This window comes from Anomaloglossus baeobatrachus, chromosome 4, assembly GCF_048569485.1.
Source record: "Anomaloglossus baeobatrachus isolate aAnoBae1 chromosome 4, aAnoBae1.hap1, whole genome shotgun sequence".
Classification (NCBI taxonomy): domain Eukaryota; kingdom Metazoa; phylum Chordata; class Amphibia; order Anura; family Aromobatidae; genus Anomaloglossus; species Anomaloglossus baeobatrachus.
Window position 1 is genome coordinate 294,981,846 of NC_134356.1, and position 288,358 is coordinate 295,270,203.

General features: G+C 47.0%; 3 protein-coding genes across 7 annotated transcripts in view; 1 reads left to right on the forward strand and 2 right to left on the reverse strand.

The window, feature by feature from the left end:
- The window catches only part of OSBPL8 (oxysterol binding protein like 8), a 351,787-nt gene extending 341,586 nt beyond the window's left edge, over positions 1-10,201 (reverse strand). For 2 of the 3 annotated variants that reach the window (XM_075344912.1, XM_075344911.1), the window contains exon 1: positions 10,086-10,201. The gene's annotated coding sequence lies outside the window, so the exon portion shown is untranslated. The remainder of the gene's footprint in view (positions 1-10,085) is intronic. The other variant, XM_075344913.1, reaches the window with a different exon arrangement.
- A 56,528-nt stretch (positions 10,202-66,729) lies between these two features.
- Positions 66,730-209,573, forward strand: ZDHHC17 (zDHHC palmitoyltransferase 17). Its single transcript, XM_075344918.1, has 17 exons — positions 66,730-66,835; positions 88,871-88,977; positions 90,384-90,506; positions 98,462-98,539; positions 124,818-124,962; positions 128,259-128,323; positions 138,646-138,808; positions 139,858-139,983; positions 166,136-166,278; positions 170,327-170,427; positions 173,443-173,567; positions 177,243-177,305; positions 177,514-177,607; positions 177,779-177,862; positions 197,866-198,023; positions 201,908-202,002; positions 203,643-209,573. The coding sequence occupies exons 1-17, from the start codon at positions 66,773-66,775 to the stop codon at positions 203,779-203,781; spliced, it is 1,872 nt and encodes a 623-aa protein (XP_075201033.1). The 5' UTR covers positions 66,730-66,772; the 3' UTR covers positions 203,782-209,573.
- Positions 209,574-228,241: 18,668 nt separating this feature from the next.
- On the reverse strand, positions 228,242-279,759 carry CSRP2 (cysteine and glycine rich protein 2). 3 transcript variants are annotated; one of them, XM_075344919.1, is made up of 8 exons: positions 279,665-279,759; positions 266,763-266,825; positions 263,007-263,135; positions 239,735-239,853; positions 236,093-236,261; positions 232,025-232,154; positions 230,132-230,225; positions 228,242-228,603 (listed from the first exon to the last, which is right to left on the reverse strand). In XM_075344919.1, exons 3-8 carry the CDS (start codon positions 263,066-263,068, stop codon positions 228,527-228,529), a joined length of 651 nt encoding a protein of 216 aa, XP_075201034.1. In that variant the 5' UTR covers positions 263,069-263,135; positions 266,763-266,825; positions 279,665-279,759; the 3' UTR covers positions 228,242-228,526. The 3 variants fall into 3 exon arrangements, with proteins under 3 accessions (XP_075201034.1, XP_075201035.1, XP_075201036.1); XM_075344920.1 differs by lacking the exon at positions 263,007-263,135 and having other exon boundaries at positions 279,665-279,758; XM_075344921.1 differs by lacking the exons at positions 263,007-263,135; positions 266,763-266,825; positions 279,665-279,759 and adding an exon at positions 262,849-262,943.
- Positions 279,760-288,358: the final 8,599 nt, after the last annotated feature.

A 288,358-nucleotide genomic window follows, 5' to 3' on the forward strand; every position in this document is an offset into this window, starting at 1 on the left:
CTCTCCTTTGGGAATGCTTTCCCATTCTCTCATCTACTACAGTATAGGTAACTGATTTCAGGCTCTGTCCACTTGAAAGGATATGTTGTATAAGACACGTAGGGGAAAAACACTGACAAGACTGAGCAATGTGCAAGCATCTGTACAGCCGACACCACCATGCATGGAACATGAGCTAATGGATGGAAGAACCCCGGGGAGGAGGCATCCCGAGTGTAAACATAGGAGCTGCTCATCTCACAGCTGCAACTCAGGTTTCCATCGCTCACACCAAGCACTGAAGACTTTCTTTGCCTAGCTCAAGTCTGGTTATTTATAGGAGCTGGGACACCGGTACACAAAAATAGGTTCAAGCGCTAGTGCATTATGAAAAACTGGGAATCATGAACCCGACTTTTGGGAGCAATCTGCACGATAGCTACATACATGGAATATTGTCCAGCATACAGTGGACTACCTTCATATCACACATTATTCCTTCCTGGTATTTTGGGGAGTTTTTACCTCAGTATCTGTACGGCCACGTGCACACATTGTGTATTTGGGGAGTTTCTTTACCTCAGTATTCGTAAGGCCACGTGCACACGCTGTGTATTTGGTCAGTATTTTACCTCAGTATTTGTAAAACCACGTGCACACGCTGAGTGAGGATTTAGTCACTTTTTACCTCAGTATTCGTAATGAAACGTGCACACGTTGTGTATTTGGTGAGTTTTTTATCACAGTATTTGTAGCCAAAACCAGGAGTGGAACATTCAGAGGAAAAATATAAATAGAAATACAGGCACCACTTCTGTATTCACTACCACTCGTGGTTTTTGCTACAAATACTGAGGTTAGGCTATGTGCGCACTTTGCAGTTCAATTCTACAGTGAAAAAGTCACTGCGTGTGCGTCTCAGAACGCAGCTGAAAAAGCTTCGTTCTGAGACGCATTCGGCAGAACGCAAAGTGCGGACATTACTGGTGAGAATTCATGCGTTCTGGATGCTTTCTCTGCCATAGACAGAGTGGGAAAAGCATCCAGAACGCACGTTTTTCACAGTACGCACCCACTTGGCTCTGCAGCATCCCCATAGACTTGCAGCAGAGCCGAGTGGGACCGCACTGTCCATGTCATGGCTGGCTGCGGGACAGTGCCGCGCTATCAGAATGAACTTCACCCGACTTCATTGTGATCCCGCGGCTCTGTGTGCGCACCGCGGCTTGATTTGCGGTCACACGTGAAGGACTCACCTGTGATCGCAAATCCCCTGAGTGACTGCAGTGATCCGCACGATCAGCTGTGCTTTCACTCAGGTTACCCGCGGTCACAGCTGCAGTCCTCCACGTGAGAGCGGTGGTCGCGAGTAATCTCAGTGACAGCACAGCTGATCGCGTGACTCACTTCACTTGCTGCATGGAGCTCAGAGGAACAGCGGTGTTCTAGTGCCGCTCCTGTCAGCTTCTGATGTAGCAGAGCTGGAAGCGTCGGGGGACCTTGCATGCATTACGTCGGACATGGAGGTGTTTTTGGGGGATTAATAAAGTGGTGAAAGAGGGTGTTTTTTTGTCTTTCATTCCAAATAAAGAATTTTTTGGACGTGTGTGTTTATTTACTTTAACTTACAGGTTCATCATGGAAGGTATCTCGGGGAGACGCCTGCCATGATTAACCTAGGACTTAGTGGCTTCTGCCATTAACTCCTTATTACCCCGTTTGCCACCGCACCAGGGCAAGTCGGGATAAGCCGGTAAAGTCCCGGGACTTTCGCATCTAATGGATGCGGGCATTCCGGGTGGCTGCTGGCTGATATTGTTAGGCTGGGGAGCTCCCCATAACGTGGAGCTCCCCATGAAAATACCCCTGAAAATACCAGCCTCCAGCTGTATGGCTTTACCCTGGCTGGTATCCAAATGGGGGGGAACCGCACGTCGTTTTTTTTCCATTTATTTTTTTGGTTTTTTACTGCTCGATATAGACACGCCCACTGGCGGATGCGATTGGTTGTTGTGAGACAGCTGTCACTCAGCGTGAGAGCGTGTCTGACTGCAACCAATCATAGGCGCCGGTGGGCAGGGAAAGCAGGGAATACGTGATGGATTAATGAGTGGCCGGCTTTTTCAAAAGAGAAGAAGTCGCCACAGTATGAACGCCGAGCAGCGCCGCGCCGGTGATCGGTGAGTATGAGTGGGGGGTGGGAGGGAGAGACTGACATGGACATAGAGAGAGACCGACCGACAGAGAGAGAGAGAGAGAGACCGAAAGACCTGCCTTTGTTATGTTAAAAAAAACGTGGATTGCAATAATAATGCAATGCAAGCGCACGGCTTCACATTTTGGCAGCGATTTGCTACAACTCATTGATTTCAATGGGTGTAGAACGCAGCCAAAAAGGCAAAAACAATTTACATGCTGCTTCTTTGAACGCATGGTTTTTGCAACAAAATATGCAAATTAAACGCTGCGTTTGGAAACGCAAAGTGCGGACAAGTAATCCACATTTTCCATAGACTTTGCTGGAAAATCAAAACGCATGCATTTTGGCATGAAAAAGGTGCTTCTCAAAACGGACCTAAAAAGCAGCTGAAACGCAGGTGGAAACGGAAAGTGCGCACATAGCCTAAAAGCTGTCCAAATACTCAGTGTGCACATGGCCTAACACGATATGCAATTTTATATGGCAATATACCGTACTTTTTTTTTTCTTTCTCAAATAGATACATATAAGTGCAGGACTGAGATAGGTTTCCACCTTAGAGGATAGGATCCCACAATGAGAATTTGGTGTGGAGTATGTGGACCATTTTAAAGCAGTGTCTTAAAGTTCCAGCAAAATTAATGGGATTTATAGAAATTTCATGCATACTGTTCGTTTGTTTGGGGTTTTTTTTATCACAATGTAGACTGACCTGCAGTGTTTTGTTTGGGTTTTTTTTTAACATCCACAAAATGTCAATATCACTTCTGGTAATTATTCATTTTATTTATGGATTTTCCCATAGACAACTGAGATGGGAAAAATCCATAGGCAAAAAAAGAGCGTGTGCATTTTTAGTGCTTCTTCACAACGAGACCAAACTAAAAACGTATGTAATCTGCATGAGTATCGATAAAGTTTTATCAAAGGAAAGTGACAGGAAGATTCCAAAACAAAGCAGTTATCTCTCAAACAAGACATACCAAAGACTGAAGATGAAAACAAATGATGGTAAAAATGGACACACGGACCATACACTGATGACACACTGATGGTAAAACACAGACCGTACACTGATGACACACTGATGGTAAAACACGGACCATTCACTGATGACACACTGATGGTAAAACACAGACCGTACACTGATGGTAAAACACGGACCGTACACTGATGGTAAAACACGGACCGTACACTGATGACACACTGATGGTAAAACACGGACCGTACACTGATGACACACTGATGGCAAAACACGGAACGTACACTGATGACAAAACACGGACCGTACACTGATGACACACTGATGGTAAAACACGGACCGTACACTGATGACACACTGATGGTAAAATACGGACCGTACACTGATGGTAAAACACGGACCGTACACTGATGACACACTGATGGTAAAACATGGACACACTGACCATACACGGATGATACACTAAAGGCAAAAACGGACACATGGACTGTACACTGATAACACACTGATGGTAAAACATGGACACACAGACTATACACTGATGACATACTGATGGTAAAAAAGGAAACACACGAACCGTACACTGATGGTAAAAAAGGAAACACACGGACCGTACACTGATGGTAAAAAAGGAAACACACGGACCGTACACTGATGACACACTGATGGTAAAACACGGACCGTTCACTGATGGTAAAACACGGACCGTACACTGATGGTAAAACACGGACCGTACACTGATGGTAAAACACGGACCGTACACTGATGACACACTGATGGTAAAACACGGACCGTACACTGATGACACACTGATGGCAAAACACGGAACGTACACTGATGACACACTGATGGTAAAATACGGACCGTACACTGATGGTAAAACACGGACCGTACACTGATGACACACTGATGGTAAAACATGGACACACTGACCATACACGGATGATACACTAAAGGCAAAAACGGACACATGGACTGTACACTGATAACACACTGATGGTAAAACATGGACACACAGACTATACACTGATGACATACTGATGGTAAAAAAGGAAACACACGAACCGGACACTGATGGTAACAAAGGAAACACACGGACCGTACACTGATGACACTCTGATGGTAAAACACGAACTGTACACTGATAAGGTAAGGTTGGGGCCACACGGGGGACTAATGCGATCCTCGCAAGACACTCGGTTCACGCTGGCAGCACAGCGGGAGCTGAGTGTCATGCAATTGTCACTGTGACTGAGGTCCGATCAGACCATAGCTACGGTGGATGGGCCGGCGCTGAGGAGGGGATGGAGGGATTTTTCTCTCTCCCCCCTCCATAGCCGGCTATTGCCATTCTCGCCTTGCACTCGCAGTACACCGGTGTACTGCGAGTGCAGTGCGATTTTTCTCTCGCCCTATAGACTTGAATGGGTGCGAGAGAAACAAGGATCGCATTGCACCCGCAGCATGCTGCGACTGTTTACTCGGTCCGATTAGGGCTGAGAAAATAATCGCTCATGGGTGCTGGGACATAGACTAATATTGGTCCGAGTGGAATGCGATGTTTTATCTCATTGCGCTCGCTCCGATTTTCATGCCACGTGTCTTAAACTTAGGCCTAAAACATGGACACATGGACCATACACGCATGACACACTGATGGTAAAAACTGACACATGGACCATAGAAGGATGACGTAAAAACGGACACACAGACTGAACACTGATTACTCTGGCACAATTTTTTTCTTGTACGTGTTTAAGCACAGACATGTGAATGAGGCCTAAAGTGCTGAGGAATATATTGTCTTTAGTTAAGAAAAATATGTCGCTGTCCAGTTGTGCACGTGAGGAATATATTAGCACAAACAAGAATAATAAATACTAGAAATAAATGCAGTCTGCTTTACTTTACGACTGCCCATCTCACTGGCTGGAAAGGTAACTATTACTACAAAGGTAAATTAAGACCAGAAGGATTTCTGAAAAGTAACTGCTTTCTGCAATGCCAAGCATGAGTGATATGGGGCCTTTTTGGCACCAGAAACTCATAAGTAGCTGTAATATATTAACACACGTCACTAGATTATAATGATCATATATAAGTATAGTCAGAAGTATAACTGCAGTAGGGAAACTGGTTACTACCTATTTATTTTTTTAAAATAATTCTACATAAAGAAAACTACATTTTCAATAGTGCAGAAAACCCATTTCATCGCAACTTTCTGGAGACACAGCTTAGCTGCATGATGGTTTGTTAATGATCGTCTGAAAATCCACAGCAAAAAAACACTTCAAATGCTCTTCATATGCACTTTGTATCGATTTCAAAGGGAAATTCACATTGCTGTTTTTTTCTGACAAGAGTTTGAAACCCTCGCCTTGGAAGAAAAAAATAAAAAAAAAACGTCATGTCACCGGCACAATTTTCTTATAAAATCCACACTGCACTTGACAACTAAGGCTGGAGTCACACTAGCGTATGACAAATCGGTCCCATTCTCCTCCCGAAAAGCTGGACAAGCGGTATCCGTGTGCCAGCCGAGTGGGTGATTTTTCTTTTCAGCTGTCATCTGGGTGCTGTCCGTATGCAATCTGTTTTTTTCTCCACAACCTTTATTCATTTATAGTCATTTACAAGACCATTTACAGTGTTCTGTGCTACATGATAGAAATGTATCCATAAAAAAGGACATCACTAAGATGGTCATTGTGCTATACATGTGGTGTCCATTTTCTTCTTGCACCCTTTGACTTGTATTGGCGAGTCTCACACAATTTCGGCATCCACTCGCAGCATGCTGCAACTTTTTTTTTCATCTAGAATCTGGATGAGAAAAAAAACTCACCGCCTGCTTCAACACATTGAATAACATTGGTCAGAGTGCAATGCGAAATTTTCTCACGTTGCACTCATCCGATTCATATGCTCGTGTGAGTGTATCCTAAGTCAAAAGGCTGCAAAAGTTTAGGGGTGTACAATGCTGAGGGGATGCCTGTGGTGGCATTTGGGGATCTATAATGCTGGGAGATGCTTGTGGCGGGATAAGGCTGCTTTCACACTACGTCTTTTTAACATGCGTCCTGAACGTTTTTTTAACGCAGAAACGGATCCAGTGCAAATGCGTTTTAATTTCAATGCATTTGCAATGGACTCGCGTTAACATGCATTCACCTGCGTTTGCGTGCGTTATAGTGAGGATCCAGCGACTTGCAGTTTTTTAACATCTTTCAAAAACGCTACTTGTAGCGTTTTTGAGCTGCGTCCAACTTCTGCAAATTGCTGGATCCTGACTAAACAGCACGCAAACGCATGTGAACGCTGGCATGCTGATAGGCAGGATCCTGCTTGCTCTACTGAGCATGCCCAGAAACCAGCCTCCGTGATCAGTCTCTCTCTCTCCTACCTCTCTGTCTCTCCCCCTCCCTCTCCCCCACCTGAGAGCTGCGGACACTCGTAACCAAGGTAAATATCGTGTAACCACTTATCTTAGTTACCCGATGTTTACGTTAGTAACGTGTGCAGGGAGCCCGGCTCCTAGCAGCTGCAGACGCTTGTAACCAAAGTAAATATCGGGTATCCAAGCAAGTATGCCCGATGTTTACCTTGGTTACGAGCCTCGCAGCTGTCAGATGCCGGCTTCCAGTCTGGCACGTTTAGTTCCCCTGACTCCCGATCACATGACTCCAATGCCCGCCCCTAAACATCCAGTGACAGGATCCTGCAAAATAAGACATGCGTTTGCATGCATTTTTTGCTGTAAAAGCAGGATCCGCTTTTGCAGCAAAAAAACGTTCAGGACGCATGTTAAAAAGACGTAGTGTGAAAGCAGCCTAAGGGATGCGTACAATTCTTGGGGGGAGGCAGTGGTAGGATTTACACCCCAGGAACAGCGCCCTAAGCCCTACTACCCAGGGACAGCTCTCGTATAGCCCTACTACCCAGGGACAGCTCTCGTATAGCCCTACTACCCATCTACAGCTGTCCTATAGCCCTCCTACCCATCTACAGCTGTCCTACAGCCCTACTACCCATCCACAGCTGTCCTATAGCCCTACTACCCATCTACAGCTGTCCTATAGGGCTACTACCCAGGGACAGCTCTTGTACAGCCCTAATAGCGCTACTATCCAGGGACAGCTCTCATACAGCCCTTCTGCCCAGGGACAGCTCTCGTACAGCCCTTCTGCCCAGGGACAGCTCTCGTACAGCCCTTCTGCCCAGGGACAGCTCTCGTACAGCCCTTCTGCCCAGGGACAGCTCTCGTACAGCCCTTCTGCCCAGGGACAGCTCTCGTACAGCCCTTCTGCCCAGGGACAGCTCTCGTACAGCCCTTCTGCCCAGGGACAGCTCTCGTACAGCCCTTCTGCCCAGGGACAGCTCTCGTACAGCCCTTCTGCCCAGGGACAGCTCTCGTACAGCCCTTCTGCCCAGGGACAGCTCTCGTACAGCCCTTCTGCCCAGGGACAGCTCTCGTACAGCCCTTCTGCCCAGGGACAGCTCTCGTACAGCCCTTCTGCCCAGGGACAGCTCTCGTACAGCCCTTCTGCCCAGGGACAGCTCTCGTACAGCCCTTCTGCCCAGGGACAGCTCTCGTACAGCCCTTCTGCCCAGGGACAGCTCTCGTACAGCCCTTCTGCCCAGGGACAGCTCTCGTACAGCCCTTCTACCCAGGGACAGCTCTCGTACAACCCTTCTACCCAGGGACAGCTCTCGTACAACCCTTCTACCCAGGGACAGCTCTCGTACAGCCCTTCTACCCAGGGACAGCTCTCGTACAACCCTTCTACCCAGGGACAGCTCTCGTACAACCCTTCTTCCCAGGGACAGCTCTTGTATAGCCCCTGGCCAGTTTATGCATTGCAGTCATGCTCATACTGTGTTGCATGGAGAGCTGCATGAGGCCTTATAGTTACAAGTGGCCTTTTGAAGGCAACCATAGTACTGATGTAGCCCTTGGTGAAAATGAGTTTGACACCCCTGCTATAGAGCTTGAAAGCTCTGCTCTGAGCCTGGCTGTATATCTGCATCAACCAGTTTCAATTCCACATGCTCCTTCGATACTACAGAGGCTGATTTATTAGGATGAGTGAATCGATTTGCACAAAAAAAAAAATAAAAAAAAATTAGTGTTTGAGTTCAGAGCTTGGGTGCTTTATATGCTAACCACTTGAGTGAGCATCGATGTGCTCGGGTACACTAGGCCCAGTGTAAGCCGCTTGCAGTTTCTGAATGGCTTGCACTGGGGGTAAAATCAGCGTCATCGGATGTAGTGTGTACAAAAAAAATATATGGAAAAAGCCTGTCCACCCTCCCCTGGAAGTGATTTGTTTATGGCTGGCCGTATGTGGGTGGAGACCCAAACTGCTTAGTCAGTGACTTCCATTTGGGGTCGAGTTCGGGTACAGAATTGAACCGGGTCCGGCTGAACCCACACTTCCATCTTCCGGTCATCTCTGATCATCAAGGGACAGTTTTCCTGCAGAGCTCGTGCTTTAGTAGCAGTGATGCCAAAATCTATTCATACATTTACACAATAACACATCCAATCAATACTGCAAGATTATTCTACTAATTCTGCCCCAGTATTCCAGGGATCACAAAACAAGATGGAAAGGACACCTTGCCATAAAACATATCAGCTGTGCAGAAAATAACAGGATACTACATCCTCTATTACTGCGTTCCGATAGGGTGGTACTCTGCGTTATAAGAAGTCCAGATGAAAAAGCTGCAGTTCTACCGCACTATAGTATAGCACTATAGCTCCAGCTCTAATATTGCTATGTAACTTGCCATTCTTTCACCTGAGACAAGTAATGCTGCTTCCACACTGCACCTGTGCCTGCTCAAGAGGTATGCCCATTACAGTGGGCACAGTCAGGAGTGATGCAGAGGCAATTGTCTGCCATTGGGACCCATTGAAAAGCATCACATACAGCATGGTGTCATTTCTATGCATGGGCCCGTTGTATAGTAAAGTAGTAAAGTGCAGTCTGCTGTGCTCCACTGTACAGTGAAACAGACGGTATGCAGTTACATATGGGCCAGGAGGCCTAAAGAACACACGACGTCCTTCCATCTGGCAAGTGGTCACCTATGGTGATGTTACAGTATACTTAGGGAGAGCTACTAACCTATACATTAGGCTCAGAGGCAGTGTGCACCTAGTCTCAGCCCGTGTGTGAGCTATAATAACAGAATCCCAAAAGCCAGGTCCGTGCTGTGTGCAGCAAGAGGAACGCACTGATGGAGAACATCTGAGGAAGGGTCCGGAAGATGCTGGAATGTAAGACGCTACGACAACTAACCCTAGAAATAAATGTACACCAATAAAAGTGGTCATACATGAGATGTACTAAAAATATATATATATATATATATATATATATATATATACACACACACATAGATATGTGTCGTACACATGATGTCCACTCCATAGAGCAGGCGCCGGGTCTGTACATTACATGGGACACCCCTTACAGGTCAGTTTCCATTAGACTTTATACACAGGCCCCTCCATATTAGTGTGCAGTGTCCGTCTGGCCTCCTGCACTCTCTCCATAGGGAAATGCCATGCTTTTGTTGCTATTTTGGGAATACCCATTGCAGGTAATAGCCTATGGTGGTAATAATAATACTAATACATCATCTCATACTAGCAATAAGTCACCCTATAATAGTAATAATAGAAATAAGTCATCCCATAATAGTAATGGCATCCCATATTCCCTGCACGTGGGGCCACACAGAAGGACGTGCAGGGTGACACTGCATGGCATGGAGAGGTAGCTGGCTGATAGCATATACATATATACACACAGTCACCTCCAGCATGCTCTCAGGAGCTGCCATTCTCAGCCTCTGCCTGCCAGGATGTCCCTCTCTGTGGCAGCCATCCGCACACTGCTGCGCTCTTACCCTGCCGCCCGGAGAGCAGATGTCCGTCCTTCCTCCGGCCACAGGCGGCGCCGCAGCACACAGGGCACTAGCCGCTTCCAGCCCCTGTACAGGCGGCACTCCACTCTGCAGCGCGATGTGATAGTGTCATCACTGACACGCCCACTGCATCCACTTGCTGCCACCTAGCGATCAAACGCGTTACCTACGCATTGTGATGAGCCGCCATATTGTGGATGGCAAGCTTGGCAAATGCAGTAATATTGGAGCGCCACAGCAGGCAGCCCTCCACATGTCGATACGAGGATTACATATATAAAATGTAATAGGTATAAGACCTAAACCAGAAAACCAGGCACATGAATGTAATTACTTTTTATACTTGCTGTGTGTCACAGGTGCCTCTATAACTGTAAGTCACAAATGCCTCATGACTGTAGGCTGTGTGTGGATATTTGGTGCACAAATTCTCTGCACCTCAAACTGCATCTTCTGTCAGAAAATGCGCCTAAAAAAGGGTGCGTTTTTTGCCTTGAGGTTTTCTTAATGAAATCAATGGGTGGAAGGGCTGAAAAACGCACCAATATTTGATATGCTGCAGTTTTCTTCCTGCACCAAAAAAAGCAACATGCATACAGCGTAAGGGAAAAACTGTACAGTGGAACCTTGGTTTAGGAGAACAATCTGTTCTGGGAGTGTGCTTGTAAACCAAGTTACTCGTTCAGCAAAGCAAGATTTCCCATACGAACTAATGCAAGCTCAGACAATTCGTTCCACAACTTGTTCAATGTCCCATCCTGGTCCCCTATTATGCCATTCCACACACGCACAAACACACGCACACACATATTATACTCACCTTACCTTCCGTTCCATCGCAGGACTCCCAGTTCTTGTAGTTCGCCGCTACAGGATGTATATCGGGTAACCATCGAGACCGATGCGGGAGCTTCCGCTGCCAGAGCGCTGACGTCAAAGGCAGGAGGGCTTGCCTCTGATTGATCAGCGCGCTGCCTTTGAGAAGCGTCTGACAGCTCCTCCATCGTCGCGATAGTTACCCGATACACATCCTGTACCGGCGAACTACAAGTACCGGGAGACCGGCGATGGAACGGAAGGTAAGATGAGCATAATATGTGTGTGTGCGTGTGTGTTTGTGTGTGTGCGTGTTTGTGCGGACTGCAGGAGCAGGTCAGAGCGCGGTGAAAGTACGGAACCAGAAGTATGTGTATTTGCTCGTACAGCGAAGCATTGCTCATAAGCGGAGTTACAAATTTACAACAAGTTTTGCTCGTATAGCGAAATACTCGCACACCAAGTTACTCGTAAACCGAGGTTCCACTGTATTTGTTGCCCATAGCACCCACTCACCCAATTCAGCTTAATTTCTGAAACTTTTCTGATAAAAATGAGAGCTGTGCTCATTCAGTCACTACAGGTTTCGAGGACAATTTGGATAAATCTGCTCCCCCTTTGTGTTTGCTAGAGATACCAGTCAGACTCAGACATGGCAATGTGAACAGCTCCATATAATATATACTGAGAACATGTTATTTCTGTGAAAAGCACAGATAGCACACGAGCCTGTAAGCATACGTCAGTGAAAAACACAAACCTTTTTCACTGACATGTTGAAGGTGCGTATAGCCCTCCATTTGCTGTGATTTTGTCATAGGTCTGTTACTACGCCTAGATCAGGAACTTTATACTCACCTGTCCCCGACGCTGCTGTCCCTGGTGCTGCTGACTGCAGCGCTGCTACTTCCAGGTCTGCGGTGCAGTGAATATTCATGAACATAATTAGCTGGCCTGGAAGCAAGTGACAGTAGAACCAAAGACAGCAGCACTGGAGACAGGTGAATATACAATATCATTTTATTTCACAGATACATGTTTTCTCCGGTACGTGTCACACGAATCACACCACTGTTTGGTCTATGTAACATCAGTTCTGCAGGAGAAAAGCGGATTTGTCTCCGTGCGGAACACACGGATACAAAGCCACACAGACACACGGTCAGTGAGAAATTACTGATGTGTGTGCAGATCCATTGATTTTAATAGGTCTGCGTATGTCCGTGATTCTAGTACGTATAAAAACGACGACATACATACCCGGCATAGCTTTAGGCTTCAGCTCCACTTGCGTATGGCATCCGATGCGATACACTAATGACCCTCGGCTCAGGCGCGAGCCTGATCAGAGTGTCATCTACTGTGCTCTGATCGTTCAATCGGATCCCAGCTGCAGAGAAGAGGGAGATAGTGATCTCTCCATCTCCTCCATTGTTAACCTGTGTGTATATCGCCCTGCACTCAGATGACATCAGTACACATACACCTATAGAAGTGTAATGGTGTGTGTGAGCTGACACTCGCTGCTAAACGCAGCATGCTGATATGGCATCAGAAAAGAGAGGTAGATGCACACTGCCCCATAGTTCTATACTGGAGCAAGAGCAATCCGATGTTTTATTGGATTGCCATTATACAGTGTAAAAATAAATAAATAATTTTAAAAATGACGTAGCGCTCCACAGTATTTTTGATTCTTAGCGCAGATAAAGCGGACGGCTACGGGCTGCCACCCCCATCTGCCTGGATTTACTTTGGCTGGCAATCAAAATACTTGAAGCCCATTTATTTTCTTTTTACATATTTATAAAAAATAATAAAAAAAAAAAATGTGTGAGCTCCCACCCTGGAAATGGTGCAGTGTTTCTTGGAAAGGGGAAAGAAAGGTATACCAAAACGGGATCACCACAACAATATATAAAGAATAAATATTTTATTGATTCACGCAGAAACAAGAAACCACATATCTCCGCACTTGGAGTGTGGGCACACAATAACAAAATTTAAAAACACTTAAAAAAGCCAAAGGCATGGACACCATACACGCCAGGAAAAGTGACATATGAAAAATACAATGTCAATACAACAAAGGTACTCTATAGGATATTGCACAAAGCCCGGTCCCAGAATCGGTCTGTATATAATGGTAATGAGACGGAGACTGTATGGTATAATATACAGAATAAATAGGATGCGAAGTTGGAAATCGCTGTACAGATACAGACAGATATGTCAACACCTAAATGTAAGTAATTACATGTGTTGCAATAAGTTACCCCTATATGCAGTGACCACGGAGGTCAAGGAGTCGTATAGTGGAGACCTAGTGGTACACCATGTGCATTAACAGGCAATTTTATAGCTGATCAGGAAAAAGGCAGCACACTGCAGGTACGTATAGAGGTTAGACTAAATCTGCAACATATTTGATATAATACAAGTGCATAATAAGTGGAATGCGAAGTTGGAAAATCGCTGTACAGATACAGACAGATATGTCAACACCTGAATATAAGTAATTACACGTGTTGCAGTAAGTTACCCCTATATGCAGTGACCACTGGGGTCAATGAGTCGTATAGTGGAGACCCAGTGGTACACCATGTGCATTAACAGGCAAATTTATAGCTGATCAAGGCAGCACACTGCAGGTATGTATAGAGGTTAGACTAAATCTGCAAAATGTTTGGTATAATACAAGTGCATCAACAGCAGGCACCACATACAGTCAGTATCTCCAGTATATAGAGATATACACCATACCTATTACCCCTATGATAAACCTATTAGTGCAGCATGTACAATATAGACCAGTATATAGTAGTGTACGCAAAGTACTGCAGATATATATAAAGGTTTAGAAAGACCTGCGCAATATATGTTGCAAGTATATCAATAAAGGGCAACACAATGGGTATCAATATAAGACCAATGAGTGTAAAGAAAATATACCTCATGCAGCCAATACCCCCAGCAAATAAGAAATATGAACCGTGCCTGTAAGGATAGGGCCAAAAAGTACAAGGAGGCCAAGGCAGGGATATACAGATTTAGGCTAGAGATAGTGCAAGAGCGGGACCGTACTTACTACCCCAAAATATAATGGCAGCCATGTAGGAGGAGTAGATAAAGAGAGTACCAACTAAATTCCTGGCGTGGAACCCCACGCGTATCGCCACGTGTACAGTGGCTTCCTCAGGGGAAAGAAAGGCAAAAAAAATGTGTGAGCTCCCGCCGTATTTTGATCGCCAGTCAGGTAAAGCCAGGCAGCTGGAGATTGGGATTCTCAGCGTAGTAAGGCCCAAGCGTTCTGGGCCCCTCACACTAAAAGCCGCAGCCTGCAGCCACCCCTGGAAATGGCGCAGTGTTTCTTAGCGCCATTTACAGGCGCTTTTACCCGGCTTGTCCAGCGGCCCTGATGGCGGTGGCACACAGGGTAATAAAGAGGTTAATGCCAGCTTTGTATTCTCAGCTGGCACTAAGCCCAAAATTCATGGTGTCACACCAAATTAAACATGGTCACCATAAATTTCTTTTCTAGTAAACAGTAAAAAAAAACAACACATAGAATTTTTTTTTATTAGAAATAAAACAAAACAAACATTTAGAGACTCTATCTTTATTATAAAAAAAATCCTTAGTTCGACATAGTCCACAGGTAGAGCAATGTCAGCTCTGCTTCATCACTGTATAGACAAGTGTCTCTACAGAGCAAGAAGCAGAGGGAGCAATGTCAGCTCTGCTTGATCACTCTGTACAGACAAGTGTCTCTATAGAGTGAGAAGCAGGGAGAGCATTGTCAGCTCTGCTTGACCACTCTGTACAGACAAGTGTCTCTACAGAGCGAGAAGCAGGTAGAGCAATGTCAGATCTGCTTCATCAATCTGTACAGACAAGTGTCTCTACAGAGCGAGAAGTAGAGAGAGCAATGTCAGCTTTGCTATATCACTCTGTACAGACAAGTGTCTTTACAGAGCAAGAAGCAGAGAGAGCAGTGTCAGCTCTGCTTCATCACTCTATAAAGACAAGTGTCTCTACAGAGCGAGAAGCAGGGAGACCATTGTCAGCTCTGCTTTATCGCTCTGTAAAGACAAGCAACTTTACAGAGAGAGAAGCAGGCTAAGACTGAGGGTATAATTCCCCTTGTGTACGACTCGTGGGAGTCTCGGATTGAATTACCCTGCACGGCTTGACACTTTCCTGACAGGAGCGCCTCACCTGCATAGAAATACATGCAGCCGACCTGCTCCTGTTGGGAGAGTGTGCGCCATGCTGGGTAATGCGATTCGTGACTCACACAGTGACAAAGTTCAATCGAGTCCATGAGCCATGGACTCGGGTGAACCCTGACGTCTCCGCGAACACGGACGAAAACAGCCGAAGACTGCCGAGTGACGAGCAGTGCAATGAATACCCCCGGAAGTTAACAGAACCTTCCTTGCCGTCATAGCCATGTGACCAGTCTGTAAACCAATGTCAGTACAACATTCGCACCAGACTGGTCACATGGCTATGACGTCATGGAAGGTCCTTTAATCAGTGGTGGTTACCCGGGGGTACAGCAATGATCGGACGCGGAAGCAGAATCGGCCGGGAGACAAAGTCTGCAGGACGCATTGCGGGACCTGCAAGTATAATCATAATGTTTTTTAATAATGTGCTTTTTTTACAGCCCCTGGACCGATCTGGACCTGAACTGTAACACGAGCTTCCCAGGAAAGCTCATGTTCTGGATCGTGTGCACGAATACTATGTGTTCTTTATGGAACCTGAACTTTACAGTTCGGGTTCGCCCATCACTATGAGAGACACCAGACCCAACAATGCAGACGAGCTGAAGGCTGCTATCAAAGCAACCTGGGCTTTCATAACACCTCAGCAGTGCCACAGGCTGATCACCTCCATGCCACACGGCATTGATGCAGTAATTCATGCAAATGAGCCCGACCAAGTATTGAAGCATTTACTGTACAGACTTTTCAGTAGGCCAACATTTCTGAGTTAAAAATCATTTTTTCAGCTGGTCTTATATAATATTCTAATTTTCTGAGATAATGACTTTTGGGTTTTCATTGGCTGTAAGCCATAATCATCAACATTAACAGAAATAAACACTTGAAATAGATCACTCTGTGTGTAATGACTGTACATTATATAATATGTGTTTCTCTTTTTATATTGAATTACTGAAATAAATTAGCTTTTTGATGATATTCTAATTTATTGAGATGCACTTGTAGCTATGTAGGGAGGCCTGAGCTCAATCCATCTGAAGCAAAAATGACAATTTGTCTAGAAAAATCTTAAAAGGAGGAGCTTGGTCATGCAGCCATACCTGCAAAATGGCTTTAATACCGGCTGCCGCTACAAAATGCAGGATGTTCTTTTTAGTTACAGATACATAGAAACATTAGTATATTTAATGTCTAAACTGACAATAAAGAATACGGACCATCTCGCCAGTACAGATAATGCGGCTCTATTTGCAGTCTGCATAGATTTACATTTTTGAGAGGGTAATGCTGGGAACACTTGGAAATATTTATTCCTGCTCCGAGAGATTTCAGCTCATTAATCCTCTCACCTAAAGAGTTTCTCAATGCAGTAATGCTATGCTGCTAACAGATAATATTCTTTGGGGAGCTCCGTGTTTAATTGCTTCAAAGGCGTAATTCGGTTATTAGTTATATTGGTAAGCCCATGTACTGCAGAATTGGAAATCTAGAGGCTTAGGGTATTATCAAGTCCTTACAATTTTACCTGAATGGTTAGGAACTCCCTTTTATTCCCCACATAGAACACAATATCCTCAAAAGTAAAATATATTAGAGCAGTAATAATGTCCCATAATTGACCCATATAATAATTATGCCCCCCAATTGTCACCATAAAGCAATAGTCTATGTTCCTCATTCTAGTCCCCATATAGTAATTATGTCACCCATCCTGGCCCCTTTATGTAATAATATCTCCAATCCTGTAATCATTTCCTCCATTCTGGCTCCTTCTTGTAATAATATCAACTATTCTGAGCCCCTTCTGATAATAATGTCTCCTATCCTGAGCTCCTTCCTGCTGTAATGCCCCTGACCCCTTTATGTATTAATATACCCCATCCTTGTTCCCATATGTCATCCATCCTGGTTCCCGTATAATTAATCCCTCACTTTGGTCCCCATATAATCCCCCATCCTGGTCCCCATAAAATCCTCTATCCTGGTCCTCATATAATCTCTCAACCTGGTCCCTATATAACCTCCCATCTTGGTCCAAATACATAATCCACCCTGGTCCACATATAATTCCCCATCCTGGTATTTATATAATCCCCCAGCCTGGTCCCCATATGTCTCTTATCCTGGCCCTCATATGTCCCCCATCCTTGTCCCCATATAATCCCCCATTTTGGTATACATATACTTCCCCATCTTGGTCACTATATCTCATCCATCCTGGTCCCCATATAATCCACCATCTTGGTCCCCATACTGTATATCATCCATCCTGGTCCCCGTATAATCCCCCATATTGGTCTCATATGTCATCCATCCAGGTCCCCATATAAACAAAATTCTGAAGTGGTCCAGCAACACCCTCTTTTTGCTTCATTGGTGGCATAGAAAGGCTGTCACATGCCAGTGATGTCATACACTGGCGATGTGTGTGCTGATGTCAGATGCCGGCCTCTGAAGGGGCAGCAACTGATGCTGGTAACGTGCGCAATGACATCAGCTGCTAGCCTCCGATAAGGCGGCAGCTATTATAACTGTTGCAGTGCAGGAAGGGTTACCTGCACTGCAATATATTTCATGTGAATGTGTGTCTGAGGAAGTACATTCAGTTGAAACCAGCTGGCCCCCAGAATCGAGCTAGGGCGATGCTTCTTGCAATTTTAACAATCAGTTACCCTTAACCAGGGAGGACCGGCTGTATCCCAGCACTGATTTGTGGTAATGACTTATATTCAATGTTGGGTCCTTTCTATTACATCTTTAACCCATTTAGATGGCTGGAATAATGATAATTATAATAATTGTATTCATTTATATAGCGCTATTAATTCCACAGCGCTTTACATACATTGGCAACACTGTCCCCATTGGGGCTCACAATCTAGAGTCCCTATCTGTATGTCTTTGGAGTGTGGGAGGAAACCGGAGTACCCAGAGGAAACCCACGCAAACACGTGGAGAACATACAAACTCCTTGCAGATGGTGTCCTTGGTGGGATTTGAACCCAGGACCACAGCGCTGCAAGGCTGCAGTGCTAACCACTGAGCCACCGTGCCGCCCATACTGGAATACAGTAACATGCCCTTCAATTTTCTCCAGGAAAACAAAATCCAACATCTTATTTAAAGACCCATGAAAGGGATCATAATTGACCAAGATCCGTCATGGATCCAATAAAGCTGGAAAGTATGATTCATATAATCCCCCATCTTGGTCCCCATATGTCATGAGTAAATCTTACACACTGAAAGTGAAAGAGGGCCTGTCACCATTTCAAATGTGGACAGTGTTTGCTCTTACTTTATTCTTGCTGGTCCCCTGAGTATTGATTTTTATTATTATTTTTGTTGTTTGGTTTTTTTTTTAAATCCACCATACAGTTTCAGAGATATTGGGTCTTTTTATTCAGTGCTAATTTTTATGGTCTTTATTACTAAGGCGTAGAGATGAGTTCGAGGTTCACCAATTTCATGTTCGAGTAATTTTGGGGGGTGTTCGAGTCGTTCGACAAACTCGAACGATTTGGTAAAAGTTCGGTAGTTCGAGTTACGTTCGAGAACCGTTCGATCAACAAAAAGCGTAGCTAGTTACTAGCTGGCTTCTCATTGTAATAGTGTGAGTCACTGTGAATCATGTGCTGACACTTAGTGGCATACTAAAAGTGTCTGGGATACTAACTTAGTGATCCTCTGGTGCCAAGCAAGGTACACCACCTCTGCATTCTACACACCTGCCCATTTTTGCTATGCAATTTTTATAGCAAATAGTGCTGACACTTAGTGGCATACTAAAAGTGTCTGGGATACTAACTTAGTGTTCCTCTGGTGCCACGCAAGGTACACCACCTCTGCATTCTACACACCTGCCCATTTTTGCTACGCAATATTAATAGCAAACAGTGTTGACACTTAGTGGCATACTAAAAGTGTCTGGGATACTAACTTAGTGTTCCTCTGGTACCAAGCAAGGTATACCACCTCTGCATTCTACACACCTGCCAATTTTTGCTACGCAATTTTTATTGCAAACAGTGCTGACACTTAGTGGCATACTAAAAGTGTCTGGGATACTAACTTAGTGTTCCTCTGGTGCCAAGCAAGGTACACCACCACTGCACTCTACACACCTGCCCATTTTTGCTACGCAATTTTAATAGCAAACAGTGCTGCCAGTTTTAGAGCCATAGTTGCATTGTCAGGGATAGTCAGTGTTGGTTCTTCAGCTGTCAATAAAGCTAGACCACCTCTGCATTGTACACCACCTCTCCATTTTTGCTACGACATTTTAAGTGTCCAATCTGGTCACAAACAAAATGAGTGGCTGGTGGAAAGGGGAACAGGCGTGTTGGAAAGGGAAAAAACGTTTGTGTCCGTGGGGGAGGTGGTAAAGCTACAGTAACATCTGCTGAAGAAAGGCCATCTTCAAGGAAAAGTAAGATGTCTACTACTTTCCGTGGACAATCTGATGTGCTCCCTTTTTTACGGAACCGAACTACTGTAACAAAGGTAGATGATGCACAAAAAAAGAACATGCTTGAATGGATCTCAAGTGCTCCAACAAGTGGCCTCTCCTCCACCTCAACTTCAAGATCCAAAAAACAACAGTCCTCTGAGTTGTCACCCCAATCGCACTTGCTTTCTCCCAGCTCTCAAGTCTCCACCCGCCCTACAGAGTATGTTGTAACAAAGATGGGTGAGTCTGCAGAGCTCTTCAGTCACACTATAGCCTGGGAATCAGAGGTCTGCTCCCAAGCTACAGTGAGTACAGACCAGGAAATGGTCTGCAGTGATGCCCAGAAGCTTTGTGAGTCTGATTCAGGCCCTGATGACCAAGTTTCTGAGCATAATGTAGACCCTCATTCACAAACTGTAACACCTCTTGGTGGAGACAATGATGAACATACTGATGACGATGAGACTCAGATACCTGATTGGAATGACAACTTAACTATTTAGTCAGGGCAGGAAGAGGTTAGGTCTGAGGGCGAGGGGAGTGCAAACACAACGGTTGATGATGAAGTTCTAGATCCCACTTACTCTCAACCCACAGTCAGGCACTCAAGGAGGTCAGCAGAGGCGGTGGAGGAGGATGAGACTGATGACGAGGTTAGATTGCGCCTTCCTGGACAAAGACGGAGTACTGGAAGCATGTCAACAACTGCATCCTCAGCCACAACTCTGCCTCTGAGCACAAGTCTGGGTGGTTCGGCAGGTCACATGGCCTCTAATAGTTGCATTCCCTGGTCCTTTTTTGACATCGCTGACAAAGATCACCCAACTCATGTGATCTGTAGGCTTTGTCGCCAATCTGTAAGTAGAGGCCAAAAACTCACTAGTTTGACTACTTCGTCCATGAACCGTCACATGAATAACAAGCATAAGTCCCAGTGGAAAGCTCAGTGTGCTACAATGCGGCCTAGCGGAGCGGGCCAACCACCGTCTGCCCCTTCAACTGCATCCACGCGCTCTTCATCCTCTATGACTGTGGGGACAGCTGTCACACATGTTTTTCTATGCAGACCTTCCACCTCTTTAACTGCAACAGGCAGTTTGCTTAGCAGGTCATCAATTGTTTTGGGAGGGGAAACAGGTGCTATTGTAGAGCTCTCTCTGACATCGAGAGCACCAACTTTGGATGAAGGCAATATCATGTCTCCGCCTGCACTTTCATCACAGACCAGCAGTTTTCCAAGGACACCCTACTCTACACCGTCTCCGCACAGCAGCCAGATCTCGGTCCCACAGATGTGGACAATTAAAAGGCCATTTCCTCTGAGCCATGACAAAGCTAAGAGGTTGACTTTCACCCTCTACAAGCTGTTGGCTACAGAAATGCTGCCTTTCCGCCTGGTGGACACAGAGGATTTTCGAGACCTTATTTCCATCGCAGTGCCCCAGTACCAGATGCCCAGTCGCCACTACTTCTCCAAGAAAGGTGTGCCTGCGCTACACCAGCATGTCGCACACAACATCACGGCTTCCTTGAGAAACTCTGTGTGTGACAGGGTGCATTTCACCACCGATACTTGGACCAGTAAGCATGGACAGGGGCATTACATGTCACTGACTGGGCATTGGGTAAGTATGGTGCGAGATGGAGATGGGTCTGCTGTACAAGTCTTGCCGTCCCCACGACTTGTGCGTCAATCCTCAGTATGTCGAAGTTCCTCCACTGCTTCTGCCTCCTCAACCTCGTCTGGGTCCTCCACCTCTGCCCCAAGCCTGCCTGGTCAGGCCACCCATGGTTTAACTGTGCACAAGGAATCTCGCACACCTCCTTACTATGCTGGCAGCAGAGCTCAACGGCATCAGGCAGTCTTTACGTTGAAATGTCTGGAAAATAAGAGTCACACAGCTGAGGAGTTGTGGTCAGCTCTGGAGACCGAGTTTAGTAAATGGTTGTCTCCAATGAACCTGCAGCCAGGGAAGGCCGTGTGCGACAATGCTGCAAATCTGGGTGCGGCCCTTCGCTGGGGCAAGGTAACACACGTGCCTTGTATGACTCATGTGTTGAACCTTGTTGTCCAGCAATTTTTAACCCACTATCCCGGCCTAGATGGGCTTCTGCACAGGGCACGGTCACTCTCTGCTCACTTCCGGTATTCAACCGGCGCAGCTGACCGACTTGCATCGCTCCGGAAGTCTTTCGGCCTGCCGGTTCATTGCCTGAAATGCGATGTGCCGACATGCTGGAATTCGACTCTCCACATGTTGCAGCGACTGTGGCAGCACGGCCGAGCCCTGGTGCAATACGTTATGACGTATAGCCTGGGCCAATGAAATGCAGAGGTGGGGCACATCACGCTGCTGGAGTGGTCTCAGATCAAGGACCTATGCACCCTTCTGCACAGTTTCGACATGGCGACGAATATGTTTAGTGCTGACAATGCCATTATCAGCATGACAATTCATTTACATGCTGGAGCACACTCTAAACACTATTTGGAGTCAGGGGGTGGGACAAGAGGAAGGGGAAGAAGTACAGGAGGATTCATATGCGGAAGGGCTACCAAGATCTGCAAGGTCCAGACGTACTGCATCACCAAGGCGGCAGGCATGGGACGGTGGGGGAGAGGGATTAACAAGGGCGCATGGTAGCAGCCAAACTGTTGAGGAAGGTGCAGGAGCCCAGGAAGAATATGGAGGACGAACTGGTGATGGGCATGGAAGACTCAGCAGATGAGGGAGACCTTGGTCAAATTTCGGTTGTTCGAGGTTTGGGGGGAGATGTCAGAGGAAGGAAGCACGGTTATCACCTCGCCGCCACAAACACAGCAAGGAAATGGTCCGCAGGAATGCGCAAGACACATGAGCGCCTTCTTGCTGCACTACCTACAATATGACCCTCGGATTGTCCGAATTAGCAGTAATGATGACTACTGGGTTGCTACACTCTTAGATCCCCAGTACAAGTCCAAATTTGGCGAAATAATTCCAGTCATAGAAAGGGACGCACGTATGCAGGAGTATCAGCAAAAGCTGTTACGCAATCTTAGCTCGGCTTTTCCACCAAACACTAGTGGTGCACACAGTGAATCTCCCAGTTGTAACTTGCCAAACATTGGACTATCTCGTCATCATCAGTCAAACCGTACCAGCAACACCGTATGTGGTGGTAACAGCAATTTTATGGAATCGTTTCATAATTTTTTTAGACCATCCTTTGCAAGGCCACAAGAAACAAGAAGTCTGACACATAGTCAACGGCTGGAGAGGATGATACAGAGTATCTCCAAATGAACATCGATGCCATGACTGTGCAACTGGAGCCTTGCTCATTTTGGGCTTCCAATCTTGAAAAATGGCCTGAGCTCGCCACTTACGCCTTGGAGATCTTGTCGTGTCCCGCAGCCAGCGTTGTCTCTGAACTGCTGGGTGTGTGCTCACAGATAAGTGCACGCGTCTGTCCAGTGACAATGTGGACAGACTGACGTTCATCAAGATGAACAAGTCATGGATCTGCAAGGACGTTTCTACCCCTGTGCCATCCTGGGAGAGTAAAGGCTGCCGTATTTTTGAATGTGCTTGATGCAAATCAACACATCCAGTTTGCAACTGGGGCACAAGTGATGCCACTGAAATGGTGTGTGTAGCCCAATTTTTGGAAAAAAAGGGAGACTCTGCTTGGAGTCCCCTTGCTGTGTTTTTAAAAATGATCCAAGATGAACAAGTCATGGTTCAGCAAGAACTTTGCTACCCTGGTGTCATCCTGGGGAGAGTAAAGGCTGGCGTATTTTTGAATGTGCTTGATGCAAATCAACACATCCAGTTTGTAACTGGGGCACAAGTGATGCCACTGAAGGGGTGGGTGTGTGTGTGGCCCAATTTTTGGAAAAAAGGGAGACTCTGCTTGGAGTCCACTTGCTGTGTTTTACATGATTTTAGAAGGGCATGACATGCCTATATCTGTATATCTGTGTCTCCGCCTCTTTTTACTCATCCAGCTCTTTTGTTTTCGCATGAGTATATGTCCTGGTCACTTTCCCATGTGTTTGTGGTGTCTTGGGAGTTGTTTGTCACCTTTTGGACACTTTTGAAGGTGTGTTCTATGTGTTTTTATGTGTTTGTGTTTGCCTACCATTGTTTTTAATGGGGTTCGAGTGGTTCATCGAACGGAGCCTCCGTTCGACGAACCGAACCGAACTCGAACGCTAGGGGGATGGCTTATCTCTACTAAGGAGACATGGCTCACAGGATTTAGGCTTCTCTACATTATCACCCTGTGATCTATGCCTCCTTAGTGAAGACTATTAAAAGTTGTACTAAATAAAAAGGCCCAGATCTCTGCAACCATATGGCAGATTAAAAAAAAAAAACAACAAAAATTGCATATTCAGGGGAGCAACAGAAAATAAAATAAAAGCCAGAGCGGGACACTTTATACCTGGTGAAAGGTCCTCTTTAAAGATTGTCTCATGAAGTGATTAAAAATACTACATTCTCCATGCATCAGCCACCGCAGCTCCAAGTATTTGGCAACTGATAGGTCTATCTTAAAGTACAGATCTGCAATCTGAGCACCCGCAACTGGTGGAAGTCATATCTAAAGAACTCGTTAGGCTGGGTTCACACATAGCGACAACGACGTCGCTGTTACGTCACCATTTTCTGTGACGTAACAGCGACCTTGTAGGTCGCTGTTATGATCGCTGCTTAGCTGTCAAACACAGCGACGCTGCAGCGATCATAACGTCGCTACATGTGCAGAGAGCAGGGAGCCGCGCACACTGCTTAGTGCTGGCTCCCTGCTCTCCTAGCTACAGTACACATCGGGTTAATTACCCAATGTGTACTGCAGCTACATGTGCAGAGAGCATGGAGCCGCACACACTGCTTAGCGCTGGCTCCCTGCTCTCCTAGCTACAGTACACATGGGGTTAATTACCCGATGTGTACTGCAGCTACATGTGCAGAGAGCAGGGAGCCGGCACTGGCAGCGTGAGAGCGGCGGAGGCTGGTAACGAAGGTAAATATCGGGTAACCACCTTGGTTACCCGATGTTTACCCTGGTTACAGCTTACCGCAGCTGCCAGATGCCGGCTCCTGCTCCCTGCTCGCTTCATTTTGTCGCTCTCTCGCTGTCACACACAGTGATCTGTGCGTCACAGTGGGAGAGTAACAATAAAAAAACGAACCAGGCCTGTGTGTAACGAGCAGCGATCTCACAGCAGGGGCCAGATCGCTGCTCAGTGTCGCACACAGCGAGATCGCTAATGAGGTCACTGCTGCGTCACAAAAACCGTGACTCAGCAGCAATCTCAGCAGCGATCTCGCTGTGTGTGAAGCACCCTTTAGTGCTGTATTTTGTCCATGGATAAACAGTTGTGCTTTAAAGGGGTTATCCGGCTTATTTTACGTTATTGCACTATTGGGCTACATTGGGGCAGGTAAGTAGATAGTGAATACCTACCTGCCCTGCTGTCAGCCCCTCTCCCCGACTCAGGGCGGTCATTTGACCACTCCTGCCGTGATTTTGCTGCTTCCTGTGATGATACTGTACGTCAACAGGGGCAGGACCTTGTTGACGGGTATCACAGCCAACGTCATGTTGCCGCCCTGCAGCTGACCAGGTACAGTGCGATGAACCCCATGCCCCTTTCATCCTTCCCCGCCCCCTCCGCACATTCCATACTCTCCCCCGCTCCCTGTTCACTGCTATCTGTGCCATGTATGTGCCCGGGTCCTGGACAAACAGGGTTGCCCTCTCGGTCTAGGACACCATCAGCGCTATTTGCCACAGCTCATTATGATGTATGGGGCCCGGGTAACTGTGTCCCCCCTTCACCTAGCTGTAAGCAGGCTGCACTCATCACAGCATGGAGGAGAAGATAAAGCATGGGTGAGAGAGGGAGGGGAGAGAACAGAGTGCAGGGGATGAAAGAGTGCACGGGTGAGAGACAGAGCGGGGGGCGGCAGAGAAGAGAGTGTACGGGTGAAAGACAGACCGGGGGGAAGGGGGTGGCAAGAACAGAGTGCAGGGGAAGAAAGAGTGCACGGGAGAGAGACAGAGCGGGGGACAGAGAAGAGAGTGCAAGGGAGAGAACAGAGTGTATAGGTGAAAAACACAGTGGGGGAAAGAGAAGAGAGTGCAGGGAGAGAGAAGACAGTGCACGGGTGAGAGGCAAAGTGGGGGGAGGTTGACGGCAGAAAAGAGAGTGTACGGGGAGAGAAGACAGTACATGGGTGAGAGACAGAGTGGAAGGGGGGAATCGACAGAGAAGAGAGTGCAGGGGGAGAGAAGTGCACAGGTGAGAGACATAAGGGGGATTTTATATATATATATATATATATATATATATATATATATATATTATATAACTCTAGGTGTGTGTGGATGTCTGTGGGAGTATTTGAGTATGTGTGTATATAGCCTATACACACACATTGGGGGCTATATATACTCTTCATTACATAGTATTCATTTATCTATCAGGTGCTGGGGCAGAATACTGACAGGGAATGAGTGTGCTGAGGGGGGCGGGTCTGGACAGTAAGGATGGGCAGTGCCAGCTCTGACTGTGAGGTGTGGCACAGGAAGAGATCATGTATGGTTGAGCTGAATGTAAACAAAGTTTCTACAGAGAATAAAGGGATAAATCAAGAGGAACAAAAGTTATGAAAAAAAAAAATAATGTAGGGGTGTTTTATATAACAATACAGCAGAGATTAGCTTAACATTTTTTTTGGAGTTTATGTCGGAAAACTCCTTTAATTTTACACATTCTATCGCCCTACAGCTATGAAACACTGACAAGATAGACCCCATGACTAATTACTTTGAGGGAGGGATTATGTTACAAGCAGGGGTATAACTACCGTGGTTGCAGGGGTCGCCATTGCGACCGGTCCCGGCAGATTAGGGGCCCGCGGCCGCCCAGCAGATCAGCAGCCAGCTGCTTTCAGTGAGAGAGGAGTTGCACTGATCTGTTGCAGACCACGTGGCTGCTATATGACCCGGTGCCACCCCTGCTGCTGACAATGGGACCCCCCGAATTGGAATTGTTTTGTAAACAGGAATGGTCAAATATACCTTCATCCAAGATCCAGGAACTCATTAAAAGCTACAGAAAGCGACTAGAGGCTGTTATTTTTGCAAAAGGAGGATCTACAAAATATTAATGTCACTTTTATGTTGAGATACCCATACTTTTGCACCGGTCAAATTTTGTTTAAATGCGGATTGCACATTTTCTGTTAGTACAATAAACCTCATTTCAATCCAGAAATATTACTCAGTCAATCAGTTATTAGTTATATGAAACTGAAATAGCTTTTGCAAAAAAACAAATTGTTATAAAGAAAAAAGGTTAACATTAATAGGGGTGCCCAAACTTTTTCATATGACTGTATATGGAAGGCTATGTGGGGGCCATTATAGTATTTGGAGAACTAGATAAAAGGAGGGACAAAGATACAAGCAGGGGATGGAAACGTTTTGTGCTGAGGGAAAAAGGCTCTCTTCCTCAGCACCCAGCTTTCCCATGCTCTGCTATACATCTTCTCTCAGTACACAGCTTTCCCCTGCTCTGATATGGGAAAGCTGGGTGCTGAGAGAAAGATTTATAGCAGAGCATGGGGAAGCTGGGTGCTGAGGACAAGATGGATATCAGAACATAGGAAAGCTGGGTGCTGATAGAGGTATTTCAGATCATGGGAAACCTGGTTGCTGAGGGTAAGAGCCAAGTGTCAGCATCATTATCTCGTAGCCCGAGTATCAGTGTCATTATCCCATACCCCAAGTGTCGGTGTACATGGAGAGGATAGGGGGGAGGGACCCAGGTCTGAACTTTGCACTGGGGCCCATCAAATTCTAGTTACACCACTGGTTAGAAGTCTCTGAAAGTGCTTAACTTCTTTAAATAAGCAAATTAAGATGGTTGACCAGTCGTATAATATCTTTAGAGAAGGTCATCAATATCAGATCGGTAGCTGTGTTAGCTGACTGAATGGAGCTGATGTTCACGTCTCATTCACACATCAGTATTTTTGCTCAGTATTTCAACAGTATTTGTATGCCAAAGACAGGAGTGTCTGCAAAGCACAGAACAGGTGTTAATCTTTCAATTAGAGATTTTCTCTGTAAGTTCCACTCCTAGTTTTCTAAACACTCATGCAAAATGCTGACCAAATACTGATGTGTGAACAAGGCCTTAAAGTGCACCAATCACCAAGATTTTTGTATATAACCTAAAACCAGTGCTATACAGGCACTATCAGGCTGATTCTATACATACCTTTAGTTGTCAGCTAGGATGTATAGGTTTTCAAACACAAGAAAATAAACTTTATAAAATGAGCAGCTTTTTGAATGGCAGCAGCTGCCAATCAGCAGAAAGCTGGGATGGGTGTTGTGAATACATTTGAACTAGATTCCAGTTTGGGGCTCCCTCTTGTGGTCAGTGCTGGTAGTGCAGTTGACTTGCTGAATGGTAAACAGACAGCTGAGGAGGATTGGCAATCAGGCTATTTGGATTGGGCCTACATAACTGAGTAGTTTCATCCTGTTCCTTGCTAGTGCTCAATGTATCTCCTGTGTGCTAAGGACATTCTGAAACCAGCCCTTTTTTCTGTGTCTATCAGAACTCCTCTCAGATAAGTTGGTCTTTGTACCTCTGCTTATGTGTTGTGAATACATTTTCCAGTTTGGTGCTCCCTCTTGAGGACAGTGCTGGCGGTGCAGTTGATTTGTGGAATGAGAGCCACACACCTGTGGAGGACTGGCAATCAGGTTTCTCAGATTGGGCTATATAGCTGAGTAGTTTTTTCCTGTTACTTGCCAGTGCCCATTGGATATCCTGTGTGTTAAGGACATTCTGAAACCAGCCCTGCTCTCTACCAGAACTCCTCTCAGATAAGTTGGTCTTGTACCTCTGCTTATTGTTCCACTTGTTGTTATTTTTTCTGCTTTGATACTAATACTTGATTCCTATTTTGTCTGTGTGGAGTTCCTGATGGAATTGGATCATTCCCTGCTGGGAGTGTCTGTATATTTAGCTCTATGATTCTGCAATGAATTGTGTTTTGTCATGCTTGGTATTAATTCAGTCCCTCATCTATATTAGTGTTTTTGGATCCCAGTAACATCAGAGTGCTGATATAGTGGGGGAGAGGCCATTTGGTCTCAGGGTTTTACCATATCAGTCGTGCTGGTATTTATTAGAGGTTTTTACAGCTGCAGACAGTACTCCTTCCTATCCTTTCCTATAAAGATAGTTTGGGCCTCACCTTTGCTGAACCTGTTTTTCTAGCTTTGTATTGTGTTTTCCTATATCACCGTAGTCTTTACATGTGGGGGGCTATCTATATCTTTGGGGATTGCTCCAAGGCAGATTAGCTTTTCTTATATTTCTCTATGTAAGAATATTTAGTTCTCCGGCTGTGTCGAGACGACTAGGTCATCGTAGTCTCGTCCTACGGCTACTTCTAGTTGTGTGTCAGGATTAGGTCTGCAGTCCATTAAGGTTCAGCCACTCTGGTTACATTTGGGTTTACACATTTTTGATCCTCCTCAGTCCATGAATCGTAACACTTATGGTTTTCACTTTCTTGTTATTTTGCCTGCGTGGAGTTCTTGATGGAGTTGGATTATTCCCAGCTGGGAGTATCTGTGTACCTTGCTCCATATCAGGCGTGCTGGTATTTACTAAGGTTTTCACGGCTGCAGTTAGTGCTCTTTCCTATCCTTTCCTATGCAGATAGTTTGGGCCTCATCTTTTCTGAATCTATTCTCTAGCTACGTTTTGTGTTTTCCTATATCACCGTAGTCTTTACATGTGGGGGGCTATCTACATCTTTGGGGACTGTTCTGCGGCAGTATAGCTTTTCTAATATTTCTCTCTGTAAAAATATTTAGTTCTCCGGCTGTGTCGAGACGACCAGGTCATCGTAGGCACGCCGCTCGGCTTCTTCTAGTTGTGTGTCAGTATTAGGTCTGCAGTCTGTTAAGGTTCCAGCCACTGTGGTTATTTTTTGTGTTTCCGAGTTTTTGTCCTTTTTCTGATCCTTCTCGATCACTGAATCATAACAGATGGGTTTTGATAGTGATTCCTGCCCCCCTGCCTGTCTGTCCTCCCCATCTATGCTAATTCTATTATAGAATTGTTTTACTAAGTGGCAAGAAGAACCTGTGCTCATGTCATACCCATGTGACATGGCCTCAGCCAACAGAAAAATGCTGTTGCTCCTTGATATCAGCTATGTTGGCTGAGGCACCACCCCTTTTGGTCACATGAGTATGACATCAGCACAGGTCCTTCTAGCCGCTTAGTAAAACAATTCTATAACAGAATTAGCAAAATTACAGATAGGGGGAGGATGGACAGGAAGGGGGATGAGAATCACTATCAAATCCCACCCCAGCTTTTAGCTGATAAGCAGCTGCTGCCATTCAAAAATCTGCTCATTTTACAAACTTTACTTGCTTGTGTTTCAAAATCTATACATCCGAGCTAACAACTAAAGGTATGTATAGAATCAGCCTGATAGTTCCAATATAGGTTATATAGGAAAATCGTGGTGATCAGTGCACTTTAAAGGTAGGTTTACATGACAGTATAAAAAAATCGGTCCGATTTTAATCCAGAAAAATGATACAACTTTTTTCTCACTTTTTATTTGTGTGCAGTCAGTGTGCAATCCATTTGGGTTTTCTTTTTACAGAAGCAGTTATTAACAATTTCTAGGACCATTTACAGTTTCCTATGTTGCACAATTGCAATGTATCTGAAAAATCAGATGCTATATGGTGAGATCCGATTTTTTTCTTACACCCATAGACTTGAATGGGTGAGTCTCATCTGATTTCTGGTGGAAAATCGTACATGCTGCTATTTCTTGTTTTCTTTTTACACACAGATTCGGTCAGCGAAAAAAAATTGGTCATGTGCACTGCCTCGCTGAATAACATTTGTCCTGTACAGTCCTTTTTTTTTTTCACGGATAGCACTCGGACTGAAAATACAGCCCTCTGCATGAGAACTTAAATAGATCATCAATATAAGACCAGAGAACTCTTGGACATGCGAATTAACAGATAATTAATGTAATCATGTGCATAAATAATTTTAAAACAGATTTAGATACTCAGTTTAATTATTATTTCTTATGCCTTAAAGCTAGTTTCACACTTGCGTTGGACGGGATCCATAGCATTGCGTTGTGTGACGCATGTAACGGATGCGTTGCATATAGTGGCACAACGGATGCTACGGATCGTACAAAATAACGCAATCCGTTATAGGTTTTTTTCCTTGACTTTACACATCTGAGCATGTGCAGTTGTGTAAAGACGGATGCGTTAACGGAATCCGTCAAATGACGCATTCTAACGGAATCCGCCACCATAGGCGTCCATTATAAAAACAACGGACGCCAAACGGATTCCTGCAGGTTGCGTTTTTTGACACTCCGTCAAGCGCAGAAAAACGCTACATGCAGCGTTCCATCCGCCCGACACAGCGTCAAAATAATGACGCTGCGTCGTCCAGCGGATGCAACGCAGACACTTGCGTTACAGTGCGTCATCCATACAAGTCTATGGAGAATAGCGCAGTGCGTTAACGGACTGCGCTATTCTCCATAGTGACGGAATGCGCTGAAAGCAAGTGTGAAACTAGCCTTACTTATATAGCACCATCATATTCTGAAGCACATTACAGACATTATCATCACTGTCCTCAGAGAGGCTCACAATCTAAATTCTCCTAGTATGTCTTTGTAGTGGGGGGACGAAACCAGAGAAACATACACTGGGAGAACATACAAACTCTTTGCATATATTGTTCTTGGTGGGATTTGACCCATGGACCTCAATGCTGCAAAGCAACAGTGCTGACCACTGAGCCACCATACTGACCACAGTTTCGAACATTGTACAAGTCTCCAGCCTGAAAATCACTTGACAAAAAGCAGATTTAATTTTTGTATTGCAAACTCTACAGATGAATTGTAGTTCTCTATTTCTCTTCCCCAGTCCTTTATATGAGTAGGTGTTGATGAAGATTGATGACAGTTAAGGCCGCTTTACACGCTGCGATATCATGACCAATATTGCTAGTGTGCGTACCCGCCCCCATCGATTGTGCGACATGGGCAAATCGCTGCCTGTGGCGCACAACATCGCGCGGACCCGTCACACTACCTACCTGCCTAGCGACGTCGCTGTGACCGGGGAACCGCCTCCTTTCTAAGGGGTCGGTTCGTTCAGCGTCACAGCGACGTCACAGCAGCGTCACTGAACCGCCGCCCAATAGAAGCGGAGGGGCAGAAATGAGCGGGACGTAACATCCCGCCCATCTCCTTCCTTCCTTTTTGCGTGCGGACGCAGGTAAGGTGAAGTTCCTCGTTCCTGCGGTGTCACACACAGCGATGTGTGCTGTCGCAGCAACGAGGAACTACATCGCTAGCTGCAGCAGCAGCGATAATCGAGAATAGAGGGGCATGTCACCGATGAGCGATTTTGAACATTTTTGCGACGATTAAAAATCTCTCGTAGGTGTCACACGCAACGACATCGCTAAAGCAGCTGGAAGTGCGTCACAAATTCCGTGACCCCAACGAGATCGCTTGAGCGATGTTGCAGCATGTAAAGCGGCCTTTACATATGGTATAGAGCGGTTGGTGCTATGTCCCTTTTTGGACTAAAGATCTTTTACAAACACAGCGAGGAATGAATGCCCGGTTAAGTACGTCATACTATGCCAATTGTATTTTGCATGTGTGCCACCTTAGTTGTAAACATGCACAACCTGGTTTCTCTGCCCCCTTGCATGCTGAACCCATAGCAACACCCTCGCCGCACGAGGATTAGATGGACTGTGTTTTTTCTAATTTTCCCAACCATACTACTATGCTACAAAAGGCTGTCTCTTCTAGCTGGTCCAGTCAAAAATATGCTTCCCAAAATAAAATATTAGGCTATGTGCGCACTTTGCGTCGAGGTAGTTGCAGTTCTAAATGCATCCTCTGGCAGAAATGGTTTTTGCCAAAGTTGGTTTTGACCACAAAAACGCGATAAATACGCTTGCGTTTTTACCGTGTTTTAGCGCGATTTACATGCTTTTTCATTGCTTAAAGTCAGATGCGTTTTCAATACAAAGACACTACTAAATAAAGTTCAACCATTCAAACACTATGAAAAAAACGGGAAAAAATGATAATAAATATATTGATTAAAATCATACACAAAATAAATATTTTTAATAAATATATAACTATTTTTTAATATATATGCATAAAATAACATTAAATTATGGTATTTCATTAATTTAATTGTCGGACTCTGTGTGTGTAAAGGGACATATTATTCCAATATTAAAAAAGTCAAAAACGCATGCGTTTATTTTGTCCAAAAAGCATGTTTTCTGCAGCTAAAAAGCATGTAAAACGCTGGAATTTTGATTGTGTGTGCGTTTTAACATTAACCATTGCCTCCAATGATAGCAAAAAGCGGCCAAAATGGCAAAAACAATTGTCATGCTGCTTCTTTAAACGCTGAGTTTTTGCCCAAAAATATGCATATTAAATGCAGCGTTTTGAACTGCAAAGTGCGGACAAGAAATCCACATTTTCCATAGGCATTGCTGTAAAATCAAAACGCATGCCTTTTTGCATTAAAATTGTCTCTCCAGTAAAGGAGACAAACTCTAGCACAGCGCCACCTATTGGAAGTAGCGATCCTAAAAGTCACAAGTGGATTTTCAACAATCCTTTGCAATATGACTCAGGATATATAAGCCAGATCAGAATCCCAATTTGCAGACACGGTGTTTCGGGGTGCTTGCCCCTCGTCAGTGCAAAGTATGGGGGTGTCTGATCTGGCTCATGAGAAAGCTATGTGGGGACCACGGGGGAACACTATTCTCCTTAAGGAGACTTTGCAAGCCAGTCTGGCTGCCAGGTAAGGGGACTTATAGCTGCAATGCCCCTCTGGGAAATATTCAAATTGTCTCTCCAGTAAAGGAGACAAACTCTAGCACAGCGCCACCTATTGGAAGTAGCGATCCTAAAAGTCACAAGTGGATTTTCAACAATCCTTTGCAATATGACTCAGGATATATAAGCCAGATCAGAATCCCAATTTGCAGACACGGTGTTTCGGGGTGCTTGCCCCTCGTCAGTGCAAAGTATGGGGGTGTCTGATCTGGCTCATGAGAAAGCTATGTGGGGACCACGGGGGAACACTATTCTCCTTAAGGAGACTTTGCAAGCCAGTCTGGCTGCCAGGTAAGGGGACTTATAGCTGCAATGCCCCTCTGGGAAATATTCAAATTGTCTCTCCAGTAAAGGAGACAAACTCTAGCACAGCGCCACCTATTGGAAGTAGCGATCCTAAAAGTCACAAGTGGATTTTCAACAATCCTTTGCAATATGACTCAGGATATATAAGCCAGATCAGAATCCCAATTTGCAGACACGGTGTTTCGGGGTGCTTGCCCCTCGTCAGTGCAAAGTATGGGGGTGTCTGATCTGGCTCATGAGAAAGCTATGTGGGGACCACGGGGGAACACTATTCTCCTTAAGGAGACTTTGCAAGCCAGTCTGGCTGCCAGGTAAGGGGACTTATAGCTGCAATGCCCCTCTGGGAAATATTCAAATTGTCTCTCCAGTAAAGGAGACAAACTCTAGCACAGCGCCACCTATTGGAAGTAGCGATCCTAAAAGTCACAAGTGGATTTTCAACAATCCTTTGCAATATGACTCAGGATATATAAGCCAGATCAGAATCCCAATTTGCAGACACGGTGTTTCGGGGTGCTTGCCCCTCGTTTTTGCATTAAAACACTGCAGTTCAAAACGCTGCGGAAACGCAGGTAAAAACGCAAAGTGCGCACATAGCCTTAGCAGGAAAAATAAAAAAAACAATCATAAGGCCTGGTTCACACAGTGCAGCTTTCGGTGCTTTTTTTGCAAATGTGTTTCTAGTCATAGCAGATATGACATTTCAATTCAGTTTTAGATGAAAAAAACGAAAGTGAGAAAGAAATGAATACGCCTAAAACAACTACTATAGCAGGGGTCTCAAACACGCGGCCCGCGGGCCGCATGCGGCCCCTCAGGGTAGTTTGTGCGGCCCCCAGGCCCGTGCCCCTGTTCCCTATCGCGGCAGGTGCAGGGGCTGCAGACACTGCCTGCGCTTTATGTCAGATGAATGTGTTGCTGGGGCTGCGCTCTCGGGCCGGCAATACAATCATCTCACATAAATCACTGACAGTGACACTGCAGCTGCCGCGATAGTGACCAGGGGCACGGGCCTGGAGGCCGCACGAAGCAGAGATGAGGCAGCGGAGGAGGCGCGGGACAGGTGAGAAGAATGGTGTGTGTGTGTGTGTGTGTGTGTGTGTGTGTTGGACGTTAACCCCTTAGCGACCTATGACGTACTGGGTACGTTACGGCTCTCTGGTACTAAGGACCCATGACATACCCAGTACGTCATGGTGAAATCGCGGCCCCGGTTTCTGCGATGGCTGCAAATACCTTAGATTCGGGGAGGAGGGGACCTCAGGAGGGGTGGTGTCTCCTCCCCGGACCTACGGAGGCTGTGATTGGCTGAGCGGCGTTCGTCAGCCAATCACAGCAACTAATGTTTCAGCCATTGAAAATCGCTGAAACATTGAATCCAGCCAAGATCAGTGCAGCTGTAGCCCTGATCATTGGCTGGAGCTGAGTGACCTGTGTTTCACCCGCCCCCAGCTCTGATTGGAGAGACCGGCCTTGTGACCGATCTCCAATCACTGTGGATCTGGGGCCGGAGACCGCCCCCTCAGCTTCACTCCGACATGTGTGGAAGGTGAGGGGAGCTGCTGACCCATACAGGATGGGGACAAAGTGCGCACATTACTATGAGATGGGGATAAGGCTTTGGACATTACTATAGGATTGGGACATTACAAGGATGGCCACAATACTATTGGATGGGGACATTATTACTATAGTATGGGGACATTAGGATAGGGACTAGGATGGGCACATTACTATAGGATAGGGACTAGGATGGGCACATTACTAAAGGATAGGGACTAGGATGGGCACATTACTATAGGATAGGGACTAGGATGGGCACATTACTATAGGATAGGGACTAGGATGGGCACATGACTATAGGATGGGGACAAGGCTGGGGACATTACTATAGGATGGGAACAAGGTGGGCACAGTACTATAGGATGGGGACATTTATACAGGATGGGGACAAGGTGGGCACATTACTGTAGGATAGGGACATTACTACAAGGGGACAAGGATGGGCACATTACTATAGAATAGGGATAATGCTGGGGACATTACTATAGGGTAGGGACAAGGTTGGCACATTACTAAAGGAAGGGCACATTACTATAGAATGGGGACAGTACTATAGGATGGGGACATTGCTACAAGGGGACAAGGATGGGGAACATTACTATAAGATGGGGGACATTACTATAGGATGGGGACAAGGATGAACACATTACTATAGGAGGGGGACAAGGATGAACACATTACTATAGGATGGGGACAAGGATGAACACATTACTATAGGATGGGGACAAGGATGAACACATTACTATAGGATGGGGACAAGGATGAACACATTACTATAGGATAGGGACTAGGATGGGCACATTACTATAGGATACGGACTAGGATGGGCACATGACTATAGGATGAGGACAAGGCTGGGGACATTACTATAGGATGGGGACAAGGTGGGCACAGTACTATAGGATGGGGACATTACTACAGGATGGGGACAAGGTGGGCACATTACTGTAGGATAGGGACATTACTACAAGGGGACTAGGATGGGCACATTACTATAGAATAGGGATAATGCTGGGGACATTACTATAGGGTGGGGACAAGGTTGGCACATTACTAAAGGATGGGCACATTACTATAGAATGGGGACAGTACTATAGGATGGGGACATTGCTACAAGGGGACAAGGATGGGGAACATTACTATAAGATGGGGGACATTACTATAGGATGGGGACAAGGATGAACACATTACTATAGGATGGGGACAAAGATGAACACATTACTATAGGATGGGGGCAAGGATGAACACATTACTATAACATGGGGACAAGGATGAACACATTACTATAGGATGGGGACAAGGATGGGGAACATTACTTTAGGATGGGTACAAGGATGAGCACATTACTGTGGGATGGTGACTAGGATGGGGCACATAACTACAAGGGGACAAGGATGAGCACATTACTGTGGGATGGGGCACAATACTACAAGGGGACAAGGATGGGCACGTTACAACAATATGGGGAACATTACTAAAAAATGTTGGTCAAAATTTCTATATAGTGCTAATTGTAAGACTATTAGTTACAAGAAAGGGATAAAATGTAAAAAAAAAAAAAGTTTATATTTAAACAAAGAATGTGCACGTTTGCTATAATGAACAAGTGAACATGTTGAAAATCAGAGATCCCAAGGTGTGTAAAAAAAATAAATAAAATATACATACAGTTAGGTCCACAAATATTTGGACAGTGACACAATTTTCGCGAGTTGCGCTCTGCATGCCGCCACATTGGATTTGAAATGAAACCTCTACAACAGAATTCAAGTGCAGATTGTAAAGTTTAATTTGAAGGTTTGAACAAAAATATCTGATAGAAATTGTAGGAATTGTACACATTTCTTTACAAACACTCCACATTTTAGGAGTTCAAAAGTAATTGGACAAATAAACCAAACCCAAACAAAATATTTGTATTTTCAATATTTTGTTGTGAATCCTTTGGAGGCAATCACTGCCTTAAGTCTGGAACCCATGGACATCACCAAACGCTGGGTTGCCTCCTTCTTAATGCTTTGCCAGGCCTTTACAGCCGCAGCCTTCAGGTCTTGCTTGTTTGTGGGTCTTTCTGTCTTAAGTCTGGATTTGAGCAAGTGCAATGCATGCTCAATTGGGTTAAGATCTGGTGATTGACTTGGCCATTGCAGAATGTTCCACTTTTTTGCACTCATGAACTCCTGGGTAGCTTTGGCTGTATGCTTGGGGTCATTGTCCATCTGTACTATGAAGCGCCGTCCGATCAACTTTGCGGCATTTGGCTGAATCTGGACTGAAAGTATATCCCGGTACACTTCAGAATTCATCCGGCTACTCTTGTCTGCTGTTATGTCATCAATAAACACAAGTGACCCAGTGCCATTGAAAGCCATGCATGCCCATGCCATCATGTTGCCTCCACCATGTTTTACAGAGGATGTGGTGTGCCTTGGATCATGTGCCGTTCCCTTTCTTCTCCAAACTTTTTTCTTTTCATCATTCTGGTACAGGTTGATCTTTGTCTCATCTGTCCATAGAATACTTTTCCAGAACTGAGCTGGCTTCATGAGGTGTTTTTCAGCAAATTTAACTCTGGCCTGTCTATTTTTGGAATTGATGAATGGTTTGCATCTAGATGTGAACCCTTTGTATTTACTTTCATGGAGTCTTCTCTTTACTGTTGACTTAGAGACAGATACACCTACTTCACTGAGAGTGTTCTGGACTTCAGTTGATGTTGTGAACGGGTTCTTCTTCACCAAAGAAAGTATGCGGCGATCATCCACCACTGTTGTCATCCGTGGACGCCCAGGCCTTTTTGAGTTCCCAAGCTCACCAGTCAATTCCTTTTTTCTCAGAATGTACCCGACTGTTGATTTGGCTACTCCAAGCATGTCTGCTATCTCTCTGATGGATTTTTTCTTTTTTTTCAGCCTCAGGATGTTCTGCTTCACCTCAATTGAGAGTTTCTTAGACCGCATGTTGTCTGGTCACAGCAACAGCTTCCAAATGCAAAACCACACACCTGTAATCAACCCCAGACCTTTTAACTACTTCATTGATTACAGGTTAACGAGGGAGACGCCTTCAGAGTTAATTGCAGCCCTTAGAGTCCCTTGTCCAATTACTTTTGGTCCCTTTAAAAAGAGGAGGCTATGCATTACAGAGCTATGATTCCTAAACCCTTTCTCCGATTTGGATGTGAAAACTCTCATATTGCAGCTGGGAGTCTGCACTTTCAGCCCACATTATATATATAATTGTATTTCTGAACATGTTTTTGTAAACAGCTAAAATAACAAAACTTGTGTCACTATCCAAATATTTCTGGACCTAACTGTATATATATATAAATATATATATATATATATATATATATATATATATATATATATATATATATATATATTATATATGGTACCAATAAAAATGTCACTTTGTCCTGCAAAGAATGCGGCCCCCCAAATTATTTTTTTTCCTCTGTGCGGCCCATACACCCAGGAGTTTGAGACCCCTGTACTATAGGATGGAAATCAAATAAAAGAAAAACAGTACAAATGTGCCCTCTAGTGCTAAATATGTACATTACCTAAATTAAGGTTCCAGTAAATGAAAAATAAGTACTCAAGAACGACGTTGTTCAGGCCAGTCATGACAAGGGAGTGTGTTGGAGTCAGAGGTGACTTATTCAGTAAGAGGTTGTATACTATTTTTACATTGATGGCCTATCCTTAGAATAGGTCATTAATGTCTGATCAGTTGGGGTCGGACATTCAGCACCCCCACCAATCAGCTGTTCTCGGTGCCAGCAGCGGCAGCAGAGAGACGTAAATGCTCAGTTCCAGAGCTGCCCCGTCAACTGATAGGGTACTGCACATCCACCTTCCATCCAAATCAACAGGAGGCGGATTTGCAGTACCTGGCCGCTATCAGAAGACGGAGCAGCTCCAGAACTGAACATTTTTGGCTGCCTGCTGCCGCCGCCGGCACCAAGAATAGTTGATCGGCAAGGCACTGGGTGACGGACCCAGCCGCTCAGGCAATAATGACCTATCCTAAGGATAGGCCATCAATGTAAAAGTAGTGGCTAACGTATTTAATGATTCAGGCACGTCTTACGCCACAAATCTATGTATGTTTGTCTATTGCTGTTAGCTGTGCAGTCAATTTTTTTTCTGATTGTTATTTTCCAAATGCCTTTACTTTTTATATTGTTTGCTTGTTTTTGTAGGACATGAAATTTTTAATGGCATAATTTTAACTTCTATACTGTAATTTGTTAAAGGGGATGGAAAAAAAACAGCAGTTCCATCATTGCTTTTTTTAATTCAATTTTTATTGTGTTCATCATTTAGTAGAAATAACATGATTCATTAACCCCATAAAGATTAGCCATTTTTCATTTTTGCTCTTTTGTTTTTCCTCCCCTTTTTCCAAAACCCATAATCTGAGCAATACCCTTGTGATCTTAGTATTAACTAAATGGTTTGTTCCTCTCATTAAAACTTAATAGTTATCCATTGGTGAGGGATCCGACCACTTGGGCACCCACCAGTCCTGAGATCCTTGAAATGCCTTGGCTGAATGTTATGTGCTATCACTGCTCCAACCACTGCTGTATTCTGGCTGGGCATTTTAGAGCCTTGTGCTTGGGATTGGTGGGCTTTGGAGCAGTCAGACCCACACAAATGTTTGGATGATACTTTTTAATATAGGTTTCCATTTGGTATATCTTTAGTATGCTACATGTATACTATATTGGAACATACCCTAAATGTAAGAAGTAACATTTAAACAGGCAGATTCTTAATTTACTACAGAAATGTCACTAAAAATGTTAAATAAGATTAATAATGGTTGAAGTGGATTGTTGAGATGTACAGTATGTTGCTGCATCTATGCAAATATTCCTATTTTATGGGCTTATCACAATGGTGAAGAGCTTTCATTTGTATTAGTCAATATTGTCACCTATCAGTCTGTAAGCCCTGCTTGGAAAATTGCAGAAACTATGAAAATGAAACATACCCTGTGTATAACTGCACCAGCATTGAGGATGAGATTTTGTGAAATTTCACCTGCACGCTGTGGAGAAAATCTGGAACTAAAATTGAGTGGTACTGCGGATTTGAAATGCTAATCTATGCTGTAGAAAATCTGCAGCGGAAGTGTCCTCAGTGTGCATACTCCACCCCACTCTGATGTTTGGCAGGTTACATACTTAGGCTGGTTTCAGATGTCCGTGACATCCGTTTTTAACACGGATGCCACACGTATCCATGTTATTATTTGCTGTTACTCACACGTCCGTGTTTTCACATGGACCGTGTGACCTCTCATGACCCCACACGCACACACGCAGACATGTCCGTTTTTTCTCCGGCAGCACGGGTGTCATACAGATCGCACACTAATGTGATCCATGTCACATCAGTGTGACACGTACCGGAGAAAACACGGGTCTTTTTAATAAAAAGATTTTCTATATTTGCCTCTCTCCAGCGGTGTTGTCTCCAGCTCTGCTGCCTCCCGCTCCTGACCCCCACTCATTATACACACTGAATATTCAGTGCCCTGTGGAGCTGGAAGCAGGAGCACCACTGGGGACTTCAGTGCCAGGACCGCATCGCTGGGTGAGTATACAGCAGAGTGTGTGTGTGTGCGTGTTCAGTGTATACATGCATGTGCGCTATGTGTGTATGTGATCGGTGTAGCCATAAATGTATATGTACTCAGTGTACACGTGTGTGTGTAGTGAGAACCTGGAAGCCGGAACATCGCGGGGAAAGCATCGGGGACTCATGACAGTTCCTAATGAACTCTGATGAACCCGTGAAGCTGTAGCGCGGGTGTCGCGGGGATCATCGGGATGTCATCAGTGTTCATTGGGAACTCCAATGACCTCCTGGATGTCACTGTGCTTGCAGAATACTCCTCTGTCCCCGCGGTGCTGTCTTCGGCGATGCTATACCCAACGCTGTCCCCGCGCTGCTTCTGCTTCCAGGTCCTGAGTGCGGTGAATAATCGATGAATATAATGAGCAGGGGTCAGGAGCGGGAGGCAGCAAAGCCGAAGACAGCAGGTAAATATGGAAAAATCTTTTTATTTCACAGACCCGTGTTTTTTCCGGTACCTGTCACACGTATGCAAACACAGACGTCACATGTGACACACGTATGATCATAACCATGCTGGTGACTGGTACCTGATTAAACATGGACGTCTGAAACCGGCCTTAGGGTTCATTCAGACGTCGGTGCCAATCGGTCCGAGCACGGACCACTAAAGCACAGACTGGCCGCAGCTCTGCCAACCTGAATGTGTCAGCCTTTACATATTTCTGTTCAGGTTGGGAGACTGACAGCCAGTCCATGCATTGCGGTCTGAACACGAGCCACAAAGCATATGTGACGCCCTGGCCTATCAGGTCGTCACAAGGGTGCCGTACAATCTGCCCTTCTGCATGATACCCGCTCCTCCTTGGTTACGGGTCCTGTCACTTTGTTGTTGCTACCAACAGGTGTACACAAATCCTGAGGAACACTCTGCCCCACACCCACCAAACACCCATTGGGCAGCCTGAGGGGAATAGGGCCACCCAGATGGGGGACTGGTAGAAGGAGGGCAGAAGTTTCAGTGCAGTTGAAGAGAAGTTGAAGTTCAGCAGTGACAGTGAGAGGTCACGCTGTGAAGCTGGGCTCCTGTACCCGTCCCAGGTGCCAGACGTTGGCCTGGCCAGAAGGAGCTGAAACCCCGATCGTAGGGGGTAGTGACAGGGAGCACGGTGCCGCTACAGAGAGCGGGCAGGGACCAGGGCACACGGACCATAGGCTGGGAAGTAGCTTCACGCAGCCCAGTAATTCCCCCGACGGGAACAGAATCTTCAGGAACCGTTCCCCACCTGCTCCGGAATCGGGGTACTAGCGCAACGAGGGGGATAGGACTTCCCACAACCGTCCAGAAAATCCCAAGCGTGAACCCTGAGAACAAGCTCACCCTGCTAGCCACGCAGGTGAGCGGGACCCGAAACGCTTCAAGTGTAAGGGATCCACACGTAGGACACACAGTGCCAAGGGACAAGGCTTCAGGTCAACCGGCAACACCAAAAGGGTACGGACCCAGCGTGCTCGCCCAAGGACTACAGAGTGCTGAAGAGTTTGGTTTACCTGTTGTCAGCGTCAGTAACTTTGGACTGTGTGAGTACACGTTATCCCCCTTGCACCCGATGGGCTCCCCACACCATCCATCACCGGACCCCGGGACACCACTCCCCTGCCCACAGAGGGGTTAACAACTTAAGCTGCCATACACCAGTGTCCCCGGGCTTCCCAAATCGGCAGCGATAGTCCCTCACGTTACCACACACCGTGGGTGGCGCTACGAACCTTACCCCAAAACCACAAACTATCCCTTTTATTTCCAAGGGTGCCGCTCGACGCCACCTCAGATCCGGAGACCCCTCGAGCCACTGCGGATCTGGGTTTGAGCAGCCCGTCGGCTGTCGCAAGGGCGGCACACATAGTCTAGCCGCCAGTCTCCCGACCTATGCATCACAGCCTAATTTGTCTCATGAGGCTGTGGTGCTCAAGTCAGGAAAGCCTAAGCCAATATGTGCATTGCGTACTTGAGCCGATTGAGAAAAAAAAAATACAAATGACTATCGTGTTTGAGAGATGGAAAAATACAAAGGGAAGCGGCATATGTACAACCACAATGCATGATTCAGTGTGCCCCAAAAGAGCTAATCTTTCCCTTTTGATACAAATTGTCGGACTACTGGACAAAACATTCAGAAAACAATGCCTCTTTTATCTTTCAAATATATTTATTGAATTGTATGTTGTAACAATAAAAAAGCATATTGATTGGATATATTATACTTTATTTTTTTAACAGATCATATATTAATGAACATCAGTTATTCTTGGTGCCTGTGGCGGCAGCAGGCAGCCAGAAATGCTCAGTTCCAGAGCTGATCTGTCTTCTGATAGCGGCCTAATACTACAAATCCACCTCCTGTTGATTTGAGTGGGAGGCCGATGTGCAGTACCCTATCAGTATACAGGGCAGCTCTTGCACTAAGCATTTCCTGCTTGTCTGCTGCCGCTGCTGGTCCCGTAAGCAACTGATTGATGGGGGTATCCTAAGGCGGGCTTTGCACGCTGCGACATCGGTAACAATGTGTTACCGATGCTGCAGCGATAGTCCCGCCCCCGTCGCACGTGCAATATCTAGTGAAAGCTGCCGTAGCGATTATTATCGCTACTGCAGTTTCACACGCACATACCTGCCGTGCGACGTCCCTCTGGCCGGCGACCCGCCTCCTTCCTAAGGGGGCGGGTCGTGTGGCGTCACAGCGACGTCACACGGCAGGCGGCCAATTGAAGTGGAGGGGCGGAGATGAGCAGGATGTAAACATCCCGCCCACCTCCGTCCTTCTCATTGCAGCCGGCGGCAGGTAAGGTGAAGTTCCTCGCTCCTGCGGCTTTACACACAGCGATGTGTGCTGCCGCAGGAGCGAGGAACAACATCGCACCTGTCACTGCACCGGCATTATGGAAATGTCGGATGCTGCAGCGATGATACGATAACGACGCTTTTGCGCTCGTTCATCGTATCAAAAAGGATTTGCACGTTGCGATATCGACTGCGACGCCGGATGTGCGTCACTTTCGATTTGACCCCATCGACATCGCACGTGCAATGTCGCAATGTGCAAAGCCGCCCTAAGGATAGGCCATCAATGTAAAAGTAGTGGATAAGGATAAATTACTTTGAATTATCCAGTCAAACTGGGCATGTTGACAATTGCTGTCAAAATGGAGAGCAGGTGGGGGAGAGTAGAGAGGGCTTGTGTAAGGGTATGTTACAACGATCAGTGTTACGTTTTTAACGATGCCCATTTTCGCTGTGTCAAAAACGCAGCATTTTACAATACATGCAAAGTAGATAGGACTAATTGTAATCTAATGTCCACTGTGCTTCTTTTTTAAGTTGTGTAAACTGACCTACGGTGCGTGTTTCAAATCCGCAGCATGTCAATTTCACTTGCGGGTATGCTGAGTCTTCTGTGCGGATTTCCCCCATAGACTTGCAATAGATGTGGAAATTTCATAGGTAAAAAATTCACGTGAGTTGTTGGTGCGTTTACATGGTGGAAATGCATAAAAAAAGTAATGTGTGCCCAATGATGTCAATAGCAGGAAGTTTCAAATTCAAAACACCTTTATTTAAAGCATGCCACACCACACCAGAGACAAAACATGCAACATCAAAAACATAATAAAAGTGCATAAAAAACACACACAAAAATGCAATTTAAAAAAACGCAAGTAAACTAGGGTGCGAAGATGGTGCAGAAATTCTGTAGCATCAATAACTCAACAGATGTAGAATGTGGGAACGTTAGCAGGATGTCATTAGTTAATATACAAAGGTTATGTGGAAAAATCTACCTAAATCCTCTGAATATTTGAACAAGCCCGATTATGCCTCTTTTAATACATCACTATATCCTGCTGTCCTTAGAAGCCACTGATTGACATTGCATGCTCTTATTGTCACGATGATCGGGGAGATCAGGGGACCGGGGCTCCTAGACTGGCACTCAGACTACGCGGACCTTAGCTATCCCTTATCTTAGAGTTACCTCTGAAAGTGAGGATGTCTGAGCCACCTTCATGACCCTGTTCCTGACCAGCCCTGATCTTATACCCCCCCCCCTTTCCCCAGGACAGGGCTGCGACAGGAGTGTGATAAAACCAGCGGAGATAGGCAAACAGGGGAACCAAAACTCTATCTCACAGCAAGCTCACACAAAAGGTATAAGACATTAAGAAGCAAGAAGGAAAATAAAAGTAGGATAAAACAACGGAGGGAAAAGACAAGAGAATTCCACAAAAACTCTAAGCACCAAGCAGAATAATTACCAGCAGGACTGGGACACAACAGCAGATAAACCAACACAGCAAAAACTATAGCCGGTGTAGGAAGACAGATTTCACCATCTTAAAAACGCAGGGAGTAAATATGATCCCAGGTGTAACCAGCAGGCTAGCAGAGGTTAACTCTTGCTAGCCTGATCATTAACCCCTCATAGTGTTAATCTCTCCTGGCTGCTACTGGAAGTCGGGGGAGATCGGCGCATATCTCAGCTAATTTCTACAGCTGACATGCGTGCCGTCCGTGCCTTTTAACCCCTTAACACTAGAAGTCCCAGAGAAGGGTCGAATGACCTGAAGGATTTTAGCTAACATCGTTTGTTGAGGTGGATCAACACAATTGCCCCTGCAGATTCCTCAGGCAATGGCCACATTTATAAATGAAAGGATGCTAATTGGAGCCATCAGAGTTGTCAGTTTGGACCAAGGGTCATTTGAACCTCTTTCGGGACTTCAAGGGGAAGCTCGAAATTTCTGGGACTTCTAGTGTTAAATGGCGCTGTTAATAGGTGACAGCACCGTTATAATAGCGATTGTGCTATAACTTTACTCACAAGGCCTCCAGCGGAAGGCACATGACATGATGACGTGGATCTGGTGGTTGTCATGGTAGCACAGGATCATGTGATGACTCCTGTGCTCACATGACTAAGGTCCTGTAAATAAACAGCTGACTGAGTACTGACTGTTACAACAGATGAACATTTCTCCCAGTCTGAGCGGTGCTACTCTGATCGGTAGAAATGAATGAGCGATCAGACAGCTGATCGATATAGCCCCCTAGGGGGACTAGTAAAATAATTTTAAAAAGTTTAAAAAAAGTTTTGAAAAAAAAAATAAAAAAAAAAACAAAGAAAACCTAAAAGTTCAAATGATCCCCCATTCGCCCCATTGAAAATTAAAGGGTCAAAAAAATAAAAAATATAACACATTTGGTATCGCTGCGTTCAGAAACGCCCAATCTATCAAAATCTAAAATCAATTAATCTGATCGGTAAACAGTGTAGCGTCAAATAAATTCTAAACGCCAAAATTACGATTTTTGGTTGCCACAAATTTTGCGCAAAATGCAATAACAGGCGATCAAAACATAGCATCTACGCAAAAATGGTACGGTTAAAAAAAGTCAGCTCGAGATGCATAAAATAAGCCATCACTGAGCCATAGATCCCTAAAAATGAGAACATTACGGGTTGCGGAAAATGGCGCAAAAAGTACGCCACTTTTTTCAGACAAATGTCTGATTTTTTTTAACCCCCTTAGATAAAAGTAAGCCTATACATGTTTGGTGTCTACGAACTCGTACGAACCTGAGGCATCGCAACAACACATTAGGTTTTACCATATAGTGAACAATGTGAATAAAATACCGGTATCTCAAAAACAATAGTGAAATTGCACTTTTTTTGCAATTTTTCCGCATTTGGATTTTTTATACCGTTTTCCAGTACACTATATGGTAAAACTGGTTTCATTTAAAAGTACAGCTTGTTCCACAAAAAACGAGGCCTTACATGACCATATTGACTGAAAAATTAAAAAATTACGTCTCTCGGAAGAAGAATGGCGAAAAATAAAAATGGAAAGGGCAAAATTTTCCGGTCGTGAAGGGTTATTATTGAGCACACAGCTGGTCGTTGCCGGAGCCTACCTGTGTAATTTAGAAACACCAGAGAAACCATAGTGTGAAAAGTCAGAATCCGTAGTGTGAACAGCGTCTGATATTGTCATGACACACGGCATGTTTTGAGCAAAACTCTGTGTGACACTTATTTAGGCCTCCGACACACTCACGTGAAAATTACGCACATGCTGCGAGACACGTATTTACCCTGCGTGTTGCGTGTAGGTAAGTACGTGTCTCTGGTACGTGCGGGCCACATGTGTTCTCCGTGTGCTATCCGCGATAACACACGGAGAACCGGTAATTTACATACTCACGTGGTCCTTCCTGCTTCCGTGGTGCTGATCTTCGGCTCCAGCCCTGCAGTCATCCCGCTGCTGCTGGCCGCAGTGAAGTGAATATTAAATGAGTACAATGAGCGGCGGTCGGCAGCAAGTGACAGCAGCGGCAGAGACAGGAGAAGGTAACGATTTTTTTTTTACTCTGACATATGTGTTTTCTCCGGCGCGTGTCAGACGGGACCGCATCCACACTACATCCGTGTGGTACGGGTGTGGGCCGTGTGACACCCGTGCTGCCGGAGCAACACGGACATGGCAGCGTTTTTAACACACGGAGACACGTAAGTACGGAACGGACACACGTTCCGTTCCAAAATACTTACGTGTCTCCTAACCATAGGGACTACCTAGGTCCCTGTGTGCATGTCTCTCCGGTCCGTGTAAAAAATGGCACACACGGACCGGCGGCACGTGAGTGTGTTGGAGGCCTTAGTCTGTAATCTACAAGTACACCCAGATGCTTCTCTACAAGTGAGTTGGCTAGATTTCTCCCCTTAAAACATATGTTGTCAGCACATTTTTAGTCCCCGGGAGCATAACTTTACATTTATCCATATTGAAGCTCATCTGTTAAGTGGATGCCCAAACACTCAGTTTGTCCAAGTCAGCTTGTAACTTATGAACATCTTCCGTGGACTGCACTGTACTACATAGCTTAGTGACATCTGCAAAAATAGAAAAAACACTATTAATCTCTACATCATTAATATGTAAATTGAATAATAGCGAACCCAGCACTGATCCTTGGGGTGCACCTCTTATAACGGGAGACCATTCAGAATAGCAATCATTCATCACAACTCTCTCCAATTTTTAAATAAGGGGAAAAAAAAACTATCAATCACCTGGAACGGTCAGGGTGGCGATGAACTAGTCTTGTCCCTCTCTATGGCCCCCGACCAGCTCGTTGTTTTTTTCTGAGGCTGCAATTCATGCTGCCTGTGTTTTAAGCCGCATGAAACAAATGACAGGGTCCCTTTAACCTTTTTTTTTTTTAACTGTTTAACTGTTTTACTGTACATGTATGTGATATTCCACCTTTTAATGGAATATCACATACATGTACAGTATGTGTTTGCGCTGTGATCACGCTTAGGAGCTGAGCTCTCTTCACTATATTAAATTGCTGCATCTGTCTTTAACATTTCTGGCTGAAGATCAATCTCTGACAACTGCATGTAAATGGACCGCTGTGCGCACTTACATCAGCACCCTGAAGAATCAACAACAAGTGAGACACAATTGTGAAGATGAACGAAATTTATTGCTTATTTTAAACGGTTTTAAAAAATAAAAAACTGAAAATTGGGGCGTGCAATATTATTCGTCCCCTTTAAGTTAATACTTTGTAGCGCCACCTTTTGCTGCGATTACAGCTGAAAGTCGCTTGGGGTATGTCTCTATCAGTTTTGCACATCGAGAGACTGAAATTCTTGCCCAATTTTCCCTTGCAAATAGTTCGAGCTGAGTGAGGTTGGATGGAGAGCGTTTGTAAACAGCAGTTTTCAGCTCTTTCCACAGATTGGATTGAGGTCTGGACTGTGACTTGGCCATTCTAACACCTGGATACGTTTATTTGTGAACCATTCCATTGTAGAATTTGCTTTATGTTTGGGATCATTGTCTTGTTGAAAGACAAATCTCCACCCCAGTCTCAGGTCTTTTGCAGACTCCAACAGGTTTTCTTCAAGAATGGTCCTGTATGTGGCTCCATCCATCTTCCCATCAATTTTAACCATCTGCCCTGACCCTGCTGAAGATAAGCAATCCCAAACTATGATGCTGCCACCACCATGGTTGACAGTGGGGATGGTGTGTTCAGAGTGATGAGCTGTGCTGCTTTTACACCAAACATATCGTTTGGCATTGTGCCTAAATAGTTCGATTTTGGTTTAATCTGAACAGAGCACCTTCTTCCACATGTTTGATGTCTCCCAGGTGGCTTGTGGCAAACTTTAAACGGCTCTTTTTATGGATATCTTTGAGAAATGGCTATCTTCTTGCCACTCTTCCATAAAGGCCAGATTTGTGCAGTGTATGACTGATTGTTGTCCTATGGACAGACTCTCCCACCTCAGCTGTAGATCTCTGAAGTTCATCCAAAGTGATCATGTGCCTCTTGGCTGCATCTCTGATCAGTCTTCTTGTTTGAGATGAAAGTTTGGATGGACGGCGGGGCTTGGTAGATTTGCAGTGGTATGATACTCCTTCCATTTCAATATGATCGCTTGCACAGTGCTCCTTGGAAATCTTTTTGTAACCAAATCCGGCTTTAAACTTCTCCACAACATTATCACGGACCTAATTTACAAAGAGAACAAGGAGTAATTTGCGCATAAACAATTAGCTTTTATTAATGAAATTTCTTTAAAAAGACAAAATATGTGATATGTGACAGTGAACAAACAAACAAAAACAATTAAGACTGAATGACATATGGTTAGTAATAAATATATGGTAATTTATACAGAAATATCACAGATTTAGAAATCTCCTGAACATTACATAATTCAGAGACCACTGATGAAGCAGGAACAGCAAAATGCGCATAGGGGATAGGACTGAATGATTATCTGACAATTATCCTACACCATGGGTAACCGCTGAGATAATACCTTGTTTTTTTATTATAGTGGGCAGTCTGGGTCTATTATGGCTATACCATTGTGAACTGTTGCTATCCTGCCTCTTATCTGCACTTTCTCTGATGCACTTTATTTGCCAAATTGCTGCTATTTGCATTACTTGCACAGGAAGGACCTTAAACAGCAGAGGGCTAGTGCAATAACTATGTGTCACTCATAGATAAAAGTGCTGTCTGTATACAACAAATGCCTCATGGTTTTACTGGGCATATTTAGTTGCTGCTATCTATGCTTATGATATATACCGTATAAGGTCACATGTCTTTGAAATCTAATATATAAAGCTGAATGTGTGTATGTGTGTGTATGTATGTATGTGTGTATGTCCGGGATTGGCATCTGCACCATCGCAGCTACAGCCACAAAATTTTGCACACTCACACTTCTGGACCCCGAGAGCGTCATAGGCTAAGTTTTGAGGGGAAATTTTAACCTCTAATATATAAAGCTGAATGTGTGTGTGTGTGTGTGTGTGTGTGTGTGTGTGTGTGTGTGTGTGTGTGTGTCCCCGGGATTGGCATCTGCACCGTCGCAGCTACAGCCACAAAATTTTGTACACTCACACTTCTGGACCCCGAGAGCATCATAGTAGTAAAATACTAATCCAAATATAGATAAGGTACAAAATCAGCATATAAAATACACCTTTATTCCTAAACTTGTAGGAGCAACAGTGTTTACTCCAGAACACACAAGTCAGGTACTGAAAGCCATCACTACTAAAGGTGAATAACACCCTGGTCACGTAGGTTAACCCAATAAGGCACGCGCCCAGAGGGGTCACGTATAGTGATGGCCACTAGAATAACAAACACATGAAAAAAACTAAACAAACATAAAGGAAATTGATGTTGCTATAGGCAAAGGACAGTGGTCCAATTGACAGAAAAAACACAACATACAAAATAATACCTAAAAAAACAAACAAGGTGCAATGCACTCCATTGACTGACAATGGTCAGTCATACAGATACATGAAATGCAATAAATTTTTAGGCATTTAAAAAAGGAATGGTCTCACCCAATCCCTTTTGATGGAGGGACACGCAGTCTCTTGGTCCTGAGTAGTGGATACGTCCGCCATATACTGGCCCTACCACCTACCAGATATAAAATAACAAAAGACTGCTGCCCCAGACTTCCGTCCTGACAAGGACGGACCACAACTAGGTCTCAGACTGGACCCCTATGCTGACCCTGATGACATCCCGGCGTCCCGACGCGTTTCGTCACTAAGACTCCTCAGGGGACATGATAGTCGTCAGTCAGGTCTTTGCTGCCAGCCCTCACCAAACCATAGTGTCAAAGGTTATGTTTTGAGGGGAAATTTTAACCCTGCACTTTACAGTTATTCGCCAAAAAACCTGCCTCCATTAAAGCGAATGGAGCTGGGTGCGGTGACTCCACTGGACGCGGGAGCAAGCCAGACGACCTGCAGGGAAGGAAGGCGCCGGCACTTACCGGCTCCTGAAGATCACAGGTCCGGAGCGGAGAGGATCGCGAGCCGCGTCTGATCCTCTGGCGGCTGCTCGGAGTTCCTGGGGCCTGGTCGGAAGTCTCGCGGCGGTTGCGGGCGGCACTTCGGGAGACCTCGCAGGGACCAACGGAGAGATCAGGCGGTGAGTGTGAGTTCCCCAGACGCCCATCCCCACACCCGCCCCACGGTCCCTTGACGAGCCCCGAGGCCGGTCTACTGCACCTCGCAGGCCCGGGCACAGGTATCCGCCGCCTCGGTGTCCCCCTCCATGGCCGGCTGTCACGCGTGGATCTGAGGCCTGACACGCTGCTGGGCACTCGTCCGCAGGGAGAGCAGGGACTAGTGCTGGGAGTGAGACGCCGAGTGAAGACCGTGCTGAGTGCGGGACACCGGGCAGAATTGCCCCGCACCGGAATTAAGCCTGGTGGAGGGTGAAGATAGGGGAACGGACCCTGTTTAAGGGGACCCCTTTTCAAATACACAAAGGGACATTAAGAGCCATAGGGGGTTGCTCTGTACCCCCCCCCACACTGCAGGGTGCTCTGTTGACTCGGGTCTGGGCCGCCATTGCGTGGCAGGCTGACTGGCGGCAAGAAAAATTTCTTAAGTTTCAGCTCCATACACCATCACGGGCACCGAGGCTACAGGAGAGGCCTTTTGGTGGAGAGGATATAGAGAGAGGTCACACAGTCGTACCTCCAACATAAGGACATTCTCTTCTCGCCTCCTTACCCCTCTCTGAAGGAGTATAATGTTCTAAAATCTGTGCTATTTGGAGGGAGCGGAGTGGCCTAACCCCTACTAATCATTCTCTCAAGCATAACACCACTTATGTCTGACTTTAACATGGTCAAAATCGGCAACGCACGAGCCAGTTCACTGCCCAGACCAGTTAAATCTACTACCCAGGCTGATGTCGATAAGTTTCTCAAAAAACACTTCCATACAGCTGACGCTAAAACAGGTAGCCCCCAAAGCATGTCTACTAACGACGTACAAGACATAGATGATGATGAAAGTGACACTGAAGGTGCTGATAATAGCAAGAGTCTCCCCATCTCAAGATCTTTTATGAAACGGATCCTTAAAAATGCGCTGGAACCGGTGGCAAGGGAGCTATCAGATATCAAACAAGAAATCGGCCAAATTGGACACAGAGTGGAATCCCTGGAAGCGGCCCGAGCCACAATAACCTCCACTTCCAACACTGTCATCTCCTGTCTTCGCCAACAGGAGGACAACATCAATCAAATTCATGCCATTCTGGAAGATCATGAAAACAGAGAAAGGCGAAACAATCTCAGATTAAAGGGACTTCCAGAATCGGTAGCAAATGAAGCTTTGATCCCGACCCTACAGGGCATCTTCTCTGACCTGATGGACTCTGACCCTGCTCCAACATTGGAACTGATAAGAGCTCATAGATCTTTGAGACCACGACCTAAACAAGGGGAACCACCAAGGGATGTTATATGTCGCTTCCTGGATTACCGAATTAAAGAACTTATTCTTAAAAAAGCCAGAGAAGCGGAGTCTATAAGTCATGAAGGCTCTAAAATTCTGATTTTTCAGGACCTTGCTTCCACCACCCTGACCAAAAGAAGATTGCTACAACCCTTCACAACAGTGTTACGCCAACGCCAGTTTCCGTACCGCTGGTTATTCCCATTTGGCATCGCTATATCTGCTAATGGAAAACACTACCAAGCCAAAACTTCTGCGGAGATAAGACGGATCTGTGAAGATTTGGGGATCACATTGGAGAAATACCCGGAGCTGGAAATTCATCGTTCGGCGTCTGCATTACAAATGCTTCCAGATCCGGCACCATGGCATAGCCTCACCCCAAAGACCCATAGATCCAGGCGCAAAGCGGCGAAGAAACTCCAGATGAACTCTGAAGGCGAGCCCCCCTGAAGGGGTCTTTGATTGGGCCTATTGAAGTATATAACTGTTTATGCTAGCTTAAAACACGAAGTTATTACAGGGGTTTTGCACTTTTTGCTCCCTCTTGATGCACACTCTTTTCTGTTTGAATTTCACATAGTTGAATATGTTGATACTAATACCCTGCTCTCTTTTGAACCTCTCTCTACTCCCTAGTCTCTCTATCTTTTCTACTCTCCCACTGGTCTTAGGTCTGGTCCATTCATCCCGATGGAAAAAGAACAGAATGTCCTCCCGTTTGTATCATCATGGCATCACATCATAAGGTATTTACGGCAATAAGCCTTAATGCACATGGATTAAATTCCCCCGTACAAAGGTCACAGACTTTACATAGCCTAAAAAAGAGGCACGCAGACATGATATTCTTCCAAGAAACGCATTTCCGTGAAGGCAAAATCCCAAGCTTTAACAAAGCACACTACAACACTTGGTTCCACGCCCCCTCCCCACGCAGGGGGATCTAGGGGGGTTTCCATAGCCCTCGCTAAAGATATACCCTTCCTAGCTCAAGATGTCGCTACTGACCCAGAGGGCCGATTTATTTTTGTCAAGGGTGTGTTGGCCGGCTCTATGGTAACCCTAGGGAATGTGTATGCCCCAAATGTCAAACAGATTCGATGGTTGATGTCCACGCTCAAAAAATTCCGCATTTTTTCAGAAGGTACTCCAATACTGTGCGGTGACTTTAATGTGGCTATGGAGCCCAAGCTAGATTCCACTGCAAAAAAAAGTCACCTCTCTTTAAGGGACCTATCTCGGATTAAATGCTCTCTTCATTCCCTCTCTTTGATAGATATCTGGCGCTATCAACACCCCACAACCAAAGACTTCACATTCTTCTCTAATCCTCATAAATCATACCACAGACTAGACTACATTTTTCTACCTAGGCATTTACTACCCAATTGTCAATGACTCAGAGATCCAATCAACACCCTACTCTGACCATGCTTATGTTTCAGTTAGTTTCTCACTCCTGAGGCCGTACTGGCTACATCGTACGTGGAGATTGAATGAATCAATTCTCTCCTCGGAAGAAAATAAGAAACGCATATCTGACTGTCTCCGTAATTATTTTGCAGAGAACAAGACACCAGATATTGCGGCCCCAATGTTGTGGGAAGCGCATAAGTCGGTCATTAGGGGAGAACTGATTTCCATCTCCTCACATCTCAACAAGCAGAGGAAATTGTTCTTGCAGACTCTGTATGCTCAGATTGCCACGTTGGAGGCTCAGCATAAGAAGTCCCTTTCCCAACAGAAATTAGAACAATTGACTGCGAAGCGTGTGGAACTCAGGGATATACTTAATAAGCAATCGGCTAAGTTTTATCTCAGTTGGAGGAATCGTATGTTCCTCCATGGGGATAAAGCTTCTAAGCTTATGATGTCCATGATAAAAAAAAGACAGGCTCGTACGTTCATACATGCAATTAAAACATCACAGGGTCACTGTACGCAAGACTATTCTCAAATCTCGAATGAATTCCTTCGTTTTTACAAAAATTTATATCAAATTCGACCAGAAGAGTCGGCATCGGAGAGAGACAAGAGGAAATGTGGTATACAAAACTACTTAACTAAATTAAATCTCCCGAAACTCTCTAAAACACAGCAGGCGTCCTTAAAAAACCGTTCTCCCGAGCTGAGGTTCAGTCCATCCTGTCCAGGAGCCCCGTGGGGAAGGCTCCAGGTCCAGATGGCCTCCCCATTATATATTATAAGAAATTCTTTGATATTTTGGGGGATCATCTCTTAGCTTCATGCAACGCTCTTCTACATGGCGACCCTATACCCAAGCAAGCACTAGAGGCACATATATCATTAATACACAAAGATGGGAAAGATCCAGAGTGTTGTGGAAACTATAGGCCCATCTCACTCTTGAATGTGGACCTAAAGATATATGCTAGTTTAATTGCCAATCGAGTGGCAGATATCCTCCCGGATCTCATCTCCCCAGAACAATCAGGTTTTGTCAGAGGTAGAGAGGGGAAGGATAACGCACTAAGAGTAATAAACCTAATGCAATACGCCAGGGCCAGGACTCATAGGCTGCCTCTAGTGCTGCTGGGAACGGACGCCGAGAAGGCGTTTGACAGGGTGGACTGGACCTTCTTGCAGGAGACGCTGGAGGCCTTCCACTTTCCCCCAGATACCATACGCGCAATCCTACAGATGTACACATCCCCCACGGCCAGGATTAAAATAAATACCCTCACCGACCCTTTTGACATTAAAAATGGCACAAGGCAGGGTTGCCCCTTATCCCCCCTACTCTTTGTCTTGGCCATGGAGCCATTGCTAACCTCCATTCAACAGGACCGGGACATTGAGGGGTTTAATCTACAGGGAGTTCACCACAAGTCCGCCGCCTTTGCCGATGACTTGTTGGTGGTAATGTCCAGGCCGGAGAGGGGTTTCCCTGCCTTTATGAAATTATTAGAGGAATATGGCCGATAGTCTAACTTCAAAATTAACCTATCCAAATCAGAAGCATTAAGCATTAATATCGCCAGTAAAGTTACTAAATCTCTCCAAAACACGTTCCCTTTTCGGTGGCCAAATAGTCATATAACATACTTAGGCATTAAGTTAGGGAAAACCTTCAAGTCCCTATTTGATCTCAACTACAAGCCCCTTCTTCCTAAACTTACCACACAAATAGCCTCGTGGAAGGCTCCCTTCCTTTCGTGGATGGGTCGGAAAAATTTAATTAAAAGCATTATACTTCCAAAGTTTATTTACCTTTTTCAAATGCTACCTATACCAATTCCCGCAGCTTTTCTCTCTCAGTGTAACTCTTTAATTTCCAACTACGTCTGGAACAAACATAAACCGAGAATCAACTTTCAAACATTGAACCTCCCAAGGGACAGGGGGGGCATGGGATTACCCAATATATCGTTATACTACCAAGCCGCCGTCCTGTCTAGAACGGTAGACTGGATCAGACACCCACCGACTAAATTGTGGATATCCATAGAAGAATACCTAGCCCCCACTCCTCTACGAGCTATGCTACTTTCCCCTGCTAACCAGAGGGATAAAAGATCCGTCACAAATGAGCTTACGAGAACTCTTTTGCACAAATGGAAGGAAAACAGAGAGATACTGGCCCCGCCTCTCTCCCCTTTAACCCAAGTTTCTGACATATTAGATGCTGATGTAAACCAAGCCGCGTCCACGAAATCCACATTTCTGACCAATGTGAATGTTCCGTTAGCTGATCTCTTGGTGGACGGCTCTTTGATTTCTGAACAGGAGATGGGTATGAACCCAGGCCTTTCTAAGCTCACATTTCTTCATCATACCAAGTTAAAACATGTGATTCATCCATTACTACCTCACACTCATCTCGACAGACCTTTAACTACATTTGAATCTTTTTGCATGCAAACCCGGACTCCCAGGAGAATTCTTTCTAACTTGTACCAGACCCTGCTTACAAAAAATCTGGTGGTAAAGAGAGCATATATACTAAGATGGGAAAGGGACCTGAGTACTATATTTACCGATTTACAAACGAGCCAAATTTACAATGCCTCACATGGCCCGTCGTGTTGTGTGAGAGTTCAAGAGAACTCATTTAAAGTGATTGCGAGATGGTACATTGTCCCCACCTCGTCTAGTGCATGGAGCTCTTCCAACTCAGATCAATGCTGGCGATGCGAGAGGGACAAGGGAACATATTTACATGTTTGGTGGTCTTGTCCGATTGTCCAGACCTTCTGGTGGATGGCTTCACAGTTAATATTTGACCTCACAGGCAAACAGGGGGTTCTGGAACCTGGACAAATGCTTCTGAACTTCCCAATGTGGCCTAAAGACAAAGCTACTTCAAAACTGGCGTCATTTGTAGGCTCAGCTTGTAAACTTCTCATAGCCCAATTGTGGCGCACAACGAAAATTCCCACTCTCACACAGCTTTTGCTGAAGATCGATCAATTATATCACGTTGAAGAACTCTCAGCCCTTTCGCGTCAAAATATGCTCTCTTTCCTTCAGGTCTGGAAGGCTTGGCAGGCCTATAAGTCTAAACCGCAATTTTCAATAGTGACTTCGCAGACGGTAGCATAGGGGATTGTAAGTCACCCATCCCCTCACCAATGAGATGAATGACAGCTGTCTAAACATCCTTACCACGAATTGAATGGATCTAAGACCAAAATCTTCTCCTTTCTTCTCTCCTTTCTATCTCTTTCCCCTTTCCTTTCGTCTCTTGAACCCTCTAACTCTAATCCTGTAACTGAATTTCATGCGACAAAAACTCGCTCTCCTAGATTCTGGCTCCCCCCCTACCTCTAGTTTCTACCTCTAGTTTCTACCTCTAGTTTCTATGATACTTGTTGTTAAAAACTGTTGCATATTAATACAGAAACCAGAATACTAAGTTAATTAGGGCTTTCCCAATACCAGATGGTTAAGTTTATTATTTGGAAGGCTCAGACAACACATACGTAATCTGAGTTATAGAGTTAAAATGGGAAGCGTCTGATGCAAATATGATTGTATTAGTCAAGTCTGTGATTTCTGATGTTTGTGTATTTTTTATTTTGTTTCAATAAACAAAACATTAAAACAAACAAAGCGAATGGAGCTGGGAGCCACAGTGCAGCCAGAACTTCAGAAGAATGCGCAGCCACTCCCTTATATGGAATGTTGGCGTGTCACAATGCAGCCAGGGAAAGAGACAGACACAGACAGGGAAACAGGCAGACACAGACAGAGTAAGAAACAGACATAGACAGGGTAAGAGACAGACACAAAGAGACAGACACAGACAAAGAGACAGACTGACAGGGAAAGAGACAGAGACAGACACAGGGAAACAGACAGACAGGGAAAGAAAGGGAAAGAGACAGAGATAGATAGACAGGGAAAGAGATAGATAGACAGACAGGGAAAGAGATTGAGACAGACGAAGAAAGAGACAGAGACAGACAGGGAAAGAGAAAGACAGACAAAGAGAGAGAGAGAGACAGAGAGATATATACAGAGGGGTAGAGAGACGGAGAATGGGAAAGAAACAGATAGAATGAAGGTGCTGCAGCACAGCTGGAAGCAACGCTGGACCATCCTGGATTACGCCGGACATGGAGGGCTTTTTCGGGCTTATAAAATTGGTGAACAAGGCAATTTGTTAGTGTTTTTTTTCTAATAAAGGATTTTTTCTGGTGTGTGTTTATTTACTGTAATTTACAGATTACTCATGGAAGGTATCTCGGGGAGACGCCTGACATGATTAATCTAGGACTTATTGGCAGCTATGGGCTGCCAAAAACTCCTTATTACCCCGATTTGCCAACACACCAGGGCAAATCGGAAAGAGCCGGGTACAGTCCCAGAACTGTCGCATATAATGTATGCGGCAATTCTGGGCGGCTGCTGACTGATATTGTTAGGCTGGGGGGCTCCCCATAACATGGGGCTCCCCATCCTGAGAATACCAGCCTTCAGCCATATGGCTTTATCTGGCTGGTATTAAAATTGGGGGGGACCGCACGCCGTTTTTTTTAATTAATTTATTTATTTTACTACACAGTTATGACACGCCCACCGGCTGCTGTGATTGGGTGCAGTGAGACAGCTATCACTCAGCATGGGGGGTGTGTGTCTGACTGCAACCAATCACAGGCGTCTGTGGGTGGGAAAAGCAGGGAATTCGAGATTGATTAATGAGCGGCTGGCATATTCAAAGTAATTGTTGCCGCGTATTCTCTGCACAGCTGTTCCTCGCCGCGCTGGTGATCGGGGAGCGGTATGAGCCGGGGGAAGAAAAAAAAACGAGCGCCAATGTAAGTATGACTGAGAACAGCAGAAAAAAAGGTAAGTATACTGAATTTAATTTAAAAAAATAAATAAATAAGATCGCTAGTGTAAAAACGCACACGCACGAAACGTGCTGAACACGGACATACTCCGTGTGCGGTCCGTGCAGGCACGGACCCATAGACTTTAGCAGGTCCGTGCCTGCAGGCTGCCGGCCAAAAACGGACATGTCGTCCGTGCAGAAAAGCGCACACGTACTTATCACATGGACACACGTTCCGTGTGATTTTACGTGTGTGTGCCATCTAGCATTGAATAACATGGGTCTCCGTGTGTACGTGTCTCCGGTACGTGCAAATACGTACCGCACATGTACAAATTAAACGGATGTGTTGCGGGTCTAAGACTGTAGTCACATTAGCATATGGCATCCGATGCGAGAGCAATGCATGCGATATGCTAAGGACCCCCAGCTCAGGCTCTGCTGCGAGCGTGAGCCAAGTGTAATGCAACTGTGATCCGATCTTGCGATCGGGTCACAGCTGCAAAGGAGAGAAAGGGGTTAATCCCCCCCATCTCCTCCATTGTCAACTCGTGCGTACATCGATCTGTACTTAGATAACATTTGAGTGCAGTCGAATATTTCTCTCGCACCCATTCACTTGAATAGGTGCGAGTGACACGGCTTTTGCAGACAATCGCTGCATGCTGCGATTTTTTCCTCAGTTTGATTACGGCTGAGGAAAAACACGCAGATCTGAGCTACAACATTGTCTAACATGGAGCTGAGTGCGAGTCATACGCAGGTGTGCCTCTGGCCTAAGGCCGGCGTCACACAGGATGATATATCGTGCGATCGTATGAGCGATCGCATCCGCCCCCATCGTTTGTGCGTCCCGGGCAATTTGTTGCCCGTGGCGCACAAAGTCGTTTACCCTGGTCACATGTACTTACCTCCCGCACAAACTCGCTGTGGGCGGCGAATATCCCCTTTCTGAAGGGGGAGGGACGTTCGGCATCACAGCGGCCGCAAAATAGAAGCGGAGGGGCGGAGATGAGCGGGACGTAACATCCCGCCCACCTCCTTCCTTCTGCATTGCCGGCGGGACGCAGGTTAGCTGTGTTCGTTGTTCCCGGAGTGTCACACGGAGCGATGTGTGCTGCCTCGGGAACGACGAACAAACGGCACACAGAAGGAGGAACGACTTTATGAAAATGAACGACGTGTCAACGAGCAACGATAAGGTATTTTTGCTCATTCACAGTCGTTTGTAGCTGTCACATGCTACGATATCTCTAATGATGCCGGATGTGCGTTACGGAATCCGTGACCCCGACGACATATCGCCCGATATATAGTAGCGTGTGATGCCGGCCTAAGACTACATTCCCATGATGAGCTTTTGGAGAGTTTTTGATGTTGCAGAATTACTCACCTATTATAACTTGCGTTTTCTTACATGAGTTTTTGTGTTCGGTTTTTACATACATTTTATCATATTTTTGACGCTGCGGTTTTTGTCTCTTCTTGGTAGGTCATGTTTTAAATAAAGCTGCTTTGCTTTTGATACTTCCTAGCATATGGCTGATAAAACTTTATTGATACAGCTATGTGCATGTTTTGTATCTTTTGATTTTGCACATCGAAGGCAATTTAATAGGGAAAATCTGCACAAAAAACTCAGTTATAGAGAAAATCAGCACAGAAAACTCAGCGTGCCCACAAGAAAAATTGACATGTTGAAGATTTGAAACACATACTGCAGGTCACTTAATGCGGAATAAAAAAAGAAGCACAGAGGGCAGGAGATTCCTATAAATCCCATCCACTTTGCTGTAACTGTAAGGCTGCTTTCACACATCCGGTTTTTGCTGAGCGGCACAAAAAAAAAAAAAACTTTGCAGGAAAAATGGAACTGTTTTTTTTTGCGTTTTTTCCCTGCATAGAATTGCATTAGCGCCGTATTGTGCCGCATGGCCTTGCGTTGCGTCCGTTTTTTGCCGGATGCGGCATATTTAGCCCATGCGGCGGCCGGATGGAACGTTGCCTGGCATGTTTTTTTGTGCGGCGAAAAAAACGCATGGCGCCGGATCCGGCGCGATTTACAATACAAGCCTATGGACGCCGGACGCGGCGTCCTGCGGCAAAAAACCACATCCGGCTGAGATGCTCAGTCTCAAGCCGCATCCGTCAATAAACGGACGGGCCGCATGGAAAAACTTATGCAACAGATCCGCTTTGTTCACCGCATCCGTTGCATAGGTTTTTGAGCCGGATTGTGGCGCTCTGCAAAAAACGGATGTGTGAAAGCAGCCTAAGATGTGTTTTTGATGCAGCAAAAATACACAGAGGCTACAACTCACCAAAAACCAATTGTGGAACTTAACCATAGGGTCTGTGTATGTGCACACAGCGTTTGCACTCAATAAAACGTTAAAAATAATAAACATCTGCATTGCAATGTCAAAACAACTCCCAGTGCATACGTTCAGTCTTCTAAAACTTCTTTTAACCACTTCTAAACACGCATGACGTTTTCCAGAAGCGTCATCTGCTTCAAAAGCTATGAGGATCTGCCTTCATCCATAAGATACAGTGTGCACATAGGCTAAGGATATGTGCACATGTCTGCGTTCTATTCCGCAGCGTTTAAGTCACTGCATGTGCGTTTCAAAATGCAGCCGAAAAGCTGCGTTTTGAAAGCATTGTGCATGCGGAATTCATGCGTTCTGGATGCTTGCTCTGCCATAGACAGAGTGGGGAAAGTATCCGGAACGCACAAAAGAAGTGACATGTTGCTTTTTAGAACCTAGCGTTTTGGCAACATATTATAGCATGCAAATCGCTGCGTTATAAAACACAACGTGCGCATGGATTATGCACAATCTTCACAGATTGTGCTGTGGACGCAGGATGTATGCTTTTACGCTGCGGTGCAGAACGCAGCGTAAAAGTATGAAAAAAGCACACGTGTGCACACAGCCTTACTGTTGCCCATATGGGTATATGGACATGACATTCTCTACTGTAGAAATATGCAAACTAGATACGTCTTTCAGGAGGAAAATGCTTCAGGGCTCACCAGCGTATGTTGTCTAGAAGCATAATTTTTGGCATCTTTTGGTCGTTCTTTAAAACATCTTTGCCTTTTGTTTCCAACGTGTATTAAACTAGTAAGTGGCTTCTAAGCAGAAGCTACCTGAAGAATGGTTGGGATCATATCTTTTAACCGCTTCAGATCTTTGAAAACCGTAAGTGGTTAAAAAAGCTCCAAAGATAACATTTCCACAGCAAGTCGTTTTTACATTGCTGTCCATATATTCAGAATCTTCAGAGTTTATTTAGCACGTTTTCATATGGGTTATGGAACATACTTGCCTGAAACGGACATTGATAGAGTCAAAGTTATGTTGTCAGAATTCTGGTGTAAATTGCTTTAAAAAGTTGCTACATTTTTGAAGTTGAGCAAAAAATGTTGAGACTTTTGGAGCTTTCACGTTTTTAACCATCTCCGCTAAAGTGGGCAGGATGGGGGCATGATGCCACAGCACATCTAATTCAAAATGAGCTGCTGCATTCCCTACATCAGAAATCTTACTCCTGTAATAGACTGGAGTAAGATTTCTGGAGTGATGCACGGAGGCACGTCAGGCTCTCCAGATTCATGAAGAGGTGTGCACCTCTTCATGAATCGTGAGCATCTGACGCCACCACATCTACTCATCAAGACCACAAGAAAATCGCTGATCTTGATGAATAGAGCCATTGTGTGCACATACATTACAAATACCAGCATTGTTATGGGGACTGATGATGAAACTGTTATGTGGCAATTGTGGTCATGACTCTAATACTAGCATTATTAGGAAGGTGCAGTGGGCTAACACTGCCAAGACCCTGTGCGGACACTGCGTTTTTAACAACGGTTTTTTTTGCGTTTTTGCTGCAGAAATGTTTGCAGAAAACGGTTGTAACCTTTCTGCAGACATTCCCCAGCAAAACCTATGAAAAAAAAAAAATAAATACCTGTGCGCACACTGCGTTTTTTTCTCAAGCACATTCTTTCTGCAGAATTTCTTGAGAAAAATAATGAGCATGTCACTTCTTTTCTGCAGGTACCTGCGTTTTTTACCATAGATAATAGAAAAAAACCACAGGGACCAACCCGCGGAAAAAAACACATCAAAAACGCATCAAAACGGCACAAAAATGCGTTAAAAACGCATGCGGTTTTCGGTGCGTTATTGGTGCGTTTTTGACCGCAAGTGCGCTAATCTTTCGGACTCAAGAAATTTCTTGAGAAAAATCCTTTCTTTAGTGCGCACAAGCTGTTTATTCTGTCATTTGTGGATACAAGTTATATAGGGTCATTACATTACTGTCACTATTTTAGTGTACTGTGCTCAGTACTCTTATTTAGGTACTGTAGTCAGAACTACTATCAGGCCACTTTGGTCACTACTGTATTGGCAGCACTGTTATCAGTTTTGTTATTGGGGTACTGTAATAACTCTTACAGAGCCACTGTGATCAGTACTATAGTGGCAGCACTGTGGGTATTACTGTTATGAGGGAACTGTGATCGGTAATATAGTAACAGAACTGTGTTACTACTCTTATGAGGGTCCTGTGATCAGTACTGTGGTTACTACTGTTAGGCTGCTTTCACATTTCGTTTTTACCTACGCTCAGTGGTCCCGCTGGAGCTTACGTCCGAACACCCACGCAGAACAGGTTTGGACATATATGCCGACAGGGCCATTGACTAGAACGTTAATGCTGCTACGTCTGGGTGTCCGCCTGCAGAAAGCATATATGCCCGAAAATGGTGCAGGACAGAGCACACGCTGACTCAGTCTGCTCCATTATAGTCAATGGCCCTGTCTGTGCATGCGTCCAAAACCCATTTTGCAGGGGTGTTCGGACAGAAGCACCAATGAGACCACTGAACGTAGGTAAAAACGAATGTGAAGGGCCCCTTAGGGTACGCTCACACAAGCGTATGACTCACATGAGTGCAATGTGAGAAAATCGCAGCATAATGCAGTTGTCTGCGAGTCTCGGATCACTTGCATCCATCCAAGTAACACTTCAGACTGCACTAGGATGTGATCTGAGTGTAGTGCGAAATACGCAGAGGCTGACAATGGAGGAGATGGAGAGAGTAATCCACAGCTGTGATCTGATTGCAAGATATCACATCCAATGCCATACGCTACTGTAACTCCAGTCTTACGGGGGTACTGCAGTAAGCCTCAGGTGCTCCTGGGGTCTGCCCCTGCACAGCATGGTGAGGTGGTCCTGGTGACAGCCCATCTAGCAGGCTGAGGGGCTCCTGGTGACAGCACCTGCCCAGCAGGGTGGGGGGCTCCTGGTGACAGCCCCTGCCCCAGCAGGCTAAGGGGCTCCTGGTGACAGCCCCAGCAGGCTGGGGGGCTCCTGGTGACAGCCCCAGCAGGCTGGGGGGCTCCTGGGGTCAGCTCCTGCCCCAGCAGGCTGGGGGGCTCCTGGTGACAGCCCATGCCCCAGCAGGCTGGGGGGCTCCTGGGGTCAGCTCCTGCCCCAGCAGGCTGGGGGGCTCCTGGTGACAGCCCATGCCCCAGCAGGCTGGGGGGCTCCTGGGGTCAGCTCCTGCCCCAGCAGGCTGGGGGGCTCCTGGTGACAGCCCCAGCAGGCTGGGGGGCTCCTGGTGACAGCCCCAGCAGGCTGGGGGGCTCCTGGTGACAGCCCGTGCCCCAGCAGGCTGGGGGGCTCCTGGTGACAGCCCGTGCCCCAGCAGGCTGGGGGGCTCCTGGTGACAGCCCCAGCAGGCTGGGGAGCTCCTGGTGACAGCCCCAGCAGGCTGGGGGGCTCCTGGGGTCAGCTCCTGCCCCAGCAGGCTGGGGGGGCTCCTGGTGACAGCCCCAGCAGGCTGAGGGGCTCCTGGTGACAGCCCATGCCCCAGCAGGCTGGGGGGCTCCTGGGGTCAGCTCCTGCCCCAGCAGGCTGGGTGGCTCCTGATGACAGCCCCAGCAGGCTGGGGAGCTCCTGGTGACAGCCCCTGCCCCAGCAGGCAGGGGAGCTAGCTCCTGGTGACAGCCGCAGCAGGCTGGGGGGCTCCTGGGGTCAGCTCCTGCCCCAGCAGGCTGGGGGGCTTCTGGTGACAGCCCCTGCCCCAGCAGGCTGGGGGGCTCCTGGTGACAGCCCCAGCAGGCTGGGGGGCGCCTGGGGTCAGCTCCTGCCCCAGCAGGCTGGGGGGCTCCTGGAGACAGCCCCAGCAGGCTGGGGGGCTCCTGGTGACAGCCCCAGCAGGCTGGGGGGCTCCTGGTGACAGCCCGTGCCCCAGCAGGCTGGGGGGCTCCTGGTGACAGCCCGTGCCCCAGCAGGCTGGGGGGCTCCTGGTGACAGCCCGTGCCCCAGCAGGCTGGGGGGCTCCTGGTGACAGCCCGTGCCCCAGCAGGCTGGGGGGCTCCTGGTGACAGCCCGTGCCCCAGCAGGCTGGGGGGCTCCTGGTGACAGCCCCAGCAGGCTGGGGAGCTCCTGGTGACAGCCCCAGCAGGCTGGGGGGCTCCTGGGGTCAGCTCCTGCCCCAGCAGGCTGGGGGGGCTCCTGGTGACAGCCCCAGCAGGCTGAGGGGCTCCTGGTGACAGCCCATGCCCCAGCAGGCTGGGGGGCTCCTGGGGTCAGCTCCTGCCCCAGCAGGCTGGGTGGCTCCTGATGACAGCCCCAGCAGGCTGGGGAGCTCCTGGTGACAGCCCCTGCCCCAGCAGGCTGGGGAGCTAGCTCCTGGTGACAGCCGCAGCAGGCTGGGGGGCTCCTGGGGTCAGCTCCTGCCCCAGCAGGCTGGGGGGCTCCTGGTGACAGCCCATGCCCCAGCAGGCTGGGGGACTCCTGGTGACAGCCCATGCCCCAGCAGGCTGGGGGACTCCTGGTGACAGCCCATGCCCCAGCAGGCTGGGGGACTCCTGGTGACAGCCCATGCCCCAGCAGGCTGGGGGACTCCTGGTGACAGCCCATGCCCCAGCAGGCTGGGGGACTCCTGGTGACAGCCCATGCCCCAGCAGGCTGGGGGACTCCTGGTGACAGCCCATGCCCCAGCAGGCTGGGGGGCTCCTGGTGACAGCCCCTGCCCCAGCAGGCTGGGGGGCTCCTGGTGACAGCCCCTGACCCAGCAGGCTGAGGGCTCCTGGTGACAGCCCCTGCCCCAGCAGACTGGGGGGCTCCTGGTGACAGCCCATGCCCCAGCAGGCTGAGGGCTCCTGGTGACAGCCCCTGCCCCAGCAGACTGGGGGGCTCCTGGTGACAGCCCCTGCCCCAGCAGGCTGGGGGGCTCCTGGTGACAGCCCCTGCCCCAGCAGGCTGGGGGGCTCCTGGTGACAGCCCCTGCCCCAGCAGGCTGGGGGGCTCCTGGTGACAGCCCCTGCCCCAGCAGGCTGGGGGGCTCCTGGTGACAGCCCCCTGTACAGGAGGGTGAGGGGCCCTTGGTGACTGCCTTTCTGCTCGGCAGCAGTGCATGTGGTGCTGAACTCCGTCCTGTGTAGTGTCAGGACAACAGCCTCCCCCTCCCCGGCTGCTCATTACCCAGCATGCAGCGGGGGATTTAACACCAAGATGGCTGACACTATGGAGGAATATGAGAAAGACGCTGGCTGCGTCCCGATCCTGCACCCAGAGGTGAGTGCGTCCTGTGCCTGCGGTGCGGGTGGCCGGCGCCGGGGGTACTGGGCGAGCAGGGCGGGGTGTGGGCTGTGGCAGAGGGGCACAGACCGGGGAGGTGTGCCCTCTGTACCGGGGATGCTCAGGGAGGTGCAGGGAGAAGATCGCGGCCTGTGCTCGTTAGGACCCGGTGACAAGCTGTCCTCGGCTGTGCTGACCGCTGGCCGGCGGTGTGATGCCTGTACCCGGCCTGGCAGCGGCTGATTGTACCCGGAGTAGAGGCCCCGCTCCGCCTGGCACTATACCGCACAGGAGCAGCTTGTGGCGGCATGTCCTGCGGGGTGATACCGGCCCTTCCTAACTGTCCCCTCCGACCGACTAGGGAGCCATGGCTAAATACCCAGCTCAGCCAATCAGAGGCCAGCTCTCATCAGTCACATGGAAAATGAAAGCTGCGATCTGATTGGTGCCTAGGGCTGCCACACAAGTATGGCCCAGACTGGCCCTGTGGGACCCCAGCGGCTCACTATTTGGAACGGCTGTGCCAATAATGGGGGCCAAGTTGGGTTCATGGATCGTGAACTGCACCTGTGAGCGGGATTCATTTTCAAAGGGGTTGTCCAATACTTTCAGCCAGAAGTAATAACTGATGGGGGTGGTGGGTGTCAGCCCCTCACCCAGCTCATGCTGATGGAGTATGAATAGCACAGTAGTGGACCACCCCTCTAATATCCAGATGGTACTGCTCTTCAGCGCCTTATCTGGCTGCCTTTGTCAGTGCTCTCCTGCTGGGGTCTGCATGTTGGCCGGATTTGGTCACCTCATTGGTACACTGCTGTGTGCCCATTGAGGAAGGCGGTGGGCATAGTACCATACAATGCGGATGTGAGCCTATAGTGGACTGAGGAGGTCAGTAATCACCAGGTGTGCGCTGTGCCAGTACTGAGAAGATGTGTAACCACCGCTAGGTGTGGGAAACCTCATTACGTCCGTCAGGAGGTGCCTTGTACAGTGTATTACACCATGATGTTTACTGGTTAAGGCCCTGTGCGCACGCTGCGGTTTTTACCGCGGTTTTGCATGAATTGCTGCAGAAAATGTTCATTATCTTGCTGCAGTCCTTCCCCAGCAAAACCTATGCTACCTTTTTTTTCACCAACAGGTTTTGCTGCGGAATTTTTGCTGCGGAAAATGTGCATGTCACTTTTTTTCCGCAGGTACCTGCGGTATTTTACCCCATTGACTGTAATGTAATCATGAAATACCGCAGGTAGCAAATTATGTGCGTTATTCCCACGATATTTCACATTTTTCGGGACATAGTGATCATCACTACCCTGCGTTTTGCAAGGAAGTGATGTCACTAGGAGAGGAAGAGGAAATTGAGCAGAGAGTAAACACATATCATATCATATCACACACACACACATCAGAAATGTACGTTTGGAGGGCTGGTATTTGGCCAGATACTGCTCCCCATATAAAGTCTATGGGGACTAGAATCGGGCGCAAAGGGGTAGGAGCAAGCACTTCATACTTACCGATCACCGGGCGGCTGTCACACTGCGCCGCAGTGGCTCTTTCATCTTCCAGAGCCAGCCGCTCATTAGGCTCATAACATATTCACGCCTTCCCTGCTCATCGGTGGCTGTGATTGGTTGCAGGCAGACATGCCCCCACGCTGAGTTACAGCTGTCTCACTGCAACCAATCAGTCACCGGTGGGCGGGTCTTTATCGTGCAGTAAAATAAATAAGTAATTTTTAAAAGACGGCGTGCGGTCCCCCCAATTTTGATACCAGCCAAGATAAAGCCACACAGCTGAAGGCTGGTATTCTCAGGTATTCCCAGCAGCCGCCCAGAACTGCCGCATCCATTAGATGCCACAGTCCCAGGACTCTACCCTGCTCATCTCGATTGCCGTGATGTGGTGGCAATCGGGATAATAAGGAGTTAATGGCAGCCCATAGCTGCCACTAAGTCCAAGATTAGTATTGGCAGCGTCTAGAAACGCCATGACTAATCTGTCAGTGACAGTAAATAAACACGCACACCGAAAAATCCTTTATTTGAAATAAAACACAAAAAATCCCGCTCTTTCACCACTTTATTAAAATCCCCAAATACCCCTCCAGGTCCGGCTTAATCCACACGAGGTCCCATGACGCTTGAATACTGATCTAGCAGCGTCTGAGAGCTAGTACTCAATGCAGCCTCATTCTGTGAACTAGGCTGCAGGGGTAACCCCAGGTCATTTCTCACGGTCGGAGATGTCATCACATTACTGCTCACGAGAACTTCAGGGCCTCAAAAGCGGTAAGGGTATGTGCGCAAGTCTGCGTTCTATTCTGCAGCGTTTAAGTCACTGCATGTGCGTTTCAAAACGCAGCCGAAAAGCTGCGTTTTGAAAGCATTGTGCATGCAGAATTCATGCGTTCTGGATGCTTGCTCTGCCATGGACAGAGGGGGGAAAGCATCTGGAACGCACAAAAGAAGTGACATGTTGCTTTTTAGAACGCAGCGCTTTGGTTAAATATTTCAGCAGCCGAAACCCTGCATTCTAAAACGCAATGTGCACATGGAATTTGCACAATCTTAATAGATTGTGCTGGGGACGCAAAGGCATGCTTTTACGCTGCGGTGCAAAACGCAACGTAAAAGCATGCAACACGCAGACGTGCACACATAGCCTAATAGAGTGATGTCACCGACCGGCAGTGACCCTGCGAGAGCTCAGATACAAGGTCCTGCAGGGTCACTGCTGTATGAGAAATACTGTTGGTGGGCAAACGCATACATCAGAAATAAAAGCTGTAATATCTATTTATCTAAAGTGCCTTGTGAAAGTATTCAACCCCCTTGAATTGTTCAACTTTTTCCCACATTTCAGGCTTCAAACATAAAGATAAAAAATTAAAATTTTATAGTGAAGAATCAACAAGTGGGACACAATTGTGACGTTGAAAGAAATTTATTGCTTATTTTAAACTTTTTTTAAAAATAAATAACTGAAAATTGGGGCGTGCAATATTATTCAGCCCCTTTAAGTTAATACTTTGTAGCCACCTTTTGCTGCGATTACAGCTGCAAGTTGCTTGGGGTATGTCTCTATCAGTTTTGCACATCGAGAGACTGAAATTCTTGTCCGTTCTTCCTTTGCAAATAGCTGGAGCTGAGTGAGCTTGGATGGAGAGCGTTTGTGAACAGCAGTTTTCAGCTCTTTCCACAGATTCTCCATTGGATTCAGGTCTGGACTTTGACTTGGCCATTCTAACACCTGGATACTTTTATTTGTGAACCATTCCAATGTAGATTTTGCTTAATGTTTGTGATCATTGTCTTGTTGGAAGACAAATCTCCATCCCAGTCTCAGGTCTTTTCCAGACTCCAACAGGTTTTCTTCAAGAATGGTCCTGTATTTGGCTCCATCCATCTTCCCATCAATTTTAACCATCTTCCCTGTCCCTGCTAAAGCAAAGCAGACTCAAACCATGATGCTGCCACCACCATGTTTGACAGTGGGGATGGTGTGTTCAGGGTGATGAGCTGTGTTGCTTTTACGCCAAACATATCGTTTGGCATTGTGCCCAAAAAGTTAGATTTTGGTTTCATCTGACCAGAGCACCTTCTTCCACATGTTTGGTGTGTCTCCCAGGTGGCTTGTGGCAAACCTTAAACAACACTTTTTATGGATATCTTTGAGAAATGGCTTTCTTCTTGCCACTCTTCCATAAAGGCCAGATTTGTCCAGTGTACGACTGATTGTTGTCCTATGGACAGACTCTCCCACCTCAGTTATAGATCTCTGAAGTTCATGCAGAGTGATCATGGGCCTCTTGGCTGCATCTCTGATCAGTCTTCTCGAAATTTTTGAGGGACGGCCGGGTCTTGGTAGATTTGCAGTGTTATGATACTCCTTCCATTTCAATATGATCGCTTGCACAGTGCTTCTTGGGATGTTTAAAGTTGTGGAAATCTTTTTGTAACAAAATCTGGCTTTAAACTTCTCCACAATAGTATCACGGACCTGCCTGTTGTGTTCCTTGGTCTTCATGATGCTCTCTGTGCTTTAACCCCTTCACGACCATGGACGGATATATCCGTCATGGAACGTGTCCCGTTAATCCCCGCCCCCTACCGCGGGCAGGCGGCGGTCGGCACACATATCAGCTGTTTTCAACAGCTGACATGTGTGCCTGCATGTTGCGAGTGGAATCGCTTCCACTCGCAACATTTAACCCCTTAAATCTCGCTGCCAAAGTCTGGCAGCAAGATCTATATGCGCGCGGCCATGGTTTTTACTTACCGCCGCCCCCACCGGAAGTCACGTGCGTGATCACGTGACTTTCGGTGGTTGCCATCGTAGCACAGGGTCATGTGATGACGCCTGCAGCTATGAAGTTTCATTTTCGTTTTCCCTCGGCCGCGAGCAGAGAGAAACAGAAAGTGACTGAATCTGCTGTTTACAGCTGTATAGCTGTGATTAGCAGATAGATAAGAGCGATCGGATTACTGATCGCTATAGCCCCCTAGGGGGACTAGTAAAATAAAAAAAAAAAGTTTTAAAAAATAAAAAAAACAACAAAAAACCTAAAAGTTCAAATCACCCCCTTTTCCCACCATTGAAAATTAAAGGGTTCAGAAATGTCCAATCTATCAAAATATAAAATCAATTAATCTGATTGGTAAACGGCGTAGCGGCAAAAAAATTCCCAACGCCAAAATTACGTTTTTTGGTCGCCGCAAGTTTTACGCAAAATGCAATTACAGGCGATCAATACGTAGCATCTACGCAAAAATGGTACCATACGACACCTCGAGACGCAAAAAATAAGCCGTCACTGAGCCATAGATCCCAAAAAATGAGAACGCTACATGTTTCGGAAAATGGCGCAAAACGTGCGCCACTTTTATTGGACAAGCTTGTGATTTTTTTTAACCCCTTAGATACAAGTAAACCTATACATGTTTGGTGTCTACAAACTCGCACCGACACATCAGTTTTACCATATAGTGAACACCGTGAATAAAACATCCCAAAAACTATTGTGCCATCACACTTTTTTTGCAGTTTTTCCACACTTGGAATTTTTTTGCTGTTTTCCAGTACACCATATGGTAAAACTTATGGTTTCATTTAAAAGTGCAACTTGTCCCGCAAAAAACAAGCCCTCATATGGGAAGATTGACGGAAAAATAAAAAAGTTACAGCTCTCGAAAGAAGGGGAGCAAAAAACAAAAACGCAAAAACGGAAAGTGCCCCGGGACTGAAGGGGTTAAACAGAACACTGAAACTATTACAGAGCAGGTGCATTTATACAGAGACTTGATTACAGTACACACAGGTGGATTACCGTATTTTTCGCTTTCTAAGACGCACTTTTGTTCCCCCAAATGTATACACTGCAGAGTCCGCTCTGGAGCGCTGCTGGGGGCAGGTGAACGCTGCGGGCGTTATATAATGTATATATAAGGCGTTGTATAATATGAACAGCCGCTGTCCATCACCGTGGTGCTGAAACCGCACCGCAGTGACGGGCTGGGGGAGCGGTGCATATTATATGAGCCTGCGTCCCACTGTGATGGCACATGCCCCCCCTCGGTTAGCTATGGCCCCCATGCTGCTGCTCATCCTAAAATAAAAAAGCTTACTTACCTCCAGCGTTTCTCCCCGGTGTCCCTGATTCCACTGTGATCAGACAGGCACGCAGAGATGAGATCAGTCTGCTGTGCCGATCACATGATCGGCACCAGGAAGTGGAGGAACAGAAGCACGGAGGGAGACAGGAGGGAGATCAGCGCTGGAGGAGGTAAGGAAAGAGTGTTTTATTTTATTTTACTATGGGCAGCAGCATGGGGGCGATATCTAACAGGGGAACGTATGCAATCCATAGGGGGCCATAGGCAGCACAGGGCAACATATGCAATCCATAGGGGGCCATGGGCAGCACGGGAATGTGTGCAATCCATAGGCAGCACGGGAATGTGTGCAATCCATAGGGGGCCATAGGCAGCACGGGAGTGTGTACAATCCATAGGGGGCCATAGGCAGCACGGGAATGTGTGCAATCCATAGGGGGCCATAGGCAGCACGGGAACGTGTGCAATCCATAGGGGGCCATAGGCAGCACGGGAATGTGTGCAATCCATAGGGGGCCATAGGCAGCACAGGGGAACGTGTGCAATCCATAGGGGGCCACAGGCAGCACAGGGGAACGTGTGCAATCCATAGGGGGCCACAGGCAGCACGGGAACGTGTGCAATCCATAGGGGGCCACAGGCAGCACAGGGGAACGTGTGCAATCCATAGGGGGCCACAGGCAGCACAGGGGAACGTGTGCAATCCATAGGGGGCCATAGGCAGCACAGGGGAACGTGTGCAATCCATAGGGGGCCACAGGCAGCACAGGGGGAACGTATGCAATCCATAGGGGGCCATAGGCAGCACAGGGAACGTGTGCAATCCATAGGGGGCCACAGGCAGCACAGGGGGAACGTATGCAATCCATAGGGGGCCATAGGCAGCACAGGGAACGTGTGCAATCCATAGGGGGCCATAGGCAGCACAGGGGAACGTGTGCAATCCATAGGCAGCACAGGGAACGTGTGCAATCCATAGGGGGCCATAGGCAGCACAGGAGAACGTGTGCCAATATAAGGGGACCATATCCAGATTAAGGGGGCTAATTTTAGGATGGGGGGCTATGAGGCACATATACCCTATATGATTTGTTAGACGGACACTGGCATTATAAGATGGACCCCATTTAACATAAAAAAAAATTCTCTTTTCCTTCACCAAATTTGGGGGTGCGTCTTATAATCAGGTGCGTGTTATAAAGCGAAAAATACGGTATATTTATCATCATCACTCATTTAGGACAACATTGGATCATTCAGAGATCCTCAATGAATATTGGAGTGAGTTTGCTGCACTGAAAGTAAAGGGGATGAATAATATTGCACACCCCCATTTTCAGTGTATTCTTTTTTTGCAAAAGTTTAAAATAAGCAATACATTTTGTTGAACTTCACAATTGTGTCCCACTTGTTGTTGATTCTTCACCATAACATTAAAATTTTTATCTTTATGTTTGAAGCCTGAAATGGGGGAGAAGGTTGAAAAATTCAAGGGGGCTGAATACTTTCTCAAGGCTATCTATCTATCTAGAAGGAAATGACAACACATATATATTTATTTTTGTTTTTTTCAACATGCTTTATTACATTGAAGGTATAAAAACACAGGTACCAACCTGTGGAAAAACCGCAGTAAAATCACATGCGGTTTTCGGGTGCAGTTTGCTGCGGTTTTTTTTGCCGTAGGTGTGGTAATCTTTCAGAGGGTGTGGAATTTGCTTAAGATAATTCCATTTTCTAGTGCGCACAGGGCCTAAGGCCTTCTTCACATGTCTATGTCTCCAGTATGTGTGGTGTCTGTCTACACATGTACTGGAGACACATTCACAAGCATTCGCCTTAATATCAATGGTGATTGTCACACCTCCCTGTCTGTATGATCCACGAGGAGACATATTAACTCTTAATCGCCAGCTCGGACACATGGACTCATACAAGTCAATGGGTCCGTGATAAACACATGCAGCACACGATTACATCCATGCTCTGTGGGAGTTTAATATGGCAAAGTACAGGAGAAGCTTTGTAATTTGAGTTATCCTTTAACCATACCAGAAAAACACTAATGACACGCACACCCACGCACGCACACACACACGGACAAAACGTATTACGCAACATGTGCGTCTTTTAAATGGACGTGTGGATAAGGCCAAAACTGCAGTCATATTGTTGGGTGTATGACTTAGTAGCTTAAAGGGATGACCTTGACATAATTAAATTCTTAACGGTTGTGTAAATGCTAAAAAAGACTACTCACCAACCACTTCCCCTGCCACTCCATCCCACCACTCCAGTGGTCCAGCTATTCTTTCTCTTGTCCGGCAGTGGTTTCAGGCATTGAATGAATAGCAGAGAGCATTCACTACCATGTGGCTCCATTGAAAGTACCACTGAGGATAAAAGGGGGCACAGGACCCTCGTTCTTGTGATCGTTGGTGCTCCCACTTATCAGACATCCCATATCCACCTTTTAAAGCCCCCAACAGACAGATATTCAAGTCCCCCTTGAAACAAGACAAGTACCAATTTCAAAAAGACTGTGCTGTTGGCCTTGTTAGGTACAGACTTCCATCGTATTGCATGGCAATGTGACGCTGCTACGGCTCTGATCACACCACCTGTCATCCTAAAATGCATGTCCTGTGTGTTCACTTAAGATGTACTTTGCCATCTTCTGTGATAAGTTATTTATAAAGCATTATTGGCTTTATCAATGACTTTCCAGGATGCCGTGACACTGCATGGTATAACAGCCAGGAAGGATAGTGATCTCATAATATCCTTTAAAGGGAATCTGTCACCCTTTTGCATTGTTTTTTAGTTACTGATGTGGGCATACAGGTGGCATAAGGCCTAAGACACACTGCATGAAAATCAGACCGAGTGGAATGCGATAAAACATCGCATTCCACCCGGACCAATATTAACCTATGTCCCAGCACCCATGAGCGATTATTTATTTTCTCGGCCCCAATCGGACCGAGAAAACAATCGCAGCATGCTGCGACTGTAATGTGAGACTCTTTCTCTTGCACCCATTTAAAGGGAACCAATCATCAGGATTTTCGTGTATAAGCTGCAGCCAGTGCAGTACTGGCACTATCATGCACAGTGTGTACATACCATTAGTGGGCAGCTCGGGTGTTTAGTCAGTGAAATACAACTTTATAAAGTTTGAAATTTCGTGCACTTTTTGATTGACGTGTGCACCTCTGCAGATAATGTCCGGGCGGGTTATGCAGGAGTTCCCCGCCCCCCCACCAGCCTGTTCCTCCCTCTCTCCGGGCTGGTTATGCACGTGTTCCCCGCCCCCCCGCGCCGCCTGTTCCTCCCTCCCTCCCTCCCTCCCTCTGGCTGTATGTAAATATCTAATCTTCAGAAACATGGCGCCGGAGTGGGCCTCTGCGCACAGCGCTTATCTCCGGCGCCATGTTTCTGAAGCCCCCGCATTACACAACTTGGTGTCTGAGAGGGCGGCGCCACAGCGATGTCACACCGGCTGGTGTGTTGGCCCGGTGTCCTGGGGCGGCACGATACAGGAGCAGCAGGTAATCGCGTCCTCCGATCAGCTGTTCTGCAGTCCTGTTGTGATCGCGCTCGCTCCTGTGGTCACAACGGGATCTGAAGGAGCGAGGGCGCATGCGCCGCCCTCTAACACCAAGCTGTCTGATGCGGGCTTCAGAAACATGGCGCCGGAGATAAGCGCTATGCGCAGAGGCCCACTCCGGCGCCATGTTTCTGAAGATTAGATATTTACATACAGCCAGAGGGAGGGAGGGAGGAACAGGCGGCGCGGGGGGGCGGGGAACACGTGCATAACCCGCCCGGACATCAGGAGAGAGGGAGGAACAGGCTGGTGGGGGGGCGGGGAACTCCTGCATAACCCGCCCGGACATTAACAGAGAGGTGCACACGTCAATCAAAAAGTGCACGAAATTTCAAACTTTATAAAGATGAATTTCACTGCCTAAACACCCGAGCTGCACCCCAATGGTATGTACACACTGTGCATGATAGTGCCAGTACTGCACTGGCTGCAGCTTATACACGAAAATCCTGATGATTGGTTCCCTTTAAGTCTATGGGGCGAGAGAAAGATGTACCGCGAGTGCAGTGCAAGAGTGGCAATAGCCGGCTGTGGAGGAGAGAGGTAGATAAATCCCTCCCTCTCCTCCTCCGTGCCGGCCCGCCCCTTTGCAGTGCTTGCCCGCCCCTCCTCAGTGCCGGCCCGTCCCCCGCAGCTGTGGTCTGATCGCATGATCGGACCTCAGTCGCAGGGACACTCGCATGACACTTGGCTCCCGCTGTGCTGCCAGCGTGAGCAGAGTGTCATGTGAGGATTGCAGTAGTCCCCCGTGTGGCCCCGGCCATAGGGAGATAAATCCCTCCCTCCCCTCTGCAGCGCCTGCCCACCCCTCCACAGCGCCAGCCCTCCTCTCATCCGTGCTGGCCCGTCCCCCGCAGCTGTGGTCTGATCGCAAGATCGGACCTCAGTCGCAGGGACACTCGGCTCCTGCTGTGCTGCCAGCGTGAACAGAGTGTCATGCGAGTATTGACGTAGTCCCCTGTGTGGCCCCGGCCTAAAGGTGAAAATAGCCAGACCTGTATGCCTTTTGGATAATGGTCCGTTTTGGAAAAATCCACTTTTTTTTTTCTTCTATCTTCCATGCTTTGGGGCGTGTGCTGCCTGGAAGATAAGCCTGCCTCCAGTCTTCATTACCTCTAATTTGTCCTCCTCCTTCTTTTTAGTGCCTGTGATGTCAGGAGTGAGGGCAGAAATCCCGCTCCTGTGTATTGTCTGTTGTCTCTCCCCTGCACTGTGTAGCAGTGACTCCCCGACTCCTGCACACATCAAAACTCAAGCCTGTGCCCACGGAAGGGCGAAACAATACAGGGTAGAGACGGCATGCAGAATACACAGGTAAGGGATATCTGGCTGCGCTACTGACATAACAGATGCATATTTGAGAAGAGGAGGAGAAATTGAGGATAATGAAGACTGGAGGCAGGCTTATTTTGCTGGCAGTAGCCCGGAAGATAGAAGAAAAAAAAAATTGGATTTTTCCTAAACTGCCCATCATCCAGAAGGCATACATGTATGGCTAATTTCACCTTTATGCTACCTGTATGCCCATATTAATAACTAAAAAGCCACAATAGCCCAAAGTAACGAAGAAAAAACGCTGGCATCATCAAAGCACTCCATATCACAGAAAACAAATCGTAACAAAAATAGAGGATGTGGTGCAACACAAAGAAAAAAAGTCATATGACATTCATGAACAAGTGTAGAAAATCAGATTGCACTCACCATCCGTAAGACACATCTTTCTTCAGATGCTCCAGGCAGGACTGCATGGCAAGCACGCAGGGCACACAAACAGCCCCTGTCAGTGCGCCCTGCCCCTAGCCATGCAGTCCTGCCTGGAGCATCTGAAGAAAGATGAGAGTGCAATCTGATTTTCTCCATTTTTTTTTTTCTTCAGAAAACTACAGTAGGGTGACAGATTCCCTTTAGGCTGCTTTCACACATCCGGCTTGAGCTCTGTGGCTCAATCCGGCTGTGCAAGCTATGCAACGGATGCGGTGAACACACCGCATCCTTTGCATAAGTTTTTCCCTTGCGGCCAGTCCGGTTTTTGCCGCTTGCGGCATGCTACTGAGCATGCACGGTGGCAAAAACCGCATGCGGCGGCCGGATGCGGTTATTGCCGCATCCGGCCGCCATAGGCATGCATTGAAAAATGTGCCGCATTGGCCGAATGCTGCGCAATGCGTTTTTTTTTGCCACACGAAAAAACGTGCCAGGCAACGTTCCATCCGGCCGCCGCATCGGCTAAATCTGCCGCATGCGGCAAAAACCAGATGGAACGCAAGGCCTTGCGGCACAATGCGGCACTAATTAAAGTCTATGCAGAAAAAACGCAACCGGCAGCAAAAAAAACCGGTTGCGATTTTCCTGCAAAGTGCCGGATTGTGCCGCGTTGCAGAAACCGGAGGTGTGAAAGCAGCCTTAGTTTTCAGAAATCCTTTTTTTCCTTCATATGCTTGCTGAGTTTAAAAAAATATCCAACTCGTCTTTACTGATCCTCCACTGCTTCAGCAATGACTTTCTGCCACTGCCTCGGTGTTTTGAGTGACATTGTGACCACTGCAGCTAGTCACTAGGTTCAGATGTGATTCCTTGCTAGTAAGCACAAGCTTGCTGAGCTCCTTGATTGACTGCAGTGGTCGCAAGCATGGTGGTTTCGATGTCATCATGACTATAGCCTATCAATAAAGACCTGGAGGCCATGAAATCATCGCTGGAGCGGTGATGGCTGACAAGTGCTCAGGGGGCTATTTTTCACTTTTTCACCTTGACAAGCCTGTGCACTAAAGTTATTTCAGGAAACCCTATATATATAAAATCTCTATCAGGAGCAAAGTTTGGGCATATAAAATCTCTGTAGTAGGCACGTCCTATACCCACCTAGTAGTAGACTTACAATGGGGTCTGTCCTATTAAGGCCCTGTGCGCACTGGTAAATGACTTTTTCTTAAGAAAAATCCGCACCCTCTGGCAGAATACCGCACCCGAGTTTTTGCCGCAGTTTGCTGCGTTTTTTCCGTGGGTTGATCCTTGCAGTTTTTTACCATTATCTATGCCAAAAAAGTGACATGCTACTTTTTTGCTGCAGAAATTCTGCAGCAAAAACCTGTAGGTAAAAAAAATGCACACAGTGCGCACAGCATTTTGTTTTTCTCATAGGTTTTGCTGGGGAAGGACTATAGGAAGGTTATGAACTTTTCTGCAGCAAAAACCGCCGCAAAAAACGCAGTGTGCGCACAGGGCCTAAAATAGCTCTCCATACAGTCAAAGGTTGGAAGGGTGCACAAAAGAAAAAAGCAATGGAGGCAATCCAGACAGCCTCTACTGCATCTGTATTTCACCAGTACATTGTAAAACGTGTATGGGAAAAGGATTGGCTTTTCTTATTTTTAATGTAAAAAAAAGTCATCCAGATATCTAAAAAAAGACATTGAGATTATAATAATAAATTGCAAATGGATGCGCAGAACACTATAATATGGATGAAAACTCCTCAATATTTATTCCAGATGAAATACAGAAGGAAAATAGCGGTAGAATGGGCTAAAGGGGCCTTTCCACCGGGCGGTGATCGCCCACGCTCCGTGCCCAGTGTTAATGTGTCCAGTGAGGGAATGATAATTGCTCCCTCTTTCATCTAATCTTATATGCTGACATCCAGCCATCATTTGTCATTAGCACATCCCCTGGTGCCTACAGGCATCTGCCAGTCACTGGAAATGGAAACTATATGGGGGAGGGAGTAATGATGGCACAAATGATCATTCATACTGAAATGCAGGTAAGCCAGTGGGAGTAGACGTGTGATATTCAGCATTGAAGAACAGTGCAGTGCTGGTGATTAAGCAAGCCTAGATTCTGCCCGTTGCTGAAGCGCTGCGCACTGTCTCCGTGGATGTGTGCATTGCAATACAATGTAGATTTAGTTCTGTATAAATTACTGGACGTGATCTCCCCCTTATGCGGCTAAATGACTGCTGATCTACTAGATGTAATCTGATCGCCAATTAATAACCCGTTCAGTCCAGCCCACCACAGTCCACATGCACAGAACGTCTAACTAGTGTGAATACTATAGTTCTGTGCTCATAGACAGCGCATGTCCTGTTTACAGTGAACGATTTTTCTTGTCCGCCAGGTGATTGCCAGTCATTTCCCAATTATTGGCCCATCTAAGGCCCTGTGCGCACGCTGCGTTTTTTGTCACGGTTTTGCTGCATGAATTGATTGTTCATAACCTTTCTGCAGTCATTCCCCAGCAAAACCTATGGTAAAAAAAAAAAATGGTGTGCGCACACTACGTTTTTTTTTCCCCTACAGGTTTTGCTGCAGAATTTCTGCAGCAAAAAGAATGAGCATGTCACTTCTTTTCTGCAGGTACCTGCGGTTTTTGCTATAGATAATGGTAAAAAAAAGCGGCAAAATTGTGGGTGCGGTTTTACCGCGTTTATACCGCGTTTTTTGCTGTATTCTGCCAGAGGGTGCTTAAGAAAAGTCAATTTTCTAGTGCGCACATAGCCTAAAAGTAACATATCATTGGCAGTATTGGGGAAACCCCTCCACTTAGCAGAGTGAGTGGGCTCTAAATTTTCTCTCTCCCAAGTAGGGTCCTATTCTTCCAATCACCAGAATAAAGGCAACCTAATTTAGTTACAAAGAGATGTAATGAAGGTCCATAAGAGAAAAGCTAATAATTCTCATCAATAGTTAGAGGGCTTTGTTGCTTCTGTATGATGGAAACATGAACAGCACGTGGACTCTTAAATAAACACAACTGTAATGGCGTATTGAAGCCTATTAATGATACTAATAATTTTTTTTTTTTTTTGCAGAAATGTTTTTTTAACATTTTTCTATATTGAGCCATGGAAGATTTAATGAGGTGCAAGTGCAGCAGTGGCTAGATGTTGCACTTGGTCTTCTATTGAGGGGCAAATGTTCTGCCTCAATCTATGACAAGTTGCTGCTTTTTAAGGGACCTTGCCTCCGCTGTCCAATATCTCACATCGGCTCTCATTGCCGAGGGCTGGGCAGTGCACAGAAACTTTCAAATTAGGTCATTGAGCTGGAAAAATATATCTTTGTACCGTGTTAGCCAGTAGGTAGAAAAAAATGTGTAAAAGAACTGAGAGTCCTCAGTGGTTGATACCTTTTAATGGCTAAGGCCTAAGCCACACGGCATGAAAATCGGAGCGAGTGGAATGCAATGTTTTATCGCATTCCACTCGGACCAATATTAGCCTGTGTCCCAGCTTCCATGAATGATTATTTTCTCAGCCCTAATGAGACCGAGAAAACAATCGCAGCATGCTGCAACTGTAATGCTAGTCTTGTTTCTCTTGCACCCATTCAAGTCTATGGGGCGAGAGAAGAATCGCACTGCACTCGCAGTACAGCGGTGTACCGTGAGTGCAGGGCGAGAATGGCAATAGCCGGCAACAGAGGAGAGAAGGAAATAAATCCCTCCCTCCCCTCCTCAGTGCCGGCCCGCCCCCCGCAGCTGAGGTTCGATCACATGATTGGACCTCAGTCGCAGTGACACTTGCATGACACTCTGTTCCTGCTGTGCTGCCAGCGTGAGCCGAGTGTCATGCAAGGATCACATTAAATCCCTGTGTGGCCCCAGCCTAACTGAAAAGGTGGTAATAGCAAACTTTCCAGACTACTCAGGTCTCTTCATCAGGCATGGTATAACACAAAATCTGAAGAGTTACATATTTATACACAACAGGATATAGAATAAATCAGTAAATAAGACAAGTTAGCAGAACTATCAGTAAGGGAAGGGGACAAACAGTTGTGGCAGTAAATATTTCAGCAGATAGATAAGGAGTGTGAAAGTTTTATTGTCCTCTGATTGAGGCCCCCAGATGGTCTGAGTGGCACATTTCTTAAGTGATGTACGAAGACCTAAATCCATGTGACACATTCATTCCTGCTCTGAATGTGTCAAAGGTCGTCATAAGTTTGTATTCCCAGACTCTCCTGTCAGTCTGGGATTTGAAGTATGTAGAGCAGACGGGACAAAAGCTCAGAACGAGGATGAATTCTCATCGCCATACAATTAGAGAAAAAAGGATAGATCTATGGTACCTGTGACCAAACATTTTTGTAACCCAGACCACAGCATTATGGACATGAAATTGCTGATATTGAAAGGAAACTTCAAATCCCAGAGAGACACAAGAGTCTGGAAATACAAACTTATGACGACCTTTGACACATTCAGAGCAGGAATGAATGTGTCACATGGATTTACAGTATGTCTTCTTACATCAAGAAATGTGCTCCTCAGACCATATGGGGGCATCACAACTCTGGACCAGACCTCAGAGGACAATAAAACTTTCACACTCCTTATCTATGAACTACTCCAATATTTACTGCCACAACTGTTTGTCCCCTTTCCATACTGATAGTTCTGCTTCACATAATTTGTCTTATTTACTGCACTATTCTATGTCCTGTTGTGTATAAATATGTGACTCTTCAGATTTTGTGTTATACTGAGCCTGATGAAGAGACCTGAGTAGTCTCAAAAGCTTGCTATTATTACCATCTTTTCAATTAGCCATTAAAAGGGATCAACCACTGAGGACTCTCAGTAATTAAGCTGAGAATCAATGTGCACATGCATCACCCCCTGCAATGACTATGCAAAATTTTGGCCACAGAAGGCTGATCACTGAAAATATAGTGACCTATCAATCATAGACCACAGGCAGGTGGCGGTACAGATCATATAATGATAGGCAGAAGCCAGCACTGATCAGTAGTGAGGAGCGATCACTACCATGCTCGGGTGCTCTGTACTGAAAAATCTGAAAAACTGAAAATTTTGCAGTGGTCTCTTAATTTTTGCCAGAGCTGTATGTGGCAGCTGCCTGATTAATCTTTATTTCCTCACTGATTTTTACCCTGTAGATCATAATCAGTTAGTCTGTGTATTTGTAAAGGATATACTGTGCACTTCCTGTTGGGCTCGGCTTAAAGAGGTTGGCGACTACTAGACCAATTCTTCGTAACTGCTAAATTACCTACCGACACCATTCCATTAATGTCAGCCATTTTTTCAGAGTGGAGACCACTTTGACAGAATACTGAAAGACTGTAATGCTCGCTGCTGGAGATGGTAAAGGGGTGAGCAGGAGTAGACCCAATGGACCACAGGGGGACCCTTTCCTTACCCTTTTAGTGGGAGAGACTTGACTACGTGCCCACTGCGAGGCAGACGGCAGGTACCACTCCTAGGGCAGTGACCAGGACTGTGGCAGCTGACCCCCCAGGGCAAGGATAGATGCAAACAAGTAGAGTCTAGAGTAGACAGGTACCAACAGGAGGGCTGACGCAGGTAGCACGACCAGGGTGGACAGGCACAGTCACTACTATAGACAGGAACCACCGGGATGGCTGAGGCTGATATCATGGCCAGGACGGACAGGTACATGGTACCAGCAGGAATGTACACTGGCTAGGGAAGGAACAGTGGACAAGGGGGACCTGGGGCGCGCACAGGCCCTGGGAGGAGAAAGCAGGGAATACCCACGTGGAAGCCAGGTGGCATGATGTGGGCCGGCCGCCGCGGTGAGATGGCATCCCTGCAGGAAGGATAGCGAGCAGTGCAGGGACACTGGCGCTACAAAGGACAGAATAGAGAAAGCTGTGGCACTGAGTGGCTGCAGGAGACAGGGGTCACTGACATAATTTCACAACAGTATAATAAATAAGGGATTTACATATCAGTAAATACCGCTGCATGAACCGGTCACCTATGGAACAAAGAATATGCAATAGCTTGTTACATTAGTAAGGTGAAGAGAGAGGCCAGTCTGAGATAATGTGTTTTTTTTTTAGGGTACCATTGAAACTTTTGTAGATCCTGCGACTTAACCAGATTATATGGGGTAGTGCATGCCAGAAAACTGGTGCAGCACAAGAGAGGTCCTAGAGACAGGAGCCGGGAGGCTTTGATTATACAGGATGTTAGTCGTAGGTCATTAGCAAAATGGAGAGGGCAGGTAGGGTGGTAGATAGAGATGTAGGGCGATGCAGAACAGTGGAGAGTTTGGTATATATGAGTGATAATTTTTTTCTATTGGGTTCTGTAGTGGATGGGTAACCAGTGCAATGACTGGCACAAGGTGGAAACATCAGTGCAGCGGCTTTACAGAAATATGATCTTGGCTGCTAATTTCATGATAGATTGGAGAGGGGGGACTTTAGTAAGAGATTGACAGATTAGTAGAGAGTTGCAGTAGTTCATGCGAGAATGAATCAGAGAAACGGTAAGGCTATGTGCACACGCTGCAGATGTAGTGCAGAAAATTCTTGCATCATTTCTGCACCTGTGGCAGAAAAATGCACTAAAATTTACCTGCGATTTTTGCGAATGCGTTTTTTTTGCATGCAACAAGGAAAAAAGACTGTCAATAAAGCTAGGTTAATAAAAACAGAAAAAAAAGCTTTCATGATGTTATTTTCTGATTCAATCGTTCTGTTTAATTTTCTATTGTTTTCCTCCTGATGACATCACATCCTGTTCTAGCCATGCGTTTTTTGTGTTCAAAACGCTGCAAAACTGCACAAAAAACTCACTATGTGAACACACCTGCGGATTTGCAGCTTTTCTACATCACAACATTGAAGTCAATTGGTAAAGGCACGCTGCAAATCTGGAACAATAATTGAGATACTGCAGATTTTTTTCTGCATCAAAATCTGCAAGGAAAAAGCGTTGGCGCAGCACTTCAGAAATCTCATAGACCTTGCTGGCTTCGGGAGAGGCATGCAGATTGTGAAAAAAACCACAGCGTGTGCACAAGGCCTAAACGTTTTTGCATTCAAGTAAGGAAAGGTTGATTTCTATAGATTTTTTTTTAGGTGAAGGTGTCATGAGCAAGAGAGTGATCGGATGTAGGGAGTGAAGGGAAACCCTGAGTGAACTATAACCCCAAGACAGTGGGCATTCTTGGGAGTTATGCGAGAACCACACACAGAGATGGCAATTTCAGATTTAGGTAACGTCTAAGGAGGTTGGCCACCTAAAATCAGTCATTTTGGCAAAGTCTCTAGAAGTAAAGCCTCGGTTGCACCTGTACATAGTTTCCAATGCAAGAGCATCGGAAGTGATATGCTAATGACCCTCTGCTGCGAGCGTGAGCCAAGGGTCATGTGACTATGGTGCGATCTTGCGATCGTATCATAGCTGCGGAGAAGAGGGAGGGAGCACTTTATCCCCATCTCCTCCGCGGCCTGTCTCTGCGTACATTGCACTCCGGTCGGATGACGTGAGTGCAGTGCGAAGTTTCATACGCACCCATAGACTTGTATGGGGTTGTGTGAGCTGAGACTCGCTGCCAAATGCAGCATGCTGCGATTCATTGCTCAGGCCAATATGGTATGAGAAATCAATCGCAGATGGACACTGCCCCATAGTTTTGCACTGGTGCGAGTGCAATATGATGTTTTATCGGATTGCACTCGTCCGTGCAAACCGCAAGTGGAACCGAGGCCTAATACTGCAAATGTATCTACATAACCTAAAGTGGTATTCTGCTTTTCTAGCTAATATAAAGTGAAACCACCCCCGTTAAAAGGACCACATCTGGGCCTGCATAATGAATAGCATGGCCCCATAATACTGTTCTTAATGAGGAAAAAATGAATTGATTGTTGTTGATATTCATCAAATGTAACTGACCCACTTCGTAGGAATATCTGAGGTTAATACGGTTATTCGTAAGCTTAGTAAGTGCTTTATGTTTTTCATTCCCCATTTAATCAGATCCTGTGTGCCAACCTTTCATCTGTTTCTCTGGTTCATAAACTACAATTTAACTCTATAGTTGCATCAGTTGAAAAAGACATTTGGTCCATCAAGTTGACTCTTTCTTAAATAAATGTCTAACACTAAGGTAACAAGTTGTATGTTCACTGTACCACCCAGCTTCTAATATACAATATGTGTTGTGTTGTGAAAATCAGGCATGGGCAGAACACTTCATTTTGACTTTATTACAAATTTGGGACCTCATGTATACTCTATGGCCCATGAATACAGGCATTTTTGGGGTTATATATGACTCAGACCACTTCTTCACTCCCTTTATCCGATTACTTGCCTGCTCATGTCACCTGCACCTCAAGACTTCTCTACAATTTGACCTTTCCTTACTTTGCCGCCACCATGTTCCAGTCTTTGCACTGGTTACCCATCTGCTACAGATTCTAATGTAAACTTATCCTCTATAATCTGAAACTCCCATCTCCAGGAACTCTCTTGTGCTGCTCCAGTTTTCTCCAGTGCACTACCCCAGGCAATCCGGTTAATTCCCAATATCCAAAAAGTTTTGTGACTTTTCAAAAAACGTGATCCCAAAATTCTGATAAAATATCTTTTGATAAATCGGGGCCAGTGGGTTACATATTTTGAGAGCAGATATGGAATGGCATTAATGGCTTTCAACATGTAGAACATTGGTATTGGAAATATTTAACTTTATCATAGAAAGGAGTTTCCTCTTCTGCATACCACAGCCTAACTGTAATCTCCGATACTGGACTTTGACTTGTGTAAAGAGGATGTGTCATATATGTTTATTTCATAAAATTAAACCATGTAGAAAGGATATAATGGGTTTTGTTGTTTTAATGCACATTTCTTTTAAGTTTGTGTTTTCTAAACCTTTACAGCAGAAACATTCTAATTAAAGGGAAGCTGTCGCCAGGTTTATGGCTCGTAACCTGAGGGCAGCAGAAAATGGGGACAGAGATCCTGATTACAGCTGAGTCATTTCCTCCTTGTTGTAGTTTTATCTGCTGCGGCTCTGTTAAGGTGATGTCACACACAGCGACAACGACGTCGCTGCTACGTCACCATTTTCTGTGACGTTGCAGCGACGTCCCGTCGCTGTGTGTGACATCCAGCAACGAGCTGGCCCCTGCTGTGAGGTCGCCGCTCGTTGCTGAATGTCCAGCTTCATTTTTTGGTCGTCGCTCTCCCGCTCTGACGCACAGATCGCTATGTGTGACAGCGAGAGAGCGACGAAATGAAGCGAGCAGGCAGCAGGAGCTGGCATCTGGCAGCCTGCTGTAAGCTGTAACCAAGGTAAACATCGGGTAACCAAGGTGGTTACCCGATATTTACCTTCGTTACCAGCCTCCGCAGCTCTCACGCTGCCTGTGCTGCCGGCTCCTGCTCTCTGCACATGTAGCTGCAGTACACATCGTGTAATTAACCCGATGTGTACTGTAGCTAGGAGAGCAAGGAGCCAGCGCTCAGTGTGCGCGGCTCCCTGCTCTCTGCACATGTAGCTGCAGTACACATCGTGTAATTAACCCGATGTGTACTGTAGCTAGGAGAGCAAGGAGCCAGCGCTAAGCAGTGTGTGCGGCTCCCTGCTCTCTGCACATGTAGCTGCAGTACACATTGTGTAATTAACCCGATGTGTACTGTAGCTAGGAGAGCAGGGAGCCAGCGCTCAGTGTGCGCGGCTCCCTGCTCTCTGCACATGTAGCTGCAGTACACATTGTGTAATTAACCCGATGTGTACTGTAGCTAGGAGAGCAAGGAGCCAGCGCTCAGTGTGCGCGGCTCCCTGCTCTCTGCACATGTTGCAGCACAGCGACGCGTGTCATTATGATTGCTGCTTCGGCTGCTGTGTTTGACAGCTAAGCAGCGATCATAACAGCGACTTACAAGGTCGCTGCTACGTCACAGATAAAGGTGACGTAACTGCGACGTCGTTGTCGCTGTCGTTTAGTGTGACCCCAGCTTAAGTTTTCTCAATGAGATCTGTGTAACCCTACCTGCACCATTACTGTGCATAAGCCGAAAAGCTGGCAATCGGTGGTGGTGGGCAGAAATAGCCAGAGCTCATGAATATGAACACTACATGGCAGAAGCTTATCCCTGAGAGTAGAAGCAGAGATGCAGCAGATAAAACAGTGATTTATCAAAACTTCAGCTAGAAGCCCAGTAAAGCACCCAGAGCTGGAATCAGGGTCTCTGCACTATACTGAGAAGCTTTGGAGAGGGACAGAAGCACACACAAAATAACACAACATAAGGTACTATCATCTGATAAATGTCTGAGCGGTGTTAGAACTCCGCTAGAGGTGTTGTGTGCATGGAATACCGCTGCTGCTGCCCGGTGGTTTGCGGAAAGAGTTCTTCCAGGCATACACCAGAAGGGAAACTGTTGGGCTGCTTTCACACATCCGTTTTTTTGCAGTGCGGCTCAATCCGGCTCAAAAACCTATGCAGAGGATGCGGCGGAAAAACAGATCCGTTGCATACGTTTTTCCATGCGGCCCATCCGTTTTTTTGCCGGATTCGGCTTGATACTGAGCATGCGCAGTGGAAAAAACGCATACGGCGTCCAGCGCGAAGCGTTTTTTCGCCGCAGACAAAAACGTTCGCTTCAATGTTTCATCCGGCCACCGCATCGGCTAAATATGCCGCATTCTGCAAAAAGCGGACGCAAGGCCATGCGGCACAATCCGGCGCTAATAAAATTCTATGAGGAAAAAACGCACCCGGCGGCAAAAAAAACGGATGCGGTTTTCCCACAAAGCTCCGTATTGTGCCGCACTGCAAAAACCGGATGTGTGAAAGCAGCCTTACGTTTTAGCCAGCTGCACTGCGGAAATGAAGATCCTTGGGATTACAAATAGATTTTTTACTAATACCGTGTTTCTGCAAAGCAACGGCACCTAAGTATGACTTAATTCTGCTCTCTGATGGGGCAGGAAAGACCCGGAAACAGATTCCCTTTGACAATTTTCGAATACTCTAAAAACAGTAACTTTCTCTTTCAGGAAATCAAGACTCCGGGTCACTACAATCATGGTTACAGCACTGAATCCATGGGACGTAAAAGCCACATGGATGACTATAGTACATGGGATATCGTCAAAGCCACACAGTAAGTAAAAAGAAGACAACTTGGTCAAACTTCACGTTTTGATTGGTTTCAATTAAAACCTTGGGCACTGCTTCTAGTGATATCATGGCTTCCGATTTACAGGATCCATCACTGATACTAATAGATCTAATTGCCCTTTATTGGGTCTGTAAGTATTTTCTTCTTTCTTCATGGGATAGAATGGCGGCGCTTGTTAAAGGGACACTGGCACCAGATTTGACCCTATAAGCTGTGGCCACTACCAGCTTCTATAGAGCATTCTAGAGTGCTTTATATAAGAGCCCAGGCCGCTCTGTAGAACCTAAAGAATACCTTGTATTATACTCACCTAGGGGGCAGTCCAGTCCGATGGGTGTCACTGCTCTCGGTCTAGCGCCTTCTCTATGGTAATCACAGTCCTCCTTCTACCCAGCCCAGTGTGGATGACGTGTTCTATGACCGCCATTGCACTCCTGCACAGGCGCACTTTGATCTGCCGTGCTGTGGGAAGATCAAAGTACTGTAATGTGCAGGTGTGAGGAAAGGGTAAAGACCGTAGGCGCACTATAATACTTTGATCTACCCTCAGCAGGGCAGATCAAAGTGCGCCTGCGCAGGAGTGCAATGCCGGTCTGTGTGGATGATGTAGGCCACGTCATTCACACTGGGCTTGGTAGAAGGAGGACGGCAATCGCGGCAGAGAGGAGGTGCCAGATCGGAAATCAGCAACACCCAACGGACCGGACGGCCCCCTAGGTGAGTATAATGAAAGTGATTTTTACATTATACAGCGGCCTGGGCTCTTATGTACAGTATTCTAGAATGATGTATATAAGAGCTCAGCAGTGGTGGCCGCAGCTTATAGGACCCAAATAGACTTGCCTCATAAAATGAGTCTATTTTTTGTTGCACATTGTAAAGTGATGTGTTTTTACTCCTTCTATGACTGGGCAAATGTAGGACACTTAAAGGGGTTTTCCAGGCTTTTGAAATTGCTGACTTGGTATGATATTAACTATAGGGGTCCAGCACCTCCATGGACCATATGTCTTTAGCTCCTCTGACAGGCGGATGTAAAAAGTGGACGGAGCCAAACTTCGTAGCTTCATCCACTGTATAATGTCTTTCTCAATACTGCAGCTCAGGTCTCATTGAGTATGACCACTTCACAGTGAACGCGGCTGTTCCATCTAAATTCTCTACATCCTGAAGAATCTGTTACTGACAACAGCTGATCTGTGGAGGTGCCGAGCGTCTGAAGAATAGATTGGCAATATTAGAAGCCTGAAAACCCCCTTTAAATACAATTAACACTAAAGGGCACAAAACTACACTACATTACATGGGCCGTGTAAATAGTAAAGTATTACTTATAAATGCACTATTAATTTTTTCTGATTTCCCCCTCCCCCTTTTCTTCTTTTCAGATATGGAATATACGAGCGTTGCAGAGAGCTGGTGGACGCAGGCTATGATGTCCGACAGCCTGACAAAGAGAATGTTACTCTGCTTCACTGGGCTGCCATCAACAATAGGATAGATCTGGTGAAGTAAGTAGAGCTTCATAAGCGTAGCATCTTTGTCACATGGATAATGTGCAGAAAAATCTATCATGTCATAAAAACAGGAGAAGCCTACTGTCAACAGGCTTCAAAACCGCCCAATATATTCCTCCAGTCTGTAACAAGTGTTATACAGGTAGTATACTTGTACAGATGTCATTATCAAATGCATGTGATCATAGTGAAGGATAAGCAACGAGGTGTTTGTTATACTCAATTTCTTTGTCGCTCCATTGGGAGACCCAGACAATTGGGTGTATAGCTATTGCCTCTGGAGGCCACACAAAGTATTACACTTAAAAGTGTAAGGCCCCTCCCCTTCTGGCTATACACCCCCAGTGGGATCACTGGCTCACCAGTTTTGTGCTTTGTGCGAAGGAGGCAACACATCCACGCATAGCTCCACTTTTTAGTCAGCAGCAGCTGCTGACTATGTCGGATGGAAGAAAAGAGGACACATATAGTGTCCCCAGCATGCTCCCTTCTCACCCCACTGTATGTCGGAGGTGTTTGTAAGGTTGAGGTACCCATTGCGGGTACGGCGGCAGGAGCCCACATGCTGATTCCTTCCCCATCCCTTTTTACAGGGCTCTGGGTGAAGTGGGATTTACCGGTCTCCAGGCACTGAGACCGTGCTCCATCTACAGCCCCTGGAGAAGATGCTGGATGGAGCGGAGTACATCAGGGACATGGCCCTGCTTCCTCAAGGTACTCTGTGTCCCCGTGCATTTGGCGCTCACACCGCAGCATGCTGGGTGTTGTAGTGCGCCGGGGGACATCAGCGCTGCGGCGCCTGTGCCATGGCCTCATTCAGCTTTGCTGAAGCAGGCTCACTTATGGGAATTGGTCGCGCCGGCCGCTGGGACTGCGGCGCGGCTGGCACTTGTAGTGCGCCGGGGACTTCAGCGCGGCCTGCGCTTTTACGGCGGCCGCGCTGATAACTAGAGTCCCCGGCTTTTGCGGCCTGCTTCCGTTCGTTCCCGCCCCCAGACCTGCCAGTCAGGAGAGGGGCGGGACGCTGGCCACTTCCAGGAATCGGTCGCGCCGGCCGCTGGCAGCGGCGCGGCTGGCACTTGTGGTGCGCCGGGGACTTCAGCGCGGCCCGCGCTTTTACGGCGGCCGCGCTGATAACTAGAGTCCCCGGCTTTTGCGGCCTGCTTCCGTTCGTTCCCGCCCCCAGACCTGCCAGTCAGGAGAGGGGCGGGACGCTGGCCACTTCTATGAATCGGTCGCGCCGGCCGCTGGAACTGCGGCGCGGCTGGCACTTGTGGTGCGCCGGGGACTTCAGCGCGGCCCGCGCTTTTACGGCGGCCGCGCTGTTAACTCGAGTCCCCGGCTTCTGGGCCTAGTCTCCCTTCGTTACCGCCCACAGCCCTGACAGTCAGGGTAGGGGCGTGACGCTGCATAGAGCAGAGCTGAGAGCTGGAGTATGTTTTGCATACTCCACCCCTCTCACTGTGTGCACTGTGGATCCGGATTCCCGCACTTTCTCAGGCACGCCCACGGCTTCCTTCTCTACAAGGACACCGGCAGCCATTAGTGTCAGTTTCTGTACGATACAGAGACAAGTGTGGAAGACCCTGGCATTCTGATAGTCACACAATCGCTGTAACAGGCGTTAAGCAGCACCTGTGGTGCTAACCCCACTAGTGCAGAAGTGCACTTATAGATATGCTTGTACTATATACATTGCACTGTTTGGTCGCACGTTGTATATACCCTCCTGGATTATGCGGAGGAGTTATCAGCATATTCTCTGTGTAAAACAAAGGTGCAGAACCACATGTTTTTCTATACAGCTGGTACAGCATGTATGGCTATACGGCCGGCACGTACATAGACTCCCATTGTATGCACTAATGGCCAGGGGATGAGGACGGTGTCTGCAGTATTTACTGACAGTTTTTCTGAGACTATGGCTATGATACTAGAAGCCTAGCAGTCCGGACATGTCTCTCACAATATGGGCACTGTTGAATCATTGATCCATGGCCCCCCTCAGTGTGAATAACTAACAGCTCCGGGAATGTCACACGCATCCCAGAGTCACGGCTCTGCACGGACGTCAGTCCCAGACAGCCTAAGTGGGCTCGCTATGAGCGGCCTCGGTTTCATCAGGGTCCTAACAGAAGGACTCGCTGTGTAATGAGGCGGAAGTGGCGGCTCAGGATTCTGATCCTGAGACCGCTCTCAATCTGGATACACCTGATTGTGACGCCATAGTAAATAATCTTATAGCGTCCATCTATAGAATGTGGGTTATTTCTCACAGCTCCTCCAGTGGAGGAGTCAGCTTCACGTATTTTTCTGGACCACTCTGCCTTCAGAGAGGCAGTCCAGGAACACCACGCTTATCCAGATATGCGCTTCTCCAAACGGCTTAGGATACACGTTATCCCTGTCCCCTGACTTGGTCAAGGACTGGACCCAATGTCCCGAGCGGCATCCTCCAATCTCCAGGCTTGTAGCTAGATCCATAGTTGCAGTGGGAGATGGAACTGCAAACTCAAAGATGCCACTGACAGACAGATGGATCTCTGGTCGAAAGCCATCTATGAGGCTGTCGGCGCACCGTTGGCTCCGGCATTCTCTCCCTTGGGGCACTCCAAGCTATTTCAGCTTGTCTTACACAGATTGACACGGTTACACGTACATCTGTGCCGCAGGTGGCATCCTTAACCTCTCAAATGTCTGCATTTGTTTCTTACGCGATTCAGGTTGTCCTGGACTCTGCGAACCGTGCGGCGGTAGCCTCCGCTACTCCGTGTTTTTAAGCAGAGCCTGGTCTGCTCGTTAAGTGAATGGAAGGCAGATTCTGCTTCCAAAACAGGTTGCCTAACCAGTTGCCTTTTTCTGCTGACCGACTGTTTGGTGAGCGTTGGATGTAACCATTAAACAGTCCAGGGGTAAGGATTCATCCTTTCCTCAGCCCGGACACAACAAACCCCAACAGAGCAAGAGGCAGTCGGGGTTTTCGGCCTTTTCGAGGCTCGGGCAGGTCCCATTTTTCCTCGTCCAATGTGGACTCAAAAGGATCAGAGGAGCTAAGATTCTTAGCGGGCTCAGTCTCGCCCAAAAAAGCGACAGTCTGAAAACCCGCTTCCAAGGCGGCTTCCTCATGACTTGCGGCCTCGGTCGGTAGCAGGCTCTCCCGCCTTGGCGATATTTAGCTGCCATAGGTCAATGACCATTGAGTGTGAGACATTCTGTCTCACGGGTACAGGATAGAGCTCACTTCTCGTCCTCCAACTCGATTCTTCAGAATTTCTCCACCTCCCGGCCGGGCCGCTGCTCTTCTGCAAACAGGGTGCACTCTATAGGCAGAAAGAGTGATGACCCCCGTTCCTCTTCAGGAACAAGGTCACGGTTTTTACCCCAAATTCTTTGCGGTACCTATAACAACGGGCCGTTCCGTCCCGTTCAGGATCTAAAAATGCTCAGCAAGCTCGTGGACACCAGGCGGTTCCGGATGGAATCCCTCCGCCATGTCATCGCCTCAAGGTCCCAAGGATATTTCCTAGCATCATTAGGCATCAAGGATGCTTATCCACACGTGCCGATTGATCCAGAGCACTAGCGTTTCTACGCTTCGTTATAGGAGACGAACACCCTCTGTTCGTAGCTCTACCTTCCGGCTAGCGACAGTCCAACTGGTCTTCGCCAAGGTCAGGGCAGCAGTAGTCACAGTCCTGCACTCTCAGGGTCACTCTGTGGTCCCGTATTTAGACGATCTACTTGTCAAGGCACTCTCTTAGGAAACATGCCAACACTGCCCGAACGTTGCGCTGGAGACTCTCTAGAGTTTTGGGTGGATCATCAACTTTTTAAAGTCAGATCCGACCCCGACCCTATCGATAACATATCTAGGCATAGAGTTTCTTACTCTCTCAGCGATAGTGAAGCTGCCGCTAGACAAACAGCATTCACTACGGGCTGCAAGCTCTTCTTTAAGAACCAGTCGCACACATTGAGACGCCTCATGCACTTCCTACGTAAGATGGTAGCAATGGAGGCAGTTCCTTTCGCGCAGTTTTACTGCGTCCACTACAATGGGACATTCTCCGCCAATGGGACGAGGAGTCGACGTCCCTCAACAGAGTCGTCGTTCTTTCTCAGGCGGCCAAGGAATCTCTACGGTGGTGGCTTCTTCTCACCTCTTGGTCAAAAAGAAGGTCCTTCCTATCCCCGTCCTGGGCGATAGTTACGACAGACGCGAGTCTATTAGGGTGGGGAGCAGTTTTTCTCCACTACAGCGCTCAGGGTACGTGGACTCAGCAAGAGTCCACTCTTCAGATCAATGTTCTTGAACACAGAGCAGTGTATCTTGCCCTACAATCTTTCCAACAGCGGCTGGAAAGCAAGCATATCCGACTTCAGTCGGACAGCTCCACAGCGGTGGCATACATCAACCACCAAGGAAGAACGCGCAACCGGCAAGCCTTCCAGGAAGTCCGGCAGGTTCTGATGTGGGTGGAAGACACGGCATCCACCATATCCACAATTCACATCCCAAGTGTGGAAACTAGGAAGCTGACTTCCTAAGTCGCTGAGGTGTGGCCGAAAGAGTATGGTCTCCTCACCCGGACGGGTTTCAGGAGATCTGGCGCCGCTGACAGAGGCCGGACGTCGATCTAATGGCGTCACGGCACAACAACAATGTGCCAGCTTCATGGCACGGTTTCACAATCATCGAGCTCTGGCGGCAAACGCCTTAGTTCAGCATTGGTCGCAGTTCCAGCTACCTTAGGTGCCACCTCTGGCATTGTTGCCCAGAGTACTGCGCTAGATCAAGACCGACTGCGGCCGCGCCATCCTCGTCGCTACAAATTGGCCGAGGATGTTGTGGTACTCGGTTCTGTGGTGCCTCACGGTAGGCTAACCGGGGGCACTACCAGACCAATCAGACTGGCTGTCTCAAGGGCCATTCTTCCATTTGAATTCTACGGCCCTCAACCGGATGGTGTGGCATTGAGTCCTGGAACCTAGTGTCGTCAGGATTACCTCAGGACGTGGTTGCCACCATGAGACAGGCTAGCATACAACGTCCGCCAAGATTGACCACAGGACGTGGAAGATGTTCTTATCTCGGTGCTCGGCGCAGGGTGTTTCTCCCTGGCCGGTTGCATCGTCTATGTTTCCTTCCTTCCTGCAATCTAGGTAGGAAAATGGGTTGTCGCTCAGTTCCCTTTAGGGACAAGTCTCAGCGCTATCTGTATTTTTTCAGAAACGACGACTTCCTCAGGTACGCACGTTCCTACGGGGAGTTTGTCTTCTCAGCACTCCGTACAAGCGGCCGTTAGAGCCCTGAGATCTGAACAAGGTTCTAATTGCTCTCCAGATGCCGCCTTTCGAGCCTTTGAAGGATGTCTCCCTTCCCGTTTTTCACGGAAAGTGGCCTTCTAGTAACGGTCTCGTCTCTTAGGAGAGTTTCCGAGCTAGCAACGCTCTCATACAAACTCCCTTCCTGGTCCTTCACCAGGACAGGGTAGTTCTGCGTCCGGTTCCGGAATTTCTCCCTAAGGTGGTATCCCATTTTCATATCAATCAGGATATCACCTCACCTTCTTTGTGTCCTCGTCCAGTCCATCAATTTCAGAAAGATTTGCATCTGTTGGTTCTGGTGAGAGCACTCAGGTTCTACTTCCCGCATGGCGCTCCTGCGCCACCCGGATGCACTCTTTGTCCTTGTCGCTGGTCGGCGTAAACAGTCGCAAGCTTCCAGATCCACCCTTGCTCGGGGGCTCGAGGAACCAATTCTTGAAACCTACAGTTCTACTGGGCTTCTGGTTCTCTCAAGGCCGAAGGCCCATTCTACCAGAGCCGTGGGTGCATCCTGGGCATTACGGCACCAGGCTACGGCTCAGCAGGTGTGTCAGGCACCCACCTGGTCGAGTCTACTTACTTTTACCAAGCATTATCAGATGCATACCTACGCTTCGGCAGACGCCAGCCTAGGTAGATAAGTCATTCAGGCGGCGGTTGGCCACCTGTAGGAGAGGGCCGTTTGACGGCCCTATCATGAGGTATTCTTTTACCCACCCAGGGATTGCTTTTGGACATCCCAATTGTCTGGGTCTCCCAATGGAGCGACAAAGAAGAAGGGAATTTTGTTTACTTACCGTAAATTCCTTTTCTTCTAGCTCCAATTGGGAGACCCAGCACCCGCCCTGTTTTCTCGGGGTTTTTCTGTTTTTTCGGGTACACATGTTGTTCATGTGGTATGGTTCAGTTCTCCGATGTTTCCTCGGATTGAATTGGTCTTTAAACCAGTTATTGGCTTTCCTCCTTCTTGCTTTGGCACTAAAACTGGTGAGCCAGTGATCCCACTGGGGGTGTATAGCCAGAAGGGGAGGGGCCTTACACTTTTAAGTGTAATACTTTGTGTGGCCTCCAGAGGCAATAGCTATACACCCAATTGTCTGGGTCTCCCAATTGGAGCTAGAAGAAAAGGAATTTACGGTAAGTAAACAAAATTCCCTTCTTTATCTACTGCCAGTTACATCACTATATCATTGTTCACTGGTTTCTAGAAAATCTAACCTCTCCTGCACTTCTTTACAATGAAGCTTGTAATTAGTAGGCAGGGTAGAGCTAAGATGTGTGAGTTGCTTGCCACTGAGAGATCAGTTATGTGAAATTGCATATGCTGCTTTGTTGATGCATATGGCAGAGGATTATCTTCTGCCATATGCATCAACTGAGAAGTATTTGCAGTGTCTCATCACTGATCTCTGCCTTACATTGTGCGGGATTGCAGATTAGTTGTTGAGCTTTGCTAGGAACATGCTAACAATTATGTAAAAACACAGCTATATTTATGTAGATGGCAGAAGATTAAATAATGTAGGCTGGATGCTTAACAAGAGTATAGAATGTCCAGGAACATACAGTATATTCTAAAGGGTAGAATACACTTAGGAAGAGGAATTGCCGATCTATACTGGTAAGACAGCAAGTGAGAGAGACTGCACTGCAAATGTTCAATCGGGGGCTCTGGAAGAACAGCTGGATGGGTCCAATGGCAAGTGGAAGGTAAATAGGGCTTGGTAGGATATCCTTTTGGAGAGTAATCTGTGCAAAATGGTAAATTAAAAAGTTATATTGACACAACTGAAAAAATGTGTACATTAACATAAGATCACATTGTGATTTGATAATCCTTTAACATCATTTCTGTTTGATTTGTTATTGTATACTGTTCCAGGATGAGTTTACTACTGGGAACATAAAAGCATAAATTTTAGCATTAAAAGCTTATAGTACATGCAGAAAAACTTTTTAAGAGGCTGACATATTGGGAAAACCCCTCCTCAAAACCGCCTCAGTGAACCGATGTTATCATTGATGAAAAGCCACATATTTCCACTTGAGGGCATCTATTAGGCTGGGGCCACACGAGCATTAATGCAAGTGCATCGCAAGACACTGTGTTCCCGCTTTGCTGGAGTGTAAGCCGACTATTTTATGCCACTGTGCAGCGATCGCAGCACAGCCGCGGAGGACAGGACAGGCGCTGAGGAGGAGAGGGAGAGACTAATCTCCCGGTCTCTTCCATTATCAGCTGATGCCTATATGGCATTGCACTCCAGTGTAATACGAGTGCAATGCGATGTTTCTCTCTCACCCATAGACTTGTATGGGTGCGAATGAAAACAAATCAGATTCCGTCCGCAGCATGCGGAGATTGTTTTCTTCGTCTGATTAGGGCTGAGAAAAAAGTCACACATGGGAGCAGCTCCATAGAGTAACATTTTTTTTGTGTCCTTAGCCTTAAACTGCCAATGTGGAATTAGGTACTCAAAAGGCTGTCTACTCCAATAAATGGAAGGAGACCTGTGACATCCTGATGCCATCATATAGCCTAAGAAAGTGTCCTGTCTTGATAGAATAACCCCTCCGTGCAAGTCATCCTGGTATTAATACAAATCTTTCTTCATTTGCAGGTTTTACATATCTAAAGGTGCTATTGTGGACCAACTTGGAGGTGATCTAAACTCCACTCCCCTTCATTGGGCAACTAGGTAAGGTTACAGTGAAGGTTAGCGCTACATGATGATTTTAACCATGCAATATTAAGCTGCTAAATCCCAACTAGTCATAGTGAATGTGGCCATGCGACAACATACACTAGGACATCTGCGAAACGACAGTCAGCAGAAGCTGAGATCGGCTGGATTTCAACACCACTACATTCACTACCTTTAGTTGACATTTTTGCCATCTTTTTCTCAACAAGTTATACACGTGAGGTCTGCAATCACTATGCACTGTGATAACCATCTTGTCACTGTTGAAGCCAGTGATTAATATCTGCAGTCCCCTTTTTGTATGACTAGGGCAGACAAGCGATGTACATCATGACCCTGCCATGGGGACACATGACACATGAATGCTGCGACCAATCACTCGCCGCAGTAGTAACTCATTGATAACCGCTGAGGCCATTGTTTTGCTGCAGAGGTTTCATGCCCCTTCTTGCAAGATGAAGAGAGGGGTCGGGGGCTTAGAAAACTCCTTTTTAATAATAATTTCAATGAAAAATGTTATTGTATCCCCAGAAAGCTATTATACAATGGGTACGGAAAGTATTCAGACCCCTTGAAATTTTTCACTCTTTGTTTCATTGCAGCCATTTGGTAAATTCAAAAAAGTTCATTTTTTTCTCATTAATGTACACTCTGCATGCCATCTTGAAAGAAAAAAAACAGAAATGTAGAAATTTTTTTTTAAATACAAAAAACTCAACTATCACAGTCATAAGTATTCAGACCCTTTGCTAAGACAATCATATTTAAGTCACATGCTGTCCGTTTCCTTGTGATCCTCCTTGAGATGGTTCTTCTCCTTCATTGTAGTCCAGCTGTGTTTTAATTAAACTGATAGGCCTTGATTTGGAAAGGCACACACCTGTCTATGTAAGACCTCACAGCTCACAGTGCATGTCAGACCAAATGAGAATCATGAGGTCAAAGGAACTGACCAAGGAGCTCAGAGGCAGAAGTGTGGCAAGGCACAGATCTGGACAAGGTTACAAAAGAATTTCTGCAAGACTCAAGGTTCCTAAGAGCACAGTGGCCTTCATCATCCTTAAATGGAAGAAGTTTGGGACCACCAGAAGTCTTCCTAGACCTGGTCATCCAGCCAAACTGAGCATTTGTGGGATAAGCGCCTTGGTGAGACAGGTAAAGAAACACCTCAAGATCACTGTGACTGAGCTCCAGAGATGCAGTAGAGAGATGGGAGAAAGTTCCACAAAGTCAACTATTACTGCAGCCCTCCACCAGTCGGGCCTTTACGGCAGAGTGGCCTGACAGAAGCCTCTCCTCAGTGCACGACATATGAAAGCCGTGGAGAAAAGTATATACCGGAAAATAAATGGCGTCATCAAATTTTGAAAAAATATGGGCACGATAGATGGGTCAGGGTTGGCTTCGAGGGAACGGATTAGGTTTAGATTGGGCTTACACTAAATTGATAACAAAGGGAAAAGGGCAAGAAATTTCTGCAGCACTTATCTGTAATGATGACGGAGGTTTGGGGAGAAGAGAGTAGCATGGGAACAGGTTAGATTCTTCATCAAAAATGACATTTAATGGTGTACAATGCCAAACAAAGCAAAAACTCCTAAAGAAAAACAAAAGTCTAATTGGATTAATTGATAAATGTAATAATGGTACTTAAGAACTTTTGTCTAGGAATGTTTGGAGCTGCAGATTTGACATGATCTCTCCTTTCTACAAGACTGTTTAATGTTTGTTGGGGAGGGGAGGGTTGGGAGGGGGGTACAGGCTGGCTAGCCTCCAATGTTTATTTGGTTGTAACTTGTAAAACTTTAATAAAAACATTTAATTAAAAAAAAAAAAGACATATGAAAGCCTGCATAGAGTTTGCAAAAAACACATGAAGGACTCCCAGACTATGAGAAATAAGATTCTCTGGTCTGATGAGATGCAGATTGAGCTTTTTGGTGATAATTCTAAGCGGTATGTGTGCAGAAAACCAGCCACTGCTTATCACCTGCCCAATACAATCCCAACAGTGAAACATGGTGGTGGCAGCATCATGCTATAGGGGTGTTTGTCAGCTTCAGGGACAGGATGACTGGTTGCAACTGAAGGAAAGATGAATGTAGCCAAGTACAGAGATATCCTGGAAGAAAACCTCTTTGAGTGCTCTGGAGCTCAGACTTGACCAAAGGTTCACCTTCCAACAAGACAATGAGTCTAAGGGTACCGTCAGACTTTAGCGACGCAGCAGCGATCCCACCAGCGATCTGACCTGGTCAGGATCCCAGCTGCGTCGCTACATGGTCACTGGTGAGCTGTCAAACAGGCAGATCTCACCAGTGACCAGCCCCCAGCCAGCAGCGATGTGCAAGCGACGCTGCGCTTGCACAGAGCTGGCGTCTGGAAGCTGCGGACACTGGTAACTAAGGTAAACATCGGGTATGGTTACCCGATGTTTACCTTAGTTACCAGCGCACACCGCTTAGCTTAGCGTGTGCAGGGAGCAGGAGCCGGCACTGGCAGCGTGAGAGCTGCGGAGGCTGGTAACGAAGGTAAATATCGGGTAACCAGGGAAAGGGCTTCCCTTGGTTACCCGATGTTTACCTTGGTTACAGCTTACCGCAGCTACCAGACGCCGGCTCCTGCTCCCTGCACATTCAGGATTGTTGCTCTCTCGCTGTCACACACAGCGATGTGTGCTTATCAGCGGGAGAGCAACAATAAAAAAAGAACCAGGGCTGTGTGTAACGAGCAGCGATCTCACAGCAGGGGCCAAATCGCTTCTCAGTGTCACACATAGCGAGATCGCTAATGAGGTCACTGCTGCGTCACAAAAAACGTGACTCAGCAGCGATCTCAGTAGCAATCTCGCTGTGTGTGAAGTACCCCTAAGCGCACAGCTAAAATAAAGGAGTGGCTTCAGAACAACTCTGACCATTCTGGACCGGCCCAGCCAGAGCCCTGACCTAAACCCAATTGAGCATCTCTGGAGAGACCTGAAAATGGCTGTCCACCAACGTTCACCATCCAACCTGACGGTACTGGAGAGGATCTGCAAGGAAGAATGGCAGAGCATCCCCAAATCCAGGTGTGAAAAATTCATTGCATCATTCCCAAGAAGACTCATGGCTGTGCTAGCTCAAAAGGGTGCTTCTACTCAATACTGCCCAAAGGATCTGAATACTTATGACCATGTCATATATCAGTTTTTCTTGTTCAAAATATTTTCAAAAGTCTCTATATTTCTGGGGTTTTTTTCTGACCAGATGGGGTGCAGAGTGTGCAGTAAAAAGAGAAAAATGAACTTTTTTTTTAATTTACCAAATGGCTGCAATGAAAGAGTGAAAAATTTAAAGGGATCTGAATACTGTCCATACCCACTGTACTAAGAGATAGAGCTGGAGTTACTATTTTTTTTATTATACCCTCCATTTTCCTTGATAGCACTGTGATTTTCTTAGGGGTGCTTCACACACAGCGAGATCACTACTTAGATCGCTGCTGAGTCACGGTTTTTGTGACCTCATTAGCGATCTCGCTGTGTGTGACACTGAGCAGCGATCTGGCCCCTGCTGTGAGATCACTGCTCGTTACACACAGCCCTGGTTCATTATTTTATTGTTGCTCTCCCGCTGTGACGCACTGATCGCTGTGTGTGACAGCGAGAGATCGACGAAATGAAGCGAGCAGAGAGCAGGAGCTGGCGTCTGACAGCCTGCGGTAAGCTGTAACCAGGGTAAACATCGTGTAACCAAGGTGGTTACCCGATATTTACCTTCGTTACCATCCTCCGCCACTCTCTCGCTGCCTGTGCTGCCGGCTCCGGCTCTCTGCACATGTAGCTGCAGTACACATCGGGTTAATTAACCCGATGTGTACTGTAGCTAGGAGAGCAAGGAGCCAGCGCTAAGCAGTGTTCGCGGCTCCCTGCTCTCTGCACATGTAGCAACGTTATGATCGCTGCTGCGTCGCTGTGTTTGACAGCTAAGCAGCGATCATAACAGCGACATACAAGGTCACTGTTACGTCACAGAAAATGGTGACATAACAGCGACGTCGTTGACGCTGTCGCTATGTGTGAACCCAGCCTTACACTCTGTGACTTTATGGTGGCTCCCTGTGCTTTACTGTTATCTCTGTAGCAGCCGGGGGTCACCATCTGCCTGTGTGAGACAATACTTGATGAAGCATGCAGATCTGTGTCCTCAAAATCGCTCTGCAGATGACAAAATCCTTTCTGCGCTGTGCTTCGCACACCCCACACCACTATTTGCTTTTACTTTCTAAGGCTATGTGTGCACACTGCAGATTTGTTTCTCCAGCGAAAAACGCACCCTCTGGCAGAAAAACGCAGCCAAAAACGCATGCCTTTTTACCGCGTTTTGGTGTGGTTTTGCCCTGCGTTTTTTAAACATTAGTGGCAAAATATAGGGAAAAATGCAGGGACCTGCGGAAAAGAAGTCACATGCTGCTGCTTTTTGCTGCAGAAAATCTGAAGCAAAACCTGTAAAAAAAAAAAAAAAAAAGCCGCAACGTGCGCACAGCATTTTGGATTTCTCAGACTTTGCTGGGGCAGGATTGCATGAAGTTTATGAACACAAACTGCACCAATTCTGCATCAAAAACACAGCAAAAAAAGCAGTGTGTGCACAGGGCTTAAGGCCTAAGATTTTCTGCAGCAGAAAGAAGCAGCATGTGACTTCTTTCTTTGTCGCTCCTTATTGGGAGACCCAGACAATTGGGTGTATAGCTATGCCTCCGGAGGCCACACAAAGTATTACACTAAAAGTGTAAAGCCCCTCCCCTTCAGCCTATACACCCCCCGTGCTGCCACGGGCTCCTCAGTTTTTATGCTTTGTGCGAAGGAGGTCAGACATGCACGCATAGCTCCACAGCTTAGTCAGCAGCAGCTGCTGACTATGTCGGATGGAAGAAAAGAGGGCCCATAACAGGGCCCCCAGCATGCTCCCTTCTCACCCCACTCTTGTCGGTGGTGTTGTTAAGGTTGAGGTATCCATTGCGGGTGCAGAGGCTGGAGCCCACATGCTGCTTTCCTTCCCCATCCCTCAATTAGGGCTCTGGGTGAAGTGGGATCCTTTCGGTCTCCAGGCACAGGAGACCGTGCTCCATCCACAGCTCCTGAGGACCATGCTGGATAGGAGCCGAGTATCGTTCAGGGACATGGCCCTGCTACTTTGAGGTACTCTGTGTCCCCGTGGGGACTGCGCACAGCAACACTCCAGCATTGCTGGGTGTGCTAGTGCACCGGGGACAGCAGCGCTGACTGCGTTTGTGCCATTACACACTTCAGCGTCGCTGAGTGTGTTCGTATAGGGGGACTGCCACGCTGACCGCCGCTGCCATGGTTCTCACTGCGGCGCGGCTGGGACTGTTAGTGCGCCGGGGACTTCCGCGCCGACCGCGCTTATACGGCGGCCGCGCTTATAACTCGAGTCCCCGGCTTTTGCGGCCTAGTCTCGTTTTCTTCCCGCCCCCAGCCCTGCCAATCAGGGGAAGGGCGGGACGCTGTACAGGACGGCAGCACTGAGGGCTGGAGCATGCTTTGCATACTCCACCCCCCTCACTCTGCACAGTGGGGCACCAGTTCCCGCACTTTTCTGGGTCACGCCCACGGCTCCCTCCTCTCCTCAGGACGCCGGCAGCCATTCCTCTCAGCTTTGCTAACGCTGGAGAGGAGAGACAAGCTCAGGGAGACCCAGGCAGGATTTCTGGTGCCCACACAACCGCTTTGCGCAGGCGGTAAGCAGCACCTGTGGTGCTGGCCCCACTAGTGCAGAAGTGTACTTATAGATTATATGATTATAGACTATACTTTACACTGTATGGTGCACTGTTGATTTTTGTCTATATACCCTCCTGTATTGCTCAGAGGAGACAACAGCATGTCGTCCACAAATAGCAAGGGTGCCAAAGCACAGACTTACTATGCTGCCTGTGCAGCATGTACGGCTATACTGCCGGCAGGTTCCACTGACCCTCATTGTGTGCAATGCTCGGCCCCTGTGGCACTTTCTCAGCCGGAGCCTCTGCTAAGGGTGGCCCAGGGAGAACCACCTGTTAACACTGTCCAGGTGACAGGGACGGAGTTTGCAGTTTTTACTGAAAGACTTTCTGAGACTATGGCTAAGATATTAGAAGCCTTGCAGTCCAGGCCGGTATCTCAAGCCAGGGGCACTGTGGAATCATTGCCCCCTGGTCCCCCTCAGTTGGAACAGCAATGTCCTCCCGGGGTGTCTCATGGATCCCAGGGTGAGGTCTCTGACACGGACCGCAGCCCCAGACCGATTAAGCGAGCTCGCTATGATATCCCCTCGACATCATCACAATGTTCAGGGTCTCAGCGAGAGGACTCTCTGTATGATGAAGCGGAGGTAGCTGATCAGGATTCTGATCCTGAAGCCGCTCTCAACCTTGATACTCCTGATGGGGACGCCATAGTGAATGATCTTATTGCGTCCATCAATGAAATGTTGGATATTTCTCCCTCAGCTCCCCCAGTGGAGGAGTCAGCCTCTCAGCAGGAGAAATTCCGTTTCAGGTTTCCCAAGCGTACAAAGAGTATGTTTCTGGACCACTCTGACTTCAGAGAGGCAGTCCAGAAACACCGAGCTTGTCCAGATAAGCGTTTTTCCAAGCGCCTTAAGGATACACGTTACCCTTTCCCCCCTGACGTGGTCAAGGGCTGGACTCAGTGTCCCAAGGTGGATCCTCCAATCTCCAGACTTGCGGCTAGATCCATAGTTGCAGTGGAAGATGGAGCTTCACTCAAGGATGCCACTGACAGACAGATGGAGCTCTGGTTGAAATCCATCTATGAAGCTATCGGCGCGTCTTTTGCTCCAGCATTCGCAGCCGTATGGGCACTCCAAGCTATCTCAGCTGGTCAGGCGCAAATTGACGCACTCACACGTACGTCTGCGCCGCAGGTGGCGTCCATAACCTCTCAAACGTCGGCATTTGCGTCCTACGCTATTAATGCTGTCCTGGACTCTGCGAGCCGTACGGCGGTTGCAGCCGACAATTCGGTGGCAATACGCAGGGCCTTGTGGCTGCGGGAATGGAAGGCAGATTCGGCATCCAAAAAGTGCTTAACTGGATTGCCATTTTCTGGCGACCGTTTGTTTGGTGAGAGATTGGATGAAATCATCAAACAATCCAAGGGAAAGGAAACATCCTTACCCCAGGCCAAACCAAAAACACCCCAACAGAGGAGGGGACAGTCGAGGTTTCGGTCCTTTCGGGGTGCGGGCAGGTCCCAATTCTCCTCGTCCAAAAGGCCGCAGAAGGATCAGAGGAACTCCGACGCATGGCAGTCTAAATCACGCCCTAAAAAGACCGCCGGAGGTGCCGCTACTAAGGCGGCTTCCTCATGACTTACGGCCTCCTCACACCGCATCCTCGGTCGGTGGCAGGCTCTCCCGCTTTTGCGACACCTGGCTGCCACAAGTAAAAGACCGTTGGGTGAGAGACATTTTGTCTCACGGTTACAGGATAGAGTTCAGCTCTCGTCCTCCGACTCGATTCTTCAGAACATCTCCGCCTCCCGAGCGAGCCGAGGCTCTTCTGCAGGCGGTGGGCATTCTGAAGGCAGAAGGAGTGGTGGTCCCGGTTCCTCTTCAGCAACAGGGTCACGGTTTCTACTCCAACCTGTTTGTGGTTCCAAAGAAGGACTGGTCCTTCCGTCCTGTTTTGGACCTAAAACTGCTCAACAAACACGTAAGGACCAGACGGTTCCGGATGGAATCCCTCCGCTCCGTCATCGCCTCAATGTCCCAAGGAGATTTCCTAGCATCGATCGATATCAAGGATGCTTATCTCCACGTACCAATTGCTCCAGAGCATCAGCGCTTCTTGCGCGTCGCCATAGGAGACGAACACCTTCAGTTCGCGGCACTGCCGTTCGGCCTGGCGACAGCCCCAAGGGTTTTCACCAAGGTCATGGCTACAGTAGTTGCGGTCCTCCACTCTCAGGGTCACTCAGTGATACCTTACTTAGACGATCTGCTGGTCAAGGCACCCTCTCAAGAGGCATGCCAACACAGCATCAACGTTACTCTGGAGATTCTCCAGAGTTTCGGGTGGATCATCAATTTTCCAAAGTCAAATCTGACACCGGTCCAATCGCTGACATATCTTGGCATGGAGTTTCATACTCTTCCAGCGATAGTGAAGCTTCCGCTGGACAAACAGCGTTCACTACAGACAGGGGTGCAATCTCTCCTTCAAGGTCGGTCACACCCCTTGAGGCGCCTCATGCACTTCCTGGGGAAGATGGTGGCAGCAATGGAAGCAGTCCCTTTCGCGCAGTTTCACCTGCGTCCACTTCAATGGGACATCCTACGCAAGTGGGACAGGATGCCGACGTCCCTAGACAGGAACGTCTCCCTCTCTCAGGCAACCAAAGCTTCCCTTCGGTGGTGGCTTCTTCCCACCTCATTATCGAAGGGGAAATCCTTCCTACCCCCATCCTGGGTGGTGGTCACGACGGACGCGAGTCTGTCAGGGTGGGGAGCAGTTTTTCTCCACCACAGGGCTCAGGGTACGTGGACTCAGCAAGAGTCCTCACTTCAGATCAATGTCCTGGAGATCAGGGCAGTGTATCTTGCCCTAAAAGCGTTCCAGCAGTGGCTGGAAGGCAAGCAGATCCGAATTCAGTCGGACAACTCCACAGCGGTGGCTTACATCAACCACCAAGGTGGGACACGCAGTCGGCAAGCCTTCCAGGAAGTCCGGCGGATTCTGCTGTGGGTGGAAGCCACAGCATCCACCATATCCGCAGTTCACATCCCGGGCGTAGAAAACTGGGAAGCAGACTTTCTCAGTCGCCAGGGCATGGACGCAGGGGAATGGTCCCTTCACCCGGACGTGTTTCAGGAGATCTGTTGCCGCTGGGGGATGCCGGACGTCGACCTAATGGCGTCACGGCACAACAACAAGGTCCCAACATTCATGGCTCGATCTCAAGATCACAGAGCTCTGGCGGCAGACGCCTTAGTTCAGGATTGGTCGCAGTTTCGGCTTCCTTATGTGTTTCCTCCTCTGGCACTGTTGCCCAGAGTGTTACGCAAGATCAGGGCCGACTGCCGCCGCGTCATCCTCGTCGCTCCAGACTGGCCGAGGAGGTCGTGGTACCCGGATCTGTGGCATCTCACGGTCGGCGAACCGTGGGCACTGCCAAACCGACCAGATTTGCTGTCTCAAGGGCCGTTTTTCCATCTGAATTCTGCGGCCCTCAACCTGACTGTGTGGCCATTGAGTCCTGGATCCTAGCGTCTTCAGGATTATCTCAAGAGGTTATTGCCACTATGAGACAGGCTAGGAAACTCAATCAGGACATCTCCTTACCCTCGTTTTGTCCTCATCCAGTTCACCAATGTGAAAAGGATTTGCACTTGTTAGATCTGGTGAGAGCACTCAGACTCTACATTTCTCGTACGGCGCCCCTGCGCCGCTCGGATGCACTCTTTGTCCTTGTCGCTGGCCAGCGTAAAGGGACACAAGCTTCCAAGTCAACCCTGGCTCGGTGGATCAAGGAACCAATTCTCGAAGCTTACCGTTCCTCGGAGCTTCCGGTTCCCTCAGGGCTGAAGGCCCATTCTACCAGGGCCGTGGGAGCGTCCTGGGCCTTGCGACACCAGGCTACGGCTCAGCAGGTGTGTCAGGCAGCTACCTGGTCGAGCCTGCACACTTTCACAAAACACTATCAGGTGCATACCTATGCTTCGGCAGATGCCAGCCTAGGTAGGCGAGTCCTTCAGGCGGCAGTTGCCCTACTTTAGGACGGAGCCGTTACGGCTCTATTATGAGGTATTATTTACCCACCCAGGGACTGCTTTTGGACGTCCCAATTGTCTGGGTCTCCCAATAAGGAGCGACAAAGAAGAAGGGAATTTTGTTTACTTACCGTAAATTCCTTTTCTTCTAGCTCCAATTGGGAGACCCAGCACCCGCCCCTGTTTTTGTATACACATGTTGTTCATGTTAAATGGTTTCAGTTCTCCGATATTCCTTCGGATTGAATTTACTTTAAACCAGTTTATAATTTTTTCCTCCTTCGGGCTTTTGCACCAAAACTGAGGAGCCCGTGGCAGCACGGGGGGTGTATAGGCTGAAGGGGAGGGGCTTTACACTTTTAGTGTAATACTTTGTGTGGCCTCCGGAGGCATAGCTATACACCCAATTGTCTGGGTCTCCCAATTGGAGCTAGAAGAAAAGGAATTTACGGTAAGTAAACAAAATTCCCTTCTTTCCAAAGGTCCCTGCGTTTTTATCTGTGTTTTACCATTAATAATGTTTAAAAAATGCAGGGACAAAAACGCACCAAAACGCGGTAAAAACGCATGCGTTGTTATGCCAGAGGGTACATTTTTCGCTGGAGAAACAAATCTGCAGTGTGTGCACATAGTTTAAAAGTGGTAGTATGAGTACTTTTTAAAAAAAAAAAAAAAAAAATACACAGGCCCCAAAAAATAATCTGTGTGCTTTTTAAATTAGTAGCAATACCTATGGGAAATCCATGCAGATGCTGCCTTAAATTACCATATTGTACCTTTGTTTAGCACATCAAAAACTGTCAACTATCATTTTCTCACTTGTTCAATCTGTAACCGACTTGTAAATGTCCTTTTCTGACAAATTGTATCCTATACTAAGCACCAATATGAATATATTTCCTATTGTGCAAAATAATGGTAGCCACTACAAAACCAAACAGGCCAATATCTCTGTAAGTAAGTGAACCCCAAGGCTGTGTGCACTAGTTCTGTTTTTTTTTTCTTTATCGTTCCTTATGGGAGACCCAAACCATGGGTGTATAGCTTCTGCCTCCGGATGACACACAAAGTACTACACTCAAACGTGTAGCTCCTCCCTCCGGGCTATATACACCCCCTGGATGACAATCTACCCAGTTCAATGCTTTGTGTTTCAGGAGGATCACACACTTGCATTCTCTGATATTTTTTTTTTCATTTTTATTTTAATTTTTAAAGATTTGGAAGAAAAGCGGGTCCAGTCTGGACTCCCGGCATGTCCCTTCACACCCCACTCTGTCGGGTGCTGTTAAGGTTGACTTTATAAGGCTGGAGCCTTCACATGCCGCGCTCCTTCACATCCTCTGTCGAGGCTCTGTTTGAAGTGGGAGCCTCCACGGTCCTCTCTGCTTGCAGAAGGCCGGTCTCCATCCGCAGCCCTGTCTGGTCCCTGCTGGAAGGAGCGTTAACCCCCACTCAGGGACATGGCCCTGCGTCTCAAAAGCTAAGTATTGAGACGTTTTTTCAGGGTTCCCGGGTACTTTTATTTGGGGGACAGTATGTGCTTTAGCGTTACTGTTAATTCCGGCCGGTTCTGGGGGTTTTCCCTGAGAACCGCGCCGAAGGTGCCTGCTCGTCGGCCGCATTTTAAAATCTAGGCCCCGGCTTCAGTTTGGGCCTAGTTTCGGTTTCGGCTTCTCTGCATGTTTTGCATACAGCGCCGCCCACCGCCCGACCAGCAGAGGGGAGGGCACTCCTCTCTGGGGAGATGTTCCCTCCCCTGTATCTCTCCCTGTATCTCTCTGCCCTCCGTTTTTCCCGCTCTTGGGCTTATACACGCCCCCCCTCCTTCTCCCAGCGCCATTTTCTCAGCGTTCTTGCACTGGAAGGCGCTGGATGCTGCAGCTGCATACTGTCAGGAAGGCTGACGCTTACAGGGGCTTGGAGCTGTGGAATCCGGAGGGCACACAGAGAGAGCGGGCTGGTAAGCCACAACCTTCGGTTGTGGACTTTTATTACACTCTCAGGCATTCTACAGGAGTGTATTCTGGCTGCAGAGCTTCCACCTCAGCAGCATGTCTGTCACTAGGAGCAAGGCTGCAAACATGTACGCTATATGCACTGCGTGTAAGCTCATTCTGCCAGAGCCAAGCACATACCCACATTGTGATGCCTGTGCTAACATGTTTGTGTCTCAGCTTGGAGCCTCCTCAGGGGTCCCTCCGGCTGCTCTGGCCCCGGTGGCTGAACCCCCGGCTTGGGTAGCTTCCTTTTCACAAGCTATTTCCAAGTATTTTGCCGACTCCATGGGGCAGCTGTCCCGGACACTGCTGTCTATGCATCAGCCCCCCTCTCAGGGTGTCTCTGCGGCTCCCAGCTCTGCAGAGCCCTCAGAGCATGTCCTAGGACCCCGTCCCCCTAAACGGAGACGCAGGGATCCTTCTCCTTCCTCGTCCCACGGCTCTGATTCACAAGCCGAGGTACAGGGCGAGGAGGATTCGTTTACTGTGGGCTCAGACGCTGCCTCTATGTACCCCATTGACTTGTCTGAGGGTGATGCGGATGTTAGTGACTTGATTGCGTCCATTAACTCCGTACTGAACCTCAACCCACAAGAGTCAGAGGAACAACCCTCTCTGATAGAGGTACACCAGTTTACCTCTCCTAAGAAACCTAGGAGTATGTTTTTTAACCACTCCAGCTTTCACACCACTGTTAACAAGCCCAGAGCCTGTCCTGACAAACGTTTTCCGAAGCGTAGTTCAGATGACCGTTTTCCTTTTCCACCGGAGGTGGTTAAGGACTGGGCCCAGTCCCCAAAGGTAGACCCTCCGGTGTCCAGGATCTCAGCCCGCACAGTCGTAGCTGTGGCTGATGGCACTTCTCTTAAGGATCCCACTGACCGCCAGGTTGACCTTCTGGCCAAGTCTGTATATGAGGCGGCAGGAGCCTCGTTCTCTCCGTCTTTTGCGGCAGTGTGGGCTCTTAAGGCAATCTCTGCCTCTCTGGCGGAGATTCATTCCCTCTCCAGGCAGTCTATTCCTGAGACGGATGCCTTAACTTCTCAAGCTTCGGCTTTTGCATCCTACGCCATGTCTGCCATCCTGGAGGCTTCTCACCGCACGGCGGTGGCCTCCGCTAACTCCCTCGCGATCCGAAGGATCTTGTGGCTTTGAGAGTGGAAAGCAGACGCTTCCTCTAAGAAGTATCTTGCGAGTCTCCCTTTTACTGGGTCCCGGCTGTTTGGGGAACAGCTGGATGACATAATTAAGGAAGCTACTGGCGGGAAGAGTACTTCCTTGCCACAAGCTAAAGCCAAGAAACCTGTCCAGGGCAGGAACCAATCGAGGTTTCGTTCCTTTCGTTCCTCTAACTGGTCATCCTCTAAGCCCTCGGCCTCGTCCACTACCGCAGCCAAGGATCGTAAATCCAACTGGCGCGCGAAGCCGCGTCCTCAAAAGACCGGAGGAGCCGCTGCCACTAAGGCGGCCTCCTCGTGACTATCCGGCCGCGCCAGCAACGTCCTTGGTCGGTGGCAGGCTCTCCCACTTTGGCGACGTGTGGTTGCAACACGTCTCCGATCAGTGGGTGCGGGATATCCTCTCCCACGGCTACAGGATAGAATTTGCTTCCAGCCCGCCAAACAGATTTTTTCTATCCACCCCCCCCTGCTCCAAAGCCGCCGCCTTTTCTCAGGCCGTGGCATCCCTGCGGGCCAACGGTGTAATTGTTCCGGTTCCCGCCCGGGAACGGTTCAGCGGTTTCTACTCAAACCTCTTTCTAGTCCCCAAAAAGGACGGTTCCTTCCGACCCATCCTGGATCTCAAGCTTCTCAACAAGCATGTTCAGTTGCGGCATTTTCGCATGGAATCTCTGAGATCGGTCATTGCCTCAATGACCCAAGGAGATTTTCTGGCATCCATCGACATCAGAGATGCCTATCTGCATGTGCCTATTGCGGTTTCACACCAGCGTTGGCTACGCTTTGCGATCGGAGAGGAACATTTCCAATTCGTGGCTCTCCCCTTCGGCTTAGCCACGGCCCCTCGAGTATTCACCAAGGTCATGGCAGCAGTGGTTGCGGTCCTGCACCTCCAGGGGTTGGCAGTGATTCCTTACCTGGACGACCTTCTAGTCAAGGCCTCATCCAGTGCAGACTGCCAGCGGAGTGTCTCTCTCACTCTCGCCACGCTAGTTCAGTTCGGGTGGCTTGTCAACCTGCCCAAGTCCACTCTGACCCCGACCCAGGTGCTTTTGTACCTAGGGATGCAATTCGAGACTCTGCCGGCACTTGTCAAGTTGCCCTTAATCAAACAGCAGTCCCTTCGTCTGGCGGTGCGCTCTCTGCTGAGGCACCGCCGTCATTCCATCAGACACCTCATGCAGGTGCTGGGTCAGATGGTGGCGTCCATGGAAGCGGTCCCCTTTGCTCAGTTCCATCTGCGTCCCCTGCAGCTGGACATTCTCCGCTGTTGGGACAAGCGGATCTCTTCCTTGCACAGGCAGGTGGCTCTGTCGTCACAGACCAGGAGCTCCCTTCAGTGGTGGCTTCGGCCCCTCTCTCTGTCTCAGGGACGCTCTTTCCTGACGCCGTCCTGGGTGATCCTCACCACGGATGCCAGCCTCTCCGGTTGGGGAGCAGTATTTCTCCATCACCGAGCACAGGGCACTTGGACTCCGTCCGAATCAGCCCTCTCGATCAATGTGCTGGAGATCAGAGCTGTGTTTCTAGCTCTCCTAGCCTTTCACCACCTGTTGGCGGGCAAGCACATTCGAGTTCAGTCGGACAACGCGACAGCGGTTGCCTACATCAATCACCAGGGCGGGACTCACAGCCGTCTGGCGATGTTGGAGGTTCAACGAATCCTCCAGTGGACGGAGGACTCTTAAGTCCACTATGTCTGCAGTCCACATCCCAGGCGTGGAAAACTGGGAGGCCGACTACCTCAGCCGTCAAACCGTGGACAGCGGCGAGTGGGCCCTGCACCCGTCAGTGTTCAGATCAATCTGCCGCAAGTGGGGCACTCCGGAAGTGGACCTAATGGCATCCCGGCACAACAACAAGGTTCCGGTTTACGTGGCTCGCTCCCACGATCCTCAAGCCTTCGCAGCAGACGCACTGGTTCAAGATTGGTCTCAGTTCCGTCTGGCCTATGTGTTTCCCCCTCTAGTGCTCTTGCCCAGGGTTCTGCGCAAGATCAGAATGGAGGGCCGTCGAGTCATTCTCATTGCTCCGGACTGGCCCAGGCGAGCTTGGTACCCAGACCTGCTCCGTCTGTCCGTAGAGGTGCCGTGGCATCTCCCGGACCGCCCAGACCTTCTCTCTCAAGGTCCGTTCTTCCGCCAGAATTCTGCGGCTCTCAGATTGACGGCATGGCTCTTGAGTCCTGGATCCTAACGGCTTCAGGCATTCCCTCTGAGGTCATCTCCACCATGACTCAGGCTCGGAAGTCTTCCTCGGCCAAGATTTACCACAGGACTTGGAGGATTTTCCTGTCCTGGTGTCGTTCTTCCGGCCATGCTCCTTGGCCGTTCTCCTTGCCGACCATCCTGTCTTTTCTACAGTCCAGTCTACAGCTAGGGCTGTCCCTCAATTCCCTCAAGGGACAGGTGTCGGCTCTGTCGGTATTGTTCCAGCGGCGTATCGCCCGACTGGCTCAGGTGCGCACCTTCATGCAGGGCGCATCTCACATCATTCCTCCTTACCGGCGGCCCTTGGATCCCTGGGACCTTAATCTGGTCCTCACGGCCTTACAGAAACCCCCCTTTGAGCCTCTCAGGGAGGTTCCCTTGTTTCGACTTTCACAGAAGGTTGTTTTTCTAGTAGCCATAACGTCTCTCAGGAGAGTTTCTGATTTGGCTGCGCTCTCTTCGGAATCCCCCTTTTTGGTGTTTCACCAAGACAAGGTGGTTCTTCGTCCGTCTCCGGACTTTCTCCCTAAGGTGGTGTCTCCTTTCCACCTTAACCAGGACATTTCATTGCCTTCTCTTTGTCCGGCCCCTGTGCATCGCTTTGAAAAGGCGTTGCATACCTTGGATTTGGTGCGAGCGCTCCGAATCTATGTGTCACGCACCGCCGTTTTTAGGCGGTGCACCTCACTTTTTGTGCTAACCACTGGTCAGCGCAAGGGTCTCGCTGCTTCTAAACCGACCCTAGCTCGTTGGATCAGGTCGGCTATCACCGATGCCTCCCCCGCCAGGGATTAAGGCGCACTCGACCAGAGCTGTCGGTGCCTCCTGGGCTTTCAGGCACCAGGTACGGCTCAGCAGGTTTGTCAGGCTGCCACGTGGTCCAGTCTGCACACTTTTTCGAAGCACTACCAAGTGCATGCTCATGCTTCGGCAGATGCGAGCTTGGGCAGACGCATTCTTCAGGCGGCTGTCGCCCATTTGTGAAGTTAGGTTTTGCCTACTTCTCAGTTGGTTTATTCCCACCCATGGACTGCTTTGGAACGTCCCATGGGTTGGGTCTCCCATAAGGAACGATAAAGAAAAAAAGAATTTTGTTTACTTACCGTAAATTCTTTTTCTTCAGCGCTCTATTGGGAGACCCAGACGATTGGGGTATAGCTACTGCCCTCCGGAGGCCACACAAAGCACTACACTAAAAAGTGCAAGGCCCCTCCCCTTCTGGCTATACCCCCCCGTGGTGTCACGGGTTCTCCAGTTTTCAAGCTTTGTGCGAAGGAGGTCAGACATCCATGCATAGCTCCACAGATTTTAGTCAGCAGTAGCTGCTGACTATTTCGGATGGAAGAAAAGAGGGCCCATATAGGGCCCCCAGCATGCTCCCTTCTCACCCGTTGATGGTGTTGTAAGGTTGAGGTACCTATTGCTGGTACGGAGGCTGGAGCCCACATGCTGCTTTCCTTCCACATCCCCCTGGGGGGCTCTGTGGAAGTGGGATCCTGCCGGCCTCAAAGCTCTGACGCCGGGCTCCATCCACAGACCCATTTGAACCTGCTGGATACGGAGCTGGAGTACCGTTCAGGGACATGGCCCTGCACCATTACAGGTACTCTGTGTCCCCGTACACACAGGCACAGCACACTCCAGACTTGCTGGGTGTGCTAGTGCGCCGGGGACAGTAATGGGTTACAGTCACTGCAGCTTTGCTGAGTGACTTTGTGTTTTGGGAACTACCGCGCCGGACGCTCCGGGAGCGGCGGCGCGGCTGGGACTTGTAGTTCGCCGGGGACTGGGCGCCGACCGCGCTTTTACGGCGGCGGCGCTTATAAATCCAGTCCCCGGCTTCTGCGGCCTAGTGCCGCTTCGTTCCCGCCCCCTCCCTGTCACTCAGGGAAGGGGACAGGCGCTGAGCAATCAGCAGCGCCGAGGGCTGGAGCCTTTTTACATGCTCCAGCCCTCTCACTGCACACTGTGGGACGCCGGATTCCCGCTCTGCCTTGGGGGCACGCCCACGGCCCGCCCCTCCTCACATGAGCTGGGGAAGAAGCCGGCAGCCATTACTGCAGTCCGAGCTCGGACTTTCGGCAACCAGGCAGGACGGTGGCGATCATACACCCGCTTATAGGCGGGCGGTAAGCGGCACACATAGTGCTGTCCACATATAACTGCAGTGTGTACATGTGTTGTTTTTAACTGCATAGGTCGCTATATGCCCGCTTGGGGAGCGACACATCAGCAGCAGGAAAGCAGGTGTACTAAGACACAGGCTTTCTAGGCTGCTTGTATTGCACGACTGAGGTGTTCATTTGTGTTTATGCTTATGTGCTATACATTGCACTGTACAGTCGCTAGTCTTAGCTATATTCTCCTGGAATGGCTAGACTACGGCAGCAGAAAACCAAGGGTGCTGGGGCACAGGTTTTTTTCTATGCTGCTTGTATTGCATGGGCTGCAGTGTGCATTTGTACTTGTGCTTGTATGCTATACATTGCACTGTATGGTCACTCTTCTGGGCCATATTCCCCTAGATGACTAGTCTACAGCAGCAGAAGAGCTGGGGTGCCAGGGCACAGGCTTCTATGCTGCTTGTATTGCATGTGCTGCAGTGTTCATTTGTACTTGTGCTTGTATGCTATACATTGCACTGTAGGGTCACTCTTGGCTATATTCCCCTAGATGACTAGTATACAGCAGCAGAAGAGCAGGGGTGCCAGGGCACAGGCTTCTATGCTGCTTGTATTGCTTGTGCTGCAGTGGTCATTTGTACTTTATGCCTGTATGCTATACATTGCACTGTACGGTCACCAATCTTGGCTATATACTTCTAGATAGCTAGTCGGCAGCGGCAAAAAAGCAACACAGATTTTCAGTGCTGTTTTTACTACATGGGATGCTGTTCATGACACCGTCCCATTGTGTGCATGCTCCCCTGTAGCACGTCGTCTGCCGGGGTCTCTAGCACTTCGTCTGCCGGGGTCTCTACTAGTTGTGGCCAAAGAAACCACCTGTCAACCCTGTCCATGGACAGGGACGGAGTAGTCATAATATAGAGACTTGCAGTCCAGACAGGCCATGGGCAATCTACTTGACCAAAAGGCAGCTCTTCAGGGCTTTGATACTGACATCGCTATCGATCCGGATACACCGGGTGGTAACGCCATACGGAATGATCCTATACCGTCCATCAATGGAAGGTTGGATCTTTCTCCCTCAGCTCCCCCAGTGGAGATAGGAGACGAACAGGAGAAGTCCCTTTTCAGTATCTCACACAGATATTGAGTATTTTTCTGGCCACGCTGACTTCAGAGAAGCAGTCCAGGAACACCACGCTTACCAGATAAGCGTCTTCTCCAAACGTTTTTAGGATACACGTTATCCCTTTTCCCCTGACGTGGTCAGCGCTGGACCCAGGGTCCAAAGGTGGATTCTCCAATCTCCAGGCTTGCATCTAGAGCCATAGTTGCACTGGGGATGGGGCTTCACTTAAAGATGCCAGTCACAGACAGATGGACTCTGGTTGAAATCTGTCTAGGAAGCTATCGGCGTGTCGGTTGCTCCGGCATCCACAGCCGTATAGGCAACCTAACCTTTTCAGCTGTTCTTGCGCAGCTGGCCTTGAGCACAGGGACATCTGTACCGCAGAGGCGTCCGTAACCCGCAATGTCTGCACTGCGACTTACCCTGTTAATACTGTCCTAAAAGTACAGTCGAGGTTTCGGTCCTTCCCAAGCTCCGGTAGGTCCCAATTGTCCTCGTGCAAAAGGGCTACAAAACCTCAGACGGGCTCAGATTCCGGCCGGGCTCAATCACGCCCAAGGAAGGCAGTCGGAGGAACCGCTACCAAGGCGGTCTCCTCAGGACTCTCAGCTCTCTCTCTCTCTCCGCATCCGCGGTTGATGGCAGACTCCCCCGCCTTTGGCGACATTTAGCTGCCACAGGTCACAGACCGGTGGGTGACGGACATTGTGCTCACGTGCACAGGACAGTGTTCTGTTCTCGTCCTCCGACTCCATTTCCCTGCTGCAGGCGGTGGATGCTCTAAGAGCAGAAGGAGTGGTGATCCCTGTCCCCCCTCAGGAACGAGGGCGAGGGTTTGTACTCCAAAAAAGGACGGTTCCTTCCGTCCCGTTCTGGTCCTGACACTGCTCAACGAGCATGCGAACGCCAGGCGGTTCCGGATGGGATCCCTCCGATCCGTCATTACCTCAATGTCTCGAGGAGACTTCCTTGCCTCAACAGACATCAAAGATGCCTATCTCCACGTGCCAATTGCTACGGAGCACCTACGTTTTCTACGTTTTGTGATAGGAGACGAACATCTTCAGTTCGTAGCTCTGCCATTCAGTCTGGCGACAGCCCCACGGGTGTTCACCAAGGTCATGGCAGCAGTGGTAGCAGTCTTGCACTTTCAGGGACACCCGGTGATCCCGTACTTGGACGATCTACTCGTCAAAGCACCCTCCCTCGAGGCATGCCAACGCAGCCTGAATGTTACGCTGGAGACTCTCCAGACTTTCGGGTGGATCATCAATTTGGCAAGGTCAAATCTGTCTCCGACTCAATCACTAACGTATCTCGGCATGGAGTTTCATACTCTATCAGCAATAGTGAAGCTTCCGCTGAACAAGCAGCATTCACTGCAGACAGAGGTGCAGTCTCTCCTTCAAGGCCAGTCGCACCCCTTAAGGCGCCTCATGCACTTCCTAAGGAAGATGGTGGCAGCCATCGAGGCAGTTCTCTTTGCGCAGTTTCATCTGCGCCAACGGCAATGGGACATTCTCCGCCAATGGGACGGGCAGTCAACCTCCCTGGACAGGGAAGTCTCCCTTTCCCAGACGGCCGAGGACTCTCTGCTATAGTGGCTTATTCCCACCTCATTGTCATAGCCCCCATCCTGGGCAGTGGTCACGACAGATACGAGTCTGTCAGGGTGGGGAGCAGTTTGTCTCCGCCACATGGCTCAGGGGACGTGGACTCAGCAGAAGTCCACCCTTCAGCGATGTTCTGGAAATCGGGGCAGGGTATCTTACCCTATTAGCCTTCCAGAAGTGGCTAGAAAGAGAGCAGATCCGAATCCAGTCGGACATCTCCACAGCGGTGGCATACATCAACCACCAAGAAGGGACGCGCAGTCAGCAAGCCTTCCAGGAAGTCCGGCGAATCCTCATGTGGGTGGAGGACACAGCATCCACCATATCCGCAGTTCACATCCCGGGCGTAGAAAACTGGGAAGCAGACTTCCTCAGTCGCCAGGGTATGGACGCGGGGGAATGGTTCCTTCACTCGGACGTGTTTCAGGAAATCTGTTGCCGCTGGGGGGTGCCGGACGTCGACCTAATGGCGTCTCGGCACACCAACAAGGTCCCGGCATTTATGGCACGATCGCGCGATCACAGAGCTCTGGCGGCAGACGCCTTAGTGCAAGATTGGTCGCAGTTCCGGCTCACATATGTGTTTCCACCTCTGGCACTCTTGCCCAGAGTACTGCGCAAAAATCAGATCCGATTGCAGCCGCGTCATACTCGTCGCACCAGACTGGCCGAGGAGATCGTGGTACCCGGATCTGTGGCATCTCACGGTCGGCCGACCGTGGTCACTACCAGACCGACCAGACTTACTGTCCCAAGGGCCGTTTTCTCCATCGGAATTCTGCGGCCCTGAACCTGACTGGGTGGCCTTTGTGTCCTGGATCCTAGCGTCTTCAGGATTATCCCAAGGGGTCGTTGCCACCATGAGACAGGCTAGGAAGCCCACGTCTGCTAAGATCTACCACAGAACGTGGAAGATTTTCTTAATCTGGTGCTCTACTCAGGGAGTGTCTCCCTGGCCATTTGCATTGCCTACTTTTCTTTCCTTCCTACAATAGGAGTTAGAAAAGGGCTTGTCGCTCGACTCCCTCAAAGGGCAAGTCTCAGCACTATCCGTGTTTTTTCAGAAGCGTCTAGCACGTCTTTCTAAGGTGTGCACGTTCCCGCAGGGGGTTTGTCATATCGTACCCCCGTACAAGCGGCCGTTAGATCCATGGGATCTGAACAGGGTTCTAGTTGCTCTCCAGAAGCCGTCTTTCGAGCCTCTGAAGGAAGTTTCTTTTTCTCGCCTGTCACAGAAGGTGGCGTTTCTCGTTGCGATCACATCGCTTCGGCGAGTGTCTGAGCTGGCAGCTCTGTCATCCAAGGCTCCCTTCCTGGTGTTTCACCAGGACAAGGTAGTGCTGCGCCCCATTCCGGAGTTTCGCCCTAAGGTCGTATCCTCGTTTCATCTTAATCAGGATATCTCCTTACCGTCCTTTTGCACTCATCCGGTTCACCGGTATGAGAATGATTTACGTTTGCTAGATCTGGTGAGAGCAATCAGAATCTACATTTCCCGCACGGCGCCCATACGCCGTTCCGATGCACTTTTTTTGTCCTTGTCGCTGGTACGCGCAAGAGGTTGCAGGCTTCTAAAGCCACCCTGGCTCGATGGATCACAGAACCAATTCTGGAAGCCTACCGTTCTGCAGGGCTTCCGGTTCTTTCAGGGCTGAAAGCCCATTCAACCAGAGCCGTGGGTGCGTCCTGGGCACTACGACACCAGGCTTCGGCTCAACAGGTGTGCCAGGCAGCTACCTGGTTGAGTCTGCACATTTTCACCAAACATTCTCAGGTGCATACCTATGCTTCGGCGGATGCCAGCTTAGGTAGAAGAGTCCTGCAGGCGGCAGTGATTTCCCCGTAGGGGAGGGCTGTCTTGCAGCTCTAACATGAGGTATTTATTTACCCACCCAGGGACAGCTTTTGGACGTCCCAATCGTCTGGGTCTCCCAATAGAGCGCTGAAGAAGAAGGGAATTTTGTTACTTACCGTAAATTCCTTTTCTTCTAGCTCTTATTGGGAGACCCAGCACCCGCCCTGTTGTCCTTCGGGATTTTTTTGTGGTTTGCGGGTACACATGTTGTTCATGTTGAACGGTTTTTCAGTTCTCCGATGTTACTCGGAGTTAATTTGTTTAAACCAGTTATTGGCTTTCCTCCTTCTTGCTTTGGCACTAAAACTGGAGAACCCGTGACACCACGGGGGGGTATAGCCAGAAGGGGAGGGGCCTTGCACTTTTTAGTGTAGTGCTTTGTGTGGCCTCCGGAGGGCAGTAGCTATACCCCAATCGTCTGGGTCTCCCAATAAGAGCTAGAAGAAAAGGAATTTACGGTAAGTAACAAAATTCCCTTCTTCTTATAGTTCCGACATGGGAGACCCAGCACCCTCCCTGTTGCCTGTTGGCAGTTTTTTTGTTCCGTGTGTTTCACCGGCTGTTGTTAGTAGTCAGAGTGAAACTCGGAATAACCGTAACTCTATCTCTACTTATGGGTGGATGTCCTCCTTCAGCTTTTGCACTGAACTGGGTAGATTGTCATCCAGGGGGTGTATATAGCCCGGAGGGAGGAGCTACACGTTTGAGTGTAGTACTTTGTGTGTCCTCCGGAGGCAGAAGCTATACACCCATGGTTTGGGTCTCCCATGTCGGAACTATAAGAAAAAGAATTCACGGTAAGTAACAAAATTCTCTTTTTTTTGTTTTTTGTTTTTTTTTTTTAAAATACGTTTTTGCTTGCAGATTTGTCACAAAATTGCAAGCAAATGCTGATGCCAGCAAAGTGAATGAGAATCCTGTAGTGTTGTTCACATGTTCAGGATTTTCTCCTTGCAGATTTGGTGCTGAAAATAATCTGCAGCGTGTCAAATCTTTCTGTTTTTTTGACTGTTTTTCATTGACAGCAATGCAAAAAAATGCATCAACAAATGCATCAAAACACGTGTTTTTGCCTGTGCGTTTTTCCTTTCCAGAAATATCTGCAACCAAATCTGCTACGTGGGCACATACCCTATCTATTTGTCAGTCTTTGTCACTGCTCAGTTTCTAGTTCGAGAACCTGACACCAAATTAAGGGCTTGTGCGCACGTTGCGGTTTTTTTTTTTTTGCGTTTCTGCAGCGTCACATTGTCAAAATGCATGCGTTCTGCTTCCCCAGCAAAGTCTATGAGAATCATGCAAAATCGTGCGCACGATGCTTTTTTAAATGCAGCGTTTTGATTGTCAAAAATTTGACAAAATCTCTGTTTCAAAAAGCAGCATGTCACTTCTTTTGAGCGTTTTGGCAGCGTTCTATACCCATTGAAATCAATGAGTTGTTGAAAAACGCTACCAAAATGCTAAGCAGTGCGTTTGCACTGCATGCTTATTTGACATAACAAATGCAGGTCCTTCTGTCTGTCTGTTGGTTGGTCTCTCTCATTCTCACCGATCACCGGCGCGGCGCTGCACAGCGTTCACACTGTGGCGGCTTCTCCTCTTTTGAAATTGCTGGCCGCTTATTATTCCATCTCGTATTCCCTGCTTCCTCCGCCCACCGGCGCCTATGATTGGTTGCAGTCAGACACTGAGTGAAAGCTGTCTCACTGCAACCAATCACAGCCACTGGTGGGCGTGTCTATATCGTGCAGTAAAAAAAAAAAAAGTGAGGTCCCCCCCCCCAATTTTGATACCAGCCAGGGTAAAGCCACACGGCTGAAGGCTGGTATTCTCAGGATGGGTAGCTCCACGTTATGGGGAGCCCCCCAGCCTAACAATATCAGCCAGCAGCCACCCGGAATTGCCGCATCCATTAGATGCGACCAGTCCCGGGACTCTACCCGGCTCATCCCGAATTGCCCTGGTGCGGTGGCAATCTGGGTAATAAGGAGTTAATAGCAAGCGGGCCATAGCTGCCACTAAGTCCCAGGTTAATCATGGCAGGCGTCTCCCCGAGATACCTACCATAAATTAACCTGTAAGTTAAAGAAAATAAACACACACATCCAAAACACATCCAAAAAATCCTTTATTTGAAGTAAGACAAAAAAACGCCCTCTTTCACCACTTTATTAATCCCCAAATACCCCTCCATGTCCGACGTAATCCACATGAGGTCCCACGACGCTTTAAGCTCTGCTACATGAAGCTGACAGCGAGCGGCCACAGACCACGACCGCTCTGTCAGCTCCACGCAGCAACTGAAGTGAGCCGTGCGATCAGTGATGACGTCACTCAGGTGGAGGACTCCAGCTGTGGCCGTGGGTCACCTGAGTGACTGCACTGCTGATCGCGCTGCTCACTTCAGTCACTCAGGGGATTTGCGGTCACAGGTGAGTCCTTCACGTGTGACCGCAAATCGGGCTGCGACACAGAGAGAGACGCGCGCGCGATGTTAGTAAAATCGGGTGAAGCTCTGACGTCACTGCTGCGGACTCCTGTGTCCTGGCACTGACCTCGGAGGTTCATCTCAGTTCATGACAGCACACAGAGACAGAGCCGCGGGATGACAATGAAGTCGGGTGCAGTTCATGCGAGTTCATTCTCATCGCCCGGCTGTGTCTATGTCTGCTGTCAGCGGGCATGTAGCAGAGCTGAATTGCCGGGGGACCGCACTGACAAAAATGCATCCAAAATGCGTGCAAAATGCATCCAAAATACATGCGTTTAGATGCATTCTTTTTGTCAAAACGCAGCGTCAAGTCTGCCAGCGGGTGCGCTTTTTTCTGCACTGGTCAGGACGCAGTGTGCGCATGAGCCCTTAGTGTCCAGTTATTGCTCTTATTTTATTAACAATGCTTCCCTGAGTATTCATATGTTTTTGGGTTTTTTGTATTTTTTTTTTGTTTTGTTTTGTTAAATTGGTCATACAATTTTTTTTTTTTTTTATGCAGTGCTAATTTTTGTAATTTTTATGGTCTTTACTAAGAGGACATGTGTTACAGTATTTTCTGGGGACGTGTCTTCAGGCTGCACTGTAGTATCACCCTGTGATCATTGCCCTCTTGGTAAACGCCATCAATAGTAGCACTGAATAAAAAGGCCCAGACCCCTGAATCAATATGGTGGATTAAAACCAAACAATACTGAATAGTCAGTGGAGCAGCGGGAATAAAATAAAGGCAAGACCTGGCTACTATTGACCTAGCAAGAAGTGCACTTGGCACTCATACGCAGATTAATGACATTTATTTAAAAATCCAAAGTTAAACAGGCAGAAAGGTTTCGGTCTTTTAGACCTTCATTAGTCTGCGCTGTGCATTATCTTATCAAGCTTCAGGATGGACGCGTGCTATTATTACAGATCCTACTTGTGCACCATCATCTACCGGAAGCGCTGTGTTCTGCTATTACAGATCCTACTTGTGCACCATCATCTACCGGACGTGCTGTGTTCATTCTACCACTTTTGACCTAGTGACACCTCCTCTATTATACGGCCATGTCTACATTCTTGGTGGAATGCAATTTTATAAAAAGATGTGCAGGTCAATGAGAGTAGTACTCCCCTCTGCCTTAACGGCTTCTTCCCCGCATGTAAAGTAATCGCTTTATTTAACTTTTGGATTGCTGGAGTTCTGGCCCCTGAAACTGTTCCCAAGACCGGCACTCTGAAATTCCTTGTTGGAATTTAGAGGTGACTGCACATGAGCCCTTTTTCCTCTGAGGGGAAAAAAAGCTGAGCTTCACTTAATTTTAACAGGGCATTTAAGAGCTTGTTCTCCCATGACCTATACTAAAGTCATCATCTGCATTTGAAGCAGGAAACATAAGGGAGTGGATAAACCCAAATACTGCTAGTTTTAACAAGCTTTAAGATATTTAGAAGAAGTCCTGTTTTTAAACAGGCAAGGAAATATTTTACCTCACATAAAGATATTTTTTTTTTTTACCACACAAAAATAAGTTCTACATCCAATTGTGAAACTTATTTCTATTCCAAGATCTGTTGATTACAATGCACTTTGTTTGAGGCACAACCTGTTAAATTGTAGGCAGGATGTATAGTGGAAGCCATTGCCCATGAGGCATTTCCTAAGAAACACTGATTAAAAACAGGTATGGAAACGTTTTACCTCACAGAAAGCAGCAGCTGTGATCTCATGATGTCTTGTCTGTATACTCTTTTGTTTTCTTTTTACACATCAAATTGTAGATCTATTGATTAAAATGTACTTTGTTCGTGGGAAAACCCATTTTAAAATGGAGTTTTATTGTTTGTTTTTTTTTCTATTTTAAATGTTGACATTAGTTTCCTCTTTTTCTATATCCTGTTTGTCTTTCAGGCAGGGCCATCTCTCCATGGTTGTCCAGTTGATGAAATATGGCGCTGACCCCTCACTTATAGATGGAGAAGGCTGCAGCTGTATTCACCTAGCTGCCCAGTTTGGGCATACCTCAATTGTGGCATATCTTATAGCAAAAGGACAGGTACAGTTTAAACTAGATTATATACATTATTTTGTGACTATATCTAGAGCCATAGTATCAAATGTGTATGATGAATAATTTATAACACACTGTCTGTTTTAGGCTGCTTTCACACTACGTTTTTTTAACCTGCTTCATGAACGTTTTTTTTAACGCAAAAACGGATCCAGTGCAAATGCGTTTTCATTTCAATGCATTTGCAATGGACTCGCGTTTACCTGCGTTTTCGTGCGTTATAGTGAGGATCCAGTGACTTGCAGTTTTTTCACTTTTTTTCAAAAACGCTACTTGAAGCGTTTTTGAGCTGCGTGCAAATACTGCAAATTGCTGGATCCTGACTATACTGCACGGATGTGAACGCTGGCATGCTGATAGACAGGATCCTGCTTGCTCTACTGAGCATGCCCAGAAAGCAGCCTGGCGTGATCAGTGTCTCTCTCTCTCTCTCTCTCTCTCTCTCTCTCTCTCTCTCTCTCTCTCTCTCTCTCTCTCTCGCTCTCGCTCTCGCTCTCGCTCTCGCTCTCGCTCTCGCTCTCGCGCTCGCTCTCTCTCGCTCTTCCCTCTCGCTCCTTCCTCTCGCTCCTTCCTCTCGCTCCTCCCTCCTCGCTCCTCCCTCTCGCTCCTCCCTCTCGCTCCTCCCTCTCGCTCCTCCCTCTCGCTCCTCCCTCTCGCTCCTCCCTCTCGCTCCTCCCTCTCGCTCCTCCCTCTCGCTCCTCCCTCTCGCTCCTCCCTCTCGCTCCTCCCTCTCGCTCCTCCCTCTCGCTCCTCCCTCTCGCTCCTCCCTCTCGCTCCTCCCTCTCGCTCCTCCCTCTCGCTCCTCCCTCTCGCTCCTCCCTCTCGCTCCTCCCTCTCGCTCCTCCCTCTCGCCCCTCCCTCTCGCCCCTCCCTCTCGCCCCTCCCTCTCGCCCCTCCCTCTCTCTCGCCTCCTCCCTCTCGCCCCTCCCTCTCTCTCGCCCCTCCCTCTCTCTCGCTCCTCCCTCTCTCTCGCTCCTCCCTCTCTCTCGCTCCTCCCTCTCTCTCGCTCCTCCCTCTCTCTCGCTCCTCCCTCTCTCTCGCTCCTCCCTCTCTCTCGCTCCTCCCTCTCTCTCGCTCCTCCCTCTCTCTCGCTCCTCCCTCTCTCTCGCTCCTCCCTCTCTCTCGCTCCTCCCTCTCTCTCGCTCCTCCCTCTCTCTCGCTCCTCCCTCTCTCTCGCTCCTCCCTCTCTCTCGCTCCTCCCTCTCTCTCGCTCCTCCCTCCTCTCTCGCACCTCCCTCTCTCTCGCACCTCCCTCTCTCTCGCACCTCCCTCTCTCTCGCACCTTCCTCTCTCTCGCACCTCCCTCTCTCTCGCTCCTCCCTCTCGCTCCTCCCTCTCGCTCCTCCCTCTCGCTCCTCCCTCTCTCTCTCTCTCTCTCTCTCCTCCCTCCTCTCTCTCCTCCCTCTCTCTCTCTCTCTCTCTCTCTCTCGCCCTCTCTCTCTCTCTCTCTCTCTCCTCTCCCTCTCTCTCTCTCCCCTCCCCTCCCCTCCCTCTCTCTCTCCCCTCCCTCTCTTCCCTCTCTCTCTCTCTCTCTCTCTCTCCTCGTAACCTAGGTAAATATCATGTATCCAAGCAAAGCACTTCGCTTAGTTACCCGATGTTTACCTTGGTTACCAGCTGTCAGATGCCGGCTCCCAGTCTATTACGTTCAGTTCCCCTCACTCCCGATCACAAATGTCAATGCCTGCCTATCAGGATCTTGCAAAATAACACATGCGTTTTTTTTTTTAAAAACAGGATCCCCTTTTACAGCAAAAAAACGTTCATGACGCATGTTAAAAAAAACGTAGTGTGAATGCAGCCTAACATGCAGATGATGGAATAAATATGAAACATTTATTTCTGATTTAAAACTTTTCTTCTTTATTTACAAAATGGATCGGATTTGAAATTGTTTGAATTTGAACAAAAACATATCTGATGATAAGCTGGAAATAGCTGTTGATTCTAACTGTCCAGTGAGGGGTATACCAATTCCTGTAGAACAAGATATATCATTTTTGTGTCTTTTTTTTACATGCTTAACAGTTATGTTACATCTCATGACCAGCAGAGGGCACCCAAGTCCTATTAAAGCAAACCTACAAGACAAACGAATCACCACTATTTATCATTACAAAGTCTTTGATCATGATCTAAAAAGTCTGTCTCTTCTATTCCAATATAGTTTTGTGATTGTGGAAATAAAAGCTAATTTTTTTTTAAGAGGAGTAACGGCAGACCAGTTGCAAATGGTCTACAGGGCCTTATTGTATTCTAAACCTACTCAAGAAAATAGGTTTTAACTCTTGTCTAGTACCATAAAAAAAAAAATCACTAGTTATACCAATCTGCATGGGGTCACATTGACCGCATGGCACCAGACAAGGGTTAAATGTTAGATCAAAATATAAAGAATGTCACCAGACCTATTTTATATCAAGGCAACCTGTTATGTTTTTGGTTGAACTCTATTGACTTGTGTCTTTCAATCTTAAAACTATGCAAATCAAAAAAGGTCCGTGGAGCCTCTATTAGGAGTCTCAATACAGAAAATAGCCAGATATCCCTCCGGGAAGGACCCAGCCAAGGAGTGGCTCTTTTTAGACCACCATAACCACCATATTAAGTGGTCCTTTTAGCCAATATCTAACTCTTTGACAAGTTTAAAGATATGACAAGGGAAATCCCAAGGCCAGGTATCCATCCACAGCCAGCTGTTTCGGGGTATTGCCCCTCATCAGTGTGGAGTAGGATTCTGGCCCTTGTCATATCTTTAAACTTGTCAAAGAGTTGGATATTGACTAAAAGGGCCACTTAATATGGTGGCTATGGTGGTCTTCTAAAAAAAAGCCACTCCTTGGCTAGGTCCTTCCCGGAGGGACATCTGGCTATTTTCTGTGTTGAGACTCCTAATAGAGGCTTGACGGGCCTTCTTTGATTTGCATACTTCCCAGGGAGCAATGCACCTAGGATTTCACTGTGTTGAGCACCTTTTGTTGGCTGCCGGCAGTGTTCTCTCTGGCTGGTCTCCCCGAGATCAGTGATTGTTTTGTCTTGCTAATCTTAAAACTATGAAGTAGTGACAGCCAGTCTCAGTCTGTACAGTATTACCCCCATGATGATTAACAGATTGTTCCCTATGCCCAGTAATAAGTAGAATCCGTCAAATAGTGGTGAGCGGGCTTCTCATAAATACATCAGACTTCTCATTTCGCAAAAAAAAATGTTCTAGTTAATTAGAAATTCCGGATACCGAATTATTTACTCCTCACTAACATGTTATCACCTTTTTCATCCAGGATGTAGATATGATGGATCAGAATGGCATGACTCCATTAATGTGGGCAGCTTACAGGACACACAGGTAACTGCTCTTATTTCTACGGCTTTATTTCACTTACTAACAAAAGTCCAAATATATATTTAGATTAAGATTTCTATGTTAGTTTTAGCTGCTTTAACATTGGTCTATGAGAATGGACAATCAGAAGATTCTATGGTCATACTGAAAAATCTGTGCGAATCATCACCAATCCCTTTTTCATGGAAAAAGTAATAATTGTTTATCACTCAGAGGTCCAAGAATAAAGTGTTTCACAGCCCCGCTTAATCTTGTACTTAAGTCAAAGGGATTGCAAAAATTAGGAAACTACATCATTTTTTTTGTTTATTTTTAAACATTGTTAGCTACAATATATTACCTCTACTAGATAATGCCGCATCCTGTTTAAAAGCTACCTATCGTATCTGATAAGTAGATACAGGGTTTATCTGCAGACTCATAGTTATGAAGGTGCTTGGGCGCTGTACAGATTATGTGACAATCAATCGAAAATGAGCTTTATTGATCTTGGGAGACGCAGGCTTTCAGTCATACAGGTGTGTCAGCGCAACTTCAGTCATCACTCACTATCCTGAGATTGCCATCCGTAAGCACACCCTGGTACTTGGACAGCTGGTTTTGCACTGATACACTACAGTCGGCTGTCAGTCAAAGTGCCATGACATGCTAAGGCTAGTTTCACACTTGCGTTGAACGGCATCCGTTGCATTGCGTTGTGTGACGGATGCAACGGATGTGTTGCATATAGTGGCATAACGGATGCTGCAAAACAACGGAATCCATTTTCTTTTTTTTCTTTTTTTTTTACAGTTTTACCGGCGGCAGACTATTGTGAGTGATCAGCTGATCCTTCCCAGCAGCCGGTCGCCGGGTGATCAGCTGATCCTTCCCAGCAGCCGGTCGCCGGGTGATCAGCTGATCCTTCCCAGCAGCCGGTCGCCGGGTGATCAGCTGATCCTTCCCAGCAGCCGGTCGCCGGGTGATCAGCTGATCCTTCCCAGCAGCCGGTCGCCGGGTGATCAGCTGATCCTTCCCAGCAGCCGGTCGCCGGGTGATCAGCTGATCCTTCCCAGCAGCCGGTCGCCGGGTGATCAGCTGATCCTTCCCAGCAGCCGGTTGCCGGGCGATCAGCTGATCGCTCGGCTGCTGAGAATGTGTGCGGGGGGCGGAGTGCGGGGTGGGTGGAGCCGAGCGGGGCCATGGCGCTGAGGACGTGTGTGTGTGTGTGTGTGTGTGTGTGTGTGTGTGTGTGTGTGTACATGCGGAGTGGAGTGCGGGAGGGGGCGGAGCCAAGCGGGGAAGTGTCGGGCTCCCTGCACACATAGCCAGGGTAAATATAGGGTATAACTAGGCAAAGCACTTTGCTTGTTTACCCGATATTTACCTTGGTTACGGGTGCAGGGAGCAAGAGAGCGCATGCGCAGTGAAATCCTAAGGATTCCGCTGCTCAAAAAAAACGTTACATGCTGCGTTCTTCCTGCTGGGCGGAAGCAACGCAGCGTTGCCCAGCGGAAGCAACGCAGGTCCTTTTGGCACAATCCGTCATCCATACAAGTCTATGGGAAACAACGGAATCCGTTAACGGATTTCGCTGTTTTCCAAAAGGGCGGATTGTGATGGAAGGAGAAGAACGCAAGTGTGAAAGTACCCTTACAGCCACTGCTTTCACTATAGAGAGCGATGACTGAAAGCAGATGGCTCTTGAGAAAAATAGTTTGTTTCCCCCCAGGTTTCCCACTTTCAGTACAGTGGCCAGGTACCTTCTTAATGCTCCTAACCTGGAGATTAACCCTATTATCTGCAGGTTAGTAGCATTATCGGACATCACTGGTTCACTTTAAAGAAAAAAAATATAGGGGCTTTCGTGTGCTGCCAATCTGTGAGAATCCAAGCCCTGAGATCTCCCCCAAATTAGGATTTCTGGCATATATTTATATAATTTTATTTTTTTGTTTTTTAAAACATATCAATGTCATTTGCAACTGGAGGTAATAGACGTAGGTCCAAGGTGGTGAACTCTACTCTATTACTGTACAAAAAAGACTCGACTTTACAATATAGCCTTTCAGAAACTGAAATTTTTCTTTGGGCATTTGGGCCGAAAATAGCAGTGGTCATGAGTTAAAGGGTTTTGTTCAAAATATGCAATTTGTCCATCCATTCTGTGACTTAAGGCCCTGTCACACAGAGATAAATCTGCGGAAGATCTGTGGTTGCAGTGAAATTGTGGACAATCAGTGCCAGGTTTGTGGCTGTGTACAAATGGAACACTATGTCCATGATTTCACTGCAACCACAGATCTGCCAAAGATTTATCTCGGTGTGTGACGGGGCCTTTACTCTATGGGCATTGGTGTTCTATGACTTCTAAGAATGCTTCCCGTAGAAAAGTCACAGACTGCATTGTTCATTTTGCAAAGCTGAAGGATTAGAAAAGCCAAAACTTTCATATGAAGGGCACCAGCTACATCGACCAAACATTCGAAATGTATTGTCAAATTGTCAACTGAAGGACCTCTTTAACCCCTTCAGCCCCGGGCCACTTTCCGTTTCTGCGTTTTTGTTTTTTGCTCTTTCTTCCGAGAGCCGTAACTTTTTTATTTTTCCGTCAATCTTGCCATATGAGGGCTTGTTTTTTGCGGGACAAGTTGTACTTTTTAAATGAAACCATAAGTTTTACCATATGGTGTACTGGAAAACAGCAAAAAAATTCCAAGTGTGGAAAAACTGCAAAAAAAGTGTGATGGCACAATAGTTTTTGGGATGTTTTATTCACGGTGTTCACTATATGGTAAAACTGATGTGTCGTTGTGATGCCTGAGGTCGGTGCGAGTTTGTAGACACCAAACATGTATAGCTTTACTTGTATCTAAGGGGTTAAAGAAAATTCACAAGCTTGTCCAATAAAAGTGGCGTACGTTTTGCGCCATTTTCCGAAACCCGTAGAGTTCTCATTTTTTGGGATCTATGGCTCAGTGATGGCTTATTTTTTGTGTCTCGAGCTGATGTTTCTAATGGTACAATTTTTGCGCAGATGCTACGTATTGATCGCCTGTTATTGCATTTTGCGTAAAACTTGCGGCGACAAAAAAACGTAATTTTGGCGTTTGGAATTTTTTTGCCACTACGCCGTTTACCAATCAGATTAATTGATTTTATATTTCTTTGTCGCTCCATTGGGAGACCCAGACAATTGGGTGTATAGCTTCTGCCTCTGGAGGCCACACAAAGTAATTACACTTTAAAAAGTGTAACCCCTCCCCTCTGCTATACACCCTCCCGTGCATCACGGGCCCCTCAGTTTTTTGCTTTGTGTTGAAGGAGGCACACATTCACGCAAGCTCCACGTTTTAGTCAGCAGCAGCTGCTGACTTTATCGGATGGAAGAAAAGAGGGCCCCTATGGGGCCCCCGCATGCTCCCTTCTCACCCCACTCAGGTCGGCGGTGTTGTTAAGGTTGAGGTACCCATTGCGGGTACACAGGCTGGAGCCACATGCCGTTTTCCTTCCCCATCCCTTAGGGGCTCTGGGGAAGTGGGATCCTATCCGGTCATCCAGACACTGGGACCGGTTTCCCTCCGCAGCCCCTGGGGGAATCTGCCGGACAGGAGACGGAGTATCGTCAGGGACATGGCCCTGCATCCACAGGTACTCTGTGTCCCTGTTGGGACGGCGCATAAAGCACCTTGGGCCCGGACGCTGCAGCGACTGCGGCGGGGATATGGGTCCGGGACTACCGCGCCGACCGTGCACTGCCGGCCGGCCGCGGTTTTAACTTTAGTCCCCGGCTTTTGCGGCCTAGTATTGGATTCTCCCGCCCCCAGGCCTGCCAGTCAGGGAAAAGGGCGGGACGGTCGGTATGACGCCGACAGTGAGGGCTGGAGTACACTGAGCTGTCCTCCGCCCCCCTCACTACTCACGCTGGGGCACCAGATTTCCGCACTTTTGTGACTACGCCCACGCCTCTCTCCTCCTCAGAGAACGCCGTCAGCCATTTTTTCAGCACAGTCTGCGGTGGAGAACTTCTGGCTGCAGCTGAGGGAGACCCGGGGCAGGGAATCTGGTGGCCACACAAGCGGTTGGTAAGCCACACCGGTCTGCCGGTGCTGGACTCCCCAGAGTGCCGAACTGTATATATATATATCCTTTGTATATACATTGGCTGTTTCGGCTGTACTGTAACTTGGGGCTATATATATCCCTCAGTGTTCACGGTGATCCCTTACTGATCTCTTGGAGGACAACAACATGTCGTCTGCAAAGAGCAAGGGTACCAGGGCACAGGCTTTTTTTGCAACCTGTACCTCATGTGCGGCTATGCTTCCTGCAGGTTCCACCTACCCTCATTGTGTGCAATGCTCGGCCCCTGTGACACTCACTCAGCCGGAGCCTCACGCACTGGTGGGACCCCCGGCTCAGGTAGAGACACCGGTTCCCACTGTCCAGGTGACAGGGACAGAGTTTGCAGTTTTGGCTGACAAACTGTCTGAGTCGCTTTCACAGTCCATGGCTCAGTCTATGGACAAATGGTCTGCTAAGATACTAGAAGCCTTGCAGTCCAGACCAACAACACAGATGCAGGGCACTGTGCGTTATTCGTCCCCAGGTCCCCCTCAGTTGGCGCAGCAATCTGCTCCTGAGGTGACACATAGGTCCCACGGTGAGGACTCCGACTCGGACCGCAGTCCCAGACCGGTGAAGCGGGCTCGCTGGGGACCTTCCTCCACTTCATCACGCTGCTCAGGGTCTCAGCATGAGGACTCTCTAGAGGATGAAGAGGAAAGCGCAGCTCAGGGCTCAGACCCTGACGGTGCTCTCAATCTAGATACACCTGAAGGGGACGCCATAGTAAATGACCTTATAGCGTCCATCAACCAGGTGCTAGAAATTTCTCCTCCAACTCCAACTGTAGAGGAGGCGGCTTCACAGCAGGAGAAACACCAGTTTCGGTTTCCCAAACGTACACGGAGTGCCTTTGTCGATCACTCTAATTTCAGGGATGCTGTCCAGAAGCACAGAGCATACCCGGACAAGCGTTTTACTAAGCGCCTTAATGACACACGTTATCCCTTCCCCCCGGAAGTAGTGAAGGGTTGGGCTCAGTGTCCAAAAGTGGATCCTCCAGTCTCTAGGCTGGCGGCCAGATCTGTGGTTTCAGTAGCAGATGGCTCATCGCTCAAGGATGCCACTGACAGGCAAATAGAGCTCATGATGAAATCCATCTATGAAGCCATAGGAGCATCTTTTGCTCCGGCATTTGCGGCAGTGTGGGCGCTCCAAGCTATCTCAGCTTGTCTGTCTGAGATTACGGCGGTCACACGCACCGCTACTCCGCAGTTGTGTCTCTGACTTCTCAGGCGTCGGCTTTTTCGTCCTACGCCATGAACGCCGTCCTGGACTCGGTGAGCCGTTCAGCGGTAGCATCCGCCAATTCGGTGGCAGTCCGCAGAGCCATGTGGCTACGTGAATGGAAGGCACTCTGCCTCCAAGAAATTCTTAACCGGTTTGCCATTTTCTGGCGACCGTTTGTTTGGCGAGCAATTGGACGAAATTATTAAACAATCCAAGGGAAAGGACTCGTCCTTACCCCAGTCTAAACAAAACAAACCTCAACAGCGGAAGTTTCAATCGAGGTTTCAGTCCTTTCGGCCCTCGGCCAAGTCACGTTCCTCCACGTCACACAGGTCGGAGAAGGGCCAGAGAAACCCTTCTGCATGGCGGTCTAAGGCACGGCCTAAAAAGACCGCCGGAGGCACCGCCACCAAGGCGGCCTCTTCATGACTCTCGGCCTCCCCAAACCGCATCCTCGGTCGGTGGCAGGCTCTCCCGCTTTTGCGACGCCTGGTGGCCACATGTCCAAGACCGATGGGTGAGAGACATTCTGTCTCACGGTTACAGGATAGAGTTCAGCTCACGTCCTCCAACTCGTTTCTTCACAACATCTCCGCCCCCAGAGCGAGCCGCTGCACTCTTTCAGGCGGTGAATGCGCTGAAGGCAGAAGGAGTGGTGATTCCCGTTCCCCCTCAGGAACATGGTCACGGCTTCTACTCCAACTTGTTAGTGGTGCCAAAAAAGGACGGATCTTTCCGTCCCGTTCTAGACCTCAAACTGCTCAACAAGCATGTCAGCACCAGAAGTTTTCGGATGGAATCTCTCCGCTCGGTCATCGCCTCAATGTCACAAGGAGACTTCCTAGCATCGATAGACATCAAGGATGCTTATCTCCATGTGCCGATCGCACCCGAACATCAACGTTTCTTGCGTTTCGCCATTGGGGACGAACACCTTCAGTTCGTGGCACTGCCATTCGGCTTGGCGACAGCCCCACGGGTCTTCACCAAGATCATGGCAACAGTGGTGGCGGTCCTACACTCTCAGGGCCACTCGGTGATCCCTTACTTAGACGATCTCCTAGTCAAGGCACCCTCCTGGGTGGCTTGCCAGCACAGCCTGACCATTGCCCTGGAGACTCTCCAGAGGTTCGGGTGGATCATCAATTTCCCAAAGTCAAAATTGACACCGACCCAATCCCTGACTTACCTCGGGATGGAGTTTCATACCCTGTCAGCGATAGTGAAGCTTCCGCTGGACAAACAGCGTTCACTACAGACAGGGGTCCAATCTCTTCTTCGGGGTCAGTCACACTCTTTGAGACGCCTTATGCACTTCCTAGGGAAGATGGTGGCAGCAATGGAAGCAGTTCCCTTTGCGCAGTTTCATCTGCGTCCACTTCAGTGGGACATTCTCCGCAAATGGGACAAGAGGTCGACGTCCCTCGACAGGAACGTTTCCCTGTCAAGAGCAGCCAAAACCTCCCTTCAGTGGTGGCTTCTTCCCACTTCTTTGTCGAAGGGAAAATCCTTCCTGCCCCCATCCTGGGCTGTGGTCACGACAGACGCGAGCCTGTCAGGGTGGGGAGCGGTCTTCCTCCACCACAGGGCTCAGGGAACCTGGACTCCGACAGAGTCCTCCCTGCAGATCAACGTTCTGGAGATAAGGGCAGTGTATCTAGCCCTAAAAGCGTTCCAGCGGTGGCTGGAGGGCAGGCAGATCCGAATACAGTCGGACAACGCCACGGCGGTTGCATACATCAACCACCAGGGCGGCACACGCAGTCGTCAAGCCTTCCAAGAAGTTCGGCGGATTCTGCTGTGGGCGGAAGCCACAGCCTCCACCATCTCCGCAGTTCACATCCCGGGCGTAGAAAACTGGGAAGCAGACTTTCTCAGTCGCCAGGGCATGGACGCAGGGGAATGGTCTCTTCACCCGCACTTGTTTCAAGAGATCTGTTGCCGCTGGGGAACGCCGGACGTCGATCTAATGGCGTCTCGGCACAACAACAAAGTCCCGGCATTCATGGCACGGTCTCAGGATCACAGGGCGCTGGCGGCAGATGCGTTAGTTCAGGACTGGTCGCAGTTTCGACTACCCTATGTATTTCCCCCTCTGGCACTTCTGCCCAGAGTGTTACGCAAGATCAGGTCCGACTGCAGGCGCGCCATCCTCGTCGCTCCAGACTGGCCGAGGAGGTCGTGGTACCCGGATCTGTGGCACCTCACGGTGGGGCAACCGTGGGCACTCCCAGACCGACCAGACTTGCTGTCTCAAGGGCCATTTTTCCATCTGAATTCTGCGGCCCTCAACCTGACTGTGTGGCCATTGAGTCTTGGCTCCTAGCCTCATCAGGTTTATCTCAAGATGTCATTGCCACCATAAGACAGGCCAGGAAATCAACGTCCGCCAAGATCTACCACAGGACTTGGAAGATCTTCTTAGCCTGGTGCTCGGATAGGGGTTTTGCTCCCTGGCCGTATGCATTGCCCACTTTTCTTTCCTTTCTTCAATCAGGATTGGACAAGGGTTTGTCTCTTGCCTCTCTCAAGGGACAAGTGTCGGCGCTTTCAGTGTTTTTTCAAAAGCGTCTAGCCAGACTCTCGCAGGTCCGCACGTTCCTGCAGGGAGTTTGCCACATAGTCCCACCTTACAAGCGTCCGCTAGAACCCTGGGATCTTAACAAGGTGCTGACGGCTCTCCAGAAGCCACCTTTCGAGCCAATGCGGGAGATCTCTCTATCTCGCCTTTCACAGAAAGTGGCCTTCCTAGTGGCAGTCACTTCACTTAGGAGAGTGTCTGAGCTAGCAGCGCTGTCATGCAAAGTCCCCTTCCTGGTCTTTCACCAGGATAAGGTGGTCCTGCGTCCGGTCCCGGAATTTCTCCCCAAGGTGGTATCCTCTTTTCATCTCAATCAGGATATCTCCTTGCCTTCTTTTTGCCCTCATCCAGTTCACCAATGTGAAAAGGATTTGCACTTGTTAGACCTCGTGAGAGCACTCAGAATCTACATTTCTCGCACGGCGCCCCTGCGCCGTTCGGATGCGCTCTTTGTCCTTGTCGCTGGCCAGCGTAAGGGGTCTCAGGCTTCCAAGTCAACCTTGGCTAGGTGGATCAAGGAACCGATTCTTGAAGCCTACCGTTCATCGGGGCTTCAGATTCCTTCAGGGCTTAAAGCCCATTCTACCAGGGCCGTAGGCGCGTCCTGGGCTTTGCGGCACCAGGCTATGGCTCAGCAGGTGTGTCAGGCGGCTACCTGGTCGAGTCTGCACACCTTCACAAAACACTATCAGGTGCATGCCTATGCTTCGGCAGAGGCTAGCCTAGGTAGGCAAGTCCTTCAGGCGGCAATTGCCCACCTGTAAGAGGGGGCCGGTTCCGGCTCTTTTTATCGAGGTATTCTGTTACCCACCCAGGGATTGCTTTTGGACATCCCAATTGTCTGGGTCTCCCAATGGAGCGACAAAGAAGAAGGGAATTTTGTTTACTTACCGTAAATTCCTTTTCTTCTAGCTCCTATTGGGAGACCCAGCACCCGCCCCTGTTCCCTTCGGGCTGTTTTTTTTTTTTTGTGTACACATGTTGTTCATGTTCAATTGTTCTTTGGTTAATGGTTCAGTTCTCCGAACATCCTTCGGATTGAATTTACCTTAGACCAATTTATAAGTTTCCTCCTTCCTGCTTTGGCACCAAAACTGAGGGGCCCGTGATGCACGGGAGGGTGTATAGCAGAGGGGAGGGGTTACACTTTTTAAAGTGTAATTACTTTGTGTGGCCTCCAGAGGCAGAAGCTATACACCCAATTGTCTGGGTCTCCCAATAGGAGCTAGAAGAAAAGGAATTTACGGTAAGTAAACAAAATTCCCTTCTTTGATCGGGCATTTCTGAACGCGGCGATACCAAATATGTGTATATTTATTTATTTTTTAACCCTTTAATCTTCAATGGGGGGAAAGGGGGGTGATTTTAACGTTTAGGTTTTCTTATTTTTTTTGTATTTTTTTAAATCTTTTTTTTTTTTTTTTTTTTTTTTTAACTAGTCCCCCTAGGGGGCTATTGCAATCAGCAATCCGATCGCTCTTATCTATCTGCTGATCACAGCTATACAGCTGTAAACAGCAGATACAGTCACTTCCTGTTTCCCTCTGCTCCGGGCCGAGGGAAAACGAAAGTGAAACGTCATAGCTGGAGGCGTCATCACATAACCTTGTGCTACGATGGCAACCACTGAAAGTCACATGATCACTCACGTGACTTCCGGTGGGGGCGGCGGTAAGTGAAAATCTTCACCGCGCGTATATACATCTCCCTGCCAGACTTTGGCAGCGAGATGTAAGGGGTTAATGTTATGGGTGGAATGCGATTCCACTCGTAACATGTAGGCACACATGTCAGCTGTTGAAAACAGCTGATATGTGTGCCGATCCACCCCGCCTGCCCGCGGCAGGGGGCGGGGCTTAACGTTGACACGCTCCATGACGGATATATCCGTCCATGGTCGTGAAGGGGTTAAATGATGATCTACTATATCAGACAGCTTGATAAGAGTGATGCTTAGAAGAAAAAAAGGAGTCATGATTAGGTAGAGGTTTACAGTTTTATAAACCAGTACTTTCTATTCAAAGTCCCTACTGCTCCAGTGCTGCTGCTTCCCTACTACAACATATGACCACTGCTACCAATCGCTGGCCTCAGTGGTGTTGGGGTGGGCTAGATGGCACAAGACCTTTTGAGGCCAGTGATTGACTGCATCGGTCACACGATGTAGATGGAAGTCACCAATTGGGAACAAAAACTGGTGTAGAGCACTGAAGTGGCAGGGGAATTACAGTTAAGACTTGCTTATTTTATCTTAAAGCATTCCCTACTCCGTGGCCCATTTTTTTTTTTCTTTCGAAACAGAAGCTGTGCTCAGTAGAAAGTCTAATCAAGACTTCTCACTTGTCTCAATGACATGTCAAAAGGTGTTTGAGAAAGTGCAGATACTTTTAATACTCTTCTACTTTGATAGTGTGGACCCCACAAGACTGCTCCTTACGTTTAATGTGTCTGTAAATCTTGGAGACAAGTACCATAAGAACACTGCATTACACTGGGCTGTGTTGGCTGGAAATACAACCGTTATTAGTTTGCTTCTTGAAGCTGGTGCCAATGTTGATGCACAGAATATTAAGGTAAGTAGAAGAATTAAATTACCTCTTTATGGCATTGCATAATTTCCAAAGTGTAACAGATCTATGTGGTCTCCAAACAGGCTCTTGGCATACAGTGCACAAAGATGTTTTCAACATAATCTCTGCATTAATTCCGTGTGGTGTAAAAAAAAAAAACCAAAAACAAAACACAATTATAAAATTAAGTGTTGTAATGTAGTAGTCATTAAATACTAGAGATATTGGTAGGGGGGAAGAAATACTGGTTAGATTATGGTAGGGGGTCAAATACTGGTGAGATTATGGTAGGGGGTCAAATACTGGTGAGATTATGGTAGGGGGTCAAATACTGATGAGATTGAGATTATGGTGGGGGGAGAAATACTGGTGATATTTTGGTGGGGGGAGAAATACTGGTGACATTTTGTTAGTGGGGGGGGGGGGAGTACTGATGAGACTACTGTAAAAGGGAAGAAATACTGGCGAGATTATTGTAGGAGGGAAGAAATACTGGTGACCTTTTGATAGGGGGAAGAAATACTGGTGACCTTTTGGTAGGGGGAAGAAATACTGGTGAGATTATTTTAGGGGGAACAAATACTGGTGACCTTTTGGTAGGGGGAAGAAATGCTGACGCGACTATTGTAGGGGGGAAGAAATACTGGTGGCATTTTGGTAGGGAAGAAGAAATACTGATCAGACTATTGGAGAAGGGAAGAAATACTAGTGACATTATTGTTGGGGGGAAAAAATACTGGTGAGATTATTGTAGCAGGGAAGAAATACTGATGAGACTATTGTAGGGGGGGAAGAAATACTGATGAGACTATTGTAGGGGGGGAAGAAATACTGATGAGACTATTGTAGGGGGGGAAGAAATACTAATGAGACTATTGTAGGGGGGGGAAGAAATACTGATGAGACTATTGTAGGGGGGGAAAGAAATACTGGTGAGATTATTGTAGGGGGTAAATACTGATGAGACTATTTGAAAGTATGGCATAACATATTTCTATGTAGTTTACAATTTATCACATAAAATGTTTTATACCTTATCTCTGTTGCAACAGGGAGAATCGCCGCTTGATTTAGCAAAACAGAGAAAAAACGTCTGGATGATTAACCATTTGCAAGAAGCAAGACAAGCAAAAGGCTATGATAATCCCTCCTTCCTCAAAAAGCTAAAGGCAGACAAGGTAGGTGGACAATTTTGGACAAATCCGTTGGCCTCTCCTTCATTATTCAGGGTCTGCGGTTGGAGAAGTTGAAAACATTTGGATTGCGGAAACATTTTATTTACTTGCTGCCCAGTTCCTTTTTTCTACCTAAACCTATTAGTATACGTTGCACAGTGTTCATGTATACAGTCCCACATGTTGGTGCAGTCGTCACTCATTTTTGGCTGGTTTATCTTCATCCCTGCATGAGATTATGTACAGCCATGCCCTTGTCCTTTTGCACACGTTGGTGTCAGTAGTTACACCGCTTTAATAGAAAAAAAAAATCCTTTTCCTTTTAAATATGTCATAGCAAAACATTTCTCCATCTAATAAAGGGAGTGGTGCCATCATTGTCCCTGAGGTCCCTGGAGCTGTACAAGGGAGAGATGACAGTGATCGGCGGGGTGGTTCCTTTCTGACCTTCTCCTTTATATACACAGAACCCTGAGACGCAACAACTTCAAATGATTGCATTTAAAGGGAACATGTCACCAGAATTTTCGCTATTAAACTAAAAGAATCCCCTTCTGCAGCTCCTGGGCTGCATTGTAGAAAGGTTCATCTTTCTACTGGCCCCCCTTTCAGACCTAAATAAACACTTTACAAAATGTACCTTTTGGTATGCTAATGAGGTTTGCTGGCCACGGGTGCGGGCTGTATTTCGTCAGTTATTCCCCCTGCCGCTGTTCACCGTCCCCCAGTGTTCATATACATAGATGAGGCCGCCACCCCCATGTTACGCAGTGCTCCTGAAGTCTCGTGCATGCCCAGTGGCACTATCGCGGGACTGAGCAATGTTCAAATCGCAAATGACGGTGATGTTATTGCACAGGTGCGAGATTATGGGCAAGTACTTGGATGACGCAGGTGATGACATTGTCATAACCAGCGTCATCCAAGTAGTCGCCTATAATCTCGCGCATGCGCAGTGGCACTATCGCTGGACAGCACTGTTTTCAAATTGCAAGCGCCGGTGATGTTATTGCGCAGGCGCGAGATTATGGGCGGCTACTAGGATGACGCCATCACCAGCATCATCCAAGTACCCGTCCATAATCTCGCGCCTGCGCAATAACATCACCGGCGCTCGCGATCAGTGCTCAGTCCCGTGATAGTGCCACTGGGCATGCACGAGACTTCAGGAGCACCAAGTAACATGAGGGCGGCGGCCTCATCTATGTAAATGAATACTGGGGGACGGCGAACAGCGGCAGGAGGGGGAATAACGGACGCAATACAGCCCGCCCCCGTGGCCAGCAAACCTCATTATCATAGCAAAAGGTAAGATTTTATAAAGGGTTTATTTAGGTCTGAAAGGGGGGCCAGTAGCAAGATGAACCTTTCTAGAATGCAGCCCAAGAGCTGCAGAAGGGGATTCTTTTAGTTTCGTAGCGAAAATTCTGGTGACAGGTTCCCTTTAATGGGGAACCAATTAAAATATTGCTATGTATGACGGCACCTAAATATTAACCCCTTAACGACCCATGACGTACTAGATACGTCATGGATCGTGTGCCGGTAAGCCCCGCCCCCTGCCGCCGGCAGGCGGCGGCGAGACGCACACATATCAGCTGTTATCAACAGCTGATATGTGTGCCTGCTAGCCGCGGGTGGAATCGCTTCCACCCGCGGCCATTAACCCCTTACATTTCGCTGCCAAAGTCTTGGCAGCGATATGTATATGGGCGCCGCCATGACAGTGACTTACCCCGCCCCCACCGGAAGTCACGTGACATGATCACGTGACTTTCGGCGGTTGCCATGGTAGCACAGGGTCATGTGATGACGCCTGTAGCTAACATGAGTCACTTCCTCTCAATGCCGGAATACAGCCGGCATTGAAAGTGAAGCAGCAAATCTGCAGTTCTCAGCTCTGTAGCTGAGATCTGCAGATAGTGCAGAGCGATCGGATTGCTGATCGCAATAGCCCCCTAGGGGGACTAGTAAAATAAAAAAAAAAAAAGTAAAAAAAAAAGTTTTAAAAAATTAAAAAAAAATAAAAAACCCTAAAAGTTCAAATCACCCCCCTTTCACCCCATTGAAAATTAAAGGGTTAAAAAAATAAAAAATACACACATATTTGGTATCGCCACGTTCAGAAATGCCCGATCTATCAAAATATAAAATCAATGAATCTGATCAGTAAACGGCGTAGCGGCAAAAAAATTCCAAACGCCAAAATTACGTTTTTTGGTCGCCGCAAATTTTTGCGCAAAATGCAATAACAGGCGATCAAAACGTAGCATCTGCGCAAAAATGGTACCGTTAAGAACGTCAGGTCGAGACGCAAAAAATAAGCCATCACTGAGCCTCAGATCCTGAAAAATGAGAACGCTACGGGTTTTGGAAAATGGCGCAAAACGTGCGCCACGTTTTTTGGACAAGCTTGTGAATTTTTTTTAACCCCTTAGATACAAGTAAACCTATACATGTTTGGTGTCTACAAACTCGCACCGACCTGAGGCATCATACCCACACATCAGTTTTACCATATAGTGAACACGGTGAATAAAATATCCCAAAAACTATTGTACAATCCCACTTTTTTTGCAATTGTTCCGCACTTGGAATTTTTTTGCCGTTTTCCAGTTCACTATATGGTAAAACTTATGGTTTCATTTAAAAGTACAACTCGTCCCGCAAAAAACAAGCCCTCATATGGCAAGATTGAGGGAAAAATAAAAAAGTTACGCCTCTTGGAAGAAGGGGAGCAAAAAACAAAAACGCAAAAACGGAAAGTGCCCGGGGGCTGAAGGGGTTAAGGTGACCTTCCATCTCATAAAAAAACATCAAAATAAAATCCAGTGTCCTCCTTTTTATTCTTTCTAGCATGCTTTCTCCACTTACGTACATTTAGTGGCTGCCAGCTTCCTCCATGTTCAGACATGTGCCCTGCTTTGACCTGGTCTATTGAAGTGCATGGGACAGAATGTCTCAGGCTAAACTACTGTGTTTCTTTGTCGCTCCATTGGGAGACCCAGACAATTGGGTGTATAGCTTCTGCCTCCGGAGGCCACACAAAGTATTACACTTAAAAGTGTAAACCCCTCCCCTCTGCCTATACACCCCCCCGTGCATCACGGGCTCCTCAGTTTTTATGCTTTGTGTTGAAGGAGGCACACATGCACGCAAGCTCCACAATTTAGTCAGCAGCAGCTGCTGATTTTATCGGATGGAAGAAAAGAGGGCCCATAACAGGGCCCCCGGCATGCTCCCTTCTCACCCCACTCTGGTCGGCGGTGCTGTTAAGGTTGAGGTACCCATTGCGGGTACACAGGCAGGAGCCACATGCCGTTTTCCTTCCCCATCCCTTAGGGGCTCTGGGTGAAGTGGGATCCTAACCGGTCACCAGGCACTGGGACCGTGCTCCCTCCGCAGCCCCTGGGGGAATCTGCTGGACAGGAGACCGGGTATCGTCAGGGACAGGCCCTGCTCCTCTGAGGTACTCTGTGTCCCCTTGGGGACGGCGCATAGAGCGCCTGTCTAATGGATGCTGCAGCAGTTGCTGGTTGTGTTAGTGCGCCGGGACTACCGCGCTGACCGCGCTTGTTTGCCGGCCGCGCTTATAACTTTAGTCCCCGGTTTTTGCGGCCTAGTACCGCATATTCCCGCCCCCAGGCCTGCCAGTCAGGGGTAAGGGCGGGACGCTGCACTGGACGTCAGCGCTGAGGGCTGGAGCATACTTTGTATCCTCCTCCCCCCTCACTGAGCACCGTGGGGCACCAGATTCCCGCACTTTCTAAGGCACGCCCACGGCTCCCTCCTCCTCTCAGAACGCTGGCAGCCATTCCTATCAGCACTTCTGACGCTGGGGAACTTCAGAGACGAGCTCCAACAGCTCTGGGAGACCCAGGCAGGGAATCTGGTGATCACACAAACGCTGAGGGCGGTCGGTAAGCAGCACCTGTTACTAGGTGCTTGCCCCCCTGGGTGCTGAAGTGTATATTTATATGCTTATATTGTATACATTTACGCTGTACGGCCGCAATACTGCTTTGGCTATATACCCTCTCTGATTGCTCTAAGAGGAGACAACAGCATGTCGTCCGCAAAAAGCAAGGGTGCCAAGGCACAGGCTTACTTTGCAACCTGTACCTCATGTGCGGCTATGCTACCTGCAGGTTCCACCTACCCTCATTGTGTGCAATGCTCGGCCCCTGTGACACTCACTCAGCCGGAGCCTCTGCCACTGGTGGGGCCCTCGGCCCAGGTGGAACCACCTGCTGCCACTGTCCAGGTGACAGGGACAGAGTTTGCAGTATTCGCTGACAAACTTTCTGAGTCTATGGATAAATGGTCTGCTAAGATACTAGAAGCTTTGCAGTCCATACCTGTAACACAAGCCCCGGGCACTGTTGAACCTTTTCACTCAGACCCCCCTCGGTCGGCGCAGCAAAGTGCTCCTGGGGCGACTCTTAGGTCCCACGGTGAGGACTCCGACACGGACCGCAGTCCCAGACCGGCTAAGCGGGCTCGCAGGGAGCTTCCCTCGACTTCATCACAGTGTTCAGGGTCTCAGCATGAGGACTCTCTGGATGATGAAACGGCGGTGGCAGATCAGGGCTCTGATTCTGACGCCGCTCTCAACCTTGATACACCTGAAGGGGATGCCATAGTGAACGACCTTATAGCGTCCATCAATCAGGTGTTGGATCTTTCTCCTCCAACTCCTCAGATTGAGGAGTCAGCTTCTCAGCAGGAGAAGTTCCATTTTAGGTTTCCCAAACGTACACGGAGTGCGTTTCTTGACCACTCCGACTTCAGAGATACAGTCCAGAAACACCGTGCTTATCCAGATAAGCGCTTTACTAAGCGCCTTAATGACACACGTTATCCCTTCCCCCCCTGACGTAGTCAAGGGTTGGGCTCAGTGTCCCAAGGTGGATCCTCCAATCTCTAGACTGGCGGCTAGATCCATAGTTGCAGTGGCAGACGGTGCATCACTCAAGGATGCCACTGACAGGCAGCTAGAGCTCCTGATGAAATCCATCTATGAAGCTATCGGCGCGTCCTTTGCTCCGACATTCGCAGCCGTATGGGCACTCCAAGCTATCTCAGCCTGTCAGTCTGAGATTAATGCAGTCACACGTGCCTCTACTCCGCAGGTTGTGTCCTTAACCTCTCAGGCGTCGGCATTTGCGTCCTACGCCATGAATGCTGTCCTGGACTCTGCGAGCCGTACGGCGGTAGCATCCGCCAATTCGGTGGCAGTCCGCAGGGCCATGTGGCTACGTGAATGGAAGGCAGACTCTGCTTCCAAAAAGTTCTTAACCGGTTTGCCATTTTCTGGCGACCGCCTGTTTGGCGAGCAATTGGATGAAATCATTAAACAATCCAAGGGAAAGGACTCGTCCTTACCCCAGTCCAAACCAAACAGACCTCAACAAAGGAAGGTACAATCGAGGTTTCGGTCCTTTCGGCCCGCAGCCAGGTCTCAATTCTCCTCGTCCAACAGGCCACAGAAGGGTCAGAGGAACTCTGATTCATGGCGGTCTAAGTCACGTCCTAAAAAGACCGCCGGAGGAACCGCTCCCAAAGCGGCCTCCTCATGACTTTCGGCCTCCCCAAACCGCATCCTCGGTCGGTGGCAGGCTCTCCCGCTTTTGCGACGCCTGGTTGCCACATGTCCAAGACCGATGGGTGAGAGACATTTTGTCCCACGGTTACAGGATAGAGTTCCGCTCGCATCCTCAGACTCGTTTCTTCAGAACATCTCCGCCCCCCGAGCGAGCCGATGCTCTTCTTCAGGCGGTGAGCACTCTGAAGGCAGAAGGAGTGGTGATCCCTGTTCCCCTTCAGCAATGGGGTCACGGTTTTTACTCCAACTTGTTTGTGGTGCCAAAAAAGGACGGATCTTTCCGTCCCGTTCTGGACCTCAAACTGCTCAACAGACACGTAAAAACCAGGCGGTTCCGGATGGAATCCCTCCGCTCCGTCATTGCCTCGATGTCCCAAGGAGACTTCCTAGCATCAATCGACATCAGGGATGCTTATCTCCACGTGCCGATTGCACCAGAGCATCAGCGCTTCCTGCGTTTCGCCATCGGGGACGAACACCTTCAGTTCGTGGCACTGCCTTTCGGCCTGGCGACAGCCCCACGGGTTTTCACCAAGGTCATGGCATCCGTGGTGGCGGTCCTACACTCTCAGGGACACTCGGTGATCCCTTACTTAGACGATCTCCTTGTCAAGGCCCCCTCTCGGGTGGCATGCCAACACAGCCTGAACATTGCTCTGGAGACTCTCCAGAGATTCGGGTGGATCATCAATTTCCCAAAGTCAAAATTGACACCGACCCAATCGCTGACATATCTCGGGATGGAGTTTCATACTCTCTCAGCGATAGTGAAACTTCCGCTGGACAAACAGCGTTCACTACGGACAGGGGTGCAATCTCTCCTTCGAGCCCAGTCGCACCCCTTGAGGCGCCTCATGCACTTCCTAGGGAAGATGGTGGCAGCAATGGAGGCAGTTCCATTTGCGCAGTTTCATCTGCGTCCACTTCAATGGGACATTCTCCGCAAATGGGACAGGAAGTCGACGTCCCTCGACAGGAACGTCTCTCTTTCTCGGGCAGCCAAGGCCTCCCTTCAGTGGTGGCTTCTTCCCACTTCTTTGTCGAAGGGGAAATCATTCCTACCCCCATCCTGGGCTGTGGTCACGACGGACGCGAGTCTGTCAGGGTGGGGAGCGGTGTTCCTCCACCACAGGGCTCAGGGTACCTGGACTCAGCCAGAGTCCTCCCTTCAGATCAATGTTCTGGAGATAAGGGCAGTGTATCTAGCCCTAAAGGCGTTCCAGCCGTGGCTGGAAGGCAGGCAGATCCGAATTCAGTCGGACAACGCCACGGCGGTGGCATACATCAACCACCAAGGCGGCACACGCAGTCGGCAAGCCTTCCAGGAAGTTCGGCGGATTCTGCTGTGGGTGGAAACCACAGCCTCCACCATCTCCGCAGTTCACATCCCGGGCGTAGAAAACTGGGAAGCAGACTTTCTCAGTCGCCAGGGCATGGACACAGGGGAATGGTCTCTTCACCCGGACATGTTTCAAGAGATCTGTTGCCGCTGGGGGAAGCCGGACGTCGACCTAATGGCGTCCCGGCACAACAACAAGGTCCCGGCATTCATGGCACGGTCTCAAGATCACAGAGCTCTGGCGGCAGACGCATTAGTTCAGGATTGGTCGCAGTTTCGGCTGCCTTATGTATTTCCTCCTCTGGCACTGCTGCCCAGAGTATTACGCAAGATCAGATCCGAATGCCGCCGCGCCATCCTCATCGCCCCAGACTGGCCGAGGAGGTCGTGGTACCCGGATCTGTGGCATCTCACGGTGGGTCAACCGTGGGCACTACCAGACCGTCCAGACTTACTGTCTCAAGGGCCATTTTTCCATCTGAATTCTGCGGCCCTCAACCTGACTGTGGGGCCATTGAGTCCTGGATCCTAGCGTCTTCAGGATTATCTCAAGAGGTTATTGCCACTATGAGACAGGCCAGGAAACCAACGTCCGCCAAGATCTACCACAGGACGTGGAGGATCTTCTTATCCTGGTGCTCTGATCAGGGTTTTACTCCCTGGCCATTTGCCTTGCCCACTTTTCTGTCCTTCCTTCAATCCGGAATGGAAAAGGGTTTGTCTCTCGGCTCTCTTAAGGGACAAGTCTCGGCGCTCTCTGTGTTCTTTCAAAAGCGTCTAGCCAGGCTTCCGCAGGTACGCACGTTCCTGCAGGGGGTTTGCCACATTGTCCCTCCTTACAAGCGCCCGTTAGAACCCTGGGATCTGAACAAGGTGCTAACGGCTCTTCAGAAACCACCTTTCGAGCCAATGAGAGATATTTCTCTTTCACGCCTTTCACAGAAGGTGGTCTTCCTAGTGGCAGTCACATCACTTCGGAGAGTGTCTGAGCTAGCTGCACTGTCATGCAAAGCCCCCTTCCTGGTGTTTCACCAGGACAAGGTGGTTCTGCGTCCGGTTCCGGAATTTCTCCCTAAGGTGGTATCCCCTTTTCATCTCAATCAGGATATCTCCTTACCTTCTTTTTGTCCTCATCCAGTTCACCAATGTGAAAAGGATTTGCACTTGTTAGATCTGGTGAGAGCACTCCGGCTCTACATTTCTCGTACGGCGCCCCTGCGCCGCTCGGATGCGCTCTTTGTCCTTGTCGCTGGCCAGCGTAAAGGGTCGCAGGCTTCCAAGTCAACCTTGGCTCGGTGGATCAAGGAACCAATTCTTGAAGCTTACCGTTCTTCGGGGCTTCCGGTTCCTTCAGGGCTGAAAGCCCATTCTACCAGAGCCGTGGGTGCGTCCTGGGCATTGCGGCACCAGGCTACGGCTCAGCATGTGTGTCAGGCGGCTACCTGGTCGAGTCTGCACACTTTCACGAAACACTATCAGGTGCATACCTACGCTTCGGCAGATGCCAGCCTAGGTAGGCAAGTCCTTCAGGCGGCGGTAGCCCACCTGTAGGAAGGGGCCGTTTTACGGCTCTATTACCGAGGTATTCTTTTACCCACCCAGGGACTGCTTTTGGACGTCCCAATTGTCTGGGTCTCCCAATGGAGCGACAAAGAAGAAGGGAATTTTGTTTACTTACCGTAAATTCCTTTTCTTCTAGATCCTATTGGGAGACCCAGCACCCGCCCCTGTTCCCTTCGGGCTGTTGTTCTTTTGTGTACACATGTTGTTCATGTTGAATTGTTCTGGGTTCATGGTTTTCAGTTCTCCGAACATCCTTCGGATTGAATTTACCTTAGACCAATTTATAAGTTTCCTCCTTCCTGCTTTTGCACCAAAACTGAGGAGCCCGTGATGCACGGGGGGGGGTGTATAGGCAGAGGGGAGGGGTTTACACTTTTAAGTGTAATACTTTGTGTGGCCTCCGGAGGCAGAAGCTATACACCCAATTGTCTGGGTCTCCCAATAGGAGCTAGAAGAAAAGGAATTTACGGTAAGTAAACAAAATTCCCTTCATTTCGGATTATAAAACGCACTTTTCCTCCAAAAGATTTGGGAGGAAAATTAGGGATGCGTCTTATAAGCCGAATGTAGCTTGCTGGAGAGGGGTCACAGGAGGCAGGGGCAATGCTGTGGGCTCTGGCGCTGCGGGCAGTGAGGCAGCGGCCGCCATCCTGAATGTTGGCGGTGCGGGCTTCAAATATTGGCGCCCAGAGTCCTTGCGTGCCCAGATGGAGCTCTCTGCTCAGGACCTCATCTGTGCACGCGCAGCCTCCAGCCCTTTGATCTCCCAGCAGCGGACTTAAGGAAAATGGCACCCGGAGGTGGCACGTGCGCGGATTAGAACTCTGCTTATGATTGAGCCGATAGCTCAATCTGCGCACGTGCCGACTCCAGGCGCCATTTCTTTGAAGTCCGTGCCACCAATAGTTCCTGGATGTTCCTCCTGCCTCATAGCGCCACTGTCTGCAGCAAGCATCTGGGACAGCTGCTGCACTGACTGCAGCATCGCCCTGCAGCACTGCCCTTGTCTCCTCCGAACCTGCTCCACCATTACTGCCGCCCCCTCTCCGGCAAGACACGACCGGATTAAAAGACTACCACATTTTTTTTTTCTTTACTTTTTACTCTAAATTTGGGGTGCGTCTTATGATCCGGTGCATCCTATAAAATGGAAAATCTGGTATTTACACTGTTGCTAGGCAGACACTCCCCCTGCATGTAAATGGATGAGTCCAGAGGAGGGGGTGTGTCGACTTTCAGAGAACACTCTGCCTAATAGAAGCTGTCATCCATTTTATATACATAAGGAGCATCCCAAGATACTCGTGTACTCGGCCCGAGCACCGAGCCCAATGTTATCCTATGGGGGACCCGAGTATTATTCTGAAATGACCACCGGCAGCATGTAGAAACCATAAAACTGTAAATTAAAAAAAAAAACGTGCGTGTGTGTGTAAGCGTGCATATATATATACACGCGGAGTGGAGTGCGGGAGGGGCCGTAGCCGAGCGGGGAAGTGTCGGGCTAAAGGCACGGTCATGCTGTGAGGGCCGGCCAATCACTACAATTCCACAACAGGGCTGTGGCATTGCAGTGGTCTGCCAGCCAATCCCTGCATAAGGGCTGGCTCTAAAAAGAGCGCCAACATGAAGACCACGAGTAGAGCACGAGTATTGCGAGATTACTCGGTCCCCGCCGAGTAGCCTGAGTACAGTGATACTCGTGCGAGTACCGAGTAGTAACAAGCATACTCGCTCATCACTAATAAGGAGCACTCTGAGAATTGAAGGAACCACATAACAAAGCATAAAATGGGCACCAGGTATTTTAGTTATTTTAGTTATGCATTGTGTTTCAATCATGGCCAAAAGTTTTGAGAATGACACCAAAATTATATTTCTTTGTCGCTCCATTGGGAGACCCAGACAATTGGGTGTATAGCTTCTGCCTCCGGAGGCCACACAAAGTATTACACTTTTAAAAAAGTGTAACCCCTCCCCTCTGCCTATACACCCTCCCGTGGACCACGGGCTCCTCAGTTTTATGCTTTGTGTGGAAGGAGGCACACATCCACTCATGCATTCTCATACATAGTTATGTCGGATGGAAGAAAAGAGGACCCCTATGGGGTCCCCGGCATGCTCCCTTCTCACCCCACTATGTCGGCGGTGCTGTTAAGGTTGAGGTACCCATTGCGGGTACGGAGGCTGGAGCCACATGCCGTCTCCTTCACCATCCCTTATGCGGCTCTGGGAGAAGTGGGATCCTAAGCGGTCATCCATTTGCTGGGACCGTGCTCCATCCGCAGCCCCTGGTGGAACCTGCCGGACCGGAGCCTCTTCACCCCCAGGGACCGGGCCCTGCAACTTGAAGGTACTCTGTGTCCCCATGCGGGGACTATACAGGGAGGGTCGCACCTTCTTCCCGGAAGCCGCGGTAGTTCAGTCCGTTGTCCTTTCGGCGGACTTCCTCGCCGACCGTGCCTGCTTGTCGGGCGCGGCCTTAAATTTAGTCCCCGGCTTCGCCGCGGCCTAGTCACGGAAAATCCCGCCCCCGAGCCTGCCTGTCAGGGGTAAGGGCGGGATTACCGACATGACGTCGGCTTTGAGGGCTGGAGCATCTTGCATGTTTCCCTCCCCCCCCTCATTGACCACTGTGGGGACTCCAGATTCCCGCTCTTTGCTAGCGCCGCCCTCGGCTCCACTCCTCCCCTGAGAGCTCCGGCGGCCATTTTTGGCATTCTGCCGGTGGATGCTTCTCAGCAGCAAAGCTCTGCAGCTCCGGGGGATCCACGACAGGGAATCTGGAGGACACACTCCGCTCGTTAGCGGTTGGTAAGCCACACTGGTCACCCGGTGCTGGTTCCCCTAGGGTGTCGGAATAGTTATATATCTATATCTATATCTATATCTATATCTATATATATCTATATCTATATATATATATATATATATATATATATATATATATATATATATATATATATATATATAATATATATATCTCTGTTCGGACAGGCTGTATACCCTTTTCCCCTATACCCTCAGTGGTCACTCTCCGAAGAGACAACGGCATGTCGTCCACAAGGAGCAAAGCTACTAAGGCACAGATTTTCTTCGCGGCCTGTACCTCATGTGGGGCTATGTTGCCTGCGGGATCCACCTACCCTCACTGTGATCAATGCTCGACTCCTGCCACGCTTGCTCAGCCGGAGCCTAGGGCACTTGTGGGTCCCTCGGCTCATGTAGATCCCCCTGCTCCCCCTGAGCAGGCTGCAGGGACAGAGTCACCGTCATTGGCCTCTTTCGCTGAGAAACTCTCTCAGTCACTGTCTCAATCCATTGCACAGTCTATGGACAAATGGTCATCTAAGCTCCTGGAGGCATTGCAGTCCAGACCGGGCCCTTCACAGGCCCCGGCCCCTGTTAGTTTGTCTCCTCCTGGCCCTTCTCGGTCCGCGCCGCAGCGCGCTCCCAGGATAGCCCCTGGGTCCCAGGCGGAGGACTCCTGCCCGGATCGCAGCCCCAGACCGGCTAAGCGGCCTCGCTGGGATTCTTCCCCGGCCTCCTCACGCTGCTCTGGATCCCAGCTTGAGGACTCTCAGGAGGACGAGGCGGACGTGGGAGCTCAGGGCTCTGACCCTGACTTCGCCCTTAACCTTGATACCCCTGAGGGGGACGCCTTAGTAAATGATCTTATCTCGTCCATCAACCAGGTGTTGGATCTCTCACCCCCGCCTCCTCCTGTAGAGGAGTCGGCTTCTCAGCAGGAGAAACACCAATTTCGTTTCCCCAAACGTACGCGCAATATGTTTTTTGATCACTCTAACTTCAGGGACGCTGTCCAGAAGCCCAGAGCGGTCCCGGACAAGCGCTTTGCTAAACAGCACAATGACACGCGTTATCCCTTTCCACCTGAAGTCGTAAAGGGCTGGGCACACTCACCCAAGGTGGATCCTCCAGTCTCTAGATTGGCTGCTAGGTCCGTTGTGTCTGTTGCCGATTGCTCATCCCTGAAGGATGCCACTGACAGACAGATAGAGCTCTTGGTGAAGTCTATTTATGAGGCCACGGGCGCGTCTTTCGCCCCGGCCTTTGCGGCCGTGTGGGCTCTCCAAGCAATCTCGGCTTGTCTGACTGAGATTAATGCTGTCACGCGGAATTCTGCTCCGCATGTTTCTTCCTTGACCTCTCAGGCATCAGCATTTTCGTCCTACGCCATGAACGCCGTCCTGGACTCCACTAGCCGTACGGCTGTAGCATCCGCTAACTCCGTGGAAGTCCGCAGGGCCATGTGGCTGCGCGAATGGAAAGCAGACGCTGCTTCCAAAAGATTCTTAACTGGTTTGCCCTTTTCTGGCGACCTGTTTATTTGGCGAACGGTTGGATGAGATTATTAAGGAATCCTCGGGAAAGGACTCCTCCTTACCCCAGTCCAAACCTAAGAGACCTCAGCAGAGAAAAATCCAATCGAGGTTTCGGTCCTTTCGTCCCTCCGCCAAGCTCCAATCCTCTTCGTCCAACCGGCCGGAGAAAGGCCGGAGGAACTCCTATGCGTGGCGGTCCAAGTCACGCCCCCAAAAGGCCGCAGGAGGCACTGCCTCCAAGACGGCCTCCTCATGACTCTCGGCCTCACCTAGCCACATCCTCGGTCGGTGGCAGGGTCTCCCGCTTTGGCGACGCCTGGTGGCCACACGTTCAAGACCGATGGGTGAGAGACATTCTGTCTCATGGTTACAGGATAGAGTTCAGCTCTCGACCTACGGCTCGTTTCTTCAGAACCTCCCCACCCCCCGCACAGGCCGACGCACTTTTTCAGGCAGTGGACGCTCTAAAGAGCGAAGGAGTTGTGATTCCCGTTCCCATTCAGGAACGTGGTCGCGGATTTTACTCCAACTTGTTCGTGGTGCCAAAAAAGGACGGGTCATTCCGTCCCGTTCTGGACCTCAAGCTGCTCAACAGACATGTGAGAACCAGACGGTTTCGGATGGAATCTCTCCGCTCGGTCATCGCCTCGATGTCACAAGGAGACTTCCTAGCATCGATCGACATCAAGGATGCTTATCTCCATGTGCCGATCGCACCCGAACATCAAAGTTTCCTGCGTTTCGCCATCGGGGACAAACACCTCCAGTTCGTCGCATTGCCCTTCGGCCTGGCGACAGCCCCACGGGTTTTCACCAAAGTCATGGCATCCGTCGTGGCGGTCCTGCACTCTCAGGGCCACTCGGTGATCCCCTACTTGGACGATCTCCTAGTCAGAGCCCCTTCTCGGGTGGCGTGTCAACAAAGTCTTACCGTCATTCTGGCGACTCTCCAGCGGTTCGGATGGATCATCAATTTCCCGAAATCCAAGTTGACGCCGACCCAATCACTGACTTACCTCGGGATGGAGTTTCAGACCCAGCCAGCGTTAGTCAAGCTACCGCGGGACAAACAGCTTTCTCTGCAGGCGGGGGTGCAATCACTTCTTCGGAGTCAGTCACACCCCTTAAGGCGCCTCATGCACTTCCTGGGGGAGATGGTTGCAGCTATGGAGGCAGTGCCGTTCGCGCAATTCCATCTACGGCCACTCCAATTGGACATTCTTCGCAAATGGGACAAGAGTTCGGCTTCCCTCGACAAGAATGTCTCTTTCCCTTGCAACCAAAACATCACTTCAGTGGTGGCTTCTACCCACATCTCTGTCTCGGGGAAAATCCTTCCTACCTCCAACCTGGGCCGTGGTCACCACGGACGCGAGTCTGTCAGGTTGGGGAGCGTTTTTTCTCCACCACAGGGCTCAAGGAACCTGGACTCCAATAGAATCGTCCCTTCAGATCAATATCCTGGAGATAAGGGCAGTATATCTAGCCCTATTGGCTTTCCATCGGTGGCTGGAGGGCAGGCAGATCCGAATCCAGTCGAACAACGCCACTGCCGTCGCCTACATCAACCACCAAGGCGGCACTCGCAGTCGTCAAGCCTTCCAGGAAGTCCGGCGGATTCTGCAATGGGTGGAAGTCACAGGCTCCACCATCTCCGCAGTTCACATCCCGGGCGTAGAAAACTGGGAAGCAGATTTTCTCAGTCGTCAGGGCATGGACGCGGGGGAATGGTCTCTTCACCCAGACGTGTTTCGAGAGATCTGTCGCCGCTGGGGAACGCCGGACGTCGATCTCATGGCGTCACGACACAACAACAAGGTCCCGGCCTTCATGGCACGGTCTCAGGATCACAGAGCTCTGGCAGCGGACTCTTTAGTACAGGATTGGTCGCAGTTTCGACTGCCTTATGTGTTTCCCCCTCTGGCGATGCTACCCAGGGTACTACGCAAGATCAGGTCCGACTGCCGTCGCACCATTCTCGTCGCTCCAGACTGGCCGAGGCGGTCGTGGTATCTGGATCTGTGGCATCTCACGGTGGGTCAATCGTGGGCACTTCCAGACCGCCCAGACTTGCTGTCACAAGGTCCGTTTTTCCATCTGAATTCTGTGGCCCTCAACCTGACTGTGTGGCCATTGAGTCCTGGCTCCTAGCGTCTTCAGGGTTGTCTCAGGATGTTATTGCCACCATGAGACAAGCCAGGAAGCCAACGTCCGCCAAGATCTATTACAGGTCTTGGCAAATCTTCTTATCCTGGTGCTCTGATAACGGTTTTCCTCCATGGCCGTTTGCCTTACCCACATTCCTTTCATTCCTACAATCTGGAATGGACAAGGGTTTGTCCCTAGGCTCTCTCAAGGGCCAAGTATCGGCGCTCTCCGTGTTTTTTCAAAAGCGTCTAGCCAGGCTTCCGCAGGTCCACACGTTCCTGCAGGGGGTTTGCCACATGGTCGCACCTTACAAACGTCCGTTGGAACCTTGGGATCTTAACAGGGTCCTGACGGCTCTTCAAAAGCCGCCTTTTGAGCCGCTGCGGGATGTCTCTCTCTGTCGTCTTTCGCAGAAGGTGGCCTTCCTGGTGGCAGTCACATCACTTCGGAGAGTGTCTGAGCTTGCAGCGCTGTCATGCAAAGCTCCCTTCCTGGTTTTCCACCAGGATAAGGTGGTTCTGCGTCCTGTCCCGGAATTTCTCCCTAAGGTGGTATCCCCTTTTCATCTAAATCAGGATATCTCCTTGCCTTCCTTTTGCCCTAATCCAATTCACCAGTGTGAAAAGGATTTGCACTCTTTGGATCTAGTGAGAGCACTCCGGTTCTACGTGTCTCGCACGGCGCCCCTGCGCCGTTCAGACGCGCTCTTTGTCCTTGTCGCTGGCCAGCGTAAGGGCTCTCAGGCTTCTAAGTCAACCTTGGCTCGGTGGATCAAGGAACCGATTCTCGAGGCCTACCGTACTTCTGGGCTTCCGCTCCCTTCAGGGCTGAAAGCCCATTCTACCAGAGCCGTAGGTGCGTCCTGGGCATTGCGGCACCGGGCGACGGTTCAGCAGGTGTGTCAGGCAGCTACGTGGTCTAGCCTGCATACTTTCACGAAGCACTATCAAGTGCATACCTATGCTTCGGCAGACGCCAGTCTAGGTAGGCGAGTCCTCCAGGCGGCGGTTACCCACCTGTAAGAGGGAGCCGTTTTCGGCTCTTTTTATTGAGGTATTCTTTTACCCACCCAGGGACTGCTCTTGGACGTCCCAATTGTCTGGGTCTCCCAATGGAGCGACAAAGAAAAAGGGAATTTTGTTTACTTACCGTAAATTCCTTTTCTTCTAGCTCCTATTGGGAGACCCAGCACCCGCCCCTGTGCCCTTCGGGCTGGTTGTTCTTTTGTGTACACATGTTGTTGATGTTGAATTGTTCTTTTGGTTCATGGTCTTCAGTTCTCCGAACATCCTTCGGATTGAATTTACCTAGACCAATTTATGTTTTCTCCTTCCTGCTTTTGCACCAAAACTGAGGAGCCCGTGGTTCACGGGAGGGTGTATAGGCAGAGGGGAGGGGTTACACTTTTTTAAAAGTGTAATACTTTGTGTGGCCTCCGGAGGCAGAAGCTATACACCCAATTGTCTGGATCTCCCAATAGGAGCTAGAAGAAAAGGAATTTACGGTAAGTAAACAAAATTCCCTTTTTTCACATGATCTGTTGCCCTCTGGTTTTTAATTGTGTTTGTCTGATGTTTACATCACATACAGAAATATAATTACAATCATATTATGAGTACCAAAAGGTTATATTGACAGAATGAGTTAATGCAGCAAGTCAATATTTGCAGTGTTGACCCTTCTTCTTCAGGACCTCTGCAATTCTCCCTGGCATGCTCTCAATCAACTTCTGGATCAAATCCTGACTGATAGCTGTCCATTCTTGCATAAGCAATGCTTGCATTTTGCCAGAATTTGTTGGTTTTTGTTTGTCCACCCGTCTCTTGATGATTGCCCAACAAGTTCTCAATGGGATTAAGATCTGGGGAGTTTCCAGGCCATGGACCCAAAATCTCTGTTTTGTTCCATGAGCCATTTAGTGATCAGCTTTGCTTTATGGCAAGGTGCTCCATCATGCTGGAAAAGGCATTGTTGGGCGCCAAACTGCTCTTGGACAGTTGGGAGAAGTTGCTCTTGGAGGACATTCTGGTACCAGTCTTTATTCATGGCTGTGTTTTTTAGGTAAGACTGTGAGTGAGCCGATTCTCTTGGCTGAGAAGCAACCCCACACATGAATCGTTTCAGGATGCTTAACAGTTGGCATGAGACAAGACTGGTGGTAGCGCTCACCTCTTCTTCTCCTAATAAGCTGTTTTCCAGATGTCCCAAACAATCGAAAAGGGGATTCATCTGAGAAAATGACTTTACCCCAGTCCTCAGCAGTCCACTCCCTGTACCTTTTGCAGAATATCAGTCGGTCCCTGATGTTGTTTTTTTCTGGAGAGAAGTGGCTTCTTTGCTGCCCTCCTTGAAACCAGGCCTTGCTCAAAGAGTCTCCACCTCACAGTGCGTGCAGAAGCACTCACACCAGCCTGCTGCCATTGCTGAGCTAGCTCGGCACTGCTGGTAGTCCGATCCCGCAGCTGAAACAGTTTTAAGATACGGTCCTGCCGTTTGCTGGTCCTTCTTGGGCGCCCTGGAGCCTTTTTGGAAGCTCTCTCCTTGAAGTTCTTGATGATGCGATAGATTGTTGACTGAGGTGCAATCTTTGTAGCTGCGATACTCTTCCCTGTTAGGCCATTTTTGTGCAGAGCAATGATGGCTGCACGTGTTTCTTTAGAGATAACCATGGTTAACTGAAGAGAAACAATGATACCAAGCACCAGCCTCCTTTTAAAGTGTCCAGTGGTGTCATTCTTACTTAATCATGACTGATTGATCGCCAGCCCTGTCCTCATCAACACCCACACCTGTGTTAATGGAACAATCACTAAAACAATGTTAGCTGATCCTTTTAAGGCAGGAATGCAATGCTGTTGAAATGTGTTTTGGGGGTTAAAGTTCATTTTCTTAGCCAATCTTGACTTTGCAAGTAATTGCTGTTAAGCTGATCACTCTTTATGACATTCTGGGTTATATGCAAATTGCCATTAGAAAAACTTAGGCTTAAGTTCACATTTCCTCTAAAATCTATCAGTCACAATCCGCTGCTCTTGTAAACAACGGAATCCGTTTAGCGGATACCGCTGCTCCCATAGACTTGTATGAGCAGCGGATTGTGACTGATGATGCTGCGTTGCACCCTCCGCCCGACTGATCAGTCGTGGAACGACTGACCGCCGGGCGGGGGGAACGCAGCATGTAACGTTTTTTGAGCAGCGAGATCTGTCTGATTTCGCTGCGCATGCTCTCTGGCTCCCTGCACACGTCACCAGCTTTGGTTGGTTACCCGATATTTACCCTGGTTACGGTGCAAGGAGCCAGCGCTAAGCGGTGTAGGCCCGTAACAAAGGTAAATATCGGGTAACCAAGGTAAACATCGGGTGCTTTGCTGTTACCCGATATTTAGGCTGGTTACGTGTGCAGGGAGGCCGACACTTCCCCGCTCGGCCCCGCCCCCTCCCGCACTCCGCACATGTATGTACACACACACACACACCTGTCCCCAGCCATGCAGACAAGCACTGCCACTGACACCCTCGTCTGGCCCCGCCCCCCGCTCGGCTCCGCCCCCTCCCGCACTTTGCATGTGCACACACACACATACATACATACATACATACATGCACATACACACACTCACACACACACTCACCTGTCCCCAGCCATGCAGACCGCAGCACTTCCACTATGGGGAGATAAGGTATGCACACCAGTGACTATGGAAGGGGAATACATGGAATAGCAGAAACTGCTGTGTGAATACTGACATGAAAAATTCAATAGCTATTTGTAAGAATGAAATGTGAAAAATGGAACCTGCATTACTGCCATGAATATATGAATAAAGAGAAATTTAGCTACTGAATTGATCAATGCAATAGAGCCCCAACACTACGCCAAAGTATTTCTCTACGTTGGGGTCCCTAGCTTGTGTGTGTCCTCTCATGCAGTTAAAAAACTTACCGTGTATGGGAGGCTGAGACCCAGGCTATATATACGATGTGGATTGGCAATAGGTATGTATGGGGAGGGTTCACAAACGAAAAACTACTAACATTAAGGAATAACGTTTGGAACTCCATTCTATGTCTGAACTGGGTGCAAAAAACCTACGCCAAAGTATTTCTCTACGTTGGGGTTTTTGAACTGCATGAGAGGACACACACAAGCTAGGGACCCCAACGTAGAGAAATACTTTGGCGTAGTGTTGGGGCTCTATTGCATTGATCAATTCAGTAGCTAAATTTCTCTTTATTCATATATTCATGGCAGTAATGCAGGTTCCATTTTTCACATTTCATTCTTACAAATAGCTATTGAATTTTTCATGTCAGTATTCACACAGCAGTTTCTGCTATTCCATGTATTCCCCTTCCATAGTCACTGGTGTGCATACCTTATCTCCCCATAGTGATGTTTTTTAGGTTTTTTGCACCCAGTTCAGACATAGAATGGAGTTCCAAACATTATTCCTTAATGTTAGTAGTTTTTCGTTTGTGAACCCTCCCCATACACACCTATTGCCAATCCACATCGTATATATAGCCTGGGTCTCAGCCTCCCATACACGGTAAGTTTTTTAACTGCATGAGAGGACACACACAAGCTAGGGACCCCAACGTAGAGAAATACTTTGGCGTAGTGTTGGGGCTCTATTGCATTGATCAATTCAGTAGCTAAATTTCTCTTTATTCATATATTCATGGCAGTAATGCAGGTTCCATTTTTCACATTTCATTCTTACAAATAGCTATTGAATTTTTCATGTCAGTATTCACACAGCAGTTTCTGCTATTCCATGTATTCCCCTTCCATAGTCACTGGTGTGCATACCTTATCTCCCCATAGTGATGTTTTTTAGGTTTTTTGCACCCAGTTCAGACAGAATGGAGTTCCAAACGTTATTCCTTAATGATCGCAGCACTTCCACTGACATCCTCAGCGCCTGGCCCCGCCCCCCGCTCGGCTCCGCCCCCTCCCGCACTTTGCATGTGCACACACACACACATACATACATACATACATACATACATACATACATACATGCACATACACACACTCACTCACACATACACTCACCTGTCCCCAGCCATGCAGACCGCAGCACTTTCACTGACATCCTCAGCGCCTGGCCCCGCCCCCCGCTCGGCTCCGCCCCCTCCCGCATTCAGCATGTGTATACACACACACACTCTCTCTCTCTCTCTCTCTCTCTCTCTCTCTCTCTCTCTCTCTCTCTCTCTCTCTCTCTCTCCTGTCCTGCAGTCCCTGCGGCACTGACTTCCTCAGTGCCACAGCCCCGCTCGGCTCCCCTCCCCCCCGAACTCCGCCCCCCGCACACAACGGAATCCGACAAAGAATTCTGTTCTTTGTCATCCGTTGTACAGCGCATCAGTCACATGCGTCAAGCGACGCATGTGACTGATACAAAACAACGGAAATGTGAACTTAGCCTTAAGCAGTAGACTTTGTAAAAATTAATATTTGTAGCATTCTCAAAACTTTTGGCCATGACTGTATTTTTTTTCCGTCACGTTAGAGGGATGCTTTGTCATGTAGAAGCCAGTATCCGATCTGCAGGCAGGATGTTGTAGAAGAGGAGGAGCTGATCAGATTGATAAAACAATTGTGGAAGCGTTTCCGTAAAACTTATTTAAAATCCCTGTGTTTGTACACGAGTCCAGTGACGCAGCCCTCTTTTTAGTAACTGACAGTCTTCCCTGTATGACTGTGCATGCAGAGATAACTGTCAATCACTAGTAGGACCGCCCACTGGACTCATACATACAAACGCCAGGGATTTCAATGAATAAAATACAATGTATACTGAATCTTCTCACACAAACTTTAATATCACATCCTGGCTGGATTCTCCTTTCTTTATACCATGCTGTTCATGGAAGAGACTGCATATTCCATGTGACCGGTTTTAATGGCTGTAATTGTGTCCTCAAACAAAAACTAGGAGATCGTGCTTAGCTGAGGGCTTCTTCCCCTTCATTTTGATAAAATTTGGGGGTCTCGATACTCGTACCTCCACTAATGAATACTTCCTACATATCACCATGACATGTCCAAGTTTGCTAAAATGAGGAACACCCACCAAAAGGGATTTTCTAGTCTCTCACTAAATTTTTGGAGGAATTACATAGTTACATCAGTTGAAAAAGACTTATTTCCATCAAGGTCAACCTTCCTCCACCAATTACCGTATTTTCCGGCGTATAAGACGACTTTTAACCCCTGAAAATCTTCTCAAAAGTCGGGGGTCGTCTTATACGCCGGGGGTCGTCTTATACGTCGGTGCATGGTGCCGTCATGGCTTTACTGCCGTTGTTTACACACAATAAAACATATTCTCACCTGTCCTTCGTGCCCGCGGTGCCTCCAGGAACACAGACCCCCTCCGTGATAGCGCCCAGTGCACAGAGCGGCCGCTGCAGGATGTCGTCATGGCTTTACTGCAGTTGAATACTTTGTGGCGCCGTAAAGCATTCAATTGTAGTAAAGTGCTGACAGCAGCGGCAGTCCTGTGTATTGGACGCTATCATGGAGGGGGTCTGTGTGCCTACGGTCAATAAGAAGCACTCCTCCATGATCGCGTGCAATACACAGGGTCGCGGAGGCTGACTCCTCCATGATCGCGTGCAATACACAGGGTCGCGGAGGCTGTCAGCGCTTTACTGCAGTTGAATGCTTTATGGCGCCGTAAAGCCATGACGACATCCTACAGTGGCCACAACTGTATGCCTACGACTGCAAGAAGCAGCTGGAGGCACCATGGGCACGAGGACAGATGAGACTATCTTATTGTGTGTAAACAACGGCATGATAGGGGATATAAGGGAACCAGCAGGAGGACATTATTAAACAATGGGCTCATTACTACACGGGACATTACAGCAGGGGACATCACTAAACAATGGGGACCTCACTACACAATGGAGATATTACTCGGGTCGGCTTACACTCAAGAATATACTATATATCCCAAACTCTATATTTTAACTGGAAAAGTTGGGGGTCGTCTTATACCATGGAAAATATGGTATATATTTTTTGTCACTAAATTAACTGTAACCCACAATGTTGTGTGTACTGAGGAAATCATCCAGCCCTTTTTACAAAGTTGTTATAGTATCTGCCATTACTACCTCTTGTGGTAGGGCATTCCACAGTCTGACTGCTCTAACTGTAAAGAACCCTTTCCTATTTAGCTGCCAAAATTACTTCTACCCACAGTGAGTGTCCCCTGGTCCTTAGTATTGTCTTTGGAAGAAATAAGTCATGTGCCAGTCCTTTTTATATTGACCACACATGTATTTATACATTTAAATGGGATTTCCTTTGAGACGTCTCTTTTCTAAGCAAAACAAGTCCAACCAACCTGTCATCATATGGGAGGCCTTTCATCCCTTTTAATAATCTAGTTTCCTCTTTTGAACTGACTCTAATTTCTGAATATCGTTTTTAAAATGTGGAGCCCAAAACTGGATCCCATATTCCAGATGTGGCCTTACAAGTGATTTATAGAGGGGTAACAATATGTTTGAGTCACGAGATCTAATCTCTCTTTTTATACACCCTAAAATCTTGTTTGCGTTTGCAGCTGCTGCCTGACATTGAGTGATTGAAAAGAATCGGTCCTAGCACAAATACGTGCAGTACCCCACTGCTGGCTATATCCCATTTTTAGAGAGTGTACCATTTACGACAACTCCTTGTTTCCTATCTTTTAGCCAGTTCTTTACCCAGTTGCATATAGTTTCTCCTAGTCCTTGCTTCTGGAGCTTCATTATAAGGCTGTTATGTGGTTCAGTATCAGCAAATGCCTTTGCAAACTCCAAATAAATTACATTAGATGAATTACCAATTATCAGATTTACTTACCTCCTCATAGAAACCAAACATGTTGGTTACATATGACTTATCTTACATGAATCTACAGTGGTTGTCAGTTATTATATTATTCTCTGCGATTATATTTTTGCATGTCACCTCTTATAATGCCCATAAAAACTTTTAATACCACTGATGTCAGGCTTACTGGACGGTAGTTGCCTGGATTCACCTTCTTACCTTTCTTAAATATCGGTGCCACATCACCCATCCTCCAATCCTGTGACATCAACAAGGTCTAAGAATATGAGATACAGCAGTGTGTCAGTTACTGAGCTCAGTTCCTTCAATATCCATGGATGAATGTCATCTGGTCCAGAGGATTTGTCAGTGTTTAACTTGTTCAGATGCAGTTGTACTTCTCTTGTTTAATTAGTTATATTAGGTGACAAACTTTGGTTTTTGCCTTGTTTAATGATTCCTAGAACCGTTCATTGGTGAATACAGAAGAAAACTGCATGTTTAATATCTCAGCCTTTTCTTTGTCATCTATAATTGTCTTTTAAACAGTCGATACCAACCATTTTTTTTTCTTTTTGTCATTGATGTATTTATAAAAAAAAGTGTGAGTTTATTTAATTGTCATTATTTGTTTTTCAGTACCTAATTTTGGTAGATTGATTTCATTTTTACAATTCCTGTTGAGATCTCTATATTCCTGAAATGCATTGTTTGTATTTTCAGCCTTCAAAATTTGTTTTTCTTATACTTTATACGGTCTTATTTATCAAGCAGTTTCTTTTTATTCCTGGACATTTTATTAATAGAGGATATAACTTTCTTCAGATTCAAGTAGTATATCCTTAAACATGCCCCTATAATGAATATTCTAAAATGAAATAAGAACTTCTTCCTCTGGTTGAATCACTAACTACAACACCTCCAGTCTTAGTGACTGTATTCTGTTAATCAGTCATTTCACTTTTGCAGCCAGTTACTGGCCTTAGGCCCCTTTCACACATCAATTTTTTTGCGAATTTTGTAAAAAATGGATCCGGTCACTGATGCCGCTGGATCCGTGTTTTGTTTTTGTTTTTTTTTCTCACGGACTTGTATTAGCGACGGATGGCCTCGCGTTTCATTCGTCGTTCAACGGATTCGTCAAAAAATGTTTGACCGTTGGATGGAGACGCCGGCCAAAGTAACTTTATTTTGTCTACGTCGAAAAAACGGACAGTGGTGGATCCATTGCTGTCCGTCGTTTGGTAGAATGGAAGCCTATGGGCGCAAGATCCGTCGTCATCCGCCAAATGACAGAATCCAGCGACTGCTTCCGTTTTGTTTTTTTTTTGTTTTTTTTTAACTGAGCATGCTCCAATTATTATTTAGCCCCCAGCTAGTCGGGTCCGTCAAAAAACAGATCTGTCACATCAGTTTAGCCACAATCTGCGACGGATCGTGACTGATGTGTGAAAGGGGCCTTAGTGGTCATGTGCTGTACATGAATCCAGTGATTGGCTGCAGCAGTCACCTTAATGATAAGCTGGGAAGCCCTCAATGTAGGACTGGCTGGGATGACTGGAGGGAGGGTGGCGTTGGAACTACAGGGCATGATTGTTAAAGGGAACCTGTCATCAGAAATTTGGCTTTCAACCTAAAAGTTTCCCCCTCTGCAGCTTCCTGGGCTGCATTCTAGCAAGGTTTCTATACTTTTTGTGCCCCCTTTTAAACCAAAATAAATACTTTATAAAGTTGTACCTTTTTGGTATGAAAATCTTGTAAATTCTCCATGGGGGCGGGCCGTCTGGTGTCCGTTGTTGTCCCTTACGCCGTCCCCCCACGTTCCAAATCATCCCTCAGGACGCCGCCCACTGTGGTCGCAGGCACGAGAGTATGGGCGGCGCTGTGATTGCATCGCAAGTGCCCGCCCATACTCTCGTGGCCGCGCTCTCCCCTCTGTACATAGTTCAGATCCTCTCCGCTTCTCCTGTGTTGGCCTGCTCCGCTCCTCCCATCTATTTCCTGCTGCAGGGTACGATGGGAAGGAGGTGACGTCTGGTCATTTGGCCGGCGCAGAACGCTGGAGGAAGAGGGGAAAGTGCGGTCACGAGGTTATGTGCGGCACTTGCTGATGACACTCACAGCACCGCCCATAACCTTGTGCCTGCGCAAAACGTCACCAGCGGTCACACGTGCATGCAGTGCACAGTCCTGCTACAGTCGCACAGCGCATGCGCGGGACCTCAGGCGCCCAGGGGTGGCGTCCTGAGGTTTGAAATTTAGCGTTCGGGGGCGGCGTAAATCGGCAGGAGGACAGCAACGGACCCCAGGCAGCCCGCCCCCATGGAAGATTTACGAAATTTACTTACGAAAAGGTACAACTTTATAAAGTGTTTGTTTATTCTGGTATATACAGAAGGAGGCTGTGGATAAAAAAGCGCAAAATAGGGTCTTACCCCGATATATGTGGGGTGGGAAAGGGGGAATAAACACACTCACCTGATGTAGTTGTGACAGTCACAACTACTATAAGTGCATGTAAAACAAGATCCACGGCTGCAGCCACCCAGTGGCAGACATCAGAGAGTAATAGAGAAGGGTGTTCAATTGCCGCGCCAACAGATCACTCATTCAGATGATGAAGACCAATGTCACTTTATTCTCATACAGGTCTACGCGTTTCAGGAGCATCTGCTCCCTTCCTCAGGACCGTCAGGTTAAAAATAACATCAATTGATGTTATTTTTAACCTGACGGTCCTGAGGAAGGGAGCAGATGCTCCTGAAACGCGTAGACCTGTATGAGAATAAAGTGACATTGGTCTTCATCATCTGAATGAGTGATCTGTTGGCGCGGCAATTGAACACCCTTCTCTATTACTCTCTGATGATTTATTTTGGTATAAAAGGGGCCAGAAAAACTAGAGGAACCTTGCTAGAATGCAGCCCAGGAGCTGCAGATGGGGGAACTTTTAGGTTTATAGCTAAATTTCTGATGACAGGTTCCCTTTAAGCAGCGCTTATTTCTTTATTTTAAAACCTTTTCTTTTGTTCAAAAAAAAAATAAATCCTATAAGGTCTTAAAAGAATTATCTGTTGTCTGTGATTCTCTGCTTAATGGCAAATCTCGGAAATGTGTCCGCATTTATTTTTTTTTAGCCATTTCCGCACATTCTACTTTTGTCATTTGGAGTCAGCTAGTCCAGTCCATCTACCCTTCTTATTATTACAAGTTTATTATTTATTATCTTCGGGTCCAGCCAGTATATTTTGGTTACTAGCTATTTTGAATAAATTATTGACTTTGGTTTCATTTGCTGTTTTATTTTTACAGGAATTTCGTCAAAAAGTTATGCTGGGGACACCATTCCTGGTGATTTGGTTGGTTGGATTTATTGCCGATCTTGATATTGATTCCTGGTTAATTAAAGGACTCATGTACGGTGGAGTTTGGGCAATGGTACAATTTCTATCAAAGTAAGTGAAGTTGTTTTTATCTGAAATCTGAGAGCAGTCATATTTACTATGGGTTATGTATGTGAAAATGAGCCCCCTGTTTGACAGATTGAATCTTGCCATATGCCTATTCGCTAAGGCCCCGATTTTTTTTCAAGACCTTGGAAGATGGGTCGTGCTAAAGTCACAGACGCCTGATTAATTTAAAGCTCCATGCTTGGCCACAAATCTTACTCCTGTCAGACACAGGAGTAAGATTTGTGGTGTAAGACACTGCAACTTATCATGAATTAGGCTAACTAGTGTCGCCAGACCCCGTTGTGCCCCTGTCCCAAAGCATTTCCAGCCTTTTTTGGCAGAGCTGGGCAAAACTGCTTTGAAAATGACAAGTTTTGCACAATTTCACATTGCAAAAAAAGTTTGCAACTTTTCAAAGCTTTTTATCTTTAAAATTATGATGTAATCGCTTTGATGAATCAAAGTATTTTTACGTCACTGAATTAGAGATGGCTCTGTTATCAATTGATGATTTTTGATAACCTGAATATATTGATACGCTGAGAGCACACAAGTCATCTGAGTCCTGCTACTCTGAGCAATAGCAGAACGTATGTGTTGCTCATATACAGTGTGTCCACCCATATCCTGTCCACTGCCATTAACTTGAGAACGGCGGCAGCTATAGGCATAGAAGTGGTGTCTAGGTATAGTAAAGTAGCCATGCGCTATGCAATGAAACCACCTATTGCGCCACCTGGTGGAAAAAAACGGAGTTAGCATTTTTATCTCAAACGGAATGAGAGAGAAAAGGGAATTAAAAAATTGTAGGGCATCATCAATTCAATACGAATCGACACCTTGTATACAGAAATGCTATGATATGAAACCCATAACCCCCCCCAAAACATTGAATGCTGGTCACGCATATAGCGCTCATTTAACTTTGATGCTCAAAGTGTCCACAGTCAGCTGCAATGCACATCTGGACTCTGGACAGCATACTGTATCTTGCTCCACGTTGTGCAATATGGTAGGTGACACACTTGCACAAGCATCTGTGATACGTCATCAAAGGTCCTGCAATGTTTGTGGAGGGGTCGCATACACCTGCTGTTTGATGTGACCTCACAGAAAGAAGTCCAATGGGGTCAGGTCAGGTGAGCGTGGAGGCAGGGCTGTGGAGTCGGAGTCGTGGAGTCTGAGTCGGAGCTCATTTTGGTGGAGTCGGAGTCGGTATAAAATGCACCGACTCCGACTCCTAAAATATATAATAAATTGGGGACAGTAGTGCAATGCAGAATGTGCTGAATATTTTACTAAATAATATTTAGTATAATGCCTATATTTAAGTGAAAAATTTATTGTAGTACAATGTGAACATCAGACATTTAATTATCTTTGATACAATAATCAAGATATTTGGATAGAACATAAAATATTTATTGGAATACAACTTTAGAACACAAAAAACTAATAAATTGTAAATATGTAATACACTATGTAATATACAGTAGATTACATATATATCTTGTGTGTGTGTGTATATATATATAATCTACTGTATATTACATAGTGTATTACATATTTACAATTTATTAGTTTTTTGTGTTCTAAAGTTGTATTCCAATAAATATTTTATGTTCTATCCAAATATCTTGATTATTGTATCAAAGATAATTAAATGTCTGATGTTCACATACACATGTTCATGTACTACAATAAATTTTTCACCTAACTATAAGCAATATATGTAGGAGTCGGAGCCGTAGTCTGAGTCGGTGCAAGAGAAATTGAGGAATCTGAGTCGGAGTCGAAGGTTTGGCTTACCGACTCCACAGCCCTGCGTGGAGGCCACTCCTCCACGCAGCCACCATACCCAATGACTGGTAGGAAGGTCTCCATGAGGTATCACTTCACGTCCGCAGCCTTGTGAGTTTTACATGTTCTAATCATAGCATTTCTGTATACAAGGTGTCAATTCGTATTGAATTGATGATTCCCTACAACTTTGTAATTCACTTTTTTTTCTCTATCTCGTTCCGTTTTCGAGATAAAAATGCTAACTCCGTTGTTTTCTTTTTCTTTTATTTTTTCTGTACAAATTTTCTATATTATTATTTATTTATTTATTTATTTATTATTATTATTATTATTTATTGTTTTTAATAAAAAAAAAACCTTTACGACCAAGGACCTACTGTTGCGCCCGTGGACGTCTATCTGCCGGTGGCGAGCCCGCGATAATTCCCGCACAACTCTGCTGATCTGATCAGCCGAGATGTGTGGCTAACAGGCGCAGGTGGATCGGAAATTCACCTGCGCCTGGTAACCCTTTAGGTCACGCTGTCAAATTATGATAGCGCAATTTAAATGGCCGTGGAATGGCCCTGTTACATGATCCAGGGCGCCTTGGTGTTGCCATGGTAGCGTGGGGTCAGCTGATGACCCCTGACACTGCCATGACTCACTTGTGACAGAGCGTCAGCACTCACAGGAAAGCAGCATTTCTCCTGATCAGAGCGATGTTGTGCAGTGATAAATTTCCCTAGGGGGACTAGCAAGATAAGATGAATCAAAAATTGTAAAAGATTTTTTTTTTTTTTTTATATGGAAAAAAAAACACATAAAAACAAAGCTCAGATTTGCTGTGTGTGTGTGTGTGTGTGTGTGTGTGTGTGTGTGTGTGTGTGTGTGTGTGTCAGTCAAACTGCCAGGAAGGCAAGAGGGTGAAAAAAATGAATGGAAACCTGATACACTATGTTCTCGTAGAAGTATTTAGTGAAGGGTCACTTGTGTTAATCATTAAACTTCCCTGCGTCCAAAGATGAAGTCATTGCTAAACCATACACGTGTTTGTGAAGATTACTCGGTGCAGTCCTATATAGGTATGAAAGGTCACTCCGGTCAAAGTTTGCCTACATTCCTGATTTACACCTAGGTGGGGCTACGTATTAGGCCATCATATATATTGCGATTATGAAGATTTTTTGCGGAAATACATTAAAATTTAAAGGCATACTCCAATTTATTGAAAATAAAAAATAAACTATACTCTCCTTTTCCATTGAATTAGTCATCCTCTAATTATTTTTGTATTTGTAATGGGCGTAAATGTTTTTTTCCTATGTAGATAAATACTGCTGTTGTGACATGCCTTTCTAAGTATACATTGGCACATGTTGGAAAAAAGGCTCCAAAATGATGGAAACATCTGTATAGTTTGGCCCTCATTCAGATGGCTTACACTCTTTTTACGCATCATGTTTTTGAGCCTTGTTTGGCATAGATGCCCAGGAAGCTCCCACCGGTACAGCAATCACTTTCATAGGGCCTATATTCCCTGGGCATATACCAAAAAACTGACCTTTTGGCATAAGTGCGGTGGTATGTGTATTTGTTTATTTTGCTGTATAAGAAAAACATTGCAGACCAGTGATCACCAACCTTTCTTACCTTGAGAGCCATACTCAACTCTGTGGGATGTCGTGAGCCACATTCCCCACCATCACCTACCCCCCACCCCCACCGGATTATGGGTGTGAAGATAGGCAAAGCATCCCTACAGAAAGCACACTGACACCTTGAGCTCCCCCTCTTGGGGTTCCCTCCACTCCTATTTGGTATTCTGGTATCAGACGCTCTCACCACACTATCATATCCAGCTTCACATACTCCTCTTACTAACAGTATCATCCTGTGTTCAGCTTATAATATTTATCCACCACATCCTCACTGCCAGATCTTCTCTTCTGTGCAAATTACTCACAAAAGTCAACATATGGAGACCTTTTCTTCATAGCTCGTTGGAGCCCATGAGCTATACATCTTGGGTCCATGAGCCACATGTGGCTCCCAAGCCACAGGTTAGGGACCCCTGTCGTAGACTGTGTGGAGGAATACAGTATATGTCATCTGAATAACTGAATGCAGTTTGTGCTCCAATATTTTAGTCACCGTATATAATTTTACCTTTGTAATCAGGTGGTCACATAAATATTGTTTATTAGTGGGTTTTTTTATTCATTGTGTATATAATTTAATATTCTCTTCTTTTTTTTTTTTTTCACAGGTCATTCTTTGATCACTCAATGCATAGCGCTCTTCCACTTGGGATATATTTGGCAACCAAGTTTTGGATGTATGTCACCTGGTTCTTCTGGTTTTGGAATGATATCCTTTCTCATAGTACAATAGCACTTACTTGCTTGGCAGACTAATATATTCAATTCTGCAATTTATTTGTTGACCTTTTATTGCATAGCACATAGTTTTCCATGCCAGATGTGAGGAAATTTCCATAGTATATGCTAAGCTTGATGCAATAGAACAAGGGGTATGGTGGGTGGTCATTGTGCTTTATCCGTAATACCATATGTTGTCATTAATGTGGCGGTTGGAACAATTCTATTTTCTCTTGTACCTATAATTCAGTTTTTCCGTAGTGCAGATGTTTTCCAGATAATCGGGCAGGATCTTGCTTAGCCTGTTTAGGCATTTTGTTCCTGCAGCCCGCCTCCCATCCCTCTTGTTTCCTCCACGGTGTGTTCCTCGGATTTCATGTCTTTCATCCTGCTGACTCATAGCATTCAGCAGTAAAGTACCGTATTCTTGCTCCCCTTCACTTCTCTTACATCCGACTAAAGTCCATTAAGGCAGCACATAGTTAAATTCTGACGTCTGTCTAGACATGTGTTGTGTGTGACTCAGAAGTGACTTGTTTGCCTGGCCCTCCTCTGCATTCATTTCCTTTGGTTGGATATGGCTAATTTTCATTCTGCTCTAGTTCTTAGGAGCTTAGTGGGAGCTAATAATGGTCTAACAGCTCATCGAGGAAAGATATGGGACTATAGACGTCATGGTGTTCATATTTTATTACACCACACTATTCCATGTATTGGGTGTTAATTGCCCAACTCCATAGGTGGTTATTAAAGGGAACCTGTCACCACTTTTTTGGCCTATAAGCTGCGGCCACCACCACCGGGCTCTTATATACAGCATGTTAGAATGCTGAATATAAGATCCCAGGCCGGGGGTATAACATAAAAACACTTTATAATACTTACCTAACGGTCGTGTAGTGGCCTTATGGGCGTCTCCTTTCTTCGGAGTCGGCGCCTCCTCTTTCAGCCATCTTTGTCCTCTTTCTGAATCCTGTATGCATGATGCATCTACGTCATACACACTCGCCGGTCCTGCGCAGGCGCACTACAATACTTTGATCTGCCCTGCTCAGGACCTGAATGCCGGCGAGTGTGGATGACGTCGGACCCGTCATGCACCGCGGCTAGAGAAGAAGGAACACAAAGATGGACTAAAGAGGCGGCTCCGGCACCAGACAACAGAGACGCCCATAAGGCCACAGCGCGACCGTTAGGTAAGTATTATAAAGTGTTTTTTTATGTTATACCCATGGCCTGGGCTCTTATATACAGTATGTTAGAATGCTGTATATAACAGCCCGGTGGTGGTGGCCGCAGCTTATAGCCAAAAAAGTGGTGACCTGTTTCCTTTAACGGGGTTGTCTGACTTTTTTGAAAAAAGAAAAAGCGGAGCTGCAAATATTTTAAACTATAGAACAATAAAAATGGTCACAGCTATAATTCCCTACTGAATTGAAGAGATCTTTTTATATTTTATGTCCACTTAAAGCGCTGACTATTCCTGCTATTCTACTTCCCTATATTTATTTAATATTATACATAGTGGTGGGAGTCTCCTCCTGGGACGGTCACCGTTTATCAGTGATCCGGTTACCCGCAAGCTGTAAAAAATTTGCCACCACACGGGATGATTGATTCTCTGGGTAATAGAAGAGTGGCTCTGGTGCCTGGAATACTTTGCTCACAGTTTCTTACTTAGTTTGATCCCAGTTTCCCCACTATTTATTAATAGTTTTATGCAATGTTTTGTAAAAAAAAAAAAGAATAAGCGCTAACCATAATTATTTTCAGATTTGAAGATGCAGTAAAGTTTTGCAGTAATTTTGAATCCTTTTTTTTATAATGATATTTACCATGCAATATAAATTTATAGTTTGGGTCTTTTGGTAGCAGCAATTTTTTTGTGTACTTCAATATTCATTTTAGTCCATATTAAAGCATTAATTTAGAGGACAATATGTTTTTGCTGAGTTGGAATTTTTGATTTTTTAAACGTTTTACTAGGGCCTTGACCATACAGTCATATGATGGCTTATGTAATACACTGCAATACTCCTCTACAGCTATCAGTGGCATGAAGTGCCAGTGCCCAGGGCAAGGCAAGTATTAATGCCCCCTTAAAAAGTAACATACCACCCACCACAAAAAAAAAAAGTTTATACTCGTCAATTCAGAGTGACTGAATCCATTTCTCCCCTGCACACAGAGCATTGTACTTTGACGCTGACATCTTTTAGGCCATAGGCCTACACCAGCCTGCAGGCCGGAGCGTGTCAGAGCCTATGGATCCAGCTGTATCGGCATCATGTTCATGTCGATACAGATTTTGTGGCTCTAGTGATGCCACTGCTACTTTTACTTTCTTGTCTTCAAATGTTGTGCCACTTAGAATTTTGTGCTCGGTAACCGCCCCCGTTCCCACTTTCCCGTGCCACTGATTGCAATGTATTATGTTTGTCAATGTAAAATCCACAGGTAGCATTTTAGACCTACACATTACATACCTACGCCACTATATAGATGCTGATATCTGTTGTGTATGTTTGTAGCCCTGAGCATAAACTGTGTAAATGCATGGCCTCAAGGGGTAAAGTCAAATATCAAGCACTTTTTGGATTTTTCCAAAGTTAAAGCAACATAATGCTAAAATGTTTGCACCATTGTGTAGTTCTTCTCTTATCTGGCATCTAACACATCCTAGGGGTGACTTGTTCTGCAGATATGCATGGAATTTACTCTTTCATCCCATGATCGTCTTATGACCTGGGGGAGCTGTTGAGAATTTTCTCATTGCTGTTTTGTCTGCTCTTACGATCTCATGACCCGGCTATCCAGAAAGTGTAGTCATTCTGTTTATCTAATAGAAGAATTTCGGGTCACCCCTGCCCTGCACACAAGGCTTCAGTGTCTGCGGATTCTTCTAGAATATATGTGTCTGTATGTCAGTAGACTGCTATGCCTTGAACCAATGAATGTTTTAGTTTTGCCTGCCACTTTGTTGCTTTTCCTTAATTTGTAGCACATCTGAACTTTCTCTTCATCCATCTTCCATTTCTGGCAAACAGTGTTGCACTGTTTTACAATTTTGGTAAATCCTGGAAATCTGATCCAGGCATTATCAAGGCCACAGAGGAACAAAAGAAGAAGGTAAAGTGGAATTTAGCCTGTCTAGCATACCAACGTCTTTTTAACCCTCTCCACATCTGGTTGTCATTTACAGCTGTCAAATGAAAGCTTTTCCTACTCCGCAGATAATTGCATGATGTAATTGAACAAGAGACATGGCGGCAGTATGAGACTGCAAATGTAACCACATATATATCAATCAGACAGAAAAATTCAGTATCCAGAAATAGCTGAAAAACTCCCTTTCATTGATTGTCATCCCAAATCCTACCCTCTTAAGCATTGAAGGCTTCAGTTCTTGCAGTCATAGTATTGTTTGACTAATTGATCCCATGCAATGCGTAAGCAGTTGATTACCTCTATATTGGATCAGTACAGGAATGTACATGACATCACTGCCTGTGTTGGCTTGAGAAGATATCTATATAGGACCGCAGTTAGAAATAAAAAACATATGTGGTTACCTGTCTGTAAAGATATTGGTTTTCTTGAAGCAAGTACTAATTGCCTTAGGCGGGCTTTGCACACTACGACATCGCAGGTGCGATGTCGGTGGGGTCAAATCGAAAGTGACGCACATCCGGCGTCACTTGCGATGTCGTAGTGTGTAAATCCTAGATGATACGATGAACGAGCGCAAAATCGTCGTCATCGTATCATCGCTGCAGCCTCCGACATTTCCATAATGCCGGGGGAGCGACAGGTACGATGTAGTTCCTCGTTCCTGCGGCCGCACACATCGCTGTGTGTGAAGCCGCAGGAGCGAGGAACTTCACCTTACCTGCCTCCCGGCTGCAATGAGAAGGACGGAGGTGGGCGGGATGTTTACATCCTGCTCATCTCCGCCCCTCCACTTCAATTGGCCGCCTGCCGTGTGACGTCACTGTGACGCCGCACGACCCGCCCCCTAAGGAAGGAGGCGGGTCGCCGGCCAGAGGGACGTCGCACGGCAGGTATGTGCGTGTAAAGCTGCCGTAGCGATAATAATCGCTACGGCAGCTTTCACTATATATCGAACGTGCGACGGGGGCGGGACTATCGCTGCAGCATCGGTAACACATTGTTACCGATGTTGCAACGTGCAAAGCCCGCCTTAGATTCAAGTTGTTAGGTATTCGGGTTATTGGGCATATTATGGCTTTACTTAATGTAAGAGTTTTATCAAACCCATAATAAGACTTATATACTCATTTAGTGGTTTACCCATGTTATTATTATTTATTATTATAGCGCCATTTATTCCATGGCACTTTACAAGGGAAAAGGGTATACATAAAGTCAAGTACAATAATCTTAAACAATACAAGGCACAGACTGGTACAGGAGGAGAGAGGCCCCTGCCCGTGAGGGCTCATAATCTACAGAAGATGGGTGAGGATACAGTAGGTGACACTAGAACTGGTTGCACAGTGGTGTACTGGTCTGTGGGCTATTGGAGGTTGTAGGCTTGTCAGAAGAGGTGGGTCTTCAGGTTCCTTTTGAAGCTTTTCATGGTAGCTCAGAGTCTGATATGCTGGGGTAGAGTGTTCCAGAGTAGGGGGGAGCCGCGGGAGAAATCTTGTATGCGATTGTGGGAAGAAGAGATAAGAGAGGAGTGGAGTAGGAGATCTTGTGAGGATCTGAGGTTGCATGCAGGTAGGTACAGAGAGACTAGGTCACAGATGTATGGAGGAATCAGCTTGCGGATGGCTTTGTATGTCATGGTTAGTGTTTTAAACTGCAGTTTTTGTACAATGGGAAGCCGGTGAAGGGATTAACAGAGTGGTGAGGCCAGGGAATAGCGAGGGAGAGGTGGATTGGTCGGACCGCAGAGTTTACAATAGATTGGAGGGGTGCAAGAGTGTTAGAAGGAAGGCCAGAGAGCAGGAGGTTGCAATAGTCGAGATGGGAGATAATGAGGGCATGCACTAGTGTTGTTGCTGATTCTTGGTTAAGGAATGCTCGAATCCAGGAGATATTTTTGAGTTGTAGATGGCAGGAAGTGAAGAGGGCTCGGATATGTGGCTTGAAGGATAGCGCAGAGTCGAGGGTTACTCCGAGGCAACGAGCTTGTGAGACTGGGGAGAGTGAGAAGTCATTAACTTTGATAGATAGGCTTCTTGGAGGGGTTGAGTGAGATAGAGGAAAGAAAATAAATTCAGTTTTGTCCATGTTAAGCTTTAGAAATCGTGCAGAGAAGGATGAAATAGCAGACACACATTGTGGGATTTTGTTAGTAAGGAGGTAATGTCAGGTCCAGAGAGGTAGATCTGTGTATCATCAGCGTAGAGGTGATACTGAAAGTCGTGGGACTCTGAGATGTCCCAGGCTGAAGGTATAGATGGAAAAGAGGGGAGGTCCAAGAACAGAACCTTCGGGAACACCCACAGATAGGGGGCAAGATGAGAAAGAAGTGTGAGAGTGTGGATTGCTGAATGTCCGGTCTGTTGGGTATGAGGAGATCCAAGATAGGGGCCAAGTCTGGGATGCCAAGAGATAAGAGAATCTGTAGTATGAGGGAATGGTCCAATGTGTCAAAGGCAGAGGACAGGTCCAGGAGGAAGAGGACAGAGTAGTGTCGCTTGTCTTTGGCGGTTAATAGGTCAATGGTGACTTTAGTTAGGGCAGTTTCAGTGGAGTGATGCGGTCGGAAGCCAGATTGTAACCGGTCAAAGAGGGAGCAGGAGGAGAGGTGGGAGGACAGTTCAAGAAGGATATGCTGTTCCAGTAGTTTTGAGGCATAGGGGAGAAGTGATATGTGTGATAGCTAGAGACACAGAGGCTGTGTTAAGGGAGGGCTTTTTGAGGATGGGTGTGATGGAGGCATGTTTAAAGCATGAAGGGAATACACCAGTTGTTAGTGATAGGTCTATACATCTGATTTCATGAAGGGTTTATCCTCTATCAGAATGAAATCAACAGTAAAAAAAGAAATGGCAAGCTCCTCTGCATTGTACACGAGAGCCATAATAAATACTTAAAGAGTTATTCCCATCTCCAAGACCCTATCCCAATATGTAGTAATAACAACAACAACTACTACTAGTACTACTACTACTAGTACTACTACTACTAGTACTACTACTACTAGTACTACTACTACTAGTACTACTACTACTAGTACTACTACTACTACTACCACCACTACTACTACTACTACTACTACTACCACCACCACCACCTTGAGGTCCCTTCTAACTCTACCATTCTATGACTCTGATTATTGAATGCTCTCAGTGAGAGGAACAAGTGAGAGGTTCTCAGTGAGAACATTCAATAATTTTTCAACTGGCTAACACGGTACCAAAACCTTTTCACTTATGACTCTATGAAACCCCTCCAATGAGAAATGTAGTATAGTTCTCCTGATATAGCCATGTCTCTTACCTCCTGTGCAGGGCATTGCAGCTTAGGTATCCATGATTATGACCACAAGCAACAAACTACTTGTCACTATGAGTGGATGTAACCATGGATATCTAGGCTGCAATGCCCTGCGCATGAGGTAGCATAAATGGGCTATTGTATTAAAAATTACTCCTATTTAGGGAGGGCCTTCCATATACGAGGCAAAGTCTTTGTTCTCTTTTTCCAGAGTATATTTGAAAAGTAATACCAAACGTTTATTGAATATTTTATGTATTTTTGATGATTTTGAGATATTCTATTGTGTATTGAAATGATGCATCTATTACCTGTTTGTTTTCTCATTATTAGACAATTGTAGAACTTGCTGAAACCGGCAGCCTGGATCTGAGTATATTCTGCAGTACCTGTTTGGTGAGTATATGAGAAATAAAATCCTCGTCCTCACGAGATAAAAGCAATTAGAGAATGGAAAGTAGTCACACCTAGGCGATACATACAATAATGTAGTAAGCCTAATTAGTCTTAGCTTCCTATAATTGTGTTACTTTAACAAAAATCTGAAGATTTGCATTTATTGTGCAGCTTCTAAATGTGATGCTTTCTATGCTCCTATTCATAGATAAGAAAACCAGTGAGGTCTAAACACTGTGGGATCTGCAATCGTTGCATAGCAAAGTTTGACCACCACTGTCCTTGGGTTGGCAACTGTGTAGGTATGTAGTAGAGGACATTAGATATGGGTTCATGGGGCAAAAAATGTTATTGATTTGAAAAATAATATTCTCGCTGTGTACTGATTTAGTTTAATCCAAGTAAAGCTTTTGAAAAGTGACCCTTGTGACCATAGGATAGTAATCAACACCTTGATGTGTCTACCTGTCTAGGTGCAGGAAACCATCGCTATTTCATGGGATACCTCTTCTTCTTGCTGTGCATGATCTGCTGGATGATTTATGGCTGCATTTCCTGTAAGTATACAGTAATTTGTTGGGGGATTTTTGTTTTTCTTTGTCGTTCCATTGGGAGACCCAGACAATTGGGTGTATAGCTTATGCCTCCGGAGGTCACACAAAGCATTACACTTAAAAGTGTAAACCCCTCCCCTCTGCCTATACACCCTCCCGTGCATCACGGGCTCCTCAGTTTTTATTGCTTTGTGGAAGGAGGCACACATCCACGCAAGCTCCACATTTTAGTCAGCAGCAGCTGCTGACTATATCGGATGGAAGAAAAGTGGGCCCATATAGGGCCCCCAGCATGCTCCCTTCTCACCCCACTTGGGTCGGCGGTGCTGTTAAGGTTGAGGTACCCATTGTGGGTACATAGGCAGGAGCCACATGCTGTTTTCCTTCCCCATCCCTTAGGGGCTCTGGGTGAAGTGGGATCCTGACCGGTCACCAGACGCTGGGACCGCGCTCCCTCCGCAGCCCCTGGGGGAATCTGCTGGACAGGAGCCGGGTATCATCAGGGACAAGGCCCTGCGACTCTGAGGTACTCTGTGTCCCCTTGGGGACGGCGCATAGTGCGCCTGGGTAATGGACACTGCAGCAGCTGCTGGGTGTGTTAGTGCGCCGGGACTACCGCGCTGGCCGCGCTTGTTTGCCGGCCGCGCTTATAACTTTAGTCCCCGGCTTTTGCGGCCTAGTGCCGCATATTCCCGCCCCCGGGCCTGCCAGTCAGGGGTAAGGGCGGGACGCTGCACTGGACGTCAGCGCTGAGGGCAGGAGCATACTTTGTATCCTCCTCCCCCCTCACTGAGCACCGTGGGGCACCAGATTCCCGCACTTTTACAGGCACGCCCACGGCCCCCTCCTCCTCTCTGAACGCCGGCAGCCATTGCTACAAGACGCTGGAGAACTTCAGAGGGGAGACAACTGAGCTTACAGCTCTGGGAGGCCCAGGCAGGGATCTGGTGGTCACACAACCGCTGGGAGCGGTCGGTAAGCCGCACCTGTTACTAGGTGCTGGTCCCCCTGGGTGCCGAATTGTATATTTATATGCTTATAGTGTATACATTTACTCTGTACGGCCTCACTGTTAGCGTTTGGCTATATACCCTCACTGATTATTCTAAGAGGAGAAACAGCATGTCGTCTGCAAAAAGCAAGGGTACCAAAGCACAGGCTTACTTTGCAACCTGTATCTCATGTGCGGCAATGCTTCCTGCAGGTTCCACCTACCCTCATTGTGTGCAATGCTCGGCCCCTGTGACACTCACTCAGCCGGAGTCTCAGGTGGGACCCCCGGCCCAGGTGGAACCTCCGGCCCCCACTGTCCAGGTGACAGGGACAGAGTTTGCAGTATTTGCTGACAAACTTGCTGAGTCTATGGATAAATGGTCTGCTAAGATACTGGAAGCTTTGCAGTCCAGACCTGTAACACAGGCCCCGGGCACTGTTGATTCATTGCCCCCATGCCCCCCTAGGTCGGAGCAGCAAAGAGCTCCTGGGTCAACTCATAGGTCCCAAGGGGAGGACTCCGACACGGACCGCAGTCCCAGACCGACGAAGCGGGCTCGCTGGGAGCGTCCCTCAACTTCATCACACTGTTCAGGGTCTCAGCATGAGGACTCTCTGGAGGATGAGGCAGATGCGGCAGATCAGGACTCTGATCCTGACGCCGCGCTCAACCTTGATACGCCTGAAGCAGGGCTGTGGAGTCGGTAAGCCAAACCTTCGACTCCGACTCCGACTCCTCAAATTCTCTTGCACCGACTCCGACTCCGGCTCCGACTCCGACTCCTACATATATTGCTTATAGTTAGGTGAAAAATTTATTGTAGTACATGAATATGTGTATGTGAACATCAGACATTTAATAATTTTTATGATACAATAATCAAGATATTTGGATAGAACATAAAATATATTTATTGGAATACAACTTTAGAACACAAAAAACTGTAATAAATTGTAAATATGTAATACACTATGTAATATACAGTAGATTACATATATATCTTGTGTGTGTGTATATACACTGTATATATATATATATATTATATATATTACATATTTACAATTTATTAGTTTTTTTGTGTTCTAAAGTTGTATTCCAATAAATATTTTATGTTCTATCCAAATATCTTGATTATTGTATCATAAAAACAATTAAATGTCTGATGTTCACATTGTACTACAATAAATTTTTCACTTAAATATAAGCATTATACTAAATGTTGTTATTTAGTAAAATATTCAGCACATTCTGCATTGCACTCCTGTCCCCAATTTATTAAATATTTTAGGAGTCGGAGTCGGTGCATTTTATACCGACTCCGACTCCGACTCCGACTCCACCAAAATGAGCTCCGACTCCGACTCCGACTCCACGACTCCGACTCCGACTCCACAGCCCTGGCCTGAAGGGGACGCCATAGTAAACGACCTTATAGCGTCAATCAATCAGGTGTTAGATCTTTCTCCTCCACCCCTTCCGATTGAGGAGTCAGCTTCTCAGCAGGAGAAATTTCATTTTAGGTTTCCCAAACGTACACGGAGTGCGTTTCTTGATCACTCCGACTTCAAAGACGCAGTCCAGAAGCACCGAGCTTTTCCGGATAAGCGCTTTACTAAGCGACTTCATGACACACGTTATCCCTTCCCCCCTGACGTAGTCAAGGGTTGGGCCCAGTGTCCCAAGGTGGATCCTCCAGTCTCTAGACTGGCGGCCAGATCCATAGTTGCAGTGGCAGATGGTGCATCACTAAAGGATGCCACTGACAGGCAGATAGAGCTCCTGATGCAATCCATCTATGAGGCTATCGGCGCGTCCTTTGCTCCGGCATTTGCTGCCGTATGGGCGCTCCAAGCTATCTCAGCTTGTCAGTCTGAGATTAATGCACTCACACGAGCCGCGACTCCGCAGGTTGTGTCATTAACCTCTCAGGCGTCGGCGTTTGCGTCCTACGCCATGAATGCGGTACTAGACTCTGCGAGCCGTACAGCGGTAGCATCCGCCAATTCAGTGGCAGTCCGCAGGGCCATGTGGCTACGTGAATGGAAGGCAGACTCTGCTTCCAAGAAATTTTTAACCGGTTTGCCGTTTTCTGGCGAACGCCTGTTTGGCGAGCAATTGGATGAGATCATTAAACAATCCAAGGGTAAGGACTCGTCCTTACCCCAGTCCAAACCTAACAGACCTCAACAACGGAAGGTACAATCGAGGTTTCGGTCCTTTCGGCCCTCAGGCAGGTCTCAATTCTCCTCGTCCAACAGGCCTCAAAAGGATCAGAGGAACTCTGATTCATGGCGGTCTAAGGCACGTCCTAAAAAGACCGCCGGAGGAACCGCTCCCAAAGCGGCCTCCTCATGACTTGCGGACTCCCCAAACCGCATCCTCGGTCGGTGGCAGGCTCTCCCGCTTTTGCGACGCCTGGTTCCCACATGTCCAAGACCGATGGGTGAGAGACATTCTGTCTCATGGTTACAGGATAGAGTTCAATTCTCGTCCTCCGATTCGTTTCTTCAGAACATCTCCGCCCCCCGAGCGAGCCGATGCTCTTCTGCAGGCGGTGAACTCTCTGAAAGCAGAAGGAGTAGTTATCCCCGTTCCCCTTCAGCAATGGGGTCACGGTTTTTACTCCAACTTGTTTGTCGTACCAAAAAAGGACGGATCTTTCCGTCCCGTCCTGGACCTCAAACTGCTCAACAAACACGTGAAAACCAGACGATTCCGGATGGAATCTCTCCGCTCCGTCATCGCCTCGATGTCCCAAGGAGACTTCCTGGCATCAATAGACATCAGGGATGCTTATCTCCACGTGCCGATTGCACCAGAGCATCAGCGCTTCCTGCGTTTCGCCATCGGGGACGAACACCTTCAGTTCGTGGCATTGCCTTTCGGCCTGGCAACAGCCCCACGGGTCTTCACCAAGGTCATGGCAACAGTGGTTGCAGTCCTACACTCTCAGGGACACTCAGTGATCCCTTACTTGGACGATCTTCTTGTCAAGGCCCCCTCTCAGGTGGCATGCCAACACAGCCTGAACATTGCTCTGGAGACACTCCAGAGGTTCGGGTGGATCATCAATTTCCCAAAGTCAAAACTGACACCGACACAATCGCTGACATATCTCGGGATGGAGTTTCACACTCTCCCAGCGATAGTGAAACTTCCGCTGGACAAACAACGATCCCTACAGACAGGGGTGCGATCTCTCCTCCGAGCCCAGTCGCACCCCTTGAGACGCCTCATGCACTTCCTAGGGAAGATGGTGGCAGCAATGGAGGCAGTTCCATTTGCACAGTTTCATCTGCGTCCTCTTCAATGGGACATTCTCCGCAAATGGGACAGGAAATCGACGTCCCTCGACAGGAACGTCTCCCTTTCTCGGGCAGCCAAGGCATCCCTTCAGTGGTGGCTTCTTCCCACTTCTTTGTCGAAGGGGAAATCATTCCTGCCCCCATCCTGGGCTGTGGTCACGACGGACGCGAGTCTGTCAGGGTGGGGAGCGGTCTTCCTCCACCACAGGGCTCAGGGTACCTGGACTCAGCCAGAGTCCTCCCTTCAGATCAATGTTCTGGAGATAAGGGCAGTGTATCTAGCCCTGAAGGCGTTCCAGCCGTGGCTGGAAGGCAGGCAGATCCGAATTCAGTCGGACAACGCCACGGAGGTGGCATACATCAACCACCAAGGCGGCACGCGCAGTCGGCAAGCCTTCCAGGAAGTTCGGCGGATTCTGCTGTGGGTGGAAGCCACAGCCTCCACCATCTCCGCAGTACACATCCCGGGCGTGGAAAACTGGGAAGCGGACTTTCTCAGTCGCCAGGGCATGGACGCAGGGGAATGGTCTCTTCACCCAGACGTGTTTCAAGAGATCTGTTGCCGCTGGGGGAAGCCGGACGTCGACCTAATGGCGTCTCGGTACAACAACAAGGTCCCGGCATTCATGGCACGGTCTCAAGATCACAGAGCTCTGGCGGCAGACGCCTTAGTTCAGGATTGGTCGCAGTTTCAACTGCCTTATGTCTTTCCTCCTCTGGCACTGCTGCCCAGAGTGTTACGCAAGATCAGGTCCGACTGCCGCCGCGCCCTCCTCGTCGCCCCAGACTGGCCAAGGAGGTCGTGGTACCCGGATCTGTGGCATCTCACGGTGGGTCAACCGTAGGCACTACCAGACCGACCAGACTTGCTGTCTCAAGGGCCATTTTTCCATCTGAATTCTGCGGTCCTCAACCCGACTGTGTGGCCATTGAGTCCTGGATCCTAGCGTCTTCAGGGTTATCTCAAGAGGTCATTGCCACTATGAGACAGGCCAGGAAACCAACGTCAGCCAAGATCTACCACAGGACGTGGAGGATCTTCTTATCCTGGTGCTCTGATCAGGGTTTTAGTCCATGGCCATTTGCCTTGCCCACTTTTCTGTCTTTCCTTCAATCCGGAATGGAAAAGGGGCTGTCTCTCGGCTCTCTTAAGGGACAAGTCTCGGCGCTCTCTGTATTTTTTCAAAAGCGTCTAGCAAGGCTTCCGCAAGTACGCACGTTCCTGCAGGGGGTTTGCCACATAGTCCCCCCTTACAAGCGCCCACTAGAACCCTGGGATCTGAACAGGGTGCTAATGGCTCTTCAGAAACCACCTTTCGAGCCAATGAGAGATATTTCTCTTTCTCGCCTCTCACAGAAGGTGGTCTTCCTAGTGGCAGTCACATCACTTCGCAGAGTGTCTGAGCTAGCTGCACTGTCATGCAAAGCTCCTTTCCTGGTGGTTCTGCGTTCCGGAATTTCTCCCGAAGGTGGTATCCCCTTTTCATCTCAATCAGGATATCTCCTTACCTTCTTTTTGTCCTCATCCAGTTCACCAATGTGAAAAGGATTTGCACTTGTTAGATCTTGTGAGAGCACTCCGGCTCTACATTTCTCGTACGGCGCCTCTGCGCCGCTCGGATGCGCTCTTTGTCCTTGTCGCTGGCCAGCGTAAAGGGTCGCAGGCTTCCAAGTCAACCTTGGCTCGGTGGATCAAGGAACCAATTCTTGAAGCCTACCGTTCTTCTGGCCTTCCGGTTCCTTCAGGACTGAAAGCCCATTCTACCAGAGCCGTGGGTGCGTCCTGGGCATTGCGGCACCAGGCTACGGCTCAGCAGGTGTGTCAGGCGGCTACCTGGTCGAGTCTGCACACTTTCACAAAACACTATCAGGTGCATACCTACGCTTCGGCAGATGCCAGCTTAGGTAGGCGAGTCCTCCAGGCGGCGGTTGCCCACCTGTAGGAAGGGGCCGTCTTTCGGCTCTATTACCGGGGTATTCTTTACCCACCAAGGGACTGCTTTTGGACGTCCCAATTGTCTGGGTCTCCCAATGGAGCGACAAAGAAGAAGGGAATTTTGTTTACTTACCGTAAATTCCTTTTCTTCTAGCTCCAATTGGGAGACCCAGCACCCGCCCCTGTTCCCTTCGGGCTGTTTGTTCTTTTGTGTACACATGTTGTTCATGTTGAATTGTTCTTTGGTTAATGGTTCAGTTCTCCGAACATCCTTCGGATTGAATTTACCTTAGACCAATTTATAAGTTTCCTCCTTCCTGCTTTTGCACCAAAACTGAGGAGCCCGTGATGCACGGGAGGGTGTATAGGCAGAGGGGAGGGGTTTACACTTTTAAGTGTAATGCTTTGTGTGACCTCCGGAGGCATAAGCTATACACCCAATTGTCTGGGTCTCCCAATTGGAGCTAGAAGAAAAGGAATTTACGGTAAGTAAACAAAATTCCCTTCTTTTTTTTTAATTAAATAATATGGATTAACATAATAGTTGACAGCCTTAATAAAGATAGTTCATATATTTGTGTTGCAGTTTAACATGTAGGCTTCATTCATTATACACCAAAATACTACGTCAATCGTAAGGATCGTTAATTCAAGAGGGACATGGGGGAAAAAGTACCACAAATATTGAATATGTAAAAATACAATTTTATTGCTAATAAATGACATAATATTAGATAATGGGGAGGTCTGCTAAAGGATCAATTCAGGATATGTTGAACAAAACATGATAGACGGTCCTAAAGCAAGAGACAAAAAAACAACTAAAAATTCCCCTAAAAATATGGTAATCAGATAAATGGTTTTCCCAACATACGGATGGGTAGGTGTATCACCTCAAGTGCAGTATGCTGGTCTTGTGATATAATAAGTGACAGACACAGTAAATGAGAAAAAGGTATCAAAAAGCTAATAGCTGAATATCGAAAAAGACTGTGGATATAATATAAATATATACACACTTGTTATGGCTAAGAAATATTATCTATATATATAATTGCCTTATTCTGTCTGTCTGTCTGTCTGGCTCCAAAATTGTGTCCTTACGGTGACACAAAGCTGATTGGCCGCTGGGCTCGCCATGGCCCCGCCTCCCCGCACGGATTTGCCGCTCGCCTCGGCTCCCCCCCCCCCACGGATTGGTCGCCCGCCTCGGCCTGGCCCCGCCCTCCGCATGGATTGCCCGCTCGCCTCGGCCCTCCGCACGCATCGCCAGACATAACCTTGCGCTGCTGGGATCGTGACGGAGTCTGTGTACGCTGGTAACCATTATACACATCGGGTAACTAAGGTCTCTTGGTTACCCGATGTGTATCATAGTTACCAGTGTACACCGGCTCCGTCACGATCCGAGCAGCGCCAGACATAACCTTGCGATGCTCTGATCGTGACGGAGCCGGTGAACGCTGGTAACCATTATACACATCGGGTAACTAAGGTCCCTTGGTTACCCGATGTGTATCATAGTTACCAGCGTACACCGGCTCCGTCACGATCCCAGCAGCGCCAGACATACCCTTGCGATGCTGGGATCGTGACGGAGCCGGTGAACGCTGGTAACCATTATACACATCGGGTAACTAAGGTCCCTTAGTTACCCGATGTGTATCATAGTTACCAGCGTATACCGGATCCCGGTACACATGTGCAGGGAGCCGGCATTATACTCCTCTCCCCCCAGGACTACTCCTCCTATTATAGTCCTCCTATTATACTCCTCTCTGAGTATAATAGGAAAACTATTATAGCATGGGGGATGTAGCACGATGGGGTGCACAGCATGGGGGATGTAGCACGATGGGGGGTGCGCAGCATGGGGGATGTAGCACGATGGGGAGTGCGCAGCATGGGGGATGGAGCACGATGGGGAGTGTGCAGCATGGGGGATGGAGCACGATGGGGGGTGCGCAGCATGGGGGATGGAGCACGATGGGGGGTGCGCAGCATGGGGGATGGAGCACGATGGGGGGTGCGCAGCATGGGGGATGGAGCACGATGGGGGGTGCGCAGCATGGGGGATGGAGCACGATGGGGGGTGCGCAGCATGGGGGATGGAGCACGATGGGGGGTGCGCAACATGGGGGATGGAGCACGATGGGGAGTGCGCAGCATGGAGGATGGAGCACGATGGGGAGTGCGCAGCATGGGGGATGGAGCACGATGGGGAGTGCGCAGCATGGGGGATGGAGCACGATGGGGAGTGCGCAGCATGGGGGATGGAGCACGATGGGGAGTGCGCAGCATGGGGGATGGAGCACGATGGGGAGTGCGCAGCATGGGGGATGGAGCACGATGGGGAGTGTGCAGCATGGGGGATGGAGCACGATGGGGGGTGCGCAGCATGGGGGATGGAGCACGATGGGGGGTGCGCAGCATGGGGGATGGAGCACGATGGGGGGTGCGCAGCATGGAGGATGGAGCACGATGGGGAGTGCGCAGCATGGGGGATGGAGCACGATGGGGGGTGCGCAGCATCGGGGATGGAGCACGATGGGGAGTGCGCAGCATGGGGGATGGAGCACGATGGGGGGTGCGCAGCATGAGGGATGGAGCACGATGGGGAGTGCGCAGCATGGAGGATGGAGCACGATGGGGGGTGCGCAGCATGGGGGATGGAGCACGATGGGGAGTGCGCAGCATCGGGGATGGAGCACGATGGGGAGTGCGCAGCATGGGGGATGGAGCACGATGGGGGGTGCGCAGCATCAGGGATGGAGCACGATGGGGAATGCGCAGCATAGGGGATGGAGCACGATGGGGGTTGGGCAGCATGGGGGATGGAGCACGATGGGGGTTGGGCAGCATGGGGGATGGAGCACGATGGGGGGTGCGCAGCATGGGGGATGGGACACGATGGGGGGTGCGCAGCATGGGGGATGGAGCACGATGGGAGGTGCACACCTCCCCCCAACACACACACACACACACACACAACACACCACACACACACTGGGAACCTCAAACACCACCCTACACAGACACCCACACACACAGACAACGCCGCACACACACAACACCCAACACACAAACACCGCGGCATACATAAATATACGCACATACCGCACAACACACACATTGCACAAAACATACCTCCCCCCAAAACACACCACACCCACACAAACCGCGCAACACACACACACAACGCTCCACAAACAACGCAACACACATACAACACCGCTCTCACCCCCGCCACACCCAGACAACACCCGGAACATGTACAGCGCCCTACACAAACACTTGGTAACTACACACAACAACATATATATATATATATATATATATATGTATATGTATATATATATATATATATATATATATATATATATATATATATATATATATATATATATATATATATATATATATATATATATATATATATATATATATATATATATATATATATATATATATATATATATATATATATATAAACAAAAATCATACATGAACTACACAATACGTAAATTCTAGAATACCCGATGCGTGGAATCGGGCCACCTTCTAATATATATTATAACAGTCTAATACAAGCCAGTGTATGAAACCAATGTTATACAAGTATAGATCATCATGTCAATTAAATACAGTGGAACCTCGCTTAACGAGTAACCCACTTAACAAGAATTTTCGCTTAACAAGGAAAGCTTTCTGTAAATTTGTAACTTGGTTTACGAGAAAGCTTTGCTGTACGAGCAAAATACTCACCGCACTCACTTTCGGTTCCGTACATCCACCGCGCTCTAACCCGCTCTTACAGTCCACACAAACACACACAAGCACGCACAAAACACACACAAACACGCACGCACACACATACAGTATTATGCTCACCTTACCTTCCGTTTCATCGCCAGCCTCATGGTTCTTGTAGAACTACAAGACCCAGGAGGCCGGCGATGGAACGGAAGGTAAGGTGAGCATAATATGTCTACCTTCCGTTTCATCGCCGGCCTCCTGGGTCCTGTAGTTCGTTGCTCCAGGATGTGTATCCGCAACCAACGTGACGAGGCAGGAACTTCGGCTGTCACCGCTAATCAAAGGCAGCGCGCTGGCCAATCAAAGGCTAGCGGGTCGTGCCTTTGATGTCAGCGCTCTGACAGCGGCGTTCCGCCCTCGTCGTGATGGTAACCCGATACACAGCCTATACCGGCGAACAGCAAGTCCCAGGTGGCCAGCGATGGAACGGAAGGTAGTGTAGGCATAATGTGTGTGTGTGTGTGCGTGCTTGTGTGAGATTGTGTGTGTTTGTATGTGTGTGGAATGGCACAATAGGGGACCAGGATGGGACATTTAACAAGTTATGAAACGAATTGTCTGCATTGGAATGATTTCCTATGGGAAATCTTGCTTTGCTGAACGAGTAACTTGGTTAACAAGCACACTCCCAGAACGGATTGTTCTCGTTAACCAAGGTTCCACTGTAATGTCATATTGCAGATTAGATGGTAGGACCACTATTCAAAAAGAAAAAAAATGTACTATAAACATGAGTGAGATGTTTAACAAATCAAAATGGCTAGAGCCTAAATTAAATATAGTTGTAAATACAGAGTCTTGTTATACCGACTTGGTAAAGAATGATGATGAGGTCAGATAAGGGATTGCCCAAGCACCTCGACGTGCGTTTCACCACACTGGGCTTTATCAGGAGGCTTCTTATACCACTATTTATTTTCTAGGTCCGTGAATTATTCACCTTTTGTGTATGTAGGTCTCATTCAGACTGCAGTAATTATCACTTCCAGGACATTTTGTTCTTTACGCTGAAGATGGTTCTTACTGACACCGACTCCACATTTATTCTGGAGCTGGACAAATTCCCCAGCCATGCAATCTGTCACCTCCCTGATGGTATTACAGTTTTGTATTTGGTTAATTTAAAAAGAAAAAACAAAACAACAATGAACTTTTTTTTTTTTTACTAAACTTTGCAGCATTGTTTCCATACCTGCCTCTTGCACAGTGCTGTAGGGACATCTGAATGAAGCCTTTTTTGAGATATTTGTAGATTGGAATATTTGGGTCAGATGTTAGCAGCCAAAGATTCAAGTAACTTCCCATCCAAACTGGATATTTAGGTTTAAATATCTAGTATCCCTCAACCAGGACAAAGCTTTATCGGTGACTTCCATAATACAGTAAATGGTATGGCCACTTTCCGCATATTTTACACCCCTTACTGTTCCCAGAGCATTGTTTATGTAACATTTCAGAAAGAAGAAGTGGTTACTAGTGATGAGCGAGTACTAAAAAGCTCGGGTGCTCGAGGCTCGGGCCGAGCATCCCAAGATACTCGTGTACTCGGCCCGAGCACCGAGCCCAATGTTATCCTATGGGAGACCCGAGTATTTTTGTGAAATGACCACCGGCAGCATGTAGAAACCCTAAAAATGTCACAAAAGTCTCAGAAAAGTGCTCAAATGACATGGCAACAGCATGGGGAAGACCCCTTGAAGCATTTATCACTCAAAAGTCACAGCTGTGAACAATTTTGTCCGCGTTTTACGCCATTTTTACGGACTCACCAGAAAACCTTCCAAAATGACACCAAAATGAATTTTCATGGCGGAAATGTTAAGGGCACATACCCAATAGTGAGATAGAGCTAATGTATGTTACTTTTTGAGATCAATACATGAAAGATTTTACGTAAAACATTGTGTGGCACTCCGATGTCCCTGAGAAGAGACGTACATAAAGGCCTCTGAGTCTAATGTGGCCATTTTGAGGAAGTGAGTCTTTGTAGTATTTTCCTTTGCCAGGGCAGTCCAAAATTTTGAGGTTCACCAATGCCCCTGCATACAGACGTGCATGATGGCCTGTAAACCTGAAGTGCCCATTGGAAGGAAGTGGGTCTATTGTAGTATAGCCCTTAGGCAGGGCAGCCAAAAATTGGGAGGCTCCACGTTGTCCCTGGATAGAGACGTGCATGAGGGCCTGTAAACCTGAAGTGCCCATTGGAAGGAAGTGGGTCTATTGTAGTATAGCCCTTAGGCAGGGCAGCCAAAAATTGGGAGGCTCCACGTTGTCCCTGGATAGAGACGTGCATGAGGGCCTGTAAACCTGAAGTGCCCATTGGAAGGAAGTGGGTCTATTGTAGTATAGCCCTTAGGCAGGGCAGCCAAAAATTGGGAGGCTCTACGTTGTCCCTGGATAGAGACCTGTTAGGTTCTTAGTGCCTCCGTGCTTGCATTTAAAAACCGCACGTGTGTGCCTGTTGGTGGCAGCTTTCCGCTGCACTTGTGTGCGTTTTGCAAAAACTTGGATATAACGCACAAGTCTAGTGAATACACATCAGCACAGCATTGCAAAATGCGCAAGGGCGTTGTCAACGAACAAGGAAGTGGACGTGATGGTGGTGCAGGCAGAGACCGAGGTCGTGTGCAAGCTCTAATTTCGCCACAACAAAGGGCCACATCTACTCGCTCGCACGTCCTGTCCCAAATTCTTGGGGACCGCAGCAGTACACCGCTCTTGAACCAAGACCAGTGTCAACAGGTTGTTAGTTGGATAGCAGATAATGCTTCCAGTCAGATTGGCACCACCACAAACACGGTCTTCCACACGGTCAAGTGTCAGTAGCCGTGATACTGCACCGCACATTTCAGAACCTGATCCTCCTTCCTACCACCAGGCCGAGTACACGTCCACGGACATTACTGATCCCACACTTGGACACTCGGAAGAGCTGTTCGTTCACGTTTCCATTCACACATTCTGGCCTCTCGCCAGCTCCTGTTGAAGTGGGCCATGACGAGATTGTATGTACAGATGCCCAAATATTTGAGCAGCCACGTTCTCACGAAGTTGGCAACGTGTCTCAACAAGGGGTGGACGATGATGAGACACAATTGTCAGGAAGTCAGGAGGAGGAGCAGGGTGCGGAAGAGGAAGACGACGTGGTGGATGATCCAGTAACTGACCCAACCTGGCAGGAGGATATGCAGAGCGAGGACAGCAGTGCACAGGGGGAGGGAGGCGTAGCATCCCAACAGGCAGTAAGAAGCAGAGTGGTGGCCCCAGGCAGACGTCAGGCAACTGTTCCCCGGAACAACACGACACAAGGTGCCTGTACAAATGTTAGGTCTTCCCGAGTCTGGCAGTTTTTTAAGTTGGCTCCAGATGATTCTAAAAAGGCCATTTGCAACACCTGCCATGCCAGCATCAGCAGGGGTACCAAAACTAGCAGCCTGACCACCACCAGCATGATCAGGCACATGTCAGCCAAGCACCCGACTTTGTGGGAAGTACAACAGAGTCGAGGAGCAGTGCTTGCTGATGTCACTGCTACGTCTTCGCTGGTTGTGCATGCGAGGCAAATTCCCTGTCCATGCTGCCTGCGAACAAGCCTCCTCCGGCCCTGCACCTGCAGTTACCTACGCAGAAATAACACCATCATCAAGCACGTCCTTGTCCCAGCGCAGCGTTCACTTATCCATTCAGCAAACCTTTGAACGCAGGTGCAAATACACTGCCAACGCCCCACATGCCACACTTCTAAATGCTAACTTTTCGCGACTGCTTGTGCTGGAAATGTTGCCTTTTAGGCTGGTTGAGACAGAAGCATTCCGCGACCTGATGGTGGCAGCTGTCCCACGTTACTCGGTCCCCAGCCGCCACTTTTTCTCCCGGTGTGCCGTCCCCGCATTGCATAACCACGTGTCACAAAACATCACACGTGCCCTGAACAACGCTGTTTCAGCCAAAGTCCACCTAACCACAGACACGTGGACAAGTGCATGTGGGCAAGGCCGCTACATCTCGTTGACGTCACACTGGGTTAATATTGTGGAAGCTGGGACCCAGTCTGAGCGAGGGACGGAACACGTCCTTCACACACCAAGTTTTGCAGGCCCTACCTCAGTCAGGGTTTCACCCACACTCTACAGCTCCGGAATGTCATGCTCCTCAGCCTCCTCCTCCTCCTGCGCATCCTCATCCACTTTACCCTCCACTCCAGTCCCAAGCTGGAAGTGTCGCGGGCGGAGGAGGGGACGGTGCGCTCTCCCACTGCTCGGGTCCGGCTGCCGCTGCTCTACGGCTGCTGCTGCTCGTTGGCTCGAGCGATGGCCGGATCCCGGGGACTCGAGCGGCGCTACTCGCCCGTGAGTGAAAATGGGTGGTTTGGGTTTTGGGGATATTGTCCGTGACGCCACCCACGGTTGTGGTGATTGTGTGGACACCACCGCTGCTCTGGACGGGGATCCCGGGAGCCTGTGACAGGGAGCAGCTTTGTTGTTATTTCTCCCCTCCGTGGGTAGGGGGGTTGGTTGTCCCGGGGCCCGGTGATGGGGTAGAGATGGATGATAGGCGGGTTGCGGGGCCTGATGAGGTGCAGGGTCGCAGGGGCAGCGCTGTGCCGCACGGCACGGAGGTACTCACTCAGCCCAATGATGATGACACAGTTCACGGTAAAACAAGTGGCTGGATGGACGGGTCCCTCGGACGGCTGCGGTTGTTCCTCCCTGCAGGTTAGTGATGACTGTCTCTCCCTGCACCTAAGTTAAGTGTTGGTAGTGATGGTTTCCCACCGGTAACCTGCTCCCCGACCTGGATATGGGCCGGAGGAGCCCCTTTTGCCCACAGGCGCTGGCCCTGGGAGACGGTTGCCCTTGGCGGTGGCGGTGTCTCCCCTTCACGGTTGGACGGTTGCCTTCTATCGGGACTTGGCTGTTTGGAAACCCTGAGGTCCCCTTCACTAACGGATTTGGCAAATTCACGGCGACACCAAGCCTTGCCGGGATCCGAAAGTACTCTGCCAATGGTGCTGGCTTCTCTTTGTATACCGGTCCGGTACGGCCGGGTCACCACCCGTCCACGGTCCTTACGGCAGACTCCAATCGGCCTCCACTGCAGACGGTCACCACATCCTGCCAACCTTGCTGTCCTGTCCGGGCCACACACCCGGACCAACTTCAGGCTCTTTGCTGTCACTTTTCTCCTCTCTACTACTTTCCTCCTTCCACTTTCTTAGCTTAACTCTCACTGCCTGTGTTTTCCCTCCTCCTTGGTGGGTGGAGACCAACCGCCTGGCTCCACACCCTGGTGTGGACAACAGCCCCTGGGGAAGGCAACAAGGATTTTGTGTTTTGACTATGATATGCCTGCAGGGAGTGTGGGGTGTGTAAGTGTTGTGCTCTGTGGCCCCTGGCTTGTCCAGGGCGACACAGAAGCACTGCAGCACTGCCTCGGCGAAGCGGCAACAGGCAGTGCTGAAGCTAATCTGCATAGGTGACAAACCCCACAATGCAGAAGAGGTGTGGACAGCTCTGAAACAGCAGGCAGATCACTGGCTCACAACTCTGAACCTAAAGCCAGGAAAGGTCGTGTGTGACAATGGCCGTAACCTGGTGGCGGCTTTGAGGCGAGGCCAGCTGACACATGTTCCATGCGTGGCCCATGTGCTCAACCTCGTGGTTCAGCGGTTTCTAAAGTCATACCCAGAGCTGTCTGATCTGCTGGTAAAAGTTCGCCGCCTGTCTGCACATTTTCGAAAGTCACCTACTGCTTCAGCCGGCCTTGCCGGCTTTCAGCGCCGTTTGCATCTTCCGGCTCACAGACTGGTGTGTGATGTCCCCACGCGTTGGAATTCAACTCTGCACATGTTGGTCAGGATATGTGAGCAGAAGAGGGCAGTTGTTGAGTACCTGCATCACCTAAGCCGTCGGGAAATGGGTCAAACTCCACACATAACACCTGAGGAGTGGAGATGGATGTCCGACCTATGTACCATCCGCCAAAAATTTGAGGACTCCACCAAGATGGTGAGCGGCGATGACGACATTATTAGCGTCACCATACCGCTTCTCTGCCTTCTAAAATGGTCTCTGCTCAAAAAACAACCATGATGCATTGCAGGCGGAGCGCGATGAGTTTGAGCAAGAAACAGTAGTGGGTGTGGGTGATAACACACAGCCCAGCCTCGTCTCATCACAACGTGCAGTGGAGGACTATGACGAGGAGGAGGATGAAGACATGGAGCAACTCTCTGGCCAAATTGAGGATATGACATGCAGTCATATCCTCGGTTCAGCGTGGCTGGCCAGAGGACAGGGTAGATGATGAGGAGGAGGAGGACAGCATGTTCAGTCATCGTGTTGGTCAGGATACTGAAGTGATGGCTGTTAAGAGTCTGGCACACATGGCTGACTTTATGGTAAGCTGCCTGTCTCGTGACCCTCGCGTTAAGAACATCTTGGCCGACAATCATTACTGGTTGGTAACACTGTTAGACCCACGCTAAAAGGAGAACTTTATGTCTCTTATTCCCGAGGCGGAGAGGTCAGGCAAAATGCAGCAGTTCCAGAAGGCCATAGTCACGGAAGTAGGCAAAGCATTCCCCTCACAAAACGCTAGCGGCATAGCTCAGGAATCAGTGGACAACCAAGGCGTACAGCCGAGAGGGGCACAAGTCCAATCCGCCAGAGGTAGGGGAACAGTCTTTAAGATGTGGGACAGTTTTCTCAGCCCCTCACATACCACAGCCCCTGAGGTGAGGGGTAGTGCCACAAGAAATCCTAAGTTTGCCCAGATGCTCAAGGAGTACCTTGCAGATCAAACCAGGGCTGTGGAGTCGGTAAGCCAAACCTTCGACTCCGACTCCTCAAATTCTCTTGCACCGACTCCGACTCCGGCTCCGACTCCGGCTCCGACTCCGACTCCTACATATATTGCTTATAGTTAGGTGAAAAATTTATTGTAGTACATGAATATGTGTATGTGAACATCAGATATTTAATAATTTTTATGATACAATAATCAAGATATTTGGATAGAACATAAAATATATTTATTGGAATACAACTTTAGAACACAAAAAACTGTAATAAATTGTAAATATGTAATACACTATGTAATATACAGTAGATTACATATATATCCTGTGTGTGTATATACACTGTATGTATATATATATATATATATATATAATTACATATTTACAATTTATTAGTTTTTTGTGTTCTAAAGTTGTATTCCAATAAATATTTTATGTTCTATCCAAATATCTTGATTATTGTATCATAAAAACAATTAAATGTCTGATGTTCACATTGTACTACAATAAATTTTTCACTTAAATATAAGCATTATACTAAATGTTATTATTTAGTAAAATATTCAGCACATTCTGCATTGCACTCCTGTCCCCAATTTATTATATATTTTAGGAGTCGGAGTCGGTGCATTTTATACCGACTCCGACTCCACCAAAATGAGCTCCGACTCCGACTCCACGACTCCGATTCCACAGCCCTGGATCAAACAACTGTACTCCGACATTCCTCTGTGCCTTACAATTAATGGGTATCCAAGCTGGACAGACACGTGGCATGAATTGGCTCTCTACGCCTTGGAAGTCCTGGCCTGCCCTGCCGCTAGCGTTTTGTCAGAGCGTGTTTTTAGTGCCGCAGGTGGAATCATTACAGATAAACGCACCCGCCTGTCAACTGTAAATGCTGACAGGCTGACTGATCAAGATGAACAAGGGTTGGATTGGGCCAGACTTCACCACACCACCAGCAAATGACAGCGGAATTTAAAGTTTGTAACGGGAATTTGCCATGTACCTCCACTCAACCATGGTAACACACTTCTGGACTTTGGCTAATCGCTGGACTGCTCCTCCTTCTCCTCATGCGCCACCATGATGACCGTTACAATAGTTAGGCCGTTGTTTCAGGTATACCCCCAGTGGTAAATTTTTTCGCCCATTCTTTCAGAATGGGCATTACAACGACAGGAGACCCGCTCCTTTGCAATGGTAACAATGTTTTGAGGCCCTCATGCACATCTCTATCCAGGGACAATGTGGAGCCTCCAAATTTTTGGCTGCCCTGCCTAAGGGCTATACTACAATAGACCCACTTCCTTCCAATGGGCACTTCAGGTTTACAGGCCATCATGCACGTCTCTATCCAGGGACAATATGGAGCCTGACGCTGCCACCGACAGGCACACACGTGCGGTTTTTAAATGCAAGCACGGACGCAATAAGAACCTAACAGGTTTTTAGGAGCGACAATTACTGAGAAGTCTGACACTATCAGGACTGTTTTAGACTGTGTACACCAGCCCCAGATATGATGAAGGCTGGTATACGGTCACCACTAGGAATGGCTATATACCCTGCCTGCCTGCCTGCCTGCCTGCCTGTATACTGCTACAATAGTCCTGACAAGGACTCTTCTGGTCACTAGCCTGTATTCCAACCTGGCTATACCCTGCCTGTATATAGCAACAATAGTCCTGAGAAGGACTCTGCTACTGTACTCCGACCTGACTATTCCCTGCCTGCCTGTATACAACTTATTGTATGTCCTGAGAAGGACTTCTGGTCACACTGTTTGCAGCCCTGCTATGGAAATAGCTATAAAGGGCCGCAAACCTTTCCCTGAAGCAGCGACCCTCTCCCTGCACTGACTGTCTGGATGGCTGTGAGCAGAGCACAGCGCGCCCGCCGGTATAAAGGCTCGGTCACGCTGTGCAGGCCGGCCAATCACTGCAATTCCACAACTAACAGGGCTGTGGCATTGCAGTGGTCTGCCAGCCAATCCCTGCATGAGGGCTGACTCTCAAAAGAGCGCCAACATGCAGAAATTAAGACCACGAGTACAGCACGAGTATCGCGAGATTACTCGGTCCCCGCCGAGTAGCCCGAGTACAGTGATACTCGTGCGAGTACCGAGTAGTAACAAGCATGCTCGCTCATCACTAGTGGTTACACTTTGTTGTTTTCGATTGTCTGTTATGTTATAACTGACCACCAGTTATCAGATCTGCTGCTATACAGTTGCTATGCAGCTAATATAGGGGTACAAAGTCACACGAGAGTTGTGCTATCCTATTCCATATCTTTTAAATTCTGTGTTTTGCAATGCAAGAACTGTTAGAGCGTTAAGCACGGCCGCTCCTGCCACGTGCATGTTATTAGGAGTCGGGTCCATGGCTTATGGGACCTGAACTGGAACTACCGCTTACATGACTCCTTATTGAGTCTGTTTAATGCATATTATGGATATTTCTTGACTCATTTTTAATGAGACCTGAGATGGATTTGCCACAATTATAAGCTCCCCTGATGAGTTTGCTCTTTGAACGAAACGCGTTAGGAGGTACATTTTTCATAATTAAGAGGTTCCGCCAGGAGGTTGCCTGAACCCATTTGAATCTAATATGTGGTATACAAGATTTTGGTGAGATTAATCCAATTTTCTATTTATTAGTGGACTTTTCTGAAACTGGCACCTAGTTCATGGGTGAGACAAGTTCCACTTTGTATAGCGGTACTAGTTTTTCTATGGTTTGCATCGAACCCTTGAAAAAGTAGGAGGGGCCAAACCTTTATTGAACCCTTGAGAAAGTAGGAGGGGCCAAACTTTTATTTGTATTGTTTGTCCTTTTATTAGTGAGGATTATCCTCATTTTAATGAATTAATTAAAAGTTAATTTTTTTTTTTTAAAAAAACATCTTTTGCGCATGTGGTGACCCCGATGCTCAAACCCCTTGGACCCAATCCCCAAATTAAATCTGAAGAGGCATGGCACTTAAGTAACCCTTGTTGGGTGGCACAGAACAGATTAGTGGCAATCCAATGTGTAACTACTGATACCATCTTAAGAAACTTCCAAATGATGTGCCAAAGGATGCATAAAACTGGAGCTTAGCCATATGTTTCAGCAAAGTACCATATTAATGATTTTGTTTTCCTAGATTGGGGAATACACTGTGACACTACATACAGTAAAGATGGCTTTTGGACATATGTCACCCAAATTGCTACCTGTTCACCATGGATGTTCTGGATGTTCCTCAACAGTGTGTTTCACCTAATGTGGGTCGCTGTGTTGTTGATGTGTCAGATGTACCAGGTAAGGACATTCCCATACAGTATTGATCTTGATTCCGTCGGGTAAAGCCAATATGTATAATTAAAAAGAACATCTATATATATAATTGCCTTATTCTGTCTGTCTGTCTGTCTGTCTGTCATGCTTCAAAATTGTGTCCTTCCGGTGACATTGTGTCCTTACGGTGACACAAAGCTGATTGGCCGCTGGGCTCGCCATGGCCCCGCCCCCCCACACCGATTGGCCGCTCGCCCAGGCTGCGCCCCCACACGGATTGGCCAGCCGCTCGCCCAGGCTCCGCCCCCCCACAGATTGGCCTCTCGCCCCAGCACCCTGCAGGCATTGGCAATTCGGCCACGCCCCGCCCCCTCACGCAACGCACGTTAGCTCTGGCCCCGCCCACCTCCCCCCGCGCATTCCCCGAACTGACACGGCTGTCACGGAAGTGAGTACTGTACTCCACCCCCCCCCCCCCCGTCCCCCATCCCCCGCTCGCACGGGAGTGGTGTGGGCTCCCGTGCGAGCGGGGGACGGGATACGTTGGCATGGTTACAAGCGCATCAAGGTCCTGTAGCGGCGGAAGATCCACACGCACACACATAACAGCACGCACACACATAACAGCACACACACACACATACACACACATCAGATCACACTCACTCTCACACACACACCTCACACACACACCTCACACACATCACATCGCATCCACACACTCACAGCATCCGGCGATATCGCTTGCTTCTCGGCCTCGATACTGTGCTGTTGTGACCTTCCAGGACCTGACGGAGGATCACATGGCCAGAAGCATGTGGTATCTCCGGATGTTGTGACTGTGAGCGCGTATGTGCGATATCGTCAGTGTCTGTGTGTGTGAGTGTATGCGATCGGGTGTGTGTGAGTGTCGGGATCGGGTGTGTGTGAGTGTATGCGATCGTGTGTGTGAGTGTCGGCAGAGGAGCACGGCGTGCTGGAGGAGGCTGGGAGCAGAGAGGCTGATCTTGGGGAAGGCTGGGAGGGGGAGGCTGATGCTGGGGGAGACTGGGAGGGGAAGGCTGATGCTGAAGGAGGCTTGGAGGAGAGAGGCTGATCCTGGGGAAGGCTGGCAAGGGGAGGCTGATGCTGAGGGAGGCTGGAAGGAGAGAGGCTGATGCTGGGGGAGGCTGGAAGAAGAGAGGCTGATGCTGGGGGAGGCTGATGCTGGGGGAGGCTGGGAGGAGAGAGGCTGATGCTGGGGAAGGCTGGGAGGAGAGAGGCTGATGCTGGGGACAGAGAGGAGAGACTGATGCTGGGGACAGAGAGGCTGATGCTGGGGACAGAGAGGCTGATGCTGGGGACAGAGAGGCTGATGCTGGGGACAGAGAGAGGCTGATGCTGGGAGAAGAGAGGCTGATGCTGGGGACAGAGAGGCTGATGCTGGGGACAGAGAGGCTGATGCTGGGGACAGAGAGGCTGATGCTGCGGGCAGAGAGGCTGATGCTGCGGGTAGAGAGGTAGGATGCTGGCGCAGCATGGCGGATGGAGCACGTTTGGGAGTGCGCAGCATGGCGGATGGAGCACGTTTGGGAGTGCGCAGCATGGCGGATGGAGCACGTTTGGGAGTGCTCAGCATGGCGGATGGAGCACGTTTGGGAGTGCGCAGCATGGCGGATGGAGCACGTTTGGGAGTGCGCAGCATGGCGGATGGAGCACGTTTGGGAGTGCGCAGCATGGCGGATGGAGCACGTTTGGGAGTGCGCAGCATGGCAGATGGAGCACGTTTGGGAGTGCGCAGCATGGGGGATTCAGCACGTTTGGGAGTGCGGAGTATGGCGGATGGAGCACGTTTGGGAGTGCGCAGCATGGCGGATGGACCACGTTTGGGAGTGCGCAGCATGGCGGATGGAGCACGTTTGGGAGTGCGCAGCATGGGAGATGGAGCACGATGGGGGGTGCGCAGCATAGGGGATGGAGCACGATGGGGAGTGCGCTGCATGGGGGATGGAGCACGATGGGGAGTGCGGAGTATGGCGGATGGAGCACGTTTGGGAGTGCGCAGGATGGGAGATGGAGCACGATGGAGGGTGCGCAGCATAGGGGATGGAGCACGTTTGGGAGTGCGCAGCATGGCGGATGGAGCACGTTTGGGAGTGCGCAGCATGGGAGATGGAGCACGATGGGGAGTGCGCAGCATGGCGGATGGAGCACGTTTGGGAGTGCGCAGCATGGGGGATGGAGCACGATGGGGAGTGCGCAGCATGGCGGATGGAGCACGTTTGGGAGTGCGCAGCATGGCGGATGGAGCACGTTTGGGAGTGCGCAGGATGGGAGATGGAGCACGATAGGGAGTGCGCTGCATGGGGGATGGAGCACGATGGGGAGTGCGCTGCATGGGGGATGGAGCACGATGGGAAGTGCACACCTCCCCCCAACACACACACACACACACACACACACACACGCACGCACGCACGCACGCACGCACGCACGCACGCACGCGCACGCGCGCGCGCGCGCACTGCACAACACACCACACACACACACACTGGGAACCACAAACAACTGCCCTACACAGACACCCACACACAGAGAACGCTGCACACACAAATATACGCACATACCGCACAACACACACATTGCACAAAACATACCTCCCCCCAAAACACACCACACACACACAAACCGCGCAACACACACACACAACGCTACACACACAGCGCTCCACAAACAACGCAACACACAAACAACACTGCTCTCACCCCCCCCATCACACCCAGACAACACCCAGAACATGTACAGCGCCCTACACAAACACTTGGTAACTACACACAACAACATCTATATATATATATATATATATATAAACAAAAATCATACATGAACTACACAATACGTAAATTCTAGAATACCCGATGCGTAGAATCGGGCCACCTTCTAGTATAAATATAAAATCTTTCTGTTGTAAAACAGCTTTTAGCACACCTTTTTATAGACCTCTCTGATATTGCAGGAAAAGGAAAACCTCCGGAAAAAAAAGTTTGCTATGAATGACAAAGTTTAGAATCAAAGTTTTTACAGTACAATCACACAGGTCAGATACGTAGCAGATTTCCTGATACAGTAACCACTTTGATTTCTCATCCACAAGCTGCAGAGAAAACTTGCAGTGTAGATTGAGTGGTACTGCGGATGTGACATGTTCATCTGTGCTGCAAATTTTCACACAAAGTTTGATGAAAATCCACAACATTTCTACTGCAAAATCTGATTTATTTATTTTTTGGAGCAGTGGATATTCTCTAATACTTTTCTAGATTATTGATGCACACATGGGAAAAGGCCACTTCTAGACTATCAAGCCATTTCCTAAAACATTCTGACATCTGTCATTTGGAAAGAAGTATATTGAGATGGAGCAGGGTGCTTTTACTAATAATGTGCATCCTTGTTTATTTCTAATGCCATCTTTACATAAGGTTTGCTGAATTAGTGAACTGTTTAGTATTTTGTTTTTAGATATGGGATTTAGCATTTCAACTCAATGGACTGTTGTATAATACATTTAATTAAAGGACACAGTTCTAAAATAAAAAATGAATGTGCTGTACTGTGATCCAGGCAAATCCTGTAAGTGTGCACCGTCATATTCTGTACCTTGACCTAAAAATACTCCTCCGCCCACCTCTTTAATTTCTGACTTCTTCTTTCCACTTCTTCTTTCTCCTGTAAACATTGACCAAACCTATTCCCTTCTCCATTTTATTTTCTCAGCCGTCCCCCGTTCCTTCTGGTTGTAGTGCCAGATAAATCTCCTCAAATTCAACTAAGCATTGATTCAATTATATTTCTATTACATTGCATGGACTAAATTGGATTTGCTTCAGTGTGCAATGACAAGACATTAATTATTTGTATGTTCACAGATATCATGTTTGGGAATTACTACAAATGAGCGGATGAATGCACGGAGGTACAAACACTTCAAAGTCACAACCACCTCAATTGAAAGCCCTTTCAAGTAAGCAGATGTTTCCTCCTTTTCTCCCAGGTTATCATACAGTCAGGCAGCTCTGAATGTCCGGAATATGTGATAGATTTCTTTTTTGGGTCAGATTTAAAAGGCCCTGTATACACTGGGATCACAACTTGGCAAGCACGAAAGTTCTCGATTCCATTGACAGGCAATGGCGTCCATCAGGTTTCCATATGGGATCAGCATTTTTTATGTCAAAAATAGATACAATAACTACAATATCCTGACTGATACCAAAAAAGAACTTTGGACTTTCATTGGAAGATGGTTTATCCAGGCTGAGTTTAAAAGGGAAAAGATCTGAGAAAAAAAAGTCATAATTTTTTAGACAGGAAATGATACAAATTCGTCAGCTTGGTCAATCCATGTTAATGGAGCTTCGACCTTATGCTAAAAGTCTGTAGTAATTATTTGTCTGTAGACATGTGAATCCTCACATCGCAGGCACTGCTTGCTGTGAGGATTCTCCGGTGCCGGGAGCCACGGGCGCATGATCGCAGGTATGTGGTTTGCATATATGCAGTCATGTGCCAACTAAATGGGCACCAGCTCACTCAATGCAAGTGTATTGCTTGAGGTTGGATGGAGTATATTCGGAAAGTGGCCGGAGGTATGTAAATCAAATACTTGCGTTCACATGACCACCCACTCCTGACACTGGAAAATCCTTACACAATACAGTGTGATTTCGATGTGACGATTCACAAATCTGCAGCCATATAGTGTGAAGGCAGCCTTGTAGCATAAAGCCGGACAACCTCTTAAGGCAGAGACTTATAATATTCAACCAAAAAAGGCAAGAAATACAGTTGAGCAAAATGATTTGCAGGTTCCGGGTCCAGCGTCCACAAGTTGACTCCTCATGGCATCTCTGGGTCTAAGGTCTTGAGTCACCCTGGCTGCTATCATTCAAGTACTCGTTGAGGAAGTTCGTAGGACCCTGGTCCAGCTGCCAACAAGTAACATGATGGATGCCAGACCAGGGTCCTGCAAATCTATTTGCTCAACACTAGTAAAAATATAATTTGTGACTAAAAGCCAACCAAATGGGGAAATCCAAGGAAGATCTAGATCTGTAATGCTTAAAGAAATCTGTCAGCAGGTTTTTTCTCCCTCATCTGAGAGCAGCATGATGTTGGTAGAGAGACTCTGAATCCAACGATGTATCACTTAGTTCATTGGAACATCTATTCTGATATAATCTGAGGTTTTAGATTTAGCCATGCAGCAGAGCTGATAGAGCTATCCCTACCCACACCAGGCTCTCAATAAGGTTTGTACATGGACAGTGAAGTGTCCAGCACATGCGGGGGGCGTGTCAGACAACATGGCACAAGCCAGCTAGTCACAGCAATGATAATCACCAATTTTAAGTAAACAGTCTGGAGTCTGATAAGAAAGGCATAGTTTATTTTTGTTTTTAACCCCTACAGCAATCTATCCTCAGACTACATGACAGATTCTGTTTTAAATTGAGTGTGTAGCGAGTATTATCTTAGATTGTGCTATTTTTACCCTTTGATAGTTTTATTTTTCTTGCTCCCTGTCTTGTGATAAGTGATTTAGTACAGTACATACTATTGTGATTCTGACTTTTATGTTTTATTTTGTCTATCACATTGCAGCCATGGATGTATCAGAAATATCATAGACTTCTTTGAATTCCGATGCTGTGGCCTCTTCCGCCCTGTAACAGTGGACTGGACAAGGCAGTACACAATAGAGTATGAACAAACGTCAGGTTCAGGTTATCAGCTGGTGTAGTCTCCGCAGAAGATCCAATATGGGTGGTACCTGAAGATGTCTATATGTCTCTTGCGAAAACTTGCCCCTTGAACTATAGCATGCTGTTTGTAGGGCTATTGATAAATCTTACAGTACCTTCTCTGTCAGCATTTTATCAACCACAGTGACCATGGACAGGACCTTCTGCCCGCACTGATGTAGAGAAAGAAGATACGGGGGGGATTTTAACAGATCCTTGCGTTGGAAATATTTTGAAGAGCCGTGAATCTGCAATCTGTGTTTCTGTTCTATGTATTTTTTTTTTTTATCAATTATTTATTTTGCACCATTCACAACCAAGCATGGCATCGCTCTCTCGACAAGCTTCAGTCTTGGTCTGCTTGCACAGAATCTATTCATTGTCCCCTTTCTTTCTGAATACACCCAGTGGAGTGAGACGTTCTAGTACACCATCACAATTTCCTAATGTGGCCTGGCTTGATCTCCAATACTGTGGCATTTAATTCCTGTAATGTGATCCTCCAGTCGTGCTCTATCATAGTGTCATTGAAAATGTGAATCTTGATGCTGGCCTGAAAAATCTTACATGAATTTTTTGGGGGGCCGTTCAGCTTTTGGAGTTAACTTGATGAAGAAAAAAAGAACAAAAAAAAAAAGTGAATGTATGTTTCCTACATTGTTTGACCGTCGTCTGTCCTTACCATCTGGAGATCTGATGCAAAGTTTCCCCTTCTGAAGTCGAGCAGTCCTCTGCAGTTGCATGCAAGTAGTCTTCTATAGGAACATAAGGAAACTTTACATATTGCGTCACTGAGCGCTTGTTCAGAGCTGACTGGATCCTATACTCATGTCCTGGACAGAGCTCTTTTCACACTGACAAGACGGCACTGGATACGGAAGTGGAGCCAAAGAAAATATGAAATATGGTGGTTGTTTTTCTTTTTGTTTTTTGTTTTTTCTTCTTTTTTTCCATTTTATTTCGGTTTGTGTAATTTACAGTGTTTTCCTGTGTGTTAGTCTCTGGGGGTAGAAATGTTTAACGGCACATATAAATTACTGGATGCTCTGTCATACTGTCACTTTATAGAAGTTCAGCTCCATACGTATCCACTGGTTAGCGGCAGAATTCTTACCATGCATTAATTTCTTAGGTAAATCACCTGTAATATAGACGATAAAACAATAATGTGATGACACATGTATCTGTGAGCTTCTTTAGGGGCTCCGCAAACGTTTCGGAAACCTCTTTGTATATTGGAGGTTTCGCATTCTGGTGTAAGCCTGCTACTTCTTTGTAACTTGATTTTTATTGTCATTTTTTGTAAATTAATTTCAGTGAGATTATGAGGGACTATATGGAAAATGTTGATCCACATGACTTTAGAATAAGCCATTAATATTTCCAGTCATTCCATATTTTTTGAGGGCCGGTTTAAATAGTAGAACAGCGAAAAAAGCATGTTTTCTAGTTGAAATGTATATGCAGTTTAGGTTAAAAACTGTATCTAAAAATAATTACCAGTTACCATTTCTCCTCCCACCAAAGTCAGTGGGAGAAGGGCTGTAAATATGCAAGAAATAGGGTTTAAAACATGGCTCTGGTCATATGCAGTGTATATATAGGTATTTATTTATTACCATTTGCTCACTTAATGACTGCATTTTTATTTGTAAATGTTAAATATTGAAAAAAAAAAATCTACAATGAAGCCAGCCTTTCTTTCATTTGATGCTGCCCGATCTGAAGTATAAACACATTTCTGCTCCCATTAACAGATATCTGGAAATCCGCACTCTCTTCATTGCTTCCCCCGCAAAAAAATGCCCACAAGGCCCCATATAGCACTACTGTTTGTATAGTTTTTAGTATTGTGATCACAACAATGGGGGTGATTTACGAAGCTATATCTGCTAAAATTCTGCTTTAAATTAAAAAAAATAACTACGTTAAAAAAAAAAAATAATAATTGGGGCCAGGAAATTTTTTTAGGAAAATGGTGAGAGTCGGATGGGCTTGGTTTAGGCCTCTTTCACACATCAGTATTTTGCATCAGTGTTTCGTCAGTGTTTGTATGCCAAAACCAAGAGTGGATCTTGGAGAGAACTATAATTGAAAGAGTGACACATGTTCTGTGTTTTGTAGACACTCCTGGTTTTGGCATCCAAATACTGATGAAACACTGATGCAGAATACAAACGTGTAAAAGAGGCCTTAGGCCGGTGTCACACTTGCGAGTGTCTCGCGTGAATCTCGCGCGAGTCTTGCGTTGCATCACCCGGCACAGACTCTCACTCTCCTCACAGGAGCAGGCCGGTTGCATGTATCTCTATGCAGCTGAGACGCTCCTGTCTGGAGAGTGTGAGTCTGTGCCGGGTGATGCAACGTAAGACTCGCGCGAGACGCACGCGAGGCACTCGCAAGTGTGACAATGGCCTTAAAGTGTAAGAAAAAGCGTAACAGATTGGTGTTAATAAAGCCAATAGGTGGTGTAAAATTAGACAAAAGTGTTTCCCAAGTTATTAGTAACTGACCCCTACTGAGTTTATTTAAACAAGCGCCCTTATTTTTCTCATCACAATTTCACAGTAGGTATTGAAAATGCCGTATGCAATAGATATTATGTTTTTCTATAGAAAGATAGATATAGGCTAAAACAACATTTTATTTTTGATGTAGGCAGGGGTATATTTGCACAGATTAATTCTCTACCCAGTGTCTGATTTGGGTGCTGTTTTACCAACATCTAGGATTAGAAGCCGCGATTTTAAGGGAAATCCATTCTCGGAACACTATATTTTTTTCTTTTCCTGTAAGGAAGACTCTCTTACATACTCTGCTTTAAAAAAAAAAAAACAAAAATAAACCCAGACTGCAAAATCTACCGCAAACACAACACCTGCGGCATACCTAGTGTAGACTGCTTAATCTAACATCAAATGCTAAAGCTCAGTTTATTGTGAAAATGGAACATGCGGTCCAAATACAAATGGTTTTCAGTATAGAAGATCAAAGTATGGTTTATGGGGTACGGTTTTTTTCTAAACCTTGTTTTTATTAACACTATTCAGCCCTAAACCAGCCATACAAGCTGATTTAAATGGCAAAATATTAAATTGCACGCATAAAACTAGACCTAAGGCTTTTTATTTTCATTTTTATTTATTTATATTAAAAAAGTCATTTTTTTCCCATTGTCATGCCTGTTATTTCAACTCTGGCCCATTAACTTGAATGGGGCTCACCCTAAGTACTAAACACCACATGTGGACCAGAGTGGCACTGTTTATTGGAGAAAAACAAGAAAAAGTATAATAAAGGTAGGATTTGTTTTCATTCGTGTCCTCCTGTAGAATATACTCCATTAGAACTATGCACAAACGGCAAGTTTGTAAGTGTAAATAGATAATTTATCATGACTTTCTTGTTTATTCTGATAGGATATATAATTTATGCTGCTGTTTTTTTTGTCTTGCTTTTTTTTTTGTTAATTAATGTCTTTCCAAAAAGTGTCAGAGAATAAATAAGGTTTTTCATGTTCATTATAATTGTAAAGAAATCTTCTAAGAACTTTATCAACTACTAAGTTTTGCCCGTACTAGTCCCAATCCCAATAATCCACTACTAACTTGTACTCCTGTAACAATCTTCTATTATTTTTTTTTCTGTCATTCACCTCCCTTTTTCCCTACTACCTGAACATCTGAAATAATTTTGGTTTAATTTTTCATTATTTTTGCCAGGAATATTCTTTAAATGATCGTTTTTGTGAAATTCCCTCTTATTTACATGAAATGATTCCTTGTTCTACTGCCTTAGAACATTTCGCACTGAATGACAAGTTTTAATTGTCGAATATATATTTTATTTTCACCCATAATTTTGTGTTTAGTAGTATTGGGAAATCTGGTATAAAGAAAGAAGTATACAGTATGACTGTCTGGGAGTAACTGTAAATGATTGTACTGCCGACTATTGAATTCCGTATTCAATGAAATTAAAGGGACTCTATCAGCGCAGAATGAATGTTCCAACCAAGCACAGGTTCTCAGTGCACCATGGCGGGGCCAAACATAAGTGCACCTTCCCACCTGCTTGTTTTCCCTATATCTCCCACTTTCCTTTTCTTTCACTGCTTTGCCTTCATAGAGCCTGAGAAGGGAGGAGCTAGGTGAACAACAGGCAGGTGGAAAGATGCATTTATATATTTGGACCCGCCATGATGCATTAAGCGCCTGTACTTGGTTTGAACAGTCATTCTGTGCTGATGGGGTCCCATTAAGTCTAGGTTACATGGCAACATCAACTCTCAGACAAGTGTCGCAACTAGAAACGTCTGTGCCAGCTGGTCATCACCTTGATGTTGTGCAACTATTTTTGAGGTCCCCCATTTTCACAGCAGACCATGTGGTCTCAGAAAAAAAAGCAAACTGAGCTCAAGGAACATTGCGCTTTCATAACGCGACTGTCACTTCTTTCCAATAATGGTAATGGCCACAGCAGTTGAGTCACCAACGTGACATTGATTTCTCATTAATTTAAGTGGGGGTATCCCTTTTTAAGGATTTATTCACACAGCAGATTTGTTGCAAACACTTCTGCCACTGTCTCCTTTATCTGGATGGATGGAGCTTGTAAGAATTCATGTACATACTGCACAAATGACACTATTTACATGTATAGGTTTTTTTTTTTTTATTTTTTTAGGGAAAATATTTTGTGTGATTTAAGGTGGGGTTTTTACAGGTGTAACTTATATTACCTGTAAAAATAAAAACAGTTAATCTCATCCTCTAGATGATGATACATACTATAGAAAATCCAAATTATAATTCTAGTTTTCCATTTATATGTTGACATAAATGTCTTCAGATTTAATGAAATCGATTAATCTCCAAAAGGATATCCTGTATATGAATGTATTGTATAGCAGAGTGATACGTGGATTATAGGGCAGAGTGAGGACACGTTTCACTGGTGTATTCTGCTCCAAAAGAACTTCTTGTAAAAGATATTCCATGCTGGTGCCTCCTGTACTTGCTGTAGTTTTCCTGAACCCTGTGGTATGCTGGAAGGGAAGAGATTGTAATACTTGTTAACCCTTGCTGGGGACTGTGTTGGCAGAGACTGGGACAACTTTCATGAACACATTTCATAGCCTGATCTCGAGACGACCATGTTGGCAACGTTGAACATCTTACAGTGTCGGCCCACAACCTTCTTCTTGATCATTCTGTCTGCACTATTATGTTCTTTGTTTTGATTCATTCTCCTCTATTATTGTACGTCTTTCTTTTGCGCACAAGTCTTTTTTGTGAATACCCAATATTTTAAGAAGTTATACAGTAGACTGTGTAGCTCTATGCACTGATAATCTACCATTACACTGATTGGCTGCCTGGATTTATGCAGTAATTAGTACTAAAAAAAGCATGTTTGGTTAAAGGGCAATGGTATCTGTGGAAACTCATATCTAGAGATGAAGTTTTATATAGTGAAACCTAACTCTGTTAGGAAATTGTGTCCTTGTTAATGCCCCTAAAATGCTTTTTGTTTTCTCTACATGTTTTTCCATTTGCGAGCCAACTACAAAAATACTGCAATACATTTTTTTAAGCTATTGAACTGTATGTATATTTCATTTTTGTATTTATTTAACTGTGCCAAGTATTATTTTACTACTGTCTGTCTTGTTGTACTACATTGTGAGCAACAAATTGTACATTTCAAAATTTAGCTCTCCTTACAGAAGTTAATTTCATCAATTTTTTTTGTAAGTTATTAATCAAATAAATATTGACAGTTCGGTTTAGTGTCTTGTCTTCTTGTGGATTACTGATTTTACTTTTTTTTTGTTTGATTTGACAACACTTTCTTTTCCTCGTGCACATGTGTGAAACTAGCCATAGTTACACATCTACCTTTTCGCCGGTTTGCCGGATTCGGCGGACACCAATAGTGTGTATACAGTACAATGGCAGTGCAGCAACGTCTGGGTCACATGCTCCGGTCACATGACAGCATGTGACCGCAGCTTGTTGCACAGCCATTGTACTGTATACACTGTACTGGAGCGTGCCGAATCCGGCAAACTGGCGAAAAGCCAGATGTGTGAATCTAGCCTTATATTAGCTTCATTATAAGGGTTTAAAAAGGTTCAGAAGGGAAGAGTTTCAATAAAAAAAAATAAAATGTGACACTATATGAATATAGTTGGAAGGGAAAGATCAGAAGCAATCTCCTAAAATATTTAACTGAAAGAACAATAGTTACTTAGAACAATGTTCCAGTAAATCTTGTTGGAAAATATACCACAAATGAATATAAGCAGGATCAACCTATATCTATTCTAAGATTAGATTGGTGTGATGCACTTTTTTTTTTTTTTAATTAGTTACGCCCTTGTGCATGTTGTTTAGATAGATTGTGCTATGGGACCATTCTCAGGAGTGGACCCAAGAATGAAAAGCCTCCTGACCACAGTCACACTATTTGTGTGTAGCTACCTTCTAAAGGGGGCTTTACACGCTACGATATCGCTAGCGAGCGTACCCGCCCCCGTCGCTTGTGCGTCACGGGCAAATCGCTGCCCGTGGCGCACAATATCGCTAACAGCCGTCACGCGTACTTACCATCCTAGCGACGTCGCTGTGGGCGGCGAACAATCTCTTCGTTAATGTGGAGGTTCGTGCGCCGTCACACTGCGGCCGACCAATAGAAGCGGAGGGGCGGACAACAGCCGCATTAACGACACGCCCACCTCGTTGCTGGAGGACGCAGGTAAGCTGTTGTTCGTCGTTCCCGCGGTGTCACACGTAGCGATGTGTGCTGCCTCAGGAACGACGAACAACCTACGTTCACAACAATCAACGAGATTTTGAAAATGAATGATGTGTCAACGATTAGGTGGGTATTTTTGATCGTTAACACTCGCTAGGAGCTGTTACACGCAATGACGTTGCTAACGACGCCGGATGTGCGTCACGAAATCCGTGACCCCGACGACCTATCGTTAGATATGTCGTTGCGTGTAGCAGGCCTTTAGGGAGAGATTTTAAAACGCCTACTTAACCTTTTCACCACCTGTTTTCACCTTCCTGACTAGGCCAAATTTTACAATTCTGAACAGTGTCAATTTGATGTATTAACTCTGGAACACTTCAACTGATCCCAGTAATTCTGAGACTGTTTTTTCATGACCTATAGTACTTCATATTAGTTGTACATTTTGGTCGATATCATGTGTTTATACAAATTTGACAAAAAAAATGATAAATGTTGCAATTCTTGAACTTTGAATGTTTATGTCCTTAAACCAGATAGTTATATCACACAAAATCATTAATAAATAACATTTACCACATGTCTGCTTTACATAAGCACAATTGTGAAATCATAAATATATTTTTAGCACATTAGAAGGGTTAAAAAATTATCAGCAATTTCCCATTCAACAAAACTTACAAAAGCAATTTTTTTTTTTAGGAACCACACCATATTTGAAATGAATTACTTTGAGGGTTCTACGGTATGTGAAATACAATACCCAAAAGTGACACCTTTCTTAAAACTGCACCACTCAAAATGATCAAAACCACATTCAAGCAGTTTATTAACCTTTTAAGTGCTTCATAGGAATGAAAGCAATGGTTTTCCCACAAAAAAATAGTTTAGACCTATTTTTTTTTTTCATATAAATGTACCGCCCTGAGAGGGACTCGGCCGCTTTTTTGCCGGGCCGAGCCGCTCGAGGTCCGGGCTCGGGTGGTCGGTGGCTCGAGCGCCTCCGGACCAGGGGCCACATCGCTCTGTTAAGGGGAGGCAGTGGGGTGGTGGTGTGGGATGAGGTTCCCTTCCGGGGGCCGCGTTGTCGTTGTACGGGTCATGACGCCACCCACGGGTCGTGGTGAAGGGATGCACCACCGCTGCGGATGGAGTGAAGGGGGCTCCCGGGATCGGTATTTAAGGCGCAGCCTGGATGTTAGCCCCTGCGTGGGTAGGGGCAGTGTGTCCCGGGGCCTGGTGGGACGGGCGATGATGTTGTCGGGGTGCAAGGTGCCATATTGCGGTGTGGTGTTCACTATTAATTCACATTCAGTCACTGGTAAACCAAAGTTCGGGTATGGTCGGGTCCCGCAGCCGGCTGCTTGTGTCCCTTGTGAGGGTGATGGTGGCCCCCTTTCCCTTGCACCTCTTGTTTTGATTTTCAGCTCCCCTGCCTGGGCAGTGGTAGCCCGCTCCCCGCCGTTTAACTGCCGGAGGAGTCCTCGGTTGCCCGCAGGCGCTGGCCCGTCGGATGTTTGGCCCTTGGCGGTGGCTCTCACCCGGTATTGGTGGGCTGTTGCCTTCTTTCGGGACTTTGGGTGAGGATGAACCCGTGAGGTCCAGACTGCAATCAGTTAATTTGCCTAAACTCAGTGGCTTCTAAGCTAGGACAGGGTCTGAGTACCCAATTCTGGTGCTCCGGTAAACGGTTGACTCCCCGGTTCAGGGCCGGCGGGCTCCAACCCTGGCCCGGTCCCTACGGTTCCGCCGGTCACTATACCGGTACTCCTGCAGGTGGCCACCACCGTCTGCCTGACGTTACGGGGATCCCAGGCTCCAACCTGGGTCCCTGACAGCTCTGCTCCTCTACACCTCCTGTCACTAGTCTCTCAAAACTTAAACTCAAACTGACTGTATTTCCTGCCTTAGGACAGTAGTCTCCTCGGTGGGCGTGCCTTTCTGCCTGACTCCGCCCACCTGGTGTGCTCTACTGGCCCTGAGGGAGGCATCAGGTCTCCCTTTCGGGTGACAGATGTGTCCTCACAAGGGATGGGGTTGTGTGTGTAATGTGGTAGGTGTTGTTACCTGTGACCCCTGGGGTCCAGGGCGTCACATTCCCCCTTGGTTTAATGCAGACCGTCCGCGGGCTGCCCTACCAACTCTGGTTTATTTTTATTTTTCTTTTAACTGGAAAAACGAGAAACACTATTACAAGTATAATAACATTTTTACAAAATATAATATTTCTGCAGGTCTTCCCATAACTGGAGGCATTTTACTTTAACGTTGCATAACTTTATTAACGGAACGGGTTCATGTCCTTCCGCCTTTCCCACCCAAACAACCTAGCCTTGATGCTGCCCCTAAGAAATGGGCAGCACCCCTTTTCCCCAGTCCGGAAACAGGAACACAACTAGATTACCCAGGCGGGAACGGGTACGGTGCGGCGCACCCGGCAGTTGTCAAAGGGCTCCCCGGAGGATGGTCACTGGTCCCGGTGGTGACCGGACCCCAGCCTGCTCTGCTGCGGGTCTTGCCTCCAATCTGCCTCTCCAGAGGCTAATGGAACGGGAAGGCATGTTAAAGGGCAGGATGGGGCAATATTTACAAGCTAATAGTTTTTGGGTGGCCAGCAAGTCCAAGGCCTTGTCCATGAGCAGTCACTCACGCAACAGGGTTAAACGGGGGTCAAACACAAGTCCCAACGGGGAGGGGTCCTTTTTAGCCAACGGACTACCAACTCCTTAGTTGGTGGGATACTCCTCTTCCACCTCCACTTCGGGGCTGTACGGTGGAGGAGGGGGCTGTCTGCCGCTCCGGACATTCAGGGCAAACCAGCCCCTCGGTGCCGGGTGTAGTGCACCAGATCGCCGGGTAGGTCACGGTCCGGGTGCCCAAACGGTAGATGGGCATTTACATCCCGCCGGGAGAAGAAGACCTCACCTTCCAAGTTGGGGTCATACAGGAACCCTCAGCCTTTGTCCCGGTTAAATCTTCTGACCTGGCCCTGGTAGGTTGGGCCCCGCACTCAGTATCCTGCACTCCTCAGATGCTCCTTCCTTTCGATGGTGCGGGCAAGGACCGCCTCTCTTCTCTCTGGACGCAATCTTCTGACTCTGTTGGCTAGGCTGCCGCTCCCAATACGGGGCAGCCGCATGCCCGGGGTCTATTTCAGTGGGGGTCTGGCCCAGCCGGCGCTCCCCGGTGTCGACCACGATCGGCCCTCTCAAAGGGGAGCCCTGCTGTGTCGCGGCCGGCTCTGCTGCCTTGCAGCTGCCTCCCCGCGGAACCTCAGCTGAGGCCTGCGACCCTGGAGCGACCTGCCTAGCCTTCTTGGCCGGGGCGGACTGCCGGGGCCGGTGCTCTCTTGGGCACGGCTACTTCAGGTACAGCCAGCGCCGCTTTGGGATCAAACGCTGGCCGGGGACGGGTCTTCTCTGGCAACGGGCACAGCGCCGCTGGATTCCACAGCACGTCCGGGCCAGCCTCCCCAAGCAGCTTCCCATGAGCGCCTGGGACGGACGCCGCCACCGGTGTCAGGGGTGGGCATACGGGCAGAGGAGCAGTGACAACCTCTGCGGGCAATGGAGGAGGCAGTATGGCGGGCAGCAGCAGACCGGGCCCCTCAGCCGCGATGGCCGACCCCTCAAGGGCATAGGGACGTGGGTTGCCTTCCCACCCTGCCAACACCGTCATCCTCTCACGGGCCCGCACGGCAGCCACTATCTCCCCCATCTCCGCCGCCCAGTGCTCCACCAGAAAGCTTATCTGGTGCTGGAGGCGGCGGCGGCACATCTCCTTGGTCCGGGCCTTCACCCACGCCGCTGTTCCTGGCGCGGGCTCCGGGAATTCGGGACTCTGGACGGGAGTTGCCATGCTGCTGCTGCACTGTCGGGATCCAGGAACGGAACGGATGCAAGGTCCTGGAGTCCCTGCCTTTTTATCTTCTTGGTCACATCCATCAGTCTCTCCGCCCGCCTCCCCCTTGGTTTTCTCTCAGCACTCCTCCTTCAGGGGCGGGGCTTCACCTTCGCGCCTTCACTGCTCGGGGAAGACGACTCGAGCGAGAAACTTTCGTGCCAAGATGGCGGAACTTTAACTTTTTCGGCAGGACGCCGCTGAAGGATACTTCTAAGGCGCACTTCCACAGGTAAGTGGACTGTCTGAATCCTGTTCGGGACGCCAGAAGAGTCGATGTGTACCGCCCTGAGAGGGGCTCGGCCGATCCCCTGCTGCTGGGCCAAGCCGCTCGAGGTCCGGGCTCGGATTGTCGGTGGCTAGAGCGCTTCCGGACCGGGGGCCACGTTGCTCTGTTAAGGGGAGGCAGTGGGGTGGTGGTGTGGGACGAGGTTCGCAGCCGGGGGCCGCGTTGTCGTTGTACGGGTTGTGACGCCATCCACGGGTCGTGGTGAAGGGATGCACCACCGCTGCGGATGGAGTGAAGGGGGCTCCCGGGATCGGTATTTAAGGCGCAGCCTGGATGTTAGCCCCTGCGTGGGTAGGGGCAGTGTGTCCCGGGGCCCGGTGGGACGAGCGATGATGTTGTCGCGGTGCAAGGTGCCGTGCTGCGGTGTGGTGTTGTGCCCGGATGGCACTGGTGTACTCACTATTAATTCACACTCAGTCACTGGTAAGCCAAAGTTCGGGTATGGTCGGGTCCCGCAGCCGGTTGCTTGTGTCCCTTGTGAGGCTGATGGTGGCCCTCTTTCCCTTGCACCTCTTGTTTTGATTTTCGGCTCCCCTGCCTGGGCAGTGGTAGCCCGCTCCTCAGCGTTTAGCTGCCGGAGGAGCCCTTGGTTGCCCACATGCGCTGGCCCGTCGGATGTTTGGCCCTTAGCGGTGGCTCTCACCCAGTATCGGTAGGCTGTTGCCTTCTTTCGGGACTTTGGGTGAGGATGAACCCGTGAGGTCCAGACTGCAATCAGTTAATTTGCTTAAACTCAGTGGCTTCTAAGCTAGGACGGGGTCTGAGTACCCGGTTTCTGGTGCTCCGGTAAACGGTTGACTCCCCGGTTCAGGGCCGGCGGGCTCCAACCCTGGCCCGGTCCCTACGGTTCCGCCGGTCGCTATACCGGTACTGCTGCAGGCGGCCACCACCGTCTGCCTGCCTGACATTACGGGGATCCCAGGCTCCAACCCTGGTCCCTGGCAGTTCTGCTCCTCTACACCTCCTGTCACTACTCTCTCCAAACTTAAACTCAAACTGACTGTATTTCCTGCCTCAGGACAGTAGTCTCCTCGGTGGGCGTGCCTTTCCGCCTGACTCCGCCCACCTGGTGTGCTCTACTGGCCCTGAGGTAGACATCAGGTCTCCCTTTCGGGTGACGGATGTGTCCTCATAAGGGATGGGGTTATGTGTGTAATGTGGTAGGTGTTGTTACCTGTGACCCCTGGGGTCAAGGGCGTCACATAAACAATGGTAACAGGAGAAACTGCAAAACAAATTGTATGGTCCATTTTCTCCTGAGTACACTGATACCCCATATGTGGTAGATATCTATTGTTTGGGGGCTTGGAAGGGAAGGAGCGATATTTGAATTTAGGAGCACAAAATTGGCTGGAATAGATATCACGCGCCATGCCACATTTGCAGAGCCCCTGATGCGGCTAAAGGTGGCTTTACACACTGCAACATCGCAAACGACATCGCTGTAACGTCACTGGTTTTGTGACGTTATAGCGACCTCCCCAGCGACATTGCAGTGTGTGAAAGACATCAGCGACCTGGCCCCTGCTGTGAAGTTGCTGATCGCTACAAATCGTTCAGGACCATTCTTTGGTCCTTTGTTTCCCGCTGTGCAGCATGATCGCTAGAAAGTCTCAGTGTGTAAAGGGGACTTTACAGCGACTTCGTTAGCAACTTCCCTTTCAAAAAGCTGCTTTACAACGTCCCCAATGACTAGCTAGGTCGTTCTGCAGGTCCGGATCGCTGTTGCGTCGTTGGCCAGGTCTGCCTGTTTGACAGCTCACCAGAGACTTTGTAGCGATCCCGGCCAGGTTGGGATCGCTGGTGGGATCGCTAGAAAGTCTCAGTGTGTAAAGGGGCCTTAAATAGTAGAAGCCCCGCAACAAGTGACCCGCATTTTGGAAACTACACTGCTCAAGAAATTTAAAGGTATAGTGAGCATGTGCTTCAAAGAATTTTACAACGTTGAGCTGTGAAAATGAAAAAAATAATTTACCATAAAAATGTTGCTTTAACTCCCATTTTTTTTTCATTTTTACAAGGGTAACAAGAAAGTGGACCATACAATACCCCATATGTGGTGGAAAAGTAGTGTTTGGGTGCACAGAAGGGAAGAAGCACTATTTGATTTTTGGAACCCCATTTTGGCTGTAATAGAATACAGATACCATGTCACATTTGAAGATCTGCTGACATGCTAAAACAGTACATACATACAATTTGTTACACAATTTTCTGGAGTTCGCCACTACCCCATATGTGGTTGAAAACTACTTTTGAGGCACAGTGCGAATCTCAGAAGGAAATGAGCATCACATTGGAGTTCACATTTAGATGGAATGATGTGGGAGTGCCATGTCACATTGGCAGAACCTCTGACATGCAAAAAAGCATGTCTATCAGACTGAATTGTCACTACACCAAACACACTTCCACTAGAGTCCAAAGGTGGTGTGCGTTACATTGCTCTGACACTTGGCATTGTGCTTGGTGGTGTAATCTTGAGTGCAGCTGCACAACTTTTGTTGGTGATGTTAATGCCAAAGGATGACATTCTGCACTTATTGGGAAAGAATTATCAAGCAAAATGCATCAGAATTATGCCCTATTTTGTGCCCAAAACCTGTCTTGCATGGCAGGGCACCATAAATTATGTATTTTAGACACTACTGTACCTTGGCCGACAATGCAACACCATTTTAGTGTACATTTCTGGCACAAACCCAACAGCAAAGTGGTGTACACTTAGATTACACAAATCTTAAACTTAGATTTATCAAACATCATGAAGCACTGGAATCTGTGGCATTTTAAGTCTAATGTAAGCTTGTACAGTCTATGAATTAGACAGTACTGATAAATCTGCTCCACTGAGTAAGTGGTTTTCAGGTTTTATGCACTATGCGCCACAGTACTCAAGACCCGACTTTATAACCTCACTTGTTCAGCCACTTTGTAGCCTCCACTTTTTAGTAATACCAATCACAGTTCTTCAAGGAGTATTTAGAGGAGAGAAATTTCATGAACGGACTTATTTCACTGGTGGTATGTGAATCCATTGAACTCTTTAGAATCACCCATTTCTTCACACGCTTTCATAAAGGCAGACTACATGGCTAGTGCTTAATATTATACACTTACAATAAAGTGACTGAATGAAAATCCTGAATGCAATGCACACTCCCTGCTTCTGCTCAGGATTTAAGCCCCCCGATAAACATTTCTACCGCTATCTCCCACCTTCAGCTTGTATACCAAAGAACACATGGATCAGTGATTTGAAATCCAAAATGCCCATTGCTTCTCTATTTTCACTCCCCGCCCCCCTCCCACCACACACACACACACACAAACACACACACACACACACAAACACACACACACACACACACACACACATACTAATACTTCCTCAAACTTCATCTTTCAGAAGGTCCCCTATGGGAGGCCTTCCGATGCTGTCAATTGATAGAATATTTATTCTAATATGGCTGTAATGACTCTAGTCTATAGTGCTCATGATCTAACCTAGAATATTCCATATGAAATACCAAATTGTGGAGCCTCTTTTTTGAGAAGCCTATGCTATACCATTGTTTTTGGTATTCCTTCTACATGAATACAGTACATTAACATCTGGGTGTAAGAACAAGTTCTCCTCTCTGTTATGCCTGAATACAGTTTGACAGACAGGAGATGATAAGAGAGAAAAGTCTGGCCCCAACACCTGTAATATGTCTCGGCCCAGGAAGTAGAAGTTAGACAATGGAGACACACCAAGCAGCTGCCATTCTGAAGTGACTACAGGGGCTAAAATCATAAATTTTCGAGTAAAAGTAATTTTTTTATGTTGTAAGTCATTCTAGTGAGCTAATGGTGTGAACATACCTTAGAAAGCTGTTGACTCTTTTGGCGGATTGCCATCTCTCCCAACAACCTTATGCACATGATTACTCCGCTTATGTGGTCTCTATGGAAAAAGCAGGGTAAACTGATGCCTGAGACTTCTGGCTGTGGAGTTTCTAGCTGAAGAACAAAAGAATTTGAAATTTTAATTCAGTGACTCGGTCTTTCTTTCTGGGATTATCACCCAACAGGGGAGAGTCATGAGGCCATGATCCATCATACAGCCATTTGACCCTGTCAAAAACAGCAGATTTAACTAACTTTAATGTCTATGGGGGTCCTCCAAACTGGGCAAGTTATAATCTATCTATAGGATAGGTGATAAATTATTATTTATTATTATAGCGCCATCAATTCCATGGCGCTTTACATGTGAAAGGGGTATACATAATAGGGACAAGTACAATAATCATAAACAGTACAAGACACAGACAGGTACAGGAGGAGAGAGGTCCCTGCCCGCAAGGGCTCACAGTCTACAAGGGATGGTTGAGGATACAGTAGGTTAGGCTAGAGCTGATTGTGCGGCGCTGTATCAGACTGAGGGTTACAAATTTTATATTAATTATAAATTGAGAGTCATTGAAATATTTTGGAGTAGTCATCCTTTTTTGATTCCTCTAAAGGTTCTGAACTCAATTACCAGTCAATTATTATTATTATAGAGCTTTTAAAAATCTTACCATGTATAATATGTATAATTGTCCTGGTTCGGAAGGATGAACACTATCAAAATAGATGTCTTGCCTCATTTTTTGGATATCTTTCAGACTGTCCCCCTCTCTCTCTCCCCCTTCCCCCTCAGTTTTTTTTTCTGTAGGTTTCGCTCTGCCCTGGTCAGGTTTGCTTGAGGTAGGTCTAGACATGCAAACACTATCTCGTCTTAAGTCGATAGGCAGAGCAGGTCTTCAAAATTTCAGAACTTACTTTCATGCTTCCATTCTGTTTTGATTAATAGTTTGGAATTTTCATCCAGTTACTATACAGTGGGTTTGTCTGGAACAGGATGGATTACCTATTCCATGGACACATCTCCATGGCTCTCTTGAGTAAATGTTCCATTAGTGGACTGATTAACATTTCTACCCAATGAGACACTCAGAATCTGGCATACCCTCAGAAGTAGATTGTTTCCTGATAGGACAATCAGTCCAATCACATCACTTTTTTTCAACCCCTCTTTCCATCCTGGATATCTGAGCAGGTCTTTCTTGGCTGGAGGGCAGTGGAGGACACCTGTTTGATTCAGGTTCTTGATGGTGGTAAGTTGCCCTCATTTGTTTCTTTGCAGGCTCGGTCCCCATCCAGAAGACTCTTGTGGTTTGAATTCTTACAGTTTTAGTAAGGTTAACACGGAAAGATTGAGATTTCAATGGAACTGGTAACGGGAGATAGGAGTGGATTGGACCAGGTCAGAGTGGGAAAACCAATTCCCACTCACTAACAAAGCTTTCCATTACCTGCTGAGCTCAGAAAAATAATTAAAAGTAGTAATGGGCGGACCCAAGTGACAAGCCCAGAGTTCTCAGGGAACGCCACGTAATAATCCAGATCTGGCAACTCGGGAAATAATAAATAAATGGAAAAATAAAGAAAATGAGAATAAGGCAAGCATGTTATAGTTACCGAGTCTCCGGCGCAGCTGTATCTGCTTCAAGAGCCACTCATTATCGCTCATCCATATGCACAGCTTTGCCCGCAGTGCCAGCAGTCCTGGCATCTGTGATTGGTTGCAGTCAGATGTACCCCCAGCCTGTGTGACAGCGTGTCTAACAGCGTGCAATCACAGACCCTGTCTGCAAGTCTATATTGTGGTGTAGATTGGGTGCAGGTATATAGTGTAAAAATTTCAGCACCAAATCTGCATCTCTTGGCAAAAAAATCCCTGTGGTTTTCTGCCAGGAGATGCAGGTATGTAAACTCAGTGACCTCACCTGAGGTGAGGTCAGTGAGTTTACTGAGGTCACCTGAGGTCAGGTTACCTACGATCACAGGTGGAGGACCGTGGGAACCTACAGCTGTGACTGCAAATAACCTGTTTGATGTCACTGCTCATCACTGTGGCTCAGTCGCTGCCTGAAGCTCACAGCGGGTGATCATGTTCTATGGCTGTCTGCTGTCACTTCAGATGTAGCAGAACTGGAATCATTGTGGAACATTGTGTGGATTACGTCAGACCTGGGTAGTTTTGGGGTTGGCTTTATTTTGTATTTTATTTCAAATAATGGATTTGTTCGGTGTTTATGTTTATTTCTTTTCACTTACTGATTAGTAATGGAGGGGTTTCATAAATGCTTAACATGACTAATCTAGGGTTTAGTGGCAGTTGTGGGCTGCCATTAATCCCTTATTACCCTGACTGCCAATGCACCAGGGCAATGAGCAAGAGCACAGTAAAGTTCCGGGGTTGTCACATCTAATGGATGCAATAATTCCGGGCTGCTGCAGGCTGCTATTTTTAGACTGGGGGACCGAATAAGCGTGGGTCTCCCCAGCCTGATAATACCAGCCCCCAGCTGTCAGGCTTTATCATGGCTGGGTATCCAAATTGGAGGAACTGCATGCTGTTCTCTTTTTTTTTTTTTTTTTTAAAAAAAAACAATTTTCTACATACGGTTTCGATGTAGCAGGGCTGGAGTTGTCGTGGCACCTCGTGTGGGTTATGTTAGACCTTGGTGTCTTTGGGGTTAATAAAGAGGGAAAGAGGGGTATTTTTGTATGTTATTTCAAATAAAGGATTTTATTGGTGTTTGTGTTGAGAATTCCAGGCCCAAGCTGTCTGGCTGGGTATCAAAATTGGCGGAGGACTGCAAGCGATTTTTTAAAAATTATTTAGTTAAATAATTACCAGAGAAAAGCCGCATATGGTTCCTCCTATTTTGATACACAGCCAAGATAAGTGCATGGCTGAGGGCTGCAGCTCTAGCTGTGCATCATAATATGGGGGGACTTTATGTCAATTTATTTATGTTTTACTGTACGATATAGACCCGCCCGCCGGTGTGTGATTGGAAGCAGTCAGGCACGCTTTCACTCAGCATTGGGGCGCGTCTGACTGCAACCACAGACAACGGTGGGCGGGAGAAGCAGTGCATATGCAAAAAAGGGAACGAGCAGCCCCGAAAGTGAATGAGCGGTTGCAGCAGCGTACAGCTGCGCCGGTGACTCTAAGTATGAAGAGCTTGCTCCTAACCCTTTGCACCGGATTCTGGTCCCCATATATTACATGGTGACTGGCGTCTGGCCAAATATCAGGGATTAATCCCCCGCTGACACAGAGTTGGCGGGTATTGATCTGCAAGTCCTCCCATCACTGGTGCGAAACGCAGGAACAAAATGCCAAAAGAATTGACATGCTACATCTTTGTGGTCACCACAAAGATGTAGCCAAAAAAAAGCTGCACTGTGCACACAGCAGAAATTCTAAGACTTTGCCTGGGAAGGAAATGCATGCAGTTTGGTGACTCAAACTGCACCCCTATAAACGCAGAAAAAAAAACACAGCAAAAAAAACGCAGCATGCGCATGAAGCCTTAGTCTAAAAAAATTGTTGTTGTTTTTTTTAAACTTAGTATACATTCCCTGACAGAAGTTCTGTCGCTTATCCATGTTATGTAAATAAAAGATTATAACCGGACTTTAAATTCATCCATTGGTTTCATAAATTACTCTTTTGAAAGCTCAAACCCTCCCAAATTTGGTTTAGGTTATGAAAATAAAGTTGCTGCAAAGCTGAAATATTGATCATTTAATGAACACAGGAAGGTCAGATTTTGTCAAGACAAAAGTTTTGTCGCCCACAGAAAGTAATGTGAAATTCAAACAAATAATTAACTTCTAATACAAAGATATGTTGCATAACATTGGTGAATGATGTTGTGGTGCTATTAGAGCCATATTTAATATTTTGTGTGACTTCCATGAGCTTGAAGGACTGCATCCATGTGGTTGAACAATGATTCATACAATTTATTGATGAAGTCATCAAGAATAGCAAAGAATGCAGTCTTACATGCCTCCCAGAGTTCATCTAGATTCTTTGGTTTTGTCTTCCATGCTTCCTTTCATCCTACCCCAAACATGCTCAGTGATGTTAATGTCTGGTCACTGGGCTGGCCAGTCCTTGATCTTCTTTGCCAGGAGGAACTTTGTTGTAGAGATGGATGTATGAAATGGAGCACCATCCTGCTGCAGAATTTGATCCCTTTTATGATTGGGAATGTAAGAGGTAGCTAAGAGGTAGCTAATACTTCTTGATATTTTAGGCTATTGATATTACCTTGCAAATGTTTCTCACACCCCCATACCCAGACCATGATCTTTCCACCACCAAAATTAACTGTTTTCTGGATCCATACGGGCTCCAGTAGGTCTCCTGCAGTATTTACGGTGGCTGTGGTGTAATTCAACTGAAGATTCATCAGAGAAATCCACCTTCTGCCACTTTTCCAGCGTCCATCTGTTTTGCAGGGTGTGGGACTTGGCAAATGCCACACAGTTTTTTAATTGCCTTTTGTTTAGTGCTGGCTTCTGGGCACTGATTCGACCATAGAGGCCATTTCGGGACAGAATCCTACAAAGCTGACAGATGGACTTGAGGTGACCAGGTCTGTTGGAGCTCTGCTGCAGTAGAAGAGGGGCTGGCTTTGGATTTTCTAACCAACAAATGTTCCTCCTGAGCAGTTGTCTTGCGGGGTCTGCCGGAGCTGGTCTTGTCAAAAACATCTCCAGCCTATTCAATTTTTTTTTTTAATTCTTTTTACTTGACGCTGAGACACATTAAAAGGTGCCAGCCACCTCTGCAGTGGATCTGGTCTTTAGCCTCTTGATAAATCAAGGCTTTGGTCACAGGGTGGATATTCGGTACCTTGTCAGAGGTCAAGTTGCAGTTCAAGTGAAGGTCAGGGGTGCTAGGTTTCTTTTTATACACACCCACTAATTAACCGATTATTTAGTGAGCACAGGTGAGGATGTAAACTAGGATTGGGTGCATTATATGACAAGGAGACAAAACTTTTGGTCTTGCCAAAATCTGACCTGTAATTCATTAAATTATCAATATTTCAGCAACTTTATTTTCAGAACCTAAACCAAATTGGAGAGGGTTTCAGCTTTCAAAAGAGTAATTTATGAAACCAATGGATGAATTTAAAGTCAGTTAAGCTTTTATTTACATAACATGGATAAGCGATAGAACATCTGTCAGGGACTGTAATGTGCACAGATCCTAGTCTTACGCTCACTATACAGCTCTCAGGTTTAAAGCACCACTCCAGCGTTTTTTTCCCCCCCCAAAGTTAGAATGGTGCTTCTAATTGAAAATCCATTCCTGTAGTAATATACGGTGTCTCCACCATTTAGAGGAGCATGTTCTGTGGCGCCAGTTGGTGACTTAATTTTCTGACTGCCAGAAATCAGAAATAACTGTCGCAAACTCAATGCAAGTGTATGGGAGCAAGAATGAGGCTCTCATAGACTTGCATTGAGAGTGACCTCTGGCGAGCTCCAGTAAACACTGAAGGGATCCGCCAGGTCAAATACTGATTGACACTGACAGGAGAGGCAGGAATAGAAGTTGAAGTTGAAGACTACGGCAGGTAAGTATAATACTAAGTGCATGAAATTTAGTTAAGAAGTACCACTCCAGCAATTAAGTTAAATAAAACAAAAAAAAAAAAAAACCCCTCGAGTGGTGCTTTAAACTGCACCAACCTATGGCAGCGCTCAGCAGCTAGCCTCTTCCTCCCACAATGCCTTTTAACTATAAACAGTGCTGAGGAGGTGCAGCCAATAAATCACATTTTTGATTTTGGCTAAAGTCAGAATCAAGCCAAATCTCAACTGCAAATTAATTTGATTTATTATCCAGGCCTATGGAAAGTATTAAATTCATACATTCTGATGCCAGATTTTTATTTAGTATGTTAATAGTGTGTAACTGTGTTGCCATTATAGAGTTCATTTCTTAAATTTACTAACAATGACAACATTCTCTTACAGAATCCAAGGTCCAGTGCTGTCATCTCAACTAATAGCTCACCACTAAACTCAAAGATAACAGCAGCTACCGCACTCTGCTTACATCATTCTGTAAAGACAGAACATGCAATAACACCATTTCTAAACATAATTTATATTAATTGGAAATTGTCAGTGTGTAGGCACAACTAACCAAAACTTCAATTTGCAGTGCAATTGCTGACCAATCTTTAATACAGTATTTTACACAGTTGCAGCCAATGGACTGGTAGCACTTTCAAGAAGTAAATGGTAAAAAGAACCCAAAAAAATTAGAAAATATACTGTAGTACTATGATCATCTATTGCTGTTCTCCACAGAAAGATTTTGATCCCTTGATCTGCATGATGGTGATAGGAAGAAGTATTCATACATAATGAACTTTTCCATGTTCCACTCAAATATATTTTGTTGAGATTTAACACTAAGTAGCAAGTATATATGAAATGTAAAAGGAAATTACACATTGTATTCTAAATATTTTATAAATATTAATCTGAAAATTGTGATGTGCATTTGTATTCAACCCGCTTGATGGATGAATGCTCTGTAAGAAGATCAATCTTGTGCAAGCCTAAATAGGTCCCTCAGAGTCTTCACTATTTTCTTGACTGTATCAAGTCATCGGGTTGATAGACTTCGTCGCCTTGTTCCTTCTATTCTTGATGTCCATCTCCAGTTATTGCTCTCTTCCTATGTGTCCAAACTAAGCAAGTTGTAGCTTGGTGATCCTTGCTTTGAGTAACAGGTCTGTCTTGATTTGGTTCAAAACAGTTTTGTTCTTGCTATCCATGGTGTTAACATCCTTCTCAAGCATCACATTTCAAAGGCATGGATTCGTCTTTTGTCTTGTTTCTTTATTGTACAGTTTTTGCATCCATATTTTACTACAGGAAAAAAAAATAGATAATGTTCAAATCACGTCTTCGTCTCGATTAAGGACCTTGCCCAGTGACGTCTTTGTTGTCAGGCTGAAAAGTGAATGTACGACCCAGTCGCAAAACTTTTGTGACCTCTGGTAGAGACAATTACTTCTGCATGTCTTTTGGGGTATCAAAAGATGGTCCTAGAAAAGTATTGAGTCAGAGGTGCTGAATACAAATGCAAGTCAGTATTTTCAGACTTATAGTTTTTTATTTACAAAACCCTGTATGATTTCCTTTACACTTCACAAATACTTGAGACATCGTGTCAGTACATCACATGAAGTCCCAATAACATACATTTACGTTTGTAGGTGTAATGTGAAAGTTCATGGAGCATGAATAATTTTTTAAGGCATGGTACATCACATTAAAGTCTTAGTTGTATTATATACATTTGAAGAAGCTTCCATCGTTTACTCCAGACAGAACAAAAATAGTGTCCTCTTTGCCTTCCTTAGGCTGGAATACCATTTACTTATATTTTAATGAAAGTATAATCTGGAATGCGGGTATGCTTTTTAGTAACGGTTGGAGGAGTGAGTCTATAGATGACAAAAATGATTCAAAAAAATGTTAGGGATATTTGGCTTTCAGGTGAAATTTATGTGAAGAGTTCACATTACAGTAATAGATCATCATGAAAGTAGGGCATTTAAATAGAAGCATGCAATGATCGTTTCATCATATCAATTATCTACTTAAATGAAACAAAAGCCAACAGTGGAGGGCTACAACTCCAAAATGTAAATGGCAATAAACTTGTCATGTGGCCTTTATCATCAATAACAGCTTGTAAACATCGTCTCAAGCTGTTCACAACTGGAATTATCGTCTGCATCCCACTCTTCCTGAAGGTTGGCCCTAAAGTCATTGAGGTTCTAGGGTACAGAGTTAAGAGCCTCTACATGGAGACTTTGCTGATCCCATAGGTTTTCCATGGGATCTAGGGCTGGAGAAAGTACAGGCACCTCCACCTGAGGTACTACAGTCTCCAGCAGCCATTCACTAATGATGCAACCTTGAGCTGGAACATTGTCGTCCATGAAGATGAAATTAGGCCGCTGTTGTTCATGCAAAGGCAGAATGACTGGATTAATTATGTTATTTAAGTAGTAAGGTCTTGTCACTGTACCATTCACAAAGTGTAGGGCAGTTCTGTATTGACTAGACAACTGCTCACATTAGCACCACCAAAAGCTCACCTGGTGACAACAGTGGCTGATGCATAGCGCTCTCCATTTCTGCTCAGCGTGAATCAACTTTCATCACTGAACAGCAGAGGCCCACTGGTCCCTCGTCCAGCAAGACCATGACGCCTGTGCCTGGTAGTATGGTCAGGTACCCTTGCAGGTTGTCTAGCACACAGATAAGTTGTTTTAGACGGTCTAACATTACATTTGGGTGCCGCTCACCACATTTAAATGTGCCTAGAGTTGTGTAGCATTCAACATCTGGTTCCGAAAGGCATTGTTCACAATAAAGCGGGCATCAGAGTGGGATGTGGCCAAAAGACGTCCACTTCAATGTCTTTCTGTGACTCCTCCAGTCTCTCTGTATCTCTGTTGCAATCTGCTGATGACCCTGACACTAAGCTCTGTGACCACATTTAGCTGAGAACATCCTGCTTGAAACCTCGCAATAGCAAGGTTCTGTTGATCAATTATCAGGAGTCCATACCAATTTTAATTGAACCCTGAAATGTATATGATGATTCATGGATCAAACATCTGGTGTGAATTTTAGCATTAAGCTCCTTGTTAGAGAACAGCAAGTTGTGCAAAAAAGTAGTGAAACATTGAACAGTTGTTCATGTGCATGCAGACGTTTACAGAAGGTTACATTACGTTTACCAGAAAAGGTTAGGCATATTTGGCTTTTGGGTGAAATTTCAGGAGGACCTTAAAATGCACTCTACAGTATAGTGTATATCATTGTAAGTATATATTCTAAATACATATCAGGCAACACTCTGGACAATCATGTCTGATGGAAGGCTTTAACATGTTGTTAATAGGGATAGAGTTGTGTTTATCAGGGTACATTGCCCCTTGGGTGGTGCTTGAATGTCCAATAATTTGTCTTTCAATCAACAAACATGTTTAATGTTGGCAATCTATAGAATGTAAGCCCGCAAGGGTAGGGCCCTCTTCCCTCTGTACTAGTCTGTCTACTGTAACTTGTATATGTATTTTGTATGTAAACCCCTTCTCATGTACAGCACCATGGAATTAATGGTGCTCTATAAATAAATAATAATAATAATTGGTGGCTGTTCACATTCAGCCATCAAGTCCTGTCCACAAGCTATTTAATTCATGCAGCATTTGCTTGGGCCTGTCCCGCCCACAGCCATGCTTCAGTCATGGGTACGGGACTGAAAAGCACCAGGGGAGTGCTGCTAATAGCAGTTCTAATTTTTCATATATGAGGCCGTATGGCACATTTTAAATTAAAATATTTTAGAGTAGGACTGCCCCAAAGATTTGCCATGATCTGGAGGGATAGCTCAATAAATTGCATTTTTTTGCCAAAAATCTCAAATTTTAAAAATCGTACAGTTTGGAATTTTTAGTGCTGTGCACATCTTCTAATTAAAGCCATTTTTCAGTTGAGCTGGCTTTGTTTTTTCTTTATGTTTAATACCCCTTCCAATAGGCAAAACAATAATATGCCAACAAACTTTGTTTAGTCGACAAACTGAAGTTTATTTTGAGATTCAACGTAGAAAAAAAACAAAAGAAAACATGTAAAAATAGATTTTTTTTGGTTACAATTGTTACAACAGGAAAAAAAAAAATCTACAGAGGTTTAGTATTGGACAAATGCAAAGACTTGTCTAGTACAAAATAAATCAGGCACAAATTCACAGTGATTAGTAAAATTTGGAATGACAGATGGCTTAGTGATAAAGCATTATGAGATGGTCAGTAAATACTCTCTAATCAAACTCTTTTACATAGTCTTCACTGTGCATGGACAAGCGCTCCAGCTCCTTGACCGTATCCAAAACCTTTCGGTCCAAAATTTTTTGCATAACAAGCTAAAAAGAAATAAAAAACAAAATTAGATACTTTATCATCTTTTTGACAAATCCCAACTGTGCACTGAAAAACAAAGCATGACCTAAGTCCAATTATCCAAAAGGCAGAGGACATTAAAGAAAGTGGGGAGTGTGAGGGAGGAAAGCATTAGGTTTGCTTTAAGTATCTTAAGTCATTTAATTTTTCCGTTCCGTGCAATGTATGATTTATATGCGGTATTAAAAAAAAAAATTGTCATCAGTATAGTATGACAACAATGACCAATACCTTAGAGAAGAGAGAAAAAAAAAAAAAAGTACGGGATAGGCATCAGTACCTGGGTAAGAGCCGAGGCCCGAGAGAGGGGGTGGGAGGAGTACTCGCTGTTATCAGGGGCAGTGATCAGTTCTATGTTCCCAAGTTGAGTTCTGGGGACCACAGTGCTCAGACCGGCAGCTGCACTTTGCTGGCTGTCGAACCTTTAAACATGCACTGGCACCCAGCATTCACTGCTGAATGCTGCATGCATTGAAGTTCATCTGTGGATGGCGCTAGCATGTGTTGTGTCTCCTGGCCCACAAATGGAGAGGAGCTGTAGCTCAGGGCCAGCCAGCATCTCCCTGCACATTGTGAGAGAACCTACCAAGTGGGTCAAAAGGTGTGGGTTCTGGTCCCCGTACCACAGGATAATTTTCAGGCAGTCTGGGAAGGCGCAAACCTCGTGTACCAGCAGATAAACCCTGTAACGTACCTGGTTACCCTGGACCCTGCCCGTGGAAGGTGAGCATATGCCCCTTTGAGCTGTATAGACCTTCCACCCCCCGAGCTGTGTATTCTCCCAAGAGCTATATGCTCCCCGCACCAATAGCGTGTATGCCCCCATCCTCTCCTGTGATATATAGATATATATCTATAGCTATATATTGGAACCCCCAGCCTCGCCTGTGATTTATATACTGTAGCTCTCAGCCAAATCTCTAATGTGTATGTGTGCATGTATGATGTGTTTATCCATCTATGGCAGTATATATGACTGTGTATATATTTATGTCCATTTATATATTTTTGTGAATTTGTCTTCCAATATGTACATATACCTGGGTGTGTGTCTGCGTGTGCATGGGGCTCACTGACATTTTCGCTCAGGGCCCACAAAAACCTGGAGCCTGCCCTAAAGATGTATCCCGTGAATTTCCCCCCATGCTCAATTTCTTTTTTAAGCAATTAACATCCTATGTTATCTTAAACCCTTTTAATAGGCTTGCGTTTGACAACACAATAGGAGGCCACAGCAATCTTCCAGGAAGCTGGAAGTGTAACTGACAGGTTATTTACAGTAGTCACTTTAGCAGAGCATACGCTCCCATGTTTAAAGTGTCAAAACAGTGAGAGGTATGTCAAACAAAAATAATTCACTACATAGGCATTGTCCAATGACTTGCCTGAATCTCTAAAAATTCTAGTTTTCTTGTACAGTGAACCCCTACTCTTAGGTAATGGCATGCAAACAATGGGAAAATATCAAATCCTTGCTTCAAGCCATCTCACCTTTGCAGTAGATTTCCCCATCCTTTTCAGTCAAAGTAGTAGATTCTAGACTCTTGCCACATTTTGCACATCTGAAACAATTCTTATGCCATGGCTACAAGGGAAAAAGGGATTGATGAATGTATGAAAAACAGAGGAGAAATTATCAGTGACTATATGATAAGGACAGGAGCGAGATACCAGCTACTAACAAAGATGCCAAATATCTGTTAACATTGAGTCACCGAACCCACTCGCCTCCCGATGCGGAAGTGAGCAAAACTGGATTACCCCTTTAATCTTCTTCCTGCCACAGACTCTTGGGTTTAGAGCCTTTGGGATTCCCCCCCCCCCTTCCCTTACTCTTAGTCATATTTTTTTCAATCATAATCTGTATGAGGGCATTTCTTTATTATTTTTTTTTTTTGGAGGTGCGAAAAAGCAAGTTTTAGTCTTGAATTAAATAATTCACCATTTCCATGTAATGTACTGGAAAACAAGAAAAAGATAATCCTAATAGCAGTAAAACGGCAAAGAAAGCCTACAATACCACTTTTGGTTGTTTTGGGATTTGTTTTCAGTATTCATTGTGTACTAAAAATCACTGGCAGTAAGGCCGTTTACGATAACATTTTCCATTTTATATTTTAGTGAAGAAAATAAAAAAAAAAAACCAAAAAAATAAAAATTGTAAAAGAATAAAATAAAAAAATTAGTTTTAAACTAATCTACATATGTACGCACACACTGTTTATGTTGGCATTTTCTGACACATTACTTTTTTTATACTATATACTATTTTAAACTATATACTATTTTTCTGTTATTGGAGCTGTGCAAGAGCTTGTTTATTTGCAGTGTTGAGCTGATATTTTTGTCAATACTACTTCGGGGTATGAGCTGCACTTCCGGCTTAATTCTTGACACTATAGACTTTAGGGTACCGTCACACTTTAGCGACGCAGCAGCGATCCCACCAGCGATCTGACCTGGTCAGGATCGCTGCTGCTTCGCTACATGGTCGCTGGTGAGCTGTCAAACAGGCAGATCTCACCAGTGACCAGTGACCAGCCCCCAGCCAGCAGCGACGTGCAAGCGACGCTGCGCTTGCACGGAGCCGGCGTCTGGAAGCTGCGGACACTGGTAACTAAGGTAAACATCGGGTATGGTTACCCGATGTTTACCGTAGTTACCAGTGCACACCACTTAGCTTAGCGTGTGCAGGGAGCAGGAGCCGGCACTGGCAGTGTGAGAGCTGCGGAGGCTGGTAACGAAGGTAAATATCGGGTAACCACCTTGGTTACCCGATGTTTACCTTGGTTACAGCTTACCGCAGGCTGTCAGACGCCGGCTCCTGCTCCCTGCACATTCAGGATTGTTGCTCTCTCGCTGTCACACACAGCGATGTGTGCTTAACAGCGGGAGAGCAACAATTAAAAAAAACGAACCAGGGCTGTGTGTAACGAGCAGCAATCTCACAGCAGGGGCCAGATCGCTGCTCAGTGTCACACACAGCGAGATCGCTAATGAGGTCAATGCTGCGTCACAAAAACCGTGACTCAGCAGCGATCTCAGTAGCGATCTCAGTAGCGATCTCGCTGTGTGTGAAGTACCCCTTAGTTTAGTACCATGAGGGCTGAGTGATAAGCTAGCACCTTCTCTGTTATAGCAAATCATTAACAGAGTGAGTGCTGGTTTAGCTACTGAAATCAGGCAACTACACCCACCCCCACCCACACCGCTTACAAGACAGAAATAGAGTGGCTAGTACCTGGGACAACTGCCGGTATCTAATGTTCAAAGCACCTTTTAGAATACCAAAGTCTTTTGGGTTCAAAGGACTTGTATAATTTTGTACTAATCCTTCAGAACGTGCGATCACACAAAATAACACACACAGGTCCAGTCTCCTACCTTCCCAGCTCCCATTACTTTCTCAGCTGCATATACGGATTCCCCACATCTGGGACACTTATCAGATCCTCCAAACTTCTGGGCAAATTTTGAAGGATTAGCAGAGGCACCGGAACGTGATTGTTGTGATCTGCAACAGTCCAAAAGGTATTAATTTACCAGACTAGCAATTTGATGCATACATATATACATGATATACTTCTACTGTGGAGCAGACAGAATATAAGGAGTTAACTACCATATTTGTTAGACTAAGAACACCTAACTATTGATCGCACACAGGTTTTAAACAGAAAATAGGGAAAAATGTTTTATGCCAATTAAAAAAAATTCCCAGTGGAATAAGAAAGTGACGGGCTTAATGTCACCAACTGGTCTAGCCAGTTAGAGTGAATATATATTTTTTTTACTATTATGGAACCACAAAGTATCTGTTAAAATACAGCAGATGTGTAAGATATCAGATCATTAGCAGTACTAGTTGTAGTACGCTGTTCGCCTTTTTTTTGCCACTTTGTTATTGTTCCCTCGGAGGTCACAATGAAACCACAGCGACCGGTATTTACCAGTAATTTAGTAGGGACTTGCATAACAAGAGTCACAGGTTAGCCATAGACTAATCTGCTATAGATCATACAGTTAGGTCCAGAAATATTTGGACAGTGACACAAGTTCTGTTATTTTAGCTGTTTACAAAAACATGTTTAGAAATACAATTATATATATAATATGGGCTGAAAGTGCACACTCCCAGCTGCAATAAGAGTTTTCACATCCAAATCGGAGAAAGGGTTTAGGAATCATAGCTCTGTAATGCATAGCCTCCTCTTTTTCAAGGGACCAAAAGTAATTGGACAAGGGACTCTAAGGGCTGCAATTAACTCTGAAGGCGTCTCCCTCGTTAACCTGTAATCAATGAAGTAGTTAAAAGGTCTGGGGTTGATTACAGGTGTGTGGTTTTGCATTTGGAAGCTGTTGCTGTGACCAGACAACATGCGGTCTAAGGAACTCTCAATTGAGGTGAAGCAGAACATCCTGAGGCTGAAAAAAAAGAAAAAATCCATCAGAGAGATAGCAGACATGCTTGGAGTAGCAAAATCAACAGTCGGGTACATTCTGAGAAAAAAGGAATTGACTGGTGAGCTTGGGAACTCAAAAAGGCCTGGGCGTCCACATATGACAACAGTGGTGGATGATCGCCGCATACTTTCTTTGGTGAAGAAGAACCTGTTCACAACATCAACTGAAGTCCAGAACACTATCAGTGAAGTAGGTGTATCTGTCTCTAAGGGTACCTTCACACTTAGCGATGCAGCAGCGATCCGACCAGCGATCTGACCTGGTCAGGATCGCTGCTGCATCGCTACATGGTCGCTGGTGAGCTGTCAAACAGGCAGATCTCACCAGCGACCACTGAACAGCCCCCAGCCAGCAGCGACGTGCAAGCGACGCTGCGCTTGCACGTAGCCGCCGACTGGAAGCTGCGGAGACTGGTAACTAAGGTAAACATCGGGTATGGTTACCCGATGTTTACATTAGTTACCAGCGCTGTGTGCAGAGAGCAGGGAGCCGCGCACACTGAGCGCTGGCTCCTTGCTCTCCTAGCTGCTGTACACATCGGGTTAATTAACCCGATGTGTAATGCAGCTACATGTGCAGAGAGCAAGGAGCCGCGCACACTGCTTAGCGCTGGCTCCTTGCTCTCCTAGCTGCTATACACATCGGGTTAATTAACCCGATGTGTACAGCAGCTACATGTGCAGAGAGCCGGAGCCGGCAGCACAGGCAGCGTGAGAGCTGCGGAGGCTGGTAACTAAGGTAAATATCGGGTAACCACCTTGGTTACCCGATGTTTATCTTGGTTACAAGCTTACCTCAGCTGTCAGATGCCGGCTCCTGCTCCCTGCTCGCTTCATTTGTCGCTCTCTCGCTGTCACACACAGCGATCTGTGTGTCACAGCGGGAGAGCGGCTTTGAAGAAAACGAACCAGGGCTGTGTGTAACGAGCAGCGATCTCGCAGCAGGGGCCAGATCGCTGCTCAGTGTCACACACAGCGAGATCGCTAATGAGGTCACTGCTGCGTCACAAAAAGCGTGACTCAGCAGCGATCTCGGCAGCGAGCTCGCTGTGTGTGAAGCACCCCTTAGTCAACAGTAAAGAGAAGACTCCATGAAAGTAAATATAAAGGGTTCACATCTAGATGCAAACCATTCATCAATTCCAAAAATAGACAGGCCAGAGTTAAATTTGCTGAAAAACACCTCATGAAGCCAGCTCAGTTCTGGAAAAGTATTCTATGGACGGATGAGACCAAGATCAACCTGTACCAGAATGATGGGAAGAAAAAAGTTTGGAGAAGAAAGGGAACAGCACATGATCCAAGGCACACCACATCCTCTGTAAAACATGGTGGAGGCAACGTGATGGCATGGGCATGCATGGCTTTCAATGGCACTGGGTCACTTGTGTTTATTGATGACATAACAGCAGACAAGAGTAGCCGGATGAATTCTGAAGTGTACCGGGATATACTTTCAGCCCAGATTCAGCCAAATGCCGCAAAGTTGATCGGACGGTGCTTCATAGTACAGATGGACAATGACCCCAAGCATACAGCCAAAGCTACCCAGGAGTTCATGAGTGCAAAAAAGTGGAACATTCTGCAATGGCCAAGTCAATCACCAGATCTTAACCCAATTGAGCATGCATTTCACTTGCTCAAATCCAGACTTAAGACGGAAAGACCCACAAACAAGCAAGACCTGAAGGCTGCGGCTGTAAAGGTCTGGCAAAGCATTAAGAAGGAGGAAACCCAGCGTTTGGTGATGTCCATGGGTTCCAGACTTAAGGCAGTGATTGCCTCCAAAGGATTCGCAACAAAATATTGAAAATAAAAATTTTTTTTTTTTTGGGTTTGGTTTATTTGTCCAATTACTTTTGACCTCCTAAAATGTGGAGTGTTTGTAAAGAAATGTGTACAATTCCTACAATTTCTATCAGATATTTTTGTTCAAACCTTCAAATTAAACGTTACAATCTGCACTTGAATTCTGTTGTAGAGGTTTCATTTCAAATCCAATGTGGTGGCATGCAGAGCCCAACTCGCGAAAATTGTGTCACTGTCCAAATATTTCTGGACCTAACTGTATGTTATATTGCAGCCCAGAATGACATTATTGACTCCCGATGTAGAGCATCATGTAAGGTTTACTGTTGGCTACTAGGAGAATCAAACAGGCCTCCGCTTTATCTACTCCCTGCCTCACTCATTCGCTTAGTTGTTTGCTGAAGCTGCAAGATTTGTTTTATTTGCTTCTATAGCATCATTAATTTCACAGCGGTTTACAGTCGACAACATCATAGTCATCCCAAATCGGGCTCACAATCTAAATTCCCTATCAGTCTTCGGAGTGTGGGAGGAAAAAAAGAGGGTACATGGTGGAAAGCTACGCAAACACATGAAGATCATACAAACTCCCTCGCATATGTTCTTGGTAGGATTTGAACCCATGACCACTGAGGCTGGTGACAATAGTTCTGCTGTATGAAACAAGAACTCTGTTGGACAAACTAGTCAAAGAGGCAATCAACTGTGCTCTGACTGCTTTGTGCGGTCACTGCTCAGAGTTCACAGTTACACAGATACTGGTAAAACAGCCCAAACACCGAGCTGTCAGAGCAATCAATAAGGTATTAACAGAAGGAGGTGTCATTATCAGAACATAGTTTACTCAGTGGACTATTGCCTTATAACTTACAGCTAATGATGGCGAGCACTAAAATGCTCGCTACTCGATTTGAGCTGGTCACACACTCTGATATTTATTAAATGCTAAAATATATAATATTTTTCCCCTCGTTTAAGTTTTTGGTACAAACGTACTACACTATTTGACTGTGTAGGGGCCAAAAGATTGATCAAAGAACATTTGGTTAATGTTTGCTGTTATGAGCATTTCATTAGTCAAATGTGTAGTAATTATAACAGTGGAAAAATGGTGAGGTATTTAGTAGTAGACAATAATTCGGTGCATAGTTAGCTGTGTAGTAATGAAATATTGACTTACTCCTCAGGTCTAATGCCCAGTCGTTCTCCTCTGTCCATATTCAATGTGCCAGCACCTTGCCCGTAGCCATAGCCTTTGGGCCCGTATTTTTTCCCATAACAGGAACGGCAGTAAATCTCATTCTCATGAATAGCCACTGTGGTGCTATCAAGATTTTTTCTGCAAACCACTAAAGCAAAAGAAAAAACTTTAGTCATTCATACAAAAAACATTCTCGCTTTACGAAATGTTAATCAATTTAAAATTAAGTAGTCCCCCTTGTAAAATAACAAAAACAGCAAATATTCATCTGCACTGGTGCTGCTCAGGCTCTGGGTCTCCTGGCGCTCACGGGAAAATGTTGCTAATCAGTACTGGGCTCCTGTGCACATACTAGTTCCATTAGTCTGAGAGTCATCTGAAGGTGTGACTCTTGGGCAAATGGAAATAGTGAGCGCACAGCATCCGCTGATTGATTGGCTGCAGGGCTCGTGTAGCATAACAGCGGATGCTGTGCGCTCACTATTTCTATTTGTCCAAGGTTCCTACTATCGGATAAACCTCAGCCTAGTGAAATTAGCTAGTGCAAAGCAGCCCAAAAGCACCTGCTGATTATGAGCATGACTCCCATGGCAGAACAAAGGCACATGAACGTCACGAGACCTTGAGCAGACATTGTTGGAGTAGTGCTAGTGCACAAAGGTCAGTATATGGTGTTTTATATTACAAGGAGGACTACATTTAAATAAGGGGGGTGTCCAGGTAGTGGACAACCCCTTTAAGGAATGTCCCCCAATGAAAATCACATCACATGGTGTCTTGCTACTGAAAATACTAACAATTCTACGGAAATCAACTGAAAAAAAGTCATGTTGCTCAAGGAAACTGCTATAGTCCCATGTAGGAGTAATTCTTTGTATTTTTCATATGCTGCAACTTCGGTTATGTTTTACTTGTGGCAATAGTTAAAGGTGGGATGGATTTAATTGAGCATGCTTGCAATGCATGAGTTATTTGGGGTGTGGGTTGGGCTAGGTGGAGGACTGCTGGATAACAGGCTAACGGAAAAATAAACCTCATGTGGTTTATGCATTTGTGGGACAATCGAGCTGCTAGTAATTCTTTCTCCACAACTATTCAGGACCAGGCCATTTCACCTCCTTCCTGACAAGGAACCTTTTCAAGTTTCACTGTACATGTGGATTAGAGAGTTGTCAACTTATCATTTTTGGCTATTTCAACCATTTAAATCCCTTAAAACAAAACACAAAAAAACAGCAACCGATTTCCCTTATAACTGAGACTGGTATATTTAGCCACAGTTACACTGGAAATGCAGGCTGCCATGACCCAGTAGCTGATGGTTCATTTCTACATCTAGGGATAAGATCGCTTTCTGTTACTCTATACACAGCGCTTGTTCAGCACTGTGTAAACAGTTATCAAGAAGGCAAAGTTGGTAGCAAGCCATCCCTGCCTTCTCTATGGGAAGGTTGGCTGCGTTTGACAGCTGGCTCCTCATTCCTACAGCTACACGATTTTGTGATGTTGGAGAATATCACTGCAGAGGAGAATGTGGTCCGCCAGGATATTTAAAGTCTATAAGCGGTCTAGAAGTAGTTAGAAGAACAACAATGTTAAAAATGGAGCAAGTCAGGAAAAATTTATACTGACCAAACCATGAATTGCAGTGGTTGTGACAGGTTCTTCAGTCTTTGAAAAATACTGTAGCATTTCAGGGGAAAAAAAATTAAAGTAAAAAAAAAAAAATCTACTTTAAAAGATCTGGCCAGAGTCGCATACCAGACTGGCTCTGTAGACAGTGCCATGGTAGGTAAATGAGAGGTCACACTAAGAAGAGACCCGGGTTCAGCGCTGGACTGGTCATCATTCCAGCTATGGTCATTGTCTGGATCTGTAGGGTATGTGCCCATGATCTGGACACAGCGTAATTTATCTTGCGGAGAAACCAGTGTCCTTTATGGAAGAATGCACTATACGTGCCAACTATCAGGATTACTGGCAGAGCATATTTTCACTGTATTCTTCTGCCCAGAACACTAGCTTCTCTGCAAAAATAAATTTACATACTGAGGGCTGGAAATCCGCACCACAGGTCAGTTTACAGAGGGTCACAAAGAAGCACAGTGGGCATGAGATTTCTATAAATCCCATCTATTGTGCTTGTACTGTACAACACAGCATTTTGGACGCAGTGGGAACACACTGAGTCCAAAATACTGCTATTCCAGATTGTGGGCACGGGTCCCTAAAGTATACTGTCTCTGAAATGCCTCAAGTACCTGGCTGTACTCATACAAACTGCTTTGTGGGCAGCACAGGCAAATAGATTTTCAGCCTCTTTTTTTTTACCTAAATTAATTTTTTATGAAGCTTTCAAAAACTGAAGTTACAAAGCAGGGTGGGAACGCGCAAATTGTGTCTTATCCGGTGATACCAAACAGGGTTTGAAAAGCATTATCACGTCATAAGGATGGCTGCTGCAGAACCCAAAAAGTTAGCGATGGAGGAGATGGAACAAAAGGGTTAATCTGTGCTGCCAGAAAAATCACTGAAGATCGATGGGGATTACTACATCTGATTTTATTGTTCTACGCGTTTTGGAGCTGTATAACCACTTCTTCAGGAACAATAATGTACATTACCAAACAAAATCATTAATGTACGTTATTGATTTTGTTCCTGAAGAAGGGGGTTATATAGCTCCGAAACATGTAGAATAAAATCAGATGTTTTAATCCCCATCGATCTTCAGTGATCTTCTGGCAGCGCGGATTAACAATTTTCTTCAATCTCCTCCATCAAAAGTAAAATTTATAAAATATTAAAGTTCAAAATAATAATCAGCACTACATAGTTTTAATTAATAACCTATTAGCAAAAAGGAATGAACACAACCCTGAAGAATTCACATCTTAGAACTACAACTAAACAGTCGAAGACGAGATGGGACAGGATGTTGCCATGTTTCTGCGTTGCATACACCATATGTAAATTTATGCTGAAAATACGAAAATCATGACAAAATAAATTACTATATTGAGCATTCATTAAAACAACGTGTTTTCTTCATCTATGCAGATGGACCTAGAAGTTTGGCTCATAGTTAAGCATTACTTGAGCAAGTTCTGTCATGCTTGTTATAAGCATTACATAGATTAAACTACATTTTTATGACAGTGGAAAAAAACAGCCAAACACTTATGGTTGTGGGCTCAGGCCTGTATAATGGTGACATTCCAACAAGTGGAAAATGTGTGCCATTTGCGAGCAGTCAGCACTGAACGTTCTGCTTCCAGCAACATTTTTTCAGTGGGAATCTTACAAGTTCGGAATCATTAAACAAAATCTAATTGTGCTCCGAGTGCCAAGTAGATGCCATGGCCCCTGACTGTTCTCACATTCCACCCTTAAGCTGCCCTAATCCCCACAGGCTGATTTGTGTTAGCAGCCCACGGAGCACTTTACATTTCATGGAGGGAAGACGACGTTGAAGACTTCTTGCATTGTGGAAAAAACTCAAACTGATTATTTTATGGTAGAACTTTGTCCTTTTGCTCCTTTATGTGCAGAACTGTCAATAACTCCATAGCAACAAAGTCCTGTAAGATACACACAGAAGCGGATGATAAAAATACTTACTACAAAGGAAGCAGCATTTATGATAGCTCTTGCCATCACATTGCACCTCTTCAGCATGGTACACGGTTGTGCTACAGGCCCCACACTTGTTTCCACCTCCCCAGTTAGGCATCTTGTAACTAAAAAGGAGGAAAAAAAATATATATATATGTACAAACCAAGAAACCAAGTGGACCTAAATATATACGCACTGTTCAAAAGTTTTAGGCATGTATTGAGAAAAAAAAAAAAGCTGAAAAGTAAGAATGCTTTCAGAATAGAAGACTAGTTTGCATTTTAAATATTATTATTATTAATATTGCAATAAATGAAAAAGGGAAATCTAAAAATCACATGAAAATTTGGTGTGACCTTCATTTCCCTTCACATCAATTCTTCTAGGGTGCTGCCACCTCTGAGCTGATGATCCTATTAGACACTTGATTAATAAGGTTAGGAAGTACGATGTGTCTTATCAGCTTGTACCAAGTTTCCTTGGCCGCTAACTGTGTCTACGGTACTCAGCATTTTCCATTTCTTGGTGCTTCTCTTAAAAGAGCTGAAGTAGAATATTTAGAAACCTCAGTGTCCTGTGAAATCTATGCTTGGGAGAGACCTTACTGATGAAGTATAAACATTTTGTGCCTTAGGGTACTCTCACACTTGAGTTCATCGGAGTCCGTCACTATGGACAATAGCGCAGTCCGTTAATGTACTGCGCTATTCTCCATAGACTTATATGGACAACGTACTGTAACGCAAGTGTCTGTGTTGCATCCGCTGGACGACGCAGCATGTAACGTTTTTTTGAGCAGCGCAAATCAGTAGGATTTCACTGCGCATGCCCTTTTTTTTTTTAAAATCACAAACTTTATTTTGTCTCGCGGTGGCCGAACGTTCAGCTGAGCGCCCGCCCGCCGGCATGCCCGGCTGCCGGCAAGTGACAGCGCTCAGCTAGTGTGAAAGTAGCCTAATGCTATACCCAGTCTTGCCATTGTGTTTGATCTGTGACAGTAAGCCATCTTCTACAACTTCACCTTTGTAACAGAGTTTGACTGTTCTTCACCTAGTTTTATGCCTCCTAAACAGATCTTAGTTTTTTTTTAATGACAGTTTCAACCTAATAAGAAAATTATTAGGTTTGATTTATTTGATTACTCATACACTTGACTATAATCCTACAAAAAAAAATTGCTGATTTTGTGGTGTACAGGAGACTCTAGAACAATGGATGCAGTTTTATCATGGCAAAATGTTGGTCACACCAAATACTGATATTCTTATCACTTTGTGTGTGGTTTTTTTTTTTTAAGCATAACACATTACTGTATGTTACAATGACCAAGAACAACCTGGACAAGTTGGTTTGTGAGAAATACTCCCCTACAGAATATACAGTGCCTACAAGTAGTATTCAACCCCCTGCAGATTTAGCAGGTTTACACATTCGGAATTAACTTGGCATTGTGACATTTGGACTGTAGATCAGCCTGGAAGTGTGAAATGCACTGCAGCAAAAAAGAATTTTTTTTTTTTTTTAAAAAATTGTGAAAAGTTTATTCAGAGGGTCATTTATTATTCAAACCACCAGAATTCTGTTTGGTTCCCCTAAAATATTAAGAAGTATTTCAGGCACAAAGAACAATGAGCTTCACATGTTTGGGTTAATTATCTATTTTTCCAGCCTTTTCTGACTAATTAAGACCCTCCCCAAACTTGTGAACAGCACTCATACTTGGTCAACATGGGAAAGACAAAGGAGCATTCCAAGGCCATCAGAGACAAGATCGTGGAGGGTCACAAGGCTGGCAAGGGGTACAAAACCCTTTCCAAGGAGTTGGGCCTACCTGTCTCCACTGTTGGGAGCATCATCCGGAAGTGGAAGGCTTATGGAACTACTGTTAGCCTTCCACGGCCTGGACAGCCTTTGAAAGTTTCCACCCGTGCCGAGGCCAGGCTTGTCCGAAGAGTTAAGGCTAACCCAAGGACAACAAGGAAGGAGCTCCGGGAAGATCTCATGGCAGTGGGGACATTGGTTTCAGTCAATACCATAAGTAACGTACTCCACCGCAATGGTCTCCGTTCCAGACGAGCCCGTAAGGTACCTTTACTTTCAAAGCGTCATGTCAAGGCTCGTCTACAGTTTGCTCATGATCACTTGGAGGACTCAGACAGAGTGGTTCAAGGTTCTCTGGTCTGATGAGACCAAGATCGAGATCTTTGGTGCCAACCACACACGTGACGTTTGGAGACTGGATGGCACTGCATACGACCCCAAGAATACCATCCCTACAGTCAAGCATGGTGGTGACTGCATCATGCTGTGGGGCTGTTTCTCAGCCAAGGGGCCTGGCCATCTGGTCCGCATCCATGGGAAGATGGATAGCATGGCCTACCTGGAGATTTTGGCCAAGAACCTCCGCTCCTCCATCAAGGATCTTAAGATGGGTCGTCATTTCATCTTCCAACAAGACAACGACCCAAAGCACACAGCCAAGAAAACCAAGGCCTGGTTCAAGAGGGAAAAAAAATCAAGGTGTTGCAGTGGCCTAGTCAGTCTCCTGACCTTAACCCAATTGAAAACTTGTGGAAGGAGCACAAGATTAAAGTTCACATGAGACACCCAAAGAACCTAGATAACTTGGAGAAGATCTGCATGGAGGAGTGGGCCAAGATAACTCCAGAGACCTGTGCCAGCCTGATCAGCTCTTATAAAAGACGATTATTAGCTGTAATTGCAAACAAGGGTTATTCCACAAAATATTAAACCTAGGAGTTGAATAATAATTGACCCACACTTTTATGCTGAAAATGTATTAAAATTTAACTGAGCAACATAACTTGTTTGTTTGTAAGATTTATGCATCTGTTAATAAATCCTGCTCTTGTTTGAAGTTTGCAGGCTCTAACTTATTTGCATCTTATCAAACCTGCTAAATCTGCAGGGGGTTGAATACTACTTGTAGGCACTGTATGACCAGGGATTAAGTTTTCTTATGCAGTATTTTGCAATCATGCATGTACAGTCAGCTTTTACTGGCTCTACCCCAGCATGTGATAATAGGTGTAATATCTTTATTACGGCTACTCAAAGTACTTGTTACTTTCTTTAGATTGATAGCTTGGAAATTATTGCCACTCAAAATGGATTTCCTTAGCAGCAATGACTACAATTATTTAATGGTCTTCCTTAGGGTATGTGCGCACTAGGCGTTTTTTTCAAGCTGCGTTTTTATGTGCGTTTTTGTCTCAAAAAACGCACCCGCGGCTAAAAAACGCGACAAAAAACGCACGCGTTTTTGCCGCTTTTTTTGCTGCGTTTTTAATCAGTGCACAATGCCATTAAAGATTGTTGATAAAGAAAAAAAAAAAAAAAAGGTCTGATGTCATTTCCTTCTTCAAAATGTTCATTGTATGCAGGAGAGCAGACAGCTGCAGAACTACAAGGCTCAGCATCCTCCATTCACTAGTGTATGCAGGAGAGCAGACAGCAGCTGCAGAACTACAAGGCTCAGCATCCTCCATCCAGGACTGTATGCAGTTTTTTTGCCGAAAAAGAAAAAAAAAAAAAAAAATGACGTGGGCTTCGTCATATTTTTGTATGCTAGCCGGGTACAGCAGGCAGGTACGGGCTGCCCCCAACCCCCAGCTGCCTATTTGTACCCGGCTGGGAACCAAAAATATAGAGAAGCCCTTTTTTTTTTTAATTATTTCATGAATTTCATGAATTAAAAAAAAAAAAAAAAAAATGACGTGAGCTTCGCATAATTTTTTAGTCCAGCCGGGTACAACTAGGCAGCTGGGGATTGGAATCCACAGTGCAGGGTGCCCAAGCTTTCTGGGCACCCCCACTGCGAATTGCAGTCCGCAGCCACCCCAGAAAATGGCGCTTTCATGGAAGCGCCATCTTCTGGCGCTGTATCCAACTCTTCCAGCTGCCCTGATGCCGGGTGGCTAGCTGGGTAATAATGGAGTTAGGGCTAGCTGTATATTATCAGCTAGCCCTAAGCCCGAAATTCATGGTGTCACGCCAATATTAGATATGGCCACCATGAATTTCTAGTAATGATAAAAAAAAAAACAAAAAAAAAAAAAAACACACAAACACAGAAAAATATTTTTATTAGAAATAAAACACAACACAATTAGTGACTCCATCTTTATTGAAATAAAGAACCCCCCTCCGCAGTAATCCTGGGTCAAGGGTCCCGCGCCGTCCAATCCGGATCCAATATCATCTGATCGGTTTGCTGGAAGGCAAAGCGATCAGATGATGTGTCAGGTTAAACTACGTGAATCACATGACACATCAGCTGATTGTATAAAAGCCGATTATACAATCAGCTTTAGCATCAGTGCAAAAAAAAAAAATAATACTCACTTATGTGCTGTGCTGATTACCGGCAGCTCCTGGAGCGATCGATTGGACAGGAGTCTGATCCTGTCCCATCGCTGCAGGAGCTGCCGGTAATCAGCTGATGAAGTCCCCTGACGGCAGGAGCAGCTGATAGCCGGCCGGGCGCGAAAAAGCCGGCGAGACTACGATCAGGTGATCCACCGCCAGGTCCTGCAAGTAAGGTCCTGCCCCGGGGAGACTGCACACAGCCAGAGCGGCGGTACCGAGACAGAGGCTGGGAGCGGGCATGGCACTGGGACCCTGCAGACAGGTGAGTATATATATATTATATTATATTATATATTATATTATATTATAACATTTTTTTTTTTCTACTGTTCACTTTTGTTTTCGCCGCTGCCTCCACCTCCCGCCCAGACATGGCGCCGCACGGCAGCATACATGCCCAGGACGGGAGGTGGAAGCAGCGGTGACGGTACCGGGAAGATTCATGCTTCTGTGTTTACCAACAGAAGGAATCCTCTTCCTGTACACGTCACTGTAGTACCCACCCCTTGCGTTTATAGCTGCGTTTTTAGTCATAGAAACGCGGGTATATGCGTTTTTCATTGCGTTGTTGAACATCTCATTGAACTCAATGGGTGAAAAACGCAGTGAAAAACGCAGAAATAATTGACATGCTGCATTTTTGTGGTCACCACAAAAACGCAGCTACAAAAAAACGCTGTGTGCGGACAGCACTTCTGAAAACCCATAGACATTGCTGGGGAAGCAATGTCACTGCGTTTTCAGCACAAAAACGCTGTAAAAAACGCCGCTAAAAACGCGGCAAAAACGCCTAGAGCGCACAAGGCCTTACGTTGATAATACTTTGGCCTTATTCCCTATTAATTTTTTTAAAAAATGATGGCATATTAACTAAGACTGGACTGAATTTAAGCTCAGGCTAGGTGTACTTTAATATAAAAGAGCGATGGATGGACATGAAACCCACTTCTACCCAATACAAGCTTTTTGAACTGAACACTAAGATCCATCACTACTGGAAGAGGCAGACATTGCTCCAGTGGGGTAGATAAAGCGAACATTCTACTGTATACTCTGAGAGCTTTGTGCTCCTAAGTTAGAGACCCGTGGTAGAAACTAATTAGGGATGATTGAACACCCTAATAGTCGCTTTGACGGATATCCGACAAATAGGTCGCCGCTATTCGACGTGCAATGCAAGTCTATGGGAGACCCGAATAATTTCACGTTGGACCTAATGGTGAGCTGTGGTGACTAAGGAAAAGGCCAAAATGGATGGGAAAGGCAGAATCTCTCTCTCGCTCTCTCTCCGTGGAGCTAGAAACCGGAGCAGTGGGGGACTATAAAATGCATCGTTCACAGAAGCTGCGGCAACGTGTATGTAGATGACGCTGTGCGGCCAAGCCAATCACAGTAACACCACAACAAAGATGGCGACAGCGTTACTGTGAGGGCAAGGAAAATCATGTGTTCATTGGCTGGAAAACAGGCGCCAGGAAGTCAGAAATGAAAATATCGGAGTGGATGTTTTATTCGTCGGACACCGAATGGCGCGAATAGCCTGTTATCCGTCAGATACCGAATAGTGGCAAATACATTCGCTCATCCCTACTAATAATGCTTGCTGCTTGGCCAGCAGAGGACACTTCCAAAGAGGCCTTTTAGTGACTACTGGTAAAAATGGGACTGCTACTGCTACCAGAAAAAGGAGTGAAGAGTGGGACATACTGCTCTTACTAAAAATACAGATGGGATTTTTTTTCTGGGCTCCAGTGAGTCAGCTGGCTTTAAGACTAGTACCAATTTAATTAGTGTTAGCAGAAAAACTATGTAAAACTCAGGCGTTTTTTACTATCGCTTTTCTCCCCAAATCATTTCAATGGGTGAAAAATATGCAGAGAGAATTGACATTTTGTAAAATAAAATAAGCAGCATGTGCATGAGATTTCAGAAATCCCATTCACTTTTCTGGCACTGTAAAATGCTTCATTTTTTCCATAGTAAAAACACTGAGAACAAGCCCTAGAGCTGGAATTTCTTCCTGATCGCTCACGGTCGAACCACAGAGTAGAGCACTTGGCTAGGCCTCAGTCTCCGAGAATGAATTGAGCAATAGCGTGCATCCTCTGTATCGGGCAGACCCCAGTAACAGGGGAAATAGTCATTCTTGGCAAGACAGATTTTCCCTGCAATAGGCCTTCGTTTTCTAGTACCAAATATTCACACTAATTTGAATGGATAGGACAGCTGCCTTGCAGCACTGGCATAGAGTTTTTACATATGCTCTTTAGGTTGGTTTCCTTCATATACACAGTTATTACAGGTTAAAGGAGTCCGACATTAGCTTAACAAAATTTTTTGAGTTTATGTGTGCTGTATTGTCATATAAATCACACCTACATTGTTATTTTTTGTTTTCTAACTTTTGTTCCTCTTGAATTATCCCTTTATTCTCTGCAGCTCCTTGTTTACATTCAGATCCAGCAAACTAACCACTTCCTGTGCTGAACCTCAGTCAGAGCTGTCACCACCCACCCCAGTGTCCAGCCTCGCCCCCTGCACACACATTCCCTGTCAGAATTCTTCCCCAGCACCTGACCTGGTATCACTACAGCACTGCAAATAACAGCCCCACATATGGCTCTGCACCGCACCCACACACATGTAGCTCTGCACCGCACACATGTGGCTCTGCACCGCACCCGCACACATGTGGCTCTGCACCGCACCCATGTGGCTCTGCACCGCACCCGCACACATGTGGCTCTGCACCGCACCCATGTGGCTCTGCATCGCACCCATGTGGCTCTGCACCGCACCCATGTGGCTCTGCACCGCACCCGCCCACATGTGGCTCTGCACCGCACCCGCCCACATGTGGCTCTGTACCGCACCCGCCCACATGTGGCTCTGCACCGCACCCGCACACATGTGGCTCTGCACCGCACCCGCACAGCTCTGCACCCGCACACATACGGCTCTGCACCCGCACACATACGGCTCTGCACACGCACACATACGGCTCTGCACACGCACACATACGGCTCTGCACACGCACACATATGGCTCTGCAAACCCCCCCCCCATAGGGAACACATGTAGGGAGTACATACTCACCCGTCCTCGGTCCCCGCCGCTCCTGCACGTTTGTTCGCTGTCTGTGCTCTGGACATATCAGCACAGTAGTGACGTCACCGCCTTGCTGTAGAGAGCACAGACAGAGGGAGGGACAGTGATGAGAAGCAGCGCTGCGCTGCTTCTCATCAGCACTTTAAAATGTACCGGCATCTGTGATCTGCGATGCCGGTACATTTGAATGTGCGATCCTGGGCAGGGGGCCTGGTGCTGGCGCTGACACCACGGCAGTCGCCGCCAGGCCCCGCCCCCAGGTCACAAACCCCACAGCAGTGCAGGGGGAGGTTACTGGAGAGTAAAAGAGGTGCGGGGGAATGTGTGGGAGGGTTCAGGGAAGGGGGCGGGGACTCCTCGTACTGGACATACCAGCAGGGAGGCGACATGCTGTTCCACATTTGCATGTCAACATGGCCCTGCCCATGTTGACATGAAATGACCGGAAGCAGCAAAATCGCGGCAGGAGCAGTCACATGACCGCTCTGAGCCGGGGGAGAGGGGCTGACAGCAGGGCAGGTAAGTGGTCTCTATCTACTTACCTGCCCCAATGTAGCCCAATAGGGAAATAAAAAAAAAACAAAAAAAAAAAAAAACAAAGAGTCAAAGAAGCCGGATAACCCCTTTAATGATAGAACCTATATTGTGTGTGAATTAATATGCATTATGACAATGTCTGTATAGTGCTGCAAAATATATATGTTATCCCTATAGGAATAAAGAAATCATATACATGAACTATATTGGTATATTTTGGAAAGTGGATGAAAAAAAAACAACTAAAAAACTTCAATGTGTCTGGGTTTAAAGTTTTATTGTAAATACAGATAATGCATACAGACTGCAACACTACACTTTCCTCAGTACTGGAACCAAATATGCATGGTTTTGTCATGTTCATACAGGTCTGACTTGGTCAAGTGCAATGTACAAGATATGCATTTAAAAAAAAAAAAAGTTCTGGTTAGAGATTGTGAAATATAATACCCCCTAGGCGCCAGCGGTGGAGTCTTCACATGGGGAAGTGGATGGTGCCATTGAGAGAACTACCTTTGAGTAGGTCTTTTAGGAGACATTAAACCTACAGTCAACATTCAGGGCATCTTCTGCAGCAGATTTTTTTTTTTTTTTTTTTTTACCAAATATGGGAAAAAAAATTCCAATGGATGTAAGCAGGAAAACCAAAAAACCTCAGGCCACAATTAGGTCATATGTTAGTTTCTCTGTTGCATACTGGAAGGACTAATGGTAGGTTACATCATTTGTTTTATAGTAACATGTAAATGTAACTAAGCAATAAAAGGGATGTTCTTCATGAATCAAGCAGGCAACAGCCACCCAAGAAAGGTGTTTTCAGAGTTGTCCTCTGACAGGTGGGTGAACGGACACAATGTGAAACTAGTCCTTGTACTGATCTCCTCCTATAAGGCAGAGGGACCTTCATAATCTTAGACCCAGAGTCAACCTACGTGGCAGGCATATATTTCGCATGAGTATGATTTGTAAGTGCATCACATACACAATCCTTGAAGGATTAAAAAAAAAAAAAAACGCAAAATTGTTGGAAACTCAATCCATAGTACATGTATAATTTCTGGCAGGCACGCATTTTTTCCAGATTAACATTCCTTTTCCTTTATATAAGCATTTGGCCGATTTATTAAACAGCAGCTGACAGAGATCAGGGAAAATTGATTTGTTTTAAATATGACCAGCTCCAACTCTAAATCAAGTAGAACCGCCATGTACTAGTCAGTAACATCCGCTAGCATAATGTATAGTAAGCTTCATTACAGCTATAAAACAGTATTTGCTACATGCATCACTATAACCTGCATAAAATGGGATAACCCAAAAATACTTATTTAAAAAGGAGCATTAAGCAAAGAATTCACAAAAGATATATCGCTGTAATTCCTCTTATAAGCATAGATTTTTTTCTGTGTCACCAGCTCAGCCATGTCCTCCATCACTGATGTGTGTATGGCTGTAAGACAACTGGCTACAGCAGAAGTCTCTAATGTGCACTATGCACCGCCACTAGGCCAAGATAGGATATGCATCAGTTCACCATCAGTCGGATGGTCTTTGCCAATACCTCCATCATATGCACGATTTCTACAAGACTGGAAGTTTCAAAGTCATACATGTAATGCTGCAGACTAAATAAAAAAATTAAAATATAAAATCACTTGATAGACATGCGTGTACCCAATGTTATAGATTTGGCTACTAACAAAAGGGCATCAGAAAGATACCAAAATCACTAGTATCACAGTGGTTCATACAGTTTGAAAACATGGATGTATTTTTATACTGTCTAGTAAAAGGTACTTAAATGGAGCAAAGGTAGTATTTAAAGGATTTTTATCAAGGACTTATACTTTTGTTTATGGGGTGAAGAACTTCTAGGCAGGCAGTTGCTACTACTTGCCTGTTCTTCACAGGCATGACCTTTGCTGGATCAGAGTGTCACAGACCACGCCCGCTGGAGATTTCCCTGTTTCATTTTACTTCTCGTCAACAGAGCAGTCGTTCCTCTTTTGGATGTCGTGTCAGCAGCTAGTCACTGCAGTAGTCATGTTGATAGACAGCCATTCTCCATAGTTAAGCGACAGAGTCAGCTGCCTATCGGCATGACATCGGCAGAGACACTCCATCAACAAAGCAGGGCGGAAAAGAAGATATTGCTTGGCTGACATGATGTTAGCGGAAGCTGCTGGATTGTCGAGATGAGTGGTCGGTGATTAAACAGAAAATGGCACCAGGCAGAACAGGCCTGTTATTTTTGAGTTTGAGGCTAAGAAGTAAGAGTAATTGGAAAATGCCTTTAAAAGCACCACTCCAGTGTTTTGTTATTTTTTTCCCCAGTGCTGGAGTGGTCCCCTCACCAGTTTTATGATTGATCTGTTTTTATTGAATTTTCACAAATCAAACAAACAATATAAAAAAGAGTAAGAAAGTAGTAGTGGGGAATGAGAAAAGATTAGAGAGAAAGATCTCAAGGATGTTCCCTCTCCGGGTCCAACGATCAAAAATACTCAATTACACACATTGGGTTAAATGCAGATGACAATCTTATCATTTACTCTACAATAACATTGCTCCCTATATGGCTAATTCCATAATACGTCTAGTCCCAAGCCATTTTACTTTCGGGTGCGTATCAGATAAATTGAATCTTTTTCTCCATTCTCCGACCCCTTAGTTTATATGTACGTATGTATGTGCGTATATAATATATATATATATATTTATATATATATTTTAGTGAAGGGTTGATTATGAAAGGCAGTTGGAAAAGGAAGTGGGAAGAAATAATCTACTATCATTGGACCACACTTGGTCCTGAATTCAAGCGTAATCGATTACAATCTTACATAAAGTTACTACTCCAAGACTTTTCCTTTAAACTATAAAACTAACAACTGCGCCCTGTTTAGGGGAGAGAGGGGGGGGGGTGAATACAAAAAGTCACCCCTCTTCTCTAAGCCCTTTTGTTCATATAACCATTTACTGTCTGGCGCATATCCGTAACTATTATTCTATTTTCCAAGTTTTCGGTCTGGGGAGGATGCTGTGCGTAGCTCCATCATTATGCCCTATACCTGACTAGGACGAAGGTGAGGGAAAAAAAAAAACAAAAACAACAAAAACTAAAAAAGTACTAGGTATGTGAGTGGGGAGAGGGGAAAAAAAAAAAGGGGGGGGGGAGAAAGAGAAGATGATAGGGTTGAAGATAGGTGTGATACATCGGAGCCCTTGAACCCCCTTTACTGAACCAATAACCTCGAGAAATCCTGGGTTTCTTTGAACATAATCCGAGATTGCCAAGTCCAGGCGTGGATGTCAGTAGTATCATTAGCTATCGCACATAGTTCTTCCATGAGGGCTATATGTGAGAGTTCCTTAAACCAATCCTCAACAGGTGGTGTCTCCGTCCTTCGCCAGTATCTGGGAATTACTAATCTAGCTGCAATCAGGCAAAACCTGAGATCTCTTTTTTGCGCCCCAATGGAGCCTGGCAACATTAAAGAATCGCCACCTAGGGGGTAGGTCTGACCTGGGTTCCTGTAATCTTTGTATACGCCCCGAATACTGCATCCCAGAAGGGTCTAATTTTGTCGCATTCCCACCAGATGTGGGACATTGTCCCCTTTTCAATTCCGCATCGCCAGCACCTGTCCGGTACTGAAGGGAATAGTTTGTGAATTTTGGTTGGGTAACGGTACTACCGAGCCAGAATCTTGAAATTCTTTTCCTGAGCATACCCTGCCACCGAAATTTTATGAGTGAAGAGGAAAGCTTTTTGTTTGTCCCCCTTTGAAAACGTAGTTCCCAACTCCTTTTCCCATGCCTGGACATAGTCCAGGCCCGGGAGGTTAGGTTGTCGATTAAGGTGATTATATAATCACCGAGATCAGGTGGGGGGGCGGTGAACCCCTGAGAAACAAACCTTCAAATAGTGTAGGCGACACTGGATAAGAGCGCTGGCCCCCCGTCCTCCATCTCTCCAAAAAGGACCGCAACTGTCCGTACTGCAACTATGAAAGTTTCATGGTGGGGGGTCCCTTGCCTCCAACTGCTCCCGTGTGGGGATATGAGTGTCCTGTAATAAATGTACCACTCGAAGGTCAGAATTTTGGTGCCAACAAAGAAACCTCTCCATCCCGTTCGCTGGAGGGAACTCCGGATTGTTAAATATGGGGGTAAGTGGACTAAAAGGCTTAGTCAGCCCGCTTTTTGCTCTCAGTCTGTCCCACAACGTCAATGTTGCCTTCACCAATATCACTGCAGACTCAATGTGTATCTTTTCCCATTTTCCTACCCATGGAAGGTTCTTCAGAGGTATCGGTGCGCAGTTTTGCTCCAGGCCCACCCACTGTTTTGTGTCTGCCTGGAAGTGCCAGTCAAACAATCTGACCAACACCGAGGCTTGGTGGTAAAGTCGTAGATTTGGCAACCCCGCCACCCCCTCTTGCTTGTGTCTAGTAAGGGTTAAAATTTTTATTCTGGGCTTCGCTTGTTCCATATGAATTTCATAAGAGCAGATTTCATGGTTTTGAAGAAGCTTATTGGTGGGTTGATGGGGACAGCCTGAAAAACATAAGAATCTTGGGAGAATGTCCATTTTAAAGGTGTTAATCCTTCCAAACCAAGATAGAGGCTTTTTATTAAATGTGTTGAAATCCCTAAGGGTCTTGTCTAATAGGGTTTGGTAGTTTAATGTGTACACTTTACTAAGGTCAGAAGGTATCTGAATTCCCAGGTACTTTAATCAGTGTGCCTGCCACTTGAATGGGAAGTTGATTTGGGATCTTTGAACTTCTGACGCTGGCAAGGATAGGTTTAGGGCTTCTGTTTTTTTTGTGGTTGACTTTGAAATTACTAAGATCCCCGAAACGTTCAAATTCCATCATAAGTGAGGGGAAAGTGATATGGGGTTCTGATATATATAGCAGTAAGTCGTCACCGTAGAGGGCCGTTTTGTACTGTCTCCCTCCCAGGCTCAGACCTCGCACACTGGGGTTTCTCCTGATAGCCTCTGCCAAATGTTCCATGACAATGGCATATATTAATGGGGATAATTGGCAGCCCTGTCTGGTACTGTTGTGGATCTGGAATGGGGTCGAGAGAGAACCATTTGCTTTAATCCGTTCCATGGTGCCGGTGTAAAGGGCCATTATTTTAACTAAAAAACCTACCCTCAGCCCAATCTGCTTGAGAGCCGCCTCCATAAAACCCCACTGTACGCGGTCAAAAGCCTTCTCGGCATCTATTGATAACAAGCCCACTCCTCCTGGACATGCCCCCGCAATTAACGATATAGTCTTGCACACAATATCACTCGCCTCGCGTCCCTGTACAAATCCTACCTGATCCGAATGTATTATATCTGGAAGTAGAGGTGTCAGTCTATTGGCTAACAGTTTTGCAAAGATTTTGAGGTCTACATTAATCAACGAAATTGGGCGATAGTTCGAGACCATCGAGGGGTCTTTCTCTGGTTTGGGTATCACAACTATGTGGGCCTCCAACGATTGTGGGGCAAACCCATTGGTATATGTGACCGAATTAAACACCTTTGTCATGAAGGGAGTAAGTTTGTCCCTAAAAGTTTTGTAAAATAATGGGAAAAACCCATCCGGGCCAGGGCTCTTTCCACTGGGTGTATTATTAATGGCTTCCTCTACCTCCGCCTCAGTGAAGTGTTCCTCGAGCTGTACTGTTATGTTGTAATCTATTACCGGGAGAGCTGTGTCTGTAATGTATTCTACCCGCCTTTGAAATTCCTGGGGGTCCAGGTCTGAAAATTTCCCCTTTATGTTGTATAAGTTGGAATACAATGTTTTCATGATGTCTAAGATTTCTATAGGGTTTTGTACCTCTGTCCCATTTGGTTGCCATAGTCGGGGGATGAATTGAATCTGTGTGCGGGGATGAAGGAGGCGTGACATTGTACAATTACTCAGATAAATGCAGCCGTCCAAGGTCTGATTGAATTGATTTTTGAATCTAAGAAAACTGAGGTTTAAAATGGATTTTAAGTCATCTCTGCATTTAGTGAGTTCTATCAGTGTTTCTGAGCATGGAATGCTCTTGTGTTGAGTTTCTAGTGGTTGAATTTGGGCCAGGAGTTCTGTCACCCTAGCCTCTTTAGCCTTTTTGATGCGTGAACCCTTTTTTATATAAAAGTGCCCCTCAGAACACACTTCAGGGCCTCCCACTTAATGGGATATGGTGTGCTGTCCGAAGCATGTACTGAGAGGAATGAGTCTATGGATTCCCGAATGTCCTCCACACTTGTGGGGGTCACGAAGCAAAGTATCGTTAACTCTCCACCTCCAGGTCTGCCTGGGCCTGTCCGGAGGGGACAAATTAAGAAAAATTGGTGTGTGGTCTGACCACACAAAGTTGCCCCCTCACCAGTTTTATATGCTTGCTCTCCAGCGTGTTCATCTTTTTTCAGGTTTGGCGGTACAATCTTGTGCCCATAATTTAGAACTGGCTAGAAGTCATACGTTTGGTCACAAGCTCTCAATGCAACCCTATGAGAGCCAGATAAAGGCCAGAACGAGGCTCTCAGACTTGAGTTGTGACCTCTAGGAAACAATGGAGCAGTCAGCAGGCCACAAATTGCTTGAGACAGATGGTAACATGACTGAAAACTGATGAAGATGCTGGAAGGGGAGTATAAGGTGAGGGACAGGAGGACTTCGATTTAAAGCATTACTCCAGAGTTGAAATAAAACTTTGGAGTGGTGCTTTATGATTCACATGAAATATGGCACGTCACCAGAAACAATAGTGATGACATCCTTTCATCAACCTTTGGTGGTACTTAGATGTATTGCCTGGACACTGGAAAAACATGCAGAACACCAGTCAGTGACCTCTGTGTACTGTACACAGTCTGTATGACTTCTGTATAATATACACATTACATTTTCCTGCTTGCACGTAACTATTCTACCAAGTGTCATTTCACTTGTGAATGGAAAGTTCTGCTGTGTAGAGAATATAGAGGCCGTCTAAGGTGTCTAAGGCTACTTTCACACATCAGTTTTTTGCCATCAGGTACAATCCGGAAAAAAAAGGATAAAACGGATCCGGTATCGCATCCGGTTTATCCCCATAGACTTGCATTGTAACCGGATTGTACCTGATTGCTTTGCGGTGCATCCGGTTTTTTCCGGATGCGGCAAAATAATTAAATGCGGCGGCCGGATAGAACGTATCATGTAACGTTTTTTTGCCCCTTAAAAAAACCACATTCTGCCGGATCCGGCACAATACGGCATTGTATACAATGGGTGTCTATGCATGCCGGATCCGGCGCAATGCGGTTTAAACCGGATGCGGTGACCGCATCCGGTTTGGTAAACAGAGCATGTGCAAATTTTTTTTTTTCATCATCACCAAACTTATAAAAGGATCCAGCACATTCTACACACCTCCTGCCGTTCGTTCCTGACTTCAAGTTCTGCTGTCCTCCAGTCCAGTGCTCCAGGGAAGAGGTAATGTCCACAGTACTGTCCACAGATCACTGTTGTGAGCTGCGTACATGTACTTAGACATTGTTTTTTCGTTTTTTACAGGTGCAGTGTTGCGGTCAGAGTTTGGTCCAGCCAGTTGCTGTGTTCCTTCGGTTCTGTGCAAGTGTGCAAATCTTGTGGAGGAGAGTGTTCCTGAGGTAATGTCCACAGTACTGTCCACAGATCACTGTTGTGAGCTGCGTACATGTACTTAGACATTGTTTTTTCTTTTTTTACAGGTGCAGTGTTGCGGTCAGAGTTTGGTCCAGCCAGTTGCTGTGTTCCTTCGGTTCTGTGCAAGTGTGCAAATCTTGTGGAGGAGAGTGTTCCTGAGGTAATGTCCACAGTACTGTCCACAGATCACTGTTGTGAGCTGCGTACATGTACTTAGACATTGTTTTTTCTTTTTTTACAGGTGCAGTGTTGCGGTCAGAGTTTGGTCCAGCCAGTTGCTGTGTTCCTTCGGTTCTGTGCAAGTGTGCAAATCTTGTGGAGGAGAGTGTTCCTGAGGTAATGTCCACAGTACTGTCCACAGATCACTGTTGTGAGCTGCGTACATGTACTTAGACATTGTTTTTTCTTTTTTTACAGGTGCAGTGTTGCGGTCAGAGTTTGGTCCAGCCAGTTGCTGTGTTCCTTCGGTTCTGTGCAAGTGTGCAAATCTTGTGGAGGAGAGTGTTCCTGAGGTAATGTCCACAGTACTGTCCACAGATCACTGTTGTGAGCTGCGTACATGTACTTAGACATTGTTTTTTCTTTTTTTACAGGTGCAGTGTTGCGGTCAGAGTTTGGTCCAGCCAGTTGCTGTGTTCCTTCGGTTCTGTGCAAGTGTGCAAATCTTGTGGAGGAGAGTGTTCCTGAGGTAATGTCCACAGTACTGTCCACAGATCACTGTTGTGAGCTGCGTACATGTACTTAGACATTGTTTTTTCTTTTTTTACAGGTGCAGTGTTGCGGTCAGAGTTTGGTCCAGCCAGTTGCTGTGTTCCTTCGGTTCTGTGCAAGTGTGCAAATCTTGTGGAGGAGAGTGTTCCTGAGGTAATGTCCACAGTACTGTCCACAGATCACTGTTGTGAGCTGCGTACATGTACTTAGACATTGTTTTTTCTTTTTTTACAGGTGCAGTGTTGCGGTCAGAGTTTGGTCCAGCCAGTTGCTGTGTTCCTTCGGTTCTGTGCAAGTGTGCAAATCTTGTGGAGGAGAGTGTTCCTGAGGTAATGTCCACAGTACTGTCCACAGATCACTGTTGTGAGCTGCGTACATGTACTTAGACATTGTTTTTTCGTTTTTTACAGGTGCAGTGTTGCGGTCAGAGTTTGGTCCAGCCAGTTGCTGTGTTCCTTCGGTTCTGTGCAAGTGTGCAAATCTTGTGGAGGAGAGTGTTCCTGAGGTAATGTCCACAGTACTGTCCACAGATCACTGTTGTGAGCTGCGTACATGTACTTAGACATTGTTTTTTCTTTTTTTACAGGTGCAGTGTTGCGGTCAGAGTTTGGTCCAGCCAGTTGCTGTGCGAGGCCTGTAATAAAATAAGATATGTCGTCTTCTGGTAGCCCGCCCTCCGGTTCACAAACTGAGGTATATATTTTTTTTTTTGTTTTTTTTTTTAAAAAAAAAAAAAAAAAATTTTTAAATAAACGACATTTACCCAGGTGGCCGAAACATCACAGGAGATGCTGCCAGAAGAGGACGGAAGGGGTGGAGAAATACACGGAGCGGGCGGTCATAGTGTAAGTTTCATACAGGAATTGTTTACCACAGCACACCAAACACATAAGTAAATAATGGTTTTTTTTTTTCTTCACCAAAGGCTTCAACTTCTAGGGCTCACGATAGAGCTCCCCCAAGACCGTCCCAGGGTCGTCGTCGAGGTGGCGGTGGTCATAGTGTAAGATTTTATTTTTATTTTTTCATGTCTGTGTGAATTTCTGTCTATTTTTTTTTTTTTTTTAATTTCTTTTTTCTTTCTTTGAACAGGCATCACAGCGTGCTCCCGATTCTGACGGTGAGGAGGCCGGATTTATCAACATCGACCTCCTCATCGATGAAGTTAGAGAGAGGGAGCCGCTGTGGAACATGTCTGACCGCCGCCACGCTGATTCAATCGTAACCCGTCGACTCTGGGACGAGGTATGCCACGCAGCGATAGAAGGTTGGGGGGAGCTCAATTCTCGTGGCCAGAAGAAAGCGCGTAAGTATTCACAGTTCAGTAGGTTATGCTGCAGGATGTAATGTGTTGTATACTAACCACTTTGTGCTTTCCACTTTCAGGTGACAAACTTCTGAAGCGGTGGCGGTCTATCAGGGATCGCTTCAAAAAGGAGTTGAATCAAGAGATGCAGGCCCCGAGTGGATCCGGAGGACGCAGATCGAAGTACCGTTACTTTAGAGCGTTGTCGTTCCTCCGGACAACTATGGTGTGCAGAAGGTAAATATTCCCCACAATATGTACAAAGTATAATATTTTGTCTGATTTTTTTTGCCTTTTTTTTTAGTCAGTGCCAATGTATAGCAATTAAATTAATTATTGTTTTGTTTTTCCTCTTTTTAACAGCACCGTCTGCAGCACTCAGGAGCCTGCATCGAACCCGACAGGAGCGATCCCTGAACAGTCCGCCACTGGGGAACACAGGCACAGACCTGACCCATCTGAACCTTCCCTTCCATCTACATCTGTCCCATCCACCTGCGCTGGAGCTTCCCGTGAGACTTCATTACCTGAAGCTGCTGGTGACGAGATAGCTTTTCCCCTACCCCACCCCTCTGACACTGCTGCCCTCAGTAGAACACCTTTGGGTTCTGGGCGTCAGCGTCATAGGGGTCAGGAAAAAAACTATGCGCCCGAGTTCTTGCATCTAAATGCAGCCTTCCAGAACGCCATTAAATTATTAGCCGAACAAAATAGTTCTGGTTTTAGCTTCATAAAGGCCAATATGGATAAAAATACACACGAATTGTGCACGCGTCTGGACAGGCTGCATTTAGATGCAAGTAAATCACCCAATCATTGCTTTTTTCAAGCCGTACTAGAGCGCATGGAAAAGCTATCTCCTGACCAGCAGATGCATGTAATGCAAGCCACACGGCAGGCTCTTGCGCAGGTTTCCTCCCAACCACCTCCACCCACCCCTCCTCCAGCACCTGCCCCCCCTCCAGCCATTGTCCATACTCCCCCTGCTGCCCAGTACCAGCCTGCTGCCCAGTACCAGCCTGCTGCCCAGTACCAGCCTGCAGCCCAGTACCAGCCTGCAGCCCAGTACCAGCTCCCAACCACATCTGCCCCTACACTTCCTACCCACTACCACATCTCGCCTTCCACACCCATCATGACCCCAACTCAAGCCAATTCACCCGCCACCTCTTCTGTCTCCCAATCCCTCCACTCCACCCCTCAATCCTTACCAAATCCCATCCCATCTCCTGGTTTCCCTCTTGGTTTCTCAACCACACCTTCACCTTCTGTTACTTCCCCACCACCAACACCACTTTCCACCCTCAATACTCCCACTGTGCGTGTGTTCCCATCTGTCAGCCCCTCCAGTACTATCTCCACCCCAAGCCCAAGATATACAAATTTATAATTTATGTATGTAATAAAAAATAAAAGTTTTTTGTTGAAAAGTATTTATTTGTTCTTGTTTTTTTTGGGGGGGAATATTATTTTGCAAGTTAAGTTAATAATAAGGTAATACAAAAACATAACATGTTGTAATTTGACGGTGTAAAAATTACAAATTTTTAAAGAGATTCAAAGATTAAAATTAACAAGGTTAACAAGATATTTTTTAATTTATTTTTAACTATTTTTATTTGTTATAAAACTAAACAAAAATCTTATACCATTTGATCTTGCCAATCTACTCTACCTTCTGGGGACACAAAATAGTCAGCATATTTGTCACGAATTGTTGAACAGGCAACACTACTCCTAAATCCAGGACTGGTGTAGTCAGTCAAAGAGGTGGCTTCCAAACTCTGATCATCCAAGGACAAAGGTTCCTTTGTTAAAACAAAATTGTGCAGTACCACACATGCTTTCACTATTTCATCAACAGTTTCAATGTTTAAATTAATCGCTGTTAACAACACTCGCCATTTGCTGCTTAGTATCCCAAAGGAGCATTCCACCATTCTTCTGGCTCTGGATAATCGGTAATTATATATTTTTTGTGTTTGCGTCAATCCACGGCTTGCATATGGCTTTAATAGATGTTGGGAGAGTTGAAAGGCTTCGTCGGCCACAAAAACAAAGGGCATTGGGGGCTCACATGTGCCAGGAAGAGGTCTTGCAGGAGGGAAATCAAAAGTATTCCCATAGATTCGCCGCCCCATTGGGGACATTTTAAAGACCTGAGAGTCATTGGATCTCCCATATGCGCCAATGTCCACTGAGATAAATTTGTAGTCCGCATCCGTTATTGCCATTAGGACAATTGAGAAATACTTTTTATAATTGTAGTATTCTGACCCCGAAGCAGCAGGTTTCACAATTCTTATATGTTTGCCGTCCACTGAGCCAAGGCAATTTGGAAACTGACAAATGTTGTAGTATTGTTCAGCAATTGCAAGCCATCTGTCCCTGGTGGGCTGGGGGATGAAATCCTCATGGAGGCAATCCCACAAGGCTTGGCAAGTGTCTCTAATGATTCCCGAGATGGTGGAAATTCCTAGTCGAAACTGGTAGTGAAGGGACGAAAGCGACTCTCCAGTTGCAAGGAATCTGTAAAGGAAAGACAATAATTATAAAAAAATAATAGCAAACACATTACAGTTACAGGAGGATACAATTAAAAAAAAAAACTTACCTAAGCGTAACCAGCAAACGCTCCTCGGGTGTTATAGAGAACCGGCTGTAGGTGTCCGTTTTACGTATGTTGTCCGCAACAAGGCCAAGGAGGACGTCAAAATTATTCACTGCCATCCGGACATAGCTTGTGAATTTTTCATCGTTTCCACGGAGCTCCAGGTATAGGGTTGAAAACACCCCACGTGTCAGTCTCTGGGCAGTCAGGGGATGGATCCAAAAGCGTCGATGTCGCTGACGCCTCAGTCGCTGTCGCTCCTTTTCTCTGACGATGATAGCCAAGCGATTTGCCTCAAATATAAAATCTGCAGTGATCTTTGTGATATTTGCAAGAATAACATCCATGGTTTCTGATTGTCTCTGTCTTCATTCTGTAATATATGCTTCAAAATACTGTATATATACTATATTTTCCCAATAGCCAATCAGAATACGGAACGCGTTAATTGTTTGTTTAGTGTTTAAAAAACGGATCCGTAAAAAAACGGACATAACGGATGCAAAACGGATGCAAACCGGACCCACCGGATCCGTTTTATTCCGGATCCGTCACCAACGGATCCGCTTAAAACCGGATCCGGTGGGTCCGGTCTGCTCCGGTTTGCACAACAAAACCGGAAACGTTGGATACGGAAAAAAAAAGGACTGTACCTGAATACAGAAAACTGATGTGTGAAAGTAGCCTTACTGTGTCATTTTGCAGCAAGGACGCGGTGTCATGCATACTAAACATCTATTCACTTTGTTATGTAAAGCTCCAAACAGCAGAGAACATACCAGGACTGTCATTCAGGAGCAAGCTGTGGAGCTGTGCGAATACAGAAATTAGTAAGCCATGTCTACATTATATTTGAGGATATTCTATGGGCCACAGCTTAGGACAATTGGGTGCGGCTGTGACGCATGTAACTATCACAACACATTCCTGACACAGCCCTACAGAAAGGAAAAAATAAATCAAAAGTAAATAGCACGTGAGCTGCAACAAGCCTACATATAGCCAATGCGGGCTGTGGAGTTGGTAAGCCAAGACTCCATCTTTAGCCCGCTCTTTGAATGGCCAATTAGGCGCCGCCACATCAGCGGTATTGTGCCGCAGGGCCGGATCTGGTACAAATGCGTTTAAGTTTAATTCATTTCCAAAGGAGTCGCGGTGGGATGTGGTCACATGGGTCACATCCTGCCGCAACTCCATTGGAGGTGAATTAAACTTAAACGCATTTGTACCGATACGGCCCTGCGGCAAAATACCGCTGATGTGAGCGCGGCCTTATTTAGTAGTAAAACAGTACCATGGCTTTTAACAAACAAGCAAAACAATAAAATAGGAGACCTTAGACTGCTAAAACTAAAATATAATTTATATTATTGGCATTCCTAAACTTGTCAAATTCCTATGATTTGTTAACAAATAAACCAAAATTAATAATGAATCATTGCCATTTCCACTGCAGACTTCACCACCCTGTAGAAAACACATGCACATTCTGCTGCTCCTACAATGGGCTACTGATAAGTCTTTGGCTTTGTGATCTTTTTTGCTTCTATGGTAAAGAATGTTACATCACATGAAAGCCTTAATAAAAGGTTTTCAAAATTTTGTGTTTGTTGCTTATGGAAACAGTGTTCTACGCACGCGGGAAACAAAATGGTGGAGTCTAATGCGATATTCACAACAATTGAGAGCAGAGGAGTGATAAAATTCTGGTTTCTGCAAGGAAAGTCTGCAAAGGATATTCATGGTGATATGTCGCAGACATTGGGGGATCAATGCCCTTCATATTCCACAGTTAAGAAGTGGGTGGCCAAATTTAAAACAGGTCACTTCAGCACCAATGATGAGGAACGTCCTGGATGACAGAGTGGTCAAACTCCATGGCACCCAAATGCATCTCAAGGTTCTGGCCAACTGGTCCAGGAAGCCATTATCTATCCCCTATTTCCTTGAGATGGCTGGATTGTCATTGTAAATAAGCACTTGTACCTTGCCCCCCCATCTCATTGTAGATTATAAGCGCTCACGAGCAGGCTTGTCTTTTTTTTCCCCCCCTCTAAATATTGTATTTTCTTTAACTGTTACTTGTTTGTATATGATCCTCCTGAATTGTAAAGTGCTGCGGAATATGTTGGCGCTATAGAAATAAAGATTGTTGTTATTATAGTGGTGGTTGTTCTGCAGATTGTCGATGCTGTGCACAACCTCATACTGGAGAATCAACACATTTCAGCTAAAGCAATAGCAGACATCATGGGGATTTCCAGTGAACATGTTTGTGTCATTATCCATGAACATTTGGACACGAGACAGCTATCTGCAAAGTGGGTCCCCAAATGTTTTACAACAGATCAAAGAAGCATGCGAGTGAAAACTTTCCAGTCCATTTGTCAGCGTTTCCAGACTTATAAGAACTTCCTGGATTAACTGGTCACTATGGATGAGACCTGGATTTATTTTTATGACCCTGAAAACAAGGAGCAGTCAAAAGAGTGGAGGCACAGTGGTTCTGCTCGTCCAAAGAAGTTCAGGGTGCAAAAATCAGCAACTAAAAAGGTGATTGTGTCTGTTCTGGGATAAGGACAGCGTACTTCTAGTGTTCTACCTTCAAAAAGGGTTCCACCATCAAAGTACTTTTGGACCAATTGAAGGCAGCTTTGAAGGCCAAAAGGTGTGGCAAGCTGTCCAAAGGAATCTTGTTCCTGCAAGACAACGCCTCCACTCACACTGCATAAGCGACCATGGCAAAACAGGCAGAGCAAGGATTCCAGCTGGTTGACTACCCACCTTATTCACTAGATCTAGCTCCCTCTGACTGTTTCCAAACCTGGAGAAACACCTAAAGGGTACCAAACTTCACACCGTTTACGATGCCATGGCTGCTACGGATGCCTGAGGCACAACAGAAATCCTTCTTTTTGCTAGCCTTACAGAACTTGGATTACCGATGTAAGAAGTGTGTTGACATCAGTGGAGAGTATGTGGAATAAATGTAAAATGTCATCATCCTCTCTCGTTTCTTTCTGGGTAAGGCCAAAGACTTCTCTGCAGCCCCTCGTATGTCTGTATTCAATCTAAGAGAAAAAGATAAAGCGGCCTAGTGGTGTTTTTTTTGTTTTGTTTTGTTGTTTTTTTTTTAAAGCATTTCTTGCCATCCAAGTAATGCTGTTACAAAATCGCAAGGAAAAAAAAAAGACAAAAAACAAAAACAAAAAAGAAACATATGCAGTTTCCAGTATCACATTGTTGGTCACAGCAAGAGACAGATATGAATGTTTGTTTTCATTTTTTACATTCTGTAGTGCTGTCCTGCGAAACCATAGGGCAAGAGTCAGCATCCTGTATTCTCCAGCAACCAACTCCTTTCAGGCCACTCGGAGTTGTAGTATTACAACAGCAGGAGGGCCACAGGTGGCTGACCTTGCCATGCGGTTTATAGGTAAAATGAGCGCTACTTTGTGGCAGAGGGAGTGCATTTATCAAAAAAATCTGCCGTGAAATGAACTATAATCCAATACCTCATTGATAATGAATGTACGCAGTTCATACCATTTTTCAAAGTTACCCAATAGGGAAAAACAAAAAAAAAACCCCAAAAAACTAATCACTAGCAACCAAAGTGGAATTTAGGGTATGTTCCCATGACCACCGTTTGCTGAGTTTTTGGCGCTACAGAATTTCTGCGACACTGCCGCATCTTGATTTACTTGCATTTTCCTTGAGTTTGTGTTTTTTTTTTACATGCGTTATTGATGCAAACGTTTTTGTCTCAAAGTTAGTTGAAACATAGGCAGAAGAGCAAAGAAGAAGTTGCCCAAAGCAAAATTACAGATTTTAATTTTTAAATACAATCATGCATAATTATAACCTTCACCATCTCATAAGAAACACTATTACCCACCCACGTCCAATACACACAAATACATTTAAAGATATAGCTAGATCAATAGACTGGATATCCTGCAGGATATCCATACATATCATAAACTTGCACCCTTTAGTGCCTTTTATGTGGTACTATAGGGTGTTCTGCCTGATTTAATCTAATAAATAATTAAAAAAAAAAAAAAAAGGTTTGTGTCCCGGGTATCACAGAAAGCAGTGTGAGTAGGGAGTGACTGACGCTCAAAGTCTTGGAAGCCTCGTTTTAAGGATCAATAGACTGACTTAGGTAATTGAGCAACATTGCGGGAACTGTTGGACGACATTGGACCTGCGAACTTTGCCTTCTAATAAATTGGTGAATGAAGGAAAGTGTATGGTTTTTATTTCTCTCATTTTAAGTATTTTAGGTTTCCATTTGTGGACCATGTTGAATTCCCTTGACTACATCAGACCTGCATGTCTTTTTTTATAAATTATATTGGGGAACCATCAAAAGAGTTGGGGAGTTTTTTTTGCTCTTTACCGACTGAGTTAGTAATGGGGGTGTCTTATAGATATAACCCCAGGGCTGGATGCCAGCTGACATTAACCCAAAATACGATTACCCAGATTGCCAATACACCAGGGCAATCGGGAAGAGCAGAGCCGAGGTGAAGCACCAGAATTGGCGCATCTTATGGGGTGGCTGCGGGTTGGTATTTTTAGGCAGGGAAGGGCCCAATAACCATGGACCTTCCCCAGCCTGATAATATCAGCCTGCAGCGGTATGCTTTACCTTTGCTAGTTATCAAAAATTGGGGGGACCCCCAAGTAGTTTTTTTTTTAAAAATATTTATTATGTCAGACCAGATTAAACACCCTATAGTGCCACATGAAAGGCACTAAAGGGTGCAATTGTATAATATGTAGGGGGTTGTGCATTTTGGCTATCCATCTCTCTATTCTATCTAGCTATATCTTTATATTTTTTGTTGTGCCTGTATAGGAGTTTGTGTGTATTGGGACCTTGAACTCTGGTTTGGGCAACTTCCTGTTTGTTCCGCTGCGCTGCTTATGTTTCAACTCACTTTGATCCAGGATACGTTTTGTTTTAGATGCGTTTTTCTATGCATTGATGCTGTGTAAGCGCACTAAAAACACGTGCGTTTTTTCTACCTGTGGATTTTCCGTATCTAATGCAAGTCTATTCAGAGAGTTTGTACTGAAAACTCAGTGTACCCACAAGATAAATTGTCACGCTGCGGCTTGGAAATACGCATTGCAGATGAGTTCATGCAGCGTAAAAAAAAAAAAAAAAAAAAAAAACCCACAGTGGACATGAGATTACGATTAATCCCATCTACTTTGCTTGTAGTGTAAAAAGCTACTTTTTTTATGCAGCAAAAAGTACCTAGCTTAAAAAAATGCAAACACTCAATCCCCAGGCTCCATAGTTTTCCGGCACATCTCTTCAGACAACCACTACTGGAGATAGGCCACAGCGGGGATTAGCTATTTCATCACAAGTTCGGTTCACCACAGAAACAAGAAAGCCACAGCCAAATGTTTCCCCTGTGGGAATTACACAAAAAAAATGTAGTCTTACAAGATGACCTTTCAATAGAATAGTTGGTAAAATTATACAAGGTCGGTTTGTGTGCACCAGGTAAGAAGCTCATTAGCTCAGCGATATCATGAAGACCTCTTAGGCTATGTGCGCACTCGGCCGTTTTACCCGCGGATTTACCCGCGGATTTGCTGCGGAAATTTCTTGAGAAATGTCTGCAATCTTTGTGCAGACATTTCCCAGCAAATCCTATGAGAAAAAAAAAAATAGCTGTGCGCACGCTGCGGATTTTTCTCAAGAAATTTCCTTGAGAAGATTTTCTTGAGAACATTTCTTGAGAAAATGAGCATGTCAATTCTTTTCTGCAGGTACCTGCGGATTTCTGCAGTACAGCCTGCAAAATTCGCAGGGAACCACCCGCGGGAAAATCGCGGCAAATCCGCATGCGGATTTACCGCGGATTTTTTCCGGAGGTCCGGAAATCTTCCACTCCCAGAAGTTTCTCAAGAAATTTTCATGAGAAAATTCACATTTCTAGTGCGCACAAAGCCTTAGAGAGTGCGCGGATGCTGTTGTGTTCCCAATATGATCTTTTTAATGACCACATGATAGGTGATAAGTGTCTGATCGCTGGGGGTCTCTGATCAGAAGAACAGGGACCCTGTGTCTACACTATGAATGATGCCTCGGTGGTGCCTCCTAGCACCCAATTCACTGTCTAGGCCAGGGAGGTGGTCAGGTCCTCGCAAATTATAAATGGTCATGAATGCTAGTGGCAGGTTGTTACATGAGCAGAAAAGGAGGCATAGGAGGTGTAAATTAGTCACAAAAATCAGTGCATTACCTAAATGGGGCATAGTCTATAACAGGAGTTTATTGTGGAGCTTCTCCATACTATGCCTGTGTCGGTGTAGTGTCAAGAATACTTTGTGTAAGGAATGTACATTACACATTATTAAACTGATTAAAAAGGGACCACCAACAATGTAGTAATTAGGGGTCCGCCACAAATCTGACCACTGCCAAGGAAAAAATGAACAATAATTTGTGCAGATTAATCATGCGAGAGACAAAAAAATGCCATAAATACAACAAAAAAATGCCAGATTGAATTAGGGTACAAAGAGCTTCTCTGTTGGATGACCTTTTCATACTGCAGCTTTCCAGAGGACACGGTCTACTTTTTTCCTCTGGTCTTATTTCTATGATGGACATAATACTTTTCTTTTGTGCTTAGTTGGAAGATCCATACATGTACCCATAAACGTACCTTCTGCAGCTGCTGGTTACTACTGAAAGCTGAGCTGGTGTTGGGCTGGAACCTCCAAGGACACTGTAATAATTCCCCCCAAAAAAGAAAAAAAAAAAAATTAGGCTGAGATAGTAATTTGCAGTATTTACACATGACAATACATCTGAGGCTGGGGCCACATTAGCGTATAACATATGATGCGAGCGCATTGGAAGCGAAATACTAATGACCCTCAACTCACGCTGTGCTGTGAGCCGAGTGTCATCCACTGTGATCCAATCCTGCGATCGGATCACAGCTGCGGAGGAGAGAGTGGGATTAATCTCCCCATCTCCTCCATGGTCAGCTGATGCGATTATCGCACTGCACTCCGATGTCATCCAAATGCAGTGCTGTTTTACTCGCACCCACAGAATTGTATGGGTGCGAGGGAATACGGATCGGATTCCACCCGCAGCATGCTGAGACTGTCCGATTAGAGCTGAGAAAATAATCACAGATGGGAACGGCACCACAGAGTAACATGGGTTTCAGTGGAAAGCGCTTTTTCATCACATTACACTCGGGTCGTTTTTCTTGCAGTGTGCCCTTGCCCCGAAGGTGGGGCAGAGGTTGACAGAAAGATACAGCAAGAAACTGATGGCAATTTTGTTCTACTACTACATGAGTAAGATAGAAAAGAAAAACAAAAAACAAAAGAAGGGAATTTTGTTTACTTACCGTAAATTCCTTTTCTTCTAGCTCCTATTGGGAGACCCAGACAATTGGGTGTATAGCTTCTGCCTCCGGAGGCCACACAAAGTATTACACTTTAAAAAGTGTAACCCCCTCCCCTCTGCCTATACACCCTCCCGTGCATCACGGGCCCATCAGTTTTGGTGCCAAAGCAGGAAGGAGGAAACTTATAAATTGGTCTAAGGTAAATTCAATCCGAAGGATGTTCGGAGAACTGAACCATGAACCAAAAGAACAATTCAACATGAACAACATGTGTACACAAAAGAACAACCAGCCCGAAGGGCACAGGGGCGGGTGCTGGGTCTCCCAATAGGAGCTAGAAGAAAAGGAATTTACGGTAAGTAAACAAAATTCCCTTCTTTGTCGCTCCATTGGGAGACCCAGACAATTGGGATGTCCAAAAGCAGTCCCTGGGTGGGTAAAAGAATACCTCGATAAAAAGAGCCGTAAAACGGCCCCTTCCTACAGGTGGGCAACCGCCGCCTGAAGGACTCGCCTACCTAGGCTGGCATCTGCCGAAGCATAGGTATGCACCTGACAGTGTTTCGTGAAAGTGTGCAGACTCGACCAGGTAGCCGCCTGACACACCTGCTGAGCCGTAGCCTGGTGCCGCAATGCCCAGGACGCACCCACGGCTCTGGTAGAATGGGCTTTCAGCCCTGAAGGGACCTGAAGCCCAGAAGAACGGTAGGCTTCAAGAATCGGTTCCTTGATCCACCGAGCCAAGGTTGACTTGGAAGCCTGCGACCCTTTACGCTGGCCAGCGACAAGGACAAAGAGCGCATCAGAACGGCGCAGGGGCGCCGTACGAGAAATGTAGAGTCTGAGTGCTCTCACGAGATCTAACAAGTGCAAATCCTTTTCACATTGGTGAACTGGATTGGGACAAAAAGAAGGTAAGGAGATATCCTGATTGAGATGAAAGGGGTATACCACCTTAGGGAGAAAGTCCGGGACCGGACGCAGAACCACCTTATCCTGGTGAAACACCAGGAAGGGAGCTTTGCATGACAGCGCTGCTAGCTCAGACACTCTCCGAAGTGATGTGACTGCCACTAGGAAGACCACCTTCTGCGAAAGGCGTGAAAGAGAAACATCCCTCATCGGCTCGAAAGGTGATTTCTGAAGAGCCGTTAGCACCCTGTTAAGATCCCAGGGTTCTAGCCGACGCTTGTAAGGAGGGACTATGTGGCAAACCCCCTGCAGGAACGTGCGTACCTGCGGAAGCCTGGCTAGACGCTTTTGAAAAAACACGGAAAGCGCCGAGACTTGTCCCTTGAGAGAGCCGAGCGACAAACCCTTTTCCATTCCGGATTGAAGGAAGGACAGAAAAGTGGGCAAGGCAAACGGCCAGGGAGTAAAACCCTGATCAGAGCACCAGGATAAGAAGACCCTCCACGTCCTGTGGTAGATCTTGGCGGACGTTGGTTTCCTGGCCTGTCTCAGTGGCAATGACCTCTTGAGATAACCCTGAAGACGCTAGGATCCAGGACTCAATGGCCACACAGTCAGGTTGAGGGCCGCAGAATTCAGATGGAAAAATGGCCCTTGAGACAGCAAGTCTGGTCGGTCTGGTAGTGCCCACGGTTGACCCACCGTGAGATGCCACAGATCCGGGTACCACGACCTCCTCGGCCAGTCTGGGGCGATGAGGATGGCACGGCGGCAGTCGGACCTGATCTTGCGTAACACTCTGGGCAGCAGTGCCAGAGGAGGAAATACATAAGGCAGTCGAAACTGCGACCAATCCTGAACTAATGCGTCTGCCGCCAGAGCTCTGTGATCTTGAGACCGTGCCATGAATGCCGGGACCTTGTTGTTGTGCCGGGACGCCATTAGGTCGACGTCCGGCGTACCCCAGCGGCAACAGATCTCTTGAAACACGTCCGGGTGAAGAGACCATTCCCCTGCGTCCATGCCCTGGCGACTGAGAAAGTCTGCTTCCCAGTTTTCTACGCCCGGGATGTGAACTGCAGAGATGGTGGAGGCTGTGGCTTCCACCCACAGCAGGATCCGCCGAACTTCTTGGAAGGCTTGACGACTGCGTGTGCCGCCTTGGTGGTTGATGTACGCCACCGCCGTGGCGTTGTCCGACTGAATTCGGATCTGCCTGCCTTCCAGCCACGGCTGGAACGACTTTAGGGCTAGATACACTGCCCTTATCTCCAGAACATTGATCTGAAGGGAGGACTCTGGTTGAGTCCAGGTACCCTGAGCCCTGTGGTGGAGGAAGACCGCTCCCCACCCTGACAGACTCGCGTCCGTCGTGACCACAGCCCAGGATGGGGGCAGGAAGGATTTTCCTTTCGACAGAGAAGTGGGAAGAAGCCACCACTGAAGAGAGACTTTGGCTGCCCGAGAAAGGGAGACGTTCCTGTCGAGGGACGTCGACCTCCTGTCCCATTTGCGGAGAATGTCCCATTGGAGTGGACGCAGATGAAACTGCGCAAATGGAACTGCCTCCATTGCTGCCACCATCTTCCCTAGGAAGTGCATGAGGCGCCTCAAGGGGTGTGACTGGGCTTGAAGGAGAGATTGCACCCCTGTCTGTAGTGAACGCTGTTTGTCCAGCGGGAGCTTCACTATCGCTGAGAGAGTATGAAACGCCATCCCGAGGTAAGTTAGCGATTGGGTCGGAGTCAATTGTGACTTTGGGAAATTGATGATCCACCCGAACCTCTGGAGAGTCTCCAGAGCAGTATTCAGGCTGTGTTGGCATGCTACCCGGGAGGGTGCCCTGACTAGAAGATAGTCTAAGTAAGGGATCACCGAGTGTCCCTGAGAGTGTAGAACGGCCACCACTGTTGCCATGACCTTGGTGAAGACCCGTGGGGCTGTCGCCAGGCCGAAAGGCAGAGCCACGAACTGAAGGTGTTAGTCTCCGATGGCGAAACGCAGGAAGCGCTGATGCTCTGGTGCAATCGGCACGTGGAGATAAGCATCCCTAATGTCGATTGATGCTAGAAAGTCTCCTTGGGACATCGAGGCGATGACGGAGCGGAGAGATTCCATCCGGAACCGTCTGGTTTTCACGTGTCTGTTGAGCAGTTTGAGGTCCAGGACGGGACGGAATGATCCGTCCTTTTTTGGCACCACAAACAAGTTGGAGTAAAAACCGCGACCACGTTCCTGAAGGGGAACGGGGATCACAACTCCTTCTGCCTTCAGGGTGCTCACCGCCTGAAAAAGAGCATCGGCTCGCTCGGGGGGCGGAGATGTTCTGAAGAAACGAGTCGGAGGACGAGAGCTGAGCTCTATCCTGTAACCGTGAGACAAAATGTCTCTCACCCATCGGTCGTGGACATGTGGCAACCAGGCGTCGCAAAAGCGGGAGAGCCTGCCACCGACCGAGGATGCGGTTTGGGGAGGCCGAAAGTCATGAGGAGGCCGCCTTGGGGGCGGTTCCTCCGGCGGTCTTTTTAGGACGTGACTTAGACCGCCATGAATCAGAGTTCCTCTGGCCCTTCTGTGGCCTGTTGGACGTGGAGAATTGAGACCTGGCTGAGGGCCGAAAGGACCGAAACCTCGGTTGTATCTTCCGTTGCTGAGGTCTGTTTGGTTTGGACTGGGGTAAGGACGAGTCCTTTCCCTTGGATTGTTTAATGATTTCATCCAATTGCTCGCCAAACAGACGGTCGCCAGAAAATGGCAAACCGGTTAAGAACTTCTTGGAAGCAGAGTCTGCCTTCCATTCGCGTAGCCACATGGCCCTGCGGACTGCCACTGAATTGGCGGATGCTACCGTTGTACGGCTCGCCGAGTCCAGGACGGCGTTCATGGCGTAGGACGAAAAAGCCGACGCCTGAGAGGTTAAGGACACAACCTGCGGGGTAGAGGCACGTGTGACTGCATTAATCTCAGACTGACAAGCTGAGATAGCTTGGAGTGCCCATACGGCTGCGAATGCCGGAGCAAAGGACGCGCCTATGGCTTCATAGATGGATTTCATCAGGAGCTCTATTTGCCTGTCAGTGGCATCCTTGAGCGATGAACCATCTGCCACTGCTACTATGGATCTAGCCGCCAGTCTAGAGACTGGGGGATCCACCTTGGGACACTGAGCCCAACCCTTAACTACGTCAGTGGGGAAGGGGTAACGTGTGTCATTAAGGCGCTTAGTAAAGCGCTTGTCCGGAAAAGCTCGGTGTTTCTGGACTGTATCTCTGAAGTTGGAGTGATCGAAAAACGCACTCCGTGTACGTTTGGGAAAACGAAATTGGAATTTCTCCTGCTGAGAAGCTGACTCCTCAATCGGAGGAGCTGGAGGAGAAAGTTCTAGCACCTGGTTGATGGACGCTATAAGGTCATTTACTATGGTGTCCCCTTCAGGTGTATCAAGATTGAGAGCAGCGTCAGGTTCAGAGCCCTGATCTGCCACATCCGCTTCATCCTCCAGAGAGTCCTCATGCTGAGACCCTGAGAAGTGTGATGAAGTTGAGGGAAGTTCCCAGCGAGCCCGCTTAGCCGGTCTGGGACTGCGGTCCGTGTCGGAGTCCTCACCGTGGGACCTAGGAGTCACCCCAGGAGCACTTTGCTGCTCCGACCGAGGGGGGCCTGGGGGCAATGATTCAACAGTTCCCGGGGCCTGTGTTACCGGTCTGTGCTGCAAAGCTTCTAGTATCTTAGCAGACCATCTATCCATAGACTGAGTCATGGATTGAGAAAGTGACTCAAAGTTTCTCAGCCAACACTGCAAACTCTGTCCCTGCCACCTGGACAGTGGTAGCCGGTGGTTCTACCTGGGCCGAGGGTCCCACCAGTGCCTGAGGCTCCGGCTGAGTGAGTGTCACAGGGGCCGAGCATTGCACACAATGAGGGTAGGTGGAACCTGCAGGTAACATAGCCGCACAAGAGGTACAGGTTGCAAAATAAGCCTGTGCCTTGGCACCCTTGCTTTTTGCGGACGACATGCTGTTGTCTCCTCTTAGAGCAAACAGTGAGGGTATATAGCCAAAAGCAATTAATGCGGCCGAACAGAGTAAATGTATACACCATAAGGAGATAGATTATATATATATATATATATATATATATATATATATATATATACACACACACACACTTCGGCACCCAGGGGGGCCAGCACCTAGTAACAGGTGCGGCTTACCGACCGCCCTCAGCGGTTGTGTGTCCACCAGATTCCCTGCCTGGGCCTCCCAGAGCTGTGGAGCTCGGTCCTGAAGTTCTCCACCGGCAGAAGTGCTGATAGCAATGGCTGCCGGCGTTCTGAGAGGAGGAGGGAGCCGTGGGCGTGCCTCAGAAAGTGCGGGAATCTGGTGCCCCGCAGTGCTCAGTGAGGGGGGAGGAGGATACCCAAGTATGCTCCAGCCCTCACCGCTGACGTCCAGTACAGTGTCCCGCCCTTCCCCCTGACTGGCAGGCCCGGGGGCGGGAGTATGCGGTACTAGGCCGCAAAAGCCGGGGACTAAAGTTAGTAACGTGGCCGGGAAACAAGCGCGGTCGGCGCGGTAGTCCCGGTGACAAAAACACCCAGCAGCTGCTGCAGCGTCCGTTACACAGGCGCTCTATGCGCCGTCCCCAAGGGGACACAGTACCTCAGAGTAGCAGGGCCTGTCCCTGATGATACCCGGCTCCTGTCCGTCAGATTCCCCCAGGGGCTGCGGAGGGAGCCCGGTCCCAGTGCATGGTGACCGGTTAGGATCCCACTTCACCCAGAGCCCCTAAGGGATGGGGAAGGATAACGGCATGTGGCTCCAGCCTTTGTACCCGCAATGGGTACCTCGACCTTAACAGCACCGCCGACCAGAGTGGGGTGAGAAGGGAGCATGCCGGGAGCCCTGTTAGGGGCCCTCTTTTCTTCCATCCGATAAAGTCAGCAGCTGCTGCTGACTAAAATGTGGAGCTTGCGTGAATGTGCCTGCCTCCTTCAACACAAAGCAAAAAACTGATGGGCCCGTGATGCACGGGAGGGTGTATAGGCAGAGGGGAGGGGTTACACTTTTTAAAGTGTAATACTTTGTGTGGCCTCCGGAGGCAGAAGCTATACACCCAATTGTCTGGGTCTCCCAATGGAGCGACAAAGAAAACACACCTACTCTTGTGAACTACAGACATTCTTCATAAGTTTTGGAAAACCCCTCATCAGCCCAGGTTCACAAAACTGTTATCCTATGAAGTACGAAACAGGCTATTTTGTTTTTGCTTGTTAGATTGATCCTATGGAATGATGGACAGTCTGCTCTGCTGATCTACATTTCTCACAGTGGTAGTGCTCCTCACTGCAGAGCTGTGTGTGACTATGAGAGCACCCATCAGTCATATGTCCCCCACTCATAATGCCTCCTTTTAGTTGACATTCTGCCTCTAGGGCTTATTTTAAGAAGATCTATGGGCCGAACCTAGATAGCAGCAGCTCATTTACATATCACTTTTTTCTTATATCTCTGACATCAGATTGCAGATATCAAGGTATCATTTTACTCCGCTTTCTATGACCTACATGCCCATATAGACTACTTGTGAAGGGGGTTGATAATACTAAAGGGGGCTTTACACGCTACGATATCATTAATATTTTGTCGTCGGGGTCAAGTTGTTAGTGACGCACATCCGGCGTCATTAACGATATCGCAGCGTGTGACACTGAGCAGCGACCTCAAAAACGGTGAAAATCGTTCACCATGGAGAGGTCGTCCCAAACTCAAAAAATCGGTAAGGGTTGTTTATCCAGGTGGTTTGTCGCTCATGCGGCAGCACACATCGCTATGTGTGACACCGCAGGAGCGAGGAACGTCTCCTTACCTGCCGCCGGCCACAATGCGGAAGGAAGGAGGTGGGCGGGATGTTACGTCCTGCTCATCTCCGCCCCTCCGCTTTGATTGGCCGGCCGCTTAGTGACGTTGCGGTGACGTCGCTGTGATGCCGAACGTCCCTCCCCCTTGAAGGAGGGATTGTTCGGCAGTCACAGCGACGCTGCCGACCAGGTAAGTATGTGTGAGGCTGTCGTAGCGATAATGTTCGCTACGGCAGCGATCACAAACAATCGCATGCGCGACGGGGGCGGGTACTTACACGTTCACTATCGCTACAAATTGCTAGCGATATCGCTACCGTGTAAAGCCCCCTTAAGACTCCCTTTGGCTACATGCGCGCGCTGCATCTTTTTGTGCTCACAAACTGCAGCCAAAACTGCCCGTTGTCAGAGAGAGCGTGGAAAGGTCACAAAAAATGCTTGTAATTATAGGTGCGTTTTTGCTGCGTTTTCACAATATGCGTTTTTGCTCAGTTTGTGACAAATGTTGACAAAAACGCAGGAAGAATGAACATGCTGCATTTTTTTGGTCACAAACTTTTGACAAAAAACGCTGACAAAAACTGCAATGTGCGCATGACAAATCTGACTTCTCAGACTTTGCTGGGAAGTCAGAAAGTTCTGACAACAAAACTGCAGCCAAAAACGCAGCGTGCGCATGTAGCATTTAAGTGAAACCAATTCTTCTGAACTCCTATCAGTGTCCACATGATAAAGACAGATTGTGCACTTTAAATATCACCTTTATTATACCATGTTTCCCCAAAAATAAGACAGGGTCTTATATTATGTTGCTCCTAAAAATGGGCTAGAGCTTATTTTCAGGGGATGTCTTGTTTTTTTTCCCCTACTAATAACAATCCAAATGTATTCTTCAACCCCCTCCCCCAAAAAAACAAAAAAAAAAACAAAAAAAAAAAAAACCCCAGTATATAAAAGTCAACATTTATTCAAATATGATGATATTGCATTCTGGAACATCAACATAATCCTCCAAACCTTGTGTGTAACATGTTTGTGTGTGGCGCTGTATATTAATATCTCATCTTTCCATCCATCCCTCTATCTAAAAAAGGTATGTATTCTCTATCCAACCACTGTACATACCAGCCTGTCTCCACTTCAGCTTTAGATTCCCATAATGACCTTTGGTCACATGACCTGATGTAACAAAGGTCCTCTTGCAGTGTTATGATATAAACCCTGGGACCCTTAGGAGAAGGGGGCCCCATGAAGTTTCCAGTTTGCTCTGTCACCCCCCTAATGCCAGTCCTGCATACCAGCCTGTCTCCTGTTCAGTTCTTTTAGACTACTACAATTTAGAGGCCTCTGGTGAAGTCAAAGGTCCTTAAACAATCTGTACCGCAGAATACAACTGCTGGGGCCCATAAAAGTGTGGGGCCCTGAGAAATTGTGAAATTTGACTCACCCTAACACCAGACCTGACTGTAACTAGGGTTTATATATCAAGCATAGTCCAAAATCCTGTAAAGTCATGCTAGGGCTTTTTTTTTTGGGGGGGGGGGGCAGGATTTGTGGCATACTTGTATTGTCAGGGGATCAAAAGTAAGTGGGCAGGAGGAGATGACAGTGGGCAGGAGATGAGATAGTGGGCGTGACCACCCAAGCTTAGTTAGAAGTGAATGTTAAGTCCACATACGCATGGAGTTGTTTATAATAGAAGCGGGGGTCTGGGGGTAAGACCCCCACAAGAGGGGGTTTGACGCCCCCCTTGCAATATTAAGGCAGCACACTTGCTGATTAACTGGTGGGTGTGATATCCATCTTGGTGGGCATGGCCCGACAGGCAGCCCGTATCAGACCACGTCTACCAAATATTCCGCTTTGATTAAGCAAGGGAGGACTTCTTACCCCCAGACCCCTGGGGCTTCTATTATAAAAAACTACATGCCTATGTGGACTTTATTAATGTTAACTAAGCTCGGGTAGTCACACCCACTCATCTCCCACGCCCACTCTTCTGGTCACTGATAACACAAATATGCCGAATTTGTCACTTTTTAGCTTCTACTCCAGGGTATTTGTGCTATAGAAGGGAATATTGTGTTTTTTTTATTCCTGAGCACTAAAAAAAAAAAAAAAAAGTTGCATATTAGGGTACTTTCACACTTGTGTTCAGCGCAATCCGCTGCTATGGAAAATAGTGCAGTCCGTTAAACTGCGCTATTCTCCATAGACTTGTATTGTCAACGCACTGTGATGCAACTGTCTGCGTTGCTTTCGCTGAGTCGTTATTTTGACGCAGTGGCGGGCGGATGGAACACTGCATGTAGCGTTTTTTGTATCATTAAAACAACGCACCTTGATGGACTCCGTTAGAATCCTTCAAGGTGTCTAATGATTGTCTATGGTGGCAGATTCTGGGGAGCAGCACATTATGGGGAGCTCCCCAGCCTAAAAATATCAGCCAGCAGCCGCCCGGAATTGCCGCATCCATTAGATGCGACAGTCCCGGGACTCTACCCGGCTCATCCCGAATTGCCCTGTTGCGGTGGCAATCGGGGTAAAAAGGAGTTAATGGCAGCCCATAGCTGCCACTAAGTCCTAGGTTAATCATGGCAGGCGTCTATGAGACACCCCCAATGATTAACCTGTAAGTGAAAGTAAACACAAACACCGAAAAATCCTTTATTTGGAATAAAAGACAAAAAAAAACAAAAAAAACACAAAGTAAACCACACCCTCTTTCACCACTTTATTAAAATCCCCACATACCCCTCCAGGTCCGATGTAATCCACAGAGGTCCCATGACGCTTTCAGCTCTGCTACATGAAGCTGACAGGAGCGGCCACAGACCATGACCACTCTCTGTCAGCTCCACGCAGCAATTGAAGTGAATTGCGCTGTCAGCGGGGATGTCACTGAGGTAATGCCGGTGTGCTGAGGCGGGGGCGCTAGTGCCTGCGTGTGCGCGGTGATGAGGGGGGCGCTAGTGCCTGCGTGTGCGCGGTGATGAGGGGGGCTCTGTCTCTCTTGGCTAAAGAAAACGAAAGGCCCCGTTACACGCAACAACGTATCTAACGATATATCACCAGGGTCACGGATTCCCTGACGCACATCCAGCATCGTTAGTAATGTCGTTGCGTGTGACAGCAAGGAGCGACCATTAACGATGGAAAATACTCACCAAATCATCCATTGTTGACACGTGGTTCGTCATTCCAGCACACATCGCTTCATGTGACACCTCGAGAACGACGAACTACAGCTTACCTGCGGCCGCCGGCAATGAGGAAGTAAGGAGGTGGGCGGGATGTTACGTCCCGCTTATCTCCGCTTCTATTGGGTGGCCGCTTAGTGACACCAAACAAACCTCCCCCTTAGAAAGGAGGCGGTTCGCCGGCCACAGCGCCGTCGCTAGGCAGGTAAGTACGTGTGACGGCTCCTAACGATATTGTGCGCCACGGGCAGTGATTTGCCCGTGATGCACAAACGACGGTGGCGGGTACGTTTGCAAGCGATATCGCTGCATGTAACGGGGCCTTAACGCAACATGTTATTTCACTGGAATCTGTTGCCTTTATTAATCACACAATTTACAACGCATCCGTCACACAACGCATTGTGACGGATGCCAAACGATGCAAGTGTGAAAGTAGCCTTACAAGTTTGTCTAAATTCTGAAAATGCAATGTTACATTCACTGCATGCATTAAGCAAAGTGTGTGTGGTGGAAATTCTTAAATACACAATATACAGTGTTTTAGATCATGTTGCAATACAGACAGAAAAAATATGCGCTATAAAAAGGAGAAAAAAAAAAAATAAAAAATACCCCCGATCTGACAGCAATCAACGCATTTCTGGTGTATACCACCCTTAATTATGAATTTTATCCAGAAAGTTGTTTTTCTCTACAAAAAATATGGGCAATACAATTATTAAAAGGGTGTCTTCGATAATTCCTAGGCCTACATAAAGCAGGGGATCAGGAAGCCAGGATATTGTTAGGTGCACCATAGCGGGACAGTGGGATTTTAGGGTCAGTGTCGTGAGCGTCTAACCCACATTGCCCTTTAGTTGTAGCATAAAAAGGAGATCACGAGTTCAGATGAAGAAGAAAGCGATTGTATTTCTACAGAAAGGTTACACAATTACACAAGACGCTTCATTATTAGTGAAGACAATGCATATGGGATTCCTCCAAGGACCCGCCCACGTTTTATAGGACAAGACGTTCTCCTACGTTTTGGCACACACGAGACAATGGAAGAGATTTATTAAAAGTTAGCTGTGCCAAAAAGTGGAGAACATGCCTGTCCTTTAAGGATAAAAATAATGTACATTGTTATTTTGTATAAACCTATACTATTTACATACACATGAGGTTTACAGATTATTACCAAATCAATAAAAACATTTGAATCACAAAAGGGGACGCTGTATAATGACAATTTTACATGTAATGACAAATTGGAATTGCCAGTAACCAGCACTGGATGAGCGCCACCAGAGGGCGACCCCCCTGCGCCGGCCACCAGAGCGCGACCCCCCTGCGCCGGCCACCAGAGGGCGACCCCCCTGCGCCGGCCACCAGAGGGCGACCCCCCTGCGCCGGCCACCAGAGGGCGACCCCCCTGCGCCGGCCACCAGAGGGCGACCCCCCTGCGCCGGCCACCAGAGGGCGACCCCCCTGCGCCGGCCACCAGAGGGCGACCCCCTGCGCCGGCCACCAGAGGGCGACCCCCCTGCGCCGGCCACCAGAGGGCGACCCCCCTGCGCCGGCCACCAGAGGGCGACCCCCCTGCGCCGGCCACCAGAGGGCGACCCCCCTGCGCCGGCCACCAGAGGGCGACCCCCCTGCGCCGGCCACCAGAGGGCGACCCCCCTGCGCCGGCCACCAGAGGGCGACCCCCCTGCGCCGGCCACCAGAGGGCGACCCCCCTGCGCCGGCCACCAGAGGGCGACCCCCCTGCGCCGGCCACCAGAGGGCGACCCCCCTGCGCTACTGATAGATTAGCTCATTTCCATGTCACAATAATTGGGATTTCTTAGCATGCGTGTTCTCCCCCTTTATACAGTTTTCTATTCCAGCTGTCCATTCACACCCGGGTATTGCTGATCACCTGTACACCCAGTGTGAACCAATCACCGCCCCTTGTAATAACTAGCCACATCTTCCCATTAATAAGATCAGAGCTTCTCACAAGTCTTGGTCCCTGATGGGACTGCACTGCAGACAATTCCCTAGTGCAGAGCCGTCTGTGCAGGCGGTGCCTGGAGGTGGCAGGTCTCCCCGTCCACACACACAGGCAGATAGAAGTAATGAAGTAGGAACTGACACCCACCAGAACAATGGCGCCAGGAGGTGAATGCAAGGTACTAAGAACCCTCCCGGAGCCGGCCATACCGGGACCAGACGTGTATAGAGACAGACCCAGCACTCACCAGTCCGCGGCCACCGGCTGCCCTGCTGTACACTGAGGCGTAGGTGGCCGTGCACGGCTGATACTACAGTGCGGGGATGGGCGGGGCCCGGGAACATGTGAAGTGTAGGGAGGGGGAGATGTGAGCTCCGGCTGTGCCACATACGCTCAGGTCTCTCGTCACGTGACGCCACCGCGTCCTCATAGCAGAAATTCTCAGAGGTTCAGTCACATCTGCGCGTGCAGTGCGGTAAAAAATCGCAACCACCCGCACCAATGTTCAACAATAGGGCAGAGCACAACTGCTACTAGTGTACCCTCTGCAAAATTCAGCGTACGGGGCAAATCACAGCTTGCTGCATGTGCCTGCGCACCTCACCAATACTAGTCAATGGGTGCGAGAAAAGGGCGCTGCACACAGGCGACACGGACGTGGTTTTTAAGGCTGGAATCACATTTATGCGTGTAAAATCGGTCCGAGTAGCAGGAAAAAAAGTCGGCCGATTTTAGTTCACTAGTCATCATGGTGCAATCAGTTTTTACCCTCAGCAGCTGCTATTCATGTAATGTTATGTACAGAAGCATTTACATTGTTCTCTGCTACATGCGTGAAATCTATTGTGAAAAACGCATGTCACTAGGATGGTCCGTACGCACCCATAGACTTGCATTGGAGAGACTCGTGCGAGAAGCTCACCAAAAAGCAGCATGCTGCGATTTTTTTCTCAGTCCGATTTGGAGTGAGAAAAAAATCGCAGATGAGAGCTGAATCATTCACTAACATGTGTCCGATTCCAATGCGAGATTTTCTCGCATTGCTCTACTGCGAGAAACTCGCAAGTGAGAAGCCAGCCTTACATGGAGTTTTAAAGCTAGAAAGATGAATGGAAGCGTGATGCGCCCACGGGGTCAGGGGCTACTCATTACGCAGTTCTGGGTCGCCGCAGTGGCCTTGCTCGGTTCCGTGACACCGGCGGTGTCAATAAAGCAGGATATGGGGATGATGGGATAGTTGTTCGTGACGCCATCTGTGGTGTGCGGCCGATATCAGCCGCCGCTGCGGGACTTCTCTGCTGGGGCAGAAGACAACGCAGCTCAGATGGTTCAGCTCTCCACAGGCAGAGCTGCGCCCCAGGGAGGATGATGGTGGTAGTGTGCCGCCCCCGTGCCAACAGCCAGCGCTGCTCGGATCCAGACCTTCAGTGGGTGGCTCGAGGGTCTCCGGACCCGGGGGGGTCTCGCGGTCACTCCGAATAAAAGGGGGGACGTATTTGTACGGGATTAGTGGTAGAATGTCTGTGACGCCACCCACGGTGTGTGGTGAAGTGGGACACCACCGCTGCTGTTGTGGGGTACCCGGGGGCGGTGTAATGGCAGCTGGATGTTAACCCCTCCGTGGGTAGGGATGGTTGCCCCGGGGCCTAGTGTCTCTGTGCAGGGTATGGCAATGGCAGGGGCTTGCACGCCCAGACGGATCAGGGGATGGTTGGTTACTCACTATTGAAGGAATCACAAGAGTCTTTTGGTAAACCAAGGTTCTGGTGGCCGGCCGCCGCGGCCGGTTGTACTCTGGTCCTCCACCCGGGCTGGTGGTCTCTATCCTTTCCTCTGCACTGTGTTTGTGTATTGTGGGCTGCCTGGTTTGGAACTCAGGAGTCCGCTCCCGGCTGGCTGTGGGCCTAAGGAGCCGTGCCCGCAGACACTGACCCGTGGGATCTATGGGCCCTGGCGGTGGCCTTATCCCTATCGGTGGGTGGTTGTCTTCTTTCGGGACTTTGGTTGGAACAGGATCTATAATCCTGCCCTCAATCGCTTAATTAGCTAGGCTGCTGGTTTCGGTCCTGGCTCCAGGGTCCGAGTACCCCTTCTGTGCACGGTTTCTGGTCACGGGTCTCCGGTGTCGGTACCGGCGGGCTCCAACCCTGTCCCGGTCCACCTCGGATCTGCCGAGCCGTCTTCCCGTCTCCTGCTGATGGTGACCACCATCTGTCACCTAGTCAAGGCACCAGGGCTCCGACCCTGGCACCGTTCAACTTGAACTTCCTCTGCTGGAGCTACACCTAGGTCCAGCCTACGCTCCTCTCAACTTGAACTCCAACTTAATCTCAAGCTTGACTGACTGTTTTCCCGGCTCGGGCTGTCTAGACCCCTAGGTGGGCGTTCCCAACCACCTGGTCCCGCCCACTGCTGTGCCTGTCTTGCCCTAAGGGAGGGTGACTAGGGTTTCAGGTCGGCTGTATGTTGCCTAAGTCGGGGACGGTGTTATGCGGGGGCCTATGTGTGACTACCTGGTTTTTCCAGGGCGTCACAGTAGTAGTCGCCTGTGGCGCAGGGGCACAATGATGGGAGTGCCGGCAAGGATGAGACGACACAGATGGTGCAGTTTAAGTTCTTTACTCACGGAAAGCACACTGCCGTTGGAGTGCCAGGCTACGCTGTGATGGGCTTCAGACGAATCCGGATACTTCGGAGGCCGAGGCCAGCGCTCCCTTCTGTGCGTCGCCTTTCGATGGTCTCCCTCCACCCCAGCTTCTAGGCCATGGAATGGGTCACGGGTGCCTTCTGCACTCCCCGCGAGCCCTGGGATCCTCCTTCTTTCCTAAGAACCTAGGTCGAGCTTCCAGCTCCAGACCTCGGGCCCCAAACTTTCCGTGTCTTTGCTTGCTTGTTCCCAAGTCCTCCCCGGTGCTTGCTGCACCTGCTAGAATCGTTGACTAACTCCGACTGACTTGTTTGAGTCTGATGGCTCCTAACTCCCCTGGTGGTGCCCCGCCGGAACTAGTGGGCAAGAGGTCCCATACCTCGCGATGGCTACCCCTGCTCCTACCCTAGCCCAGTCCCAGTGGAAGAGCTCCCACTTGTGGTTGAATTATTGAATTATTGTATTGAATGAGTGTGTTTGTGGTTGTTACCGGCAACAACGTCTTCTGTACTCGAGATGAATTCTGCACCTTAAGTGAGGTACAGTACCCTGTGGCGCCACAAGAGCAACACATATATAATATCCTGCCCCCTGCACATTGTATGCTTGCAGCCTTTAGTGCCTTTCATATGGCAATAAATGGTGTTTAGCCTTGCATTTGGGCACAAATGCAATAATAAAAAAAAAAAAAAACGGCGTAGGGTCAGCCTTATTTTTGGTAGACAGCTAAGGTGAAGCAGACAGCAGCAGCCTGCAGACCACAGCTGGCAGCTCTACCTTGGCTGGTAATCCAAAACAGAGGTCACCCATGCTTTTGCTTTAACCCCTTCACGACTTTGGATGTATATATATGCGTCCTAGAAAGGGAGTACTTCCCAACCTTGGGCGTATATATACGTCCTAACAATGGTGCGGGCATCAGTGCTATGACCGGTGCAATCGCAGCCGAGGACTCGGCTTACCCAACAGCCGAGCCCCGGCCCTCACATGGATGTAATTGTGAGGGCCCGATCGCTGTCACGGTGACCCAAGTGCAGCTCTGGTAGCTGCGATGTACTGCAGGGATTGAGCCCTGCATTACATTGCAGCTGCGATCAGAGCACTGTACTGTAATGTCCCATAGAGGGACTAAGTAAAAAAAAAAGTTAAACAAAAGTAAAAATATTAAAAAAAAAATCACAAAATGAAGACCAAAAAAAGTAAAAATTCCAATAAATAGATATATTTAAAAATAAACAAACAAATTACACATATTTGGTATTGCCGTGTCTGTACCAACCCTATCTATAAAACTGTCACACTAGTTAACCCTTTCAGTGAACACCGTAAACAAAAGAAATAAAAAACTTTAGCAAAAGTAATGTCTTTTCATCATACAGCTGCCCAAAAAGTGGAATAAAATGCGATAAAACGTCATATATAAATAAAAATGGTACCGCTAAAAACGTCATCTTGTCCCGCAAAAAAAACAAGCTACCATACAGCTCCATCAAGAAAAAAATTATAACGGTATAGCTCTTAGAATACAGCAATGTAAAAATTGTTCTTTTGTCTATAAAATTGTTTTTATTGTGTAAAAGCGGCAAAACATGAAAAAACTATATAAATGTGGTATCTTAGTAATCGTACTGACCTGAAGAATAAAACTGTCATCACTTTCACGAGGGGCGATCCAAAAGTAATGATAATTAATAATAAACACAATGACTATATTAAAAAAAATATATATTTTTCTACATAGTCTCCTAACAAGTCTATACATTTAGTCCATCTCTTTTCTAAACTTAGAATTCCCTTCGAAAAAAAATTCTTGATCTTGACCCTCAAAAAAATCCCCAACAACGGTTATCACATCGCTATTGTCGTCAAATTTCTTGCCCCGGAGGTGTTCCTTGAGGCGAGGAAAGAGACAGAAGTCACTGGGGGCTAGATCTGGCGACTAGGGGGGGTTGTTCCACCAGTTCAAAGCCCGCTTCTTGAATGGTTGCCATGGCAACTGCAGCTTTGTGAGCCGGCGCGTTATCTTGGTGAAACAGCACTCCAGCCCGCAGTTTGCCGCGCCTTTTCTCCTTGATAGCCTCCCGCAATCTTCTTATTTGTTCTGCGTAGTAGGAGCCCGTAATAGTGTCTCCCTTCTCCAAATAGTCCACCATAATAATTCCTTCAGCGTCCCAAAAAACGGACGCCATAAACTTTCCTGCTGAGCTTGACACTTTGAATTTCTTTGGTGTCGGTTCGTCGGCTCGTTTCCATGTTATCGATTGTTGTTTAGTTTCGGGATCAAAGTGGTGGATCCAGGTCTCGTCAATGGTCAAAAAACGTGATAAAAAATTCTCCTTGTCTGCTTGGAACTTTTCGAGATTTGCTATTGAAATGTCAACTCGTTTCTTCTTTTGCTCGTCGGTTAACATATTTGGCACCCAACGCGCGGAGACCTTTCTCATATGCAATTCTTTTGCAAGGATTCTTTGAATACTGCCATATGAGATCCATGTGACCTCAGCTACATGCCTGATAGTCACTCTTCGATCTGCCAATACAACTTCTTCAACTTTTTTCACATTTTTTTCATTGAGGGACATGGATGGGCGTCCTTCATGATGTTAATCTTCCGTCGATGTTCTTCCCAGCTTAAATTCCTTGGCCCAGCGTGCAACTATGGAATATGGAGGAGAAGAGTCCCCCAATGTTTCCACCAAGTCGCTGTGTATGTCTTTGGTAGTCATTTTTTTCAAGCAGAGGTATTTGATGACAGCTCTGAGCTCGTTTTTTTCCATTTTGATGTTCACTCCTCGGCAGTTCATATTCAAATGAATGTAGCTCCCGGGAATCGTGGCCTATTTAAGTGATTTTTTTTTCCTGGACTAGTGGGTACCTAAGAGAGAAGAAAACATTTTATTTTAATTTCTGTGTGCAATAGAAATAACCGATTTATCATTACTTTTGGATCACCCCTCGTAGAGCATGGTGAACATAGTACAGAAAAATTTCTGAATTGCTGTTTCTTCTTGATTCTGCCTCACATAAAGCAAAATATAAAGCGATCAAAAAATATTATGTGGCTCAAAATGGCACCAATAAAACGCCAGCTCATCTTGCAAAAAATAAAGCCCTCACATGACTCTGTCAACAGAAAATTCTATAGCCATCAAAATTCAGTGATGCAAAAAACATTATTTAGTAAAAAGCGTTTTTTAATGTGATAGTAGCCAAACCTAAAAAAAACTATATAAATCTGGTATCGCTGTAATCGTACTGACCGGAGGAATAAAGCCGCCTAATCACTTATACCACACGGTGAACGGCATAAAAGAATAAATAAATAAAGACAATTCTGCACCTGCTGTTGATTTGTTTATTCTGCCTCCCACAGACAGCAGTATAGTGGGGCTTTCCACGCTGAGGGCTTAAGGCCACTTTACACATAAAGATAAATCTTTGGCAGGCCTGTGGTTGCAGTGAAATCACGGACATAGTGTTCCATTTGTACACAGCTACAAACCTGGCACTGATTGTCCACAATTTCACTGCAACCACAGATCTGCCAAAGATTTATCTCTGTGTGTAAAGTGGCCTTTACACGGGGGGGGGGGGGGGGGGGGGGTGTCACAACGCACAAAAGTGCGGTCATCAGCAGTTTTGTGAAAAGACGGACACTGCTGAACAGAGGCCAAACGGAGTCTGGCGTAGGGCCTCTTTCACACGTCAGTGATTCTGGTACGCATAATACAGTTTTTATATGTACTAGAGTCATGGACATACGCAGACCCCAGGGCCGGCTCCAGGTTTTTGGGCGAAAGAGTCTCAGTGGGCCCCATCCACACATAGACATGCACAGATACATACACATACAGGCATACGTACACATATATTTAACCCCTTAACGACCGCCGATACGCCGTTTAACGGCGACAAATTAGGGTACTTCTTCCAAACCGCCGCTTTTTAACGGCGGTCGGAAAAAAGGGTCTAGCGCCCCCCAGAGTCAGAAAATTTCCGGGGTCTCAGCTGCCGGGGGTAGCTGAGACCCTGGAGATCATGATTCGGGCCGGTTTTTCCGGTCCCCAGTCACGTGATGACCGGTATACACCGTATACCGATCATCAAGTTATAGCAAATGACCGCGCCGGTAAAAAATGATTTATCTCCCATCTGGCATGTGCAAACATGCCAGATGGGAGATAAATCTTTTCCCCGGTTCCCTCCGGTCCCCTCGGTATCCCCAAAGTGCCCCCCCCTGACCACCAACCCCCTCCCGAAAATCCAAGATGGCCGCGCGCACCGGCGAGCACAGCAGCGCGCCGGCCGCATTTACACTGTTCCTATGGTTTCTGTCGTATGTGCCATAACACATACGACAGAAACCTGCTCCCTAGGCCCTGCCGGGTCCCCCCCTATCCCCCCCGGTGTTCCCCGGTGTCATACATACCTGTCGGAGCGCTGATCCCCCGCGGCCCCCTCCTCCGGCTCCTTCTCAGTAGACTCCGGTCACATGTGCTGAGCAGCTGACAGCTTCCTGTGTTCAGGACGCTGGCTGCTGCTGCTGCTCAGTACACTGTCTGCAGCTGTGACCCAGGGAGGGTGGAGATTCATTGCACCCACTCTCCTCAAATGGAGGGTCTGCCCTCCTAGAAAATGGGGGATACGTTCCCTGAACGTGTCCCCCATATTCTAGAAGGTCCAGAGTCGACGTGGGACGTCCAAATGGATTACAGTGGATTTTTTTTTCTTTTCAATAAATTGGTCAATCAGGGAATGTTTTGGGGAGTGTTTTTTCAAATAAATTTTTTTTGTTGTCAATTTTTTTTTTATTACTGTCAATTAGTTATGTCGGGTATCTGATAGACGCCGTGACATAACTAATTGCTGGGCTTGATGCCAGGTGACATTACACACCTGGTATCAACCCCATTTATTACCCCGTTAGCCAACGCACCAGGGCGCGGGATGAGCTGGGGCGAAGCGCCAGAATTGGCGCATCTAATAGATGCGCCACTTCTGGGGCGGCTGCGGCCTGCTATTTTTAGGCTGGGAAGAGTCCAATAACCATGGCTCTTCCCATCCTGAGAATACCAGACCCCAGCTGTCAGCTTCACTTTGGCTGGTGATCTAATTTGGGGGGACCCCACGTTTGTTTTGTTTTTTTTAATTATTTATTTATAAATAATTAAAAAAAAAAAACAGCTTGGGGAGCCCTCCAAATTGATCACCAGCCAAGGTGAAGCTGTCAGCTGTGGTTTGCAGGCTACAGCTGTCTGCTTTACCCTAGCTGGCTATCAAAAATAGGGGGGACCCCACGTCATTTATTTTAATTCTTTTTTTTTTTTTTGGGCTAAATACAAGGCTAGGCATCCTTTAGTGTCACATGAAAGGCACTAAAGGGCGCCAGCTTAGAATATGCAGGGGGGTGGGACGTTATATATGTTTGACATCTATCCATTCATCCATTGTAGCATTTTACGCTGTGTGCCCACAATCAGGGTTTGCAGCGTTTTGGGCGCAGAGTGTTTTCCCTGCGTCCATAACGCTGCGTTGTTCAGTAGAAGCACAGTGGCAGGATTTTTAGAAATCCCGTGCCCACTGTGTTTCTTCTCTCCGCAGCATAAATCGACCTGTGGCGCAGCTTCCCGAGCCTCAGCATGTCAATTTATGCTGCGGAGATGAGTGTTCTTTGCAGGTAGCATAGAGCTAAAGTCCACAGCAGCCTGAACCCAAATCGTGGGCATGGGCAGCTGCGTTCTCCCGTGGACAACACTCACATTTCTGCAGGAGGCTGACACTGGGTACTAGACGCCGTGTCGCTGGATCATGGCCACATAGCCTAAAGGCTACTTTACACGCTACGATATCGGTCCCGATATCGCTAGCGTGGGTACCCGCCCCCATCTGTTGTGCGACACGGGCAAATCGCTGCCCGTGCCGCACAACATCGCGCAGACGCGTCACACATACTTACCTGCCCGGCGACGTTGCTGTGACCGGCGAACCGCCTCCTTTCTAATTGGGCGGTCCGTGTGGCGTCACAGCGACGTCACTGAGCGGCCGCCAAATAGAAGCGGAGGGGCGGAGATGAGTGGCCGGAACATCCCGCCCACCTCCTTCCTTCCTCATAGCGGCCGGGAGGCAGGTAAGGAGAGGTTCCTTGTTCCTGCGGCGTCACACATAGCGATGTGTGCTGCCGCAGGAGCGACGAACTACATCGTTACTGCTGCAGTAACAATAATCGAGAATGGACCCCCATGTCACCGATGAGCGATTTTGCACGTTTTTGCAACGATGCAAAATCGCTTATCG

Coding starts and splice junctions, on each gene's coding strand:
- ZDHHC17 (XM_075344918.1), top strand. CDS start 66,773: ATGGCTGACACTATGGAGGAATATGAGAAAGACGCTGGCTGCGTCCCG. Junction 124,963..128,258: donor ATCTTATAGCAAAAGGACAG/GTACAGTTTAAA, acceptor TTTTTCATCCAG/GATGTAGATATGATGGATCA. Junction 202,003..203,642: donor TCAATTGAAAGCCCTTTCAA/GTAAGCAGATGT, acceptor ATCACATTGCAG/CCATGGATGTATCAGAAATA.
- CSRP2 (XM_075344919.1), bottom strand. CDS start 263,068: ATGATGACATTTTACATTTATTCCACATACTCTCCACTGATGTCAACA. Junction 239,854..263,006: donor TCAACACACTTCTTACATCG/GTAATCCAAGTT, acceptor CCTCCTTTTTAG/TTACAAGATGCCTAACTGGG. Junction 236,262..239,734: donor TAAATGCTGCTTCCTTTGTA/GTAAGTATTTTT, acceptor CTTTTGCTTTAG/TGGTTTGCAGAAAAAATCTT.